The sequence below is a fragment of the Doryrhamphus excisus genome, chromosome 12 (genome assembly GCF_030265055.1).
Source record: "Doryrhamphus excisus isolate RoL2022-K1 chromosome 12, RoL_Dexc_1.0, whole genome shotgun sequence".
Taxonomy (NCBI): Eukaryota; Metazoa; Chordata; class Actinopteri; order Syngnathiformes; family Syngnathidae; genus Doryrhamphus; species Doryrhamphus excisus.
In genome coordinates this window covers 17729424-17973895 of record NC_080477.1, presented here as the reverse complement: position 1 = coordinate 17973895, position 244472 = coordinate 17729424, and the positions used below count along the sequence as shown (strand labels likewise).

Below are 244472 nucleotides of genomic sequence, written 5' to 3'. Positions count from 1 at the left end.
AGTAGTACGGTGGTGGGCAAAACCGTTAATTTTTGTGAACCGGATCATTCCGGTTCATTCAGTCAAAAGATCCGTTCATTTCGGTCCTTAGCCTGTGATCTCCCCCTGTGCATAGACCCGGTCAGCCGTGTCGAATCAGCGGCGGTGACGTCGTTCATTCCGTTCATAAAAAAGAACTAGTTCTTTTGACCCGTTCGTTCATGACCGACACACCACTAGCATTGTAGGTTCGTTCACATAAAAGAACTAATTCTTTTGACCCGTTCGTTCATGACCGACACACCAGCATTGTGGGTTATCAAGTGAAGACACCAGAGACGCTAAGTTGCAGTTACAGCTTCCGACCAAATGGTGGCGGTAATGTGTCAGTCAGTTGTTTAACAAGCTGACAGAATATCAGAAGAAGACGTTCAACTACAACTAGCAATGGCGAAGTTTTTAAAACGAAAAAACGAAGACAAAAGTGGTGCCAGTCTCAACCAAAAGACTAAATTTTTACGTAAGTACAATCCTGACTTCATCAAGTACGGCTTTGTGAATGGAGGAAGCGAGACAGAGCCGCGAGTGTGTGGAGTGTGGTCTGGCGCTATCTGACACTTTAAAAGTAAAATCTAAATCTAAATATTGGTCTTTTTTTATTAATTAGCTTGACTTAAGCGTTCACATTTTTGATTTGTTCCATGAATTATTAGCAAAAGTTAAGATAGGTTTAATAATCTTTGTGATGATCACATTTTATCATGTCATGTTTTTTTTTCTTTAAACTTTATTCAGGTTTTAGCTTGTTAGCTTGTTAAACTTTGATTGGATTTGATTTATTAGTAAAAACAAATTAATGGAATCAATTAAATCTATACAGTGTTATTATTTAATGGGCCCCGGGTCAGTCTGCACTGAAAAAAATCGGGCCTCGTCGTCAGGTTAAGAACCCATGCTGTAGCTGTCATGGTTGGAGTAGTGATTGCAGGTGGCAGCCACTAGAGGGCAGTGTGGCGCTTTCTCAGATCCTATGAACGCAACAAAGTTTAAAATAAAAAAATATATGGAGGTGCCACTCCCAGTAAAAGAGACTGCTGGTGGAATGGTTTGGCATCATGTGTTGCTTGACGTTTGCTAATAAATATTTTAGGAGGTGAAAATTGATAAGACAATAAATGGTTTATGCGTTTATGGCTAAGCGTTAGCGCCACTGCCAAATTGTATTGCCAATTGTATTGCTGTTACACGTTTGTCTTTATTCTAAAATATTGCAACGATAGTACTGTATGACTAATTGCACTAATATTTGTTAATATAGCTTTTGTGTCAAATTACATTTCTCATGTAATATTAACACATCATATATGAAATAAAATTGCAACTTTTTTTCAAATAACCCAGCTTAAATGTCCCAAAATGACTTCCTGTTTCAAATATTACACCCCTACTCTTGTAAACTGCTTGAAACCTTGAAGGTAAATTCTGATTCCTGATGGTTGTGGATTTTTCTTTTGTCACACAATTCATAAAAGAACAACTTGGCCTGACTTCAACACTTTCCAATGTTTTGACTCTTAAATCATCAGCCCTACAAATGCCATTTTGTGCTATGTGCAGGTTGAATTGAAACGGCATTTTTATCATTGCATGCATCGACCCATGTCGTTTAAGGAACTGTTTGTTTCCTTATAAATAATCCAAACTTCATTGGCCCCCGAGCTCATGACCTTACCAGCATGCTAATCAATTCTCATTCTAGTAAAACACAGACAATAACTCCCAAACACGGAGGATCGAGTGGATCAGTGCTGATGAAAACCAACCGTGTGGACGTGTTTGGAAAGAAAGCCAAAACTTGACTTCCCAACTAACAGAATGCTTTTTTTAATTGCTATTTAAATACTTATTTTTTACATTTAAATCCTACCCTTTTGGATGGCATGCACAATGACCTACAAGTACGGTTTGTACTTCATGATGGTGTCCCACGAGTGTGTGAGTTTGGCCCGCCCTTTTCTATTTAACATACTCCCACATCTTTTATGTTGATTTAAAGTGAACTTCTATTTTGTTGTAGATGTAAATTGCTTTGTAGAACAACGCATGAAATAAAAGTGTGAAGGTTTCTATTTTCTAAATCACTTGTAATGTTACATAAATAAAAATAAAATATGTTTAAAAAGCCATAGCATTTCAGTATGTGGAATCAAACTATGGAATGGATTGAGTAAGACCCTCAAACAATGCACAACGATGAGCCAATTCAAGAAACAATACAAGCAGTTTATGTTTGCTAAATACAAGGATGAAGAGTCTTATATATGTGCTATATATATATCACTATATTGACACTTACTATGGTACCCATTATGTCATTGGATGGTCATATCACCTTGTACTTCGGTACGAGGTGCATTATTAAAAAAACAAAAAATTAAACTGTATTATGGAAAGCAGGAAGTGAACAAATGTAACAGTTACTGATTATAAAAGTACCAGATGGAGGGGTAGGATTTAATAAGCTTTGCTTCTTCCTACTCCTTTTGGACATGTGGGTCGGTGAACTGATTATGGGATGCACTCAATTGTAATTGTAATTTGTAATTACCATTACCATGTGGGAAAAAAAATAAATTTTAGAAGCATCAAGTCGAAATATTCAAAATTTAATTATGAGAAAATTAAAGTTACATTTAAAAAAAAAAAAAATTGGGTAACATAGACATCCTAGGAAAGTATAGGGGCAGGCTGACCTGCCAACATGTACACATTTACAGTACACAAAGTGCAATTGGACTCGAATATGAATGTATGCTCTCCATTTTGTTGCATTTTTTTTGCAAGTATGCACAGTACAGATAAGTATCAGTTCTTTAAATGAAAAAAACAAACATGAAGAGCCTTGGTCTAATGGTAGAAACCAAAGTTGAATAAAATACTTTTTTTCATCAATATAATTTTTTCTTGGCTGTATTGCTGTATTGTTTGTTGTTGTCTGAACCCATAATGTCAGAGTTGTCCCATTTAAGCTGATCGCCATGTTTAGCACTAATGCTGGAAGTTGCATATTTGTGATGATATATTCAAAGATACGTATGTTGACTTATGTTATTAGCAAAAAATATTCTGGCAAGGTAGGTTCCCCACTAATGAATATATAATTCATATTTCATGTCTCCATGTATTTTCCACTCTCAAGCTTTTGCAACTTTGAACACATTGTCAACTCTCACAAGTTGTTGTCAATGCTTTGAAATGACTTTGAGCACCTCCTACAGATAAGCTACATTTTTGCTTTGTCAGCACGTCCGGGGGGAAGCCTATAACCTGCCAATCAAATATTCCCCAAACCGAACAGCGATCGCCTCGAGGAGGAAGGCGATAAATGAATGAATTCAGGGGGAGAGGGATTTTAAAGTGTGTTTGTGTGTGTGTGTGTGGGGGGGTCATCTTCATTCAGACCTGTGGGCTTTAAATTTGACGTAAATATAAATAATACAAATATAATACAAAATGGGAGTTTGCAGGGGCACAGAAGCAAGAAAGTGGTACTAATGGCAGGGGACGCTTGGTTAGAACTTTTGCTTTTCCCTCCGTTCTTCTTGACTGATTCATCTTTTCATTGTCAGATTTATAAATGTGATATCATAATCTCATTAGGGTTTTTTTGTTGTTGTTACACAAAGCAAACAACCAGTGGAGTTTCAAATGCCATTTTAAGTGGAAGACACTGACCAGTGCTTATGACCTGGAAAGACTATGAATTTGGGCTGCACGGTGGTTAAGCGGTTAGCGCGCAGACCTCACAGCTAGGAGACCCGAGTTCGATTCCACCCTCGGGCATCTCTGTGTGGAGTTTGCATGTTCTCCCTGTGCATGCGTGGGTTTTCTCCGGGTACTTCGGTTTCCTCCCACATTCCAAAAACATGCTAGGTTAATTGGCCACTCCAAATTGTCCATAGGTATGAATGTGAGTGTGAATGGTTGTTTGTCTATATGTGTTGGCTGGCCACCAGCTGGGATAGGCTCCAGCACCCCCACGACCCTCGTGAGGATAAGCGGTAGAAAATGAATGAATGACTATGAATTTGGACTTGACTCAACCTGTCTTGACTCCTTACCACTATGACACTGGTTCGGCTGTGTTGTGCAATATATTTAATAAATGGTGAAGTGGTCAAAGAGAGCCATGATGCTACTTTCTCATGCACCCTAAATCATTAGTGTAAGAAATGAATAGTGCTGTCGCTCCTAGACTCCAAATTACACTTTTTTTTAAAGACCACCACCACCGACTCCGATAAATTAAAGGGTCACGGGGGGTACTGGAACCTATCCCAGCTGTCTTTGCTGGGACTGGTCGCCAGCCAATCACAGGGCACATATAGACAAACAACCATTCACACTCACATTCATACCTATGGACAATTTGGAGTCGCTAATTAACCTAGCATGTTTTTGGAATGTGGGAGGAAACCGGAGTACCCGGAGAAAACCCACGCATGCACGGGGAGAACATGCAAATTCCACACAGAGATGGCCGAGGGTGGAATTGAACCTTGGTCTCCTGGCTACTATTACACATGTTTATTTTCTAAAGAGTCTAAAAAAATTGTCCCACGGTTTAAATGTCTGCTTCCCAACTGAACAAGCTAAATATCTTTAGTACAATGCGAATATGTTGACAAATGGGAAAGCAAGGACTCACCAAGATGCATTGCCTCGGACAAAGCAGCCGATGTTTGGACGCGCAGCATTGCTCGCTGGTCCCCATGCAGGATGGAGAACTTAGTTCCACATCAGCGAACAGCACAGACTGAATCTCAGAGGGCCCGCCTGACCCACTTTTCAGCTCTCCAAGTAAGCGTTGCGCATCGGCAACTCTGCCTTGCGCGTTATCTGGACTCGCGTAGCAAAAAAAAAAAAAAAAGGCAAAGACGACAACAACAATAGCAGCCATTAACGTCACGTCTTGACAAGAAGCGAGGAGTTCATTAGAAGCGTTTTGTCTTAGGAGTTCTACAGAGGCTGTCGCTTTTCTTTACGTCTTAACATCACAGGCATGGCTTCTTTTCTTTTTATTTTCTAATGACCGTAATTTGCGTCAAAATTACCCGATGTAGCTTTTGCTGAAGTTAATGTCATCAGTTACCGTTCTATTAGAATTAGCTACACTAAGCTTCTGGTGCAAAGGTTAGTTTTCGGTACAATTTTTACTCTGAAAGAAACTTGATCCCTTTTTTTGTCTTCTCTGTTGCTTCCTCTGAGGACATTGTGTTGGTACTACCCATTACTGCAATTTAACTCAGTCCAAACGCAGTACTTTAGACTCGAGTAATTGCTCTATCCAGAACTAGGTTAAACAAAATGTTTTGTACTTTCTTAATTAGTTTGCTTCCTCGACTTTTATCTCTGTGTTTGAGTTCACTTAAAGGTCACATACATGATGATATCTGACTTGGTTACCATAGTAACCATATAATACTTGGCAGCAAACTAGGTCCCATGTCGGGTTGATCAAATACTGATGAAGTAATATGGAGCATCAAGTCAACTGCGGGATGGATTTATTAATATCACAGAGTCTATGAATTGTTTTCTGAGCCAAATCAGGTGTGCTTATTGGAGGACCATGAATATTAGATTGCCTCTAGATGCTATTTTATTTTATTAACTCCTATAGTGATAGATTGCATCCACCATACAATATACTGTATGTAAAATCCTATTATAACACAGCGTGAATAGAGATATGCTTAATTTTGATTTATATGGAAAACGTATCTGGTGCCATCATATTCTACATGGATATCTACTGTTTATGAATGTGTGTCCTTTTTGCATTAAATCAGGTTAACTTTAATCCACAATAACATTCAAGGTTAGAGATTTTTGCCAATAGATTTTTATAATAACATATTTAAAATGTACTATTACACATTCATTCATTCATTTTCTACCACTTATCCTATCCCAGCTGTCTTCAGGCAAGAGGCGGGGTACACCCTGGACTGGTCGCCAGCCAATCACAGGGGCACATATAGACAAACAACCATTCACACTCATATTCATACCTATGGACAATTTGGAGTCGCCAATTAACCTAGCATGTTTTTTTGGAATGTGGGAGGAAACCGGAGTACCCGGAGAAAACCCACGCATGCACGGGGAGAACATGCAAACTCCCCACAGAGATGTCCGAGGGTGGAATTGAACCCTAGTCTCCTAGCTACTATTACACAAGTTTATTTTATTTTATTGTGTAAAAAAGCTATAACAACAATAGATGGATTATTATCCATTTTCTATGCCACTTATCCTCACTAGGGTTGCAGGGGTATGCTGGAGTCTATCCCAGCTGACTTTGGGGTGAGAGGTGGGGTACACCCTGGACTGGTCGCCAGCCAATTGCAGGCCATTCTTCCCCATCCTATTGGTATTCCTACCTGTATCTTGGTATGACAGCCAATTCCCAGCCAATTGTCTGCTTCCTCTCCCAAGTGTTTTACCCGTTTCTATCCTGTAAAAAACATGGAATAGCATCATGTAAATAATGCAGAGGCGCTTTCTCAGTTTGGAATAAAAATGTAGACAAACAGCAGGGCTCATAGCCGACGAGGCCTGGATCAGGTTTACCCAACAGGAAATGTGACTGTGAATCACGAATGGGGGTTTAACTTTGTTTGCTTGAGCTGCTAAAGCACGGGCGCATTACAATGTCATTAGATATTATTGGTTCAGGAGAGGCGTTGGGGGGGTGTCACTGCGGGGTGTTCGTCAAATGGTTTTGGAACGAGGAAAAAGTTTACAAAACCGTTGTTAGAAGTTGTCTTACAAGATGCGTTCAGCTTGTTCGTGTTATGTGCTGTGTAAATCTGGACTGCGGATATAAAGGTGTGAGGTGAAAACAGTTACAGTAGAGTCTCATTTAATGAGTCCCACAAAGTATAACAAAGGAGGACGCGGCCGGCACCAATCTGGCAAAATGCATCATGAAATCAGCGCTTATAAAACGTTCATTCATTCATTCTCTACCGCTTTTCCTCACGAGGGTCGCGGGGGTGCTGGAGCCTATCCCAGCTGTCTTCGGGCGAGAGGCGGGGTACACCCTGGACTGGTGGCCAGCCAATCACAGGGCACATATAGACAAACAACCATTCACACTCACATTCATACCTATGGACAATTTGGAGTCGCTAATTAACCTAGCATGTTTTTGGAATGTGGGAGGAAACCGGAGTACCCGGAGAAAACCCACGCATGGGGAGAACATGCAAACTCCACACAGAGATGGCCGAGGGTGGAATTGAACCCAAGTCTCCTAGCTGTGAGGTCTGCGCGCTAACCACTCGACCGCCATGCCACCCACTTATAAAATAAAGAAAAGCAAAGACAACATACGGACTGTGTAGTTTCTTTTACACTGGACACTGTTCTGTACAAAAGGCACTGAAACACAATAGCAGGACAAAATCAACCTGGCAATTTTCCATCGTAGAGTCCATAAAAAAAGGTAGGGCACTATGTGCAATACCCCATATTGCTGGGTTCTGTATACAGTGGGATGAAAAAGTATCTGAATCTTTTGGAATTTCTCACATTTCTGCATGAAATCACATTCAAATGTGATCTGATCTTTGTCAAAATCACACAGATGAAAAAAACAGTGTCTGCTTTAACTACAACCACCCAAACATTTGTAGGTTTTCATATTTTAATGAGGCGGTCGAGTGCTTGTCACATTTTAGTCTTGCTAGATTTTTTGACACCCTAATAGTAATAAAGAAAAAATTTCGTCGAGTGGTTAGCGCGCAGACCTCACAGCTAGGAGACCATGGTTCAATTCCACCCTCGGTCATCTCTGTGGAGTTTGCATGTTCTCCCCGTGCATGCGTGGGTTTTCTCCGGGTACTCCGGTTTCCTCCCACATTCCAAAAACATGCTAGGTTAATTAGCGACTCCAAATTGTCCATAGGTATGAATGTGAGTGTGAATGGTTGTTTGTCTATATGTGCCCTGTGATTGGCTGGCGACCAGTCTAGGGTGTACCCCGCCTCTCGCTCGAAGACAGCTGGGATAGGCTCCAGCATCCCCTGCGAACCTCGTGAGGGAAAAGCGGTAGAAAATGAATGAATAAATATTTTAATGAGGCGGTCGAGTGGTTAGCGCGCAGACCTCACAGCTAGGAGACCGTTGTTCAATTCCACCCTCGGCCATCTCTGTGTGGAGTTTGCATGTTCTCCCCGTGCATGCGTGGGTTTTCTCCGGGTACTCCGGTTTCCTCCCACATTCCAAAAACATGCTAGGTTAATTGGCGACTCCAAATTGTCCATAGGTATGAATGTGAGTGTGAATGGTTGTTTGTCTATATGTGCCCTGTGATTGACTGGCGACCAGCTTTGATTTGGTTATTGTGCCAGATGTATGTGTTTACTGTAGTCATAATCTGTGATTACATATTATGGATTCATTCCAAGAGGTCATCAAATTCATGACTTTTATATAGCTGGGGGTCGTTCAGCCTCTTCAATTCATTTCTTTTAATGAGCGGATATCTTTAGTTGAGAAGCCATGAGATGCCGCCTCCTGGTGTCTAGACCAGAATAGTCTCCAATAAACACACAGCTGACACAGAAGATGACTTTAAATGACACAGCTTGCTAGGAGGGAGACTCAATCCCGTATCGATTCCCCCCCCCCACCTCACCACACCGACCCCGTTCCCTCGAGAGCACTGTCCTTTTGGCACGAGCTAGTCAGCTTCTTTGAAGGAACCGCCTAGATGGGTTGATCGGGGCTGTGAGATTAGAAAGTTGTATCGGAGAGAGTGGAAGTGTTTCTGCTGACCGCACAAATTCACTTTTGAGGGATTGGATCCACAAAGTTAAGAAGTGTGACCATGTGTGGAGTGGGAGAGTCAACATAATAAGGGTGATATCATAAATCAGCTGAGGGCACGCAAGCCTGGGAAGTCATGTGGGGCCACTCGTTTGTTTGCCTTCACCGGATGCTCTCTAAGGGCCTTCAAGTCGAAGCAGAAAAGGAACGGGTTTTGTCCTTTTGTTAGAACAGGGGTGTCCAAACTTTTTCCACTGAGGTGGCCAGGAGAAATTTGGTATTTTTATTTGATAAAAAGACCAACAATATTTTTTTACATTTATTTAAGGAAATACATTTTGTGTTATTAATTATTAGTTTCAGCATGTCAGCTTTTTTTTTCAATTTTCATGTTTTTTTGCTGCATTTTGTTATTCATTCATTCATTCATTTTCTACCGCTTTTCCTCACGAGGGTCGCGGGGGGTGCTGGAGCCTATCCCAGCTGTCTTCGGGCGCGAGGCGGGGTACACCCTGGGTACACACTGGTCGCCAGCCAATCACAGGGCACATATAGACAAACAACCATTCACACTCACATTCATACCTATGGACAATTTGGAGTCGCCAATTAACCTAGCATGTTTTTGGAATGTGGGAGGAAACCGGAGTACCCGGAGAAAACCCACGCATGCACGGGGGAGAACATGCAAACTCCACACAGAGATGGCCGAGGGTGGAATTGAACCCTGGTCTGCGCGCTAACCACTTAACCACCGTGCAGCCCGTTAGTGGTTATTTATATATCAGTAATATACTAGAGGCCGTTATTATTCATGTTTGAAAACCCATTTTAGGTACGTATATAAGAATTTTCAGTTTATTTATAATGATTTAGAATGCATGAGAAAGTAGAAAAGAAACCTGACCACATGGTTGTTTATTAACGAGCATATTATTATACAACACAGCAGCAACAGAACCAATGTTGTAATAGTGCCAAGGAGGAAACTGCTCAGCCAGTATTAATACCTCTGATGTGTTCATGAGTTTCCAACCTTTATTTTAAAGCGCATGCAGAGGTACATATGTCCTATGCACCACTTCAGGAGGTTATACAGGTATACCGCGTGAAAGTTGGACCATTACATTTAATAGAGAATGTTCCAGTGTCAGTCAATGCCACATGGTTATTTTGTACTCTGTAACAGGTTCCGCTTCAGTGCCGTTTTTTTTTTTTTTTTTTGCCCCCCATCTCCCAGTGGTGCACTGTGATAGGCTACAGTATGCAGGCATGTTGACATTGAGAGAACACTCAAAGCAGTGAGTGATCTATGTACGTACTCTGTACAACACCCATAAAAGTACATCCACACATTTTCAATCATCTTTCAACAATTTATTTTGACCTTGACTTTCATTTTTCTTTGTTACAGTCTATGGTTTTAAATAATGTGTGTCTATTTCTGCCAAATACGCTTCTCTGTTGCCGGGCGGTTATCTTTGACACTGTGCAGGAAGCTAATTTTGGCTTTAAAGTGGACCAGATATGACGGTCAACATCAGTGACCATCAAACATTCTATTGTTTACAGTGGAATCTCACATTGAAAATAAAGGAAATGTTTTCCATTGTCAAACTATGGCCATCATTAAATGTTTATTATTGTCGTAATGCTGTAATTATGAAGTGAAGTGCAATTTTAATAATGATTTGGAGTGCATGAGAAAGCGGAATGTAAAAACAACTCTGGTAATGGTTTAATTTCATTTGAACATGCATCAGATTACAATTGAATGCATCCCATAATCAGTTCACAGTTCCACATGTCCAAAAGGAGTAGGAAGAAGCAAAGCTTATTAAATCCTACCCCTCCATCTGGTACTTTTACAATCAGCAACTGTTTGTTCATTTGTTCACTTCCTGCTTTCCATAATACAGTTTACTCTCTTTGTTGATAATACTAATAGTCATGAAAGACACATACACAATATTATATGAAGATAATACTTGTTATATTAGCACTTTATGTGTAAAATAATCTTAGTGAGGGGTGACACTTAATTAATTAATTAATTAAGTTAATTTATTCCTGACAGCCAAAGTTGATAAGAATCAAAGGTTCCTATTGGATTCCATAGAAAATGCATGCGGGTCATTTTTGACCTACTTATGGAAAGTTGGGGTAGTAACACAAAAACAAAAAAATCTTAAAATGTATAAAAGGTAAGCTAAAAATATGAGTGACATGATATAAAAAACATGTTTTTTGAGGAATACCTGGAATATGAAATTATTTTTCATTATGAAGATATTTCAAGAAAACAACCTGACCGGGTCATTTTTGACCCACTTATGCATTTAAAGGGTTAAGCGTGAGTTCCACACGAACACCTAAGGAGCACAACCAACATTTTAAAGCGCATGCAGAGGATATTATGGTAATGGTAATGGTTTTATTTAATTTGAACATGCATCAGATTACAATTGAATGCATCACATAATCAGTTCACAGTTCCACATGTCCAAAAAGGAGTAGGAAGAAGCAAAGCTTATTAAATCCTACCCCTCCATCTGGTACTTTTACAATCAGTAACTGTTACATTTGTTCACTTCCTGCTTTCCTAATGTAGTTTAAGGTTAATTTTTTGTTGTTTTTTTAATTAATTTATTTATTACTGCTTTAAATATGTGCTTGCTTTGTGTAACGTTGTTGTGTCGTAAAAAATGCATTATTGCAGTTTGATCTCATGCATATGTTGGTCATATTCTAGAGGTTCCACTGCATTACATGTACAAAACATATTTCTGTATCTTTAAAAAAACACATCAGATAGGCTCCTATACAAGAGCCCTTATTGATTGATATCTGTTACGTTAACAAGACATATGATCCTCCGTCCTGTCAGGCATGTGCATTAGCAGTGTAATCCACATCACAAATGCTGCGTATAACTCACGCTAAAGGGTCATTTTTTCACAGCAGCACTCTACATGCCATACATCACAACAGACAGGACATGCATGCCTGTTTTTTTTTTTTTTTGCCTCCAGATCGGACATGGCCATTACTGTGAATGACACATGCAATGACATACAGATGTTCCCATGTAACAACACTGCATCAGTTTGACCCTTCAATAGCCACGTTTAGGAGTTTTTCTCTTTCCGAAAGCAATGGACCTTTAACATTTGGACTTGTTAAAGGTATATTTTTATTATTCTTTTTTTTTTATAATTATTTTTATTATTATGCATGTTCTCCCCGTGCATGCGTGGGTTTTCTCCGGGTACTCCGGTTTCCTCCCACATTCCAAAAACTAGGTTGGCGACTCCAAATTGTCCATAGGTATAAATGTGAGTGTGAATGGTTGTTTGTCTATATGTGCCCTGTGATTGGCTGGCGACCAGTCCAGGGTGTACCCCGCCTCTCGGACAAAGACAGCTGGGATAGGCTCCAGCACCCCCGCAACCCTTATGAGGAAAAAAAGCGGTAGAAAATGAATGAATGAATCATGCACACTCCCAAAGATGCATCCAAGTACATATAATGTAAATATGCACTTAACCCTGGAAATAAATATGCATGTGCTAAAAAAAAAAAAAAAAAAAAATCCATCAAAATACATGTATATTATTTATTAGTATGGAAATGAGGCACTCAGCCCGGTGTAAGAATGACGAGTGAAAGGTGGCGCTACTCCACGGTGACTATGATTAATAGCACGACTGTCGGCACACTACAGCCGCCATATGATATGATCTTCCACTGCCGTTGCAAGCGTATGGACCAGACAGCTTGCACATACAAACATCTGCATGTGTCACATACATTAACCCATGCGTGTTGACTTTTTATCACGCTTTCTAAATATTATGCTGTGAATTATTACGTAAATATGGCAAAAGATGGAACAAATGCACAATTTGTCAGAAAGATCGCCGGTCATCTTACTCAGAAAAACACGACTTTAGCAAATTCTCTTCAAAAATGTTACCTTTTTATGTGAGTATCGTTGCCTTCAGTCATACGGAGAACATTTCTATTTATTGAGATGCTCTTGTTGTGTAGTAGAAATCAATGGGGAGGCAGTTAATTAAAATGGTAGCCGAGTTGTTGCTATTCAATCACTTGAATGGGCATATGCACCGAGGTGTGGAGACAATAATAAAATGGAGCAAAATTAAATAAATAAAGAAAAGCACTTATAGAAAATGAAAGACACATTGGAGCAAAACAAGATAGACGGAGGGGGAAGAGAGAGGAATCTAAATTGAGGTATGATTTTAATTGTTAGTGAAATAAGCATCAGTGCCGAGGGGTTTTTGTTTTATGAAAGAACTGCATATCCTGTTTTATGACACCATTTTATTCATCTTTTCCAACATTGTATTTCAGCTGTCACAAAAGCAAACAATATTTGTGTCAAAGTGAATGTTCTGCTTAATATAAAATAAATAAAATAAAACTAAAAAACCCAAAACTTAAGTTATGTTACATATGTTATGTTATGGGCCTATAAAATAAAACTAAAAAAAAACAAAAATGATGCTGTTATGTTGTGGGGAGAGGTAAAAATAAAACAAAATAAATAAAATAAAACTAAAAAAAACCCCAAATTATGTTATGTTATGTTATGGGGAGAGGGAAAGGAGGTGGTGTTGGGCCTATTGGAATCCACTGGAATGTAATGGCGCGAGCCAAGTTGCGCCAATGATGCTAGGAGTCCTCTGGGCCGGTGCCAGTTGGGGCCAATGCAATTTGCTGTGGCGCCTAGTGTCGCCAATAAGGTGCCTAGTGGCGTGCAGTGGCACAAACTGCCTCCCAACTGGCTCGGGTGGCCCAAAAATTGAGTTTCAAAATTTCAAAATGTTTAAAATCTTAATTGTCGCAAACAATCCACCTATTGTAATCCGCTGGATTGTAATGGCGCGAGCCAAGTTGTGCCAATGATGCTAGGAGTCCACTGGGCCGGAGTCAGTTGGTGCCAAAGATTATATGATTGGCGCGTAGTGGCTCGCTGTGGCGCCCAATAACGGCAACATGGCAACATGCTGAGCAAACATTAATTTGGCACCACAGCGAGCCACTGCACGCCAATCACATAATCTTCGGCACAAACTGGCACCAACTGTGCACCAGTGGACTCCTAGCATTATAAATGTGTTCTTCCACACCAAACTCACCCAAGCATGCATTCACACCCGTGACTACAATAACTTGTAAAAAGATTCAAGTGGTGTAGCCCAACTTTTTGATGGATTAATTAATCATTTATGTGTGGGTGGGGCCATCATTTGGTCTGTAAGAGTGGTGTCAGAGTGGAGAAAGTGGAGAGTGATCATACCCACGAGGCTGTAATTAACACAGGAGCAGATGGTCCTCACAGTGAGCGCTCGCTACCCTCCAAAGTGAGCGTTACTGCACCCGGACTGTCGCCCACATTTAAATGGAAGCCTGGCACATCGCACTTTGGCGAGAGCGAGAGCGCCGTCTTTGCAGAAATGCTCCATCTCTGTTACGACAGTCCGACGGCAATACATCAAAATCATGTGCAGGAAATACGGAGATGCTGACTCACTGTGTTGCTTCGGCTCCTCTTTTCCACACTGCTAAACATCTCATCAGAAAAAAAGTTCTTGTCAGCTTGAAGAGTTTCAACATCGCATCACATACAAGAAAGTTGCCTGAAGGCGGGGTACACCCTGGACTGGTCGCCAGCCAATCACAGGGCACATATAGACAAACAACCATTCACACTCACATTCATACCTATGGACAATTTGGAGTCGCCAATTAACCTAGCATGTTTTTGGAATGTGGGAGGAAACCGGAGTACCCGGAGAAAACCCACACATGCACAGGGAGAACATGTAAACTCCACACAGAGATGGCCAAGGGAGGAACTGAACCCTGGTCTCCAAGCTGTGAGGTCTGCGCGCTAACCACTCGATCACCGTGCCGCCCAGATCATTTAGAAATATATATTTTTATAAACCTGCGGTTTATGTTTTCAGCGATTAATCAGGGACTTTCATGGATTAATCGATGCATCGAAAAACTATTTTCTGTAATTGATTAATCTAGAAAATAGTTTTTCTATTTTTTTATATATTTCTAAATATAACACAGCACAAGTTGGTGAGCTGTTGAGTCGGAACGAACGTGAACATGAGTGAACACACTGACCAATTGACCGAAATGAACGGTTCTTTTTACCGAATGAAGCGGAATGATCTTGTTCATTGAAATGAACGGTTCTGAGTGAAGGCGCATCGACATGCAGTTTTTGTGTCGACATATTTTTTGTGTCGATGTCATCGATGACGCCCTAATCCCAACATTACTAAGGTGTGCCTTTTCCCTAAATGGCTTTCTTCAGGCCCCTAAATTGTCACCTACAGTACTCCAGTATAGGTGTACTTCACTATGTGTTTTATTTATAGTATATTCACCATTACCGTCTTTTTTGTTGTTGTTGTTGTTGAACTGGTTGGGTTGTGTCTCTGGTCCATAAAAACAAGCCAACCGGCCCGCGGGCCACACTTTGGATACACCTGCTGTACATACTTGCAAAAACACTTCCTCTCTTTCACTTTTAACGTGTACCCCTATTTGTTAAACATAGCATTTTTAGCATTTAGCATATAGCATCATTAATTAGAACCTTCTTATTCTCTGTTAGACCAGGTGTGTTAAGAAGGGGAGTTGCAGAGCAGACCACCACAGTCCCATTACGTTCAGAGTGAGGGCAAACATGTAGCGCAATATTTGTTCTGTGGCGGTCCAAATTGATTTGTGGCGGTCCCACTAGAAATAATGTATAGTAAGACCGGCAAGGATATAAGTGTTAATAAAGCTTCACACAGAGTAATTAGGGATGCCACAGCAAAGACAGAGTGCTCAGTGCTCAGGGACCCAATAGGGTGCAGACATTTATCTTCTCACCCCCCCCCCCCTCCCCAAAGGTAAAAGTGGCTTTATATATTAAATATATTTGCTGTAAGCTCTGTTGATATAGTAGTGGACACTTGATTTTAATCTCAATCTAAGTTGCGCATGAGATTGTATGTGCAGTCAGTTGAGAAGTACACCCCCCCACACCGATGATGACTGCGGGTGAAAATAAACAACGCTTTTCCACCCCCACCCCACCCCCCGCCCTTGTCGTCAAGTGTGTTTGCTATAAAAGTGTCAAGCGGCTGAATCAATTACAGCATTGTTTGCGCCTGCGACATGACACCATCGCTTGGCGAGCCCCCCCATCAGGGCGAGGTCAATGACACTCATCCAAGCTAAGTCGCCATTGGGTTTTAGCTCACAATGGTTATTATTACTTAGTGTCTTACCGAGAAAAGCACTACATGAATGTGATGCATTATTATTCCGTGTCTTTCAGTTTGAGGCAAAATAAGCATTTAAATGTAATGAATTGGTATTATTCATGCCTTTCAGTGTTTGGAAAAACTATACATTAATGCAATGTGCTGTTCTGAGACAACAAATCCTTTTTAAACATTATGTATTCACTATTATATTAAGACAGTTGACCCTCACCATTTGCAATACCCGGTGCATGTCTCTACAATCGATTAATCTGAGGATTTATGACCGACTCTTATTGATCCAGGAGGCTGCACGCTATCGATGCTGTCGTATCTTTCCCTTGTCAAATGCATAGGTTTATCGTTTACAACCCACACACGAGCACAAGTCTCATTTATGTATTAAATGGCTCATTTTCTTTTATATTTTCTACATTAAATGGAATACAAATGGAAAGGTGTGTAGTCAGGTCAGAGTGTATTGAGGGCTATTATTATTATTATGGTAATGGTTTTATTTCATTTGAACATGCATCAGATTACAATTGAATGCATCACATAATCAGTTCACAGTTCCACATGTCCAAAAGGAGTAGGAAGAACCAAAGTTTATTAAATCCTACCCCTCCATCTGGTACTTTTACAACCAGTAACTGTTACATTTGTTCACTTCCTGCTTTCCTAAAAGTTTTTTTTTTTTGCCACATACCAACTTTTAAATAATGTACCTCATACGGAAGTATGATATGACCATCCAATGACATAATGGGTACCATAGTAAGTGTCAATATAGTGATATATATAGCACATCATGACTGGTTCAAGACTCTTCATCCTTGTATTTAGCAAACATCAACTGCTTGTATTGTTATTATTATTATTATTCTTTATTGTTAACCAGGATAAACAAGGGATTACTGTATATGTGATATTGATGTTTATCAATAATTTCTTGTGGCTAGGGCTGCAACTAATAATTATTTTTTTTTTGTTTTTATTAAATTATGCCTGAGGTGGACCAAATCAATACCAAACACAGTTTGTTTCACATCATATCAAAATGAGTTATGTATATATAATAATGTGTGTTATGTAATGTCAGCATTCCTTTGTACTGCAATTTTAACCAAAGCATGTTATGCATGCTTATTAAAATCCATGTTTTGTATGCATATTTGGACCTAACTTCCACATAAGGCTGGGCGATATGGACCAAAACTCATATACCGATATATATATATAGATATTTAGGTTGAATATCAATATAAAATACAGTATAAACATCCCGGTATTTTTTCCACAAAGTGAGTTACTTGTTTTATTCAAATAAATATTTAACATGAGGAGGGTTTTTTTGTATTTTTTTATTTTAACGCTTCATGCAAATGCACATGATAAAAATATGATCTAAAAATAATCGCTAAAATAAAGTAGGGCATTCTCTTGTTGATATATAATATAGAAGTATCCTAAATACAATCTTGATAAAATAAAATAAAAGTACATCCAAATTACTGAGCAACGGCACTGTATTATGACTACATTCGATGACTAATGATGTCATGTCGATGATGTCATTTTTGTCGAAAACTGAACTGAGCTGCGGAGTGATGAGTATACTACTTTCTGTAGTGTAACATAGCACCCATTAATTAGCTAAATGAGGTGAGCAATCAAAACCTCATTTTTGATAACGCACCTGCAAAAATGTCATAGTACATTTTATAAACTACTCGAAATCCACTACTTTCGATACTGGGTCGAGAAAAAATAATCCGCCTCTGCATGAGAAATCCATCCCTGGAGGTAAGCCCTATCAATCTTCCCGGAAAAAAATACATAGCATTCCTCTTTGAAGGGCACAGCAAAGCCCAAGTTGGATGCCGGATGTGTGTTAGGGTGTTACTCATACATAACAGCTTGCTGCATCCCATTATCCCACAGATGGACATGATCCCTGTGGCCTCTAGCCCAATGTTACGGGTAATGGATCCTTTCTATGGCCGGGAGTCACTTCTGCTTTGTTATCCTGTCCTACGCTCAATTAGTTGCCGCTGGAATCGGTCTTTGTTTTATTTTTCTCATTTAATAGCAATCTGTAAAAGAAATGAGCTGACTCAATTGGCCATCAGTCAGTAGCCACACAGTATAAATAGATAAGAGGTTAACAACACGGCTGCACCATAAAACATATTGCATGGCGCATCCTTAGAGATTCTGCCTTCGACCTTTGACCCCACTTTGAGGAAGATTTTCAGGAGCTCGGCTGGTTTCTCCAGATGTTTGTTCACGCTTCATGTCAGCCGCTGGGTTTCTGGTAGCAGGTGTTTCTTAGTCTGGTGCTTTATCTTTTTGTCTTCTTGTGGATTCTTATAGAGTCAGCAGGATGAGGCCATCGGTCTAACTCGAGCCTTAATTATTCCTATGATATGGCGTTTTATAATCATTATATTATCATTTGTATTTCTATTCACAGATTGGCCCTGAAATAATAACTACAAAGCACTGGCGTTATACAGTAGAACCTTGGACAACATCATCAATCTGTTCCAGAAAGTACGACACTAACCAAAACATACTCAGACCACATACATTTTTCCCATAAGAAATAAGGTCAACCAATTTATCCATTCCGTAAAATGCACATAAATCCATCCATCAGAGGACGCTGTCTCAAATTCATTCACTCAACGTTTTCCAGCAGGAAGATGCTTTGTCAAGTGTAACTGTATATTAGTGAGTGTGAATGGTTGTTTGTCTATATGTGCCCTGTGATTGGCTGGCGACCAGTCCAGGGTGTACCCCGCCTCTCGCCTGAAGACAGCTGGGATAGGCTCCAGCACCCCCGCGACCCTTGTGAGGAAAAGCGGTAGAAAATGAATGAATGAATGAATGAAGTTGACCCTCATTGAAGATGGGATTTTTGCAAAAAAACACGATTTGGCAACGAGAACAACATGGACACCACTTTGTGTTATTTCTTGAAGTCAGTCTTGCTTTTCTTTTGATCACGGCTGCAAAATAACCAAAATAGAACCAAAGTGCCAGTACAGTGGTGCCTTGGTTAAAGTTATTATTTTGTTCCACAAGGTACTACTTAAACCAAAATGGTCTCTAACCAAAGCAAATTTTCTAATAGAAAAACGTTAACATAAAAAACATTTTAGAGACAGTAATTCTAGTTTCATAAGCTGCACGGCGGTCTAGTGGTTAGCGCACAGACCTCACAGCTAGGAGACCTGAGTTCAATTCCACCCTCGGCTGTTTTCTCCGGGTACTCCGGTTTCCTCCCACATTCCAAAAACATGCTAGGTTAATTGGCGACTCCAAATTGTCCATAGGTATGAATGTGAGTGTGAATGGTTGTTTGTCTATATGTGCCCTGTGATTGGCTGGCGACCAGTCCAGGGTGTACCCCGCCTCTCGCCAGACAGCTGGGATAGGCTCCAGCAACCAGCAATTTGGGTCCATGTATACGTGGCTATTGATAGTAATCCATAGTAGTATGTGTAATGATTGACATATGGGTTGACCAATGTCTGCATATTGATGTTGGCTTACTTACTGAATATGTTTTGTACAGTGCAATGTAGCCTCAGTACATTTGAATCTTACAAACATCTTTATACCGTCTTGGCTCCCATCCTCCTCATTGTCACTTTGCACAAATCTCCATATTTGCCAGGAAATCTCCTTCCTGGGTGGGAAAACATATTTTTCTATGTCGAGACTGAGCAGCTTTATCTGCTTGACCTCGTCTTGGCCGTCAAGATAAGTGTGGGCGGGCTACAATGTACAACGTGCTGATAACAGAGTATGGACAAAAGAGCTAATAAGCGAGCATCCAAAATGTCAAGGGGTGTGATATTTTTTTTTTTTAATATAAGGAGAATATGAGTTTGAATATGAGTTATCAGCCCTGGAACATGTGTGACTGTAGGCTCTATCTGTGCAAGATGGGAAATTACAACAGATGAAGGGCTTATTTAATATACTCATTTGCTAAATATGAGGGCTGTCAAAGTTAATGACTTAATGATGCGATAACGTAAGTTTCCTTTAATGACGGTATTTTTTTAAATGTGCGATTCACCTCCTGTTTGACCAGGTTCTATACCACAATATTCATTCGCATGAGCACTCAATATTAAAATAAAAAAAAAAAGTGAAATGTGAAAATTTTTATGGATTTTGGACACATAAAGCACACCAGATTATGAGGCATTCTCGTTAATTTTTTGAGAAAATTAAATATTTCCAGAATTTATATCTCAATGACATAAAATTTTATGTATAATCGTTGTAGTTGCATATTTCCTCTACTTATAGATAAAAAAATCTGGAAATAAATGTTATTAATTTAAAGCTAGTAACCACGTTTACCAGAGGAGTTTTTCTCTTTCCGAATGGAATCTTTCCGAATGACCTTTCATGATTAATCATGATTAACAATTTTAATCAATTGACAGCCCTACTAAATAAAGTCTTGCATTAAATGCTCATTCATTCATTTTCTACTGCTTATCCTCACGAGCGTCATGGGTGTGCTGGAGCCTATCCCAGCTGTCTTCGGGCAAGAGGCGGGCTACACCCTGGACTGGTCGCCAGCCAATCACAGGGCACATATAGACAAACAACCATTCACACTCACATTCATACCTATGGACAATTTGGAGTCGCCAATTAACCTAGCATGTTTTTGGAATGTGGGAGGAAACCGGAGTACCCGGAGAAAACCCACGCATGCACAGGGAGAACATGCAAACTCCACACAAGAGATGGCTGAGGGTGGAATTGAACTCGGGTCTCCTAGCTGTGAGGCATGCGCGCCAATCACTATTTCACCATACAGCCATAATAAATATTATATAATTCTATTCTCCTTAATGACTTTGTCCGAAGCATCGTGAGCACCGTCCCACCTCTTGACGCTGTTCCTCTTCATTCCATCCATTCCCCAATGAGACAAGGAAGTTTGGCACTGACGAATGGAGACCCTTTGTCCGGCCGTTCTCTTGTCCTGCTTCCAGCTGATTAGGCAAACCTTTTGAGGTCAAAGACATTTTTTTTCCAGACCAAATTCGTCGTCTTTGCCTGCCATTAAGCATTTCTTCCCACAAAAGTGAATCACTATGGATTTGATGGGTATTTTTAATATGTATGAGTATATTTCTTCTACATATTTGATACAGTTAGCTTTTTTGTAAAGCAGCATGTCACACACTGCAAACATATGTGAAAATATTAACAGAATATGTGCTTTTAATTGTGTTTTTTTTTTACATGTGTTCCAGATTACTGGTTATATTTTTGTATTATTGTCCTTATATAAATATTTTATACATATTTGATTATAAATTTAAATATAATTTTCATTACCTAAATTACATGTAAAAAAAATCAAATATTCCATAAATTTATCAAGGTTGCTTTTAGAATTATAGTTTGATTTTTCAAATTATTGATTTATAGCGCTAAAACCAAACCTAGTTTATATGTAATAATGTATTTTGACAACGATCATGTGTCACAAAACCAGGCGTTGTTTAAAAACGAAAATGTTAAAAATACCTAAAAGTTTCCCTAAAATTACTACAATGACATGTACTACAATTCCTACTATTTCTTAAATGACTGGTCAATTTACAAAAAAATAAATATATATATATATTATACTCAAGAAACGTATTGTTTGAGTTGTACACTACTAAAAAATAAACAAACAAATTAAAAAAAACAAAAACATTGCACCATAACTGGTGATTTTATCAAAATAACCAAGCTACGTTAGCACATTTTGCACATACTTTATGCACATTGAAGAAAAAGTAGACTTTTTGTACAATATCTCACTAAATATATTTACATGACATACAATTTGCCATCAGTGCAATACATAGGAATGTTGCATATTTACCAAAATGTTAAACTCTTTCCTTTTTATGAATACCAACATATAATTGAAAAAAAAAAAAAAAATGACAGAAGCTGAGAATGTTTTGTTTAGTTTTTTTTTTCCTCAAAGAAACATGTGCAACTCTCATTTTGCTATCGGACAGCTTCACAGGAAATAAAAAATAAAATAAAAATAAAATCTTGGGTTACCAACCTATCCACAATCGGACCACATGTACGTATATACTGTATATCTCCATACATGGAATGGATTGTTTTTGTACAAATATTCTAAACGACTTTGGCAGTTTATAATGAAAAGATAAATGAGTGAATAAAAAAAAAACGATGTGGTGTAAAGCTTGCCTTTACATGTTCACAGTGGTCATTCAGAAAAGGCTGGAAGCTGATGGTTAAAAAGAACCAAGAACAGTGTTAAGAAAAAAAATTGTCCATCTTTTGTGGAGGCTGCTGTCATTTACTGTTATGATTAGAAAATGACAAGTTTTATAGCAGTCATCGCCATTAAAAAACAAAACAAAACAAAAAAAAAAACAAGTGGACTTACGATACAAAAAAAGGCAAGAGGGGGTCAGGACCCTGCTTGGTGGTGACTGTGGAAATAACTGTGGGATAAGACAATATTAACACAATATTCTGGACGTGCACAACCATACCAGCACAAAGTGGTAAGGGAAAAAAAAAAAAACCAAAACAATATAAAAAAATTCTTATATAATTATTTATTATATGTATTTATTATTTAATACAAAAATTTATCATATAAAACATGGGACCCCACAATGGTACTGGATGGAAAAAACAAATACATGTGACAAAAAAAAAACAAAACATGAAACAAAAGGACATAAACATTGCTGGATGGATGAAACTATAAAATAAATTTTTTAAAATATCTCAATATAAAACCAAAATGAAACCCAGAAGAGTTGTGGGTGAAAAAAAAAAAATACTAGGAAATAAAATAAAATACATAAAATAAATACATAAAAAAAAAGTGGTGAGTGGACAACGAATGGAATTAAATAAATGAATAAAATAAATCATATTTAAAATAAATGACTACATCCAAAATAAATCAAACATCCAGGCTCTACAACGGTACAAAAATAAAAAAAACAAAAAAACAAAACAAACAAGACTGCAACAATCAGAACGCCACACGGTCAGAAAGTTGACTTACACAAAAATAATCGAGCAAATTTCCCACATACTAAGTTCATCGGCCATAATTCATATACGTTTTTCTTCTTCTTCTTCTTTTTTTTTGTGTTTGTTTGTAATTTTTTTTTTTTTTTTTTACTTCACTGGTTTGGCACTTTATTGGAACAAATCGCAGTTCAAAAAGACTAAATGTTGTACAAAAAAAGGTATCTCATGTCTGGTTTGTAACGTAAGTGGTAGAATATAGTACTTAATAGTAAGCATACGTTAAGTAAACACTTGTACGTACTTGTAGTATTCAAATGAACATTCCAACAGATGTTTTTACGCACATGCACAAAAAACAAACAAACACACAACTTGCATCGCTCGCTTCCTTGCTTTGGATCATCTCAATGAGGAACCCGCCCACAAACATCCGGAACATCACTCGGAATACTGCATGTTTTGTCGTTGTTGTTCGTTCGCATTACGATACTTCCTCCGCCGAGCGCGTGTCCGTCTTGAGACGTACAAACTCTTTGGCCACTTCGTCGTTGGTCCTTTGAGAGAGTATCCTCATAATGGTGAGGCCCGTCTCGTCCATGGAGATGCTCTTTACCAGAGGGTAGTTGGCCGAGCAGCTGCCCGAATCGGCCAGCTCTCGTAGCTGGATGACGGTCATGCCGATGATGCGGTCCTCGCGGGCGAAGCAGTAGTCCTTCACCGACACGTGCAGCTCATAAGCTTCCGGGCCATGCTCGTTGCTCAGGATGCTAACGGGAAAGCAGCATTATTATATTGGATTTGCAATAACATTAGCGTAAGAATATGCTAAGAAATGCACTAGTGAAATGCACTAGTGATTAGCTCCTAACTGTAGCTTCATTAAATGTGTAGCCTGTGATAACCACACAATGGAGACAGTGGCGAGTGAATGCCGGGAATTGGCGAATTCCAATTTCAATGAGCCTTTACTCTTTCACTGGAGGCCATTGTTGTAATTATCGCCTACAACTTAACAAGTGTTACATCTCCAATGACAATAGCGGGGAATCTATCGATCCGCCTGGAACAACTTGGATGGGAGTATATATAGATCATTTAGATCAGGGGTTGGGAACCGTTTTCCATAGGTTGTACAATAGCGTAAGACATAACACGCAGCTCGAGACGTTCTTGGATTTAATAAAATGGAGGCGAGCAATCGGCACTGGACTTCTGCGGAAAGTTTGTTTTTGATTCAAACTAAATTTCAAGACTGGAAGAACGGAAAACTGGCAATACGGAGTTAAGAAAAACTCGAGGAAGTCGGTATCACGTGATGTTGGTGTTTACGTTTTACTGGGCATGCCCCATTGACTATTCTGGTTGATTATAGCGGCGCATGTAGACAAGAGATTGGAATATTTCTTTCCATGTATACCATTGTTTTCGGAAAAGTCATTCAGAAAGAGGAAAACTCCTCATGTAAACGTCACTAATGACTTTTTGTTCGATGACACTTCCTCTGAGGCTTCTTATTGGAATTGCATGATGGGCTAAAAATGAATAGCTAGTATTACAACATTGGTTCTGTTACTGCTGTGTTGTGCAATACATGTGTTAATTAATGACCATGTGATCAAAAAGAGCTACATACTCCTTTGTACTTTCTCATGCACTCCAAATGATAATAAAAGTAAACTCCCTAAATTTGGTTGCATGGGCGTCCACTTTCCGTGGGTCCGTTACTCACTATTGGAATGTTTCGTTGTACTTTGGGGACCAGTTGTTGTTCTTGGTCTTGGTGCTGAATTTGCGCTTCTTGTCAGCCAGGTGCGGCCCGATGGCGTTGACCTCGACAAACGGCCGGAACATGGCGTTGGTCTGCCAAAGGAGGTTGTTGATGCCGACCACTGGATATAAAAAAAAGGTACGCAATAACAGTCATTATGTGCACGTACTGAAAGAATAATGTACGGTTCTACACGGCATACAAGAACCGCACACGAATGGGATTTCTCTTGTGTAATGGCTGTGATAATGAACACAGTGGAGACACGTTCGCTACCAAATTTATTTTTGTTGCGGTGGCTGAAAATATTCACTGAAATGGTGCGATTACGGTGAAAGGCTGCACTCATGCCTCTTTGTTGTGCTGTAACAAGCTAACGGCACAGCACCCCCCTGGCTCATCTTATGTATTTCTAATAAAGATAAATGTAAGGCCATGAACGTGTCATCATAAGGGGTTATGTTGCTGACAAAGTGGCTGATGAGCAATAAAAAAAAGGGTCTATTTAACCAAATCAGTGCTGCAAGACTGAATGGAACAGTGGGAGGTAAACGATGACAAGTATTCCGCCCCCTGTTGGTGTGAACGATCGTAAATCATAATTGATAGGATGAGCTGTTCAAGAAAAGCGGTCCCGCCCACATCTTGCATGTGTTTTTTTATATATATAATGACTTGCACATACTGTAATGTAAACAATGTTAGACATTATTGTTTCCTCCAGTAGGGACAATTAATCTCAATTAATCGCCTGGTGTATTGTACACGACAACTAAAAAAAATACCAAATAAAAATTACCCCCCCCCCCCACACACACACAAAGTAAATAAATACATACATAAATAAAATACATTTAAATAAACGCCTAGTAATTTTAATAAAATAAATTAATAATTATACATAAAATAAATAATAATATTAAATAATAATAAATTAATAACATAAAATAATTTTAATATCTAATGATAATATCTCTATCTTTATTTAAATATTATTTTAAAATATATTAATTACATAAGTTGATTAAATAATTACATCATTTAAATTTTAGTTATTAACTCATTCGCTACAAAGACGTATTTAAACGTTTTTTTCAAACCAACGGCTCGCCCCGATAGACATATTAATACGTGTATGTGTTGTTTATATACATATTATTATTATTATATACATACACATACTGTAATGTAAACAATGTTAGACATTACTGTGTTTCCTCCAGTAGGGACAATTAATCTCAATTAATCGCCTAGTGTATTGCACACGACAACTAAAAAAATACCAAATAAAAATTTACCCCCCCACCCCCACCCCACACACACACAAAATAAATAAATACATAAATAAAATAAAATAAAAATAAATGCCTGGTAATGTTAATAAATTAAATTAATAATAATAAATAAAATAAAATAAATAATAATATTAAATAATAATAAATAATTAAAATAAAATAGCTTTAATATCTAATGATAATATCTCTATCTTTATTTAAATATTATTTTAAAATATATTAATTACATGAGTTGATTAAATAATTACATCATTTCAATTGTAGTTATTAAGTCATTCGCTACAAAGACGTATTTAAACGTTTTTTTTCAAACCAACGGCTCGCCCCGATAGACGTATTAATACGTGTCTTATGTGTGAGAAACACAAAGACGTGATGATGCTACTCCACAATAAATTATCATTCATCAATTATTTGATGCAGTTTTTAGCCAAAAAAAAACAACCACAAGGTGGCAGAAATCCATTTTATATGTGATACATACATAGATAGTTATTTTAATTGTTTAAAAAAAAAGAATATAATAACCCTGAATCAATGTCTGGTACTGTAAGAGTGGGTAAAATAAATAAATAAGGAAAATAATGTACATTAGTTCCTAAACGGATCCAGAAACCTTGCTTGTTTTTAGCCCCCGGCTTCACCATCTCAAGAGCTGCATTCGCCGAGCCTTTGCTGCAAGCGTGAATACATTTAAATAGAAATGACAACTTTACAGAGTCTGAAAACAAAAAAAATGGCGCTCACCCTTCACGCTGACTTTGTGCTCTCCAGTGCCAGGATGGGAGATGAGGTTCACTTGTATCGACACCTCGCCCACCGAGCCGTTACTTGACTGACCTGAAAGCATACAGTAGCAGCAACAGTATGTTTAGACAGTAGACAAAAACTAAATATTGCTTTAAAGCCATAAAAACCTACAGGGAGAGCGCGTTTGTTTCTACAGCGGCGGTTGCAAAATGTTGTCTTTCGCTTCGGGCTTCGCAAGAAGTTTGAATGTCATGAAGAGACAGATGACGCAAAGGAATATAAACAAATAATGTTCTTCGACAATGAAGCTGTAAACAGAAATGCCAAGCAAACTGACGCATCAATACAACACGAACCTAAGTAACTTATTTTAGTTGCAGTCACACAAATTACACACAGTTAGACCTGGATTGCTGAGCACATGTTTTGCAGAGAATTAGCGGCCTCGTGAGCCGCCTGGCCTGCTGAGCGCTCGTGCGGTTGATCAAGGAGCACGCTAGTCGGATAGCTGATCGATATGTGCCAAACATGCTGCATGTGTTATTGCCACTAATGAAGAAAACAAGCCAGGTGATTTATTGTAACGATACTCTTAAGAGGGAGGGAGTCACTGCTGCGTCGTTAAACTTAGAACTTCTGTGAAATAAACACAGAATTAAATAAAACTAATTAATGGAAAATACATTACATGGACCCAAATATTCCAATTCCATTTGGGTTATTTGCTCAAACGGAAAGAATGTAACCTTTGTATACACATCATTCCGAAAAGTGCCAATCTGAATGAATATATAATCGGATTCCCAGGGTTGGAATATTCCTTTCCCCAATCCGATTGAGGTATCTTTTACCCGCTCAATCGGAAAGTTGTCAGACTGCGTTCTTCTTCGTGGTGTTTTTTTCTTCTGTTGTTTATTGGCGGTTGGCAAGCAGCTTTCGTGTGCATTAGCGCCATCTGTGGAACAGAATCTAAACCCTTCTATACGCCATTCACAAGTCCAGTTTTATTAAAAAAGAAAATATATATCTATATAAAACATGTGCCGAGCTTAATTATAAAATATTAGCAAGATTGAACTTTATCTTTTCCTGTTCCCGGGTGCGTTCTTTCAGCGAATGCTGAGATATGACGTAACACGCAGCTCGAGACGTTCTTCGATTTAAAAAAAAAAATGGAGGAGAGCAATCGGCACTGGACTGCTGCGGAAAGTTTGTTTTTGATTCAAACTAAATTTCAAGACTGGGACGAAGGAAAAACTGGGAATACGGAGTTATTCCAACAAGTGAAAGAAAAACTCGAGGAAGTCGGTATCACGTGATGTTGGTGTTTACGTTTTACTGGGCATGCCCCATTGACTATTCTGGTTGATTATAGCGGCGCATGTAGACACGTGATTGGAATATTCCTTTCCATGTATACCATTGCTTTCGGAAAGGTCATTTGGAAAGATTCCATTCGGAAAGAGAAAAACTCCTCATGTAAACGTGGCTACTCTCTTTAGGTACTGTGTTCTTGCTCAGATGACGGCCATTAGTTCCCTGTTGACTCATTCATTGGAAAGTCAGTCATCTCCAAACTGTACCCCTAATTTGCTTTATTTGAATAATCAGTTACTGGTGGTTTATATGTCATTATAGGCAGTATGATGATTGGTGATATGGTGACAAGTCCATCGCAGGTTTTGTATACATAAACCGCTCATTGTATTGCATACAACAAAATTTGAGTGCAACTCCACGGTGCATTTTGTAGAAAGTAAAAATAAAAAAATAAGGAAAAAAAATAAAATAAAGAATAAGAATATAAATATAAAAAGTTGTTCAGAATAAATGTAAACATATGTACATCAAAAACAATAACCAAAATGTGGAATTGCAGTAAACAAAGCTAGTATTGCACATAGTGTACCTGAATTTCACTTGAATGAATTTCGTCCCGTATTGCACATTTTGAAGCTTATTGTACATAACATGGTGGCACGGCGGTCTAGTGGTTAGCGCGCAGTCCTCACAGCTAGGAGGACCAGGGTTCAATTCCACCCTCGGCCATCTCTGTGTGGAGTTTGCATGTTCTCCCCGTGCATGTGTGGGTTTTCTCCGGGTACTCCGGTTTCCTCCCACATTCCAAAAACATGCTAGGTTAATTGGCGACTCCAAATTGTCCATAGGTATGAATGTGAGTGTGAATGGTTGTTTGTCTATATGTGCCCTGTGATTGGCTGGCGACCAGTCTTGGGTGTACCTCGCCTCTCGCCCATAGACAGCTGGGATAGGCTCCAGCACCCCCGCGACCCTCGTGAGGAAAAAGCGGTAGAAAATGAATGAATGAATGAATTGTACATAACAGTGAAATGTGTGTTCTAGTAGTGCAGTATTGTTCATCTATGATTGTTCATTGCAGAATGCGATGAGAATTGGATTTCCTTTTACATTCCACCGCTGTATATGGAGCTTGGTGCAAAAAAAAAAAACCCAAAAAACCCAACAAATGCTAATAATAACAGACAGAAAGTGGAGCTTTAGCCATGAATTGTTGTGTTAGCTACGACCTAATGAGGAACGAGATGCATGTAGGCTTCCATGGGATAAACTGGTGCACACTCTAAATGTGTCGCTGTCACAAGCGACGGGGGGCGGGGGTGGGGGTGGAGTTGGATGGGGGCGGCATGGTGATTAATGAATGCTGCTCCTCGCCACACTGTTTGCTGACCTAATGCGCATCAGCTTGCTCGCCACTTCTCATACAACAGAGACAGGTTTCATACGGATGACAAGCACGTCAGTTAGCCTATATGCATTCTATATGTGTGTGTGTGTGTGTGTGTGTGTGTGTTGGACACCTGGAGGGATTCCAGCGAAAGGGGGGGTAGGGTGGTAAAGGTTGGTATAGAGACAGATGAACAAGGCACATAAAAAGTAGGGCAGTGATGATAAGGGAGAATTTATAGTTTCATATTTTTCCCATAATGCATTCGCTCAGACCGAGGTTTCACGCATTTGTGATACCAGAGAGAGAAAGAAGAGGGGGGGCGCATCGGAGCGTGGGAGCCTGCAGGGCACAAAGGGGGTGAAGAGGCCAACCTTTTTATTTGTTTTTATTGCTTTCTATTCATTTAGAAAGAGAAAAAAACAACAAGATGCATGAAATTACTGCCGTGTCAGGTCCTGGACCCTGATCCCTTCAGCTTCATGGATAAGCAGCCGGGACTGCTTGGAAAACATGGAATACTATCGGGCTTTGATTTGCAAAAATTAATGAAAATTAGGCTAGTAGTTTTTTCCAGGCTTTTACCCAACTACTGGTGGCTGGATCGATGCCAGAAATATCAATATTTTGATACCTGGATTTGCAAACTAATAATGAAATTAATTATGTGATATATTATAATGTTCAAACCCTAGTTAACACAGGGGTGCAAGACCTAGGGCTAAGCCCCCCCCCCCCAGTTATGTTAAGACCTCTAAAGTCAGGAGTGAAGAAGATGTTTTACTCTCTTTTCTAAGACTGCTATTTTTAAACTTTATATGTCACATGACTCTCCGCCTCCTGCCATTAATAACATGTTGTTTACTTCCCAAAGGAATCTATAGTGGAACCTCAGTTAGCATCCGCCCCGGTTTGAGTGTTTTTCAGTTAACGTAAAAAAAAAAAATGTAAACCAAAATTTTGCTTTGGTTTGCATTTAGTTTTCAGTTGCCGTACAATTTCATGAGGATGCTGCATGAGTCCTCCACAAAAGAGGAAGGTGGTGTTGTTTTTTGGGAACAATCACTTGAAGAATCACGTTTTCATGCTATAAATGGATTTTGAAGTGTTTTCTGCATGTTAAACTCAGTCTAAAACTATAAAAACACATTTTGTGCTAATATTTTTGGTTTTGTGGAAGGGATTGAAATTGATTAATTCTTAGACTCTGTTAGAGTACTAATTAATGACACTAACCAAGGTTCTACTGTATAATTGTGGTATACCCCATTTCAAGATGGCTTTCCGTCTCCTGCCATTAATAACATGTTGTTTACTTCCCAAAGGAATCTATAGTGAAACCTCGGTTAGCATCCACCCCAGTTTGCATGTTTTTCAGTTAACGTAAAAAAATGTATTTCAAAATTTTGCTTTGGTTTGCATTTAGTTTTCAGTTACTGTACAGTTTCATGCCTTAACGTGTTAGTAGTCCTCCACAAAAGGGGAAAGTGGTGTTGTTTTTTGGGAACAATCCCTTGAAGAATGACGTTTTCACGTCATATGTATTTTGAAGTGTTTTCTGCATGTTAAACTCACTTTAAAACTATAAAAACACATTTTTGTGTTCATATTTTTGGCTTTGTCAAAGGGATTGAAATTGATTTATTCTTGGACTCTGTTAGAGTACTAATTAATGACACTAACCAAGGTTCTACTGCATAATTTTGGTACACCCCATTTCAAGATGGTCATTGTTCAAACACGTAAACAAGTTTGTCTAATAATAATAATAATCATGGCTTTGATGTTATATAGTGCTTTTCAAGGTACCCAAAGCGTTTCACAGTGAATTAAATCCATTATTCATTCACTCCTCAGTCACACACTGTGATAATCTACATCTGTAGCCACAGCAGGGGTAGTGTTGCGGAAAGGGTAGTGTTACGGAAAGGTGGCAGCCAATTCATGCCTACAGCCTCTCTGACTAAATGCAGATGGAAACACTTTTGTGCGTGTTTTCTTTAGTTGTTTAGCTATGAGTACGGAAATCGACATAAAGTAGACATGCGGTGTTATCATCGGAATTACACTTTTGGGGGGAGCCAGAGAGCAAAAAAGCCATCTTACCTTGAGAGGTTTGGGTGCATATATATTTCTTAATCAAGGCATCTGTAGGTTGAGTGTAAAGGCTAAGAGCATATTTGAGGGACTTCATATCAGGACTCTTTTCCAGGAAAGTTTTCTTCAGACCGTTTCCTCCGGCATGGAAATATTGCTGAAAAAAAAAAAACACACAAAGTGTTAACATTACACAGTGTGTTGTGAATTGCCGATATGGGGAGCGTGAAGTCACATTTGCAGCTAATTACCATGTATGTAAATTACCATGTATGTAAATGTGTAAGGCATGCCTGCATTATTTGTGATAGGCCTGACAGTACAGGGCAAAGCTCATATTTATTACGTCCCAGTTTGTTAGAAAGTGAGAAAGGAGGCCGAGTCCAGTGACTGTACCGCTTTGTGGATCTGGCTTGTTTAGATTGCTGTATTTCTCCATCGTAGAACATGATTATTACAAAAACAGATTTCTCAAGACACCAATCCACTGTTTGTAGTGTTGGGGAATAGTGTGTTAATTGCAACTATTGTTTTTTTACTATTTACCATTTTCACCTCCAGTCCTCCATTTAATGTAGATTTTGCAGTTGGTGCTCCAAGTGCCTTGAAGTTGCGTACTTTCCTGGTAATGTCAACATTGCACTTTGAATTGACACTTGGCCTATGAACTCATTCATTCATTTTCTACCACTTTTCCTCACAAGGGTACTACAATGCTGCCTGAGGAGCACAAGAGCCCAGAGGGAGGCTGACGTCATTGCAGCTCCCTCAGGCAGATGCAAAGCATTATGGGAAAACTATCCTCACGAGGGTCACGGGGGTCCAACTGTTTTCGGGCGAGAGGCGGGGTACACCCTGGACTGGTCGCCAGCCAATCACAGGGCACATAGAGACAAACAACCATTCATACTCACATTCATACCTATGGACAATTTGGAGTAGCCAATTAACCTAGCATGTTTTTGGAATGTGGGAGGAAACCGGAGTACCCGGAGAAAACCCACGCATGCACGGCCGAGGGTGAAACGAACCCTGGTCTCCTAGCTGTGAGGTCTGCGCGCTAACCACTCGTCCGCCGTGCAGCCCCTATGAACTCATTCGCTATCAAAGATTTATGTTCTTTTCAACCTGACCGCTTGCTGCCAAAAATGTATTTAACATTTTTAAAGTTTTTGTTTGCACGACAGGGACAAATAGATGATGATGATGCAACTCCACAATACAAGAGATCATGTTTGGTGCAGTTTTAAACCGAAAGAATGACTGCTAGGTGGCAGAAGTGCAAGGCGTCTCGTTGTGTAGCATGAAGGATATTAAAAAACATTGTATTTTAATTTAAAACAACATTTTTTTATGTTTTATGTTGTGGCTGAATATATATGGCAAAATTTGCATAAATATGCAAGTTATGCTTGGAATGTATCTTTTCATAAAATACTTTTTTTTTGTGAAAACTGATATATTCCTGAAATGTACCTATGTTCTATGGCTGATTACTAAAGAACGGAACAAACCCTTTCCTTCTGATGAAAGATGGGGTCTAATCTTTCTTTTGGTATAAATCATATCTACGTATATTGCCCAATAACACAATATTCTGTGTGCCTTGAAAAGTCAGTCCAAAAAAGGCTGGTACTGAGAGGTACGGCTTTTGAATGAGTTAATAGGGGTTAATAGACGGTTGCTATGGTTGGATTTCGGTTTCTACAGTGAATTATGTTAAAAAAAGTAATATATTTTTCCTCATCACGAGCTGGTAGAGAAGCCCCTACCACTATCTAGCATTACTTTTTATTTTTATTCAGCTGTCTCTGCAGCAGTTCCTAGAGGTTATGGTTCAACCAGTTGCAAATGTGCATTATTAAAAATCTGTCCATAAAGCTGTATCCCTTTCATGAACCCTTCTGTGGGCCAGCACATCTATCCATTATCCTACCCATTAGTATGCACCAGTTCAAAGTTCAGTCTGGATAAAATGTTTTCAGAGGGAAAATCCAGCACCTTCTTAGGGGATTTAGTACGACCTGCTGATGTTTCATTTCAATGCATGCCATCATTTTACGCATCACGTTTATTGATCTTGTCTGTTCTGACTCTCCCTGAAAGCATTACTTATCGCTGTTAATTGACTGCTCTCATCGGAATACTGATGAAAACAATCCCGGTGACGTGATTTATTGAAACCTTCAGGTAAGTCGTCTTGGAGACGGTGTGATCAATTGGATTTCTCAGTTTCACAGCACACCTTCCCGTGGGCTGAGGCGCTGTTATTCCAAAGTTGTTGTTGTACAACATCAGCGAGGTGCTGTCAAGACATGCCCTTGGTCCCAACAGTCGTATAATACAGAATAAAAATGGCTGCACATTTCATTTGCTGAACATTTATGAGCCATCAGGAAATATAAAGGAGAGTCAGAAAAAGTGATCTGTTCTCAAAGTGATTCCTACTTTTGGACCATTCTTACTTGTTGTGGTACAAAGTACGGACGTACTTAGATAAAACACTCAGCATCCTTATAGTGTCTTTCTCATCCATGTTCTAGACGCAGGCGGTAGATGGAAAAACAATTCAGCCTTTTTAAAATCATGTTTTCAACTGGTAGATGAGATTAAAAAGTGATCATATGTCTTGGTTCCTCGACAGTTATTTGAGGACTGCATTGACTATCATCTCCGAAATATCAGAATGTTTGCTAAATTGCTAACAGTCCATCTAAGAGGCATATTTTTCCTCCAAATGTTCCCAATTTCTGATTTCATTTAGCAAAATACAATGTATGTAATCAACCACATAATGTACAGGGTCAGGCAAAATGATCTAACACATTTGTAGCTTAAATAAAAGGCAAATAAAGTAAAAAAAAAAAAAACAGAAAAGTTAAATGTTTTTATTTTCGAAAACTACATATAATGCCATTTTGCTTAGTTTCTTTACAATGCCATTATTTTTAATTTCTTTTTCAGTTGCTGCCATGAATTGGACTGGTTAGCATCGCGCTTTCATTATGGAAACGTTTATCAAAACAAACGAATCTGTAAATGCAACACAACGAACGTCTGTTTGCACTTCAATCTCGGTAGACATGATCCCATACCAGCTCGTTATGGGTTACCAACTTCAGAGCTACTGGATCTGCATTGAAACGGAAATCAACCGGCCGACCTCACACTGCCGGAACTGATTTAATTTTTAAAACATAATTAAACAGAATAAAAACACTTTTTTGTTTCTTTGCTTTACAGTAAACCTCGGATATATCGGACTCGGATATATCGGAAATTCGCTCACAACGGACAGATAAAAAAGAACCGATTTTTCTGTAATGCATTTCCAATAAAAATTCATTGCATTAATCGGATATTTTATAACGGATTTTGCCCATTTCGGACAAAATCTCCAGTCCCGTTCCAATGCATTTCCATTAAATTTCCCTCACATATATCGGATGGCCGCATCGTGGCGCTCCGATTCGCCGAATCGTGACAGGCCGCTATACGACGTCATTTGCAGCGTTTGGAAGGAAGTGCCTTTTTATAACAGATAAAATCCGATTTACGCATATACCGGATATAAATCCGATATATGCGTAAAACGGACATTTTCCGGTATACGCATATAACGGATTTCGCTTATATCGGACAAAACCAGTGGGAACAATTGAATCCGATATATCCGAGGTTTACTGTATTTGCCTTTTATTTAACCTACAAATGTGTCAGATCATTTTGCTTACCCTGTACATTTGTATCAAACAGGTATGGTAAAAAAAAATAAAATAAAAATCTTGAATGGCGCCAACCATTCATATCTTTTGGGGCCTTCAATGTCTCGGACATACCTTGATAGTGGGAAGCACGAGGTCCATGGCGGCACACTGACGTGGAGTCAGACTTCTGGCTTCCTCTCGGATGACGTGCTCCTGCAGGAAGGGGACACAACATCAAGATAATGGCCAGAGCAAAGTCATGAAGCTATGAATATTGCGGAGTAATCGCTTGATGCTGCAGGCGTCGCAAATGTGGGCTTGAAATCGCTGAAGGGAATGGGAATGCTGCCATATCACGCAAAGATGGGGAAAAAAATCTATTTTAATCACAAGCAGTACAGCCAAAAAAAAAACGTATGAAGATTTTGTAAGCCAACCGCGTCAGGTCTCCAGTGTCTATGAAAGTAACAAAGGTGTAGATTTATATTTTGCAAAAGGTTTATTAGCACACCTATGCAGACATTTATGGCGCAGTGCTGTGAAAAAATTAGACTTTGCGAATGGAACGTAAGTTCCTGCCCCGGTTTCTTTGGATTTAATCAATCACCACTCCGCTTTGAATTGATTTTCAAGAGGCAAGGCGAGACAACAAGCACTTTAATCAACATCCGTGCTAAAATGCGAGCAGTGTCAGGTGCCAAATTGCACCAGGCAACATTACATTTTCATTTACTTCGTTACAGTTAGACCCCAGTTAGACCAGTCTTGAACCAGTCATGATGTGCTATACATATCACTATATTGACAGTTACTATGGTACCCATTATGTCATTGTATGGTATGGATACGTGATTAAAAAAAAAATTTTTTTTAGCTATATTAGGAAAGCAGGAAGTGAACAAATGTAACAGTTACTGATTGTCTTTGTCTTACTGAACATATATACAAAACATATCTTGCTTTATGCGGGAACATTAACCATGTTTTAGTTTGAGACAGAAAATTACCTCAGCATATCGTACTTCAGTACAAGGTGCATTATTAAAAACTAACAAAAAAAAAACCTTAAACTGTATTATGGAAAGCAGGAAGTGAACAAATGTAACAGTTACTGATTGTAAAAGTACCAGATGGAGGGGTAGGATTTAATAAGCTTTGCTTCTTCCTACTCCTTTTGGACATGTGGAACTGTGAACTGATTATGTGATGCATTCAATTGTAATCTGATGCATGTTCAAATGAAATAAAACCATTACCATTACCCCTCCTCTAAAAAACACAATGTCACAATAAAACCGAATGAAGAGCTAGTATGCCATGATTGTAACCTTTGTAATAATACAAAATTTACACAAATGTCCCTAAAATAAGACGATTATTACTCACAATCCAAAAACAAGATGATGATAAACTACTTTAACGCTTGAGGGAGGATATGGACACACGCCCATCCAGGTGCTCTAATATCCAGATGTTGCTTCCTCTGAAGCAACATCCTGTAAAACACAGGAAAACCAGCAAAAATATACATCAAGTGTACATCTTCTGCACAAATCCAATGTTAAATACCTCAGGTACTTGTTAGTAAAAGCACAATGTGAGCGCTGATCCATGCATGGAGACGCGCTGCAAAAAAAAAACCCGAGGCAACAAACAAACATCCTGGGGTCACATCAGCAATTAAATAGGAGCCTACGCTGGATAAAGCTGAGGCAATCTTACTGCACTTTTTGGGGGGGTTTTAACCACTACCATTCCACGGTTAACATTGCATAATATGATGAATATGAATATATGCGTGCAATGTAGTGTACATGTACTGCTCAGATACTGCAACATTACAAAATCCTTGAGGACATACAGGAAAATTTGACATAATGCATTTATTGGACCGCATAATTTAGTGTTGTTTTCATTCCTTCTCTTTGCCTAAGTCTATTTGCACGTGGGTATGCTCAAAAATAGTAAATGTCCTCTCGGTTTATTTAAAATAAGCACATTATTGCATGGAATTACATCCGCATAACAGAAGGCATTATGTAAAAAATAAACATATATATATTTATATATATATATACTGGTATAAGACACATTGTATATTTATATCATATACTGTATTATGAATCATAATTTATTTGAAAACATGATAGTGGCCTGATTTTAAGTGGGGAATTGCCCCACTTAAGTTGCTACATGAAGATGTAGCAACTGTATTTGTTAGGGGTGTCACAAAAGCTCGTGTCACAAGACCTCACAAAATTGAAACGTGGCAAAATTCCCATGGGCACCAAGCCTGGGTTGGTATTGAATTAATTATCACACAATAAAGGAAAATGAACTTGATCATTTTGCTGGCTTCAAAATATTGCCATCTGCATGCATGTCTGTTTTCCTTGTCCCTCGTCTCTAAACTGGCAGAATTTACTCAGTTTTAGCACATTTGTTCCATAAAACAACAACATGAAAAGAGTGGGTCGGTTTTTGTCTCGGTGGGTGGAGGTGGGGGCTGATAGCATAACACAGAATGAGACCATGGGACTGCACATGGAGTGACCTCTCCAGAGTGCAGAGTCTGTTTGAGAAGATGTGGGAGACAAGTTGGTACCCATGAAACAAGTCACCCTTCTCCAAGTTGGTACCCATGAAACAAGTCACCCTTCTCCAAGTTGGTACCCATGAAACAAGTCGCCCTTCTCCAAGTTGGTACCAATGAAACAAGTCGCCCTTCTCCAAGTTGGTACCCATGAAACAAGTCTCCCTTCTCCAAATTGGTACCAATGAAACAAGTCGCCCTTCTCCAAGTTGGTACCCATGAAATAAGTCGCCCTTCTCCAAGTTGGTACCCATGAAACAAGTCGCCCATCTCCAAGTTGGTACCAATGAAACAAGTCGCCCATCTCCAAGTTGGTACCCATGAAACAAGTCACCCTTCTCCAAGTTGGTACCCATGAAACAAGTCACCCTTCTCCAAGTTGGTACCCATGAAACAAGTCGCCCTTCTCCAAGTTGGTACCCATGAAACAAGTCTCCCTTCTCCAAATTGGTACCAATGAAACAAGTCGCCCTTCTCCAAGTTGGTACCCATGAAATAAGTCGCCCTTCTCCAAGTTGGTACCCATGAAACAAGTCGCCCATCTCCAAGTTGGTACCAATGAAACAAGTCGCCCATCTCCAAGTTGGTACCCATGAAACAAGTCGCCCTTCTCCGAGTTATTACCAATGAAACAAGTCGCCCATCTCCAAGTTGGTACCCATGAAACAAGTCGCCCATCTCCAAGTTGGTACCCATGAAACAAGTCGCCCTTCTCCAAGTTGGTACCAATGAAACAAGTCTCCCTTCTCCAAATTGGTACCAATGAAATAAGTCGCCCTTCTCCAAGTTGGTACCCATGAAATAAGTCGCCCATCTCCAAGTTGGTACCAATGAAACAAGTCGCCCATCTCCAAGTTGGTACCCATGAAACAAGTCGCCCTTCTCCGAGTTATTACCAATGAAACAAGTCGCCCATCTCCAAGTTGTTACCCATGAAACAAGTCGCCCATCTCCAAGTTGGTACCCATGAAACAAGTCGCCCATCTCCAAGTTGGTACCCATGAAACAAGTCGCCCATCTCCAAGTTGGTACCCATGAAACAAGTCTATTTTCTCCAAGTTGGTACCAATGAAACAAGTCGCCCTTCTCTAAGTTGGTACCCATGAAACAAGTCGCCCATCTCCAAGTTGGTACCCATGAAACAAGTCGCCCATCTCCAAGTTGGTACCCATGAAACAAGTCTCCCTGGAAAGGCAGAAGCCAGTACATATGGTTCCAGTGACTCCACAAGAGTTGCCAGAATAATGTTACATGCAGCAAAGTACTGCCTTTGGGACTTCGGCACCATGTGCTCTGGGCCAGGGTGAACGTGGGGGTAGTGAGGACTAATGGGTAACTCCATGTACCATGTTATACTTTCATAATTTTTCATTGTACTTGTCATAAAAGTAATGATAAATCTTGTCTCGTGAAGAGAATGACAATCAAAAAATTTCTGCAAAACTTACCTTCAGTTTGGACAATTGCCCCAAGTCCTTTGCAGCATTGAAGATCATCTGAGCTCCTTGCTGCTGGAAGAAGACATAATTGTTGTTTTTATGGTATACTGCATGATCAGGCAAACTAAATATAAAAATGCATACGTAAAAACCTATAATACAGAATATGATGCAATCAAAACCTCAGTCTCATCAGTCTATTCCAGGGTGCGACTGGTAGTCAAACCTCAGGTACAGTACGTGCAATGTGATTTCTGTCCCGGTTGCGGAACGCTGGACCAGCTCTACACCCTTGGAAGAGTACTAGGGGTTCACACAGCCGGTCTACATTTGCCTTGTAGACTTGGAAAAGGCGTTCGACTGTGTCCCTCAAGTTGTCCCCTGGGGGGGTGCTCCGGGTAGTACGGAATTGGTGATTACTTTGTACCATTTGGCCCTTGTACCACCGAAGCAGGAGCCCGGTTCGCCTGACCAGCCTGTTTCCGATGAATGTTGGCTTCTGCCAAGACCGCCATTTGTCACTAATTCCGTTCTTAATTTTCATGGACAGAATTTGGAGGCACAGCTAAGGCATTGAGGGGCGTCCAGTTTGGGGACCTTTGGATCTCTTCTCTGCTATTCACAGACGTGGTCCCCGGGGCCTCATTAGGCTGTGACCTTCAGCGTTTTGCTGGGACAGTTTGCAACTGAATGTGAAGCTTTAGCACCTCCAAATCCGAGCTCATGGTTGTGAGTCGGAGTGGATTGCACCCTCGGGGTCTTGCCCCAGGTGGATGGGTTCAAGTATCTTTGGGTCTTGTTTGCGAGTGAGGAAATTTTGAAGTGCAAGGTTGACAGGCGGTTTGGCGCAGTGTCTGCAGTAAAGTGGTTGCTAGAATGGACCGTCATGCACGGGAAGAACATGCATGAACATCCTTACATTATAGCTTTTCCAAGGTCTTGGTCTATTCTTATTTTCCTTTTAAAGGGATGCTGGGAATGTAATGCAATCTACTGTACAGAGTTGCACTAATTGTGGAATCCACTCAAGAGAAAAAAAGCAGTAAACTCACGCTCTGGTCGCTTAGCGGAGGCAACACAATCGTCCTCTCGATGGTGTTCAGCACTATCTTCCAGAGCTCTTTGAGGACACGTTTCAGCACAGTCTTCTCGCATATCTTGGCAAACAACATTAAACTGCAAAATGGTAAAAACAACAAACAAAATAGCACATTTGTCAGGTCAATACTAGAAGCATGTGTTTTCAAACTGAGTCAACATGGCCAGAGGCTCCAAGAAATGACGTCGTCTAGATAATGGGATTAGGCAAAATGCTTTAATAAGCCCGATTGGAATCCAACAAGTCCACTCGTTATGTCATTTTCTTCAGACTGACATTAACTAATTCCTACGGGGTGGGGCGGGTTTCTACAATTGATTCACAGTGTATCTTATTATCTTATTATCTTATTTCCCCAAAACATCATTTTACAACTCACCACCATTATGAAAAGACCAGGGACCGCAGTCACAACATGGAGTTCAATGCACTTGCAGTACATCGCTGGCTGCTTGCCATTCTCCGGCACACACACACACACACACATACACACACGCATAATGCTTGATGGATCCATTTTTTTTTTTCAAGCCAATAAAATCACAATGACAGACAGCTCAGTCAAAGCGGGTGCGGTGGAAGGTTTCCAACATTGGGAACGAGGCGTGCATTGGCATTTGACTTGGGTGGTGCCCTAAAATGTACTACTTCTGTACCTAACTGGGGAAGAAAATGGATTACATTTGTAGTACTCTCTCCTTGGAAGCAGTACAGCAGTACATGTAATACAGATATCCTCAAAGTTTTATCACCAATATATAAATGGGTGATGACTTACAGACTTACGTACCACCTGTGCCCCTGCAAAGATGTTTTCATTGGTGGTGATCATGTTTTTGAATCAATCTTGCTCATTTTGGATGCGCATGCGATGTGCTTGACAAGGTTTGTACCAAATTTCACAATGATTGGACTAAACAATCTGCGTTTTGTAGACTGTTGAACTGTGTGCCGAATCTCAAGTCTGTCTGACTTACTGGGTTTGATAACAGTGCTAGTGGTGTGTCAGTCATGAACGAACGGGTCAAAAGAACTAGTTCTTTTTTGTGAACGGAATGAACGACGTCACCGCCCCCAAAATACCCGTCCAGTCCATTCAGTTGCAAATGATTATTTTTTTTGATTGGCTGGATGGACTAAACAATCTGCGTTTTGTAGACTGTTGAACTGTGTGTCAAATTAGTGGTGTGTCGGTCATGAACGAATAGGTCAAAAGAACTAGTTCTTTTTTGTGAACGGAATGAACGAGGTCACCGCTCCCCAAAATACCCGTCCAGTCCATTCAGTTGCAAATGATTATTTTTTTGATTGGCTGGAGAGTCAGTTCATCGTTCCTTTTGTAGGGTGGGACTATCTGCATGCTTGCTTGTCACGCCTCGCTCTGTGGGTGGGTGGGGTTTAGCTGACTGAAAGACCGAGACCAAGAGAGTCGGCCGTTCATTCATGACCGATAGTCAGTCATGAATTGAACTACTTCTTTTGACTTGTTCGTTCATGACTGACACACCACTAGGGGTTAGCGAGTTAGCTGACTGAAAGACCGAGACAGAGAGAGTCGGCCGTTCATTCATTACCGATAGTCAGTCATGAATTTAACTACTTCTTTTGACTTGTTCGTTCATGACTGACACACCACTAGGAGAGATCACAGGCTAACAACCAATTGACGCAAATGAACGGATCTTTTTACTGAATGAACGTTTTTGCCCACCACTAAGCAGTGCCACCATGTTATATGTATTCATCAGAAAAATAATAGCACAGACAAAAAAGTAGAGGTGCATATTTTGTCGAATTTTTACTCTTGTGCGCAGAGATTTTGTGTTCAAACAAAATGAGGGAACAGAAACTCCGACTACACCCATATTTCTGTCATAGTGTTCTACCAGGAAGAAGGATTTGCTGCTTCTATACATAAAGAGGATTCCCTGTAATATTCCACTGACCCCGATGTTCCTTCGAGATTTCTAAACCTCATCTGAACCGTTATAATCTCCCCGGCTTTTTTTCAGGAGTGTCTTTCATATATTAATCTGTATTTTTTTTTCATTCTGATTTGAATAGGTTTAATAATAGCCTTAGTTATCATGTCTATTCAGGCCTCAGAAAGTACTACGCATTGTACAATCAGCGGATACCCACTTTTTATCCAGAAGGTCCATAAGAGGCCGGAGGACGGTCTCCGCATCCATAGCAGCGTTGCTCCCCTTGGCTGAACCTTTCATTTGGACCAACTCCTGGTTCATTTGCTTGACACAGTCCTCAATGACTGGTTTGAAACTGTGTGGGACAGAAAGAACACCAGTGAAGGTTCCTGTCTCCTGTTTCCACTATGAACTATCTAGAAATGGTACTTTACTCGAGTCAGTTATAAATTAGCGCATGCGGCTGTTAGAGTGATTAGCATGATGGAGTGGGTAGTAAAAAAAGGAGTCATGCTAATGCTCACCTGGAGCCTAAAACTCCGCTGAGCTCATCCAACACTGTGTTGAGTTTGTTTTGCAGCTCCTTCAGCAGATCACTGGCCTCTGCATCCAGCTGTCATTGTGGGAGGGGGTGCATGGAGGGGGTGGGGGGGGAGGAGAAGGACAGTTACTGCATGGTTGCACTCCATAGAGCTGCCATAGTTAGCTAGAAGAACTCTGCAGGATGCCTCGGCTGGGATGAGGAGTTGTGTATGTGTGTGTGTGTGTGTGTGGGGACGGAGGGGAAGGAAAGGGGGGGTGACACGTAGGGGGGGAGGGAGGTAACCTGTTTGCCTCCCGCGCATCCTGCGTGCCATCTGTGCCGAGCATCGCTCTGAATACAAATGCATGGCTACGAGCAGAGCGTGGTGTTAGCAGAGGTAGCAGCCAGCTAGCAGCCCCCCCCCCCCCCCCCCCCACATGGGTACGGGAAATACAGTCGTCACGGCTGAGAGGGTACACACTATCAGGGGAAAATGGATGTCTTATGTTGACTGAAATTGTGACATATTTCATGTTTTCTGGAATATCGCTGTTGTTTTTGGAGGAGCAGGATGTTCCGCTACCAAGACTCAAAACCCCAAACAAGATGATGAGTTGGGTAAATAAAAACTGGTTTTAGTTATGAGAGCCTCCTGTTTTTGATGTGGCACTGCCAGGAAGGGGGGGTCAAAGGTCATTGGAGCAGCTGCTGTTTTCATTCATTCATTCATTCATTTTCTACCGCTTTTCCTCACGAGGGTCGCGGGGCGTGCTGGAGCCTATCCCAGCTGTCTTCGGGCGAGAGGCGGGGTACACCCTGGACTGGTCGCCAGCCAATCACAGGGCACATATAGACAAACAACCATTCACACTCACATTCATACCTATGGACAATTTGGAGTCGCCAATTAACCTAGAATGTTTTTGGAATGTGGGAGGAAACCGGAGAAAACCCACGCATGCACGGGGGGAAGCCTGGTCTCCTCGCTGTGAGGTCTGCGCGCTAACCACTCGACCGCCGTGCCGCCCTACTGTAGTATGTGATAAGTAATAATATCGACATATGGGAATTGCCTACAGCCACAGCTGACGATGCTAATGTTTTTTTTTTTTTTGACTTGGTGCTAATTAAAGACCCCGGCAGTTTACTTTTGTAGACCATGCGGCGATTATTGGTACATCTGCAGTGTTAATTGATGCATTAATTAGTTGATCACATTCTGTGTAATTTATTTGTATATTTTAATGGCGTTATTTTTTAAATACCGTATGCGGCAAAGCAGCATTATGCAAAAAATCTGCCTGATTTTCTGTGATGTAGGCCTACTGTGTGTATATTTGTGTCGATTGTGCTCATCTGTGCTTCTGGAGAAAAAAAAAAAAGTATTTTTGTCTCTGCCCTATGACAGCATGTCATGTCTAAATGATTTGCTTGGCTTACTCCACCACACATGCCTCCATCCGCACACGAGCACCATAGATTTATGTGCTCGTGCTCTCGCTTATGGACGCGTTCATACCGCTGTCGCTTCCCTACATAACATTGCAGTGTGAACGATTTGTTCTGTTACAGAGAAAGGTACTCGCAAAGGGTTTATATTTAACACTAGAGTGAAGGGAAGCCTTTTTAAATGCTTGCAGAAGAAATGCAGCAGGCGCCGTCATCAGTCTTACTGGCCTTAATGTTTCACTCTGACCTCTAATCTGTTGTCTGGCAGTCTCTGAAATTGAGAATCTTTTTTTTTTTTGGGTAGAACTCTCACTTTAATGGCAATACCAGTGAGGAAAATACACCCCACCGCCCCCATGTTCGATATTCAAGGCCACTGTCACCTCCTGGGAGCTGAAAATTCAATTCTGACTACAAATGCTTCAGTCAGAAAATGACAATCTTGTCCCAAATGGCGTCCTTAGGAGGTATAGTCAAAGACTTTTGTGTATCATGGCCAGCCCATTTCTGGAGATTGTTCTTTCTGAACATGGTGTAGAGCAGGGGTTTGAAACACGTGGCCCGTGGGCCAAATGTGGCCCGCAGGACACTAGTTTGAGGCCCCCGCCTTGATATGAAAGTTTAATGTTAGTGCGGCCCGCGCAAGTTTGATATGGATGCTGTATGGTATCATGTACCCAGAAAAAATGATTACATTTGATTAATGTTCATGTTAAAGGTTAAATAACTGTTAATAGTTATCCTCCCTATCCGTGTGGAAGTGGTAATTTTTTGGCTATTTAAGTTTAAAGGAAATAACTTGAAGGCTACCGTTTAGGTCGCTAGCTCTCTAGTTTGCGAGTTAGCATGTGTCTCAAGACCCTGCAGTTGCGCAATATGTTGTAAATAAAAAGAGCATAAATGTGACTATAGTCGTGTTTTGTCATGTCTACAGGGCTCTAATAATGCTTTGTTAATTTTAATCTGAAAAAAATAATTTGTCTACCCACCAACTATAAGTTTTTATTATTTGCCGTTTTATTATTATTATTATATTTATTTATTTATTACTGATTTTCTTTATTCTTGATTTGTTTATTTATTTTTCATCTTATTTTGTGTAGAAAAATAAAAAGCAAGATATTTGAGAACAATGGAATGTTTTATCAGAGCTTTTCTTGTAGAAAATTGGAACCAAAGCGAAGTTTTTTAAATTTTTTTGGTTTTAATAAATGCGTTTTTTTTTTTTTTTTTTTTTTTTGTAAAACCTGATGCGGCCCAGTCTCACCCAGACCCGAGCTCCAGTGGCCCCCAAGTAAATTGAGTTTGAGACCCCTGGTGTAGAGACTCAAGTGAGATGTCAGCTTTTTTTTTTAAGATACAAATTACAAGAATGACTTTAAAAAATGACAAATTCCCTGGAACAGATTTTGCGTTGTTGCATGGGACAGTTCTAAGAAACAATTCAATTTTAATAGTTAATTTGTTATAAACACAAAAAAAAATCATTGAATCCTTGAAATGTAACTTTAAATCCAAAATAAGTTTCTGAGCTATTGATTTATGGCGGTCACCTCCTGAGCGAACCAACTCTCCTCTGGCTGGGAGCCTATCAACAGCAGCCCAGCTTTGCTGTCCTTTGCCTGTGTCAACAATGGCTACTCACTGCTGGGGAGTGATGCTGAAACATAAGTAAATAAGGGTTTGATGAACCGCTCTGCGAAGGAGAACAAAACGACCAAATTGGGCATCGAACCTAATAATAATAATCAGATGAGTCTATCACCTGTAAACACAGACATTGTAATGTTTATTGCTAATGCGGTGATTAATCTTTGGGAGTTTATTCCAAACCCGCGAACAATTCTGCAATGAATTGGCTTCTTTGCAGAGAAAGAGAGAGCACCTAATGAAGAACTGTCACCGTTACGCCAAAGCTGCTTAGCAGCATTCCAAGAGATACACCTGGGTGTCGGGGAACATTGGACCACTGCAACAAAGACTTCAGCAGTCATTAATCTACAGACAATAATTGCCCTGGAGGGATCCAGGTTGCGGTTCGGCTCGCTGCAGCATTGTGCGGTTATGTTTGTCAGGTTCTGAACGTATGTTAATAAAAGTGAACAATTGTGTATAAATTAGCCATGTTTTGGGGCAAGGGGAAGCAAGCTGAAAAAAAGATGGTAAGGCATGGATCGCATCCACCATCCCTATGATGCCAGGGTGATGGTAAGCTCCAGCAGACCTGAGTCCTAAGGGTTAATGGGTAATTGAGATTCCGTATGCTCCCTTGCACATGCTGCTGAAAGGGTTTTTTTTTTTTGGGAGTGGAGGGGTCGGGTGGAGTGGAGTGAAAAAGCGCATGAGAGGTGGCGTGGGGGGGTTGTAGTGTGGGCGGGGTCATGATTTTTGACGTCATTGGGTAAATGGCAGGGTCCTATTGCACACACCTTACAGAAGGACACAACCCCCTCCTCCTGGAGAGAGAGCACATAGAGGAAATTGGGAAGAAGGGGTGGGTGTTGGGGTAGGGGCAAGGGTGGGGGCATAACCACAGGAGACAAAACGCAAGGCGAGACAAGGTGTTAGATATTAGAGAGAAACATGCATTTAAGTCAGAAGAAACCACCAGGGCTGCATGTCCGGGGGTCGACAGTGTTTTAAGGGTTAAACATGCACATACCAGTGGTGTCACGGAACCCTGAATCGAGATTAGAACCGACATGTATCATATTGGACAACCTCAAAACTAATCCATAATGGGGGGCAGAGTCGGGGGTCCAAACACTGGAGCTAACCACTTATACCCTCAACCTGCATTGGTAATCTTTGGGTTTAAAACCTGTACACAAAGTCTGTCCATGTCCCAAACACATGCCTGAGTCCATTCATCCTAGGACCTTGTCCATTTCTGGTGTCCATCGCAAAGGGGTCTCCCGTCCCAAGAAAATATAAAAGTATCCATGCATCAATTTTCTATGGCGGTTATCCTCACTAGGTTATGCTGGAGCCTATCCCAGCTGACTTTGGGCAAGTGGTGGGATACACCCTGGACTGGTCGAATATCACTAGCCAACCCTTCTGGAAGCAAGACCATAGCCACGTATACATGGACCCAAATATTCCAATTCCATTCGGTTTATTTGCTAAAACGGAAAGAATGTAACCTTTGTATACACCTCATTCTGTTGTTTATTGGCGGTTGGCAAGCAGCTTTCGTGCGGAACAGAATCTAAACCCTTCTATACGCCATTCACGAGTCCAGTTTTATTAAAAAAGAAAATATATATCTATATGAAACATGTCCCGAGTTTAATTATAAAATATTAGCAAGATTGAATTTGATCTTTTCCTGTTCCCGGGTGCGTTCTTTCAGCGAATGCTGAGATATGACGTAACACGCAGCTCGAGATGTTCTTCGATTTAAAAAAAATTGAGGTGAGCAATCGGCACTGGACTGCTAAGGAAAGTTTGTTTTTGATCCAAACTAAATTTCAAGACTGGACGAACGAAAAACTGGCAATATGTTATAATAGTTATTCCAACAAGTGAAAGAAAAACTCGAGGAAGTCGGTATCACGTGATGTTGGTGTTTACGTTTTACTGGGCATGCCCCATTGGCTATTCTGGTTGATTATAGCGGCGCATGTAGACAAGAGATTGGAATATTCCTTTCCATGTACACCATCACTTTCGGAAAGATTCCATTCGGAAAGAGAAAAACTCCTCATGTAAACGTGGCTCATGTCTCACACAGGTGCCCCATCCTGATCACCCTAATCCCATCTCTAAGGTCTGTCACAAATGGCCTCATGGTTCATGATCCCGCTTCTGACATCTGTCATGGAAGTACCCTCAAACTAGACTTGTACGATTGGAAAGACCTGAAGACTGACTCATTTACCCATACCCATCTCAGTATCAATCATAGGGTCTTTAGCCATGCTCATACAAAGGATGGCTTCCCTCTTGACCATCCCACTTCTGACACCATTTGTCATGGACCTCCTTCAACCCAGGATTGAAGGATTTGTTTATAGGGTTGATAAGACACAAAGCTTCATCACACTAGCTGCCTTTTCTAAAGACCTACAGGTGCCCACCTCAACCGGGACCATTGCACAGGTGTCACTTCTTCTAAGTGTTTTTCCACTTCTGACACTACGTCAATACTCTTGTGAGTATTTTTCTAACACCAGGTTCTCTTTAGTACCCAGGTAGCATTTACAACCGGGAATCACAGGCAGGTTGAAGGTTTTGAGGTTGTCAGGCGAGTCGGATATGCGATATCAGCAAACTGACACGGCAGATTAGTTGACTAGATGAGTACATGGAGAAACCGAGGGATGGATTTCAGTACAACACTGTCAGGGTCAATGCCTTTTCACTTTCAATAAATGTCATCCGAAATGATGATTTCCATAATCATGACCTAGCGTTTATTACTCGGCCGAGGAACCGGTGTGAGAGGATGTGGGGTTTAAGCCTCTGTTGCCAACTGAGAGCCTGTTGGAGTGTCCTTGAGAAAAGACAAAATCACTACAAAAGCACTGGGAATATCATGGCTAACCGCTGAGCCTTGACCTTCCAAGATATTTTATTGTAATGCGGGGGTTGGAAGAGACAAAAAGACAGACCTGTTTGCCTCCCATGGATTCAAACATCTTCTCCAGCTGTACTCGAAGCTGCTGAATGTTGTTGAGAAGAATGCAGGGCTGGCAACAGGGTCGGAAACAAACAGGTGTCAGGTCATAATTTCACACATTTCATGTCCACGTAAAAAAATAAATAACACAAATAGTGTGTCAGGTTGAGTCAGAAAAACCACAACACATCGCAAACATCTATCAGTGTGCATTTCCTGACACATCATCCATTTAAGAAATGCCAGGAATACATAATGTTGTCAGTCAGCAGACAATCACAAACTAAGGGGAGAAAAATGCCCGTGCTGGATACGTCGGACATTATCGATTTTTTTTTTCCTGTCTTCCCTGCAAATTCAACAGATGACAAACATTAATCATGTTACTTTTTATGCTGTGCAGCTAATAATTCATTCATTCATTCATTTTCTGTCTTCGGGCAAGAGGCGGGGTACACCCTGGACTGGTCGCCAGCCAATCACAGGGCACATATAGACAAACAACCATTCACACTCACATTCATACCTATGGACAATTTGGAGTCGCCAATTAACCTAGCATGTTTTTGGAATGTGGGAGGAAACCGGAGTACCCGGAGAAAACCCACGCATGCATGGGGAGAACATGCAAACTCCACACAGGAGATGGCAAAGAGTGGAATCGAACCCTGGTCCTCCTAGCTGTGTGGTTTGTGCGCGAACCACTCGACCTCCGTGCCGCCCCAGCTAATAATTCTTTTCTTTTTTTTGTCAAACAAACATAATGTGCATTATCTGCTCCCCAAAATATAACAATAACCACACCCTTAATATGATTATTACCGTGGTAATGGATAGTTCTGAGACTGTGAACCCCTCAGCAGAATGATTGGTGCCTTTCAATTCCCCAAAGCAGCATAAATCATGGCTCCTTCTTCCTCTGGATTTATGTGCACATTTGCATAGGGTGATTAGAGAGTCCCAATGGGAATAAAAGTAATTTCTCATATATACTGTAGATATTTCTAACATGAGGGAGGTGACAGTTGACTTCATTAAAGAGTAAAAAGAAAACTGTACAATGTTAACTTCGTGAAAAATAGTGGCAAATTAAACCTTGTGCTGACTGAAATATTTGTCAGTATTTGTCAGCGGTAACAACTGTGATCATTAAGACACTGCAGGATATTTTTTAAGTATCAATTACAGATGCACAATAGATATATTTATTTTCAATATATTATTTTATTTTATTTTATTTTATTTTTATTTTTATTTAGATTTAATCCAAACCTGGAGGTAAGAAAGACTCAAACAAATTTGAATTCGACTACCTGTTGATTTGACATTACCGCTACCACATCACTACTTTTAGGAGAACCAGGGTCAAGAGCCCGGGAAGCCAACTGCTGTGGCCCAGCAAAGTGCACTGTATTCGGACACACGCTCCGAGCAGTCGTTGTGACACCATGGAGGTCTCTGGCAAACTGTTAGCACTTTTCAAACACTGCGGCGCAACATGCGACATCAGGGGTGGGCAAACTTTTTGACTTGCGTTGAGTTGAGTTGTACGGGGGCCAGAATATATATTTAACACACACGCTTATAATGCTGTGTCCGCATTTAATTATTTGTCTAATTTTATCTGTAAAAGTGTTATACTATTAATTTAATTTAATTTAATTTAATTTAATTTAATTTAATTTAATTTAATTTAATTTAATTTAATTTAATTTAATTTAATTTTATTTTATTTTATTTTATTTTATTTTATTTTATTTTATTTTATTTTATTTTATTTTATTTTATTTTATTTTATTTTATTTTATTTTATTTTATTTTTTACTGAACAGGACATCTGACTTGCAAGTCATGTTGCCAGCTTGTATGTTAAAACTTGAATTACTTAGAAAGCAACTGTCAGGCCGGATTCAAACACTTGGTGGGCCGCATGTGGCCCCCCACCCCATTGTTTGCCCTCCCCTGTGCTACAGCCATGGTAGTGCTGTTATTCATCCGGTTGTATATGTGCATTTGTCAGCTTTACATCATAATACACAGAAAACAATCCTCATTATAAGTTTTGTGATTTAAATAGATTTATTATGGCCATTGCAAGGAATCGTCTCATGTTTTTAAAATTTTTTTTATCAACAATTTGTCGCCTCATTTGTGTCTGCAGTGGGGATAAAGAATGCACAGGAACACTCTGACCCTTTTGTTTCATCATTCACAGCCGCTGCAAAAAACCAGTGTGGGTAATTGGTCCGCTCTTAGGGTCCCCGAGTGCGGACTTTGGTCATCTGTCATTTTAAGAATCTGATATGGGGACCAGAAGTACTATGACTTGAGTATGAGTAATTCCACTGGGAAAGGATTACAGCAAACAATGCCTGAGCCTCTGCTATGAAAAGCATCTCTTGATTGGACTTAAAAATATCTGACTTTATCCTCGTCACTGATTAGCATACTGTAGAATTGCACTTACCACGTTCTCCTTGTTCAAATACAAAGGATAGTCCTTGGAAATGATTGCAGCATACTGCAGAAGAACCTTATTGATAGTCTGCATTGGAGGAGAGAGAGTTGTGCATTATAATAGTTGTTTTTCCTGCTCTGTTTATGAATCACAAAGAATGCACTACAAAAAATACAAGCAGTGCTGCCTAGTATGATGGAAAAAAAATCAATGGCAAAGTCTTACATAATCAGTTAATACTACACACTGCAAAAATATGCTGCTTTCTTTTCAACTTATTACAATGGATACTGGAAACTGTACTGTGCATATGATGCAAAAACTAGAATCTAAGATTAAATTTCAAGTAGCTCACTTCATAGAACTCTTCCTTAGAGTCTAGTTTTCCAGTGTAATATCAGTACATTGCATATTTACGCCTGTTTTAATAAGTAAATATTATATTTTTAGGTTCTAATATTAATGATGTACGATATAGATTTCTATCCCATTCAGAATTGGAAATTTCACAATCTGTGGACCGATAACTCTCAAATGCTGCTCCATTTTGACGTCTCCTCCCCGCTACTCACCTAGCCCTCCCAAATGCAACAGGAACAGTTTATGCTAAGCAAGCCCACACACAATGGCAGTCCATCTTCAACAATTTAAGCAAAAAAGAGCTAATTTAGAGATTAAAAAATAAAGTAATTAATTAATGACGGATTAAAAAAATAATTAATCACAATTAATGCTTTAATTTGACACTTAAAATGCCCATACAGTTAATTTAATGAGGAGCTAGCTCCCCTCATTGTTTCCAAATACTACCAAATCAGATGGGATTATGGAGGTTGCGTTCACGTGCTACCTGACCTTTGCAAAACGGCACATGAAGTGAGCCAGAGCCTGAGGGTTGGGACACTCCAGCTTCTTGATGATCTCAAAACTCTGGTTCAGTTGCGTGAACACGTCCACCACCGAACAGGAAAATAGAGCGTGCTCGGACGTCTGCTGGAACTGTGCAGCCCCCAAAAACGAAAAGATAACATCATAAAAGTCATATTTAGAATGCCAGCCTCTTTTACATCCTTTCATAATTAACACACATGGTTTAACAATGTATAAACGGTGGTGTAATAGCTGTGTTTGTTCATAATAGGGAAGAGCTGTGTAAAATAAGACTATTAGGTAACCTGCAGGATGGTTAGGTGGGGGTGGTTGCAGTGCTTACAGTAATAAGGGAATGCTGGAAAATACATAGCAATTGAAGGGAACAGTGCTGAATATTTGAGATGACTGTTTAACAATGGATAACATAATGGTCGTATACTGTACAGTAATTTGGGGGGTTTAAAGGGTAAAAAAAATGTTTTAGCAAGTTTTCTATGCTCTGAAAATGTATGAATAGTAAAGGATAAAATGGAATAAAATTGCGCCAGCGGGAAAATTAATTTATTCATACTTTCATTATTCTGCAATATACATCTACGCACTTTTCCTTGAAATTGTAGCTTTTTTATGTTTTGTTTTTGTGTGAAGTTCCATTGATATTCGTGTCTCGCATTGTCTGGAGGCAAAGAGTGCCTCTTGACTGCATGAAATTCCTTTTATCTGACACAATCACTCCTTTTCCAGAGACCGAATTTGTCTTCTTTGCAAGCTGTCCTTGGCCGATTTACATACAAAAGACTGAGAAGTAATTCAAGTTTTTTTTTTTTTTTTTTGTTAATACTCACGCCGTCCTTCTTGTCCCTCTCCAGAGCTCCATTGAGAAAATCCATGGCCACATCTTCATTCTCATCCAGCCACTGAATGACAAACGGCTCGAACCACCTTCAAATAACAAATAACACTTGACTTAATATTTGTTTGCGCGTCGTGGGAAGAAGTGGCTTTGCTTTTTCATGTCTGGAATTTGCATCATGTTTGAAGGCGACTCGAAGTCTCGCTACCGTATTGACTCTAATAGGAGCCTCCACTTCAATTGATTGCTGCAAACAAGCGTCACACTTATACCATATAGGTTTGACATAAATCATAGTCATTTCCACCCTTTTAAAACACATTATATATATATATATTTTTTTTTACTTTATAATGATTTGGAGTGCCTGAAAAAGTGGAATTGACAATGTGGATGTCTGAGCACATGGTACCTACGTATATATATGTATACGTATCTGCTCAGTCAGATGTAAACAACAGTATGGCGGATGTATACACCAACAGCTGAGTAGCAATCCCAACATTTTAAAGCGCATACAGCGGTAAATAACGCTACTGGATGATGACCACTCATGATTCTCCAAATGCCATCTTGGAGAGTTTATAAAAACTACCTCAAGAGGTTGCCTACAGCCGCAGTTGTTAATAGCAGTGTTTTCTGAGTGATACCGCCACAGCCAGTGTAGACGTGTTACAATAACACGCGGCACCTGAAGAGCAGATGTGGCATTTGTAAAGCTGTTTGTTGATGATGGAATTTAAAATGTTCCGCTACATTGTGGCAGTCATGTCTTCAATGAAGGTAAAAATAACCTTAAATGTTCTTTGATTTGAAAGTTTAAAGTTGTAAATTCATGAAGAAAACGAAAATAAAATAACTTTTGTACTTCTAAATTCATGACTATTCTCGTAAAATTCTGAGAAAAAAAATTGCATAATATTATTTTTGCCCAAGGACAATAGTCACATAAGTCCCCCTTATCATAGGTGTCTCAGGTAATGCCTGTTACAAATGTGTTAGAATAATAATTAAAAAAAAAAACTAGTAAATTTATGTTACGGGCTGCACAGTGGTCGAGTGGTTAGCGCACAGACCTCACAGCTAGGAGACCCAAGTTCAATCTCACCCTCGGCCATCTCTGTGTGGAGTTTGCATACGTGGGTTTTATCCGGGTACTCCGGTTTCCTCCCACATTCCAAAAACATGCTAGGTTAATTGGCGACTCCAAATTGTCCATAGGTATGAATGTGAGTGTGAATGGTTGTTTGTCTATATGTGCCCTTTGATTGGCTGGCGACCAGTACAGCATGTACCCCGCCTCTCGTCCGAAGACAGCTGGGATAGGCTCCAGCACCCCCCGCAACCCTCGTGAGGATAAGCGGTAGAAAATGAATGAATGAATTTATGTTACAGGCATTGCTTGTGACAGCTATGAAAATGACTTATGTGACCTTTGTCCTGTTTTGCTGCCACAATATAAATAAAAGGGCTGCACGGTGAAGCAGTGGCCACACAGTCAGGTAGACTTGGGTTCACTTCTCCGTTTGGGCGTCAAATTGTCCATAGGTATGGAAATAGACGAATATAAATAAAAGCTTGCCTATTGTCCCTTTAGTTGAATTCCTAGTTTTATACAGTATTTTATATTTTGCTACTACAGTAAAGAACTCCAGAATGGGTTACTTTAAAGTCTTCGCATGTCTCTCCCTTTTTCTGTCCCCTTGAACGGTGACACACAATTTAATTTATACCATACTTTCTCCACAATATTTACTTGCAGACAATGTTGCGTCGGCCACAGTTGTGCAGCCTTGGCGATAAATCAGGTGCAGTGAAATATTTGTTTGACTCGCTGTCAACGCACAAACACATAACGCATTGAATGGATGTGGCAATTTTCCGCGCCGCCTTGAAGTGGTCTCTTAATTAACTGGAGCAAAATCTTCTCGTTGATTAACAACAACAGAGTCGTGTGAAAAATGACAATGCTTTAGAAGACTTGCAGTCCAAATAATGTAAACAGAAGCCCTAAAAATTGTATACTTATTAGACCGTCTGTGTCCCTGCAAAACATGTTTTTCAACCAATCTTGCTCAAATTATACATTCATGTTTGTCAGTCCCTTAAAGGGGTATACCAAATGTCATAGCTAAACACCCTAAAGTTAGAGTGGGTGTTGTGCATTGAAAATGCATCAGAATTGACATCATTCCATTCATGTGATGATATGTCAGATAGGTGTGTGTTTGGATGAGGACGTTGCAGATTACTTACAGAGAATATTCCGGCGGAACCCCCTTGAAGGCCGGCAATTCACGCACGTACTCATTATGGAACCATTTGACTTTGAAGTGGAGATTCATGTATTCGGTGCTTTTGCATAAGCGGTGCTTATCGTGTTCTGGAATGCAGATTAAAAAAACACAAGAAAGGAAGCAGTTAGCACAAACAGTTGTTGCCTAAGTTGTAAGGATAATAATAATTTCATGGTAGCGCCGCGGTATCACACTTTCAACACTTAGAGTGATTAAAAAGCATTCTGCCTTTTTTATTTGAATGACTCAAAAAGACAGAAATACGCAGGAATATCAATAAGGTAGCTCTGTTTTGCTTTGACACCAAATCTTCACAAGCGCAATTATGCCAACAGCCTCCAGCTATTGAAGGCATTAGAAAAATTAAAAAAAAGAGCAAGCCTGCAAACGCATCCAGCTTCCGTTCTCAAAGCCCTTGCATGACTCCAAAAGAAGAAACTCGAGATAAAGTGGATTGGATTTCGTTTAGTTTGGCTGACAACGCTTGTGAGTCATTAAAACCAGCTCACTTTTTAGACGTTTTGGAACAATTAAACGTTCTCCATAGCATCCCCAATTCATGAGAAAGTGGCAATTTTTTGATAAGCGAATGTATTCCTTCTTTATGAGTCATATATTTCCATAGTTAGATCGTAGTAATTACGGTTAGATCATTCTAAATACAGTTTTAACATTATTAGAGCCCTCTTGACATAAAACAACACCCCTATAGTAACCCTTAGACTTGTATTACTCAATACAATAGACCAAATAACAAAACATTTGATATTGAAGACATAAATAAGACTTGTTTGTTGCTGTAAAATTACTGCTAAGTTTTGGTGCTAGGGAAGCGAAGTAAGGGGCGGACAGGAAGTGACACTGAGTATTCTTAATGTCCGCAACAGTAGAATGTGTTAGAGATTACTATGCCTATTATGAGATAATTCTACCCTGCAATAAAACCTTGTTGTTCTGGCGATCAAGTCAAAAATTACCGCCACCTAATGACCAGTGTAGAATACTACATCATCGTGTCTTTGAATGCATCTTCTTTTTGACTAATATGTTGTATTCAACTACAATGCATCATGATGCATTAATGAATATATTTTTAAAAAGCCGTGATGATACATATTTGGCTTTGAGTTTTATAAAATAAATTCCAACCCAAAATGTGATTTTTAGTCCAATGCAACTTATATATATGGTAATGATAATGGTTTTATTTCATTTGAACATGCATCAGATTACAATTGAATGCATCCCATAATCAGTTCACAGTTCCACATGTCCAAAAGGAGTAGGAAGAAGCAAAGCTTATTAAATCCTACCCCTCCATCTGGTACTTTTACAATCAGTAACTGTTACATTTGTTCACTTCCTGCTTTCCATAATACAGTTTAAGGTTTTTTTTTTGTTTTTTTTTTTAATAATGCACCTCGTACCGAAGTACGATATGCTGAGGTAATTTTCTGTCTGAAACTAAAACATAGTTAATGTTCCCGCGTACATCAAGATATGTTTTATTTAACAGTATATGAAACCATCAGTAAGACAAAAACAAAATACCGGAAAAAAAAAAAAAACACCCAGCAAATGAAACAATGCTGCTGTAGGCTGGTGTTTGAGAAGAAGTAAATTCTCTGTCAAGACTCCCAAGATTAAAAATGCAATAAAAGCAGTGCTGGCACACGAGTGCATGAAGCGTAAATGAAAAGTCAAAGATAAGCTCCCTGTGTAGACAGAGGTATCATTTCAAAGAGAAACACATGTATTAGCTTGGGTGTACAAAAAACAGGCAAACTGAAGACACACTAAAGGTATGACAGAAAACACTAATCTACTAAACACATAAAACATGTTCAAATGGACCTGGAAAAACTGCTGTAATATGCACAATGTCCAATTCCGCTACAGTTCTACACTGGACTAGAATGAAACTGGAAGGATTTGGGGGATTTAATATTGTGTAAGATGAGACAGAAACATACAAATACTCCTACAGCGCCATTTGGAATACAGTTTCTATGTACAGTGGAACCTCAGTTAGCATATGTCCCAGTTAGTGTATTGTTTTGGTTTACATTGAAAACGTACGCCAAAATTTTGCCTCTGAAAATTTCCCAGCTAGCGTACAAAATGGCATGATGATCCCCCAGCTCCGTCGCTCGTCACACACAGCATACACACAAATGCTCCCAAGCGCTGTTTGGAATACAGTTTCAATGCACCGTGGAACCTCAGTTAGCATATGTCCCAGTTAGTGTATTGTTTTGGTTTACATTGAAAATGTACACCAAAATTTTTTCCTCTGAACATTTCCCGGCTAGCGTACAAAATGACGCGTGCATCAGAGGTTCCACTGTGGACACACGGTGGCGTGTCAACATGGAGCCTAAGACGCTCCACTGAGGTACAGTGGAACCTCAGTTAGCATACGCCCCAGTTAGTGTATTTTTTTTGGTTTACATCGAAAATGCACACCAAAATTTTTTCCTCTGAACATTTCCCGGCTAGTGTACAAAATGACGCGTGCATCAGAGGTTCCACTGTGGACACACGGTGGCGTGTGAACATGGAGCCTCAGACGCTCCACTGAGGTACAGTGAAACCTCAGTTAGCATACGCCTCAGTTAGTGTATTTTTTTGGTTTACATCGAAAATGCATGCCAACATTTTTGCTTCTTAACATTTCCCGGCGAGCGTACAAAATGGCACGAGCATCAGAGGTTCCACTGTGGACACACGGTGGCGTGTCAACATGGAGCCTAAGACGCTCCACTAGGTACAGTGGAACCTCAGTTAGCATACGCCTCAGTTAGTGTATTTTTTTGGTTTACATCGAAAATGCACGCCAACATTTTTGCTTCTGAACATTTCCCGGCTAGCGTACAAAATGGCGCGTGCATCAGAGGTTCCACTGTGGACACACGGTGGCGTGTCAAAAATGGAGCCTAAGACGCTAACAATATGATGGAATTAATCTGTTTTTTATGCTTATATTTGCTCACACTGCCTTGACGCTAACTCCAAAGACAGGTTGGAATCCAGCTCGTTGTACCCTGGCTGTCACGTCTTAATCCTGATAAGAACCTGAGTGCTTAGCCTGATGAATAGTGCTAAGCTTTTCTCCTCCACTTGCCTTTAAAGCCGTGAGAAAATATTCACATACCGTTATGTTGCAATGGAAATTTGGAACCTATGGTGATTGCATTCTATTAATATCCAGGGTTGCTTGTTAGATTGAAGTGAAGACGATGGTAGAAATGCGGTGGACACATTGCATCCATGATGGAAATGTCATCTCCGTTTTGGCTGAAATCCCTGAGATGTTGTAATAAATAATAAAAAAGTGTATTGTGGCTTTTCTGTTTAAAGGTGGAGTTTATACCACCGGCTTTGAATTTTGACATTTTTGTCAGAAAACCCATGGTGATACACTGGACGACCTTTCTGAAAGCTTTGCAATCCCCTGCCTGAATGAGACGAGACAACTCCTTATAGTTACTTTTCTTTGGGGATCACACCCGACTGTCATGGTTGAATTACTTTTGACTAAGCATAAATGTAAGGAGGTTTTTACAAAGGCTGTGTGGCTATTCAACTGGCAGGCACTCTGTTGCAGAGACTCAAAAGTGGGTTTGAGTGGACAATATTGATTTATATCAAGTTAGTAGGAGATGATAGAAACAGTTCGGAAAAGATAAAGATCAATTATGACATAAGCAGATGGAAAAAGTAGGAGATCTGGAAGACCTGGGTTCGAAACTTCTGTGGATTTTGCATGTTCTCCCACGTCGTGTGTGTGTTTTCTCCTGGTACTCCGGTTTCCTCCCACATTCCAAAAACATGCATGTTAGGTTCTCTAAATTATCCATAGGTATGAATGTGAGTGTGAATGGTTGTTTGTCTATATGTGCCCTGTGATTGGCTGCTGACCAGTCCAGGGTGTATCCTTGTGAGAAAATTGATAAACTCCTATAGTCTCAAATCTCAAATGGAAAGCTCTGGAAATTGTATGTAAAATTCAGAATTCGAACAAAAACACGAGAAAATAAGTTAATATAATCTAGCTAACAATGCACGTTGTTGGAACACAGCTAATTTGACTATGAAGCCCTAGCCCTAATGAACGTAGCATCGTTTCATATACATGATGTGATCATTCATTGCTGTTTTTGACGGCTCTAGCATAAGTATGTGTATCAATGCGCTGAGAAAAGAAGTTTTGGTAGTTTTTTTAAATCATCAAAATATGGCAAGATACTGCAACTATTATACGTATGTTATCCATGTACGTGTTCATGTGTGATCATAGCTAGTACGTATATCAAACGATGCAACTTTGAGGTTTTTTTTCAAGAGGGCTTCATAGTCAAAATAGGTGTGTGCCAATGATGTGTATTGTAAGCTACCTCATATTAACTTGATTTTTTGTGTTATAATGCACAGAAAAGGGAACGAAATGTGTTCATGATTTAAGGATTGTGAATGAAAAATTTTAAAAAGGGCAGTTCCCCTTTAAGAAGAGGATTATTCTTTGGCCTTTTTTTGCAGTATTATTTATTTCATTTTTTTTTGCGGTACTTATTCTCAAGAGTAGGACCTAAGTAAGTGCTTCAGTGCATATCAAATGACATTAATTCATGACTTTTCATTACTTTGTGTGATTAAGACTCCACTTTTTATTAAGTTTTTTTATATTTTCACATAGTTAACTGACTGTATTTTTACGCTTATGTGACAACTAAGAAAGTTAAAGAAAAAAAATCAATAAAAATAAATTATATGAAGACAAAAGAGGTTAAGGCGGTTCTTGAAAAGCCCTTGTCTTTCAGAGAGCAGCTTAAGAGACAAAAAAAAAAAACACAAAAAAAACTGTATCCTCTTATAAAAATGGAATCACCCAGACTTGGAACACCAGGACCTCTCTTCCCATTCAGTGGTACCAACAAGGAGGTTTGAAAAGATGGGAGAATCCAAGTGAAACGAGGCCAAGTGAAGCAACGTAAAAAAAACCCCAAAACAAAACAGAGGCTTCGTGACTTCCGAGTGAGTCATCATCTTCGTTTTTAGAAAAGCGCTTTAAATGTTTGATGTCCATGAATTTCAGCCACAAATGTAAGCGACAAGGTTTTTTGTGTGTGTTTAAAAATACACCCAATGCCGCATTCATATTTTAACACCAACATCCTTGCCTAAAATTCACTTCATTGACTTACTGGAACTTGCATTGTTTCTCATTAAGTACTTGATAGATGGTTTTCTGAGACCAGTCGTTGCATATGTGCCCCTCCTGAAGGACAACCGGTGCATATTCATACATACTGCTTATGTAAATCCATTCTCATGAGGTCTCTTCTCTTGAGTGGATTGGCATTTAATATATTAATATACCAGCTTGCTGTATATGTGCAGGTTTTAATGTTTAACAAAGACTACACAAGGGCAGGTTTTTTTTGTAGTCTCTATGCAGTATTCCCCATGTAAAGGTTTATGTGTAAGGAATCGCTGAGAACACTGATATAGGTAGGATTGCAAGGTTTATAGTATAAGGTATATAGTGTGTCTTTCTGTCAATATACACCCACTGCTTATAGACAAGTTCTGCAATGTAAGTTTGTTCGGTAAAACAACACAAAGTCAAAATGAAAATCATCAAATGTGTCATAATATCATGAGGTGTCACGGTGTCCCACCTTGATAACGTGTTTGAAGCCCCTGTTTTTGACTATGATAATTATGTTACCAGTAAAAATGTGAAAATGTATTGTGTTTTTTTTGTAGTTTCTATGCAGTATTCCCCATGTAGAGGTTTATGTGTGAGGAATCGCTGAGAACACTGATATAGGTGGGATTGCAAAGTTTATAGTATAAGGTATAGAGTGTGTCTTTCTGTTAATATTCCCATGTTACACCCGCTGCTTATAGACAAGTTCTGCAATGTAAGTTTGTTCGGTAAAACAACACAAAGTCAAAATAAAAATCAAAATAAAATAATCAAATATGTCATAATATCATGGGGTTATATATTTATATGGTGTCATTGTTAGATGTAACTGCACGGTGTCCCACCTTGATAACATGTTTGAAGCCCCTGTTTTTGACTATGATAATTATGATAACAGCAAAAAAAAATTTTGTAGTCTCTATGTAGTATTCCCCATGTAGAGGCTTATATGTGAGGAATCGCTGACAACACTGATATAGGTAGGATTGCAAGGTTTATAGTATAAAGTACATTACATTTATATGGTTTCATTGTTAGATGTAACTGCACGGTGTCCCACTGTGATAATGTGTTTGAAGCCCCTGTTTTTTACTTAGATAACTAATGCAAATGATACCAGCTAAAACGTAAAAATGTATAGTGTCACTCGATTTTTGCCTGGAATTGTTCTGCACATGTGTAAACAAAAACACAGCTTGTCACTAAGTCTGAGATTTCAAACGTTCTTCTGTGCCCCCGCTGGTAGTAAACAGTGTTGACTGTCCTGAGGGAGGAGTAAGCTCAGAATCCCCGGTGAGGATGTCATCTTTTCTTGACAGCGCCCACTGGGACGTAGCGACTCTAACGGAACTTAGCACTTAATTTCTGCGTATACAATGATGAAGTGCAGCAGAACACAATAGAATATACCATACATTTTGGTGCAAATAGAAATAAAAATGTGGATTCAGGAATTTATTTTTTTCATCGCATTGTTCATAAAGTAGCCTTTAGCTATTACCCACACAGGCAGAAGCTGCAAATATGTCATATCGCTAATGACTTTTACGACTGCGCATCCATCCATGTATGCTATCTGGCGGTGTAATGACCAGGTAAACCCAATACGCCTGACTCACTGTGTAAGGATTCCCATAATTCTACACAGCAAACTACCAACTTACCAACTTTATTACATTCAGTGCATACTTCCGGAAGAAAATACATGCATCATCTACAAAGGATGAAGTGTACTCGATTAGACTGAAAGCTGCAATGAAGTATTAGTGACAGCGGGCTGGTAAATTCAAGCAACAGTAACTCCGGAAATACGTAATTAATTTATGTTTAATGAAGCTGTTTCCAAAGACGGAATATGAGTTAATGTTCTGCTGGAGTTTTGGGCTCTTATTGGGTACGCTTCAGTGTCGGCTATTTAAACATCTATACAATAGCTTTGTCATGTTTATAGTCCAAAGTCCAGTTGAGGTCTCCTTCTGATAAACAAACCAGATTCTTTTCTGTATGGTAGACATCCATATGCTAGACAACTACACAACATTTCCAAAAAAACAAACCAATACAATGAGTTGGAGGACCAAACATCAACAGTAAATTGATGGAATCAATGGACAATAGGAATAGTTTTCTCCAACAAACTAGTCAAGCTCTAGCACTGAAGAAAGAACACAAAATGCTGCATAATCAGTTCAGGTTACAAACTGTGCTGCCAACTAAAATATGGTGACGTTCCAAAACCACTTGGCGACAAATCTATTGAAGTTTTCTGGAATTTTTGGACAAAACACGTAATGTTCTGTAGTTTCTGTTCTCACTGAGCAGCAGCAAGTGCTCCTTGCTGAGAGGTCCGCCTCGCCCCAAAGCAGTCACCAGCCGTCAGTTCACAGTCAGCTATGAGAGCATCCATGAATCACGCATGCATTGCCACCGGGGTCGATCTCGCCTTGTTTTACTGACCGGGATCTAAAATCGAAATGTTTCTTAATGTTATTTAAAGTAGTACTCATTCGGACGCAGTCATTCACAGTAGCTATCGGTGTGAGATGGGAGAACGTTGTGTGATGAATGAAGCAAGTCGCCTTAACTGCAAGATAAGGGTGGAGGTTGAAGCTGAGTCCAGATCGAATTATTATGTTGTCTAGACTTTGAGAGGCGCTGGCTGAGATAAAATATCGAAATTAGGGCTGTCAAAAGTATTGAGTCACACATAGTTGCAAATGGTGATTAATCATGATTAATTAATTAGTTAACTGTGATTAGTTTGATAACAATTTTCAAACATTTGACAGCCCGAATCAAACTTGTTAAAAATTGTAAAAAAAAAAAATAAATAAAAAAACAATCAAGTTGTCGAGTGGTTAGCATGCAGACCTCACAGCTAGGAGACCCGAGTTCAATTCCACCCTCGGCCATCACCCTCATCGCGGCAATCACCCCCACACTCAAAAAGTCTGGTCTCGATCCCAATAACCTCTCCAATTTCCGTCCCATATCCAACCTCCCCTTTCTGTCCAAAATCCTTGAACGTGTCATAGCTGCTCAACTTCAATCTCACCTCAACTCCAACAGCCTGTTTGAATCCTTCCAGTCCGGTTTCCGTCCCAAACACAGCACTGAAACAGCTCTTCTTAAAATCACCAATGATCTTCTTCTCTCCTCCGATTCCGGCCATCTTACCATCCTCATCCTCCTAGACCTCACCGCAGCCTTTGACACCATTAGCCACTCTATCCTCCTGTCCCGCCTCAAAACCAGCCTCAATATCACCGATTCTGCTCTGTCTTGGCTCCAATCATACCTCACCAACCGTCAACAGTTTGTGCACATAAATAGCTGCTCCTCCTCCATAGCCCCTTTACCTCAAGGTGTTCCCCAAGGTTCGGTGCTTGGTCCTCTTCTCTTCATCCTCTACATCCTTCCACTTGGCAATATCATCCGTCGACATGGCCTCAATTTCCACAGCTACGCTGATGATATTCAACTATACATTTCTACCACCTCCATCAACTCCAACATCTACTCCACCCTCACCAACTGCTTAGCTGATATCAAAACTTGGATGGAACAAAATTTTCTCAAACTTAATAGTGACAAAACAGATATTATCATCATCGGTCCCAAAAACACCACGGCGCCCACCCATAATTTCCATCTTCAATTTGACAGTGCCACCCTCACTCCATCCCCGCTCATCCGCAACCTTGGTATCCTCCTAGACCCCACCCTTTCATTTGAACCCCACATCAAACAGTTAACCCGGACTGCATTCTTTCATCTTAAGAACATAGCCCGACTCCGTCCATCACTTACATTCTCTGCCGCTGAATCCCTAATCCATGCATTCATCACCTCCAGAATCGACTACTGCAACAGCATTCTCTACGGTACACCATCCAAAACCCTCAACAAACTACAATATATTCAGAACTCCGCTGCCCGCCTCCTCACCTCCACCCGCTCCCGTGAACACATTACCCCTGTCCTCCAAAACCTCCACTGGCTTCCCGTCCCCCAACGCATTCACTTCAAAATTCTTCTCATCACCTACAAAGCCCTCCACGATCTGACCCCCCCATATCTCACAGACCTCCTCCATCCACATAATCCCCCGCGTCCCCTTCGCTCCTCAGACTCCAACCTCCTGGCACTCCCCTGTAAGACCAAGCTCCGAACCTGGGGAGACAGAGCCTTCTCCATCACTGCCCCCACTCTCTGGAACTCTTTGCCCCATTCACTCCGTGCTTGCCCTGACCTTCCCACCTTCAAAAAACAACTCAAAACCCACCTCTTTAAATCTGTTTTTAATGTCTAACCTTCTATATCTGACTGCTGTGCCCCGCCCCGCTTTTTTAACTGTGTACTAACCAATGAATGTTGTATTTTGGTGTGTCTTTTATTCTGTTTACTTGCTCTATTCAACTTCATTCTTTTGTAAAGTGTCTTTGAGTATCTTGAAAAGCGCTATACAAATAAAATGTATTATTATTATTACATTGTGACAGTCACGTCTTCGATGAAGGTAAAAATAACCTTAAATTTTCTTTAATTTGAAAGTTTAAAGTCATAAATTCATGAGGAAAATGTCCTCAATTTACGAGAATAAAATTACTTTTGTACTTACAATTAAAAAAATATATATATATTATTAATTTTTTAATTTATTAATTAATTTAAAAAATTGCATAATATTATCTTTGCCCAAGGACAATGGTCACATAAGTCCCCCCTTGTCACGGCTGTCTCAGGTAATGCCTGTTACAAATTTGTTAGAATAATAAAAAAAAACTACTGAATTTATGTTACGGGTTGCATGGCGGACGAGTGGTTAGCGCGCAGACCTCAAAGCGAGAAGACCCAAGTTCAATTCCACCCTCGGCCGGTACTCCGGTTTCCTCCCACATTCCAAAAACATGCTAGGTTAATTAGCGACTCCAAATTGTCCATAGGTATGAATGTGAGTGTGAATGGTTGTTTGTCTATATGTGCCCTGTGATTGGCTGGCGACTAGTCCACGGTGTACCCCTCTTGCCTGAAGACAGCTGGGATAGGCTCCAGCACCCCCGTGACCTTCATGAGGATAAGCGGTAGAAAATGAATGAATGAACAATCAAGTTTATTTGTAGTTCTAAACGCAATTAAGGTGATTTTGTCTCTCTTATGAGGTTATGTTTTTTTTCTACAGCATCTGTTAGGTCATATGCAAATTGTATGCAATGACTTCTTGCGTCATCACGTTTTTTATGTATAAAATGTATAACTACGTCTTTGGCAGTGAATGTGTTAATGTGACGTAGTTACATTGTCATGTTGTATTACGTATTATTATGTTTTTAAGTTAAAAATTGATAAAATAAACAAGAGCGCTTCTTGGAGCCACATGTGCTCTGAGAAACAGTCATGGACAAAACACATTTTAAAGTGGGGTAGGCTCCAGCTCACAGCTAGAGAGGTTTTCTGCAGCTATTGAGGCATATTACTCCCTGTAGTTAAACTTTAGAGTAAAAAAAATGAAAATGTCCAAAAATGACAGTATGTGCCAGAAGTAGTGGAGAATAAACATTTGAAGAAGCGCAGGGAGGTGCGCTCATTCATTATTTCACACCCTCCCTCATCTATCTTTGTCTTCCTCCATCTCCGCTCTCTTCCACTCTCACCCACATTCAGAGATTCAAACATGCTAATATTAGCGGCAACCATTTTTTTTCCCCCCTCATCCGCGTCCACTACCAAAGGCCTCTAGCAAAAAGATGCATGGAAGACTTGATGAAGTCACGTGCGCATGTACAGTCATGCACATGCATACATTCCTCCTTTATTCCCATTCATCTTTTCCCACTGCATACGGAAGCTGTGAGCATACAGACAAACATGGCGGTTTCTAAGAAAAGCCTCCTCCAGGGTGTCTCACTTAGCGCCTAGATGCTTTTTCCTGCGTGACTACTTACGTAACCCCCTGCTCTCCCTATGAATGACTTCCATTAGCGTAAAAGACCAACATGGATGAATCGATGCTATGCCTTCAAAACTATTGACAGTGTGAAGATGAAAACGGCAAGCATTGCTTATGCATTTTGACAGCGTGCTCGTTTTGATGTATGCACGTCTATAATGCGTGTGTGTGTGTGGTATTGTGCAGCGCGGTCATTTGGTATTTGGTTACCATAGCAACCTGGGGATTGTGCGTAATCGAGGAAGCAGCAGGTTTATTGGTGCCCGTGAGGACCAATGAGCCCTTCTGTGCATTCCCAACATTACATACTGCCAATTATTGATTTCTAATTTGATCATTTTTTTCATCTGCTCTGTCATCATGTCAGGAAAAATATTAGTCTTCCTTGCCTTCATTTGTGCAAAAAAGAGGAACACATCCGGAACATCATTTTATTTAACCCTTAATTGGAAACTATTTTAATTTGATTATTATCATTGTTATTGTTATTATTTTAATGTTACATGTATGTGCTCCTTATTAAGTTGTTTAATAATTGATCCCACTGTGTATCCGCTTAGGTTATGTGTCACTTTTTATCCTGCTACTTTCATTGTCATTCCATGAATCAGCACATTATCCATGACAGTGGAACATATTTTAATCTGTCTGGTCCTGGTTCTGGTTCTGTGCGTGGTTTGGCTTGTCCTTTTCTTCCACCCATGACCTCTTGAAAATGGCTCCCTACATATTAGGAAACATTTTGTCCACAAAAAAATCCAGACTTTGACATGAGGGGATCAGACAGGCAAGAGAAATGGAGGTGTGAGTCCGTGCGTATGACATGTGCTGTAGTGTGACGCCATACTGAATGCTTTAAAACTACCAAAAAAAACACATCCATGTGACTTTTAGGAACATGGGAAATAGGAATGGATGTTAAATCGAATCAATCCCCACACATTGCGCAAAACTGCCGGACGTTCATTCACAAACCCACCTACGAATATCCTGGTGGGGGTTTGATCCAGAGGACTCCAACATAACAGGAACAGCTTGCTCACTAACCCGTAGGAGGTATTTGCCTGCTGTATTTTGGGGAATAAGATGGAGCAGGAGGAGCTTGCATTTGGGATTGAAGTGAAAATCCACATTTATACAGAGAACATCTCTTCCAGCAGGAAAGCAGCCATGAGATTTGTTACTTAGGTGGCTTTGTTGTCTTTGATAAAAAAAAAACTTAAGACAAGAATCAACTAAATATGACAATATGTACTTCCTTGCTCATTTATAGATTTATTTATTTTATTTTATTGGAAAATATTCATGTAGTTTTATATGTATTTATTATTTTATTTTTTATAATTTTATATTATATTAATTTTATAATATTTATATAATTTATTTTATTTTTTATTTTATAGATTTTATTTATTTTATAGGGGGTGTCCCGATGTCCTGTTCAATGCCAGTATCATGTTTCGGAGATTAATATTGCAGATGTAACTCAATTCAATTTAGTTTTCATACTTCATTTTCAAAATAATTTTATAATAATAAATAGTAAACAGAGAATTTTCTGGGAAAAACGTAACAAAATCATATCCCAAATACTAATCTACGGACCGTACTGTGGGGTACCAGAACAGTTGCACATTTAGTACCGACTATTTAAGTTGTTCTTCTTTAGCCTGTAAAACTAGTTTAGACTGACTCAATAGCACCTCTGCTGGTCGTGACCAAGTAATGTATACATAATCAATACATTCCACACAATTTACAGAATTTGTAAAGATTAATTAAGATTAATTGGTCACCATTTTCAACACAAAGGTCTGCTACAAAATTGCTCTGGATTTATGTTGTTTGAGAATAGAGCAATCCCTCGTTTATCGTGGAGAATTGATTTTCCAGACTTGCTTGTGGTAAGTGAATTTCCGCGGAGTAGGAATATTTTCGTAGCGATAAGAAAACCTGTTTACGAATTCGAAAACCTGTTTACGACGAGGGTTGGGCATCAAGTCTTGCGCCTCGATGGGAATCTCGACTAACATTCTCGTTCATATGTTTTGATTCCTACTTCAAATATACGAAATAGCTGCAAACACCAACGAAGAAGACAAAGTCTCAACCCCATTAATACAGCTGATGAGTAAACAACATTTTAAAGTGCATGCAGAGGTAGATGTAGCCACACATGTTGTGTTTAAAAAAACAGCCATAGTTGTATAGTATAAACGACACTGCAATTTATTGAATTGAGACCTTAATTGAAGCATTTATCCTTTTGATGCAGCCTGCACATTCAAGACAGATTACCTGATATATTACTTAAATATAGTATGTGATCACCACTTTAATCTTTGATAAGGAAATTATATGTTTCTGGTAACAGAATGTGTCAGGATTTTTTACGAGCATTTCTAATGTGGCCTTTGTCAGTTTGGGATCTCAAGTTAAAGTGTGTGAATCAATATTGTGTAATCAGTGGGTAGTGTGGATGAGAAAAGCTGATCCGCTCCTTTGTGACGCCGGCCAATGCACGAGTGAAAAATGGAGGCGTTTTGCACGGTGTCACTCTCCACCTAATGAGCATGTCAAGTAATAAATGCTTAACCTCCAGGTGACGAGCCCACCTCGTATTTACACTTTACTCATCACAAAGACCGTGTCAAATGTTATAGTACTCATCTTCTCATCGTCATTTACTGTCACTCACTAAAAGCGGCATTGACTCACCTTCCATTGCGTACTTCATGTCCAGGGCAAAGAGATTCCATGTGGTCTCGGCACTGATCTTGCCAACGCTCAGCTCCTGTGGAAACCTGGTGGAAATGGAAGATGCATTGCGTTGAAATTCATTTCCCTGTAACGACATGCACCGCTGGGCGGCCTGATGGCTAAGGCCCGAATCCCGGAGAAACGAGTTAAATGGTCGTGAGACAAGACACGGTTGGTAAGTCTCATAATGTGGACCTCCGCCATGGCTTAAACCTTGGTCAATATTGGACCTTAATGGCTATAACTTCTAGCCAGATGCCAACTTTTTTTCCACAATAAAAGCCCAGAACTTATAACCTGATCCGACAAGCGGTAGAAAATGAATGAATGTTTGACAGAAATGCCAATTCACTTAACTGTTGAGTCTCCTTGAATCATAGTCTAGTCTAGACTTCTCACTCTAAGTCGTCTACAAAAGTAGGGTGACCATAATTTCATTACTGAAAACCAGGACACTTTGCCCGGCAATGAGATACTCAAATTATTCTGGAAGTTTACTCTAAGATGCCTTACAAAAATTTGTTATTTGAATTTCTATCATGGTTTTCAAAATTAGGTCATTATCACGACTTGTGGTTGACTAAAGTCTATTAATTCATGTTTATACCACTTATCCCCATGAGGGGTATGCTGGAGCCTATCCCAGCTGTCTTTGGGCGAGAGGCGGCGTACATCCTGGACTGGTCGCCAGCCAATCACAGGGCACATATAGACAAACAACCATTCACACTCACATTCATACCTATGGACAATTTGGAGTCGCTAATTAACCTAGCATGTTTTTGGAATGTGGGAGGAAACCGGAGTACCCGGAGAAAACCCACGCATGCACCGGGAGAACATGCAAACTCCACACAGAGATGGTGCAAAAAACGATAAAATCGATGGTAAAAATAATGTCTTTTCTGTATTACAATAATTGGCCTGTAAGAAAATAATAGCTTTATTTTCAAATCTTACTGGACAAATAAATAACTATGAAATGTTTGCACATGGCCTCACAGCCAGGAGACCCGAGTTCGATTCCACCCTCGGCCATCTCTGTGTGGAGTTTGCATGTTCTCCCCGTGCAACCGTGGGTTTTCTCCGGGTACTCCGGTTTCCTCCCACATTCCAAAAACATGCTAGGTTAATTGGCGACTCCAAATTGTCCATAGGTATGAATGTGAGTGTGAATGGTTGTTTGTCTATATGTGCCCTGTGATTGGCTGGCGACCAATCCGGGGTGTACCCTGCGTCTCCCCTAAAGACAGCTGGGATTGGCAAAAATGTTACTTTATTTTAGTTTTATTGTACAGTACGGTTGAATTCTCTTTTGCTCGTGTATGATTGAAAAGGGCTGCACGGCGGCTGGGTGGTTAGCGCACAGGCCTCACAGCTGGGAGACCCTAGTTCGATTCTACTCTCGGCATGTGTGGGTTTTCTCCGGGTACTCCGGTTTCCTCCCACATTCCAAAAACATGCTAGGTTAATTGGCGACTCCAAATTGTCCATAGGTATGAATGTGAGTGTGAATGCTTGTTTGTCTATATGTGCCCTGTGATTGGCTGGCGACCAGTCCAGGGTGTACCCCTGTACTACCACTTATCTTCACAAAGGCAGCGGGGGATGCTGGAGCCTATCCCAGCTGTCTTCGGGCGAGAGGGGGGGTACACCCTGGACTGGTCGCCAGCCAATCACAGGGCACATAAGTTTAGTTATTAAAGTTTTCATAACAACTCGTTACAGTATGTATAATGAGTTTGAAAACATTTGAAATAACCTTATCTTTTTACGATTTCGATAAATAAAGAAAGTAAAAAAAAAAAGAGATGAACAACCGATTCACCGGTCTACTCGTAGGGATGCTGTAGCTTTTCAGTCAAAGGTTAAACGTCAGTGGTTTAATTATCCGTAGCATCAGACAGTGATGGGAGGACATTTTCAGATGACGAGGCATTAGCCGGAGAAAGGTCAGTTCATCTGGAAAATGTTATGTTCTTTTCCGATGCTGAATTATTTCTCCTGTAACCATAATTGCTACGATGTGCAGAATATACTCAAAGAAGGCGGATTTGCTCACTGAAGGAAATAAAAAAAAAACAGATCCCAAAACAATTGGCTTCCCCGCTTTCATGTCTATCCCACTCGCTTATACGTAAAGCATACAATTACATGTAAATCTGGAGTGCCTCTGCATGCAGTGAGGTAAACAAATGATGTGCATGATGCTTATTTTTTTTTTCAGGAATAGGCCCTGAAGCTTCTAATCTTTTGGCTTTGCATCCTTCCAATGGTATAATTTCTTATTGCAAAATAAATTCACAAGATCAGTCTATTCACAGTTTGGCCCTGAAAATATTTCTTTCTATTATTTGAGCGGCACCAATACTGCAGTACCGGTTTTAGGTTTACCACAAAAAGAGCAGCAGGGGGTGGTTATCATTCTGGAACTTGACCAGAGGAAAACAGACAAGAATAAAGCAGTTCTATCATTAGACAGTAGAGCAGAGGAAGCTCTGGGCATAAACAGCAATAATGAGCGTCGTAAATCAGCAAGAGGCAAAAAGAAATGAGCTAAAAATATGAACAAATATAAAAAGGCTGAGAGGATATCTAATACGAATAAGTGGGGCCAGCAATGTTGGTAAAAAAATATACGCCTCATCTGGTTTTCTGCTGGGGCAACCCCCCTAGTCTGTTTTTTATCAAGAAATGGGCTTGATTACAGCAAACGATGCACACAAACACGTTGGGAACATATCTATTTTTCACAATTCATATGACTAATTTAGTATGTCATCCATCCCTTGTTATGGAGTCATTGCACTGCTCACCATTCATATCAAAACTATTTCAATTCAGCCTTCATTCATTCATTTTCTACTGCTTTTTCCTCACGAGGGTCGCAGGGGGTGCTGGAGCCTATCCCAGCTGGCGAGAGGCGGGGTACACCCTGGACTGGTTGCCAGCCAATCACAGGGCACATATAGACAAACGACCATTCACACTCACATTCATACCTATGGACAATTTGGAGTCGCCAATTAACCTAGCATGTTTTTGGAATGTGGGAGGAAACCGGAGTACCCGGAGAAAACCCACGCATGCACGGGGAGAACATGCAAACTCCACACAGAGATGGCCGAGGGTGGAATTGAACCCTGGTCTCTTAGCTGTGAGGTCTGCGAGCTAACCACTCGACCACCGTGCCGCCCCGATTCATCATGTTGTACTTCTTTAGCTAGCACGCTACCAAATTGACCCAAATATGGAACAAATTCTGAAAAGTCATCGTAATCATCATATACTCAGGATGCAGAAATTCCATCCATGGGGTACACCCTGGACTGGTCGCCAGCCAATCACAGGGCACATATAGACAAACAACCATTCACACTCACATTCATACCTATGGACAATTTGGAGTCAATTAACCTAGCATGTTTTTGGAATGTTCCAAAAAAAAATAAAATTCCAGACACAAATAATCAACAAATATTCCTGTGTAAGTGACCAAATTCGTTAACTCGGAATTAATCGATTGTTATGCTAAATGAATGGTAAAGTAACATACTGGTTGATGACTGGTGTGTAGGCCGTTCTGTCTTCATCTATGACCGACACCATGAGGGTAATGAGTTTGGGCCAAAAGTCCAGGTTCTTGATGGATGGTCCTTGCTCCTCACGTGGGATGTCTTGCTTCCGACTCTGCGGAGAAGGAATTAACAATACGTTGAAGAAAATTGAAAGTGATGCCTTAAATAAAAATTGTATTTTGTCATGAATACCCAAACTTCTATTGTATATGACATTTGAATGGCAGGTTGCATGTCATTCTTTTCTATGTATTTGCTTAACACATATTATTCATGACATAATGTGTACACTTTTTACCTATAACCAAATAGAAGCCTATTGTAGATGAATGGAAAACTGTGAAACCGGTTCGATTCCTTTCCTGAATAATTTAGCGGGAATGATCTGACAACCTTCAGCGTATTGACTTTGGTGCGGCACAAAGAGCAGACGTTGTAAGGAAGAGATCTTGGGAATTGGAATTACATTGCAAATCCATTTACTTCTCAGCCTCCAATCGACGACTGCAAGTTTTTCTGTTGTCTGTTGTCTTTTTTTTTTTTTTGCTGTGATTTTTCCACCATGGCAACATTTAATCTCATGGCGACAAGAAAATGCAAAAAAAAAAAAAAAACGATGGTGTGACGGATGATTGTGTGTCCCCTCCCTTTTAATCATTCCGGTTTGGGAGCGCCACAGTAATAAAAAGGGATTACTTCTCATTCTGTTGGAGCTGCGTCTTAAACTTGACTATTTCTAATTTGTTATATGTTAAATACTATTGGGAATAAAAAAAAAGAGCAGCGTGAGCTTTAAATTCTTACATGGGAATTACCAATTTAGATTTTCTTTGCCGGCGTTAACAAGGAGGAGACACAAATCTATAGTGTGTTTCAGTGGAGGTCCTAAAGGAATGGAAATTTCCATAACTTCTGAATAAATGGGATAATAACAGAATTTTGCTCCTATCTTGAAAAATTTACCTGACTATTCCATAAGATGCTTTTCAGTGCTTTTTTCCAAACAGGCAGTTGGAGCTTTAGATTCCGAACTGTGAGGCTTGGCCGTTGCCAGGTTTGATTTTCTTTGTGCGTTGCAGTGTAGGTGTTGAAGTCACCATAAATTAGTGAAAATTCATCAACAATAAAAGCCCCGTAAATGGTAAACTGACAAGACATTTCTCCTCCTTCTATCTTGGAATGCCAGCGGGTTTATTTAGGCTGATGCCTAACGGGAATTCATATTCAATTTGAAACATGAATAATGAAAAAAAAAAAAAAAAAACTCTGCAGGGGGGGTGTGTGAGTGCACCATACAAACCGTGCAAAGGTGCAAAAGTGAAGGACGCATATGAAGGTTGACGAGCATACTTCCCGGTTTAAAACTCCCTATGCTCATTTATATTCATCTCAGGTCGCCATAACCGCATTGTTCGATGTGATTAAGTCAATGCTGCTTTTTTTTTTTTATTTTTTTTTTTTTTACAGTCAGCAACACACCCATGGCTTTCAATCTTTACTGTAAGATTGCACCTTAGCACCGCCACTGCTCACGAAAGGCGACTACTTTCACCACGGCGAGAGCAATAGCAGTAAGATTGATAGCGGCGCATAGCTCTTCCCAGAGGCTAGCAAGGTGCTTTATGTTTATTGTTTAGTGCTCCCAGGTTTTTCCATTTGCATGCGACTGGCTCATCATCAATTCTCACAATTCAAGCCAAATTAGAGTCTGGGACTCAGGAGGCACTCCGGAATGCACTCAATTCCTGAAGGAAAACATTCAGGTGGTGCAGGAAGGGGGTTAGCTGATTATTGGATGGATTCTAGGGTCCATATGTACATTTTGGAGGAAGGAAAAATGAATTCAAGTGCAATAAAAACAAGACAGTTGACCCTAACAACAAAATAACAAAGTTTTAAAAACTTCTGCAAAATATATATTCACATCTTTACACTTTAATGCTAAACTCATCACACAACAACTTAACACTCAAAAGGTATACTTAAAACAAGTGTTTTAACTTTTTTCATATCATGCATTTCATCTGTGCAAAGAATTTTATTGGAGGACAAGTGGCATAGAAACTTTATGGATGGTGCTGCAATACTGCCTCCGTCCACCATTGGGCGCCAGAGGAGCCAAGCTGACATCATTGCAGCACCCCAGCAGGCACCAATAAATGCTTTGCTTGGATGCAATACATTATGGGAAAAATGTTTAAAATAGTTTTTGATTTCGAACTCATATTGGTATTTGTTTGTATATTTTATAATACTACTAATAATAATCTCATAACCACGTGGTAGATGTAAAAAAATCAAAATAGAAGCCGTTGACATCATAACATATTTTTGCATGTTCTCCCTGTGCATGCGTGGGTTTTGACAGCAAATGAACATCTGCAGGCCTCACAGCTCGGAGGCCCGAGTTCGATTCCACCCTCGGCCATCTCTGTGTGGAGTTTGCATGTTCTCCCCGTGTATGCGTGGGTTTTCTCCGGGTACTCCGGTTTCCTCCCACATTCCAAAAACATGCTAGGTTAATTGGCGACTCCAAATTGTCCATAGGTATGAATGTGAGTGTGAATGGTTGTTTGTCTATATGTGCCCTGTGATTGGCTGGCGACCAGTCCAGGGTGTACCCCGCCTCTCGCCCGAAGACAGCTGGGATCCTTGTGAGGCTAAGCGGCAGAAATTGATTTAACTGTGGTTAACTTCTTTTTACACTTGTACAGACTTTATAATGGTGACAGTTTGACCCTGGAATGAATTGTGACTATGACATGATTTGCAATGTGAACAGATTGTAGGTCAGAATTGCTTGTGTTCCCCATTGAAGGTTCCACTGTATGCAAAGAGTCCAATTTAAGCTCCCACTAGTTGTTCCTCTTACTTCACGGTGAATAAGCCACACAAAAACGCTTTCCACACTGCGCCATTTTGCATGACGGAGTCGCTCTCCTTTTTTTTTTTTTAAAGCCCTTATTTCCACTTGGATTCTTAAGCTGGGGTCTCCTGCCCATCTCTTCCCCCCTTCTAGTTATTTCATGCCCGGGAAATAGCAACGGGCTCGAGGTTGTCATGTTACGCAAGATGCCTTGTCATGGCAGGGCTACGTCTCGCTCGGCTCACAAATGAGTTGCAACCACGGAGACAGCAAGGGTAACTCGTGTCTATGACCACAATAATTTATAGTCACAGCGACATTAGCTGTAGGGCCATGTCGTCTTTTTTTTTTTCCCCCTACGTTGATGGAGAGGATGTCAAAGTGGGGAAAAAAAAAAAGGTATAATTAGCAAATGTGTCTATCTCTCTGGTGTGGTAATTGCTTACAACACCTCTAGCTGTTTAAACAAAGGAGGCTTATTGTTCTACTTTTGGGGGTGGATGGTGTCCCATTATAGCTGGAAAAAAAAGACATTATCTGGTGTGGTGTGGCCGTCAGTAAAATGGTGCAAAGTTGCCTGTTGCCTGGATAGTTATTCAGACAAGACCAATGAAGGAGTAAACATGGGGCCAAAATGAGAAGCACAGAGTAATAATGTGGTTCCAGAGTCTCTGCTGTCTCATTAAGAGCCTCCAGGTGCTCCCGGAAAGGCGGTAATAGTCATAAAGAATTTAAAAGGCAGCCTGGGAAGATGTTCCATCCGTGGATTCTGGTCAACTGTCAAGTTGTTCTTACTTTAAAATGAATTTTCCCTAAAGAAAATAAGGTAAAGTTGGTGGTGGCCAAAGTCTGTGAACACAAACGTGAATCACTATATTAAAGTGGCATTAAAACAGTACCCCCCCCCCCCCCCCCGTTAAATGAAATCATATATGTGTCTTGCATGATAATGCTGGAACTCTTAAATTTTTTGTTTGTATTTTTTATTTTTATTTTTATTTTTATTTTTATTTTTATTTTTATTTTTATTTTTATTTTTATTTTTATTTTTATTTTTATTTTTATTTTTATTTTTATTTTATTTTATTTTATTTTTTTTTTTGGTCGCCAGCCAATCACAGGGCACATATAGACAAACAACCATTCACACTCACATTCATACCTATGGACAATTTGGAGTCGCCAATTAACCTAGCATGTTTTTGGAATGTGGGAGGAAACCGGAGTACCCGGAGAAAACCCACGCATGCACGGGGAGAACATGCAAACTCCACACAGAGATGGCCATGGGTGGAATTGAACTCGGGTCTCCTAGCTGTGAGGTCTGCGTGCTAACCACTCGAATGCCGTGCAGCCCCTCTTAAATTTAGTTTTACGCATTTGTTTTTACAGAAATGTCTGACTTTAAAGAATGACTGAATAATGACTCTAAGGCTGTGTTCGAAACCGCATACTTACCTACTACTTGTACTAACTCTTTGAGTATGCAGTGTGTCTACACTGGCAGTATGTGATTTTTGAGTATGCGAGAAGTTCCGGTATGCATACGCCAGAAATGTTGAGTATGTATCATCAGCTTAGTACTCACACTCAAATTACCCAAGACGCAACGCGACATGATGTCACCGTAGTCTGAACACTGAGCAGCAGGATGGACCAAACGGCGGTGTCAAGCAGTTTTATTTTGTGAAAATAACCGAAAGTGTGTTGCTCACTTTGGCTAGCTTAAATTTTTCCGAATTCGTCTGAACAAAATTGTAAACGGTTGGTATTTGGACAAATAAATGGCACACTCGGGATCTAAACGGACACTTTCTCGCCTGATTTTTAACAAAAATCTGAAAAAAATCTGAAAAAAATCTGAAAAAAAAATCTGAAAAAATCTGTAAAAAAATCTGAAAAATCTGTAAAAAATCTGGAAAAAATCTCAAAAAATATGAAAAAAATCTGAAATCAGCTTTTGAAATCAAAAAGTGAAATCAGCTTCAGCCTGTCAATTTCGGCTTGGTTAGGAGTGCAATGCATTGTGCGTTATCATGTAGTACACTGTAGTGTAAACACTTTGCATACTGTCTGATTGGGTATGCAGTATGGAGTGTGGATAGTATGGACATGGAAGTATGTAGTAGTTAGTATGCGGTTTCGAACACAGCCTAAGTGTCTTTCATACTCTATCATTCTGGCTTCCGGAGACAAATCTTGAGCTGCTGCTTCAATTGTGATTGCATGAATAGCGTGATTAAATACAGCGAGATTGTGTTTTTCTGATGAACCACGGTGCCATTACAATACAAGGTCGCCCATGCATGTAATAGCCATACAAATCCAGTTAGATTGCTACAAATCGTGTTTATTTTCCTACAAGGGTTGGGTCGTGCTTCAGCCACGTCACTACGGTATTTCGATTGAACAGCCCTTTCGGCGAGGGCTGACGAGTGACTTGCAGTCCTCCACGAAGACAGGTCTCTTTGAAGAGCGATTTAGTTTCCGGTGTCGTAGTAAACAATGGTGACATCCAGATCGTTGTTGGAGCTGGAACTAATCGATATGCAACATCTGTCACTTTTATTGCTACGTTGATGTGCAACCACTCATAATTCCATATGTCTTTGCTTAGATGCTTCCCAATTTGCAACATTGTTTCTTTGGGTTTTCCAGGCTTTTTCATGCTTTGGCCGAAGGGATTAAAACGGAATTTATGTCATATTAAAAAGCCGACCAATCACATCTCTGCGGTTTGCGTCGCCGTTGATGTGAAGATAGAATGTTTTTGGGACACGTCAAGCTTTGCCGGAGGGTTTGGAGAGGAGGGGGGAGCCTGTCTGTGAAGCTTACATGGGGGCTGTGGATATAATAATGTATAATTCAGGCTTAAGTCTAGCTTTTCAAAAGCAGGGGAGAACAATGCTAACTACAAAATTTCGATTCTGATCAATAATTAAGGTCTACAGTGTACAAGAGTATCTTGCCGCAGTCATAAATACCATAATTAGTTTGAGATTAAAAAGAAAAGGACAATAAAAACAAAGTTCATATTGAGGTTCTGTGTAATAGCCTGGGGTGTTTATTTACGTATCTGCAGAGAGGATCAGCTGTATATTAGAGAAGATACATTTTTGTACAGTTATCCCTCGTTTATCGTGGTGAATTGCTTGTATACCCGACCACGATAAGTGAGTTTCCGCAAAATAGTATTCCTCCCTTACTCATATATCATTTCATTTACTGCAGTCGGGTGTACAAGCGATTAAACTGCCATAATCAAGGCACAGCATTTCAGTATGTGGAATCAAATTATGGAATGGATTGAGTAAGGACGCCCCGCCCCGCTTTTAGCCTTGTTTTAGCACTGAATGAATGTATGGATATTGATATTTAATGCATCTTTTACTCTGTTTTTATTCAACTCTATTTTTATTTATTTTTATCTACTGTAAAGTGTCTTTGATTACTCTGAAAAGCACTATACAAATAAAATGTAATATTATTATTATTTAACAATGCACAACGATGAGTGATTTCAAGAAACAATATAACCAGTTGGTGTTTGCTAAATAAAAATACATATTAAAATAAATTAAAAATTAAAAAATTAAAAAATTAAAAAATTAAAAAATTAAAAAATTAAAATTAAAATTAAAATTAAAATTAAAATTAAAATTAAAATTAAAATTAAAATTAAAATTAAAATTAAAATTAAAAAAAGGATGAAGAGTCTTGAACCAGTCATGATGTGCTATATATAATCACTATATTGACACTTACTATGGTACCCATTATGTCATTATATGGTCATATCACCTCGTACTTCGCTATGTGACAAAAAAAATAAAATAACAATAATAAATTTAAAAAAAATAAATTATATTAGAAAGGCAGGAAGTGAACAAATGCAACAGTTACTGATTGTAAAAGTACCAAATGGAGGGGTAGGATTTAATAAGCTTTGCTTCTTCCTACTCCTTTTGGACATGTGGAACTGTGAACTGATTATGTGATGCATTCAATTGTAATCTGATGCATGTTCAAAGTAAATTAAACCATTACCATTACCATTACCAACTGTTCACAAAATTACTTGGTGCAATTATGTACCATTGTGATGTTTGTAGGGAGATGACTATCTGAGGAAATACATATTCTGTATGTCACAATCGACCACGCCTTTTCTTTGAAATGTAACCTACTGCTTACCTGGTCCAGCAGCTGGTTGTACAGCTCGTGACAGTTATCAAAGATGTATTTATACGTGGAGTCCAGACAGGCTTTCACACAGTCCTTCACCACCATGCTGGCTCTAGGCGGACTCTGGAGCTCTTGTACCTAACACAAACACACAAAAAACACACACACCATTAATATAAGTGAAGGCTCTCAGTTTTAGCGTAGATTGTGGAAGGACCATGACTCGGCAAGGTAATCACATCACAGAGACCTCTTCACGCTTACGTCAATCTAATCACCGAAGCAGCTCTTTTACTATGTTATGCTCAACACATGCGAACAAATACTTGGCAAAGCCCCTTTTTTCAGCCATTTTAATGTTTGCCATTTACCATTTGCTATATTGCACCAAGTAGAGATGTACTTAAGAAATGATGTATTTCCATGGAAACATATATGCTATTCTTAGCCACTTAGACCCGGTGATAAAGCTTCGGTAGCTCTTAAAAACTAGCTCAGATTTGTAGTTTTGTTAACAAGCTGGTCTTTAAATGTCTTGCTTGCTGTCCGTGCATAGTTGCTACAATTTTTTATTTATTTTTTATTTTTTTAGTTGCTACAAATAATTGATGTTTCCTGACTGAGGCTTTTAGTTGGGACAACATACATTTGGGCACATGTATTGGAACACCACTGTGCCATAATAAATGTTTATTATTATGTGTTGTATAATGTCATAAGAAATTTCTCTTATTTTACAGAAAATGTCCATTATTTTTGAATGCAAATCTATGCTTCTGCACGTGTCGGCAATTGCTGATCATTTTTTCACTTCCAATGTTTACCATATTTTTGACAGCCCTACTTGTTATATAATAACGATAGCTGACTGAACTTTTGAAGAAAAAAACAGGCCGAGTCAGGGTTGTGCCAAAAGCAATGCAGTGCGATGTTGCATTGTGGTACTAAAGCTTATAATATCAGGTTCCATGTCGACTGTGTGGTTATATATCACTTCCTGGTGGAGAAAGCCAAGCCACTTACATCCATTATGTATACTGTAATTGACATGTGGTGTTCAAGTGTCTCTGCAGAACATCGTATAGTATATAGCGACGGCTCGTGCACAAGCAGTAAAGCTCAGCGTGGTTGTGACACCGGAGCGAAAGCTTTGGTAACCCAAAGTGACAGTTTTCATTCCTCTGCTTACAGCTGCCATCTTAGCTATGCCGGCATGCTTCAGCGTTCCAGAAGCTGAATGGACCTTTTTATATAGACGCCGAGAAGCGGGCGCAAGGAAACAAAGCAAAGCATTTTTCAATGCAGAGGCTTACTGCATAGGATGCATGGCATAGGCTTACAGTTAAGTGCCAGGTAGCAACAAAGACATTTGCTTTGAATGGCCAACACTGGAATAATAATAATTGGAATAATTGGAATAATGAAAATAATTAAAATGGAAGTTCAATCCCTGTGTGTAGTTTGGAGATATGTGCTCACCATTACGTTTTTTTATTGCTTAGTTTCAGAAGACTAATGTCATATAACGACTGGTAGCTTGCGATGGACGTAATGGGCACCCCTGATAAAGGATCTTAGTGGACCAAGACTTGGGAAATGTTAGACTTATCTACTGTAAAGCGTCTTTGGGTACTCTGAAAAGCACTATACAAATAAAATGTATTATTATTATTATTATTATTATTATTATTATTATTATTATTATTATTATTATTATTATTATTATTATTATTATTATTATTATTATTATTATTATTATTATTATTATTATTATTATTCAACAATGCACAACAATGAGTGAATTCAAGACACAATATAAGCAGTTGGTGTTTGCTAAATAAAAATAAAAAATATAAAAAAATAAAAAATAAAAAATTTAAAAAAGAATGAAGAGTCTTGAACCAGTCATGATGTGCTATATATGAGTGCTCCTGACTAACGTTTTTGTCGTAAGTCCTTAAAAACAGCAACATCCTCCTGTTGTACAGATAATCGTGTTCGGAAATCGTGTTCAGCAAAAGTGAGATTGAATTGATTTTTAGTGAAATGAGATGAACCCAGAATCAATGGGGTTTTATGTTTACAATGAAATGTTGTGTGTGTGTGTGTGTGGGGGGGGGGGGGGGGGGGGATTATGGTGCTATGGGCGTTTCTGTAGCTTCTCGTCAAGGTTGTTTGCTAAAAGCTCGTAGGGAAGGTTACTTACAACTGAGCACCATCATCGTTTATCACCGTCTTTATGCTTCTCCCAATTTCTCTTAAACAAATTACCATAACCCTCCCACAACCGCCCTCAATAATCAATACTCTTGTTGGAAGCTCCTTATTCTGTATACTGACTGTAAAAGTGTGCATTTTTCTTTTTTTTTTTTCCGTCATCGATTTGGTAATTTTCCACCTTAAGTATAGGAACAGAGGCAAGATGACACCTGTGACTTTTTCATATCCAAGGTGAAGAACGTGTGTCCCCATAATTTTGGTCTTGAGAATAGTCCCTTCAGCCAGAGACGAAACCAAAGACTATAGACTTCAGTATACCTTCATCCTGAAGAAGGTGATGCTAGTCAGGAGATCCACGGTGGATTTCAGGTCTTGAAGACGTTCTTGGTTTCCAGCAGGGAAATTATCCTGGAGAAGGGTTAAAAAAAAAAAAAAAAACATTTAGTTCACATTAAAATGGCTTACAGATGAATGGCCGGCAATCATAATAAAATAAATAATATAACCGTTTAGTGGACCAGAGAGGTCTCCTATGATGGAAGCTTCCATTCCAGCGCCATGAAGCCATCAGGCGGTGCAAAGGTGCGTGACGGGGAGCATTTAAAGACCCAACAGCATTCTTAGGACTATTGCATTATTCTCCCCTCCCTCTTTCTCTCTCTTTCTCTCTGCACTAATACAAGTTTTCCTGTTTTCTTTTTTGTCAATATAGAATATTCCGGCAGTGGCCCACGGGCTTGACTACACAAATAAACAAGGATCAAAGCTTATTGGCATTTTATGGACTTCTGATCATGCTGATGAATGACCCAAAAATGAGTTTATTAAATAACATAGACTGGTCTTTTGGAAGAATGAGAAAAGCATATTTAGAGATCCATGAATGTACACTGGTTCTTTTCATTCCTTTTCTACCACGTATCCTCACGTGGGGGGTGCTGGAGCCTATCCCAGCTGTCTTTGGGGGAGAGGCGGGGTACGCCCTGGACTGGTCGCCAGCCAATCACAGGGCACATATAGACAAACAACCATTCACACTCACATTCATAGACATTAATTCAGTCGCCAATTAACCTGATGGCCGAGGGTGGAATTGAGCCCGGGTCTCCTAACTATGTGGCCTGTGTGCTAACCACTATTGTTATATTTTAAGTAAAACAAGATATTCACACACATGAACTTTGACTATGGAAAAGAGTGACATTTTACATTGTGGACCAAAACATTGATTGTGGTTGATTAATCGAAACAACAATCTTCAGATTAATCTACAAAAAAAATAATCTGTCATTGCAGCCCTAGTTCTAACTGACAATTTGGAGTCGCCAATTAACCTAGCATGTTTTTTGAATGTGGGAGGAAGCCGGAGTAACCGGGGAAAACCCACGCATGCACGGGGAGAACATGGAAGCTCCACACAGAGAGGGCAGAGGTTGGAATTGAACTTGAGTCTCCTAGCTGTGAGCCCTGCGCGCTAACCACTCGGTCCACCGTGCAGCCCCTATTATATTTTAGGCAAAAAAAGATATTCACACACATAAACTTTGACTATGGAAAAGAGTGACATTTTACGTTGTGGACCAAAACATTGATTGTGGTTGATTAATCGAAACAACAATCTTCAGATTAATCTACAAAAAAATAATCTGTCGTTGCAGCCCGAGTTTTGACTGGAGGATTTGGAGTCGCCAATTAACCTAGCATGTTTTTGGAATGTGGGAGGAAACCGGAATGCTTGCAGAACATGCAAACGCCACACAGAGATGGCTGGGAGTGGAATTGAACTCGGGTCTCCTAGCTGTGTGGCCTGCGTGCTAACCACTCGGCCGCCATGCAGCCAATACTGGTTCTTATTTAGCTAAAATATTAGCAGCCCGAGTGACATGCAATAATACTTGTAATAAGTATTATCAGGTTAAACTATTGCTGTGCTCTTACAGCAGCAGTGCTTTCATTCAAGGCTTTACAGCATGAAGCATGAGTGCTATCCATCACTGTGCTTCCTCTACCTGCTGACACTAATATTCCCCTGACAATAACTGCACATCCACGCAGCCTTCAGACCACAATACAAGTCATCAGTCCTTTGGAAGAATGGGCATGAGATTCAACAGTGCAGCCTTGAATGTTGGCATCTGGTGTACATATATATATATATATATATATATATATATATATATATATATATATATATATATATATATATATATATATACTGCATAATACTGCACAGGAAGGCATGGAAGAGACGGACTGACAATGGTCTACATTCCCTTAGCCAATCAAGACGAAAAACAAAATATGTTCATATGCTGTAAAAAGAAGAACAAATCCATGTAGCAGCGACCTGCGATGTAGTTAGCTATTATTATATATCATAATTGCTATCTACAGTATGTACATGTGATATGTTGCAGGTGGTGAATGTATACATTATTAGCACCTGTCAAGCACCTGACTGCTTGTGTATTATAACCCCTGTGCTTTTAATAGAAGGGTGCACGGGTGCACGCAAAAACCCCACAAATATGCTGCTTCTAAAACTACACCCACTTTTAAGGGATAACTCCCACGGGTGTTTGTTGAACAAGCATGGCTTTATATCAAGTGTCCAAAGCGGGGCAACGACAAGCAGGATCCCTCGCAGGCTATGCTGAGAACATTTGAGACATTGGACCCCAGCAAAAGTCCCAAAGGGGGACCGACAACGAGGCAGATACATAAGGTGTCACCGTGTATCAAGATGAAAAAAGGGAGGAAAAAGGCGAGCAATGTTGATTTCAAGGCCTCTTGTTTTTGTAAAAGCCAAAGTCAGTCTCTCTCGGAATGTCATTAGAGGGGGAAATCCACAGGGTGAAAGCTAGATCGGACTCTTATTGCTTTCCAATCGTGGCCCAGCCGTCTGTGTTGGGCTGACAGAATGAAAGAGCCAATGAATAGTGCATGTGTGCATGTGTGTGATAGCAACGCTGCAGGGTGGTGCTGGCAGGTGATATTCTGTGATTTCTCTACGTGTGAGCATCACTGTCAAGGAGCCATGGAAAAATAAAAGAACCAATGGTTCTCGTTTCCAATCTGTTCCTCTGGCCAATCCTTTCTACGCTCATATTTTAAATCCTTGTTCTCTCATTTGTGGCATCCCTATTCCTGTTTGTTGACTCTCCTGTCAAACAGGGGATTTTTCTAGTATTTTTGTAGTATGTCCCTAAAAACAGCAGAGCTCTCATGCCATGTTAGGTAGAAGTAGGTGAAAACAGAAGAGTATTACCGTCATATAGAGGATCTTTGGCACCATTACATTCCAGTGGATTCCAATAGGCGGATTGTTTGCGACATTCAGTTGCACTCGGTGGACACTTTGCGCTGATTGCTTGATTGACACTGAATTTTTGTTACGGGCCACCACGAGCCAGTTGGGAGGCAGTTTGAGCCACTGCACGCCACTAGGCACCTTATTGGTGACACTAGGCGCCACAGCAAATTGCATTGGCGTGAACTGGCACCAACTGGTGCCGGCCCAGTGGACTCTTAATATGATGCTAGGAGTCATCTGGGCCGGCGCCAGTTGGTGCCAAAGATTATGTGATTCACATAATCTTGGCACCAACTGGCACCAACTGGCACCGGCCCAGAAGATTCTTTGACTGACATTTTTGCTGTAGGTCGTAAAAAACTGCAGAGCCCTTTTGTCATATCAAGGAGAACTAAGTACAGCAGAATAGTCCTGTCATATAAAGGATCTTTGACTAGCATTGTTGCAGGAGGTGCTAAAAACAGCAGAGCATTCTTTTTCATTGAGGATTTTTGACTACTATTTTAAAGTAGCAGTGAGCTCTTATCATATAGAAGATCTATGACTCCTGAACAGGTTTGCATTAAATCCTGAACAACAGCAGACTGACCATCAGATCTTTAGCAATGTGTTCTAATTCATCATGTCCGACCATGATGCGGCGGTACACTCAAAAGCAGCATCAGCTGTTATCAAGCACTCCCTCACTAACAAACTGACACGTTGCCTTTCTTCAAACGTGTGAGGGTCAGCCTCGGTTCACTGCGTGGCGCCACCAGCTGGCTGGAGTCTGTATCTGACGGAATGGTGCTCAGGTGAGCACACAGAGAGAAAAAAAAAAAAGAGCGAGGGGGGTTAAAGTGCATGATGTACCTGCATGTGGGCGCATGTGTATGGATGTAAATGTGTGTGTGTGTGTGTCTAACAGGATTAGCGCTCATAGGATTGTTCTGGAAGCTTATGTACTAAAAGTCAGGAATTCAATCTGCCTGAGTAGAATAGCGCTGCACCTTTCATGGCCCGGCTTTCGGAGAGGCAAGACTGTGTTTTTATTCTGGCATGTTTCACTTTTAAATTGTTGTTTTTTTTTTAATGACATAAGAACATTAAAATACAGACCAGGCCACAAGAAAAATGCATGATTTGGGGAATATTACCACTCTTAAGATTCATTCATTCATTCATTTTCTACCGCTTTTTCCTCACGAGGGTCACGGGGGGTGCTGGAGCCTATCCCAGCTGTCTTTGGGCGGGAGGCGGGGTACACTCTGGACTGGTCGCCAGCCAATCACAGGGCACATATAGACAAACAACCATTCACACTCACATTCATACCTATGGACAGTTTGGAGTCGCCAATTAACCTAGCATGTTTTTGGAATGTGGAAGGAAACCGGAGTACCCGCATGCACGGGGAGAACATGCAAACTCCACACAGAGATGCCCGAGGGTGGAATTGAACCCTGGCCTCCTAGCTGTGAGGTCTGCGTGCCGCCTCTTAAGTAGGCTTACCAGTAGGCTGGTAATAAGAAACATGGCGGTGCCCAGTTGTCTAGATAGCATTTCTGTTTTGACACAGAAGAAGGTTTTGGAGAAGATTTGTTGAACATTATGACCAGCAAAAAGGTGATCCAGACCATGACATCAATTTGACCTTTGTCCTCAGCTACACTAACCATCTAGGTTGAGATATGACTCCAAAAATTGATTGTGTTCTTGCTCTGACACAGACAAATAATCCTTGAAAGTTTGAAGGAGATTTGTTGGAGAGTGTTGCTGCCAAGAAACCTCTACAGAAAGCTGGGCCAAGTCCTAATTGCGGTGCCATCACTATATTGTACATTACTGTAGTTTACTGCACAAATAGATCACATCATCACGTAGGAACAACGCCACGGGTGTAAATAACGCACCTCCGCATAAAAAAAAAAAGAAAACGACACTGTGCTTCCCTCCCTGCCTGCCTGCCTTGCCTGCCTGCGCTTGTCATCAAACACACCATGGTGTGTGTCTAACAGGTCAACTGGAAAATCCTCCATGTACAGTAGAACATCTGTGCCACAGGAGCAAATGTTGGAAAGTTACCAAACTACTGACCATGAAGAGTCAACATCCATCGCTTAAACAAACAGACACATGATGCTGGAGAAGCGACACGTCCACTTGTCATTTTTAGAGTAGATTTTTTTTAAATACATTGGTACTTAGATGGGCTGCACGGTGCTCGAGTGGTTAGCGCACAGGCCTCGCAGCTAGGAGACTCAAGTTCAATTCCACCCTCGGCAATCTCTGTGTGGAGTTTGCATGGGACTCCGGTTTCCTCCCACATTCCAAAAACATGCTAGGTTAATTGGTGACTCCAAATTGTCAGTTAGAACTAGGGCTGCAACGACAGATTATTTTTTAGTAGATTAATCTGAAGATTGTTGTTACGATTAATCAACCACAATCAATGTTTTGGTCCACAATGTAAAATGTCACTCTTTTCCATAGTCAAAGCTTATGTGTGTCAATATCTTGTTTTGCCTAAAATATAACAATAGTGGTTAGCACACAGGCCACACAGCTAGGAGACACAAGTTCAATTCCACCCTCGCCCATCAGGTTAATTGGCGACTGAATTAATATGTATGAATGTGAGTGTGAATGGTTGTTTGTCTATATGTGCCCTGTGATTGGCTGGCGACCAGTCCAGGGTGTACCCTGCCTCTCGCCTGAAGACAGCTGGGATAGGCTCCAGCATCCTCTGAGATCTTCGTGAGGATAAGCGGTAGAAAATGAATGAATGAATGGTACTTAGATACCTAGGTCCATATTTTAGAGTAGTCAGTGTATAGTGTATAGCCGTGTCAGTTTCCCAAGGGAGGGAATGGAACCACAGCTCTCCACAGTGGTAACAGCACTCATGCAGGTCCAGACTATGATGCTTACCACCATGCTTGACTGTAAGTAAGACAATCCTCCTCTTATTCACTTGTGTTGCCAGCTATTTCGACAAAAATGTGTGTTGACTCATTCTCAGTGGATATTAAAACTATAATGCATAATCAGGCACTGACTACTCTGAAGTATATCAAAGTTTCATTCCTATAGTGCTGTCCCTAAAGAAGCTGTCATAAAATGATGACTGAAATGTGTGGGGGGGGGTTCATTGTAAGGTGACCTTAGTTCCATGTCATTAGACACACAGCATGGTTGACATTTATAGAACCTTCCTGATGGTTCACCTTTCACAGCTGATATGAGCAGTCAACGTTCCAAATATACTTTGTGGAAAATATTAACACTTACGCGATACTTGGAGAGGTCGATCCTCAGCGAGTTGTGCAGCTGGTCTAGTAATTTGACAAATTTTTCTCTCTATTGGGACAAGAAATATAAATAATACACATTTTAGTCACTGTAATGATAACATTATATAACATGGTAACATTATTTCATATGAGCCAGACTGAATTATACGATACTGATATGGAAACAGGAGTTCAGAACATTCAGATTCTTGATTGCAGAATTAATTCCTATGAAATAACACAATACTGAATACACTGACCCCAAAGTTCGAAGCAGCAAATCGGTCTGAAGCGGAGGCGGTGGTTGTGGTGGTGGTTGTGGTGTGGGCGAAATAGGCGTTGATGTTGGCCAGCAGGTTACTCATCACTGCCGGCACACCGGGACACATGTATTTTCCGGACAAACAGGAGAAATGCCTGCAGTGGGAAATAAGCTGTAATTATCAACTAGTGCTTCTGCGTCTTATTCCTGTGGAAAACAATTAAGAACATTACATGGCGTACACATTCAAGTGTGGAAAGATGGCTGGCGTATGCATACATGAATCAATACGTCCTTAAGTAATCGCCACATCACTGATGGTCCAAGCAATCTCCTTTGATGGATGAGTTCATATTGGAAGACAAGGAGATAGTGGATGAATTATACATGGATATATATATTGTATATTGTGAGCCATTTCATTAAAGATACAAGATGGATCAAGTTGTATGCATCAAGTTGTAAATCAAAGGTTGCCTACAGCCACAGCTGTTAATGCTCATGGTTTGTTACCCGTTTCTGACTTGAGAAAATTCAACTCATTCTTATGAAAAGATGCAGATATCAAAGTTTAATAAAAATATATGTAGGATGGTTACTTATCTATTCATCGGTGCTCATGTGAGACTTTACCAAATGTGCAATAAAATTTTGGGAACCGCTGATTCATGTGGGGGGTGCTAAAACAAACGTTCAGTGGATGCATTCAGCCGCTAGGAATGAAAATATCCAAAGTGTGCAGTCAGGGCCAGGAAAGCCTTCTCTGCTGGCCTAAACACAATCAAGAGCGCTGACCTACAATGCATCGAGTGGTTAGCGCGCAGGCCTCACAGCTAGGAGACCAGAGTTCAATTCTACTCTGGGTACTCCGGTTTCCTCCCCAAAACATGCTAGGTTAATTGGCGACTCCAAATTGTCCATAGGTATGAATGTGAGTGTGAATGGTTGTTTGTCTATATGTGCCCTGTGATTGGCTGGCCACCAGTCCAGGGTGTACCCCGCCTCTCGCCTGAAGACAGCTGGGATAGGCTCCAGCACCCCCGTGACCCTGATGAGGATAAGCGGTAGAAAATTAAGTATGAGTATACAGTATGTACAGTTTTATTTTGTCCAATCAGATGTCAGCATGTGTTGCCATGTCAACATAATGTACCAAGGGCCTTCAGAATCAGTAATTCTGGCCTATGCTACTTACCATTTATTTGTAATGGGGCTGTTTTTTAAGCAATCAGGTTTCAGATTCGCCTCACAGGGCCAGCTAGCAGGCGTTGATATTGATATTGATATTGTATATACGTATCAAAAGAAATATTAGACTCTTCTTTCATCACAGAAAAAAAGTTTGTTTCTACCTTTTAGTAATCAGCAGTAGAACATAGCAAAATATCAGTTCTCAACAAAAAAAAAGGCATTTTCCCGAAAAAGCATGACTTTCACTTTGGCACATATTTAGCCGTATACAGTATAAACATTCATGCCACAACATAACACAAAAAGTATAAGCACCACTGACTATTTACAATTTTCACATTTTCAACTGAACTACGTATGTATGTGCATGCGATAAAACTTCCATTCAATGTGCAACTTCCTTTGCACAACACGGCGAGATGCCTTTTCACTTCCTGGTTGCTACGTAGCGTCTATTTCAATGGGAGAGATGCAGGCCTGGTTCTTATAAAATTCACTTCTGCCACCTGTGGTTGTTTTTTCGGCTTAAAACTGCATCGAACATGCTCTCTTCAATTGTAGAGTTACATCATCACCTCGTCATCAAACGTAAAGGACGTATAAATATTTTCGGGTTGAAAATGCTGTTTAAGAATACTTAGAATGCCGTAAGAGTAGTCTGAAAAGTCTGCAGTCTGAATGTGAAGAAACTTCCTCCCAGGCACGTGCAGTAATCCTCCCGGTACAGGTTCCGCAGTCATCCGGAGGCATGCTTAATTACGCTGCTTTTAGCCTCCAGAATTATGAAGGAGCACTTGCAGCACGGCCGAGCAAGGAGATTGATGCAAACTGAGTGATGAGGACATCTGGTAAAGTCCTATGCTTCTTTGAGAGCTTAATCCCATGAGCCAATTGCTCCTCTTAGTGCTGTACCACCTTGCTTGGAGGCAGCGGAGGCTGAAGAGGAATAGAGTTATTTGGACAGGTGGTTTCTATTAGGACGCTTGCACACTTGTCATGTTTGGTTCGGGTGAATGGAATTGCTCTGCTTCTACGGTATGTGATCATCAAAAACCCTGGTGTGCACCAAGAAAGTGTACAAAGACCATGTGAGAGCGATGGGTCTCGGTTTGATTTGAAGTGAAATTTGGTGCTGTTGCGTTTACATCATCTCAAATGTGAACCAGATTTTCATTCATTCATTTTCTACCGCTTTTCCTCACGAGGGTCGCGAGGGTGCTGGAGCCTATCCCAGCTGTCTTTGAGCGAGAGGCGGCGTACTCCCTGGACTGGTCGCCAGCCAATCACAGGGCACATATAGACAAACAACCATTCACACTCACATTCATACCTATGGACAATTTGGAGTGGCCAATTAACCTAGCATGTTTTTGGAATGTGGGAGGAAACCGGAGTACCCGGAGAAAACCCACGCATGCACGGGGAGAACATGCAAACTCCACACAGAGATGGCCGAGGGTGGAATTGAACCCTGGTCTCCTAGCTGTGAGGTCTGCGCGCTAACCACTAGACCGCCGTGCCGCCCCGTGAACCAGATTTTAAATAACAAAAATAATATTAACTATTAATAGTAATACTATAACTATTAATCTGGTCCAGTGTTTGTGATTAACTACAAGTAGTAAAAGGAAATAGCACATCTCTGTATAGAACACAGACACACACAATCTTCATTTGGATCACCACCTAATTGCACAACTTCTTGTTGCCATTGAGTGTTTCCATTAAGGTTCATACATTATTCATGGGAAATTTAGGGAAATGGGCCTATCTAGCAGTTTTAATGAATTCCTGGAGTTAGATCTTCATGTAGGTCTGTGCTAACATTTAATGGGCACAAGTTGTAGCTACGATCTACTAGCTGTTAACTAGCTGGGGTACTGTAAATATGAAAGTGCAAAAACAGCAGTTAGAGTCATTCATTCATTCATTCATTCATGCATTCATTTTATACCGCTTTTTCTTCACGAGGGTCGCGGGGGTGCTAGAGCCTATCCCAGCTGTCTTCGGGCAAGAGGCGGGGTACACCCAGGGTACATATAGACAAACAACCATTCACACTCACATTCATACCTATGGACAATTAATCGCCAATTAACCTAGCATGTTTTTGGAATGTGGGAGGAAACCGGAGTACCCGGAGAAAACCCACGCATGCACGGAGAGAACATGCAAACTCCACACAGAGATGGCCGAGGGTGGAATTCAACCCGGGTCTTGTAGCTGTGAGGTCTGCGCTAACCACTCGACGCCGTGCCGCCCAGTTAAAGTCATTGCAGATGTTTATTTTCACCACTTGGGCACCAGTATAAAAACCTGTTGAAAACTGGTTGAAATTGTCACCATTTTCCAATGAAAACTAAAAAATTATCGAAAATTTTGAAACTTTTCAATAATTTTTCAAAAATTTTGAAACTTTTCGATAATTTTTCAAAAATTTTGAAACTTTTCGATAATTTTTCAAAAATTTTGAAAATTATAGATTTTGAATGCTGTCAGCATTAAATTATGATTACTTATCCTTCATATCGAGAGGAGCCAGTTGAGGTGGCTCCGGCATCTCATCCCGGATGCCTTCCCGGTGAAGTGTTCCAGGGCATGCCCAGCAGAGAGAAGGCCCCAGGGCAGACACAGGATATTACGGAAGTATAATGTCTCAGAGATAGCCTAGGAATGCCTCGGTGTCCTTCTGCTGCAACTAGGAGCGGGACCGGGAAGTTTGGACGTCTCTATTGAGACTGCTGCCCCCGTGACCCGGACCCGGTTAAGTAGAAAAACATGGATGGACGGTCAAATGGATTACAGGTTCCCTTTTTAGTTCAGTTGACATTGTCAGAAAGACTTCAGAACTACGTTGTGTCCAGTGTTTGATCTCAACTCTCCTATTTTTCAGTAAAGTTCTGAATCCCTAGACCTTTGGACCAGAATTTTGCTTTGACTTGTTTCAATGAATGGGGTCGTTCTGGATCAGGAAGACAGCGAGAAGAAGTGAAAGATGCTGAAAGTTTATGTGTGTCTGGAATCAATGTGACCAACACAGCATTCAGTTTTTCCAGGAGGCCGAGCAATTAATCAATCAAACTTGGAAACTCAATAATCCTTTGAGCTCTGAGTTTTGCTGATGAAACATTACTTTAACTTCTCTTCTTCTCCTCTATCCTGAATCCCCTCCACTCTCTGGGATGAGACAGTGACAGATGGTTGAGGTGCGGGACCATAGATCAGGGTGGTACTCACGTCATAGCCTGATAGATGGACTCCACTCCGTATCTCATGGCGAACTCGTCCACTATCTCTTGGGACACGTCGTCAAAGTAGACCTTCCATGCTTCTTCACCCTTCACCTGCGGGATCTTCACAACGCCGTTGTTCCTGCCCTCGGTCAAGTAGTGGAACAGGTTCTAAAAAAGATAAGGTGGGACAGCGCTTTGAGGTGATGGAGGACTGTGTCGTGAAGGGTTAGAAAAGAGATGCAATGTATAGCACGCTTTAGGCACTAGAGCAGGGGTCTCAAACTCAATTTACTTGGGGGCCACTGGAGCTCGGGTCCGGGTGAGACTGGCCCGCATCAGGTTTTCAAAAAACAAAAAACAAAAAAAAAACGCATTTATTAAAAATAAAAAATTAAAAAAAAAACGTTGCTTTGGTTCCAATTTTCTACAAGAAAAGCTCTGATAAAACATTCCACTGTTCTCAAATATCTTACTTTTTATTTTTCTACACAAAATCAGATAAAAAATAAATAAACAAATCAAGAATAAAGAAAATCAATCAATCAGTAATAAATAAATATATATAATAATAATAAAACGGCAAATAATACAAACTTAAGAAACCACATATAGTTGGTGGGTAGACAAATTATTTTTTCAGATTAAAATGAACAAAGCATTATTAGAGCCCTGTAGACATGACAAAACACGACTATAGTCACATTTATACTCTTTTTATTTACAACATATTGCGGAACTGCAGGGTCTTGAGACACATGCTAACTCGCAAACTCGAGAGCTAGCGACCTAAACGGTAGCCTTCAAGTTATTTCCTTTAAACTTAAAAAGCCAAAAACGTACCACTTCCACACGGATAGGGAGGATAACTATTAACAGTTATTTAACCTTTAACATGAACATTAATCAAACGTAATAATTTTTTCTGGGTACATGATACCATACAGCATCCATATCAAACTTGCGCGGGCCGCACTAACATTAAACTTTCATATCAAGGTGGGGGCCTCAAACTAGTGTCCTGTGGGCCACATTGGGCCCGCGGGCCACGTGTTTGAGACCCCTGCACTGGAGGAAACATTTTATTAACTTTCAATGACTCTCAAAATGGAGTGAACTACTTGGATCTGTGGTCTGAATCTCAACGGGGTTATTGTCTAAAGAAGTCCGCATGTCGTCAGCTAGAGATTAGCTACATTGCTCACATTGGCATGGAAACAGGAGTTCAGAACATACAGTGAAAGAGTCTCACTTCCCAATCATCATATTATTTAAAGAAACATCTGAATATGCTTAATCATCTCACCTGAATATCATAGCTATTTTGGATGTGTAGTTATCAGTTTATCGATCTATAAATGCCTGGCATCACTGCATTTCAGTAATAATTTGCATGGACAATAATTTCCTGTTTATCGCAGTTAATTGGTTCCAGACCCGACGTACAATCCCTTATTTATTAATTGAAATTTTTGTAGTTAGGACAAAGAAAAACAGTTTTTTTTCGATTATTAGAGCCCTCTCAGCATGAACTAACACCCCTACAGTCACCTTTACACTCGTATTACCCAATTTAGTAGACATATTAAGACTAAATGAGCCCTTAAAGACTTGATGTGCTCATGTGTGTTTCTACAAATGTGTTCCCGAGTGGCCGGCGTACAGGAAGTGATGCTCAGTGTTCAGAGTTGAGTTTCACCTTGCCGTTTATCACCTTGCCTGTGTTTTTATCAGGTTTTTTTTTTTTTTTTGCCCGGCAATCAAGTTAGTGTGTCTCACTAAAACATGACTGACACCTAAGAGACCAATGTAGAATACTACATATCATTTACAGCGTCTTTGAACGCATCTTCTAAATTTCTTAAATTTCTATTGTGTGCTATTTAGCAACTGTTACGCTTTGAAATGCTTACTGCTTATGCAAAATAAAAATACATAAAACCTGCTTCAATATGATTCTATATGATTTATGATATGCCGTATTCAACAGTGAAACAGCGCAATTCATTAATTTATATATTTCTGGAAAACCATGACCACAAATACAGTATATAGTGTCGGCTTAAATATCCTTAAAGGTTTGTTTTTCTATTGTTATTTTTCTGTCACCCATAAATGACTTATCATGGATATTTTACAATCAGAAGGTTTACTTAAAAAGGAAATGACCAATAATTGTTTACACATAGTAAAAGTTAATTTCGACTGTTTGGTAGAGCTGTATGGAATATTGTTTGTTGTATGAAGGAACCAAAATTATTGGGCTCTGTTTCTGTAACGGATGAGTTTACGTCACCTGCCATCAATGGCCAATTAGTATTTATATTTGTCTTTGGTAGAATTGGTAAATACAGTACCCTTATATCCAGCTTTTAGGTGTATAATACCAAAATATTAGTGATTAGTTGTTTAGTAATCAGCCACAATCCATACAGGTTAATCCATTAATGATCATTCTTACCTCATGTAAACAGGTGTATTGGCCGTGTGGCGGGACCACGTTTTCCTCCCCTTTCATCTCCACACTGATCTTGAGTCTAATGGCGCCGGATACAGCGGATTTGTCGGTTCTCTTATCTGTAAAAAAAAACATAACCGTGCCTTACAATTTATTCCATACAAATCCAAGGGACTGATCCTCTGATATGAAAAGTAACAAAAGAAAAAAATGCATCATCACCCCCCCCCCCCACCAAAGTTTCCAAAATATTGCTCGCTTCACTGAGCGATATATAATGTACCATTAAAAAACATATACAATTTACCAATGTAACAATGTTTGTCCTTGGCCGCATCATAACAAGCACATGAAACCGCCATAAAGCACGTTAATCATATTATCAAAACACATAACATACACTGTAAATTCCAAGCATCACTGATAGCATGACGTGATGTTAAATGGCGCCATATAATATAAAAGCCATATCATAATCTCCATGAATACACTTGCATTCATAATTGTAGTGGCTATAACAGGTGGAATAAATCAGGTTTATTGTAAATGCAAACACACAAATGGAGTTTGTTATTATGTTGGTGGATTTCCAACAGCGCCCCCTGTGGTTTCATGTACAAAATAAATAAGTGATATTCCCCTCAAGTGAGAATTAATTACATGACAAAGAGATCGATATTGTAGACAAGCTGAAGAGGGGAGTACATTTGGATGGGACTGACACCCACTTGGGCTTTTATATATTCATCGTGGGTATTTAAAGGGACTCTGAATGGTGGCACCTGGCGAGGCGGGTCACTATTTGCACAAATTGCTTCCTTTTAATCTAAGAGGCAAAAACAATACTGTGCTATTAGAGCCGCCATTCAAATCTGATGGGCGAGCGGAAATAGCGGAAGAAGACTGCATACGGAACCGCAGGGCGCCATGCATTCCTTCCTACTTGAGCGCTACTGATGGCCTCAACTGGAGCACACACTTGATCTGACCATGAATTTATCCTCCTATCTTTGAGTGGAATGGTTATTGGATGGGAAAGGATATAATGGTTACACTGTGGCTGGGGTGTAATGGGATTTTTTTGTAGGGGACGCCCGGGTGTGGATTTCTAATGCATTTAAGTGGGATAACCACCACTGATAACTGGAATTGGAATTTAAAGTGACAATAACATACAAGTTATCAAGTTAATCATTTTATGTAAATTGGTTTACTTTTTTAATGTATAAGCTTTTGTTATTGCACACCACATCCAGTTATCAATCATTCATTCATTTTCTACCGCTTATCCTCATGAGGGTGCTGGAGCCTATCCCAGCAGTCTTCGGGGCGGGAGGCGGGGTACACCCTGGACTGGTCGCCAGCCAATCACAGGGCACATATAGACAAACAACCATTCACACTCACATTCATACCTATGGATAATTTGGAGTCGCCAATTAACCTGATGGCCGAGGGTGGAATTGAACTCGGGTCTCCGAGCTGTGTGGCCTGCATGCTAACCACTCATCGCCGTGCAGTACCTATTAACTTTATGTTTTAGGCAAAACAAGATATTCACACACATTCATTCATTCATTAATTTTCTACCGCTTTTTCCTCACGAGGGTCGCGGGGGTGCTGGAGCCTATCCCAGCTGTCTTCGGGCAAGAGGCGGGGTACACCCTGGACTGGTTGCCAGCCAGTCACAGAGCACATATAGACAAACAACCATTCACACTCACATTCATACCTATGGACAATTTGGAGTCGCCAATTAACCTGATGGCCCAGAGTGGAATTGAACTCGGGTCTCCGAGCTGTGTGGCCTGCATGCTAACCACTCAGTCGCCGTGCAGTACCTATTAATTTTATGTTTTAGGCAAAACAAGATATTCACACACATAAGCTTTGTAAAAGAGTGACGTTGCGGACCAAAATTGATTGTGTTTGATTAATCGAAACAACAATCTTCAGATTAATCTACTAAGATAATAATCTGTCGCTGCAGCCCTAGTTCTAACTGAAGTATGTATGGACAATTTGGAGTCGCCAATTAACCTAGCATGTTTTTGGAATGTTTTTGGAGTACCCGGAGAAAACCCACGCATGCACGGGGAGAACATGCAAACTCCACACAGAGATGGCCGAGAGTGGGATTGAACCCTGGTCTCCTAGCTGTGAGGTCTGCGCGCTAACCACTCAACCGCCGTGCAGCCCCAGTTATCAATCAATCAGCTTCAAACTTTAATAGTCCCATGTTATACAATTTAAATAAGTAAGTGGGTTAGCCCGCTATTTATTTCAAGATATGTAGCAAAGCCTCTTTACAAAACTGTCTTCTGTGAAGTGGTGGGCGTACACACGGGGCGTGCTCGTCTAGCCAGGGGCGGTACACACAGCTACTGAATGAACACTTGCTAAAACCCAGAACTCCAAAGGCAAGTTTCCTTTCAAAAGTAGAGCAAACAAGTGAAGCAGATGATGAATTGTTCTCACATTGGGTACTCATAAACAGCATCTAGGGGAACATACTTCAGTTAGAAGTAGGGCTGCAACGACAGTAGATTAATCTGAAGATTGTTGTTTCGATTAATCAAACACAATCAATTTTGGTCCGCAATGTCACTCTTTGACAAAGCTTATGTGTGTGAATATCTTGTTTTGCCTAAAACATAAAGATAATAGGTACTGCACGGCGACCGAGTGGTTAGCACGCAGGCCACACTGCTCGGAGACCTGAGTTCAATTCCACCCTCGGCCATCCGGTTAATTGGCGACTGAATTAATGTGTATGAATGTGAGTGTGAATGGTTGTTTGTCTATATGTGCCCTGTGATTGGCTGGCGACCAGTACAGGGTGTACCCCGCCTCTTGCCCGAAGACAGCTGGGATAGGCTCCAGCACCCCCTGCGACCCTCGTGAGGAAATCGCGGTAGAAAATGAATGATAAGGGGTAGAAAATGAAATTTTAATAAGCGGAAATCAGAGAATATTTACACCGATCATTGATTGATTAATTAATTAATTAGATTAATTATTGATTGGTTGTTACGGCTGGAGTTCGAACGTCATTAAAAAGCAGATTTTGCAAAATGGGGGACCTGTCAGAATTCTGACAATTGTGTTGAAATAATTGTTGATTTTGTCGAAGTTATCAAAGGTTTCATAATTGAGTGCAATACTTGACTGTGACCAGCAGAGGCGCTGTTGCATCAGCACGTCGACTGGGGGTTTATTTGTCATTGACCGGTGAAAAGCTATGGTGAAATCTCCACAGTATCATAGTAGTTTTGGCATGAAATGATTTCACTTTAAGGAGCCGGGTGACTGCGTATTGTCAGTCAGTACTAACAGGAGATACATACCTAAGTTGTACCAAACATCCATTTCTCCACTGAGGGTGCGGACTTCAATGATGGTCTGGCCCAGGAAGTCGTCCGACTCACGCTTAAAATGCTGCTTCACCCGCGACTTGATGTCATCGTCCTCGTCCCACACACGCACCTTGATGCGATCGGTGGCGTTGTGACATTCACTGCGAACGGCAAAACAGAAATCCGTCGGTCAGAGCAATCAGCAGGCACCGCCGCGTTCAACAGTGGGCGACGCCGCGTTCAGTGACAGCTCATCAGGTCGGGGCGTTCAGCAAAGCAGAATGACTTAATGTCAAACACACAATTGGAGATAAACACAGACATGCACGCACATTTCTTTTTATAGACGAGCATAATAACAATTCTCTCCCGTCATCGCTTGAAAGTGTTTTTGTGTGTGCATATGGGCATGCCTGGCGTTTGAGTTTGTGCATAAAAGTGCTGTTTTGCCTGGCAGGAAGAATCACCCCAAGACGCCGTGTGACCTTTTCCACTGCATGACTGTTGTCTCTGTGCATGCAAACATCATCAGAGCAGAGCTGCATGTTACACAAGAATGACTGTGTCTCGTTCACCAGGATTATCTATTTGTGAAAACATCATTATGTAAAATAAGCTTCTGTCCTATCGGGAGTCAGCTCAGCAGAGAGGATGGGGGGTGCGCTTCACCATAATGACACGGATGGGGGTCAGAGGGTCTTTGCCCACGATTAAAACCAACAGATTACGACTTGTTCTAATGACATCTTGGGTGCAAAATCCACAGTAACGGTTCCCATAGTGTTCCCGCGCTAATCCCTTTCTTCGGGAAGCCCGATGCTGCAGCTGCACAAGTCTGGGATTTTGCTCTCTGCTAAGCACATAGTAATGTATCACTCGATTAATCTACATCCCTGTAGTAATGGGGGAGTTTTATTACAGCCACCACTGGAGCCTCGTTACAGGTGTGGAGCTGGTCTATGAGTGGTCTCGGCTGTATAGAGTTTTTTTATGAACATTTATTTTTTGGTTTCATTAAACATTAAACAACATTAAAACACAGATTACAAAGCTAACTGAATAAATGCTACCTATAAGAAAAACTGCCAATCCAATTCATCCACTCTATACAGCCAAAAATGTTAACAAAAAAATTTTTTTTAGCTTTACAATTATAGTTTTATACACAAAAAACAGTTTGAAATGCATATAGATGAAAAACTGCTGCCCCATGACCCGGACCACTATAAGCAGAAGAAAATGGAATGGTTCTGTGCTCCTGGTTAGCAATGTATTTTTCCATTCATTCATTCATTTTCTACCACTTATCCTAACGAGGGTTAGGAGATGGCCGAGCATGGAATTGAACTTGGGTCTCCTAGCTGTGAGGCCTGCGCGCTAACTGGGATAGGCTCCAGCACCCCCGCATCCCTCATGAGGATAAGCGGTATCCTGTCTTCGGGCGAGAGGTGGGGTACACCCTGGACTGGTCGCCAGCCAATCACAGGGCACATATAGACAAACAACCATTCACACTCACATTCATACCTATGGACAATTTGGAGTCACCAATTAACCTAGCATGTTTTTGGAATGTGGGAGGAAACCTGAGTACCCGGAGAAGAACATGCAAACTCTACACAGAGATGGCCGAGGGTGGGATTGAACTCAAGTGTCCTAGCTGTGAGGTCTGTGTGCTCACCACTTGACCGCCGTACTTTTTCCAACTAACAAAAAATACACATGGGCTCTATCCTGGCTCGAATAAGTGTGTTTCGGAGTGCCAATATCAGTAATTTTTTATATCAGTAATCAATAGCCGATAGCAACATCGGATGGAGACACCCGCAATTAAAATAAGGAAGAAAAGCTCAGTTGATTTGCATAAATCGCAAGACACTATATCGAACACTTTCCAGACATTTTTTTTCAGGAAAAAAAAATGTCTTATATTCAGGTTAGTTGTGTAATACTTAACATCTATAAAATGATACAGAATTCATGTCAAATTAGTGTTTTTTTCTTTGCGTTGACGAATCAATCCCAGATATTTCATCAATAGAATAATATATGAATAAGAGCTAGAGACAGAAACCTCCCAGAGGAAATATTTAAACCGCGAGCCCTTCACACAAGAGTAGCAGCATCACGGCGAGTAAAAATGTCGGGCGAAGGTGACGATGGATGAGAGCGTGTGGTGATTCATAAACACTTGTCAGCCACTCACATTACTAGCCTCATAGCTCAGATCACCTGCAACTCCTGAAAGTGAAGCATGGCCACAATAGCGAGTCAAGCGCTATTGTCGTCGAAGCGCAGACAGGCATCAAACACACCGAGATACGGTACCATAAATCTGATATCAGGAGGCAAGACGCATTTATGTTGATTGTTATGTGTTGATTAATGTCGTTGAGGCGTTATGGTTATGGTGTCACATCTCACCTCCATGTAGTAAACATTATCAGAATGAATCTTCGCTATCATCCGCGGAATGGCACTTTTTTTTTTGCTAAAGAAGACCTCGACTTGAGGAAATTATGCTTGAGATGATGTAATTGATGACTTATAACCTGATGCTGAGTCGAGAGTATTTTAACATCAAATGAGATTGAGGACTGTGGTCAAGCTTAATGGGCGCGCCCCTGACGTCTGCACATCAGTTCCTGCTGGTCTTTCATGAAGCTTTCCTGAGGATAACGTCGGTCATGACCATGCTGCATATTTACATATTCATATTAAACATTAGTTCATGTGGATTAAAACACATTGACAATTCACCCAATCAGCATATACCTTTGATTACAAAGCATATTGTAACTCATTCATTCATTCATTTTCTACCGCTTTTCCTCACGGGGGGTGCTGGAGCCTATCCCAGCTGTCTTCGGGCAAGAGGTGGGGTACACCCTGGACTGGTCGCCAGCCAATCACAGGGCACATATAGACAAACAACCATTCACACCTATGGACAATTTGGAGTCACCAATTAACCTAGCATGTTTTTGGAATGTGGGAGGAAACCGGAATACCCGGAGAAAACCCATGCATGCACGGGGAGAACATGCAAAAATATGTTATGATGTAAACGGCTTCTATTTTGATTTTTTTTTACATCTACCGCGTGGTGTTATTTTATTACATTATTATTAGTAGTAGTATGAAATATACAAACAAATACCAATATAAGTTCGAAATCAAAAACCATTTTAAAAATGTTTCCCGTAATGCATTGCATCCAAGCAAAGCATTTATTGGTGCTTGCTGGGGTGCTGCAATTTGGAGTTACTAATTAACCTAGCATGTTTTTGGAATGTGGGAGGAAACCGGAGAAAAAACCCATGCATGCACGGGGAGAACATGCAAAAATATGTTATGATGTCATCGGCTTCTATTTTGATTTTTTTACATCTACCGCGTGGTGTTATTTTATGACATTAGTAGTAGTAGTAGTATGAAATATACAAACAAATACCAATATGAGTTCGAAATCATAAACTATTTTAAACATTTTTCCCGTAATGCATTGCATCCAAGCAAAGCATTTATTGGTGCTTGCTGGGGTGCTGCAATTTGGAGTCGCTAATTAACCTAGCATGTTTTTGGAATGTGGGAGGAAACCGGAGTACCCGGAGAAAACCCACGCATGCACGGGGAGAACATGCAAACTCCACACAGAGATGGCCGAGGGTGGAATTTAACCCTGGTCTCCTAGCTGTGAGGTCTGTGCGCTAACCACTCGACTGCATATTGTAACTCATTAAGGCATAATCAATTGAATGATCAAGAATTGCAGCAATTGTGTGAAATGGACAGATGGTTAATTGTCTTCAGTGAGACCAAATGGAGTGCACTACTTAGTGGTAACTCTGGAGAGGCACTGTCTAGCGCTAGTTCTGGTCTAAAGAACACCAACATGATGAGAGAATTTGAGCTACATTCATGCCAGACGTCCGCAAATGCATTAACTGAAGCAAGCGCTCAGAACCTCAAGAGATTCTACGGTCCCCTGAACTATATTTACAATAGCAACTACCCATTGAGTGTTAATTTCAACCCATAATTGTCAATTTAGTCAATTGTCCATTGTAGTATAATGTAATATAATCATAGCTGTAGGGAGCACCAAAATACCCCCTTGTCATGTGACTTGTTTGAAATGTTATGCACAAGCACAGTTCGATGCACTCTGGACCATAGATGAATGCGCCAAAGCAGGAATTGAGGCAAAAGCATAAGCAATTTCAGAATTTCCTTATTTTGTCATTTAAAATATACATATATCATTTCGGGCTGCAGGGCGGTCGAGTGGTTAATGCGCAGATCTCACAGTTCGGGGACCCGAGTTAAATCACACCCTCGGCTATCTATGTGTGGAGTTTGCATGTTCTCCCCGTGCATGCGGGGGTTTTTTCTCCGGTTTCCTCCCACATTCCAAAAACATGCTAGGTTAATTAGCGAGCACCCCAGCAAGCACCAATAAATGCTTTGCTTGGATGCAATGCATTACAGGAAAAATGTTTAAAATAGTTTTTGATTTCAAACTCATATTGGTATTTGTTTGTATATTTCATAATACTACTACTAATAATGCATTAAAATAACACCACGCGGTAAATGTAAAAAAAATCAAAATAGAAGCCGTTGACATCATAACATATTTTTGCATGTTCTCCCCGTGCATGCGTGGGTGTTTTTCTCCAGTTTCCTCCCACATTCCAAAAACATGCTAGGTTAATTAGCGACTCCAAATTGCAGCACCCCACCAAGCACCAATAAATGCTTTGCTTGGATGCAATGCATTACAGGAAAAATGTTTAAAATAGTTTTTGATTTCAAACTCATATTGGTATTTGTTTGTATATTTCATAATACTACTACTAATAATGCATTAAAATAACACCACGCGGTAAATGTAAAAAAAATCAAAATAGAAGCCGTTGACATCATAACATATTTTTGCATGTTCTCCCCGTGCATGCGTGGGTGTTTTTCTCCAGTTTCCTCCCACATTCCAAAAACATGCTAGGTTAATTAGCGACTCCAAATTGCAGCACCCCACCAAGCACCAATAAATGCTTTGCTTGGATGCAATGCATTACGGGAAAAATGTTTAAAATAGTTTTTGATTTCGAACTCATATTGGTATTTGTTTGTATATTTCATAATACTACGACTAATAATGTCATAAAATAACACCATGCGGTAGATGTAAAAAAATCAAAAGAGAAGCCGTTGACATCAAAAAATATTTTCGCATGTTCTCCCCATGCATGCGTGGGTTTTCTCCGGGTACTCCGGTTTCCTCCCACATTCCAAAAACACGCTAGGTTAATTAGTGACCCCAAATTGCAGCACCCCAGCAAGCACCAATAAATGCTTTGCTTGGATGCAATGCATTACGGGAAAAATGTTTAAAATAGTTTTTAATTTTGAACTCATATTGGTATTTGTTTGTATATTTCATAATACTACTACTAATATTGTCATAAAATAGCACCACGCGGTAGATGTAAAAAAAATCAAAATAGAAGCCGTTGACATCATAACATACATATTTTTGCATGTTCTCCCTGTACATGCGTGGGTTTTCTCCGGATACTCTGGTTTCCTCCCACATTCCAAAAACATGCTAGGTTAATTAGCGACTCCAAATTGTCCATAGGTATGAATGTGAGTGTGAATGGTTGTTTGTCTATATGTGCCCTATGATTGGCTGGCGACCAGTCCAGGGTGTACCCCGCCTCTTGCCCGAAGACAGCTGGGATAGGCTCCAGCATCCCCTGCGACCCTTGTGAGGATAAGTGGTAGAAAATGAAGGAATGAATGTTCACAATTGGTTATTACAGAGGAAAGTTCGAAGCAGGTGAAGTTGTCGTAATCCTAGGACTGTTACACATCAGTGGAAAGGCAGGCAGATGGGCAGAAGGGAGGAAATGATATGCCGCATACAATTAAAGCAACTTATTTGGCTGTTAAAACAACAGGGATAAGAACTCTGCTGCTCGCCCTGATGGATGTTACCGTAAAACTGCGACAAGGCTGTCGTTAGCACCGCCACTGAAGTCTCTTACAGTGCTGCAGCTGCTGTGTTGCATGTTTTATCAGATCTTATGACCTTCTTAACTATTGATTATACAGGTTTACATGCTAAATAATGGATTAAGAGCCCTTCCCAAATGATTGGAATGGACTATTAGAGAGCACTTACAAGTAGAACCTCTCGTCCCACACCGGGTTGAGGTTGCCGAAGATTGTTTTTGTCCTGCGCTTGGTCTTCCCCACTTGGACGGTGACGTATGGGTCGCTGGAGCCCGTTTTGTCCTTGGCCTGCAGCCCTTGAGCACTCATGACTGTCGGAGGAAAAAGAAGGGCAAATTCAAGGCAGGATAGACAACTTGCCAGTTGGGTATCCATGAATCAATACAATGTGTGCAATTGTGTCCTAAATTACCGGTTTACAATCATTTGGATGGCTTGTAATAATGGGGAATAAGGCCTCTGTTGTTGGTATTTTGATGCTACATCCCATACTTTAGCAGTCTATAATTTAGAGGAACCATCCCAGACACCCTTGCGTTGCTTTAGTGCCAGAATCAGAGTCATTTGTCTTTACTCCTAATTTGAACCAACCACTGGCACTTCATTTAAACATATCAAAAGTCATTGCAGAATATTTTTACACAGGACTTTAGTGTATTAGTAAGGCAGATTACTTTTTTTTTGTTTCAATGCCTAATTTGTTTGGCTATGGTTGTAAAAATCAGCATTGACTCCATCCATTGATGGGATTCATCTCCTTTTCATTTGGCATGCAGTGTTAAGTCTATCCATAATTAATGTCCTCTGCAGGCTGTAGATCTCCTTGTGTGTGTGTGTGTGTGTGTGTGTGTGCCTGCTGCTAGCAATATTCCCAGACTTGGATCAGACGAATGACCTATGAATCAGGATCCTATAGTTCCACACATACAGGTGGAAGAAAAAAGTGTGAGTAGTATTTCTCCGTGCCATAAAGGGGAGGGAAAGGACAGTGTGCCATTAAATATGCAAGGGACTGGTTAAATAATTCAGACTACATATATATATATGTCCAGCTCAATGTAGGTAAGAATCGGGGGCAAGGCTGTAGAGGGTCCTTCTGGCTGTTTACGTCCGCAGTACACAAAACCAAATAAGAAGTTGACATACGTATGTATGCTTGTGTTTCCAAGAAAACCTTTGCTCTCTCTTAAACAAGGACAGATTTTGCCTTCAGTCAGAGTTAGCCAACCAAATAAAAGTACACCCAAGAATGAAGGTTTTGCAAAACTTCTGTGTATTCACAACCTGTTTACATTATCTCATTTTGTGATCTATGGTGGTTGGCAGTGGCTTTAGTTCAAACATAACTTTGATCAACATTCATCTATGACTATCTTGGGCAGTGGTCTCAAACACGCGGCCCGCGGGCCCAATGTGGCCCGCAGGACACTAGTTTGAGGCCCCCGCCTTGATATGAAAGTTTAATGTTAGTGCGGCCTGCGCAAGTTTGATATGGATGCTGTATGGTATCATGTACCCAGAAAAAATTATTACGTTTGATTAATGTTCATGTTAAAGGTTAAATAACTGTTAATAGTTATCCTCCCTATCCGTGTGGAAGTGGTAAGTTTTTGGCTTTTTAAGTTTAAAGGAAATAACTTGGAGGCTACCGTTTAGGTCGCTAGCTCTCTAGTTTGCGAGTTAGCATGTGTCTCAAGACCCTGCAGTTGCGCAATATGGTGTAAATAAAAAGAGTATAAGAGTATCGCCCAGACCCTAGCTCTAGTGGCCCCAAGGTAAATTGAAATTGAGACCCCTGATCTTGGGTCTTGGCTCTGACCAGTCCAGGGTGTACCTCGCCCTGTCGTTCGAAGACAGCTGGGGTAGGCTCCAGCAAAATCCGCGTCCCCAGTAAGAGAAAATGGATGGTTGGAGGGTCTTGGCTCCTTTTCCAAGTTTAGCGAATTTGGTAGGCGTGGTCTGAAGTGGAATTACATGTTTAAAGGTCTGTTCTGTTTGAGTTTATCCCCTTGCCTCGTCATCAGAATGTAGTCTTCGGTTCTTTAATGGTTCCAGACTTGCTACAAGTATAATTTGTCTTGAGATATCATCTGTTGTGAATTAATGCTGTCTAAATAAAAGCCAATGGATGCTTTTTATGAATATATTTATTAAGGTAGTTGTATTGTTTGTTCAGTTTCACATTAACATTAGATGCATTCTTCCAGTAGAAGAAGTGGAATATCTCCTGGCGTCTGTCTGAGAGCTGTTTCGTTGCTTATTTAAGGAATGATAAATAACCGCTCGATATTTGTTTTCTAAAATGGGACATTCAATAGACCTTTGGTATAACTACAGAGGAAACCCTTGGTTATCACAAAGCCCGATCTTCCAATACCGTCCCTCCAAACCTCTCTATTTGTGCCTCCCTGTGTCTCTGCTGATGTATTGACCAAGCCAGAAGTGCAAGATGTGCAGTGACCGAGCTGAGCCTGACTCACAGGAGTTAACCGCAGAGATGGATTGGAGGCCTGAGATTGAGTCAACCTTATTGACCTTTCCTTCTATAACAGGCTAAGTCCAACACTATGTAATGCAAGTAGGCCAGTAAATGGCTTTTAATGGTTTCCTGTTACATGATATTTTTATGAATGGTCTCATTTTTGTCAATGGTATGGCTACTGTACAAGAGGCAGTGACAGGAACTGAATTTCCATTTTTCCACGGCTCCATTTTTACTATAAAGGCTGGCGAAGACAATAAAGTTCCTGACGAGGGAAGGATCATCAATTTTCCCCTTTACTACCACCCAAAAATGTTAGGTTGTATTAAGCATGAAATAACCTGTGAAATTGCCAGCTTCCCAAAATGTACGTTGTAACAAGAAACCTTCTGAAGGTGCTCTGAAGAGCGCTCTTGTCAAATTCCACTCAAGCGCTTGACATTATGATTGGCATCTTAAAGGGATCTTCGGCGGACTCATTTCCGGAGCTCACCGTGCAAACTTGTGTTAGCATACACAGTTCTGGGATTACCCTGTGAGTGAACTACCCCCCCCCCCCCCCCCAAAAAAAAAAAATAATTCAATGCCTCTCAAAGGCTTTTTATTCGCCATTCTGACGCTTGTTTAACATTTGCCAGAAGTGGTGCCACAGCTTCTCTCTGTTGGTGTCTTATTTTTTACTGGAGCCAAGCATCTTTTTCACTGCCTGTGGAAACTATTTTTCCTGTTGCTGTTTCAATGGCAGAGACACAACAAGTTGGGGGGGGCACAGTTGACTTAGCAATTTTCCGCCTTCTCAGGTGGTGTCAGAAACGCTGCACAATGCTCAGACCGGAGCTGCAACAGAAGGCCCGGTATTTGTTTCCCTTGGCCTCACTGGGTTCTGTGTAAAAGGCAAACCCCCATATTGTATTGTCATAGCAGAAACTGAGCCAGCGTGACGCTCGGCTTTCTCAGAGCCCTGTTGTGTTGAAAGCAGTTGTAGCTTTTCCAAGGTGTCACTGACATCATCACACGTCATCGTCTGACTGCAAAAAGCTGTGTGTAGTCTCACCCCGAGGCTACACAAAACACTCTCCGTCTGGTATAACAAATACAATACTTCGAACTGCTTTCAAGAGAACTGAGTTCTGAGTTTCTGTTAAATCTTTGATAGTACCGCAGATGATGGAACATTGCTTTGTCAACTTTGGTCTCCACAGACTGATAGACAGGTTTACACAGACCGGTGGCAAACAATGCCCCAAATCTCCAGCTTTGATAGGCAGTATGAAATGGGCTAGTTGATCCGATGACCCTCTTTGTTGTCAGCACATAGCCTGATCCATTGTTTGTCTTTATCTGTGGTCTCCACACCGTTTTCAGAAACCTCCCCAATGTAAATGATCAATTCCTATTTGTTTTTTTCCCCAGTGTTAATTTATGGTAATGGTAATGGTTTTATTTCATTTGAACATGCATCAGATTACAATTGAATGCATCACATGATCAGTTCACAGTTCCACATGTCCAAAAGGAGTAGGAAGAAGCAAAGCTTATTAAATTCTACCCCTCCATCTGGTACTTTTACAATCAGTAACTGTTACATTTGTTCACTTCCTGCTTTCCATAATATAGTTTAAGGTTGTTTTTTTTCATTTATTTTTTATTTTTTTAAATAATGTACCTCGTACCTAAGTACGAGGTGATATGACCATACAATGACATAATGGGTACCGTAGTAAGTGTCAATATAGTGATATTTATCACATACTACAGTATTAATTGGCCCTGTACCCTAGAAACCGCCCATGAATGATACGGGAAAAGGCCGAAATGATACTGTGTCAAAGCCCAGGGCAGTGATACTGATAAAATATAGAGTTCAACCATGTCCAGTATCAGCCCCCGTAGCTGTCCACTCTGGTATCGTGCCCGTGAAACAACCAATCAGAGAACAGCACACGAGTGCTTAGTGCCTAGTGCTTCTCCAGTCACCAAAAAACCCAAACTTGATTAATGGAACTTTAATTGTCAGACATTGATAAGATAAGACTCTTGATAAAATATTAGTGTTTAAATATTTTTGCAATTATTATGTTTACACTGTTTTGATATAATACATGTAATAAACATGTAAACATTTTCTGGAAACAAAATTGTCTTTTGATTGTCTTTTGATTAAATAGTGCCAGGTCTCGGGCTGATTCTGACACTTGGGGGCATGATACCTGGGCTGATACCAGACAAACCATGTGATAACCTATAAGTATAGCACATCATGACTGGTTCAAGACTCTTCATCCTTGTATTTAGCAAACATCAACTGCTTGTATTGTTTCTTGAATTGGCTCATCGTTGTGCATTGTTTGAGGGTCTTACTCAATCCATTCCATAGTTTGATTCCACATACTGAAATGCTATGGCTTTTTAATGTAGTCCTATAAGCATATAAGTGTTTCAAATTTAGTTCTTCCCTGAGATCATATTTCCCCTGTCTTAATTTTGTTCAACTACCCTAAAGTCTCAGGTTAATGACAAGTAATTTTTTAAATAATTATCTTGTTGCTGTTATATTATAAGTGGTTTTGAATCCGGAAGACAGAGAGTGGAGTTAAAGATGTCTGCTTAGACACTCAAGGGGTTTTCTGTCATTTCTGAGTTTACTGCTGATTTTTTTGTTGCAGTTAAGACAACTCTATAATATACGGCGATTAATCCATACGCTATGACTTTGAACTGAAGCATGCAGTGAACAAGGCTTACCAGTGATGCTGATTTTCGCAGACCATTTGGAGGTGCCGTCCAGCACAGCCTGCTTGGCTGTTTTTAGATGACTGGCAAATTCCTCTTTAGAGATATGGAACATCTCCTGGATCACCTCGAACACTTCAGGACGATTCTTCTCCCGGATCTTCATTCGCTCTTTCATCGCCATAATGATGTTCTGGGTCTTGTCCTCCGCCCCATGTTTGGAGCTCTTCTCCACTGCCCCTGAAAAGATGACGTAAATAGCACGGTTTGTGTTGAATGGGGTTCTTTATTTCAGTATCATGTCTTATCAGCAAAGGGCTCATAAGGGCCAGATTTAAACGTGATAATAAGATGAAACACAGTTCAAATTGAAAAACATTGTAATGCTAGCGTGACACTGTTACAATACATTGCATTTCCGTGGAGCTAATCCATTTAAGTGTGCATGAAGTGCCGTGAGCATCCCACGGCATTGTTTCCATTAAGCTACAATGTTAGAAAAGGAACACCCTTGATTAAAATACCGATTGGAGATGATAGTGAGTGCAAGTGACGTGCATTGTAAATGAAACACACTTTAGATTTGTGTTCTGTTTTTGGCATTTTTGTTTTTTTTTACTTACTCTGTAAACAGTCTGCATTGAGCAAGTCTTGGCACTTCTCGTGGCATTTAACGCCACACTCAGAGCAGCGCATGCCTTGGCGAGCGATGCCCCATAGAAGCCCCTCGCACTCATGGCAGTAGGTGGGTGCAGTGGCCGTCCACACCTCAAAGTTATGGGGCGTTGTGGAAGAGATGGGGTATATCAAGGCCTGGAGGGTCTTCTTGAAGACATGTAGTTTCTGAAAAGAGTGGTGTGTTAGAGATTGGATGAAAAGATTCTAATATCAATTGAACATCTAAGAAAGTCTAAGGCAGGGGTCTCAAACTCAATTTACTTGGGGGTCAATGGAGCTAGGGTCTGGGTGAGACTGGGCCGCATCAGGTTTTCCAAAAAAACAAACAAAAAAAAAAACGCATTTATTAAAAACAAAAAAAATTAAAAAACTTCGCTTTGGTTCCAATTTTCTACAAGAAAAGCTCTGATAAAACATTCCACTGTTCTCAAATATCTTACTTTTTATTTTTCTACACAAAATAAGATGAAAATAAATAAACAAATCAAGAATAAAGAAAATCAATCAATCAGTAATAAATAAATAAATATAATAATAATAATAAAACAGCAAATAATAAAACCTTAAGAAACCACATATAGTTGGTGGGTAAACAAATTATTTTTTTTCAGATTAAAATGAACAAAGCATTATTAGAGCCCTGTAGACATGACAAAACACGACTATAGTCACATTTATACTCTTTTTATTTACAACATATTGCGCAACTGCAGGGTGTTGTGACACATGCTAACTCGCAAACTAGAGAGCTAGCGACCTAAACGGTAGCCTTCAAGTTATTTCCTTTAAACTTAAAAGGCCAAAAACTTACCACTTCCACACGGATAGGGAGGATAACTATTAACAGTTATTTAACCTTTAACATGAACATTAATCAAACTTAATATTTTTTTCTGGGTACATGATACCATACAGCATCCATATCAAACTTGCGCGGGCCGCACTAACATTAAACTTTCATATCAAGGCGGGGGCCTCAAACTAGTGTCCTGCGGGCCACATTTGGCCCACGGGCCGCGTGTTTGAGACCCCTGGTCTAAGGAATAACTATCTGAATCTGTTAGCCTTGCTCAAGTGTGGCAGAACCTTTTAAGCTTCTGACTGTATGATCTGGGTTTAGAAAGAGATGGGGTTGGCCTCCCGTGAGAGGTGACAAAAACCTCATGGGATGTGCAGAAACAGAAAAAAAAGCACATTCAAACCTGAAAAATTAATTGATTTTTAGTTCCTCCGGTGAGACACAAAATATGCTCCAGAAAAAAATCTGTTTTCAGGGCGTAAGAAAGCTTGTTCTAGTTTGTTCCTCATTGCAAGTCCTTTTCTGCTTATGCTCTAACTCAGGGAAAGGTCTTGACATCTGAAAGTAAAGTGTCATTAAACCCAGATTAACAACATCCTTTGCCCCATTTAGCTTTCTTCCCATCAACTGGTTAGGGGATTGAAGCCTCATCACGCCAAACACTGGAGATGACAAGATCCCGTCCTGACAGAAACCTCCTGAAATTGAATTATTTACTGCGGCGGTGCTGTAACAGAATCAAAACATTGCGTTCCCCTTTTAAACATCACTTTCACATTTCACCACCAACTGTGACGCCGTCCAAACAACGACTTGGTGCCAGCTTCCTTAGACACTCGAGTGCATTAAGTTGGTTCTACTCATGTTGTGGTAATCAAGATCGGTTTAGATATAGACCAGTGGTCTCAAACATGCGGCCCGCGGGCCAAATGTGGCCCGCAGGACACTAGTTTGAGGCCCCCGCCTTGCTATGAAAGTTTAATGTTAGTGCAGCCCGCGCAAGTTTGATATGGATGCTGTATGGTATCATGTACCCAGAAAAAAATTATTACGTTTAATTAATGTTCATGTTAAAGGTTAAATAACTGTTAATAGTTATCCTCCTTATCCGTGTGGAAGTGGTAAGTTTTTGGCTTTTTAAGTTTAAAGGAAATAACTTGAAGGTCGCTAGCGCTCTAGTTTGCGAGTTAGCATGTGTCTCAAAACCCTGCAGTTGCGCAATATGTTGTAAATAAAAAGAGTATAAATGTGACTATAGTCGTGTTTTGTCATGTCTACAGGGCTCTAATAATGCTTTGTTCATTTTAATCTGAAAAAAAATAATTTGTCTACCCACCAACTATATGTGGTTTCTTAAGTTTTTATTATTTGCCGTTTTATCATTATTATTATATTTATTTATTAATTACTGATTGATTGATTTTCTTTATTCTTGATTAGTTTATTTATTTTTCATCTTATTTTGTGAAGAAAAATAAAAAGTAAGATATTTGAGAACAGTGGAATGTTTTATCAGAGCTTTTCTTGGAGAAAATTGGAACCAAAGCGAAGTTTTTTTTAATTTTTTTGTTTTTAATAAATGCGTTTTTTGGGGTTTTTTTGGAAAACCTGATGCGGCCCAGTCTCACCCAGACCCTAGCTCCAGTGTCCCCCAAGTAAATTGAGTTTGAGACCCCTGATCTAGACCATTACTCATTTTATGATTAACCTCTAACTATGGGAAAGGTCCAGACCTATGAAAGTAAATCAGCCAAACATCTCATTAAAACCAGATTAACAACATCCTTAGCCCCCGAGGCTTTGTTCCCATCGATTGGCTGGCAGACTGAAGTCTCACCACGCCAAATACCGGAGTTGACAAGCTCCTGTCTTGACAGAAACCTCCTCAAATTGAATGTTTTACTGCTGCAGTGCTGCCATCAACAAAGACCGGGTTTGCCAATTCCTGAAAGGAGAATCAATGTGTCCCGTAGAGAAGGTTTTAAACACGGAAATTATCCTGATTGAGATGAAAGGGACGGCACTACAAATGGAAGATTCATAGAACCGAGATAAATCTAGTGTCAGGCTCCACTCCTCCTTTTCTCTGTAGCGTTGAAGAACATAAGAGCAGCCGGGGACTGCCCACTCAGACGTTCTCGCAGAAGGGGTCACGAATGATTAAATGACACGACAACAAGACTATTAAACACTGAGACTTTGAGGCGTTCATGCAACAGTTGAAACCTGGAGGACCTTTAATGAAACACAGAGGGAGACGGCGAGGGATTTCATCCCAGGATGACGAGACGAAGCAGATGCCTATGATTTATTTAGCGCCCCTGTTACAGTCTGTTGAGTCCAATGGCAGTAAACATTGCAGTTATTTATGCCTGTATATGCAAAGAAAACAACACTTTTAAAAAAAAAAATTCCCATCATCCTTATGGGAGACATGAACACATATGTCTTCCTCTTTTTTGTGTGTTCTAACGATATAAAAAACGATAAAAAGACACAGCTCATTACCGCACCTAATGGGAAACACTTATAAGGGAACCTATAAAGTCTTCGGAAAAAAGACTCCAGAAGGCGCCAACAAGCTCCATTTACATGGAATGGACGTGCATATTAACCAGCTACAGTGACATTGTAACGCTGATTGAATTATGTTACTGACGCATTGACACTTCCGCCACACCATACCAGCTAGCTACTAGCCGGCCAGCGTCAGCGCCATGCTCACAGAGCCACTGACAACTACCGAAAAGGAAAAGTCCAACAATTGGAGCTGTTGTGTTTTTAATTTTCAGTTTGGAAAAGTTAACGCTGAGTTTTTGGAGGAGTTTTAATAGTTTTTGTAGGTGGCGTAGTATTAATGAACTGTGTCTTTTTTTTTTATCTGTTTTTATATCTTTAGAATGCACAGAGTAGTGGGAGGCAAAACTGTTCATTTCAGTGAACTGGATCATTCTGGTTCATTCAGTAAAAAGATCCGTTCATTTCGTTCATTTAGTTCGTTTCATTCATTTCGTTCATTTCGTTCATTTCGTTCATTTCGTTCATTTCGTTCATTTCGTTCATTTCGTTCATTTCGTTCATTTCGTTCAATGATCCGTTAATTTAGTTAATTTAGTTAATTTAATTAATTTAGTTAATTTAGTTTGTTTCGTTCGTTTCGTTTGTTTTGGTCATTTCGTTCATTTCGTTCATTTCGTTCATTTCGTTCATTTCGTTCATTTCGTTCATTTCGTTCATTTCATTTGTTTAGTTCGTTTAGTTTGTTTAGTTTGTTAAGTTCATTTAGTTCGTTTCGTTCAATGATCCGTTCATTTAGTCCATTTAGTTCATTTAGTTCGTTTCGTTCATTTTGTTCATTTCGTTCGTTTTGGTCATTTCGGTCATTTCGGTGATTTTGGTCATTTCGGTCAATTGGTCCTTAGACTGTGATCTCCCCCTGTGCAAGGACCCGGTCAGCTGTGTCGAGTCAGTCTGTTCACTCATGAGTCATTCATGTTCGTTCCGACTCAACACCGCAACATCACGTGATGACTAGTGGAGTGTTGGTTATGTACGAACGGGTCAATAGAACTATAGTTCTTTTTTGTGAACGCAATGAACGAGGTTACCGACAGTGTCAGTCAGTCTTTCGGTGTCTGTCTTTCATTCAGCTAACCACACCCACCCACAGAGCGAGGCGCGACGATAGGACGCAGACGCAGATAGTCCGGCCCTGCATACAAAAATAACTAGTGCATTTGACCCGTTCGTTCATGACCGACACACAACTTGCAGAGAACAGAGAAAGACATGATTAAGTGCAGTTTTCCTTTAAGGTATGTTTACCACAGCGCCTCCTCCTTTCAATTCCCACTTGTCCCACTCTCCCAGTTCTGCGTTTCACACAATGAAACACAAGTGTGAAGAGACTCTCGAGTGTCACCCTGTGAGGTAACCCTGACTATGTGGTGCAAGACACCACAGAATGGATTGACAAGCGCTTTTTCGTTCCCAGAGAAACACAGCAACAGAGTCAAAACCCTTTGTTCTCTTCTTTTAACCCTGCTTTCACGGTTCATCACATGTTGTTCTTTGTCAGAAAGCCCTCCTCTTGTGTTAGGGTGTTTTATATTTTTTTCGACCTGTTTTATATTTTAATGCATAAAAAGAATCACATAATATTTGTTTATAGCATCAAGGCTTTTTGACTTTGTCAGGAAACTCTATTTCAACAAAATTAAAAACAAAAAAATTATTTTTCCTACATTTTAAAATGGTCTGGTTGAAATTATGACCACTGTATTGTTTAGTATTGGTCGGTTTTATAATAATATGACTATAAAGCAATATTTTGAGCCACAATTGAAATGACTTTTGAGTTTTTCATGCTTACGTAAACATTCCCATAAATGAATAAATTACTTCACGTATGTCCATCACTTGAGAAGTAGTTTCAAAACTCGTAGAGAATTAATACACCTTGTGAGTATGCATGCAGTGACGAATGGACACACAGAATCATGACATCATTATGACTAAAAGTAAAATATGTTTTAGTGGAAAAAAAAATATGATTATGATGAAAATTAACTCCGCACCGCATTCTCTTATCTTGAATTCTACGTTTTGTCACCCTCTCTCACCAACGCCACTTCCCTCTAACACCATATGATTGTTTATAGAGAATCCCCCTCCCATCCAGTCCTCACAGGGAAGCACTCTCCCGGACTTAATGCAGCAGATAAAACTCTACATCTGCTCGGCCTACTTACCACGTCCGCACAATCTGCAAGCTTGCTGGGAACTCGCCCGTGCTTGACTGCTAAATATTCATCCCTCCGTCCCTCATCTGACTTGACTTCTCCACATTTTGCCCCTTTAGGTCCCTTTTTGGGAATCTTCTCAAATTATTGTAAGGAACAGTCTGGTTCCGCCAATAAAGATGTCTGTTCATCCCTGTAGCACTTTTAAAATCACACTATCGTGTATCCTCATATAATGGTCTCCACTCTAACAGGCACCGTACCTCCATTAGTGGGCCGCTCGCGTTAGCTGTAATTACCCTTAGACCTCTTCTGCAAGTGGCTCGGTGCATAAGTTCCACAATGAGTGTGACATAGCAGCACTGTGTCAAGGCTGTACATTTCATTCGTATACGCTTCTAGAAATAGATTGTACAAGTGGAACAAATAAAAAGCTTACAAGTACGTTTTTCAACCCTTTCATTTGCATTTTGTTCCTGTCTGTGGGAACAAAATGTCATTCCAAGAATCAAGTCTCCAGTGAAGCAATTCATGATGTTTGATGATGTAATTGGTCTTTCAAGACACCCAAAGCACTGTAGACAAGGGGTCTCAAACACGTGGCCCACGGGCCAAATGTGGCCCGCAGGACACTAGTTTGAGGCCCCCGCCTTGATATGAAAGTTTAATGTTAGTGCGGCCCGCGCAAGTTTGATATGGATGCTGTATGGTATCATGTACCCAGAAAAAATTATTACGTTTGATTAATGTTCATGTTAAAGGTTAAATAACTGTTAATAGTTATCCTCCCTATGCGTGTGGAAGTGGTAAGTTTTGGCTATTTAATTTTAAAGGAAATAACTTGAAGGCTACCGTTTAGGTCGCTAGCTGTCTAGTTTGGGAGTTAGCATGTGTCTTAAGACCCTGCAGTTGCGCAATATGTTGTAAATAAAAAGAGCATAAATGTGACTATAGTCGTGTTTTGTCATTTCTACAGGACTCTAATAATGCTTTGTTCATTTTAATCTGAAAAAATAATTTGTCTACCCACCAACTATATGTGGTTTCTTAAGTTTTTATATAACACGACCATGATGAAGCTAGCCATATCACATGATACTTGGCATTTATGGACAAGAAAACATTCAGTATTTTATATATACTGTATATTGTATCTTACACTTTGTAGATTAATCATTTGGTTCTACAATATTTTGTAGTACATAATAATTTCCGAGAGCCAAAACAGATCAGCATTCAATGCATCACACATGTAATTGTATCCAAGGCCGGCAGCTTCAAGAAATGAATCCATTCTCGAACCAGTTGACTGAAATGGTTCAAATCCTCGTGGGGCTTCATCTCGCCATCACTACATATAAAGTCTTTCATTGTTTGTGCATGCTTGTGCACCAGATTCAAGAGGTTTATTCATGGGCACATGACAATACATCTCATGAATCTTAAGCAAGCACTTATGCAAATAAAAGTATCCTCTCTGTTGGATATCTCCTTCAAATAAATGACAAGTATTCTGAAGAGTTGACCAAAGGAAAAAAAAAATAGATTTTACGCAATACTGAGTCACAAACAGAGGTTAACGCCCCCTTAATATTTGGCACAATGTAAGGGATTCATCACGCAGCCCCCAGTTATAATCGTCCAGGCTTGCAGAAAAAGTACTCTCTTCTTCCTGCACCCCCCCCCTTTGGGAGAGACGAGTTGCAATCAATTAATATAGAGACAGCTTTGGAGGTCAACACCGAAGTGTCTCTCACTATTGACTTAGACATCCTGCCTGTCCTCTATTAGCTCAGCCTTCCAGGCTTTGCTCGATTGCTTATTAATAATTGCTAGGCATTGTCAAAAAATGACATGACGGGTCTTTTATATATATATATATATCTGGCAGAGAAAAAAAAATGTAGCCTGAGGGACAGGGGATGCATGTTCTTGACTTGCCAGATGGACTCCTTCACAAGTGAGGGAAAAGCTACCTTCGGAAGTGTTTAGAATAAGGCTAATAATAAATAGAAGACTTCACAAACATTACGTGCCAATCAGATCAACAAGTAGGAGAGTTAAGCAACCATTGACGGCTTGATAAACAACCAGTGTTGTCAGTGTTGCGAGGGATGCCATTATTTTTCAGGCATGCAGGAGCTTCTCGTTTTTGTGATGTCAAAACGATGCCCCCTATGTCATGCTTTTATTTATTTTGGGCATGCTTAACAAATAATAATAATAATAATAATACATTTTATTTGTATAGTGCTTTTCAAAATACTCAAAGACACTTGAAGAATGGTAAACAGAGTAAAACAGAGTAAAATATACATGTAAATACAACATTCATTTGTTAATATACAGTTAAAACATGAGTAAAAGCGGGGCGGGGCACAATTCCACACTGTATCATAGTCACTTCATTGCACTACCGTACATATTACTGTTATTATATATTGTCACATCCATACTGTGCATACTGTTTATAATCTGTATAATCTGCAATAGCCATATTATAGTCATTTTTATCCCTGTATATATCCTCACTGTATTATAGTCACAGCCTGTTATAGTTTGTACATACATAGATCTGTCCATTTAGAGCTCTATTCTATTTCTACATTTACTTACTACTAAGGTACTTATAAAATTGCACTTCTGGTTGGATGCTAACTGCATTTTGTTGTCCTGTACAAGTGACATGAGCAATAACAATAATGTTGAATCTAATCTAATCTAGTTATATTTATATAACGTATTTTCTGGACTACAAGTCGCTCCAGAGTATAAGTCGCACAAGGCCAAAAATGCATAATTAGGTAGAAAAAAACATACATAAGTCGCACTGCAGTATAAGTCGCATTTTTTGTGGGTAATTTATTTATTAACTACTTGACCAAAACAGACATTATATCATCTTGGTAGGCAATTTCTAACAATAAAAGAATAGAGAACAGGCTGAATAGGTGTAAGATATGCTAACACAATGGTTATTCAGCTACACAAAAAATAAACATAAACAGAAAAGGTGTCCAGTGTTTATGTAACATAAACATTTTTTTTCAATTATAAGTTGCTCTGGAGTACAAGTTGCAGGAACAGCCAACCTATGAAATAAAAGTGTGACTTATAGACTTACAATGCGACTCCTATTTTATAGGAAAATACCATATATATGTTATTTTGTACACCCTGCAATCCTATCAATACCAAACTGTAATGCTTGCAAGAAACAGGCCATGTGTAAAAGTTTTTCTTCGGCATAATCACCTCAAGTGACTTCCTCGGTTTCCCCAAAGAACCTCATCTGACCCGCAAAAGAGGTCGGCTGCGACTGAACATAAAGGCCAAGTGTGCATGCTTGGTTATACTCACCAAGTCCTCGTTATTCAGGGTGGAGCGGTTCACCAGAGCGAACGAGATGCCTGCCTTTCGAGCAGTGAGGGTCTGAGAGCAGAAGTGGAACAAGGCAGATGATGAGGAGGAGGGAGAGAGAAATCCAATGACCTATTTTAGAGTTTTCTGCAATTTATCACAGCCAGTAAAATAAACCATCATACAGAACCTCTGGTTTGGGATATAGTATCATAAAAGCGGGAACTGTTGATTGGACATCAATAGCATCCGGTCCTCTAGTTGGAATAATGTGTTTAAAATATTCAAAGCATCATGGATGAGAATATTTGCATGTACTCCACAGTGGAACCCCCCAGTTTGAAATTCATTCAATCATTCATTCATTTTCTACCGAGGGTCTCGAGGGGTGCTGGAGCCTATCCCAGCTGTCTTTGGGCAAGAGGCGTGGTACACCCTGGACTGGTGGCCAGCCAATCACAGGGCACATATAGACAAACAACCATTCACACTCACATTCATACCTATGGACAATTTGGAGTCGCAAATTAACCTAGCATGTTTTTGGAATGTAATGGTCATGGTTTAATTTCATTTGAACATGCATCGGATTACAATTGAATGCATCACATAATCAGTTCACAGTTCCACATGTCCAAAAGGAGTAGGAAGAAGCAAAGCTTATTAAATCTTACCCCTCCATCTGGTATTTTTACAATCAGTAACTGTTACATTTGTTCACTTCCTGCTTTCCTAATATAATATTTTGTAACTTTTCATTCATTCATTTTCTACCGCTTTTTCCTCACGAGGGTCGCAGGGGGTGCTGGAGCCTATCCCAGCTGTCTTCGGGCGAGAGGCGGAGTACACCCTGGATTGGTCGCCAGCCAATCACAGGGCACATATAGACAAACAACCATTCACACTCACATTCATACCTATGGACAATTTGGAGTCGCCAATTAACCTAGCATGTTTTTGGAATGTGGGAGGAAACCGGAGTACCCGGAGAAAACCCACGCATGCACGGGGAGAACATGCAAACTCCACACAGAGATGGCCAAGGGTGGAATTGAACCCTGGTCTCCTAGCTGTGAGGTCTGCGCATTAACCACTACACCGCCGTGCCGCCCATTATTATTATTTTTTTAAAATTTTTTGTCACATACCGAAGTACGAGGTGATATATGAGGTGGAATGTGCAATGAACATGCAAAATCCACACCGATATGGCCGAGGGTGGAATTGAACTCAGGTCTCCTAGCTGTGAGGCCAGCATGGTAACCACTATCCACCGTGCAGCCCCAGTTCGAAATTTGAACATAATTTTTGGGAAAAACATCAGATCATCCTTTTATCACACTCATTTCACTTTTTCTTTGGCTTTTTGTGGCCTTTTTTGCAACACGTTTTGCGTACGTTTCAAAGACCAATCATATCAGCATCCTGAAACGACCTTCAAGGGTTCCACTGCATTGATCAACTTCAGCACAGATGAGAAAAGAAGCTTACCAAAGCCTGCGGTTTCCGGGAGGCCACAAAATGAGAATGAAAGAGAGAGACACAAAAATCAGACATTGTTGTTTTAGTTTAAATACAAAAGAAGGCACCAACATCAGAGTATCTCTATTTAGTCTGCATATTGAGGGTCTTTAACTGCCATGCAGGACTGCTGCTCTTAGAGAAAATTATCCAGCCATTAAGTGCATGATGTTGTTGTTGTTGTTTTCTATCCGTCCATGCACTAAATCTGACTCAACTGCAGTCATGCTTGACTTTTTTTTTTTTTTTTGTCTTTCTCTTCAGCTCTCAGTTGGGTAAAGCTTTGCCCATATGTCCTGCTGTATGCTTTGCACATTCATTTGACACAGAAACACAAAGACGTGTACGATATATGAGTGACTGACTCTCACACCTTCACCAGCACAAACACACGGCAATAGACGCACAGAATACACGTAGAAATTATGGTTTTTTTTTTCTTTTTAAAAACGAAAAAAATATCCACTGAATCTTTAAACCCATTCTGGAGGAAGTTAGGCGACACAAACACTGACACTTGACGGCTGACGATAAGTTCATTGGTCTTTACCACCACCCTCTCTTGTTTGTGTGTGTGTGCAGCCCAGTTATGGTAAAGATCCATGTGGAGGGCCATGGAGCATGGCGAAAGGGACCTCTACATGAACTGTGAGCGTTGATGTAAGTTTATCAACATGCACCGGCACTGCTGAGGTTGCTGCAGGCAATACCATGTGACCCAAGACAGGATCTGATCGAATCAATTCCCATCTTTATTTATGATTTTTTTTGGCTTGGTCATGCATCTTCACTACATGGTTATGTGTGTTTCTGTTCATTCTGATCAAAAGCTGCTGCTGCTGCCCTGAAGCAATCATACAGCAAATGGGGGGGGGGGGGGGGGGGCATTGACAAACGAGAGGCATGACGAGGGGGCAGGGGGGGGGGGGGGGGCGACCATCAATTGTTTTGCTGACTTCATCCCACGTGTAAAAGGTTTGTCGAGCGTCACTTTTACATGATTTAAAAGCCTCGCACTATTAAATCAGAATGTCAATGAAGTCTCTCCCATATATTTTTGGGTTGAGTTGTCAACATTTCACGTGAAATCAAAAATTAAAAAATAGCATTGACTATATAGGCTGAAATCTGACAACTCACTGAAAAATATCACCCATAGCTGTTATGGGTTTGTGTAGGCATGGTAAGATATTAGGGGTGTAACGGTACAAGTCATCGTAATCTAATTTTTTTGGTACAGTACAGATGCAAACCGAGTTCCCACTCGGAACACATTGAGTGGAAGGCGACTAGCGTAACTGTTACTAAATACGATTCAGCATGGAAGAAAAGTCTCCTGTTTTGGGAACTGCCCGGTGAAATTCGGTCAAGTATAAAACACAAAACCAGTTTGAGAGAACAGGAACGGGACTACAATAAGGAATTAACTAACTCGGAAACAGAAGTGAAACCTTCCCCTCTGTAAATTCCGGAGCCAAGCCACTACTTTTTTCCCCCACGTTTGACACCCTGTGGCTTAAAACAATGATGTACCAAATTATAAGAGCTACAGTTCCCATGATGCTTAGAGTGCAGATTCACAAAGAAGTGAAATGAAGTCATAAAGTTGACGCTAATATCACATTTTGAAGTCTTATGTGTTGATCATGTTTTGATCTGACAAACCTTAAGTAAGTTTAATCGACCGTTGGATTTCTACAGCTTCTGCTTTGACCACCGTCTCTTCGGAGCTAAAGAGTGACGCTAGGAACTACAAGGTGTGTCTTTCTGTGTGGCGTGCTGGAGCCTATCCCAGCTGTCTTCGGGCGAAAGGCGGGGTACACGCTGGCTTGGTCGCCAGCCAATCACAATAGTCCGGAATTCACGGTATATTATGTGTCACCATACTACAGCCCCCTCTCGAAATGTGTCAAGGAAAAAATTAACCCAACATTAGCCTCACCCAGGAGACAAAACAGTCGCAATAACCGCAACAGTCTGGTTCTGATTCTATTGTAGATCACTACAGTTTTTTTGTCATTTCAACCGAACTCCAGTTTTAAAACCGAGGTATGTACCAACCCGTGATTATGGCGTACCGTTACACCCCTACAAAATATACACGTAAAATCCCAAAAAGACAAATTAAAAAAAATAATAATAAGACGACAACCCATACTTACCAAGACAATGTTGGTTTTTAATTTAATGAGAGATATGGACAAACACAGCATCAACTTATGTTGTTCACTGTGATATAAACATTCATCAACATCTACTGTATATGCGTGACAAAGTATAATTACGCATTCAAATGCACCTTGCGTTACTCGACTCGAGCCTCCAAATGTTAACACGTGAGCATTAACATAACTATTTGTTCATGATGATGAGAAACACACGTGCACAAGACGGGACAAACAGACATGGACGGTATTTGGTAATCGGGACACGCTTATCGTCATTGAGAGGCAGCGAACATGTGCTACTGAAGTGACAACCGGCGTTACTGTCGGATATGTTATGACACATTATATGCCAATAAAGAAACAGGTTGGACAGCATCACTGGGTTGTATTGTCAAACATAGTCTCTTAGATAATTAATCACACAGGCTAAATAGCCCGAGTGCTTCGATCACAATGTAGGAAAACACAGCTTGTTGTACTGTACATTTAGCTTAGCTATTCCATCCATTATTGGGAATATACTGAAGTGGCCTTCTAAGTGGCTGGTAGATTTATTTAATGCAACACATGTGACCTGCAGAACACACATGGCATCTGTAAAGCTGCAATCTATGTTGGAATTTAAAAACCTCCTTCCTACGATTACACACCCCAAATAGATGACTGCTACACTCTGCAGTTGAGTAAATAAATGCTTCTACACTACATTAGGAAATATGGTTGTTCAATTTAAACACATTGCCGTTTATTTAGACTTTGATTTCGTTCCGTGTTCCATGACTTATTTACAATCAGGTACTAAGTTTTGCGTTTTATAAAAGTGTGTATCTAATTTTATGGTGATTGGGCGAAACATACTAAAGTTACAGCAGACGTTTTCGTAGAACACATTGAGCTGTGTGAGAAATTTAAAGCCAGTCTGACTTATGGGGTCAAGATTAGGTCAGTTAACAGCATTACCAGGGGTTGTATTTGTCAGAAAAATAATACGTGCACAGCGGTTTATTTATTTTAATTTTAATTTTAATTTTAATTTTAATTTTAATTTTAATTTTAATTTTAATTTTAATTTTAATTTTAATTTTAATTTTAATTTTAATTTTAATTTTAATTTTAATTTTTGTGTGTATTTAATTTTTTTTAGGTATTATTTAAACTTATTTAAAATTTTTATTGGCAGAACAACATTAAAGTAAGTTATAATCTTATGAGACATAGGTTTCAATGAAATAAATTTTTTCTCAAATTTAATTTTTGACTTTTTACTCTTACTTTACCAGGATAGTATATGTGCTTTTGGGTTGGTGAATACAATGTCCATTAATTAAATGGAAAAAAAAATACCTTACAATTATTGATGCAATACATCATTGGCCATTTTTTTCCAGTAATTCAGAAACAGATGTAGCTTGGCTAATAACTTTTCTTATGAAATGTCAGCCTTTGCACATATTGCGACAAAATCCTCAACAAACTGTAATGCATGTGGTTAAGGAAGACATACAGTAGTCATCAACGCAATTCAAATTGTGTTATTAATGTAAAATATTTTTTTAATTGACATTTTTATTGCACGAAATGCAAGAAAAAATGCCTTTTGTCTTATTTCACTCAGAACTTGGGCATCATAAACTGCAAAACGGTAAAAAAAACACACAGTGTAAAGACTTTTAACTTCTGCCAGTGCTTCAGGTATTTCAGTAATTTATTCACATGAGATTCCGCAGTAAATTCCGTTTCTATTGTCCAATACCGCAAGTCCATTAACGTGGAAATCATAGAGCCGTTGATGTTTTTTTTAATTCACTTTAGGGTCTAGGTTTTTTTTTGTATGACATATTGATTAGGAACCTGTAGAATCAATCAGATGGCCGATAAAGCACACATTTTTATTGCCATCTTCAGCTCATACTCACACAGCGTTGGGTTCCGGCATTGGTGCCACAGCCAAAAGGTCACTCAGATAGATTTGACATAAATCACATGCAACCTTGTTTGAGGCAGATGACTCACCAGGTCCCGGACAAGAGGCACTGTCCTCTTGCGGCGTAAATCTGGCATGCTGTCAATACCATAAAGAATACTGCCAGCCCTAGAGAAGCAGACAGATTTAACATGTATTAATATCCTATAATAATACCACGCGAGGAGAGACGTGACTGTGATTTATGTGGCCAGGAAACATCATGGATCACACCTTCCTGTCTAAGCTGACTCACACTTGAATGTGACTTCATATGGTGGAGTACGTTTATTGCAATCATTGAGATACCTTTCTGCATCTTATGGACAGCAAACTCCCATTTCTCTACTAGTTGATACATTTAAGAAAGGCATGGAGGCTACCTTAGATGCAGTTTTATCAGAACTGCACATTTGGTCAGTCATTTACTGTGGAATGCATTGCATGCAGTGCAACATGCTTTCATGACTGATTGACTGTTTCCTTTGTTTTTACTATAGAGTTTGTGTCTGACAGTTTCAGTTGTTTCTTACTTGTGAGTATTTGTCAACCATAAATTGTGGGACAAAATCATCATAAACGAAGAATTAATGTATAATACAGAGTCAAATAAAGTCAAATAAGCTTCCTTATATGGACATGTGCTGTAGGCCAGATACGCCATGGGTGAAATAAATTTAAAAAAAAAATCCATTTGAAGTTTAAAAGAAGTTTAAGATGGCACTGAACGCTTGGTTTCTGACAGTTTTTCTAACACTGGCTAACTGTGACATCACAAGGAGCCAGGCTTCCTTATATGGACATGTGCTCTAAGCCAGATACACCGTGGGTGGACTAAATTAAAAAAGACCGTTTTGGAAATCTAAGGAAAAACAGCTGGAATAGGTGCAGCTTCTGGAAGATCTACTAAGTTTTCTGTGCGGGTTATCATGTGTAGCTGCTCTACAAAGGGCCCAAAACATAGCATTATACTAGGTGCTATTTAACCGGTCACATTAAATACAGGGTCAGGCAAAATGATCTGACACATTTCTAGGTTAAATAAAAGGCAAATAAAGTAAAGAAACAAAAAGTGTTTTTATTTTCGAAAAGTACATATAATGCCATTCTGTTTCGTTATGTTTTAAAAATTAAATCAGTTCCGGCGGTGCGAGGTCTTGACTTTCGTTTTAATGTTAATGCGGATCCTGTAGCTCTGACGTTGGTAACCCATAACAAGATCCAGCTGGTACGGGATCATGTCTACCGAGATTAAAGGACGGAACGTCGTTGTGTCGCAGTTACAGATTTGTTTGTTTTGATAAACGTTTAAACGTTGATGCTCACCAATACAACTGAAAAAGAAACGGAAAACAATGGCATTATGAAGAAACAAAAAAATGCATTATATGAAAAAAATGGCATTAAATGTACTTTTCGAAAAAAAAAAAAAATGTTGTTTCTTTACTTTATTTGCCTTTTATTTAACCTACAAATGTGTCAGATCATTTTTGCCTGGCCCTGTATTCAATGTGACCGGTTAAATAGCACCTACAATGCTATTTTTTTTTAATTTTATTCTTTGTAGAGCAGCTACACGCACGGAAAATCTTCCAGAATCAGCACCTATTCCAGCTGAATTTCCTTAGATTTCCAAAACTGTCTTTTTTAATTTATTCCACCCATGGTGTATCTGGCCTACAGCACATGTCCATATAAGGAAGCATGGCTCCTTGTGATGTCACAGTTAGCCAGTGTCAGAGACCGAGCATTCAGAGCCATCTTAAGCTTCTTTTTAACTTCAAATGGAAATGCATTGTTCTCACAACACTTATAGGTTAGAAAAGTGGAAAAAAAGCATATTAGATCCTGTTTAATTTTAAATTGTACTATAAAATAGGGGTGCCCCGATATATGCTGATCAGATCTGCTGCCATTACAGCATCCATCCTATAGCAACCATCTCCCGCCCACTTTTTCCCTTCACAAAGCCAGAACAAGCATGTCTGCCATGTGGAACTTACCTGTGGTATTAGTTCTGCACCTTGCAAAACATGCCATGACAAATGTCTCGCTGGGGTAGCACATTGCGTGGCATGTGGGGGGGGGGGGGGCGAGTACTTGGCAGGGTGTGGTGAGTTACTATCAAGGCTCATGATGTGATCAGCAGTCGGATGGCTAATGTAAGGCCCGTATGTGTGCTAAGTGACAAACAACCGCGACTAGCCAAAAAATCAACATGTTGGCTTTGTTTGGCTTGAAATCAGCTCTGAGTAGCCATTTTCATCGTGTAAAAGTTGCTCTCACAATAAATGTTTTTGACCCTGATGTAGCCAATAGTACTCTTAAACATTTGCACTTAACTTGGTATTGGCCGATTTCACTAATGAATGATCGGTATCGGCAGAATAAAACAGAGCATCCCTACTATAAGTATAAAGCTATGAGTGCAAAATATACAATTTATAATGACTAAAGAGTAAAACCAGTTTAAGCATGTATGTATGCTATAGCGAGGATGAGACAATATTAAAATCCAGATATTATCCCGATCACTTCCGTGTGTGTAACATTTAGGTGCTCGGTCCTCGACTTCCGCCATTCTCACACTCCCCGGGGTCGGCTCCGCATCCTTCCCTTGCTGTCCCGTCAGCCGTGCTCCTTTGCCACGAGCCTCTCAGCGGCATCACCTCAACTGTCACTCAAAAGCCGCATTTAATGACCTCAACATCAAGTTCCCAATGCCTCTTGCGCTGTTGGAGCTTCCTCAAGCCTTTGTGTCAGCCCCCTCAGCGACATCGGGGCTATGACCCCTAAAGACGCACAACGTGACAAGCAGACCGGAGCCCTCGCCTCACCCCCCCCCCATGTCCTTCTGACTCGCGATGCCTTAATGTGGCTCCGGTCGGGTCAAGGTCACATACTGTAGTCTATATCGCAGGGGTGGGAATTCTGAGGTAGCTTTTCATATAGCGAGAGTATCGTAATGATGCTGAACTATGAGAAACAAACATATCGTGATACGATATTTGATCCCAAGAAAAATGATCTGTGTCTGTACCTGATAATAATAATAATAAATCATAATGTTGGTGTATTGATTCTGTACAGTGAGAGTCAACATTATGATATATATTGTGATATAAATCCGAAAAAAATGCTTCATGCAGTGTGAATCTAATCTAATCTAATCTAATCTAATGTTTTGTGACATTGCTGATGCCAAGTGACCAGAATACTACATATGACTTGTCTTTCAATATATGGTGACTAATAATGGGATATAGTAAACCACAAAAAAGCGATCATTAATTAATCAATTTTTTTATATCATTATTTTGATATCCCAGGCCTAATTAGTTGGATCAGATAAGTCATAGTACAGGTATATACGTATGTCTATTGTATCATATTCATGTTGTATTGGTGTCTATATTATAGTTACCGTATACCTTCTTTATCCTTGTCTTGCAGTTGAGCATATTTTATGGATCAATAAAGTCTGTCTGAGTCTAGAAAAAATATTGATACCTGAAATTGGTGAATTGGTACTTTACTGTGAGCTATAAGGATATAATTCTATACCTGCCAACCCTGGAGAAATGAGTATGAGTAGTGTTAAGAGTTAATGGCATGATACCTTGGGATATTGATATTTGATGTTGAACAGCAACGGTATGGATAGGTGATGTCGGTGTAAAGGTTCTGTACTGTAAGAGTGAACAATGGATACATTGCACTATTGAAAACATTGCTATATCTGGGTTGCATTGCAATATATTTATGTGACTATATCTCGCTCATATTTCCTTCCTTAACTAATTGGGGGCTGTCTGCCAGAGATTCCTGTCACATTCAGCAACTTCCTTTTGAGGGTAAAATAAATAAATAAATAAATAAGCCAGCCAGAAATCGTAGACCGATTAGACGAGAAAGTGAGCCACCACTCACCCTCCAGACTGCAAGCCGAGCAGTTTGGGGTCCAAAATACTGCGAGGCTGCAAGAGAGAAGAGAAATGCATTGTGTTAAGAAACCACAGGCTATGAGCCACACACAGCTAATTCATAACAAAAAAAAAAAACAACTCCCACATTTGGAAGTCAATTCAGGATAAAATAAATGATAGGCAAAGGAGAAGAGGGGGAGGAGAGCGCGGAAAGAAGGGAGGGAAGCACCAAAGGCAAAAGGACCAAATTATTCCACATCAATGTAATTTGTGGGCTCAAGACTGAAAATGATGTCGCTCTTGGTGCTTCAGGCCCGATATGCCTATTGTGTAATGCTCCCTGTTCACTGACCAAAAAATACGCGACACAAATTCCTCGGAGAAGGGAGTAACAGAATGGATCAGCACAGGGATGGCAAGACACGTTGTAATTTGGCACATGCTGGATTTTTTTTTTTTTTTTTAACAATACCTGCAGGGATACAAACACACAGACTGACACTCAATGCAGAGCGACAGACAAACAAACACATGCATATACATCACATAGTAAAAAATTAAACTTTAAAACCTGAGTATCCAAAGCACTGCAGTCTGAAACGAGAAAATGATAGAATATTTAATCAACAGCATCTAATATATTACATATGCAGTATACATATACCGTATTTTCCAGACTATAAGTCACACTTTTTTTCATAGGTTGGCTGTTCCTGCGACTTATACTCCAGAGCGACTGAAAAAAACTGCTTATGTTACATAAACACTGGAAACCTTTTCTGTTTATGTTTATTTTTTGTGTAGCTGAATAACCATTATGTTAGCATATCTTACACCTATTCAGCCTATTCTCTATTATTTTATTGTTAGAACTTGCCTTCCAAGAGGACGTAATGTCTATTTTGGTCAAGTAGTTCATTCATTAATTCATTTTCTACCGCTTTTTCCGCACGAGGGTCACGAGGGTGCTGGAGCCTATCCCAGCTGTCTTCGGGCGAGAGGCGGGGTACACCCTGGACTGGTCGCCAACCAATCACAGGGCACATATAGACAAACAACCATTCACACTCACATTCATACCGATGGACAATTTGGAGTCGCTAATTAACCTAGCATGTTTTTGGAATGTGGGAGCAAACCGGAGTACCCGGAGAAAACCCACGCATGCACGGGGAGAACATGCAAACTCCACACAGAGATGGCCGAGGGTGGAATTGAACCCTGGTCAAGTGAGGTCTGGTCAAGTAGTTTGTAAAATAAATTTCCCGCAAAAAATGCGACTTATGTATGTTTTTTTTTTTTGACCTAATTATGCATTTTTAGCCTTGTGCGACTTATACTCCGGAGCGACTTATAGTCCAGAAAATACGGAAAGTATACATATATACCTATAAGCTGTGTACATGTGTATGCAGGAAGTCTATAGAGCTTCTTGTTATATAACAGCATAATTTATTTTGACTTGATAATGATTTAGAGTGCATGAAAAAGTAAAAAGTATACTGTATATAGGAGTATATGAGCATTTATGTGATATTAAAAAGTCAGTGTCACCAAAAACAGGTTGGTTTTCATTTGAGAGCAATATGAATAGTGAATGTTGATGTATTGATATTGTACTATAAGAGACAGCAATACATCCTAATACTGTTATTTTGTCCCCCTCCTTGTCGTTATGCCTATAGTTACTGACATTTCAGGAATGATTACATGCAGTGGTGCATAGAATGTGGTGTGATGCCCAAGAAGAGCTGAGCTAAACATTTAAACGACCTGAACATTAAATAGGTTAGATCAATGCAACTTGATATAAAGCCTATCTCCGATTGACCCGATCGTACACAAGATTTAACAGGCATGTAGACACGCGACTTCAGGTGAGCAGCGCCACTCCGTATCATATTGCCATTTTGGAAGTGCAAGCCCTTACAAATAAGCAGTTCTGCAGAGGCGTAATTAGTGCACTATTGATCCGCGGATGATAGATGGCGCCGCGATGGTGATGTAACGTGCTACAAACTGCGGGCAGCTGCTCACAAGAGAGCGATTACTGTACGTTGCTGTTTGGATTAAAATAACATAAGGCACTTTTTGTTTGTTGTTGACATGCTGTCAAGAGCTCTTCATACAATATAGATGGTGTCTTGTGTACTTGAAAGTTAGCACCTATTTGTATTTTAATGGATAAACATTAAAGGAGCACGTGCATCTACTGAGAATAAAAGTTGCCGGCTACAAGTTGCATGCAAATACAATACAATCGTTTGTTATACCTCGGAAAAATACTCTGGGTTGACTTTGTTCTTCCTATTATGAGAGAATACTACTTGTGATATGTAAAAAGACAGCTTTTACAGGCATGCAGGAGGCGGACATTACAACACAAATTTAGAAGCTAAATGCTGTAATTATAACCATGTTGTTTAATTACCTAAACCAGCGGTCAGCAACCCGCAGCTCCAGAGCCGCTTGTGGCTCTTCAGCCTCTTTGTTGTGGCTCCCTTTGCAATGCTCAAGTACATTCCCCGAATGGGGAAATTACACAACTTTGTAATGAGTTTTTTAATGAATTTGTAATGAATTAATTTTCTCTGAAACCCTACACTAGCAAGAATATTCGATCAACTCCGCTTTTTCGTTTTTTTTTTTTTTGACTGGCAGTCAATCAAAATCTTGGGAAACTCGAAATTTACTCTGGATGTGAGCATGTTGCGACACATTGGGCTCCAGGCTCCAGTCTATTTTTCTTTAATGAGCGAAGAGGTAAAATGGCTCTTTTGATAGTAAAGGTTGCCGACCCCTGACCTAAAACGTAAAAGACAGAGCAACTTCTTTTTTTTTTAACTGAAATACTACATTGATCTCTTTAATTGGTTTAGACCCGACTGTGATAAGTGGATTTCCCATTTATGAAGGGAATATTTTTCTAGTTAGAGCATAGCCAACCTGTTTAGAAGCTGAAATTACACCCTTTTAGTCACCTTGTATAACTTATATAACTAGTATAGTAGACATACTAAGTAAATAAGCCATTTAATACTGGTGCTTGTGTGTGTTGCTATAACTGTCTACCCCAGGGGAGTTGAATAAAAGGCAGACAGGAAGTGACATCAGGTTCAGAGGTGAGTTTCTGCTTAGCGTTAGCGAGTTTCGGCCACAACAGTAGCTTGTGTTTTTATTAGGGTTTATTTTGCCTGTTGTGATCATTCAAACCTGCAGTTAAAAAAAGGCCTATTGTTCCAGCAATCAAGTCTGGTGCTTGTGTGTCTATCCATACATTATAGTAATGTTACTGACATCTAGTGACCATTGTAGAATACTGCATATCATCAACATCTTCAAATGCATTGTTTGAATTTTGTATATTTGTATTTTAGTTAATTTAGCCATTTTTATGCTTGAAAATGCTTAGACAAAAATGGTTTGACTCGATAGGCTGTATTCATCACACAACAGCATGATTTATTCATTAATGTTCACTGGTCATTTTTAACACATCAGGAAAATAGAACCAATGTTGCAATAGCGGTAAAGTGCAAATGACCTCATCAGCCAGCCAGCCAGCATTAATACCATTTTTCATTATGGCATACAAGTGTAACAGACATGAGTAGCACATCCAACATTTTAAAGCGCATGTAGAGGTAGAGTAGATAAAGCTGCTGGATGCTGTCCACTCATGATTGTTCAAAGGCAGCTACGGGCAGTTTTCTGAGAAAAACAGTTGTTAATGTCAAGGTTTTTGATCCATTGCTAATTCGAGATCCCAGTGGTTATTTGTATTTGTAGACCGTGCACCCGGTAACTGTAGGATAGGTTAATTGGGGCATTACTTGGCTTCAACCAGCAGAGGTGCAAACTTCTGACAATGCCATAGCATCATTTGATTTAGTGTTTTATGATAATCTTGTAGGATTAAACACAACCAGTATTTTTAATGAATTTATTTCTGTAGTCGATTCCCCGACATAACAAAAAGCTGTGTGCAGACAGCATGGACAGCAATCAGGTAAGCTACTTTGAGCCGCAGCACTGCAAGATTGAGCCATCTCTCGTCCGCAGCTACTCTAGATAAAGCCTCTCAGCCCAGCTCAGATGAACCTCATTTCACAGGTGCCTTAAATCTTGGGAAAAACTGTAACAAAGATAGTGCCCGCAGTATGTTCCCCTGCACGCTGCAGGCAAAGTGTTGTGCCAGTAACAATCGCAGTAAATTTAGCATCTTGTGTGCCGACACGCGTGATCACACCTCGCATAGATCAGCGCTCAGCAGAGCAGAAAAGCCTGCTTTTGGCTGATAGTGGAAATACACAACAACATTCGCTCCAATGTGGGCATAACCAGACACACAGCAAATACAGTATATGCGATGTTTCTATTTACTCGTACGGGCACACATACACAAGGGAGAACAATCCTCAGTGCAAGTGCAACAATTGTTACATAATCAAAAAGCCCCCAATTTGATAAAAGCTGTATGACATAGGGCAGTACGGTGGTGAAGAGCTTTAACCTTGTCTCCAACTGATGGAAGGGATTCTACTTACGCTTATCACATGGGGTCAGATCATACCAGAGGATTTCAAAATGCCGCCTTCCAATATGGAGTAACCGGCTAACAATAACAGTTCCAGCAATTACTGAAAGAAAATGTTATTCATAGCATACCATAGTTAAAACAAGAGCTGTCCTATCTAGTCAGACTACTGTTTGTCCAACCTAGTCACTGAGCATGACTGAAATGACTTCTAACACTACCTGAACAGTCCAGTTGCAAGCCGAAGAAAGTATAGAAAACCTGTTTACAACCTTCTATATATAGTGTTTAACATGATTAGAGCCCTGTGTATAGGAAATAACAGCCCTATAGTCACCTTTATACTCATATTACCCAATATAGACATAACAGAGAATGTTATGTACTGTAAATGTGTTCCGTTGCTAGGGGAGTTGAGTGAGGGACGACCAGGAAGTGACATTACAAGTTCAGAGTTGTGTTTTAGCTTGGTGTAAGGTACAGCTGCTACAGTAACCAATAGTAGGGATTACTGTGTCTGTTGCGAGATTATTAAAACCTGCAATAAAGGCCTGTTTTTCCCGACATTAGATCTGGTGCTTGTGTCTCAAAATTACTGTAACATTACTGACACCTAGTGAGCAGTGTAGAATAGTACATATCGTCACAACATCTTTGGATGTGCTTAATTTAGGCAAAAAAATATGTAACATTTGCTGTTTGTAATAGGCCGTATTCAACCATATAACATACTTTATTAATGAATGTATTTGTTTAAACGTGATAGAAAGAAACCATTTAATTCACTGTGTGAAATGGTGAGGCATTGCTGTACACAGCTATTGTGACTTATCGATTTCTTCTCTATCCACTGTTATTGTATCACTTCACAAAAGTATTGCAGTTGTATGCGTGACATACATTCAAGCTTTCAGGAATGTGAGATGACTGGCACAAGAAGAGAAGTGTATTCACTCTTATGAAGTGGAGTCAATTGTATTTTTTTTCTCAGAAAAAATCTTTTTGCCGCTTTATTGACGTCAGCTCCCATGGCAGTTGTATTTCAGGGCAGTATAGTGTTTGTTGATTACACAAAGCTGCCTTTAACTCGGGAGATGTTGCTGCCCGTTAGCCATGTAGCATTTGTGACACGAACCATCATGTAGTGTAATTAAAAGGAACTCTTTCCTCCGTTCACGGTAAAAATAATATGTTTTCTTTCTTTTTCTTACCATGTTTTTGGGGGTAGAATCCCAATCAGATCCTCATCTTTGCTGCATTCACTATACATATACTTATATTATATACTCATCTAACCCGAGTTACACATGCAACCACACTAACATGCTAAACTAAGCTAACCCCGTTAGCTTACATTCACTCTCCGAGGTGCCGCCAACCTTCGCCGGTGTTTACCACCATTTCAACCTCTTTAGTTTGGCTCGAGGCGATTTAGTGTTTATAGTGAGAACGGTCCGCCGAGTAAATACTTCCCCACACAAACGTTCCTTCTCTTGTACCGGTATGAATCATTTTCTTATCATTGGAATGCTATAGGCTGCACGGTGGACGAGTGGTTTGCACACGGGCCTCACAGCTAGGAGACCCGAGTTCAATTCCACACTCGGCCATCTCTGTGTGGAGTTTGCATGTTCTCCCCGTGCATGCGTGGGTTTTCTCCGGGTACTCCGGTTTCCTCCCACATTCCAAAAACATGCTAGGTTAATTGGCGACTCCAAATTGTCCATAGGTATGAATGTGAGTGTGAATGGTTGTTTGGCTATATGTGCCCTGTGATTGGCTGGCGACCAGTCCAGAGTGTACCCTGCCTCTCGCATAAAGACAGCTGGGATAGGCTCCAGCACCCCCGCGACCCTTGTGAGGTTAAGCAATAGAAAATGAATAAATGAATGGAACTCTATACCGGTCTCTAAAAAAATGGTTAACTTTGAGCAGGTCAAGTCTTGGCTGTGCTGGTCTCTAAAATAGAAGTGACAGCCATTGGATTCAGATAAAATTGCCAGGCATGAAGCCCACTAAAGAATGGTCTTCATGCTCTGTTACTCGCCGTGTGACTGACACAGACGGAGCCGTCAGGAAGAAGGAAACAAAAGGGGCAGAAATGCAGAAAACTCGCACGTATTTAAAAGTGACAGCAGGCAATTGGGAGTTGTCAAGAGAGGGCATTTTCCCATACTGTAATCAGTAAGGCTATTAGCAAATAATACTAGCATACAGTGGGAAAAAGAGTTTGCCCCTTTCATTTTCCTGATTTCCTTATTTTTAGCATGTTTGTCACATTTAAATGTTTCAGATCATCAAACAAATTAAAAATTAATGACAACATAACTGAACATAAAATGCAGTTTTTAAATGAAACTTTTTATTATTAAGGGTGAAAAATCTGTGTCCCTGTGTGAAAAGGTGCCCCCCCCCCCGCCCCTGTTAAAACATAACTGGTGTATCACACCTGAGTTCACGTGGATTTTCACATTTCTAAAATAGTGAAACTCACAGTAGTGGCCAGACACCGGTCCAAGAGGTCACAAAAGACCCCGCAACAACATCCAAAGAACTGCAGGCCTCACTTTCCTCAGTTAAGGTCAGTGTTCATGACTCCTTAAGAAAGACACTGGGCAAAAAAGGCCTGCATGGCAGAGTTCCAAGAGCAAAACCACTGCAAAACCACATCTCAATTTTGCCAGAAATCATCTTGATGACCTTTGAGACAATACTCTGTGGTCTGATGAGACAAAAGTTGAACTTTTTGTTCGGTATTTGTCCCATTACATGTGGAAAATTCCAGAAAAAGAATACCATACCAACAGTAAAATATGGTGGTGGTAGTGTGATGGTCTATGGCTGTTTTGCTGCTTCAGGATCTGGACGACTTGCTGTGATAAATGGAACCATGAATTCTACTGTCCAGCCATCTGTTGGTGACCTCGAGCTGAAACCAATTTGAGTTCTACGGCAGGACAATGATCCAAAACAAACCAGCAAGTCCACTTCTAAATAGCTGAAGAAAAACAAAACTTTGGATTGGCCTGAATCTTATTGAGATGCTTTGACATGACCTTAAAAAGGCGCTTCATGCTGGAAAACTGTACAATGCGGCTGAATGACAACAATTCTGCAAAGATAAGTGGACCAAAATTCCTCCACTGTGCTCTAAGAGACTAAGTGCAAGTGATCACAAATGCTTGATTGTAGTTGTTGCTGCTAAGGGTGCCATTTTGTGTACAGTTGTGTTCATTCATTCATTCATTATCTGTCTATTGCTTATCTTCACGAGGCAAGAGGCGGGGTACACCCTGGACTGGTCGCCAGCCAATCACAGGACACATAGAGACAAACAACCATTCACACTCACATTCATACCTATGGACAATTTGGAGTCGCCAATTAACCTAGCATGTTTTTGGAATGTGGGAGGAAACAGGAATACCCGGAGAAAACCCAGAAAACATGCGAACACCACATGACCATTTATTAAATATATTGCACAACACAGCCGGACCAGTGTCATAGTGGTTAGGAGTCAGGACAGGTTGAGTCAAGTCCAAATTTAGTCATTCATTCATTTTCTACCGCGGGTGCTGGAGCCTATCCCAGCTGGTCGCCAGCCAATCACAGAGCACATATAGACAAACAACCATTCACACTCACATTCATACCTATGGACAATTAACCTAGCATGTTTTTGGAATGTGGGAGTAAACCGGAGTACCCACACATGCACGGGGAGAACATGCAAACTCCACACAGAGATGGCCGAGGGTGGAATTGAACTCGGGTCTCCTAGCTGCGAGGCCTGCATGCTAACCACTCAACCACCGTGCAGCCACAGTTGTGTTACCATTGACTAATATTCAAATTTGATGATTCAAAACATTTAAGTGTGACCAACACAATAAGAAATCCCATTCACACTGCAGATGAGTAGGGTAAAAGTATCATACTGAGGTATTCTGCTACAGTAAGCACATTTCATCTAAAATGAAAAAAAAAAGTGCATAGCTTTGCGCGGCATTCCATGAATCAATGGGCTCAAATGAAAAGAGAATCGATGTTCTCATCCCTTTTGCTTATCCAGACTTCAGACTGTAGCAACTGAGAATGTTATTACCAATTATGGCAAGCAAGATGACAAATTGTTGAAAACATTTTCCAATAGAACCTGTTGGCTTCTTTTTGAGCGCCCTGACTTCATTGTGAGGCGTTGTGCTGATACAAGCTTATTACCTCGCATGGCAGTGCTGTACTATTGGGCTCACGTGTTCAAGGTGCTGTAGGAGCCCAAAACAAGACGTTTGACACAGCAGGGGTGGCGAGCTGCAGAGCTAAAAAAATTGAAGGCGCAGGTGTGCTAATTGGACCGCTGTCACAATTGCATGAGATCTCCAAAGTTTAATAGACTCCACTGCAACTTTGTGGCAGCTCGCCACAATTAAATTTGATTTGGGTTTTTTTGGCTTTCTCACAAATACATGATAATGAAATTGTCAGTGTGGACTGTCATTACAATTCCGTACAGCAGATTGTAACCCTGCTTCTTAATAAACCAGCACTGCATACTCCCCCCAGGCTCAATCCGGTGTTCACACATCCTTACTCGAGTAACTAACCACTGAGCCAAAAGCCTGAGGCTGTTGGAAGGTCTGCACATTCATTCATTCATTTTCTACCGCTTTTTCCTCACGAGGGTCGCGGGGGATGCTGGAGCCTATCCCAGCTGTCTTTAGGCGAGAGGCGGTGTACACCCTGGACTGGTGGCCAGCCAATCACAGGGCACATATAGGCAAACAACCATTCACACTCACATTCATACCTATGGACAATTTGGAGTCGCCAATTAACCTAGCATGTTTTTGGAATGTGGGAGGAAACCGAAGTACCCGGAGAAAACCCACGCATGCACGGGGAGAACATGCAAACTCCACACAGAGATGGCCGAGAGTGGAATTGAACCCTGGTCTCCTAGCTGTGAGGTCCTCCCGGATTGGTGCCCTGGGTTGGTTGATACATTATCTCATGTTTGCCTTCTGAGTGTGAGTGACTGCATGAGTTGTAGCCGACAGCAGCTCTATTGTGATAAGTTCTTGTGTATTAATGAAACGATTCAAATTGCATCAGTGGCTATGTCTCCTCTTGACCACATGTGGTAGTATTACAGTACTACTGCACAGCTACCCAAGCTCACATCTACTACACACAGACTTGGTTGCACATTGTAAGGCATCTGTTCATCAGTATAGTGATATTAAAAGCAATTATGTAAATTAGATGATGATGTCCTCTACACGTGCCCTCCCCGGAACACTAGACTGGATCTGCACTGCAGGTCTGAAGCAACTATATGTTCTGTTTTTTGTCATATTCTGCAGTGTGAGCAGTAGAAATTACATTTTTTGCAAGACGCATAGATGCGAAGTGATTTAAATCGGATTTCTACAGATTACGTCCAGAGTCCGGATACCCTTGTCTCTCAAATTAAATATCAGCAGCAGACCTGCGCCCAAGGTAAAAATATTTTTCCCCATTACTGACAAAATGTTGTCTCGAACAACGCACACTACTTCTATGGTAGATGTGTTATGGACTTCACATCCATTTTTAGTAGTGTCTATAATAATAATAGGGCGGCATGGTGGACGAGTGGTTGGCGCGCAGGCCTCACAGCTAGGAGACCAGGGTTCAATTCCACCCTCGGCCATCTCTGTGTGGAGTTTGCATGTTCTCCCTGTGCATGCGTGGGTTTTCTCCGGATACTCCGGTTTCCTCCCACATTCCAAAAACATGCTAGGTTAATTGGCGACTCCAAATTGTCCATAGGTATGAATGTGAGTGTGAATGGTTGTTTGTCTATATGTGCCCTGTGATTGGCTGGCGACCAGTCCAGGGTGTACCCCGCCTCTTGCCCGAAGACAGCTGGGATAGGCTCCAGCACCCCTCGCGACCCTCGTGAGGAATAAGCGGTAGAAAATGAATGAATGAATAATAATAATAATAATAATAATAATAATAATAATAATAATAATAATAATAATAATAATAATAATAATAATAATAATAATAATAATAATAATAATAATAATAATAATAATAATACATTAAATAATAATACTTTTATATAATACATTTTATTTGTACAGCGCTTCTCAAAGACGCTTTACAGTAAAAAAAAAAAAAAAGAAATAAAAATACAGTTGAGTAAAAACAGAGTAAACGATGCATTCAAATACAATATCCAAACATTCATTCAGAGCTAAAACAAGGCTAAAAGTGGGGCGGGGCGCAGCAGTCAGGTATAAAAAGTTAGACATTTTAAAAAAAGCACGCAAAAAAAATAGACTGCTGTGAATACCTGCGAGTCATTAGTTGTGAGTTGGTAAAAAAAAAAAAAAATATTAAAAACATGCCTCCCTGAGCTGACTCAACTGCAACTAAGCACCAGGGAAAAGGCATGAACTCATCGTGTACTCAGCCTTTTCCCCCCAACTATGACTAAACATTTGCATGTGGCTGCCGTGATAGTTTATTTTTAATTATTTTCCAGCCAAAATAGAAATCCCTACTGGGAATTTCTTTAATTTCTTGTCCTCAAAATCATGCATGCAACAATTACGGTGCGGTGCAAGGAAATGCAGATTGAAGTACATAAGAACTCAACAAGAAAGCCAAAGGTAACTTCCTGAGAACTCTTTGAAAGTTTTGCTCATCCAAAGTTGCCGAGTAATAAAATGCACAGAAGAGGTTCTCCCTGGTGAAAAGGGTTATTTTGAATCAGCCTAATTTGAAATCCGGGGGTATCACCGACACAAAACCGGAGGCTCTTCTCTACCTTTTTAACTGCATTTTTCATAGCCACACTTTCCTTACGAAATGATGCACTAAGCATAAAGAAGGGTGTACCTCCGTCGTTCCTCCCAGGAGCAAAGCGGCAAAACTTCACTAGGCAGCAGACCTCTATAAATATTCCAAGCAAGGCTGACCTGGTTACAGAATGCCCTTGGGAGTGTGAATTAGCATCTGAATACAGACACTGCTATAGCCAGTTGAAGACAGGCCTGGCAGGAGTGGCAGCGCTGCTGAGACTCTCTTCACAGCTCGCACACAGACCAGCCAACACGCATCGGAGCACACGCATGATGAGCAAACACAGCTACGTACATGGGATGAAGGCATACAGCTAATGAGAGGGGGGGGGGGGTGAGTGCACGTGTGCACTTTCCAATTATGGCCTTTTTAGCCATATGTACCAAGATACATACTTCAAAGTGACAAAAACTGCATTCTCTAGACATTTGGGGTATAGGGGAACCTACAATTTGCAACTTGACCAAAATCTCTGAAATGTACTGTATACAGCGGGGGTCTCAAACTTGCAACCCATGGGCCATTTGTAGCCTCTGACTTGACATGATAGAGTAGTGTAATGTTAAAACCTACAATAGTGGCGCTAACACAACATTCATTCATTCATTTTCTACCGCTTTTTCCTCACGAGGGGGATGCTGGAGCCTATCCCGGCTGTCTATGGGCGAGAGGCGGGGTACACCCTGGACTGGTCGCCAGCCAATCACAGGGCACATATAGACAAACAACCATTCACACTCACATTCATACCTATGGACAATTTGGAGTGGCATGTTTTTGGAATGTGGGAGGAAACCGGAGTACCCGGAGCAAACCCACGCATGCACGGGGAGAACATGCAAACTCCACACAGAGATGCCCGAGGGTGGAATTGAACCCTCGTCTCCTAGCTGTGACGTCTGCGCGCTAACCACTAGTCCGCCGTGCAGCCTGCTAACACAACATGTAACCAGTAAATAAACACACATAGGGCAACTACTACTATTGGGAATAATAAAAAAAAACTTTATTAACTCTAAACATATAATTTCAGCTTCACTTTTTTAGATGCATTCTGCGTATAACCATGTGTATAACCGCTCGTACATTTTATTTACGAGTCATATGCCCGGAAACCACTGCATGCCTCACTTCGCACATGCAGCACTGAGGAGTGAGTCAATCTGTCAATGAGTCAGTTCTCAGATTGACTATTCCGTGCTAGCCGGAAAAGGCAACATGAATTAACAAAACGCACTGTCAGAGATTGCACTGGTTCTGTTAAGGTTAATTGCTATATTTTTTTAACTTGTGTATGGAGATATTACATGATACCGTAGATTGCACCAAAAAACTCTCTCGGAATTAAATAAGATTGACCATCACACCACCATTTATTTTTGATACTGTAAAATTAGACCACTGATTGCTCTAATGCGTTTGCGTCCCATGGCACAAAATAATGGACCGTTTAATGTATTAAATAGCATCACATCCCTTCCATTTTACTCCCAAACGCAAAGCAATAGATGAATATGTTAGAACATGGTCCATAATCGGATAGCTGTCGTGAATTACCAGTGTTTTGTCATATTTGTGAGTGCAGTCGATGAGAAATGGTAATGGTTTTATTTCATTTGAACATGCATCAGATTACATTTGAATGCGTCACATAATCAGTTCACAGTTCCACATGTCCAAAAGGAGTAGGAAGAAGCAAAGCTTATTAAATCCTACCCCTCCATCTGGTACTTTTACAATCAGTAACTGTTACATTTGTTCACTTCCTGCTTTCCTAATATAGTTTAAGTTTTTTTTCATTTATTTTATTTTTGTCATGTACCAAAGTACGAGGTGATATGACCATACAATGACATAATAGGTACCATAGTAAGTGTCAATATAGTGATATATATAGCACATCATGACTGGTTCAAGACTCTTCATCCTGGTATTTAGCAAACATCAACTGCTTGTATTGTTTCTTGAATTGGCTCATCGTTGTGCATTGTTTGAGGTCCTTACTCAATCCATTCCATAGTTTGATTCCACATACTGAAAAGCCTTGGCTTTTTAACGTAGTCCTAGCATATAAGTGTTTCAAATGTACTTCTTCCCTGAGATCATATTTCTCATATTTCTCTTCACTAACCCTAACCCTTGGAGAGAAGTATTGGATGACATTTTTAGGTAATTAGTTGTTTTTAGCCTTATGCATTATTTTAGCTGTTTAGATTAACTATAGTTAACTATAGATTAACTATATCAGCAAGTATTTGTGATTTTAGAAATAAGGAGTTAGTGTATTCTCTGGAGGCGGCATTATGAATTATCCTTACTGACCTTTTTTGCAGTACATTTAGTGAGTGAAGATTGCTGTTATAGTTATTACTAATCATACAAATAGATGGTAAATAAAGGCAATAAAGACATTGGGCTATAAGTGGGGTACACCCTGGACTGGTCACAAGTTAGTAACAGGGTGACTGTACCCAAACAACCATTTAAACTCACATCTGCAACTAATGACAATGTACAGTCTCAATGAACCTAACTGTTTCTGGACTCTGGGAGGTAACTTAAGTAGAAACCCAGAGTAAAAAGACATGCACAGGAAGAAATGTGTACTGCACAACAAAAATGATGTGAACCCAGAAGGTTTTAAAGCTGTATTTTGTTAAAATGTTACAAACAAATCAAGTCCTACCTCCTGCCAGGATCTGTTGCTCCAGTTCAGCCATCTGTTTCCGGTAGGCCCTCAGAGCAGCCTCCTTAAATGTCGGTCGTACCCGCTTCTTCGGTGGTGCTTCCGCAGGCTTCTCCTCCGGAATATTTTTGTTTTCATTCATATCCTGCTGCTCCTCCACTTTTTCTGACGCCTCAACAGCCTCCTCAAATATCTCCTCTATCTCTTCGATCTCCTCATCTGCCTCTTCCATTTCCTCGGTGATATCATTGTCCTCGGTCTCATCCGGTTCTTCCACATCCAAATATTCCAACATGGCATCATATTCAACCGTGTCCTCAGTCACATTGGTTTCATACTCCTCGCTGCACTCCTCGTCATACTGCTCGTCCAAACTGCAGTCGTACTCCAAGACATGCGCCTCTTGACTTACGTCATTGTATCTTGTCGAGCTAAAATCTTCAGCGGTGTCAACATCCTGAGGGACATTGTCCTGAGAGGGCTGAACGTCCTTATTTACATCATTGTCCTGAGAAGTCTCACATTCCTGTGCGAGGTCTTCACTTTCGTTGGCATTAGACCGGTTTTCCAAATTTGCCAGTACCTGTTCCATGACCTCAACGTAGTGTGTCTCATTGTCAACTGATTGTTCAGCAGTTTCTTCCTCCGAAGCTACTTTAACCTCTTCTGCTTTGTAGTAAACAGGTTCTTTGTGAGTAGGTGAGTCCACCGTGGAGGCTGAGTTGTTACTCGTCGAGGTGGACAGTGTACGGAAACGCCCCATGAATGATGACGAAGAGTTTGCAGGTTCTTCTGCAGGAGGCGGAGGAGTATTCTGAGGACCGGACTTCCACACAACCTCCAGAGCTGATTTTGCCCTTTGGAGTGTAGAACCAAAGCCAAAACCGAATGACTTCTCACTGAGGTCTATACTGAGCCTACTACTCCATGATTTGGGAACCTCTTCCACTTTCTCCGCTCGGATCTCACTTTGACTGCGGTACATTGTCGTAGATTTACCTTGATTTTGGTGAAAGCTGTGATTTACATCTATTTCAGGAAACGTTTCCTTAGGGACTGCTTTTGATGCTTGCTTTGAGGTATCTTTAGGAACCTCTTTATGGGCATCTTGACAGACTACTTGAGGTGGGGCTGCTTTAGGTGTTTCTTTGACAGGCACCTTAGAGGTCTCTTTTGGAGATGTTACCGGCGTCTCTTTAAGGCTAGAATCCTTTTTCGGGACCACTTTATTATTAGTCTCCTTATGTGGTGTTTTAGTTGTGTCCTTTATGGGTACTTTTGTAGGTTCGTGGTTATTTTCCTTTGCAGGAACTTTTGGAACCTCTTTCGATGCCACTTGTAGGGATTCTTTAGCACTGACGATTGGTGACTGTTTTGGGGATTCTTTTGGGGAGTCTTTAGGGGACTCTTTGGGCGTGGAGGCCGGACTCACTATTGGAGTAATTTTAGGACTCTCTTTTGGTGACTCCCTTGGGCTTTCTTTCGGAGTCATTGCTTGGCCAACTCTTGGAGCTGCTTTACTCAGTTTAACGGTTTCACTGCAGATTACCTTAGAAGGTACTTTAGATGATTCTTCCACCGTGGATTTCGAGGGGTGTTTAGTCGTAGGTTTTGGGCTGTCTTTGGGGAGGGCTTGAAGGGTCTCTTTAGCTGTGGATTTCCTCTCTCTTACGGAATCTTTTGGAGTTGCATTAGTTGGTAATTTAGTTGAAATCTTTGCAGTCACTTTTGTGCTTTCCTTGACTTGTATTTTGTTGGTTTCATCTTTCGATGCAGGTTTGGTTTGTTTGTTTGTCGTTTTAGAGATGTCTTTCGGGGGTACTTTTACACTCTCTTTTGGTGTCACCCTGGAACTGTCTTTAGACTGGCGGACAGGTGCTTTGATAGACTCTCGTTCTAAGATGGGAGGAATTATGTGAGTGGTTATTGGCGGCAGAGAGGGTTCTCTGTCCAGCATCATAAACTCCTCCTCCCCTTCAAATTGTAAGTCAACTTCTTGGCATTTTGTGATATTCTCCGGAAAACCAGGGATGGTTGACGGATCAAACGGACTGCTGACCTCTATGGATGCTTCCAGGCCAGAATCTGCTCCTTGCTCGGTATGATGCCAGTCTTTCCAAGGTGACAGATCTGCTTGCAGAGACAACTGAGAGCCACTGTAGTGGCTTCTGTCCCCAGACATGCACACCATTCCATTGCTGACTCCACTATCAACTGTCTCTGTTGTCTCCATCTCATTGTGTTCATAAGGTTGATTCTCATGAGTGGTGGTAGCATACCAAGAGGAGGCCATATCCTCTTGTTTTCTCTGCCATAGTTCCTGATCTGAGGAGGACAACAGCGAGCAGCCGTTAGCCCGTGTGAAATACTGGCTCTCGGAAAAGTCCTCAGAGTACGACTGGCAAAGTTTGGAGCAGTCTGATTCGGAACGACTGAGTTTAGGTGTGGAATAGTCACTCTGAGAGAGCCAACCGGAAGTCACATCGGAATAGTAAGCCTTCCCGTGCTTGTCGGGGTCATAGTACGACTCATCGGCATAGTGTACCGCACCTGAGTAGCCTGCTTCCTCCCCCGCTGACCGACTATGGTCATGGGATCGCCTTTTCTCTGATTTACTCTTGTGAGCAGGTTTTGAAATCACCATTGCATATTTATTTCTGCTTAATTCATCTAATTCTTTATCGCTGTCCATGGAATCCCAGTCATCACTCTCTACTACCTTATCCTTCCCGGATACCTTTATATCCATACTTTCGTAGGTTTGTGAGGAGGCCATTGTTTTGTCCTTTCTCTCTTTTCCGTCATGAGTTAAGCTATCAGTGGAAACTGTAATACCGGTTCCTTTAAGTTTATAGCATTTTTTCAAGACTAAATCTCTATCTTGAGGTGTGGCGAATATAACTATTATAGGACGGGGTTTTGCATTCGAACATTCTCGTTGTTGTCCTAACCTGTGAGCAAGCTCGATTTTAATGGTTTTATGGGCGTCGATGAGACCCATTTTGTCTTTGAGTAATTTATATATAAGATGTTCTGTTTTCTCTGACCTTTCTTCCGGAACGTTGAGAAAACGCAAGGTTGAATTATTCGCCTGGTGGCTAATTTGTTTGATATAGTCGTGGATATCACGTGTTTCTCTTCTTGACTGGACAAACCCGGAGCGTAATTGCTCAATCTCACTCTGAACTACTTCCACGCTGCTTGAGATCTCATCAATGGAGCTCTTTAGGGCGTTTACGTGACCGCGTAGCTCAGAAAGTTCTGTCTCGATCTGGCTGATCCCCTGCAGTTCCTTGAAAATCATCTCCATGACATCCTGCGTCTGACTGATGCAACCCGTCGAGGAGGAGCCGGGCTCCAGGGTTGAGCTCTTTTGCTGCCGTCCCGCACGGTCCAAGGACTTGCTGCGGATACCCAGGGTTTTTCTCCAGTTGCTCACCTCGGAGTCCGAGGAAACACACTCCTGACTCTTTTTCCATTTTCTCAATTTGCGTAGAGCACCCAGCCGGAGAGTGTGTAGACTGGATCGCTCCACTCGTTCGCCCTCAGAGCTCCCATCAGAGGGCGCCAAGCTGATGAGGCTTTTCCGGTTCCGTCTTACTGGCATAGTGTGCGATTTATGCTCATCCAGTTTCCGGATAGGCTTCGTGTCGCTCAGTGTGTCAGAGTAGTTACTGTCAATCGAAAGAACCTCGGGAAATATGCTCTCATTATTATTATTCAAAAAAGGGGCGGTTTTAGGGAGTCCATTTGCGATAGCCACGCGGTAACTGAAAGTGGGCGACAGAGACGAGCAGTCGTTCTTGCCGTCGTCTTCTTCCAGCGATATGTTACGTGCTGAGGAGCATTTGGAGATCTTTTTGACTGTGGTCTTCACTGTGGTCGTCAAAGTCGGATTGTGCGCTAGCGAGTCTGCGGTCGGTTTTGGCTCTTTATTTTTACTTCTCTCTTTCTTCTTGATTGGGTTTGCCAATTTCTTTGTAAACATTCCTTTGCAAATCTTTTCAATGTAAGCTGATATAATCTTGATTAGGGCAGAAACCATGGATGGCAACCCTGAAGACTCTTTGCTATTCAGAGAAAGAGTACAAGGAGAGTAGAAGCGGCGATGCGATGAGCCCTGTTCATCTTTTGGAATGCAAGTCCTCTGATGGCGAAGCCACGCTGTGAAGCAACCGGTTTGCTTTGTTTAAATCCAGTCAAAGAATGCCTCCCTGAAAATGAGAGAGAAAAATCATTAAAATTGTTGGCAGAGTAATAATACCATTCATTCATTCAGGTGAAGAATTTGCCAATAAAAATGAATGAAAAATGTAATGAAGAAATAAACTAGTGAAATAGCATTCATCTTGTGATGACAGTCCAAACACACAAATACATTTTCTAAGACAAATGATGTCGGCTGCAGTACAGTACTTTCCATATATTGATTCGAATGAGGACCGCGAACTAATTATGAAGTAATTAAAGATTGAAAGTTAATGACCTGTTCCGCCAAGTCATGTTGATGTGAATGAAATGGCTCCCGTGCTGGGCTCAATCACGTGTTTATAATACACGTGTGCAGCAGACTGTATGGTTTTCAAAGGTGTCGTGTGGCGTCATGCCACATAATGTTAAACATTTAAACAGTCTGGCGCTGACTGTGTTTATACCAAAGAGAGAAATTGACCAAGTGAGCCAAAAGTGTGTCATTCAGAGTTTTTTTTTTTTTTTTTTTGACAGCTGCTCCACATTAGTCTCGGGATGTCCAGCTGGATGTGACTTGCGTATGTCACATGCTTTAAAACAGAGACTCACGGTTGGCACACATTAGCGTGTACTGTAGTACCTTATGTACTGTATGATAGACATGGGAATTATTAATACTTGTGTAACACAGTGGATGAACACAAGCTCTGTTTGGATTTAGAAATGTTTGTTTTTATAAGAATGGATTGAAATTTTATTAATTAGTTTCAGAGTCAGTGATGTCACATGACGCTACTTCGGTTTCCGAGATTTGCCTGCAACTTTCGGGAGATATTTCCCAAAAACTGTTGTTGCAATCCGAAATGTTCTTATTGTATTTGCTAACTTTCATTCATTCATTCATTTTCTACCGCTTTTTCCTCACGAGGGTCGCTGTCTTCCCATCCCAGCTGTCTTCGGGCAAGAGGTGGGGTACACCCTGGACTGGTGGCCAGTCAATCACAGGGCACATATAGACAAACAACCATTCACACTCACATTCATACCTATGGACAATTTTAAGTCGCCAATTAACCTAGCATGTTTTTGGAATGTGGGAGGAAACCGGAGTACCCGGAGAAAACCCACGCATGCACAGGGAGAACATGCAAACTCCATACAGAGATGGCCGAGGGTGGAATTGAACCCTGGTCTCCTAGCTGTGAGGTCTGCGCGCTAACCACTAGACCGCCCCGTATTTGCTAACTTGTCTGGAGCAATATTCATTCACTCATTTTCTACAGCTTATCCTTGCAAGGGTACACCCTGGACTGGTCGGCAGCCAATCACAGGGCACATATAGACAAACAACCATTCACACTCACATTCATACCTATGGACAATTTGGAGTTGCTAATTAACCTAACATGTTTTTGGAATGTCGGAGTTCCCAGAGAAAACCCACGCATGGGAGAACATGCAAACTCTAGATATAGATGGCTGAGGGTGGAATTGAACTCGGGTCTTTTAGCTGTGAGGCCTGCGTCCTAACCACTCGACCGCCGTGCAGCCCCTCTACGCTGAATTTTAAGTCTTATTCTATGCATGAAAAGACTGGAAAAAAAAGTGCTGCAATAAAAACGTTGGATTCTGCTGAAGGGTTTTTTCCTGACACCTTTTAGTCGCTCCGTGACGAGTTAACCCATTAACTTTACTCCTCAAGGGCCGCTATTTTCAATTTCAAACATCCTGAAGCCCCTCCAGTCGTAGTCCACCTACACATCTTTTCTCAGTTCACGAGCTGACCTCCTCTGGAGACAGTATGAGCACAGATGGTACTTGACTGATGTCTCCGTGTAATGTTCTTTTTTTTTTTTTGCCCTTATTGCATGTGAGTTTTTACGTCATTAAGATTGTATTCATTCATAGATATATCGCTGTCTTTATTACAATCTGAAACGTCACTGTCGTTTTATTAGACAACCTCATCAGAAACACCTTTGAGGGTTTTGGAGGTCCTTTAACTACATTTGCAAAGTATTTCCTTGGGGCTGTTGATTGGGAGAAGGACCCGTCGCAGTCGAAATGGAATTAGGCTCACGATTTTGATGGAAATCAAGTTCTAATCTAGTGCTGATGCTCTGACTTTTTAGTAGAATAGATCTAATAATGGATACCTTCAAGTCATTGTGGTGATTGGCTGCAACCAGCAGAGGCACTGTTGATTTAGTAGGGAATAAAGCTGCAATAGTTAATCAATGATTAATCCACTATACATTTAATCAACAACTATTTTCGCATATTAATCATTCATTCATTCATTTTCTACCGCTTTTCCTCACAAGGGTTGTGGGGGATAATGGAGCCTATCCTAGCTGTCTTGGGGCGAGAGGCGGGGTACACCCTGGACTGGTCGCCGGCCAATCACAGAGCACATATAGACAAACAACCATTCACACTCACATTCATACCTATGGACAATTTGGAGTCGCCATTTTTTATTTAAAAAATGTAAAATATCTTTTGGGCGGCACGGCAGTCGAGTGGTTAGCGTGCAGACCTCACAGCTAGGAGACGAGGGTTCAATTCCACCCTCTGCCATCTCTGTGTGGAGTTTGCATGTTCTCCCCGTGCATGCGTGGGTTTTCTCCGGGTACTCCGGTTTCCTCCCACATTCCAAAAACATGCTAGGTTAATTGGCGACTCCAAATTGTCCATAGGTATGAATGTGAGTGTGAATGGTTGTTTGTCTATATGTGCCCTGTGATTGGCTGGCCACTAGTCCAGGGTGTACACCGCCTCTCGCCCGAAGACAGCTGGGATAGGCTCCAGCACCCCCGCAAGTGGTAGAAAATGAATGAATGAATGAATGAAAATATCTTTTGAGTTGAGCCTCTGAAATGTGAATATTATGCAATTTTCTTAGGTACTATGTGTGATATATTTAAACTTTGGGTGTTAATAACAGCGCCACAGTGTGGTGCATTTGTTCGAAAACAGGCACAGGCAACACAGCAGGGGTGCATGTTTTGACAAATGTTCAACCTTTTGTGTGCAGCTGTTAAAACGTGGGAGATTTGGCTCACACAAACAAATCCGTACAGCACAGTCAGGAACCCGGGTGGCATCTTTGATCAGGATCTCTCCTTTACTTCACAAATATGACAAGTGTGAATAACTGCATTTTTTTTCACCTACAAAACGAAAGAAAAATCAAAGATCCTGTCACTACTATGAGATGCCGAAAAAGCTTTTTCGTTCTTTTGTGACCTCCGGGATGGATGATTGTAACTCCCTGTTAATAGGTTGTCCGAGTAAATCATTAAAGACCCTTCTGTTGGTTCCAAATACTCACTTAAAGCAGTACACAGTGAGGCACCTGTTTATCTTCAAGAGCTTCTAGTAGCTTCTCAACCCAGTAGAACATTGTGTTCCTGGAATTGACACTTACTTGCAAGTAAAGTTTTTAGAAGTAGAATGACAGTCTTTATCAGGTTCCTCTGAGACGGAACCATCCACCTGAATCAAACGAGGGGGAAGACACCTTCTGTCTTTTTCAAAGTGCTAAAGCATATTGTTATACTGACGCCATTCTCCTGATACGCTTCAGTTCCTTGGACTAAGATAAAGAATCGTTTGCTTTCTCACTTGATCTACCATCAATACCCCCTAATCTATTTTCTATCCTAACCCAACCAATCGAGACAGACTGCCGCCCCACAGAGCCTGGGTTCTGTTCAAGGTTTCTTCCCAAAGGGAGTTTTTCCTTGCCTACTAAGTGTTCTTATGTTGGGTTCACTTGGTTCATTTATGAGGAGCGTGATCACGGACCTACAGTACCTCATGTGTAAAGTGCCTTGAGACCACTTTTTGAATAAAAGTGGCTGCACTATGCTCGAGTGGTTAGAACGCAGGCCTCACAGCTAGGAGACCCGAGTTCAATTCCACCCTCTGCCATCTCTGTGTGGAGTTTTCTTTGGGTACTCCGGTTTCCTCCCACATTCCAAAAACATGCTAGGTTAATTGGCGACTCCAAATTGTCCATAGATATGAATGTGAGTGTGAATGGTTGTTTGTCTATATGTGCCCTGTGATTGGCTGGCGACCAGTCCAGGGTGTATCCTGCCTTTCGCCTGAAGACAGCTGGGATAGGCTCCAGCACCCCCGCGACCATTGCGGTAGAAAATGAATGAATGAATGAATAAAAGTGAATTGGACTTCAGTGTAAACCAAATTTGGCTGCATGGCGGTTAGCATGCAGGCTTCACAGCTAGGAGACTCGAGTTCAATTCCAGCTTCGGCCATCTCTGTGTGCCGTTTGTATGTTCTCCCCGTGCATTTTCTCCGGGGACTTCGGTTTCCTCCCACATTCCAAAAACATGCTAGGTTAATTGGCGACTCCAAATTGTCCATAGGTATGAATGTGAGTGTGAATGGTTGTTTGTCTATATGTGCCCTGTGATTGGCTGGCGACCAGTCCAGGGTGTATCCTGCCTTTCGCCTTTCGCTCCAGCACCCCCCTGTGACCCTTGCGGTAGAAAATGAATGAATGAATGAATAAAAGTGAATTGGACTTCAGTGTAAACCAAATTTATTGACTTGTTTATAATCTGGCTGCATGGCGGTTAGTATGCAGGCTTCACAGCTAGGAGACTCGAGTTCAATTCCAGCTTCGGCCATCTCTGTGTGCCGTTTGTATGTTCTCCCCTTGCATTTTCTCTGAGTACTCCGGTTTCCTCCCACATTCCAAAAACATGCTAGGATAATTGGCGACTCCAAATTGTCCATAGGTATGAATGTGAGTGTGAATGGTTGGTTGTGTCGCTCGAAGAGCGCTGGGATAGGCTCCAGCACCCCCACCTCGACCCTCGTGAGGATAAGCGGTAGAAATTGAATGTTTATAATCTGTAATTGTTAGGCGTGGCTGGTAGGGCATTTTTGTGAAAGCCATGAATAGGCATCGCCAGTTTGTAACACACCTTCATTAACTAATCACCCTACTCGAGCTTTATTGCCAACCAACTGTTTAACTGCCCAGCTGCAACTTTACTGTTTTGCCTCACTAACTCATTCACCGTATTCCTCTAAAACACTAATCACCTGTACCAAATGGGCAAACACAATCTGCAAAGGGCAGAACAGGTTGATTGGCAATTATCCACCAAACAAGCCTCCAATATGGAGTGCTTTTTTACACCTCCCAAAATAGACATTCCTGGTTAGGCACGGATAAATCCTAGCAGTGAAGCAAACAAAACAAAACAAAAAACAAGACCTGCGAGCCAAAACACATTTGCTCACTGAAACGATGATAGCACTTGCGTGTCGTAGCTTCCCCCGAGGTGCCTAAAAAGTAAGTCAATACTGTTAATGGAATATTAAAATCCCTGGTTGACGAGTTGAAGTTAAGGGGAGAGATGCAGGGAATTACTGTACACGGGGCTTCAGTATGGACTCTTTAAGATGCAAGATGTCATCCATGGTGATATCACTGATAATATCTTAAAAGAAACTGTTATTATACATACACCAAATTCCTTTTCCACGCATAATCCGACAATCTGAACTAAACGAGTTCCTTTTCTTCCGTTTCTTGTATTGCAGCATGTGCAGTGAAACGAGAGCAATAATTGAATATGATCTGCACACTTGAATAACACAATGTAATGAGCAAGAAAAGGGACACCCAAAGTAAGATAATGAGTGAAATGAGGTGAATTAAAATGAACAAAATGAAGGGAAAGCGGTAGGATTGTCTCGCTACGTTGTCAATGAATCAACTATTTGGGCAATACACACACACACACACACAAATCAATAGATGGCGTGTTCTGCTTTGATGAGGCCTGATGACTTTGAAATTTGGCTTAGCCAACAAAGTGCTGGAAATGGTCGGTACATGTTGAAGGAAAAGCTTTGATACTCATCGATGAATGGTTTGAAAACACTATGTGTATGTGACCTAATTCCATTATCAAAGTAAAAATAATAATAATAATTACAAAAAAATAAAAAAAAACTCTTGGCTTAAGTTCTTCCTTTGAACGGCAGATCCAAAATATTTTCCTTCACATCCTTCCATTTCCATCATTTTGCTTTCATATTCTAGATTTGGAGTGGGAAGTAAGATTTTTTTTTAGGTTAGCATCAAGTCCAAATCCTATTTTGCAGTCAGACTTGTGATTATTTATAGAAATTACTTTATGGTGCTGCCGTGATTGGCTGGCGAGCAGTCCAGGGTGTACCCCGCCCCTCGCCTGAAGACAGCTGGGATAGGCTCCAGCACCCCTGCCACCCTTGTGAGGCTAAGCGGTAGAAAATGAATGAATGAATGACTTCATGGTGTGACACGCTAACAGGCGAAAAGCCTTTTAATGGGTCAACCATTATATACTGTGTATTGTCAAATAGTGATCATCACTTTAATAGACACCATGCTTCAGTGGTCACAGTAATGTTCCCTGAGGCACACAAGCATCAGACTTGGGAGCCGGAACAACAGGCTTTTATTGCAGGTTTGAGTACAAAAATTAACTAAAAATAAATTAACTTCATTACAATCCAACCTTCAGAATCAGGATCGGCAGCTGATCCGCTGTATTTTTGAAGGTCGGATTAAGAAAAACAGGCAGCACGACCATGCAGACATGTTGTACGATTTCTGGCAATTTTGCGTGAATTTGATTCATTGTGTCTTATGCAGCAATTGACGCAAAATGCAGTGGTTTTGCCAACTTTTAGTAAGAAACTATTGCTAACGTTTTCCACAATCTTCTGGTCGATATATGTTATAGAAACTGAGAACATAGCTATATATTAGAACATTTGCATTTTAGATCTCTCTATGTAAAACAGCGTGAGCGGCATCCCTGTGGCACCGTTGCTCAGAATCTTACTGTCAGCACCCACAGTTGCTCACTGACAACACAAAATGTGTACTTTCACTTTTCACCCAAATAACAAAAAAATTGAATCCCTAACAACTCCAAAAAAAGTGGCTATATTTGTCGCTAGCCATCAAGGAGGGTTGGAAGGTCGCTAGATCCAGCGACAAAGTCCCCAAGTTGGTAACACTGAGTGAACTATATCATTTTGCCGGCCTCAATATATTGCCATGTTTATCATGGGTGTCTGTTTTCTTGATATCCCGCCTCCAAAAAGGCAGGAAGAGGGTTCAGTCTGTGCATTGGTTTCAGCACCTTGGTACGTTTGTTCCATAAAACAACGTCATGAATGGAGTGAGCCCTTTTTTTCAGTTGTACAGTTTCTTTTTCTCTTTGGGTGGAGGCGGGGCCGGTAGCATATACATAGTGTAATTAGTAGATTACAATATCTTGACATACCTATATATATTTTTTGTTTTTCCATTGTACGTTTCTCAAAAGTACTTCGGTACGAGGTGCATTATTTAAAAAAAAAACCCTTAAACTGTATTATGGAAAGCAGGAAGTGAACATATGTAACAGTTACTGATTGTAAAAGTACCAGATGGAGGGGTAGGATTTAATAAGCTTTGCTTCTTCCTACTCCTTTTGGACATGTGGAACTGTGAACTGATTATGGGATGCACTCAATTGTAATCTGATGCATGTTCAAATGAAATAGAACCATTACCATTACCATGTTGTCTCGTTCTCATAGACCCATTCTTGTGTATTGTCTCATCCTGTGAACCAAGTGTAATGCTGTACTGTATACTGTAATGCTTAAATTATTTTTACGCTTCACAACATCAAAGACATCAATTACTTAGTGATTCCCTCTCTACATGTCCAGGTACAATGTGTTGGAAAAAGTGTTTTCTTATTTATTTACCCGTATTAGGCAGTGGTTAACTTCTTTTTCCACTTACATTATTTAAATGTACAGTATAATGGCAACAGTTTGACTCTCTAACTTCCATTGTTTCCCATGCGGGGAAAATGTTTTGAAATACAAAATCAGAAGGAGATAAGCGGATTGTTTTCGACCTCAGAGCCTCCATTGTACTTCATACATGCTGGGGAAAAGATTTTTGGGATCAAACCATTCCAGAAATTAGTTGCTTGCGGAGTAGAGGTCCTAGTGCCCTAGATTTCTATTTTACTCCCAAAAACAAATGAACAAGATGTCTTTTTTTTTTTATTTACCTAATGGCACATCCATATAATAAAATTCCGCACTTAACAACATGTAATCTTATATTAGCTTTGTGGACAATTTAACGTCCTCCTCACTATTTATTACTTATTCATCATCCATGCTGAGGGAGGAAAAAGAGCTATTGACTTATGAGGTCAAAGCAGTCCAAAAATGACTTCCTTGCATTAGTGTGTGAAGGATACCAGTGGTCCTAGTGCCCCTCCAGTTTGACTCTAGGGAAAAGTCCATAGAGGAAAAAGAAACAACGGGGAGCACCTCATCAGCCACACCTACTCCTCTCTGAGCGGTGCCATGCCTAAGGCCCGCTTCCCTAATGTCCAGGGATCCATTCCCTGCATTTCCCTTAGTAGAGCACTTGCAATATGTGCAGCTCTTAAAAAAAACGAAAAAAACAAAAAACGAGGCATGCTAACCTATTTCTTACTATTCTACAATCACACTAAATTGGGGTCATCCCCCCCCCCCCCCCCATACACACACACACACGCATATTCAAAATCCCGGTGCAAATCTTTTACAAACAGTGTTGTTACGTCATGTCTCTGAGAGCACATGATCAGGGATTATGTCGTATGAGTGTAGATTAATGCACATGTGGGCGTGCACAGCTGCATGCACACACATGTGCATGATGGCTTTTTTTTTTTTTTGCACCACCGAGATAGGATAGGATAGGATGAGCTCATGTATGGATGTCTGTATCATGTTGGCATGCCTGCAATGTCTGCAAGCTACATCACATTGTCACTCCTTATAAATCAAAGCAAAATATGACCATTTTGTGTGAAGAGTGTGTCATTGATTGCGCTCACATGCTTGCATGTGTGTGTGTCGTAATGCACGAGGAAGGGGAGGTGTGGAGGAGTATAGCAAGGCATGTGCACAATTTGGATTCAGAATTCCACACACTAAAATGATGATGGCCTCAAAAGCAAGCATGTCATCAATGCGCTGACAGGGCCACAGAGAGGGGTGTGTGTGTGGGGAGGGGACAACAACAAGACATGGGATGAAGGCAGTCATTCACATGCATGAAGAACCCCCCCCCCAACCGAATACCTTATGCCAAGCTGATGCCAGTGGTGGTGGTGGTGGTTGGAGTGGTAAGCGTAGCCCACTGGAGTCGAGTCCCCGCGTTCAGTGATGGGCGATGCTGGCGAGTGGAGGTGAGGGAGCAGAGGGAAGAAGGAAAGGAAGGGAGGGGAGGGAGGACGGGAGGGAGGGGGATATAGAGGGCGGCTCGGTGCGCAGCTGCCTGCTCACGGAGGATCTCACAGCAGCATCGCTCCGCGCCCGTCAGACACCGCATCCCGCAGCTCCCTCCGCACACGCCTCTCCTCCTCCATGCTCACTTTCCACCCTCCTCTTTAAAAAAAATAAAAATTAAAATTAAAAAATCCACCAGGCTTGCTCCTTGCCTGACACCTGTGCTCGTAGCGCTGGGTGTGGGTAGTCCAGAAGCTGGATGCAGGCTGGTAGTGATGATGGTGCTGATGGTGGTAGTGGGGAGGCAGACTGCAGCCAAGATGATGCTGCTGCTGCTGCTGCTCCTCCTGGCTGCCCAGACTGAGGCTCTGCTCCCCCGGCTTGAGAATGTCTGTCCCCTCCCTTCTTGCACAAACCTCACTCCCTCACCATCTCCCCCTTCTCTCCCACTCACTCGCTCTCTCTCACCACCCTTCTTTCAGAAGGATGCAAAAGGCGCGCTCATATTGAGTACAGCCCCCCCCGAAAAGCCTGCACCATGAAAATCTGTGCAAGAATATATATATTACATAATTTTATAATGTGAAGACAATTTATTGATTAAAGTTGTGACAAAATATCAACACTGTCACATATGTCACATATTTTTAACGGTACACTATCAATACACCTGCAACAGATATTGATACCATTGCTATCCAATGAATACAGTGGATAACATGTATTAGACCACCTATCATGAATACAAAGAAAAAAATAATATTTAGAAAATATGGACAATAAGGGCTCTAAATGCAATATACTAAGTTCTATGTGAAGTATTTCCATAATGCCTCATATTAACTCTCATATTAAGATCTCAGTGTATAGACTGGTCATATATCTCATCTCGTTTCATATTATGTACATACTGTATTGTATATAACTCTGGGAAAAACTGTTGATTTTGTTAATACTTGGGTTGTTTATATTGTTTATTTTTCTATACTGTGTATTTTGTACTGCTTAACTGACTCTGTACTCTTGCTGCCGTGCAATACAAATTTCCCCACTGAGGGACGAATAAAGGCATATTTTAATTTTAATCTTAATCTTAATAATTATGATAGTTTTTATATTTGGGAAGTACATAATATGAATTATTTAGTGTTTTTAAAAATTGTTAACATCAAAATTCATGACTAACAATCATTTTAGCATTAAAAGTTTTAACCATTACAGACGCATGCAAAAATAATTCTCGTTCTTGTAATTCATTGTTGCAAATGCATAATGTGAAATAGGACTTTTCTCTTATTCATGATTTATACCATGATGTATCACAATTTCATCACATAAGCTACTTGAAACTGAATAAACAGCGCCTCTGCTGGTTGCAGCCCAGTACTCCACTCTGTTTTGCTGCGAGAAGCGATTAATCAACAATCAAATAAAACTAAATCAATCAAAACTAAATCATTTTTAACAGTTACTTCAGTATTATTAGCCCAGAGTTGAAGAGCCTGTTTCCGTGTTGACACACACTATTCCAATTACATCAGTTGCTCATTCGCCTCGCACATTAGTCATCAATGTACTGGGCTGTATTAAATAAAAACACATCATCATGTTGTAAATATAGCATCCCGTAACAGTAAAACAGTCATTTACTATAAAAATAATATTTACAGAAGATTTGCACCTGCAAAATTCCAAACAAAAATAATGTTAGGGAACCAATTAAGCCATCTGCTTTAATTGAGGCCTTCATTTTGGAGACGTGACACGTGACCGAGCGCATCATTCCGCCGCTGTCGGCTTGCTTTCCTTCAGCAGCCACTAATTGTCTGGCCTCCCAGCCAAGTCACATTTCTGCCTCTTATTCGCTCTTGTGTCACATAGAGAAGGGATAGATAATGAAATGGTGGGGTTGGGGGGGGGGGGGGGGGGGTGATTGTTTTACCTCATGCATGGCCCCCTTTCACCCCCTGCTGGTGGCAGCTGGTGACTACGTCCTACTTGGGTATATAACAAGTAGGATATACGTATATATATATATATATATATATATATATATATATATATATATATATATATATATCCCCGTTTTGTTTTTTTGCTGCAGAGCCAAAGACAGCAGAAGACATCAAGTCTAATATGCTCTTCAGTGGAGTCAATGAACAGATTAGTTGCTTCTGAAAGTGGTCAGTTGTGTAATATTTGTCACGTCAGTCCTTTTTTTTTTAGCCCATATTCCTCTTCTTCTTCCTTACATTATAACTGAAGTTTGTAGCGGGACAGCCCTACACAAGAATACCCATCTTACTCACTTCCATCAGCTTTTGTTTTCATATTGAATTTATCTCATATCACATCTCCAGTTATTAAAGTCTTCAGCACTGTTGTTTTTTTTTCTGTTGACTGGGGAAATAAAGTCAGAGTTTGCTCTTATTACTGTGAATTGACAGCCCGATGTTGGGATGCGGGAAGACGAAAAGAAGCTCTGTGTACATCAGTGACCATTTCAATTTAATTTAATCAGCATTCGATTGCATTAACTTAATTGTGTTATTAACTATTTGAAGTGAATGTTGCTTAGAAATGATGTAATCTGTTCCGGTGTCAAACTGGACTCTACAGTTAGTTGTTCAAATGGCATTTCAATACTACTATCTAAACTATCATAGAAGTTGTTGCAGGTGTTATATCATCTCATTTGATGCATCTATTTTGTAAATCAGGTGATGATCCCATCCTTTTCCTATACATACCTTTAGATATGTTTCATTTGACCCCCCAACTATAGTGGTAGCTCTTTTCAAGATGAAGACAAATCAGTCATTCATTCATTTTCTACCGCTTATCCTCACCAGGGTCACAGGGTGTGCTGGAGCCTATCTCCGCTGTCTTCGGGCGAGAGGCGGGGTACACCCTGGACTGGTGGCCAGCCAATCACAGGGCACATATAGACAAACAACCATTCACACTCACATTCATACCTATGGACAATTTGGAGTCGCCAATTAACCTAGCATGTTTTTGGAATGTGGGAGGAAACCGGAGTACCCGGAGAAAACGCACATACGGAAAACATACAAACTCCACACAGTGATAGCGGAGTATGGAATCGAACTTGGGTCTCCTAGCTGTGTGGCCCTGTATGTTAACCACTGCTCTACCGTGCAGCCCAAAGACGAAGCAAATGTTTGAAATTTTTTCCCATTTCTAACACTCAAGTTTTCGCACCTTCTGATATGTTAGCTGGCATACCAGTTTGGGATGATGATGAATATGAGGGCTACACCAGGGAGCTGTTTTAGGTCCCCTTATTGTCTCTTATTCATCTGATGATACTCTGCTCACTTGTTCAGACAAGAATAGTTGTATTTTTCACTGGATAGTAAACCTGTACTGCTATACAACTTGTACATCGACTTCTCTAAAGTACAGTATATCCACTTTGTCCCTTGAGAAGATATACTATAATTGTTGCTGTGAATCTGACTTTTGTCAGATACCGGATATTCTAAATGTGAAATAATCCATTCTCAAATTGTTCTTCCAGACTTCCAACTTGTAAACATTTTACAGCTCCTTTGACTAAAACCAGTGTTCAGTTCATTATTCGAAATGAATTGGCAATTGTTTTTAAAAGACATCATAAAATGTACTCCGCGACCTCTATTTCCTAATTAGTCATCCTGTGAAGCACTCTATCAGTGATGTTACTGCTTTAGTGTTTTATTAAGACACTTTAATTACTTCTTGATGATGCCAACTTCTGTAAATCAACACTGTTTCCTGTCCTGGAATTATCTTTATTCCTTTACCAAGCCTTCCCTTCTGAAACTTAGGGATAAGAGAGCCAGCAAACGAATCCCCAGGTATTAGTTATCAATATAAACATTTGCATTTGCGTGCTTTGACATAAACTCCCAGGCAGCTTTGCACTGCGACTTCAGAGCTGTGAACCTTTCATCTTAACCCAGAAGAATCCAGAAAAAAAAAAAAATATATATATATATATATCTTAACCATCTTCTATGTCAGACCTTCATCCTCTGGAGGCGCAAATACAGAAGCGTCGGTACTAATGAGACAAGCAGATGGCCTGTTGGTCCTTAAGAGGTTCAAATCCCTCTATTGAAGCAGAAGGGGTTTTACCGTGGGCTCCTGCAGCATTCACTCTACCACGTGGTTATTCAGCCTAAAGGAAAATAGGGTTTTCATGGAGATGTTGAAAGGAGCAAACTGAGAAGTCAAGTGAGATAACCACATAGCTGCTGACACGTCGTCTTCAGCTTCATACGACATTTATAGCATTTTCAGATATAGCTACTGTATACTTTTCACCCGTTTGCATTCACGGCTGTCATACAAGTGTAAAAAGAAGTTAAATTCTGTATATTAAAAACTGCAGAGGGACGATTACTGCCTGGGTGGTGACTCTATTTACATTGAGAAATGTACAGTGGTGTGTTTCCCCCTTAAAGTAAGCAGCAACAACTGCAATCAAGCATTTGTTATAACTTGCAATGAGTCTCTTACAGCGCTGTGGAGGAATAATTGTGTCATATAATAATTGTTGTAATTCAGCCACATTGGAGGGTTTTCCAGCATTTTTAAGGTTATACCACAGCATCAGGGCTACTGGCCACTCCAAAAGCTTCATTTTTTTTTTCAGCCAATCAGAGGTGGACTTGCTGGTGTGTTTCAGCTTAAAGTCACAAATAGATGGCCGGACATTCTTCAAGATTTTTTGGTAGAGAGCAGAATTCATGGTTCCATTTATCACAGCAGGTCTTCCAGGTCCTGAAGCGAAGCAAAAACGGCCTCAGATCATCACACTACCACCACCATGTTTTACTGTTGGTATGATGTTCTTTTTCGGAAATTTTACGACAGATGTAATGGCACACACACTTTCCAAAAAGTGATACTTTTGTCTCATCAGACCATAGATATTTTTTCCTAAATGTAATTTTTCGGTTTTAATTTTAAAAAAATCTTTTTTTTACTTTTTCATTTATTTTATTACCATTGATTATGTGATTTTTTTTGTGTCACTAAATAAAATGACAGTTCAATATCTTAAATAAATGCTAAAATACTTACATTTATTGATACAATACATCATTGACAATTTTGCCCAATATTTCAGCAGTGGTTTTGGTCTCGGAACTTTATCATGCAGGCCGTTTTTTCCCAGTGACTTTCTTATGGTGGACTCAATAACACGGACCTTAAATGAGACAAATGAGGCCTGCAGTTGTTTGGATGATGTTGTGGGGTCTTTTGTGACCTCTTGGATGAGTCATCGCTGCGCTCTTGGGGTTATTTTGGTTGGTGGAATTTTGCAATTGTGCTGTACGTTCCTTTTTTCCCCCTTTGTTCTCAGTTTAATTGTCACTTTAGCTGTACACCCATCCATTCATCCATCTTTTATCGATTTTCACTAAGGTTGCCATAACTAGAGCCTCAATTCTTGCTTTGCAGCTGGTGTGTGCTGGAAGCAAAACAGAAGGCGTTCAGTGATTGTGGACAAGACCGGTAGCGTCTTTTGAATCCGATTGCCGGATTTTGCTGCACCTCCCCTGAAGTTATTGCCTTTCATGTTGCTAAGCCTTTCTTCTTACTAAGATATGTGCCATTCAAAAGAGGGTTTATTATTTTGTCTACAATAAGTAGCAAAATAATTAAAATCCCAAGAGTAAAAAGCTTTAAGGAGAGGTGCTGGACCTAAACCACAGCAGGACCTTTGACACAGGTGAGCGTCAAGGTAGAGATAAAGGAGAATGAAGTGTTTCACATGGTGGAACCAAAATGGATTTCTTTAAGCCCCATGCTGATTCTTCTTACTGGATCACGAAACATGGGAGTGCCGTCTTCTGATTCTCACAGAGAGCGAAAGAAGGTGCTCCTGATCAATCGGAGGGCGCTTAAGTCCCTGGCAGGGTCTGCTGCATGCGTCGTATGACTGCTGCAGTGCAGATAAAAACGCTCCTTTTCCAGACACCTTTTGTACAAAAACCATATACTGTACATGTCTATTAAAAATTGGATCGTAACGATAAAATATTTCACAAGTGTTATACTATTAGAATAGTGAATGGCTTGCTTCAGTAAGGTCATTATTTCCCTGGCAGTTCATCCAATTTGCAACTGGACGGAAAGAGGACTTTCCCTGGAAAACGATAAGTCGCGGTGGCTGACTACAAAACAGTGTAAATTACCACTGCTGTTTAACTGCCTAACTAGCTGAGATTAGCTGCCAGTGTAGTCGGAGGTGATTTGTTGGAAGGGCAGTCCGAGAATAGCAAGCCATTCTGATTTTTGTTTTTGAAACATTGACACAGAACACAAGAATGTCAACTGTTGTACCCGTGTTCAGTGCAACCTTGACATCCTTTAAATATTCCTTCAAAGTTACAACACAATTTAGTAAACCACTGCTTGTCAATTAACAATTTATTACCTAAATTAGGCATTTTAAAGTATGAAAATGCCTAAATGAACTCAATTACAAATCCAAGGCATTTAAAAGACTCATTCAAAGACGTTGACATAGTATTCTAAACTAGTCACTAGTACAGCGGTGGGCAAACTTTCTTGACATTCGGGCCACAATGAGTTAAAATATTTTGCGTAGGGGCCATCTATATATACGATGACATACTTGCTCACGGAGCAACGAAACAAACAACACATCCACAGCAAGTTAACGCATCACATAAATCAACAGGTAAGCACGAAACATAACAACTTAAAAAATGTATTTCCAAATGCCCTCAAGGCATGCTGGGTAGTTCAGCTGCAACAACAATATCAACTATGAACAATAAAACATATGCTAATTCCACCTTGGTCACTTCCCTGATGACTTCCTCAGCATATTATTCAATCAAGCAAAAATGTGACAAACACAGCAAAATGTTGGCTGGATTAATATGCATGGCTGGCCTGATGTAGCCCGCGGGCTGCAGGTTGCCCACCCCTGCACTAGTATCACTAGTTTGGAGAGACACACCACCAACCACCAGACTTGATCATCGGATCAACAGGCTGTTATTGCAGGTTGGAATTATGAAACAGGCACAATTAATCCTTAATTAAAATCCTGTTACTGTAACCCACAGCAAGATGAAACGCAACTCTGAAACCCCGACATCAATTCCTATCCGCCACTCACTTCCACCACTTACATTTACAGTAACACATATAAGCTCGAATCATACTTATGTCTTGAATTGTCTATTTACTATTAATATTTTTACTATATTAGTAACACAAGTGTAAATGTGACTTTAGGGGTGCTAGTTCATGTCTAGAGGGCTCTAATGATGTTAAAAACCTTAATTAAAAGGTTGTAAATGGTGATAATTTTCCATTTATAAATAATTCACAGGTCCAATTAACCGCAATAAATGAGGGATACATTTGAGGATACACTGCTACGAACGACAAAGATAAACACATGCTAACTTTAGCTTGTTGCTGTGCTCTCACTCTGGAGACTGCGCCTCCTCAGGGAAGAATACAGGAGACCCTCGTTCTCCTCCATTGTTGCAGTTTAAGTGATACTGTGGGCTGGTACTGTGCAGTAGAAAAGTAGCATTGGCATTCTGGCATTCCGCTAGTTGTTACAACTAAGAAAAATATAAACTAATTTCGGACAAATTAGCTCGTATTTGGCCGCCTGATTTTTGGCCAGCATGTGTGAAATCTCAGTTATATACCGCGTGTTGTTGCTGCTCCCCATCTTTACATCTCCTACCTATTTTACTCCTCATTTACATAATGCATTCCCTAGCTGCATAGTAATGGCTGCAATTGAAACAATTAAAAAATCATGACAACCTGCTCGTTTTAATTCCTCTCCGCGTATCTCACTTTATGCCTCTCTGGCATCCAAACACATGTAAATATATATGATACGCCATCAAGAGAACAGTTTACCCATGCAGAATCGCTGCATCTTTGTAATGTGAGCATAAAACCGTCCGACATGGTAACTAAGCACATCTTGCAGATCATTTCCACTCGTATATCTGACACAAGCAATCATAAAAAAAAACCTAAATGCCGGCATGCCCTTTAAATCTAACACACATCCGTGCTCAGGTGTGCATGTCTGATGCTTACAAAATGAGAATGAGCGAAAGAAAGCTGATTATCATTAAAAGTGGCTCAGGGGGCTGTAGAGACTCTCGGCGGCACAGCGTCTGGGGCATAGCCGTGTCAGCAAAGCACTTCCTGTTTGTCGTTAGGTTCCGCAGCGGGCTGCAGGAGTGAGATAACGACAACACAAAGCATGCTGGGAGATTAAAATAAAATGAAGTGCCGCAAAATGTGCCGCGGGGAACTCTGAAGCAGCAGAGGTTGCCTGATGTGGCATCAGTCGGTAATACCTCGGGGATGCCACTCCTCAAAGCCTCGCTCCAAACATGTGAAAGAAAGTGCATTGGTAGAGATGTAAGGAGGCAGGATATACTGTATTTGACAGATGAAAGTATGATTGTAATAGATATTATTTGGTCATTCTGACCACTCTTTGCCTGCTTTACTTGCTATTGGATCATTACATATTTAGTACAAGGTCACATTATTCATGGCGTTATTTATGCTTGACAAGTTACATTCAGGAACAATGTAACTTTACCTCTTGCACAGTTCAACTTCTACGAAAAGAAGCTGAGTTTATAATAATGTAAAAACAAAATAAATCAGTTAGGAAAGTGGCTTTTGTAATAATAATAATAATAATACATTTTATTTGTATAGCGCTTTTCAAAATACTCAGACACTTTACAGAAGAATGGAGTTGAATAAAAGCATGAAAACAGAGTAAAAGATACATTAAAATACAACATTCATTAATACACAGTTAAAACATGAGTAAAAGCGGGGCGGGGCACGGCAGTCAGGTATAAAAAGTTAGACATTAAAAACAGATTTAAAGAGGTGGGTTTTTAGTTGTTTTACTTCCATTTAGTTCATTCATTCATTTTCTACCGCTTATCCTCATGAGGATTGCAGGCACGCTGGAGCCTATCCCAGTTGTCTTCCAAGACTATTGACTGGTCGCCAGCCAATCATAGGGCACATATAGACAAACAACCATTCACACTCACATTCATATGTACCTATGGGCAATTTGGAGTCGCCGATTAACCTAGCATGTTTTTGGAATGTGGAAGGAAACCGGAGTACCCAGAGAAAACCCACGCATGCACGGGGAGAACATGCAAACTCCACACAGAGATGACAGAGGGTGGAATTGAACTCGGGTCTCTTAGCTGTGTGGCCTGCACGCTAACCATTTATACCACCGTGCAGCCAGTTCCACTTAGTTAAAAACAAATTTACTTAACTGTCCATTTAAAGCTACACAACCAAACCATTAAAAAATAATTTTCCCATAGGAAATAGTGCGAAGTGAATTCCGGGCTCAATACTGTATATCATTATTATAAAACCATTATAACTGCAACAGGCAAGCTTTTAAGTAGGATATTAACATTATTAAATGGCATATAAGCCAAATAAGTTAATCATTGTATAGTAAACTAAAATTAAAATGAAACCACTCACCATAACGACACCGGACATACTGTATGCAATTAGGAACCCTAAGCAGACAATAGCCGGACAAATATAGAGCCACAACAGTCATTGTTACCTTAAGAAGAATCTGCCTATTGTGTTCTGCGTCCTGATTGGCTGTAGACCGTTGTCAATCAATATCCTTTGTGATGTCGCTAGCCAACTGCAAACTGCTTGAGACGATGACAGGAGGAATATGTATTAACAAGGATACAAAAACGCTACATCCAAGCGGGCCAGGATGAAATAAGTCACTTGCTCATTTATTGTGTCCAATCAAGTACATCAGTCATTAAAATTCAAATGAAATTTTAACTTTGAGAGTATTTAAAATGTGAGGAAATGTTATGTCTGTCTGAAAAAAGTGTATAAAGTATATTGTGAGGGGATTTACGGCCTTAAAGCATATATAATAATTGTAAACAAATAAAATTGGCTACTTTGTAGATTTCACTTTCACTTGTGTGCTAGTTTCAGAACCTGTCTCCTGCGATAAACGAGGGAACGCTGTACGTCAGGGCTCTCAAACTCAATTTACCTGGGGGCCACTGGAGCTAGGGTCTGGGTGAGACTGGGTTTTCCAAAAAAAAATAAAAACGCATTTATTAAAAACAGAAAAATGAATAAACTTTGCTTTGGTTCCGATTTTCTACACAAAATAAGATGAAAAATAAACAAACAAATCAAGAATGAAGAAAATCAATCAATCTGTAATAAATAAATAAATATAATAATAATAATAATAAAACCGCAAATAATAAAAACTTAAGAAACCACATATAGTTGGTGGGTAGACAAATTATTTTTTCTGATTAAAATGAACAAAGCATTATTAGAGCCCTGTAGACATGACAAAACACAACTATACATGCTATACTATACTATACACATTTATACTCTTTTTTGTTTTTACATATTGCGCAACTTCAGGGTCTTGAGACACATGCTAACTCGCAAACTAGAGCGCTAGCGACCTAAACAGTAGCCTTCAAGTTATTTCCTTTAAACTTAAATAGCCAAAAACTTACCACTTCCACACGGATAGGGAGGATAACTATTAAAAGTTATTTAACCTTTAACATGAACATTAATCAAACGTAATATTTTTTTCTGGGTACATGATACCATACAGCATCCATATCAAACTTGCGCGGGCCGCACTAACATTAAACTTTCATATCAAGGCGGGGGCCTCAAACTAGTGTCCTGTGGGCCACATTTGGCCCGCGGGCCGCATGTTTGAGACCCCTGCTGTACATTATACTAACAACAATTATTGTCTATAAAATGTGCTTTGTGTTAGGGTTAACCAAAGCACTACTATAGATAAATCCCTGAAAAACACAGTAAAACTTTGTATTGGCAGTACACATCCAAAAGTGTTAATGGAAAAATCTATTTGTGCAGTTTTGTGTATCCCTCCTTGTATTCATTAGTTAGAATGCTAACAGTGTTTGGTTCATGGAGGATGACAAACAGATGTGCAGTACCGTTGTGATTCCAGGGGGGTGGACCATTATGTTGGTGCCATAGTGATTCTGGTAAAAACACGACTGTATTGGCATCTTTATCCACATCATCACGAAAATGTATTGAGGGGTTATCCACATGGAAATGTTTTCAGGTAAAAATGTTATTGTTTCAGCCTTTCATCCACACGGAAACTACATTCTCAGTGACCTGAAACTTAATTTGTTTTTAAATGGCAAGGTGGGAAAATCTGAAATCTTGTCATTTCCGTGTAGACGGCCAAATGATGACATCACCGACCCATTGCCACCTAGTCGCCGTCCAGAAGAAAGAACGAAACCAACACATTTTGTGTGGAATAATTTGATAAAGATAAACAGTCCGCATGAGATTCAAAGGTGAGACGTCCATTCAGCTTTAAAGGTCAGAAATAAGACTCACAGCTGGGTTGCTTCCCATATGATTCCTTAAGAGTTCAAAAGTAATTTTAAAGTCACAAAAAGGTTGTTGGTACCTTCAATGCGAGAGGATTCCACCGGGAGGATGGCTCCTCCATCCGTGGATGTAGGATGCTTCATTAAGAGTGAGAGCAAAACTGTCTTCCATTCACATCCTTGCACTGTGTCATTATCTGAGATCTTAAACACAAAATTCATACTTACTAATTACTTACTTATTCAAATAAGTAAAAATAGCACACACACATCACTCTTTCTGTACTTTAGGTCTGGATGATGCAGTATTGTACTCCAGTAACAAGATGTACTTCTACTGCTGATTAATAATGAACGAAAAACAATGAGAGTCTAATGCAGGGGTCTCAAACACACGGCCCGCGGGCCAAATGTGGCCCACAGGACACTAGTTTGAGGCCCCCGTCTTGATATGAAAGTTTAATGTTAGTGCGGCCCGCACAAGTTTGATATGGATGCTGTATGGTATTATGTACCCGGAAAAAAATATTACGTTTGATTAATATTCATGTTAAAGGTTAAATAACTGTTAATAGTTATCCTCCCTATCCGTGTGGAAGTGGTAAGTTTTTGGCTATTTAAGTTCAAAGGAAATAACTTGAAGGCTACCGTTTAGGTCGCTAGCTCTCTAGTTTGCGAATTAGCATGTGTCTCAAGACCCTGCAGTTGCGCAATATGTTGTAAATAAAAAAAGTATAAATGTGACTATAGTCGTGTTTTGTCATGTCTACAGGGCTCTAATAATTCTTTATTAATTTTAATCTGAAAAAAAATCTGTCTACCCACCAACTATATGTGGTTTCTTAAGTTTTTATTATTTGCCGTTTTATTATTATTATTATATTTATTTATTTATTACTGATTAATTGATTTTTGCCCAGACTCTAGCTCCAGTGGCCCCTGGGTAAATTGAGTTTGAGACCCATGGTCTAATGTTTCTTTTGGTAGGTTCCATGTTTATACAGCCGTAGAACAGAATAGTCAAGACTGTCTAAAATGGCAGGTACTGAAAGGGGCTGAATTTTGACAAATGGCTGAGATTAATTAATTGAACTAACATTTTAGCCTGAATAGTCAGACATTTTGTCCAGAAGCTGTGTGTTCCGGTTAAATTGACTTGTCTCTTTGCATGCAATATTTATTCAATTGTACCTCTCATGATTCTCAAAGAACTTGTCCCGTCTTTTGTCTGTTTTGAAGCTAGCAGCAGATTTCCCCTTGACACCTTAAAAAATGGACAATTATACAAGAGCAACCAGAAAGTCCTTGGAACTGTGGAGTGATGTAAAATGGCAGGTCTTTCAACAGAACACTCCACAAATATTGTGGATTTACTGACAATTTTTTACACTAGACTGCTAGAAATGACAAAAACAAACACACATGCTAACATTAGCTTCCCTTGCTGCTGTACAGTATTGCAGTATTATTCTCCATGTCTCCACTTACTTTAGCGTTAGCTTAGCTCATTTAGACATGGTTTCCTTACATTGTTTTTTTTTTTCCTGGCTTCAGTCTCCTCTTGAATAAAATTAGTTTCCTTTCTAGAGAAAAGGCCAACAATAGATTCCCAATATCTTATTCAGTAGCATATCTATAGTGTAGCGGTTCTACATTTGTCTATGGTGGTTGAATATGCCCTCCCATGCTAGCACAGACTAATTATGTTTCAACCCGTGTGATGAATGTGACCTGCTTTGATTTACTCTCCATACTGCAGTCGTAGCCTCGCTCGTCAACGACATGCGTTACACAAACACTCGGCCCAATTCCCCCGGAGAGCAATTATCACGGACTTCTACAGTATGAACCCGAGTTATTAATCTCTGCACCGACTTTGCCGTGACAATACAGCACTTTCCGTGGTTATTTACTGGACAAGTCCAGGGACGATGGCTTTTTACTGCAGACTATAATTGCCGGCGCAAATAAGCTGACGTTAAGAAAGCCGCGGCTGGCTCGCTATTGGCGAGGGTTGAGGGAAGTCGATGAGCGTTGGAGTGCCATGGCAGCGATATCATAATCCAGCACCTTCAGGTTGATGTTCAGTTACGGTATTTCATGAAGATTTAGCGGAGTTTCCTTGTTGGGTTTCCTTGTTCACCGTTGAGCACGGTGAATTGCTTCCAGTTTTTCCAGATTTCTTATTTATGAATGGAATATTTGTGAAGTTAGAACATGCAAAACTCGTTTACGACCTTCTAAAAACATGTTTTCAATTATGCTTTTTTTCTCTCCCTTTGTATTGAGTTGTGGATTCCTATAGAGCAGATACACACAATAACCAGCATACACAAAGCTTTCTAGTTCTTCCAGAATCTGCACCTGTTCAGCTGTATTCCTTTGGATTTCGTGGTTCCCGCGAAAACGGTCTGTTTTAATGTATTCCACCCACGGCCCGCCTCCAGGCACGCCCACTCCGCTGTGGTTGGTCACATTCGCTGGTGCTTAAACGGTATAGGAGTTGATACATAGATGGATGGATGGATGGATGGGTCGATAGATAATAATAATATTATTAATAATAATATTGTCTATATAATAATAATTTAAATTTTATATTATATTATATATATATTATATATATTATATATATATATATATATATATATATATATATATATATAAATTTAAAAACCGGATAATAATAAATTAATAATTAATAATAATTAAATAATAAATTAATGGATGGATGGATAGATAATAATAATATTATTAATAATAATATTATCTATATAATAATAATTTAAATTTTATATTATATTATTATTATATTATATATATAAAATATATATAAATTTAAAAAACGGATAATAACAAATTAATAATTAATAATAATTAAATAATAAATGGATGGATGGATGGATAGATAGATAGATAGATAATAACAATATTATTAATAATAATATTATCTATATAATAATAATCTAAATTTTATATTATATTATATATATATATAAATATATACAAATTTTAAAACCGCATAATAATAAATTACAAATAATAAATAATAAAATGAAATGAAATAAATAATAATAAATAAATAATAATAAATTATTTAATAATAAATAATAATTTAAAGTTTTGCGGGTGCGTGTGGACAGGTAGAGGGGCTTATTTTGCATTCAGCAGTCTAAAAATAGGCGGTATTCAATCACAAAAGAGTATAATTTATTACTTAACACCATTTTTCTTTCTGGATTGAGTGGCTGGTCTTTCTTTGAATTTGAAACACACTTTTGTGATATGGCATAACAGAAATAAATTTCAATTCATATTTCATATTGTACAACCTAATATTGTTAACATTTTGGATGAAAAGTGAGAGTTTTTCTATATGTATTGAAAATAGCCAAAATGTGTTGGTGGGCAACAAGATCAGTCGCCCAGGAGATGGAGAAGAAACAAACAGGAAGTGTAATATCCTGGTCGTCTGTGTGCCATCAACAGTAAGCTGTCATAGCTGGTCCTCGAATACCAGCTTTGTGTATGTGCATATGTGGGTGTTTTTAGGCAAGCCAATGGAGGAAGTCCAGAGAAAGGCCATCTGTCACGGTCACACCTCGCCGTCCTTTCTGAACCCCTGTTGTTGACCCTCCCACCGCCTCTTCATCCTCCTCTTGCCTTCCCATTCCTCACAACTAACCTGACTCTCCACTGTTTGGACCATACCAATGATTCCTTTACTGGTTAGTTGTTGTGTTGAATAATTAGTAACTTGCACCTTTAGCATGTGAACATCTTATATTTATTTTATTGGTGAGCAGTCTTACAGAGTAGTAGTAGACACACAGCAGCATGCATTATCTCACTAAGTTGTGAGCGATTTTTAAAAGAGTATGAGTGCAGACTGTCATAGCCGTAAGCAGCATATCATGCAATGTGTAGAATAAAGATGCATATTTCTGCCTATTTTTTTTTTACATGTGAATATATAAACATTCTATCTCTGCAGTGCAGAAGATGCTCATTACATTAACCTTTGCCGGCACATTTAGAAACAACCCCCCTCCACCCCTCCACCATCAAGAAAGAAAAATGCTTTTTCTTATACATTTCCATTGAGTGGGCTTCACGCAGGCCTCACTGCTAGAAGACCCAAGTTCGATTCCACCCTCGGCCCCTCGGTGTGGAGTTTGCATGTTCTCCCCGTACATGCGTGGGTTTTCTGCGGGTTCTCCGGTTTCCTCCCACATTCCTGGGAAGAACAAAATTTGAAACACTTATATGCTAGGACTACGTTAAAAAGCCATAGCATTTCAGTATGTGGAATCAAACTATGGAATGGATTGAGTAAGACCCTCAAGCAATGCACAACGATGAGCCAATTCAAGAAACAATACAAGCAGTTGATGTTTGCTAAATACAAGGATGAAGAGTCTTGAACCAGTCATGATGTGCTATATATATCACTATATTGACACTTACTATGGTACCCATTATGTCATTGTATGGTCATATTACCTCGTACTTTGGTATGTGACAAAAATAAAAGAAATAAAAACTTAAACTATATTAGGAAAGCAGGAAGTGAACAAATGTAACAGTTACTGATTGTAAAAGTACCAGATGGAGGGGTAGGATTTAATAAGCTTTGCTTCTTCCTACTCCTTTTGGACATGTGGAACTGTGAACTGATTATGTGATGCATTCAATTGTAATCTGATGCATGTTCAAATGAAATAAAACCATTACCATTACCATTACATTCCAAAAACATGCTAGGTTAATTGGCAACTCCAAATTGTCCATAGGTATGAATGTGCGACCAGTCCAGGGTGTACCCCGCCTCTCGCCCAAAGACAGCTGGGATAGGCTCCAGCACCCCCTATGACCTTTGTGAGGAAAAGCGGTAGAAAATGAATGAATGAATTTCCATTGAGTTATTATACTTATAGTGTTGCTTTGTGGTTTAAGTATTTCGGCTCATCTTTTTATTTTAATTGGCTTGGGATCGGGAGAGGGCTTGTGAAAGTCAGTCACATTTAGAAACATAAAGCTGACATTTTAATACTTTTTCAACCCCCACACTGTCATTTTTTTTTCACTGCGGTTGAATGATGCCTCTATTTTATTAGGTCTTTAAGGAGTGTCAGTTAAATCCTGCAACAGACCTGCCCAAATGTACACACGGCGTGTATGCTTTGTTGTTCTTCGATACTCATTTTGGTGCAGTTTTGTAACTTCAGTTTCAACGATGCCTTCACTGTCTGTGGCACACAGCATGACATGAAGCCGTTAAGGCTGTGATTGGTAGGCATTACTTTTGAGCATATGCATGAACGCCTTCTCCTTCAATTTCAGATCTACTAAACTGTTGATACGCATCAGTTAGTTCCACCTGCACAAACGCCCCTCTTTTTCTCTTTAACTCAGGGGTCTCAAACTCAGGCCCACAAGCCGGGCCGCATCAGGTTTTCAAAAAAATAAAAAAAACGCACTTATTAAAAACTGGAAAAAATAATCAATAAAAAAACTATCTTCAATGCTTTTGCTTCTGCTGTACCCTACACTTTTTCAGTACTTTGGTTCCGGTTTTCCACACCAAAATATCTGATAAAACATTCCACTGTTCTCAAATATCTTAATTTTTATTTTTCTATACACAAAATAAAATAAAAATAAAATAACAAATTAAGAATAAAGACAATAAATCAATCAATCAGTAATAAATAAGTAAAATAATAATAAAACAGCAAATAAGAAAAACGTAAGAAACCACATACAGTTGGTAGAGAAATTATTTTTTTCAGATTCAAATGTACAGTATTAACAGTTATTTAACCTTTAACATGAAAATTTATGAAACTTAATAATTTTACCCAATTAGCAAGTTAGCATCGTATTCAGTTCCATCTGGGAGCAGCGTCGTAACTTTAACAACATGTTTGATGAGATGCTTTATCTTGATGTGTATTTTCCATTTTATTCCAAATCATTTCCTGCATTTATTTGTACCCAGCGTCATAAGCCTTTAGCTTCATTGCTAATCCAAAGCAAAACAGGGCGGGGTAACAGGGTAGGGTAACAGTATGGGCGGGGCAAAATCATGTTGTGTCCGGTGTGCACATTCATCATACATCATTTCAACATTAAATTTTGGTATCAAGGTGGGTGCCTCAAACTAGCATCTCGTGGGCCGCATTTGGCCCACGGGCCGCACGTTTGAGACCCCTGCTTTAACTCATTGACTGGCAGCCATTTTCATAGAAGAGAGCTTCATACTGCTAGATGTTTGGGGCATTTTTGATGAACTTTCAAGACCCATAGAATAATGAGTTTTGAGAAGTACTAATAGGGTCCGAGTCCAGGACAATAGAACCGGTCCAGTATTAATGCTGTTATCACTCTCGTCACAACAACCGCACAGACAAAATCTCCCTCATTTCCACTTCCACGCATGCGACACGCTTAACTAACCCTAACTGTACACAATGTTTTCACACAGTAAATGCTCAACTCCGTCGTTTCTGATGCTCTCTTTAAGTGTGTGGATTCCGTTGCCGTCTGCATTCTGCATCCCTTCAGGCGCTTCAGAGCCGTCAGATGTCATCTAGAGAAATTATGGATTGGATGAGTGGATTGCGACCAACTACCAAGGTCATGTATCATTACATATTTGCACACACGTCTTGCTCTAGTTTTCATTTTATTAAATTGTCTGCTTCCTCAAACACCTTTTGCCTATCTTAAGCAATGTTGTGTGTTTGCAGTGAGAGAGTCCAAAAAGGCATCACTTTGTTGTGATGTGTTTCTTTGTGCTGAATGAGCACATCTCAGTGCAGTGGCTCATCATGTGACAGAAGTTATTCATGGCAATGGCTTTACGTAACCGCGTTAGCATAGATGCTAGGACAAAATGCACATAGACACGTACTGTTTGTTGGATGTTGCAGTAAATCCAACATAAGCCTATAATGATGAGGAGGACTTCCTTTTTTAACGCCAAAAGACTGTCTCAAAGGAACGCCATCATCACTAGTAGCTGCGATGGCTGATGACATCACAAATTAGAGGTCAAAGTACCGCGGGTTTGAACAAAGTGCTCCTGATTGAAATGAGCAATCGATATCAGTATCTTCACCACCTTAGCTTGAAGCCCTGCAGGACCACATCCTTGTGTTACTTCTACTGATCCCTGCTGCATGCACAGCAGGTATGCATTAGCATATGCATATTGTGTGTGCGTATAATAAGATAGAATTTTAGATGAGCTTGCAAGCTTTGCAAAAGTACTGGCACTATATTACAGGTTAGCTGGAATGGGTTTTGCTTTATAGTATGTGCTTTGCTGAATACCCTAGAAGTTGTGTATTTCTATGTCTTAATAGTATGGTATGCATTCCAGAACACTCCAGACCGACACTTTGCTCTGATTTTAAAACATATTTTTCTTTCTCTTTCGGTTTTTTACCTTCAGGGGTCACCACAGCAAATCTATCTCCTCCATCCAACCCTGTCTTCTGCATCTCTGTACCCTCATGTCTTCCTTCGCGACATCCATGAACCTCCTCTTTGGTCTTCCTCTATGGCTCCTAGTATTCCTCCTATTTACTATCTCTCCTCTGGACATGTTCGAATCATCTCAGTCTGGTCTCTCTGACTTTATCTCCAAGGTCGCTAACATGTAATGTCACTCTGATGTACTCGTTCCTGATCCTATCCATCCTGGTCACTCCCAATGAGAATCTCAGCATCCTTATCTCTGCTACCTCCAGTTCTGCGTCATGTCTTTTCCTCAGTGGCACTGTCTTTAGACCAAACAACACCAGTTTTGTATAAACTGGTGATTTGATTGATCTAATTTCATCAGCGATAATGAAATATAAATCATGAGTTCAAGGGTCAAACCTTTTGGTGTTTTGCGAATTTGCGCTGGGTCAAAAAACTTTTGCCTGAAAACTGTGGCAGTAAGATGGTAATAGCTGCATTTGACTTATGAAATGTGGGCAACGTCACCTTTAGCTAGCTCTGCATGCGCTTTAAAATGTCTGTTGTGCTCCTCAACTGTTAGTGTGAAACTCGTGCATATTATACTTGCCGTTCTGACAACTAGGGGTGTCCCTATAATATGCAATAATTTTATTAGTGAGGTTTGAGGTGCTCAGGTGAAGGTAACAATGTTTGATGGAGGAATTATACATTTTCAATATAAATCCATGCATGGCCTTAGTATGTTGTTTGAGAGTCAATGCATTTTACATATCCATTACATGTGAATGAGACCATTACCAAACTACTAAATTCCATTCCTAACCATCTCCTCTTAATTCAACAGCACCTACTCCTCTTGTCTCAAGTTATTAAGTTCTCCTAAAGAGACCCCGAAGGGGCTCCAGAATCAAGGTGGAAAGATTGAGATCATCAAAATGATAATGATGATGACTCGGCTCTTCCTCTGTTGGCTGCGTGACCGTTTACATCATGTCACAGGCTTCCTGGTGTTTGTGTTTGTGTGTGTGTGCCAGAGGAATGAGACCGGTGGGTCTTAATGCGGCGTGACACTCGCCCCCGTCTTGTTCCACCCCCCCCCAACTCCTCAGCATCTACATTCATGCAGCGTCCCTTGCACACACACACACACAAACACACATCCACTAACAAAGTGAATGTGCAAATGCAAAAGGAACACACACAGAGACAGTTCTAAAAAAGTCAAATCTGGCTTTTGCGAAATGTTTTTTTTAGGTTTAAGAAAATAACCCAGGGGCTGCACGGCGGGTGAGTGGTTAGCACTCAGGCTTCACAGCTAGGAGACCCGAGTTCAACTCCACCCTCGGACATATCTGTGTTGAGTTTGCATGTTCTCCCCATGCATGCGTGTGTTTTCTCCAGGTACTCCGGTTTCCTCCCACATCCCAAAAACATGCTAGGTTAATTGGCGACTCCAAATTGTCCATAGGTATGAATGTGAGTGTGAATGGTTGTTTGTCTATATGTGCCCTTTGATTGGCTGGCGACCAGTCCAGGGTGTACCCTACCAATTAATGCTGAGGGACGCATTTTCAAGTGAATTCTATTGTCCATCATAAAACCAAAGATGGTCTGGTCTAGCGACGCAGACCATCTATATACGAAGGGGCGGCACAGACTATACATCCTGACGAGACTATGGTGTTCTACCTGTCTGTTGTTAGTATAAATGTAGTCTTCTACACTGTGGTCTGCTAAGCAGGCACCATCTCCAAGACGGGCTCCTTCAAGCTGTCAGGCTGGACAAACTAATAAGGAGGTCTTGTTCTCTGATTGGCATGAAGCTAGACTCCCTGGTGACGGTTGCAGTGAGAAGGTTTCCTGAGAAACTGCTGGACATCATAGATGATGTCAGTTACCCTCTGCACGCTGTCATCGACACTGTTCAGCCATAGGTTCCTCCTACTGAGGAGCAAAACCAACAGAGTCTTCCGATTGTGCGGCTTGTCTAGACATACGAGAAAGGGCTCTATCAGTCAAAAGTCATGCAAGTCGAAAATATTCCGTTATTCTGTTCTATGATGTTAGCTTTTCGAGAGCACGAAACAAACGCTCACTTCTGGTCACGTGACTTTGTTGGGGCTGTTATGACATAGTTTTCAGAAAGTCGTGGTATGCTTGTCCGTACAGCAGCGACAATATGCTGTTATCGCATTTTCCGCTTTCAAAATCGCTTTCAAAAAACAGAGCTTGGGCACTGAGCACTGAGAACGATGTGGCTGAAAGACCTGAAGACTTGGTATAACTCCGCCCCAACTACAAAATGGCCAGTGTTTTAATGTTTTCAAGAGTTTCTGTCCATCCATGTCCGGGTCGCGGGGGCAGCAGTCTCAGTAGGGAAGCCCAGACTTCCCGGTCCCCGGCCACCTTCTCCAGCTCCACCGGAGGGACACCAAGGCGTTCCCAGGCCAGCTGTGAGACATAATCCCTCCAGCGTGTCCTAGGTTTGCACCGGAGCCTTTCCTTTTTGCTGGGCATGCCCGGAACACCTCACCAGGGAGGCGTCCGGGACCATGTCCCAAGAACCAGATTTGGCCGCCGAAGACCAGGTCGCCCAGCCACCCGCTCTTGACCGCCACCCAACACACAATGCACCGAACCCTTATGCTTGCGTAGGTGGTGGGTCTATGAGATTTCTGGGAGTTCCGAAAATCTGGTTTGACCACTAGTTCTTTCAAATACTGTATGCGTATGATTCAGATCATCAAGTACACGCATAATGGGTGACATGTACACTGAGTATGTGAGCCATCCAAGGACTGGAATGTGTTCCGTTTCCAGTATGAAAGGCACAACAATAGGCTTCAGGATCTTGTCACGGCATCTCTGGCATGTTATCAATAAAATGTTTCGGATGGAGTGATCCATGGTGACAGTGGGGTTATGGTATTTATGGAACACAGGTGCATTCTATTGATGGCATTCTGAATTTCCCTGAGGGTACACGCCCAAGGGATCAATAAAGTTCCATCTAATCCAATTGAATTGACGTGATTGATCGCATTGTTTATGTTGCACAAAACAACCATGACCTTTTCTATATCATTCATTCATTCATTTTCTACCGTTTTTTCCTCACGAGGGTCGTGGGGGTGCTGGAGCCTATCCCAGCTGTCTTCGGGCGAGAGGCAGGGTACACTCTGGACTGGTCGCCAGCCAATCACAGGGCACATATAGACAAACAACCATTCACACTCACTCACAATCATACCTATGGACAATTTGGAGTCGGCAATTAACCTAGCATGTTTTTGGAATGTGGGAGGAAACCGGAGTACCCGGAGAAAACTCACGCATGCACGGGAAGAACATGCAAACTCCACACAGAGATGGCCGAGGGTGGAATTGAACCATCATTAAAAATAAAACCCAAAAATATAAAGAAAAGCAAAACAAACTTAACACTGGATTTATGATAGTGACAGTCAATCATGGCACTGATCATTTATTTGCTATAATTATGAACCAGCAGTATGGAATATTTAGAAGAACTGGAATTTACTTGTAAATACTGTCCATCATTTTGTTCAATGCCGATTTTCCAAGATCTCCAATGACACTCGTAGGGATAGGACATGAAACACACGCTTTACCCAAGACAATAACATAACAGTGATAACATTTCTCTCAGTCGTCAGAACTTGATAGCCCGTGAACTCTTTCCTGTCCTTGCCCCCACTTCCTCTCTCGCAGCATCCCCCCCCCCATCCTTTCCTCAAATCCCTGAAGGCAGATCGTATAGTGCTTCTGTTTCAGGAAGGAATTTTCCAATCGGATAAGATGAATTAAGACTTTCAAGATCAGTGCTTTGGTTTCCTGTTCCGTTATTGTTCCCACCATTGTTGTAATATTGTTAACACATTAGAAAATGTACAATTTCAGGAAAAATAACATATGAGCTGTATATAATTGGTTATATAATTGGTTGATAATCAATATTGTTGCCATGGGCATGTCTTTCCATGACAGTTTACCCAAATACATAGACATGAAGTGGTCGTGATTGCATCATCGTTACCAGGCCTTGACCCACAATCGCATATGTTGTATTATTTTTAGACGAACGCCTCCTTAAGGCTCCAAGAAAACAGCTGCTTTTGTTCTTTTGCTAAAACCATTTAATGACTGACTCCGTTATCAGATTGATGGTGTTTTTGGTTCATGGCATCAAGGTCGTGTCTCTTTGGGTGATTGTGTTGATGGTCATAATTATTCATGAGGTGCTGCAACAAGTTTTATGTGTTTTCCGGCATATTTTGTAATGTTTGAACCTTCATCAAGGACACATTTTTCCCGCCACACAGCACAAGGTGGGGGAACATTTATCCCCGTTTGGAAGACAATGATAATGAATTCATTTATTTTTATCCCCAGGAATGTTGTCCTCGCCCTTGTTTTATGCAAAAGAGGAGCGTGTGTTTGACATTTCTTTAATATTGTGCAACACCTCCACACCTCTTTCTCTTATTCCTGTATAAATGGTACAGACAATTAGTGTTTGTCAAACCGAGTGGTTAGCACGGAGGCCTCACAGCTAGGAGACCCGAGTTCAATTCCACCCTCGGCCATCTCTGTGTGGAGTTTGCATGTTCTCCCTGTGCATGCATGGGTTTTCTCCAGGCACATTCCAAAAACATGCTAGGTTAATTGGCGACTCCAAATTGTCCATAGGTATGAATGTGAGTGTGAATGGTTGTTTGTCTATATGTGCCCTGTGATTGGCTGGCCACCAGTCCAGGGTGTACCCCGCCTCTCGCCCGAAGACAGCTGGGATAGGCTCCAGCACCCCCTGCGAACCTATAATGTACCAAATTTAAACAATATTTAATCTTTAATTAATTGTGGGTGTGCCACATGGGTAGCGTAAAAAATCATCAAGTACATGCAGGTAAAACTAATTATTTGGCACACAACCTTTTACCAGTGTGACATTTTCAGAGCGCTTTTCACTTTCTTAATCTCCCGTCCGTCACGACGTGGCGGTTGTTTAATCCTCGCCAGTCCAGCTCACTTGCAGCCCAGGATTGATTGGCAGGAAACTGCGATAAGCAGATATGAACACATCTGCAGCTGCTTGATGATCAGCTGCCAACCGCATGTGCACGTACACAATCCCCCCCCCCGCTTGGCAATCTATTTCCTGCCCTCTTTTGAGAGGACACGGATACCATCTCATTCCGAAGGACATCATCAGTAGTGCTTGAAACTGAGCTGCTCCAGAATGTGGAATAAATGAACAGCTTGAGATGAAAGAAAGATCCAGCTGATCAGAATCCAACCCCCCCCTTTTTTCCATTTGAATGGGACTGTCTTATCTTCTGGCGCCCTTTCCGCCGTCTCTGAATATCTGGCCAACATTAAACTGGGAGATTGTGGCGTCCATGGTGCCATTTATACAACGCTATCACCGATCGAAAGGAAATCAGCGGACAAGTTGAAAGCTGCTACTCATGAGAAAAGACATGACTTTGACTCACTACCTCAAGGGGTGACGTTATCCTGTAAAATACTAAATTCTTGTTTTGACATTGACCCGTGATAAAAACCCTGAAACTCTGAAGAACTTTAGATTGTATTTGGGACTGGTAGAGGTGACCGCGAGTGTGCCGTCCTCACAACACGTGTCTGTAAGCTGCTAGCGAACCGATGAAGAAAACTCTGCACAAGAGGCTTGCTTTTCTTTCTTTATGAAGCTTTCTTGTGATAACTGAAACATACAGAAAAAATTAAAATAAAATTCCAATACTGCTCATGTTGCAGGCTAAACACACATCAGCTAACAGTTAGCTAACACAAGTACAAGCTAGCAGTAGAATGAAGTTAGCGAACTTGACAAAAAAGTACAACTTTAGAAACTTTAGAAATAGAAAATGCATCTATGTAAGTGCTCTATCCACTAATACACTTACAAAAACAATAATTTCCCAAGGCCCGCAGGACACTAGTTTGAGGCCCCCGCCTTGATATGAAAGTTTAATGTTAGTGCGGCCCGCGCAAGTTTGATATGGATGCTGTATGGTATCATGTACCCAGAAAAAATTATTACGTTTGATTAATGTTCATGTTAAAGGTTAAATAACTGTTAATAGTTATCCTCCCTATCCGTGTGGAAGTGGTAAGTTTTTGGCTATTTAAGTTTAAAGGAAATAACTTGAAGGTCGCTAGCTCTCTAGTTTGTGAGTTAGCATGTGTCTCAAGACCCTGCAGTTGCGCAATATGTTGTAAATAAAAAGAGTATAAATGTGACTATAGTCGTGTTTTGTCATGTCTACAGGGCTCTAATAATGCTTTGTTCATTTTAATCTGAAAAAAATAATTTGTCTACCCACCAACTATATGTGGTTTCTTAAGTTTTTATTATTTGCCGTTTTATTACTATTATTATATTTATTTATTTATTACTGATTGATTGATTTTCTTTATTCTTGATTTGTTTATTTATTTTTCATCTTATTTTGTGTAGAAAAATAAAAAGTAAGATATTTGAGAACAGTAGAATGTTTTATCAGAGCTTTTCTTGTAGAAAATTGGAACCAAAGCGACGTTTCTTAATTTTTTTTGTTTTTAATAAATGCGGTTTTTTTTGTTTGTTTTTTTTGGAAAACCTGAGCCCAGTCTCACCCAGACCCGAGCTCCAGTGGCCCCCAGGTAAATTGAGTTTGAGAGCCCTGGTTTACAGCAACTTTCAGCGTGTTTATGAGGTTTTTCCATTTCGTTTCTGCTGTGAGGCTAGCCTGCTTTTCACCGAGAGAAAACGACAAAGCTTGTCTATATGTGAGAGCACTCACTCTCGAGTGGCCCAAAATGATACTTTCTAGAGAAGATGTCTCACAAAATGTTTAACATCAGCGTTTTTTAACAATATTTATTAGAATTTTTAGCTATTTATTACTTTCATTTTAACTAACTTATGAAACTTATGAATTATTAATGTCTTCGACTCTAAGACTGTATGATATGCCAGCAGTGGATCCCATCCCAGCATGTCTTGGATGTGTACAGTTATCGCTTTGGCATTCAGAAATAACCTGCGAAGAAGGTCAGTTGACAATTGCGGCTGGTGGATTGATCAAAATGAAGATGGAGACTATTGATTTGACCTTTGACCTCAGCTACCTTAGCCATCTCATGTCAGATGTCAGTATGGTTATATCATTCCCAATGAACACCGCTTTTCCTTCAACACATGAACTTATCCCGCCAGACAGTCAACACTGGTTAGAGCGTAATTGCATATGGAGGTCGCCCCCCACCCCCCCAACACAAACTGGAGGCGTAATATGAATGTGTGTTTAAAGAGCTTGCCCGGGTTCATCAGTGGCAAACAGCTTTGACAGTGTGGGCTCCTAATACTGCCTGCAAGCAAGTGTGGGAGCGCTTAAAAATATTCCTATAGAATTGCCTCATTATTATTATTATTATTATTATTATTATTATTATTATTATTATTATTATTATTATTATTATTATTATTATTATTATTATTATTATTATTATTATTATTATTATTATTATTATTATTATTATTATTATTATTATTATTATTATTATTATTTATTTTAAATTTTATTATTATTATTTTAACTCGATGCCCCTGTGCCTGTCAGTGAGATTTCATTATGGGAAATCCATTTCCTGTTAAAGGGTTAGATTAGTTCAGGCCCAGAATGCAATCAATGTGGATTAGCTGAAGAAAATGGCACCCGTCAAAAAGAGTTGTCACAGATCCCGGAGGCACCATTGCAGATCTCCTCGTTGATGACATGGTATGAAAGAGCAGTTATTTATCTGGGCTGCTTTAACACGTTTATTGGCAATCCGTCATTTATTCATTCAGTTTCTACCGCATAGTCTCACGAGGGTTGTGGAGGGGGTGCTGGAGCCTATCCCAGCTGTCTTCAGGCGAGAGGCGAGGTAAACCCTGGACTGGTCGCCAGCCAATCACAGGGCACATATAGACAAACAACCATTCACACTCACATTGATACCTATGGACAATTTGGAGTCGCCAATTAACCTAGCATGTTTTTGGAATGTGGGAGGAAACCGGAGTACCAGGACAAAACCCATGCATGCACGCTAACCACGTGACCGCCGTGCAGCCCCCATATGAGGTGTATATATATTATAAGAAAAAAACTTCAGCTTTGAGATATAGTGGAAGTGAAAAAGTGTATTATTAGTATGAATATTTCCCCTCATTTTTCTGTTGTTTTGCCTTAATTTTCCTAGGATTTTAACATTCTTCTCAAATTAACGGAAATGTTCTTCTCATTGTAACTTATTGGACTTATATTGTGACTATATCCCCATCATAAAATCACTTTTACTACAACCCAGTTTTATTTCATTTAGTTTCTCATAATATTATGACTTAAACAAATAACTATTATAATATTTTGACTTTATTCTTGTAAAATTACAGCAGTATTTCTATTTCTGTTGTTGTTTTTTGGTTTGTTTTTAATTTTCTTGTAATTTTAGAATGTGCCGCGAGCCAATAAAATAAATGTGGTCCCCAGGCTACACTTTGGCCACCCCTGCTTTAGGGTGTTTCGCCAAATGAGACACACAGACACACAGTAAGACCTTGACTGGGTCAACTATATGCAATGTTGCAACATTATAGGGGCAAACATACTCATGATCAATTACCCCAGTCTTAACTCTTCATTTGAACCTGACATATCTGACAATTTTACTCCGAGTCCCTAATGGACACAAAATGTTGTTGAAAGTCCTCTCAAAAGAATGCAAGCTCATCCATCTCTAAATCTAATGGCCGTGCGTCCCAATACTTTTGTCCATGCAGCGTGTATTGGATAGTCATTATCTGAACCAATTATCAAGCTTGTTGAGTTGTGTCCATGATAGATTCACTGAATAATTTACTATAGGCAGCTTTAAGAAAATCAAATCAAATCCCCCCCAAGGGGGAGATATATCCTAACCCCTGTTATGTATTGCAACAAGTGGATGCCGATGTTCTATACTGCCATAAATAATAGAAGATTGCATGACACCAGATGATTACTGTCATGCATAAGGTGGTTGTAAAGAAAGGGCAGTTGAACGAACTACCTTATACAGCAATGGACATACTGGTTTTGTTGGTTTAATTGCTTCTAAAAAAAACATGTAGCTGAATAATCATTGTGTTAGCATATCTTACACCTATTCAGCCTGTTCTCTATTCTTTTATTGTTAGAACTTGCCTTCCAAGAGGACATAATGTCTGTTTTGGTCATGTAGTTTATAAAATAAATTACCCAAAAAATGCAACTTATACTCCAGTGCGACTTATGTATGTTTTTTTTTTCCATCATGGATTTATAGTCCAGAAAATACATTCATTCATTCATTTTCTACCGCTTCTTCCTCACGAGGGTCGCGTGGGTGCTGAGCCTATCCCAACTGTCTTCGGGCACCCTGGACTGGTCGCCAGCCAATCACAGGGCACATATAGACAAACAACCATTCACACTCACATTCATACCTATGGACAATTTGGAGTCGCCAATTAACCTAGCATGTTTTTGGAATGTGGGAGGAAACCGGAGTACCCGGAGAAAACCCACGCATGCACGGGGAGAACATGCAAACTCCACACAGAGATAGCCAAGGGTGGAATCGAACCCTGGTCCTCCTAGCCTAACCACTCGACCGCCGTGCCGCCCCAGAAAATACAGTAAATGTTAATTGTCAATCACCAGATTGGTACCAAATATCCTTACCTTGCATTTTCTTATGGTGCAGAATCCATACATCAGCATTCAATATCATTTCTGGGGAAGAAGCCACTAAGTATGTAAATAATATAAGAGAATATAATATTTTAATTTATATGTTATTTCCATTGTCTGCAATCGCTAAAATGTGTGGGAGGGGAAATGTAAACTCTTGGGGTCAACCTCCATGGGTAGACATAAACATTGCAATGCATGCTCGTTCCTGGTCCAAAGTGGCATTTGCTGCCTTGGTTATTACAGCCTACGCTTCCTCAACTGGATAGAAGGAGATTTAACAAGATTAGAAGGTATGTCTTGTCTTGCCATCCTCGACAGCATCACCCAGAGGGGGTGACACTTTGCGCAATGTCATAAAGTAGACAGAGCCAGCTTGTGAACAATGATTAATAGCCGTTATTTGCCAAGAATGGCCGCTCATTATCGCACCAGGGCTACACTAATAGATTAACATGGACCAATGACAGAAAGCCGAGGAGCGTTCCTCCTTGGGGAAGTATTGAATTATCCTCGTGGGAATATTTTTGCCTGATTCAGTCATGAATAATAAGACATGCATGCAGCGTATTGGCAAGCAGCGCATGAAGACTGAATTAGCAAGTCCTTGAGCAGAATGTCACATGGTGGTGCGCCAATAGGATCAATGTTGAGATCAACCAAGATAACCTAATACAAACTCACAGTATCCACAATATTTGCAAGATTTTTTTTATTAAAGATTATTAAAAAGGCTGAACGGCGGTCGAGTGGTTAGCACGCAGACCTCACAGCTAGGAGACGTGAGTTCAATGCCACCCTCGGCCATCTCTGTGTGGAGTTTGCATGTGCTTCCTATGTGTGGGTTTTCTCCGGGTACTCCGGTTTCCTCCCACATTCCAAAAACATGCTAGGTTAAACATTTTATATTTTTGAAGTTACCAAATACACGAAAAACAAATACAATTATTAGAGCCCCATGGACATGAACTAACACCCCTATATTCATCTTTACACTATTGTTTGTTTACAATACATTGTAATGCACATGCTATGGGATCACTGCATTGACACAAAATTTTGGTGGTCAAAATTAATTGGTTCCACCCTCGGCCATCTCTGTGTGGAGTTTTCATGTTTCATGTTTTTTCCGGGTACTCCGGTTTCCTCCCACATTCCAAAAACATGCTAGGTTAATTGGCGACTCCAAATTGTCCATAGGTATGAATGTGAGTGTGAATGGTTGTTTGTCTATATGTGCCCTGTGATTGGCTGGCCACCAGTCCAGGGTGTACCCCGCCTCTCGCCCGAAGACAGCTGCGATAGGCTCCAGCACCCCCCACAATCCTCGTGAGGCTAAGCGGTAGAAAATGAATGAATGAATGAGATTATTTTAAAAAAAGAGTGGGTCATTTTTTATTCAAAAATTAGGGACCAGCAGGGGGCACCAAATAACTCATTAGTCACCCAGGTCATGGTATTCCGTAAAGGTTGAACCAAGGCAACGGGACTCACCTTTCATCCAAAAGGTTTCTTCAGTTCAAAAATGTTATATGCGAATACGTTTGTTGTATCTATGCTGGATGTGTCCCCTCCGAGGTGGGGGGGTCACGGTAGGAGTGTTATTTTGTTGTATCGTTGCCCAGCATGGCTGGTGAATGACTTCCCTGCATAATAATACGTTGTTTGCCTGTCTGGTGAGATGTTAGGACATTGTTGTAAGCAGATACCTCTTCCACGCCGCTTTCAAACCAGCTGTCCTCCCGATCCAGAATTTGGATATCACTAGCCACGTTTACATGAGGAGTTTTTCTCTTTCCGAATGACCTTTCCGAAAGCGATGGTATACATAGAAAGGAATATTCCAATCTCTTGTCTACATGTGCCACTATAATCAACCAGAATAGTCAATAGGGCATGCGCAGTAAAACGTAAACACCAACATCACGTGATACCGACTTCCTCGAGTTTTTCTTTCACTTGTTGGAATAACTCCGTATTCCCAGTTTTTACTTCGTCCAGTCTTGAAATTTAGTTTGAATCAAAAACAAACTTTCCGCAGCAGTCCAGTGCCGATTGCTCGCATCCATTTTTTTTAATCGAAAAACGTCTCGAGCTGCGTGTTACGTCATATCTCAGCATTCGCTGAAAGAATGCACCCGGGAACAGAAAAATATAAAGTTCAATCTTGCTAATATTTTATAATTAAGCTCGGCACATGTTTTATATAGATATGTATTTTCTTTTTTAATAAAACTGGACTTGTGAATGGCGTATAGAAGGGTTTAGATTCTGTTCCACAGATGGCGCTAATGCACACGAAAGCTGCTTGCCAACCGCTAATAAACAATAGAAGAAGAAAAACACCACGAAGAAGAACGCAGTCTGACAACTTTCCGATTGAGCGGGTACAAGATACCTCAATCGGATTGGGGAAAGGAATATTCCACTCCTGGGAATCCGATTATATATTCACTCGTATTGACACTTTTCTTTCGGAATGAGGTGTATACAAAGGTTAGATTCTTTCCGTTTGAGCAAATAACCCGAATGGAATTGAAATATTTGGGTCCATGTAAACGTGGTTACTGTCCTAAAAAAGAATAATACACAATGCCCAATTTTTTTGAGATGCAAATGAACTACTGACTGATGTTGTGCCGTGCCTTTGCTTGGCATGCCCAAAGGCATCTCTCACACAAAGATTGTCTTATTACCCTGGCGGCTGTTTTGCGACCAGACAGGTGGGGCTATCGTTATGCAGGACGGTCGTTCACAAAGCCACACCAGGCAAACAACACAACAATAGCCCTATTGTGACCAACCCCAGGGTACACATCCTTCGAAATTTAGGACTGAAAAAGCCTTCTGAAAGAAGCATATCTACTCTTAAGTGTGTGGTAAATATAGCTTAAACGATGTATTTTTAAATGACACAAAACCCCCATGTTGACATCCAGCTTTGGCCCCCGATGGGCCAGTCCAGTGTTGTGTTTCCATTTCAATCAATAATTGACCCTGAGCCCAGTGTGTGACTTTCAGCTCGACTTTGGCATTCTATCTCATAAACAGTCAGTCGGTCTTAATTAAGCGCTCGTCCACGGTTGCTTCAGCTTCATATCTGGAGTAAAAAAAAAACAAAAAACTTTAGAATCTGTAAAAAGTCAGCTGATTCTTAACCTTTGAGCTCGTAAGCTCCAACTCATAGCATCCCTCATATAACTACATTTTCGAGTCATTTTAAAGCCCATCATTTCTATTCAAAACTGTAGGCTTTAAAAAAATGTGTCGCAAGCCTGATAAAAAACATTTACAACAACCTCTTTAACTATTAAGTAGGATGCTTAAGCACTTTTGTGGGCAAGGAGATTTTTCATTTGCCATCATTAAAGACGGAATCCAGCAGTAAACACCCAGCATTAATCCTCTAATGACAAAAAGCCATTTGGATGTGGTCGTTTAGAGGCTACACTTGAGTAATACCCAACTATCCATCCATGCATCCATCATCTCATCTATGCTCCTTATTCTGTGTGCAGGTTGGTGGGGGCCGGGCGGGGGGGATTACTCCAGCTGACACGGAGGGTGGGTCACCCATTCATCCCTTCAGGTAAATCAACCCTTATTTCAATCGAAGTTGTTTGGCACTTCTTATTTTGAAAAGTTTCACAGTAGGGGTTTAAAAAGTGTGAGGCTGGTCTCCCAAAACCAGATGTGCAGCAGCTTGAAAAAATAAAGAAAAAACACTCTTTGCAAACCTGTCAAATGTCAAGGGCATAAAAACTCTCAAACAATCAATTCCACACAACAATAATCAACACAAGTAAGGTTAATTCATAACTGATTTTATTTCTAAAATCACAAATACTTAAACTTGCTGATATAGTTCATCTTCAAACAGCTAAAATAATGCATAAAGCTAAAAATAACCAATTACCTGAAAATGTAATCCAATACTTTTCTACAAGAGAGGAGAAATATGATCTCAGGGAAGAACTACATTTGAAACACTTATATGCTAGGACTACGTTAAAAAGCCATAGCATTTCAGTATGTGGAATCAAACTATGGAATGGATTGAGTAAGACCCTCAAACAATGCACAACGATGAGCCAATTCAAGAAACAATACAAGCAGTTGATGTTTGCTAAATACAAGGATGAAGAGTCTTGAACCAGTCATGATGTGCTATATATATCACTATATTGACACTTACTATGGTACCCATTATGTCATTGGATGGTCATATCACCTTGTACTTCGATACATGACAAAAAAAATAAAAATTAAAAACATAAAGAAATTTAATAAAATAAAGTTAACAAAATATATATATTTAAAAAAAAGTCATACTTTGGTACAGGACAAAAAAAACTTTAAAAAATCATTTAAATTTTTTTTAAACTATTTTAGGAAAGCAGGAAGTGAACAAATGTAACAGTTACTGATTGTAAAAGTACCAGATGGAGGGGTAGGATTTAATAAGCTTTGCTTCTTCCTACTCCTTTTGGACATGTGGAACTGTGAACTGATTATGTGATGCATTCAATTGTAATCTGATGCATGTTCAAATGAAATAAAACCATTACCATTACCATTACATAGTCAATTAGTTTTCCCATCATGGTAGGTTATAATTATTTAAAATGACTAAAGGTCAATTTAGTTCCCTTTGTAATGTTATTCATCTGGCTCGTTCATACCACTAGTGCTGTCTAAGTTTGTGATACTTGGATTTTACTGTTTGAAAATAAATCCATACCAGATAATCCAACTAAAGATGAGGAAACAAAAAGCTATGTATTCATATTCCAATTCATTTTAAAGGGTATGTTCTGCTAATGAAACAGAGCGTCAAGACTTTACTAATGATGCTTACTGGCATTATGGAAGCAAAAGTGTGTAGGAGTGATGAGGAACTGATGACTTGCATGCACCACTTGCTGACTGCACACTATGTGCAGATCAAGAGAGGTAAGACGTTGGCCTATGATATGCTCACTGCAACATTTTTATTGCCAATTCTACAACAATCCTCCAGTATCACTGTCTTTGACAAAAATCCAAATGTGCAATTTTAATACTTTTAGACACTGTAAAAAAATTATAGGAAAAAGATCTTTAAAGATCAAATGATTTACATCCTCGTCCACTTATCCGAGGTCCGGGTTGTAGCTAGTCCTGGCAGATGCCCATCCGTTCCCAGGCCCATTGAGAGACATAGTTTCCGATCTTAGCCGGTCAGTCTTGCCCGAGCTACCTTATCTGACTCCTCTCAGTGATCAGAAGCAGTGGTAACTTCACTTGTAACTGCGATATTGTCCTTTCGGTCACTACCCAAAACCCAGGGCCGTAAGTGAGGGTAGGAACGTAAATCAGCAGGTAAATTGAGAGCGTTGCCTTTTGACTCAACTCCCTCTTTATCGCATTGGAGCATTGCAGAGCCCGCAATACCCCGAGATACTTAAACTCCTCATTCCAGACCCGGTGATAGCATAGAAGGGAAAGACCCCTTTATAGTAAATGGTCCCATCATTCATTCATTCATTCATTCATTAATTCATTCATTAATTCATTCATTAATTCATTCATTAATTCATTCATTAATCCATCCATCCATCCATCCTTCTTTCCTTCGTTCCTTCCTTACTTTTTTCCTTCCTTCCTTCCTTGCTTTTTTCCTTCCTTCCTTCCTTCCTTCCTTCCTTCCTTCCTTCCTTCCTTCCTTCCTTCCTTCCTTCCTTTCTTCCTTTCTTTCTTTCTTTCTTTCTTTCTTTCTTTCTCTACCGCTTATCCTCACTGGGGTGCTGGAGCCTATCCCATCTGTTTTCGGGCGAGAGGCGGGGTACACCCGACTGGTCGCCAGCCAATCACCGGGCACATATAGACAAACAACCATTCACACTCATCCATCCATCCATCCTTCCTTCCTTCCTTCCTTCCTTCCTTCCTTCCTTTCTTTCTTTCTTTCTTTCTTTCTTTCTTTCTTTCTTTCTTTCTTTCTTTCTTTCTTTCTTTCTTTCTTTCTTTCTTTCTTTCTTTCTTTCTTTCTTTCTCTACCGCTTATCCTCACTGGGGTGCTGGAGCCTATCCCATCTGTTTTCGGGCGAGAGGCAGGGTACACCCGACTGGTCGCCAGCCAATCACAGGGCACATATAGACAAACAACCATTCACACTCACATTCATACCTATGGACAATTTGGGGTCGCCAATTAACCTAGCATGTTTTTGGAATGTGGGAGGAAACCGGAGTACCCGGGGAAGAACATGCAAACTGCACACAGAGATAGCCGAGGGTGGGATTGAACTCGGGTCTTCTAGCTGTGAGGCCTGCGCGCTAACCACTCGGTCGCCGTCGTGCAGCCTTTGTCCAAGTTATACCAAGATTGACCTTTGGTGCAAGACATCCAGTTGGTCACTTTACCCAAAACGACTACAAGCAATCAATGAAAATACAGTATATACTTAATTTTGCTTGCTTATTCTGATTTTCACCAAGTTTTCACTTGCAAAACAGAAAAATGTTGAAGATTGTTTTCAACTAATTCATTGTATTTCTTCATTCCTCAAAATTCTACACTGTTCTTCATGTAGCGCCAGCTCCTTTCTAGTTAAGTAATGTTTCCTTGGCCAAAGACAATTGAAAAACAGAGCAAAGCCTTAATATAGGACTCATGTCACGCTAATCGACAGAATTACCATCATTAAACATGTAATGACACGTGCATGAACCACACACACCAACTCAAGGATCTGAAGATATAATCCAGGGGCATTAATCTCAGCCGGTACTGTAAAGTGGGAGAGTAATTCTAGCCTACAAAGTTCAGGATTTACTCAACATGCAACACACACACACATGGTGTACACGCTGTGGGGCGCCCATATGTGCATGACCGAAGGCTTACACTCACACACAGGATTTACTGTAATCTGTTGCCTGAAGCCTCATGATGAAAATACTGCAAGACCTTGCAAACACACACACACACACACACACATGCCCGGTCCTCATCAGTTTGTTATTTCGCCATCATCCATCTCAGCTTCTCTGTTTCTGTGTGTGGGAGTGTATCAATACACTGTATGATGTTTGTGCACATACATTATGTGAGCCTGGAGGAACCTCGAGGCAACACACTGCGACAGCGGCATGTTGTTCGTATTCTCCGTGTCATAAATCAAACAGCAAGCCTCTCTGTAGTAATCCTGCAATGTGTTTGTGTGTGTGTGTGTGTGTGTGTGTAAGTGCTCATGCTTGCGGATGTTTCAAGTTAATAGTGCATCAAGTGTTGTGCATCCTGACTTTGCATAGTTAATTCTTTGTGTGTGTGTGTGTGCAGTTTTGTTGATGAGAATGTGTGCGATCGGGCTTGTTGTTAATATTCCGCACGGTGTGTAGCCAGTCTGTCAGTGACGTGACACCTGGTCATGCCTCAGAGCGCCAAGACTTTTGTGGGCCCACACACACACACACACACACAAACACATACACATAATACAATGCGGATCAATGCATCGGTTTACTGTCATTTCCACAGACAGTGCTGCATCGTTAATCTTGCTGCATCATAGAAATGATTGTAATACGCACACACAAGTGCAAAGACACCCAAAAACTTAAACTATATCAGGAAAGCAGGAAGTGAACAAATGTAACAGTTACTGAGCCAATTCAAGAAACAATACAAGCAGTTGATGTTTGCTAAATACAAGGATGAAGAGTCTTGAACCAGTCATGATGTGCTATACATATCACTATATTGACACTTACTATGGTACCCATTATGTCATTGGATGGTCATATCACCTCGTACTTCGGTATGTGACAAAAGTAAAATAAACAAAAAAAAAATTAAACTATATTAGGAAAGCAGGAAGTGAACAAATGTAACAGTTACTGATTGTAAAAGTACCAGATGGAGGGGTAGGATTTAATAAGCTTTGCTTCTTCCTACTCCTTTTGGACATGTGGAACTGTGAACTGATTATGGGATGCACTCAATTGTAATCTAATGCATGTTCAAATGAAATAAAACCATTACGGTATAAAAAAAAACGGTATTAGTAATTAATTAATCATTTTTGTGTAGTCTTTAAGCAATTATGGAGTGCATTGCTACTTATAGTAGATGAGTTTATAATCACTTTAAGTATTTGCATTGATTCACATGCTGGAATTGACACAGTGTTGTTCATATTTGATGTCATCTCTTTATTCTCCATGTTATTATTATTATTATTTATTATTATACGGGAGCCAGGCAACAATATTTCATCGGCAATTTCACTGCTGTGTTATTGTGCAATGGCAATAAAGGAAGTCTATCTCTCTATGTATCTATAATAGCACACTGTGCCCTCATTTTTTTTCACAATGCCCAATGTGTTGTGTTCAAAATCCTTTAGAAGACATACAAGAATACATGATATGACATTACAGATAGATAATAGATATATTCAGAGATGTATTATCATTCCTCAAAGGGTTGATTCATTAGTTACATAGTCCCACACATGGACCTGAAAAGACATTGTGCTTTTGACGGCGCCATGTTTTCCAATCAGTCTTGTTCAAACTTTGCTTGTCAGTCCCCTAAAAGTGTGTATCAAATTTAAGTATACCTTGTAAGGCAACATTTATTTTCTTTTATGTCAACTACCGTATTTTCAGGACTATAAGTCGCACTTTTTTTCATAGGTTGGCTGTTCCTGCGACTTATACTCCAGAGCGTTACATAAACCCCTGACAACTTTTCCGTTTATGTTTATTTTTTGTGTAGCTGAATAACTATTGTTTTAGCATAGCTTACACCTATTCAGCCTGTTCTCTATTATTTTATTGTTAGAACTTCCCTTCTAAGAGGACGTAATGTCGATTTGGGTCGAGTAGTTTATAAAATAAATTACCCCCAAAAAATGCTACTTATACTCCAGTGTTACTTATGTATTTTTTTTAACCTAATTATGCATTTTTGGCCTTGTGCGACTTATACTGCGGAGCGACTTATAGTCCTGAAAATATGGTAAATATTAATTGTCAATTGACAAATTGGTACCAAATATCATTACCTTGCATTTTCTTATGGTGCAGAATCCATACATCAGCATTCAATATCAATTCTGGGGAAGAAGCCACTAAGTATGTAAATAGTATGAGAGAATATAATATTTTAATGTATATGGTATTTCCACTGTCTGCAATCGCTAAAATTTTCAACCTAATTCTGCATTTTTGGTCTTATGCGACTTATACTCCCTCGTGACTTATAGTCCGGAAAATACGGTAATGTGACTGTGAAGGTGACTATAGGGGTGTTATTTCCTGTCAATAAGGCTCTAATAATGTAAAAACAATTTAAGAGGTTTGTAAACAGGTTTTCTATGCTCTGATTTAAAAAATCATGGAACATCATGGAAATCATGGAAATGTATTTAGCACGGTCGGGTCTGCAACCAATTAACTGCGGTAAACAAGGGATTACTGTATTCCAACATGGGGTGTCCTAACTTTTTCATACGCATAACTGTGTATGACAATTAATGAGCAACGAATTCCAACCTACCGCCCTCACATCCTCCATTGCAGTCTTGACGTTGATCCTCCTCAAGGTACACTCCAGTAGTATCAGTGGCTGTGCTGTGCTTGTGTATTGATAATCCATATTGCTGTCCGTAGTGTTTAAGTCGCAGACAGATGCCTTATCCTTGTTTCAACCTGGAAACAACCACACTGCATCACAAGTCACAATCCTGAAGAATACAGACTTTTCTCTGAAACCATTCTTGGTAATATATGCTATTTATTGGGTGAAAAAGCATTAGGCCATGCTGCTTCATGTAGTTAAATTCCTTAGAGGCTACTATATGGGCAGCTTTAATTAGTGTTGGCAAAAAACAAAGAAAAAGCAAAACATGTGTGTAATGTGTGTAATGGGTGCAGGTTAAATTCCACCCTGGCCATCTCTGTGTGGAGTTTGCATGTTCTTCCCGTGCATGCATGGGTTTTCTCCGGGTACTCCGGTTTCCTCCCACATTCCAAAAACATGCTAGGTTAATTAGCGACTCCAAATTGTCCATAGGTATGAATGTGAGTGTGAATGGTTGTTTGTCTATATGTACCAGTCCAGGGTGTACCCCGCCTCTCGCCCGAAGACGGCTGGGATAGGCTCCAGCACCCCCCATGACCCCCGTGAGGATAAGCGGTAGAAAATGAATGAATGAATGAATTTTCTATCTGTATCTCCGTCTCAGCCGTCTGTTCATCTAATATGGAGCCATAACAGATTGACTATGAATGAACCCGCCCATTGTGTTCTGCATTTGATTGGCTGTAGGCCATTGTCAATCAATTTCCTTATACAGGACTGCCTGTTTCCTGTTGTGTGATCATACAATCCATAAAATCGTACATGCTGAGTGAGGGTAGAAGTTACGCGGCTATAAATGAATCTTTGGTTCATGGAGGGCGGCAAGGAGGAATATATTTTAACGAGGATACAAAAACTCTACAGCCTAGCAGCACCAGGACAGGCCACAATCAGAGGAGTGAAAGGAGTGAAAGTAACTTCATTTCTCTGAATTCAAATGACCAAAAACTAACTGTAACTAAAGAGAGAACTTGCTAAAATGTTGATGGCAGTGAGGGAACACTGATTTTTTAAGTCATCATACTAAAGTCTGAGTCATTGATGTCCGATCCAAGTTGCCTTGCACATTTTTGATAATTCCAATTCAAGTCCAAAGTCATCAAAATTGTGACTTAATTCCAAGTCACTTGACTCGATGCTCCACTTTTGGTACAGGCAATGTTTTCAGTAACATATTAACTGTCTTACAAACGTATAAAGATGATAACCATTGTAGCAATGGAAAACACTTAACATACGAGTTTGCATGTACAGTAGCCAGCAAGCTAGAAACTTCCACTCACATTAACACACTACCCGAGGTCTCACAAAATTTGCTGAAGTCATCAAAGTTCTATGGACTTTGGGGCATATACCACTATGTGCGCTATTAATTATGAAACTTTGTTGGAGACAATAGTAGCTAATGTTTACTTTGACCTCTGAAGGCCGTGGTGTATTTTTTTTATATCTAAATCCAGCATAGAATAAAAAGAGAGTTATGACACTACAGATGTAATCCGCTCTCTTGACATGTACACAGCAGAGGTCGTCTTCAGTCGTTGAGCCAGCAGCAAAGGAAAAAAGGACATCATTGGCATTCCCATCACTGGTAGGAATTTGTCTGAAGTTACTAAGCTTCCAGGAAAAAAGCATTCCAAATCTGTGTTCATGTGGTTGCTAGGATTCAACTGCAATCTAGTATATAATCAGTTGATCAAAAACGTTGCTTTAGCAGGGGTGAAAAGTGCATCAGCATTTTTCATTGCAAACAAAAAAAAAATCTATGCGGAGAAGGGTGTGCATTCCTATGCACTCGTACACCCATGCCTGGGGCTCACACCATGTTTTTTAGACATGGGAATCAACAAAACATATACACTACATCATGGTTCACCTGTTGTGGATTCACTGCTTTGCTAGTTTTACATATTTTTTTCAACAGCTATGAACATGCATTGTGTTCTGCATCCTTCTGATGTATTAGAGCGATGTATCAATGCTGTGTTGTGTGTGTGTGTTCTATTGTACTTACTACTGCTACCAGTCCATGGTGTTGTATACTCAGGTGAGAGTTCAAGACGTGTCCAGACAGTATGTGTAGCCAGCCACAACAGTCCTGATTAGCTGAGGGAGAAACCGGCCATTATGTTCTGCGTTCTGATTGGCTGTAGACCGATGTCAGTCAATCTTGATGCACCACTTCCATGTTTCCTTTTTGCTAGTAATCATAGCTTTATGAACGCAAGGGCACTATAACGGAATTCTATAAAAACACTACAAAAGGAGCAATATGTTTTAACAATAATACAAAAACGCTACAGTCGAACGGTGCCGGGACAAGGCATGTCAGAGGAGTGAAGACGGTGAGTCACATGAGGAAGAGTTATTGTGTCTCTCCTTTTGGGCCCACTTCTTTGACTCTCTTGCTTTGTCCTGCTATTGATGACTTTTTTTTGTCCCCCATTCTTTCATCCTTTACGGAATTCTATAAATGAATCTTCGGTTCATGGAGGACTAGGAGGAGGAGTAAAACACTACAAAAGGAGCAATGTGTTTTAACAAGAATACAAAAACACTACAGCCGAACGGTGCCAGGACAAGGAGTGAATACGGTGAGTCACTTAATAGTTTGTTCTGTCCGAGTTATTGATTAATCAAATTCAACTGAAAATAGAACGTTGAGAGTGTTTAAACAATGTGAGGAAATGTGTACCTGAAACAGTAACAAATACAAAGACATAGACTGATGCATTCACACAGACGGAGATGAAAGAATGGGGGACAAAAAAAAGTCATCAATAGCATGACAAAGCAAGAGAGTCAAAGAAGTGGGCCCAAGAGGAGAGACACAATAACTCTTCCTCATGTGATCAATAGCGCTCCATGAGGATCAATGGTCATGGTTCCCATCAGTCTCAAAATGAAGCAAAGCTAACCACAAGGCCGAACGTCCGCCGTGACCTGTGATGGCTCTTTTTTTTTCCTCCATGAAGGAAGCACTGTAAGAGATGACCCATGCATTGGGGCCTCCAGTAGGCTCCATCAGTGAGCAAAATAGTCCATCGTTTCCCCATCAGGTCAGTACTGCTCGCACTGAAAAAGTCACAACAATTAAATAGCCATAATGAGCTTGAGGAAATGTACTGAAAGCATTTTAATTGAATCACAACACAGAATTGGCAGTGGACGCTCCACGTTGTCGTTACTTCATCACACCAGTGACTCACACACGCCTGGAAACTGCCTGCGTTGATCTCATTCAAAATATTTCATGATCATGTTTACAGCGTATTATATCTGACTCCGCAATGTGATCTGTGTTTTTTCAGTTCATTATTTATGATATAGTAAATAGATGGACCTGGAGCTTGCTGGAGGCTTGCGTCATAAACGTTGATGACTGCGTGAGCTCCATTTGGAGCTCGTTTTGTTCTCAGAGTAAACAAAAATTAACAGTGCATCTAAATAATGCAGTACATTTGCAATGTACATATTATGGTGCAGGGAATGTAAATATTCCTTATTAGAGCTGCACGGCACAAGGCTCAGCTATGCTTTCTATTTATTATGCATTTTAAAATTGGGTTAATATTCCATTTTTTATTATGTCTTTTGCAAAGTCCTTTTTTTGAAGGAGATGAAGTAATATTGCTGAAGTAATATAGCAATATAGGACACCGAATATGTAAGATTCATATCAATGTGAGAGAAAATTTTAGTACAATAAAGCCGCAATAGTCATGAGGGTCGCGGTCCCAGCTGTTTTTGGGCGAGAGGCGGGGTACACCCTGGACTGGTGGCCAGCCAATCACAGGGCACATATAGACAAACAACCATTCACACTCACATTCATACCTATGGACAATTTGGAGTCAGCAATTAACCTAGCATGCAAACTCCACACAGAGATGGCCGAGGGTGGAATTGAACCCTGGTCTCCTCGCTGTGAGGTCTGCGCGCTAACCACTCGACCACCGTGCCACCCCGCAATAGTCATAAAACACTTATTGCAAAAATAAAGAGAATAGTTTGAAAATAAAATTGTAATTTCATCAGAAAAATGGTGGAATAATAATTATAAAAAGTCATAATAAAAAAATGAATGTTGTCACTTTGCATTAAAGAGGACCTATTATGCTCATTTTTCGGCCTTTTGTATTGAGTTGTGGACTCCTATAGAGCAGCTACACACAATAACCAGCACTCAAAGCTTTCTAGTTCTTCCAGAATCTGCACCTATTCAGCTGTATTTTTTTTTTCGATTTTGTGGTTCCCGCTATAACGGTCTGTTTTAATTTATTCCACCCACGGCCCGCCTCCAGGCACACCCACTCCACTGTGTTTGGTCACGCTTGGTAGCTGCGAGTTGATAATAAACGGCGATGTAGACTGTTGTCAGTCAATCACTGCTTGTTTCCTCTTTGCTAGCGATCATAGTTTTATGAACGGTTTATTAAATTGTGCAATTTTAAGAGAATTAACCGCATGCAACAGTCGGGCCTCCCATAATGTTGCAAATGTAAATCTGAGACTCGTTTTCTACATTTCTATATTCGTTCTCTTAACTTGTAGATGGATGTAAACTACCTACTGGGTGCACTTTTGGGGTCATACTGGTGGAATCCACTGTGATTGTTAAAACCAGTAGTACCTTGTGACGTCTTCTCTGGGGAAATCTTGGCCGGAATTTCGTTTATTTTTTTATTTTTTTTATTTTTTTGTCTCCCCCAAGCTCGCCAAGCACATCTCCTCCCATCAATCACTGCCTCTCTCACTCATCGTGGGCTTTCCTCTGCCCTCAAACAGTCATATATAAACAAAACTACATACTCCGTGCGGCTTTCCCAGCGCTCCCTTCTGCGTACACGCGACGTAACATGTCAGCTTCGATTATCAACAGCGCTCACTGCTCGCTTCAGGAGCTTCTATTTTAGATCTGTTTTCCTCCCCTTTGCCAGTGAGCGCACAAACCCGAGCGCCGTTCTCTTGTCATTTCAATATTAGTCCTGATTATTATCATCACATACTTGCAGAAATTACGCCCCTCTTGTACGTATTTTTTTCGAATGTTGGCCAAAGGCACACGGATACTTCTAATCTAATAGTTGTGTTGACATAGCCAGAGGTATAACATCATTACGGCCAAACGCCCCAGGAAATTGGAACTATTGGCACAGCTATAAAAGTCCTTAAATCTGTCACGAAGGCACCACCATACAAGCCCCCACCCCCACCCCACCGCCTCTCATTTCTATCCGTAATGCGCACAATTTCCTTCACCATATTTAAAAATGAATGAACAGTGCTGCACGAAAGTCTGTGTTGAAGTCCATACTACAACAGTCAATTAGACACATACAGTTTGCAGGAACTAATTAGCACAAAACTTTGTTGAAAAGTTGGTACTGGTGTTGATACAGGAGTTATTTCTCTGTTATGGGACTGTGTGTATATATTTCTTCTGTACATATATTTACCAGGATTTAGAAGAATGGTGGAATAATAATCATAGAAAGTCATAATAAAAAAATGCATGTTGTCACTTTGCATTGACCTATTATGCTCATTTTAATGCCTTTTGTATTGAGCTGTGAACTCCTATAGAGCAGCTACACACAATAACCAGCACTCAAACCTTTCTAGTTCTTCCAGAATCTGCACCTATTCAGCTGTATTTCTTTGGATTTCGTGGTTCACGCTATAACGGTCTGTTTTCATTTATTCCACAGCTAGGAGACCCGAGTTCAATTCCATCCTTGGCCATCTCTGTGTGGAGTTTGCATGTTCTCCTCGTGCATGCGTGGGTTTTCTCCGGGTACTCCGGTTTCCTCCCACATTCCAAAAACATGCTAGGTTAATTCATTCATTCATTCATTTTCTACCGCTTTTTCCTCACAAGGGTCGCGGGGGTGCTGGAGCCTATCCCAGCTGTCTTCGGGCGAGAGGCGGGGTACACCCTGGACTGGTCATGCTAGGTTAATTGGTGACTCCAAATTGTCCATAGGTATGAATGTGAGTGTGAATGGTTGTTTGTCTATATGTGCCCAGTGATTGGCTGGCGACCAGTCCAGGGTGTACCCCGCCTCTTGCCCGAAGACAGCTGGGATAGGCTCCAGCATGCCCGAGACCCTTGTGAGGATAAGTGGTAGAAAATGAATGAATGAAAGTTACCTCAATGCACCTTCCATATGTAGCAGGTCTACAACCTACACAAGTGACTCTGTCACTTTGGTGACAGAGGCAAGGAAAAACTAATTTTAAAGGGGACCTATTATGGTTTTTCTACTTTTCTGACCTATAAATATTGTAACAATGTTGTATTCTCGTGTTAAACGATGCCAAAAGCATCAGATAATGATAATGAAGTTTTGCTGGCTCTAGGTTTTAGAGTTTTTTTTGTAACACAAAATTGAATGCAATCCGTACTTCCTTATATGGCCTGCAGATTTCCTGCACCCAGTAAACGCACAACTACGTATCTGTAAGTCCTTGGGAGTGTGGGTGAGTGGGTGGAGCAAATTAAACAGATCGTTTGGGTCGAAAGTAGGAAAGCAACAAGTGCAGAATCTGGAAGATCTAGAAAGGGCTCACTAATTGCATGCCATTGTTCTATGGAACAGACGCACCAAAGTGCTTAAAAACCAATGCACATGAGACGAGGGACAGACACTCATGCATATAGCAATATATATTGAGGGTGGCAAAATCATGTTAATCTATTGTGTGATTAATTCATTGATTTATTAACGTTCCAGGCCGAGTGCCCGATAGGTTAATTAGCGACTCCAAATTGTCCATAGGTATGAATGTGAGTGTGAATGGTTGTTTGTCTATATGTGCCCTGTGATTGGCTGGCGACCAGTCCAGGGTGTACCCCGCCTCTCGTCTGAAGACAGCTGGGATAGGCTCCAGCACCCCCCGACCCTCATGATGCTAAGCAGTAGAAAATGAATGAATGAATGACTAATCAAACTCTTAATGAATAATGAGAGAGATGGCCTACTCCTTGAGATCCAACAGTGCAAAATGACATTTGGTAGAAATGAGTGCCCCACCCTGAGTCTGAGACTAACTATGTTGTAGTATCAGAGACTGTCAGTCAGTAAAGCAGCAGCCGGTCTGCAAAGCGTGAAGCTCGGCACCCCATAGAGAGATAAAAGTACATGTGATGTGACTGCAGTGACAAATGCACCGCATCTCATCGAGATGCTGGTCGACGACTGCATGTGGCCGGAATAAAATACACACTGATGGGGAAGATATACAGAGAGAAGGAAAGCCGGGGTTCCTTAGAGTAGCACAGTGTGATTCATGGGGGGGGGGGGGGGGGGTTACTGCTTCAGAGTGGTGTCACCTTCCATCAGAACTCAGAGTGTGTTGGGTGCACTTGCAGGTAATGTCACTTCCTTCTTACTTTATCAAGCTTCCTTGTAGCTTTTAGTCTCTGGCTTGTCTTCTCCCTTGTTTTTTTTTTTTTTTTTTGCCACATCGCAAAAAGACAAAATTTTATTTAACAGTGCATTCTAGTCAATATCACAAGCAATATTTTTTGTGCACCATCATAACAATATTCTGTAGAATGATGGGTAGACAAGAAAGCAAAATTCAACTGAAACCAGCAGCTACTGTATGTAAAATATGGTTTCTTCATTGCCTTCAGGCATGCTAATGTGTCAAATCACATGAGTATTCATATTCATGGTGTGTGTGTGTGTGTGTGTGTCTGGGGGGGGGGGGGTTGTTGTTCTCATTTTGGATTCAAGTAAAATGGAATATCCAGAACTTTCCACAATGGTGTTAAAGACATAGTTGATTCCCATTATATTACAGTTGTATGAGTACATGCAAATTTTGCCTCGGTTTTTGTACACTGTCTCTGTATTAATACAGTATTGCATGTAACAAACTAGTACTCTATTCTGTACTGTACTATTCCACGAAATTGAAGGCCCAAACAAAGCACGCTGTCCGTGCAATTCGTTAGTGCGATTGCTAAATAACCCACCATGGGGCCAAAGAAAGTAGTGTGTGCCACCACTTTGATACAAAAGGTGAGCAACACTATTGAACCTCGCCAATACATACGGAAAGTCTGCATTAACAATAACATCCATTTCAATCAATCATTCATTTTCTACCACTTATCCTCACAAAGGGTCACGGGACTGGTCGCCAGCCAATCACAGGGCACATATAGACAAACAACCATTCACACTCACATTCATACCTATAGACAATTTGGAGTTGCCAATTAACCTAGCATGTTTTTGGAATGTGGGAGGAAACCGGAGTACCCGGAGAAAACCCACGCATGCACGAGGAGAACATGCAAACTCCACACAGAGTGTGGAATCGAACTCAGTTCTCCTCGCTGCGTGGCCTGCGTGCTAACCACTCGTCCACCGTGTACAGTTTATTGATATTTTTGGGTAATTGGAAAGTTTTTTGTCATTTTGGAATGAATTAATAACCATAATAAAGGTAATGCTGTACTTGTGTAAGACTGCCACTCATGTACTCACGCTACTACCTTACGTCATCTCTCTGGAAAAGTCCTGGTGAGTCAGTCGTCATTTTGTGTGTTTTGTACAATGTTTTCAGTTAATGTTTTGTTTTTCTTTGCTTTTCACATTGGTTTTTATAGAATGGGGAAAGTGGTTGTCAAACCTAGAGTCCCGGTATTGGTCGACGTTTCTTTCTAAGAGGGAGTCTTTTCAGGTTAAAAACCCAATACAGTAATTACAGTATTACAATACGACTGTATACTGCATTTGCAACTGTAGTTGCTGGAAAGCTGGAAAGGAAGTGTGTTTGCAAACCCTGATGACTAAGTGCAGTCTTTAATGTTTTGCCCTCACTGCTCATAAACCTTAGCCATTACTTCTGGTCACTTCACAGTCAAAAAAAGAGACTAACAAAAAACATTTTAAAGCCCAGTGTTGCCTGGAGGCGCTCGAAAGCATCCAACCTAAATCTTACTCACTGTAACCATATTAAAATCAGGATGCCTTGACGTGGCAACTTCTCTCTAAACTACATTTTTGTGTTCAGTAAGTTACCTCAATGTGGTTGCACGGTGGACAAGTGGTTAGCGCACAGGCCACACAGCTAGGAGACCCGAGTTTGATTCCATTTTCTCCCCGTGCATGCATGGGTTTTCTCCGGGTACTCCGGTTTCTTCCCACATTCCAAAAACATGCTAGGTTAATTGGCGACTCCAAATTGTCGCCATAGGTATGAATGTGAGTGTGAATGGTTGTTTGTCTATGTCATCTGATTACAATTGAATGCATCCCATAATCAGTTCACAGTTCCACATGTCCAAAAGGAGTAGGAAGAAGCAAAGCTTATTAAATCCTACCCCTCCATCTGGTACTTTTACAATCAGTAACTGTAACATTTGTTCACTTCCTGCTTTCCTAATATATATATTTTTTTATTACTTTATTTAATTATTTTTTTAAAAATGATTTATTAACATTCCAGGCCGAGTGCCTGCTAGTTTTAAGCTCTTGAGATGGGACATGAGCTCTTATACAAATCTACATTTTTTTACTCTTTAACAATAATAATACATATAATAATACATTGCTCTAAAACATAATAAGATTAAGTGTGACAGTAGCCTGAACTTCCTGTTAAAAGGTAAAGGCGGTATTTTACAATAACAACAATTGATTTACAAAGCGTTAAAAAAAAGCTATGCTGGTGGTCTTTTTTACCCCAAAAATAACTGAATCAATCAAATCGCTTCCATGATGATCTGCTCGACGACTGCTGCCGACTTCCTTGTCTCCAATAAATTTCCAAATGATGTTTACACATCTGAGCTGAGCTCCAGGAATGCTTTATCGAAATATAATTTTTATTTCATTCGCTGTGAAATTAATGACAATGAGTGTGTGTCTGTGTGTGTTTCACTTTATGTTTTAGATTAGATCAGATTAGATTAATCCTTAATTAGCTCCATGACCTTCATATCCATTGGGATGTAACTTTGGAGCCAAAATTAATGCCTGTGTGTGTGTGTGTGTGTGTGTGTGTGTGTGTGTGTGTGTGTGTGTGTGAAGGGAGGTTTCCATGCAAGATGCATACAGTACATCCATGTCAGATTGCATACATCAAATTGATAGTCCATATTGAATTACAGCATATGCAAAATTGACTCTACGGTATGTCAAACTAGAAGGGGGTGTGCACATTCCGCCTGAATGTCACCCCGTAAATGCCCTCTCTGGCAGATGTTGTGGGTCCTTGCAGGTTATCGTAGAACAGCAATGAGGGGGGCCCTCATTCGCAAGTATCCCTAAGGAACATGTCAAAAGTGTTGATATCGCCCGTGAAGCCATGGTTCACATGTGGAAATGACTCCTCCATGCTCTCTCACTTCCACGTTCTTCCTATACATAAAGAGATGCGTCGTTAAAACCCTTTTTGCCTCTTCTATCCATCTGTTTTCTATGCCGCTTATCATCACTAGGGTCTGCTAGGGTATGTTGGAGCCTATCCCTGCTGTCTTTGGGCAAGAGGCGGGGCACCTTCTTGCCTCTTGTGCAAATATGGTAATGGTAATGGTAATGGTAATGGTAATGGTAATGGTAATGGTAATGGTAATGGTTTTATTTCATTTGAACATGCATCAGATTACAATTGAATGCATCCCATAATCAGTTCACAGTTCCACATGTCCAAAAGGAGTAGGAAGAAGCAAAGCTTATTAAATCCTACCCTTCCATCTGGTTCTTTTACAATCAGTAACTGTTACATTTGTTCACTTCCTGCTTTCGGTAATACAGTTTAAGTTTTTTTTTGTTTATTTTTATTTTTAATTTTTTTTAAAATTTTTGTCCCATGCCGAAGTACAATAACGATAAATAACCTGAAAAGACATATGTATAGATATGTTGTTGGTTTATAAAAACAAATAACTACGTCTCTGGTATTGCATGAGTTAATCTTGACCCTTTAATCCAAGATTAATTGGATTTCTTCATCTTGCCAAGACATGTCTCTACTTTTAGAGGGAACATTTTGTGGAAGATATTTTTCTGTTGGACGAGTGGGTAGCGCGTAGGCCTCACAGCAAGGAGACCCGAGTTCAATTCCACCCTCGGCCATCTCTGTGTGGAGTTTGCATGCTAGGTTAATTGGCGACTCCAAATTGTCCATAGGTATGAATGTGAGTGTGAATGGTTGTTTGTCTATATGTGCCCTGTGATTGGCTGGCCACCAGTCCAGGGTGTACCCCGCCTCTCGCCTGAAGACAGCTGGGATAGGCTCCAGCACCTCCGCAACCCTCGTGAGGAAAAGCGGTAGAAAATGAATGAATGAATGAATGTAATCATGTCTTCCAAAGCATTTTAACCACAACCCATAGGGGGCGCCTAACATATCTTACAGTTATTTCCGGGGGCTGTAAGTGTACCAGGCACAACAGGAATATATGATCAATGTTACAATTTCTTGACCCTGCCTAGTCGTCAACCAATCACCATGATTAGTCGAGGTCGTACATGTGCTCTCACAGCCAGTATTTATGACAGGGACGACTGCCGGAGTTGACATAGTGACCAACGTTAGAGGGCAGCAAGTGTGGTGAGTGTGTAGTATTATATTTATGTATATATTGGTCTTTGCAGGGGGGGGGGTGCACATACACACACCCACATACTGTATATAGCGGGAATAAACACCCTGGGGCCCTCATCCATTCCAATTCCAACAACTGACAAGGCTGGCGTTGGCCCTTTTCCTGTTGTTGTACGCCGCCTCTCCCCCAAAGACAGCTGGGATAGGCTAAAATTTGACTTTATTTTGGTTTTATTGGACAGTACGATTGAATTCTCTTTTGCTCGTGTATGATTGAAAGGGCTGCATGGCGGATGGGTGGTTAGCGTGCAGGCCTCACAGCTAAGAGACCTGAGTTCAATTCCACCCTCGGCCATTTCTGTGTGGAGTTTGCATGTTTCCTCCGGTTTCCTCCCACATTCCAAAAACATGCTAGGTTAATTAGCGACTCCAAATTGTCCATAGGTATGAATGTGAGTGTGAATGGTTGTTTGTCTATATGTGCCCTGTGATTGGCTGGCGACCAGTCCACGGTGTACCCCGCCTCTCGCCTGGGAAGAAAACTGGGATAGGCTCCAGCACGCCCCGCGACCTTTGTGAGGATAAACGGTATAAAATGAATGAATATATATATACAGTATTTATCCAGGTGGTACTGTACTGCATATTCAAATGATCAACAGTTATCCCTTATCCATCGTGTGTAACTTTACCAATGTTGTCTTTACCTTTCCTATCTTTGTATCAATCCATTCCACTCTTAGTCAATACCCCCCACCCCACCCCTAAATTGGCCTTGAATTCAATTTGCCCAAGCGCTGCCCGTATGTTTGATGACAACAACAAACAGCTGACAGTGAATATTTCAAAATCCCTGCAATCCCACAGAGAGCAAACGTGCAGACTCGGCAGATACCCGCGCTCGAGCACGTTTATTTGGTGAGACATCATCTCATTTAAAGAGCAAAAAAAAGGAGCGTCTGTGTTATCAGGTGGAGGGGAAGGTCAAGGTTTAACAAAGGGTGTGTTCACATTTGGCGTGTTTGGTTCAGTTAACGGGACCTCTGGTGCCTTTGCTCTGCTGGTACGGTTCATTTGGTCAAGTGTGAATGAGCTCATGGGAAGTGGACCAAGAGACGTGTCGAGTGAACTTTGGTGTGTTCACTGGTCATTGTTAAAATGACATCAAAAGCACTTCGATGTCGCTTATTCTCACTTGGGTGGCGAGGGTATGCTGGAGCCTATCTCAGTTGACTTTGGGGCGAGAGGCGGGGTACACCCTAGACTGGTGGCCAGCCAATCACAGGGCACATATAGACAAACAACCATTCACACTCACATTCATACCTATGGACAATTTACTGTAGAGTCGCTAATTAACCTAGCATGTTTTTTTTGGAATGTGGGAGGAAACCGGAGTACCCGGAGAAAACCCACGCATGCACACAGAGTGTGGAATCAAACTCAGTTCTCCTCGCTGCGTGGCCTGCGTGACAACCACTCGTCTGTCGTGTACAGTTTATTGCTATTTTGCGGTAATTGGAAAGTTTTTTGTCATTTTGTAATGAATTAATAACTATAATAGAGGTAACGCTGAGAGATTCAAACTCACATGTTTTTTAATATGTAAGTTACATCACCTTACACGTCAGAAAAGTACCATTTTGTACTGGTATTTGGCTCAAGTTTAAGTTACAAAACAATATATTGCTATTTAACATGAAGGCAGACATTTTTGAAGGTGTAGGGAAACGCCCCCAATTGACTCCGGTAATGCAGACAGGACAACAGTGGCCTCTGGTGGTCAGAATAAACACCTACACCCTCTTCTGTACTGTTAAGAATTGTTATGATTTTAAAATCATTTGGGGCGTCAGGATATCAAATATATCTCACACAGACGCACAATTACGGAATACTGTAGCACCCATAGTCCAACCCTTATTTAATTATTGCACCCAAGTCCTACAAAAGGCCCTTTTACAAGTTATTGATTGTTTGCCATCCAATTCAATTTGAAATAAATGGAAGGAGCCATAAAGGGACGACGTAGTAATAGAACAGGTCAAGTGCCGTTGAACAGAAACAATCTTCTTTAGCGAGATAATATACTTTGCTCGGTACATTCAGCGGAACGGTTCAGTTTAGTGGGCGACTTGGAGGTCAGTCCTGAAGGTGGAGTGACCGTTTAGTAATCACTTGTGTTGATTGCAGGCTTCTATACATGGTTTCTTGTAATGAGGTGCTGCCATCTTGAAGCATATGATTGTGGTTGGGAATGATGTAAAGCATGAGGCTATATATAGCTCCAATGTACAGTATGCAGTACATGTATGTAGCAACCTCAAAGGCAAGATATGTAATAATATGTAATGTTACAAAAATAAATAGCAAGTTAATATGAGAAAAGGATGTGTTATTACATTTTTAGTGGGGGGAAATTGTAATACTAATTTTAAAAAATCATAAATATTTCAGGAGAAGTCACAATAATGTATTTTAAGTATTGAAGTAAGTTTTTAGTAAAAAAACATAGAAATAATAAGATGAATAATAAGCAATATTATGAGAAAAAACTGTAATATTGTGATAATAAATCATAATTTATGGAAAATAATTACTGGAAGAGATCATTTATTTTTGCTCTTTGTGGAATAAAATGTATACAAAATAAATGAGATGTAATAATATGGGGAAAAACACAATTGTGATTTTTATGATTTTTTTTAGAAAAAAATAATTAATAATTAATATTAAATAAACGTTGCAATTTTAATGATTTTTTTAAATTTAGTTTTTTAAGGCAAATTTTTATTATTATATTATGTTATTATATCACCTCGTGATATAAAAAAAAATCCTCTCTGTGCTGCCCTCGCATACAGTCCCAATGATGATTGGTTGTAATGCTTATTTCCATCCCTAGGTGGCACTATAACACAACTGATTAGCTCTTCCTCCATCCTATCTATTTAACACAGCTTGAGCATCTTCTACTATACTTTTACCACTCACGTTTTCATCTTGAAATCAGTATAAATGATGTCTGCAATTCAAATGATGAAGCTCAGCTTTCATTGCTTGCAGGGAGGGGGGGGGTCTTATCTCTATTCCACCCTTGTGCGCTGACATTTACACAGGTTATTAATGAATGCATGCATGCATGCATGCAGACGGCTGTGCATATTCACAAAACCAATACAAATGCTGCCCCTTCCTCAGGAGCCATCTCTCCTTAAAATAAAATGCGGTTGAGTGACTTTGTATGTTTGTCACTGTCACCTCTGGTCTTTAAATACACATAAAATATTGATACAAATATCCAGCTGTTTAGTAGGTGGGAGCACAATTGTGTTTACATCCAGTAGCATTGTTTCATTCATTCATTTTTTATGCCTTATCCTCACTAGCTGGAGCCTATTACAACAAATATTCATCCTACGTAACACTTAAAAGTTTAGGAATCTGTATTCTTAAATAATAATGTATGGTAAAATATCTAAATATATTGAACAATTAGTTGCAGTTACGCAATGTAACCACTGAGAGGCGCTGTATTTCCATAGAGGTGTCTAATATGAGCTCCAGTATGTACTGTACAGGCGTTGTGGAGATTAAAATCCACGCATCCATCCATTTTCTGCTGCTATTATATCTTTCAATAAAATAATGAGCAGTAGATTAAGTCACAAATGTGACATTTGTTGGCTAATATGTGTTTCCAGAAATCTAACATAAACAATGCATCTAGGTGGCATGCTTTCCACTATTATAATTCATGAAAAAAATTAGCAACTGTTTGTCCACAACATCCAACTTTTTAATACTAGGGATTCCCTAAGGTTTAAAGCTGAATATGCTAGCTACAGTATTCCAACCCTCCCACACAGAACCATGTGACCAACCAACAGCCTGGTCACACACTGCTGTGGGACGGCTTTCCAGCTGTATTTCCTTTCATTTGTACTTCCTGCTAAAATTATCTGATTTAATTTATTCCAGGGCATGCCTACTCTGCTGCAATTGTAATGGTCACACGCCCATAGTGCTTCCTAACTATGGACCATATAAGGAAACCCGCCCCTCTGTGACATCACTAAGGGGCAGTTTTACCACGCCTTTTGAAACCCAGCGTTTTGAGCCATCCCAAACTTCTTTGCGTAAAATGCGTAAACCTCATTATAAATAAGTTATTATCAATTATCAATAAAACTGCTCTTTATAAAATATTGCAGTAGATAAACTCACTGAGATGCATTCATATTTATCTGAAATTTGTCACAAATCTAACATTATGTAGTATATTTAAGTAACAGGGGTTTAAATTTACATACATCCATTTTCTATGCCACTTATCCTCAAGAGGGTCAAGGGTATGCTGGAGCCTATCCCAGCTGTTTTGGGCGAGAGGCGGGGTACACCCTGGACTGGTGGCCAGCCAATCACAGGGCACATATAGACAAACAACCATTCACACTCACATTCATACCTATGGACAATTTGGAGTCGCCAATTAACCTAGCATGTTTTTGGAATGTGGGAGGAAACCGGAGTACCCGGAGAAAACCCACACATGCACGGGGAGAACATGCAAACTCCACACAGAGATGGCCAAGAGGAGAATTGAACTGACTGTATGGTCTGTGCGCTAACCACTCAAACATTGTGCGGTACATTCCACACAACCTACACAACATAGCAGCTTAAAATACGATAGGTGGCCATTGTGAAAGGTGCGTGCATTTTACCACAGAGTTTTTATCTTCAGCATCAGCCAGTGGTTGCTTTCACGCTGGGACTTCATTGTTGCCTCACAGCAGCTATGGCTAATCAGGAAAGGACTGCTATGCTATTGTGGTACGTAGTAGGTGCCACGTTCCAACGGATGGAAGCCACATTTTTTTTACATTGTGTTTTCCTTCTCTTTCATTGCCTTGTCGCTTTCTCGAACCTCTTCAATCCCCCCATGTCTTCAAAGACCCGCTTCCGCGTGGGTTAGTGACGTAAGCGATTCCTCAAAATAATCAAATCAAGTTATTTGGCTGCACGACGGTCAAGTCGCAGGCCTCACAGCTAGGAGACCCGAGTTCGATTCCACCATCTGCCATCTCTGTGTGGAGTTTGCATGTTCTTCAAGTGCATGCGTGGGTTTTCTCCGGGTACTCCGGTTTCCTCCCACATTCCAAAAACATGCTAGGTTAATTAGCGACTCCAAATTGTCCATAGGTATGAATGTGAGTGTGAATGGTTGTTTGTCTATATGTGCCCTGTGATTGGCTGGCCACCAGTCCAGTGTGTACCCCGCCTCTCGACCGAAGACAGCTGGGATAGGCTCCAGCACCCCCGCGGTAGAAAATGAATGAATGAATGAATGAATCAAGGTACTCCAATTATTCACATAACCATTGCACCCTACTCCCAATTTCATAAACACCACCATGTAGGGTGAGCCAATGTGTAGATATGTGATTATTATTATTATTGTACTGAGATTGCTTTCAATGATAGCAACCACAGCTTTTCCAGACACCCGATTGTACTGGAATTTCAAAACAAGACCAAAACAAAAGAAGACAATGTACATGACAATGTAATGTAAGTCAACAAAACAAGACAATGTACAATATACAATGTACTGACAATGTACAAGGACATACAATACAATACAATACAAACATGAGAGGAAATGACTTTATGGCAAAGACACACACATAAAAGATAGCGTGAGGTTTGTCCACGATGTTTCCTCCGCCATATCGGCCAGCAATATAATAATTTAGCAGCCTCTTTAATTGCTGAGTAATGGCGTGTCAGTGGGCCATTCTCTGCTTGCAATCTGTGTTAGCCAGCAAATACTTTAAATGGGGTTTATATCAAACGGTAGCCTGTAAAAACATGACATTTACAACACAGCGCTATAAAGCCGCGTAAGACGATCAATAAGTCCCACATACGCACACACACACACACATCTATACATGCAAACAAGCACAATGCGTGATTTAATGTCTGGGCTGCTTACGCTACGGCTCTTCTCTATCCATACATTTTCTATGCTGCTTATTCTCATGGAGTGTGCTGGAGCCTATCCCGGCTGTCTTTGGGGTACACAAATGAATGTCATGAAGCGTTTACTGTGTGAGCAGAACTGTAGGAGTGTGTTAGGGAATGTGGCGTGGGTGGAGTTGTCCATGATGGAGAGCAGTGTGTCTTGTATCTCTGCGCTACTGCCACCTCCCGGCCCTGAATGGTGATGGGCTCCTTCCTGAAATCGATCACCAGCTCCTCAGTCCACGTTCAGGAGCAGGTGGTTTACCTGGGACCACATATGAAGTCAGCAATCACTGCCCTGTACTCCACCTCCCGTCCATCTATGATACACTCAGAGGCGTCATTAGGCCTATTTGATTTTAAAAAATTATTACTATTTTTTTTTACAAAATAAATATCTGACACATTTTATATAATAGGGCAAAAGCTGAAGCCCCCCTAAATAATTTAATATTTTTTTAATGATTTTTTAAAATTATATATTTTTTTTTACAAAATAAATCTCTGACAAATTTTATATAATAGGGCAAAAGCTGAAGCCCCCTAAATAATTTGACATTTTTTATTGATTCTTAAAAATTATTATTATTATTATATTTTTTTACAAAATAAAACTCTGACAAATTTTATATAATAGGGCAAAAGCTGAAGGCCCCCTAAATAATTTGATATTTTGTATTGATTTCAATTTATTTTTTGCAAAATAAATATCTGACAATTTTTATATAATAGGGCAAAAGCTGAAGCCCCCTTAAATAATTTGATATTTTTTTATTGATTCTCAAAAATTATTTATTTATTTTTACAAAATAAATCTCTGACAAATTTTATATAATAGGGCAAAAGCTGAACCCCCTAAATAATTTGATTTTTTTATTGATTTTTAAAAATTATTTATTGATTTTTTTTTACAAAATAAATTTCTGACAAATTTTATATAATAGGGCAAAAGCTGAAGCCCCCTAAATAATTTGATATTTTTTATTGATTCTTTTTATTGATTATTATTACTATAATATTTTTTTACAAAATAAATCTCTGACAAATTTTATATAATAGGGCAAAAGCAGGCTAATAAGCAAGTCAATAAGCAGGCTAATACTAGCCTACTACTACTATTAGGAGTAGTAATAATGATGATAGTAATAATAATAGGCTAATTAATAATATAGTAATGATTATTATATAATTGATCGCTGTACACTGGACAGAATGGTTGTGGTTTTGCGGTGTAGATTGTGTGTACTTGTGTAAATTTAATGGTGGCCTATAACAATTGAGTATTTCTACTAAATCTGTCCAAAAGTGGGAAAGTTATATTTTGATTCTTGTTCGTTATTTGTTTTTTTGATTTTTTATTTATTTATTTGAATGTCTACTACATTCATTAATATCCTGTGCATCTCCAGGGGGCTAAGCCCCCCCTGTCCTCAGAACCTAGGGTGACACCCCTGGATACACCCAACCCAACTTCGGCAGAGCTGTACTGGAAATAAGACGTGTACACTGTAACTATGCGGCACTATCCTATACTATACTACACCATATCATACATACATGTTTTATAGAAAGCCATATTATACCATAACATACCATACCTTATTATACTATTCAGTATATTATTTGCTGTGATGCTATACAATAGCATACTAATCCAAAGGCACTGTATGGGGGTTTCTCCGAGCTATCGATCAACGGTGCGTTTGGCAAACAGCGGCTCCTCTCATGCCATTAACTTTCCCTGCTGGTGATTGGATGAGCAAACACACTGCAGTGTGTGTGCCTAATGCGCTCAAGCACTGTCGTCAAATCACACACTTAAGTCGTCTATCAGGTAGAACAACATTGTCAAGCGGCGTAAGCTTCATTTGCGCTCCTCGGCCGTGTTGCTATCCTGGAGCTGTTCTTCACGTAACCATCAAATAATAATTTGCCTGCTTATTACTGAAATGTAATGTTGATTTTTGTCATGTTTTACATGACATTGGATGTTTTGGTTTGGTTTCATTTCCTGTTTTGTGCTTTTATTTTGTATTCGTTTCCTGTTTTGTCACCATAGGTTGAGTATTTACTTTTACTTGGAGTGCTTTGTGTTTCTGCACGGTGGAAGGTGGGTAGCGCACAGACCTCACAGCTAGGAGACCCGAGTTCAATTCCACACTCAGCCATCTCCCCGTGCATGAGTGGGTTTTCTCAGGTTATTCCGGTTTCCTCCCACATTCCAAAAACATGCTAGGTTAATTGGCGACTCCAAATTGTCCATAGGTATGAATGTGAGTGTGAATGGTTGTTTGTCTATATGTGCCCTGTGATTGGCTGGAGACCAGTCCAGGGTGTACCCCGCCTCTCACCCAAAGACAGCTGGGATAGGCTAAAATTTTACTTTATTTTAGTTTTATTATACAGTACAGTTGAATTCTCTTTTGTTCGTATATGATTGATGAGTGGTTAGCATGCAGCTAGCAGACCCAAGTTCAATTCCACCCTCGGCCATCTCTGTGTGGAGTTTGCATGTTCTCCCCGTGCATGCGTGGGTTTTCTCCGGGTACTCCGGTTTCCTCCCACATTCCAAAAACAGCTGAGCGTAGAATATTACAATACTATGACAAAGTTTAAAAGTTTCAAAACTTAAAAGAAAAAAAAAAGTTTTTCCGTCTTTGACTTTCTCTTGCCATTTTCCTCTGAAATGTTTGCATCAAGTCTGTGAATAAAGCGGTCAAAATTCCTCAGACGTGCTCGACAGTAGATACAACTCCCATTGTTAAAAATAAAAAAAGGGAGGGGGCTAGGTTGGGGAAAATAAATACATGGATTTAAAAAAAAAAAAAAAAAAAAAAGAAGAAGAAAATGCCTCCCGGTGTAAACGCTGCAATTTGCCTCTCAGCTGGTGGAGGCAGCTTGGACAATGGCTAAACAGCTCTGAGGCACAAAAACAATCAATACAGATTCTCTGCTCCATCCCGAGCCCACCTGCTCTCTGCTCCGAGCCCCACGCGGGGGAGGCCACCCCCACCCCGAGCCCCTTTTTACGAACACCACTACCGTGGCAATCACACACACACACACACACACACTTAAAGCCTTGCCAACGTGACTCTCACACAGATTAAACTCCTCACCTGGTGAACAGTGACATTATGCAACATTCACCTCTAAGTCTGACATCAGGGCTATTCTGTTCAAATGCAATGGTTGTAATTCAGTCTCATAGCATGTATTTTTATACAAAAAATACATTTTTTGTTTGTTTTAATGATACAATTCAACAATAGTTTTGCAATATTGATATTGAGTGGTGATTTTTACCGTGAACTGGTAGAACAAAATGAATAAATAATTAATAAACTCAGTCTTAAATTGCAAAATATAACACTTTGTGTGCAAATATGCACTTTTCATTATTATCATAAATGATTACAAATTTTATAGTATTCCATCAATATATTTTAATAGAAAATAGAATAAAGAATAAAGTACCCCCCAAAAAACTTCCTAAAGTGCCTTACATTGAACAGATTTATAAACATGAAACATAAAAATAAAAAAAAAAACATAATTTTTTTTTTTTACTACCGTAACAACCAGGTTTTCGGGTATTTTTGGGTTTGGCACTTAATTTCATATCGCAACCCGTGTATCGAGATGTGTATTAAATCACTGGTCGCCAGCCAATCACAGGGCACATATAGACAAACAACCATTCACACTCACATTCATACCTATGGACAATTTGGAGTTGCTAATTAACCTAGCATGTTTTTGGAATGTGGGAGGAAACCGGAGTACCCGGAGAAAACCCACGCACGGGAGAACATGCAAACTCTACACAGAGATGGCCGAGAGGAGAATTGAACTCGGGTCTCCTAGCTGTGAGGCCTGCGTGCTAACCACCCGCCCGCCGTGCAGCCCTTTTCAATCATACACGAGCAAAAGACAATTCAACCACTGTACAATAAAACTAAAATAAAGTAAAATTTTAGCCTATCCCAGCTGTCTTCGGTCGAGAGGCGGTGTACACCCTGGACTGGTCGCCAGCCAATCACAGCAAACTCCACACAAAGATGGCCGAGGGTGGAACAATCTCCTAGCTTTGAGGCCTGCGTGCTAACCACTCGTCCGCCGTGCAGCCCCTAAAACATTTAACCCATTAATATTGAAGTAAGTCATAATTGTTGAATCATATATTTCACAAGTTTAGAAGGAAACCCCTGTTGTTGATACTCTGCTATTGTCGTGGATGAGTAATGTTTATTGTTTATATCCAGTAGTGGTGTGTCAGTCATGAACGAACGGGTCAAAAGAACTAGTTCTTTTTTGTGAACGGAATGAACAAGGTCACCGCTTCTAAAATACTTGTTCAGTCGCAAATGCTTGGGTGTAGAGTCAGTTCACCGTTCTTTTTGCAGGGCGGGACTATCTGCGTGCTTGCCTGTCTTATCCTATCGTCACGCCTCGCTCTGTGGGTGGGTGGGGTTAGCTGAATGAAAGACCAAGACCGAGAGACCGACACGACCGACAGTTGAGTCGGAACGGACTGACTCCACACGACTGACCGGGCCTATGCACAGGGGGAGATCACAGCCTGAATTGACTGAAATTATCGAAATGAACGAATGAATGAATCTTTTTACTGAATGAACCGAAATGATCCGGTCCACTGAAATGAACGTTTTTTCCCGGTTTTAGTGATGGTAGTCAAAACCATGACTTGCTGGTGACTATTATTTTGAGCGATTTTGCAAGCCTTTCACCACTATGACACCCCCTTGCTCGGTTAGCGCAGCCTGTCTCTTTCGTTCCCGGCTCTATCCGTTGCTCTTTGACTCGTCTTTTTCATATTTTGTGCGTTTTTGACGCGGCGCTGCTGGTACGAGAGGTCCATTTGGTGCATGTCTGAGGCGGCGAGCGAGGGTCCAGGTTGAAGTGATTACATCAAACTCCAGTGTGGTAAAAGAGCACAAAGGTGTCAGTCTGGGCTCTGTGATGGGAGATCAGTGGAACAGTAATGCAATGGTAGTGAGTTATTAAATGAATAAAGAGGGGGGGGAAGCTGCCGAACAGTATTGATTTTTTTCGCAGCTCCCCGAGGCTGCGGGGGCTTTCAAGGCAGGGGCAGGACACACACACACACACATGCATATATATGGAAGCATGTGTGCACACAGATACAGCAAGTGAGAGAAAGGTTCAGGAGTAAAAAGGATAATGGCCTCACCAGTTGCAGTCTCACTTAAAAACACAGTTTGGCCTCTCAAGGTTCCCACTGGCCACCCGACTCCTCATAAAAGGACTCATTCACGACTGGACAGGTTTTGTTCCCGCCATGGCCGCCGCAGCCGCCGCCGTAGTAATGCACTCAAGAATTCACACAATGGGGGGTCGCAGTCGTGCAACGTGCTTTAGCGCACGCTGAGTGGCGATATCTACACTGCTGTCGGCAGGCTCAGGCACCTGAGACTCACACAGTTTGAAATAAATAATCTTTTTTTTTAAATGATGAACAATAACGGTTTTGAGCCTCATTCTGATTAAGGTGAGCAATTTACCCCCAAGGTCAATGACTATTAGGAGACGGGTGTCCAATATTTTTCCATAAAAGGCTGCATAATAAAAAAAAAAAAAATCAAAGTACAGTGGCCACTTTGATTAGATTTTTATATTTTTTAATAATTTTGCAAGAAGCTGCGCGGTGGTTGAGTGGTTAGCGTGCAGACCTCACAGCTGGGATACCCGTGTTCAAGCCCACCCTCTCTGTATGGAGTTTGCATGTTCTCCCCGTGCATGCGTGGGTTTTCTCCGGGTACTCCGGTTTCCTCCCACATTCCAAAAACATGCTAAAGACAGCTGGGATAGGCTAAAATTTTACTTTATTTTAGTTTTATTGAACAGTACGGTTGAATTCTCTTTTGCTCGTGTATGATTGAAATGGCTGGTTAGCGTGCAGGCCTCACAGCTAAGTGACCCGAGTTCAATTCCACCCTCGGCCATCTCTGTGTGGAGTTTGCCTGTTCTATATGTGCCCTGTGATTGGCTGGTGACCAGTCCAGGGTGTACCCCGCCTCCCGCCCCGAAGACAGCTGGGATAGGCTCCAGCACCCGCTACGACACTCGTGAGGATTAGCGGTAGAAAATGAATAAATCAATGAATGAATTTTGCAAGAGTTTATTTTTCATATTTGTCACATGTAAACCTTTCAGATCACCAAGCTAATTGAATTAGCCAATGCTAAAAAACTGAATGCAAAATGCAGTTTTGAAATGAAAATTTTTATTATTAAAGGAGTAAAACAACAAAAAAAACCCTGCATGCCACTGTGTGAAGAAGTGAATAACTGGTTGGGCCACTCTCATCAGCAACAACTGCAATCAAGCATTGTTGCAATGAGTCTTTTACAGCCTTGTGGATTAATTTTGGTCCACTCATCTTTACCAAATTGTTGTCATTCAGCCACTCTGAGGATTTTCCAACAGCGCCTTTTTAAGGTCTTGTCACAGTAACTCAATGGGATTTAGGTCAGGACTTTAACTAGGCCACTCTAGAGTCTTCATTTTGTTTTTTCATTGTCCTTCTGTAGAACAGATGGCCTTCAAGATGTTTCAATAGACTTCAGAATTCATGGTTCCATTTATCATATAGTATTTTAGGTCCTGAAGCAGCAAAACAGCCCCAGACCATCACACTACCACCACCATATTTTACTGTTGGTATGATATTCTTTTTCCCCAACATGTGCAGTGATACTTTTACACGATTTTCCCAAAAGTCTTGAGTCTTAATGTTCATCTCGGAACTGTTTTTGCCTGGTGTCTCATGGTGGATCTCATGGTGAACACTGACTGCGCAGTTGGGGTCGCTCCTGGGAAGGTTATAAAAGGTTATACCATTCCTGATGTGACACGAGCCTCCACACAGTAAAAACAGATCCCTCCCCGGACCCTTGGATCTATACTTTGACCCTCAAGGGTATGTGAGTGATTGTAAATTATCCGCCAAAATGAAGACACATATGACATATTTGTGGGCTGCATGGTGGACGAGTGGTTAGCTCGCAGGCCTCACAGCTAGGAGACCCGAGTTCAATTCCACACTTGGCCATCTCAGTGTGGAGTTTGCATGTGTGGGTTTTCTCCGGGTACTCCGGTTTCCTCCCACATTCCAAAAACATGCTAGGTTAATTGGCGACTCCAAATTGTCCATAGGTATGAATGTGAGTGTGAATGGTTGTTTGTCTATATGTGCCCTGTGATTGGCTGGCAACCAGTCCAGAGTGTACTCCGCCTCCCGCCCCGAAGACAGCTGGGATAGGCTCCAGCACCCCCGCGAATCTATGAGTACAATAGATCACCATGAGTTGTGGAGGTTGCCTTCCGAGACCACCCATGACTTGCCTGATTTTAAATCTGAATTAAATTCAGAAATTCAATTGGGCTCCAAAATTCTCTTTGTTTCTCTTCAATTGCTTGTGACAAAGAAAGATAACAAGATAAATGCATAGAGATGCAATCCAGGTTCGAGTCTAAAAATGCCTCACATACTTATTGAATGCATTTGGATGTGTTTTCTGCGGATTGTAAAGTCAGCCAGATGCAAATGTCATCCAGCGAGGCTGCAGCCTGCTAAAAGTGATGACAGAGAGACAAATAGACGCCCAGAGAAGACACACAAACAGCCAACCCGTCTGTGCACACTCGCACTGTTCAGACAAGCAGGCAGTGGAGGGGTGTGTGGGGCGGGGCGGTGGGGGGTGTTCAAAAATCAATAGTGTACTTGCCACGTACAGATGAATTTTTTCCATGGTGTTCTGTTGTTTGGCTGAAGGATTTCACATTTGTGCATTTGGAAGAGGAATGACCTCTCAAACCTTGAAAGATGAACAACACTGTTGAGTTTCCAGATGGCTGGTGTGTGTGCACATCTTTTTATGCATCTTTTGGAGGGTTGGAGAGGCTCTCACTAAATGCATGGAACTGAAAAATTGGTGCAGCTCGCTTTAATTCAATGCCTGATATCCCCCCCCCCCCAAGGAGACTGTGATTGATATTTGAAAAGATGTCCATTTTTTTTTATCATCGAATGAGAATGGGACAGGAATATACTAACTTGCTACCCAAAAGTATGCCACAAAGTACTATTTTAAACACAGCATGACTACTTGTATTTACTTACTTTATGTATTTTGCTCCGATCGATCAGCATCAGCCGATATCAGTGAAAAAGGACGATATCGACATCAGTCAATATGAAGACGCACTCGTGTTTAAGCCATTCATTCATTCATTTTCTACCGCTTATCCTCACGAGGGTCACAGGGGTGCTGGAGCCTATCCCAGCTGTCTTCGTAAAGTAAAGTAAAGAACAGATTTATGAACATGAAACATAAAAAAATAAACATAAACATTTCTTGATTAACCTAAACTTTATTTCATATCGCAACCCGTGTATTAAGTCACTGGTTGCCAGCCAATCACAGGGCACATATAGACAAACAACCATTCACACTCACATTCATACCTATGGACAATTTGGGGTCGCTAATTAACCTAGCATGTTTTTGGAATGTGGGAGGAAACCGGAGTACCCGGAGAAAACCCACGCATGCACGGGGAGAACATGCAAACTCCATACAGAGATACCCGAGGGTGGAATCGAACTCGGGTCTCCTAGCTGTGAGGCCTGCGCGCTAACCACCCGACCGCCGTTCAGCCCTTTTCAATCATACACGAGCAAAAGAGAATTCAACCACTGTACAGTAAAACAAAAGTAAAGTAAAATTTTAGCCTATCCCAGCTGTCTTCGGTCAAGAGGCGGGGTACACCCTGGACTGGTCGCCAGCCACAGGGCACATATAGACAAACAACCATTCACACTCACATTCATACCTATGGACAATTTGGAGTCGCCGTGTTTAAGCCAGAACCACTAAATTTAAAGTCCGTAAACATATTGAGGTCCTTTACTCAATACATCAGTCTGACTCAGTGTCATTTTACAAATGCTAAAATCATCAAACAGCAACTTAACACTCAAGATAACAAGGCAAGAGTTTAAAATAAATAACAACAGCTATTTTAGCTTCATCTCAAAATGCAATTCATCCCCGCAAAGCATTTCAATGGTTATTGCTGTCAATTCTGCAATGACGTCAGCCGCCTCTCGGCTCTTTTGGCTCCCTCTGGTGGCCAGTTCAGGCTGCATTAAAGGATCCTGTGTTAAAACAAGAGGGGACCGCGAAACACCAACCATCCAAACATGCAGTGTGAGTTCTAAAATCGTTGGAAAAGTTTCCTTGGCCGCCTCCCTTGTGGAAATTCCGCGTTGACCGAGAGAGAGAGAGAGGATGCTGCTGCTAGCGTCTTGTTTGCTTTGCTGCTCAGCCAGTAATTACCGACAAAAGCCGCGAGTGTGTATCCACAGGTGCCCTCCATCTTAACAACAAAGGGGAGGAATTAATACCGTTAGTGCAGCGCTACCTACCGCTGTGTGGTAGCGTGCAGTGTAACCCAACAGGCCTCGCTAATGCAGCCCCCCCCCCCTCCCCTCTTTGCCTTGTTTTAACACAGGATCCTTTAATGCAGCCTTAACTACGTTTGGCCAGTATTTTTAAACGAAAATGAAATTGCGGAGGCGCCACCTCCCGTCTGCCCCTCTGTGGCATGAGGGATACAGTTGCCAACCCTTTCTACCCAGCAAGTTGGGGAGGGGGAGCGTCTCGTAGAGGCTGCAGGAATTTAAACTGGGACTAATGAAGATGGGGAGAGTGCTATAGAATTACATTGTCATACAGCACTATAATGTAAGAGTGCGTATTTGTGCTTTTGAAGACAGGATGCTAAAAAAGTGCGTCATGACCGTGCATATGACGGTATAGTCCCCCCCCCGTCCATGTTTGATGTGACCACCGCAGTGAAGAGCGGGGGCTCGAGTGTCGAGGTCAAGAGGGTGTGCTTTGACATACTGACGACACAGAGGCCCCAGATGAGGGTGGGCAAGGAGGGGTACTTCTTGATGTTTGTCCCGTCGATAGCTCAGCTCAAGGGAGGGCTCAGTCTCATAGCGTATGGCGCTACCGTTCTAACGGGCTCCTGTTTGTCTGCAGATCAAGTGAGCCTCTCCTCTTGTTTGCAAGGTAGATGCTGTCTTGAATGGTGTAGTAGCTCAAGTTAAGTACCTGTATATTCCACAGAATTGAACAAAAACGATGTTTATTACAAGGAACAATACCATAGATAGTAGTATACATCTTGTATTTTATTATGCACTTAAAATGAGTCAACATGCAGCCATTATTGTCTAAATAGAAGGTAATACAAATGTCTTGCCAACAGTCCAGAATGGTAACAGTACCAGCGCTGTGTTCTATGTCTGCATAAGTGCAGCCAGCACTGGGGAGCTGCGGTTCAGTGAGGGATGAATGCATTCCATTGTGAGATTGAGCAGCAGGATCCACTCCCTTGGGAAAGTGGGCCAATTTTTTTCCAAATCCAGGCTGCACGGTGTTCAAGTGGTTAGCACGCAGGCCTCGCAGCTAGGAGACCCAAATTCAATTCCACCCTCGGCTATCTCTGTGTGGAGTTTGCATGTTCTCCCCCCGTGCATGCGTGGGTTTTCTCCGGGTACTCCGGTTTCCTCCCACATTCCAAAAACATGCTAGGTTAATTGGCGACTCCAAATTGTCCATAGGTATGAATGTGAGTGTGAATGGTTGTTTGTCTATATGTGCCCTGTGATTGGCTGGCAACCAGTCCAGGGTGTACCCCGCCTCTCGCCCGAAGACAGCTGTCTTTATGGACATGTGAGATTAGCCCCGTTAGCTTGCTGTGTCTTTGCCATAATCATAAACACATTAGACAGTGTGTTATTTGTACAGTAGAAGGCAGTATGCATCATAACACTTCTTAACATACCTCGTCTGCCAGGGAATAAGAAGATGTAGCAGGAGGAGCAGAAGATGTAGCACCCCCCACGACCCTTGTGAGGATAAGTGGTAGAAAATGAATGAATAACCATTCATTCATTCATTCATTCATTCATTCATTCATTCATTCATTTTCTACCGCTTTTCCTCACGAGGGCCGCGGGGGGTGCTGGAGCCTATCCCAGCTGTTGAATGAATGAATAACCAAAATAACCAAAACGAAATGGACAACAACCTGTCCATTGTACACAGTGGGTTCTTGAACATACCGGACACACCTTCCTGAGTGGGGTTGTACTCTTACAATATATCAAATCCCTAAAAAGTTGCTTGAGTTGTGTTGAGGTAGGACCCCCCCCCCCCCCCCCCAAAAAAAAAACAAAGGCACCTGGAAAATGGCTGACTTTCTGTGTATTTTGTCTTCCTTGCTAACTTTCATGCATCCTGTCATGATAAAAATGAAGAAGAATAAAGAAGGAACCACATCATTATAAGAGGACCATCAGACCCCTAAAAAAAACATGTAGAAGATTCCTGAAGCTCAGAGCAAAACCGCTTCAACATTCAAATGCACAAGCTGACAGTAACAAACTTGTTTTTGATTGACATATTTAAACAAGTACAGTAAACACTACCAAGTGAGAGGTAGTCCTGGAAAAAAACATGCTAACTTCTGTGGAACCTCACTCCACTCCCTTTCCACAACCCATACTGTGTTGACTGCAGGAAAGACGTGTTAGTTGTAGACACGGTGGAGACTTCGGGAATCTCCAGGTATTGTGTTGTGCGTGTTTTACGAGCCAGAGATGGAGAGGAGAAGAAGCGCTAGTAATCCATTAAACAGGCCTTCCATCTAGGGATTAGGTTAGGCCATCAGGAGATGGCTCCTCACTGTGAGAGCGGGGGCCAAGGTGGCGGGTCAAGCACTTAGTAATAAGCTCACTTGTGCTGTAGTGACTTGTTACCAAGGTTACCTGGACGGGCCTTGTAGCAACACCTCCATGATGGAGCTAGTGACACGTGTGTGTGCGACACATGGATCATCGCGCATTGGCCCCGCATGTGAAACTCAATCTCCCACTTCCTTTTTTCGTCCATGCGTCCCTGAATCATCCGCTTTGCTGTTGACAAGACTCAGCGCCTTCTGTCGTAAGGATGATGGCGGAGAACTCTGCAAAATAAAAAGCCTTCGATTTAAGAGCGCTGCCAGAGTCTTGGGGTTTTTTAAGATGTCTGATGTCCGCAGAGCCATAAAAACGCAGGGTCATGTCTGCCTTCCTTGACTAGAAGCGAGAATGCTGATGCGCCATTTGTCTGGACCGTGCGTGTTCCGGTCCACATGATGGATGACATGCGCTGATGCACAGCCTCTAAGTGATTGGGCGAGATTGAAGACACCTAATTCACTTACACTATATTTGCTTTCCGTTCTCTGACATGCAATCAGGCAAAGACAGTCAAAGCAGCAGCAGGATTTACCAAAGAGTTGCTTACTTGTGTTTATCTTTGGTGTTCTTTTCTTTTCTCATATCGTGCATTCCACCAGGAAGCAATGTGACTACAAAGGACTTCTACTGATGTTGAAGGCAACAAAAAATGGACCCAAATATAAGACAACCCTGAATAAAAGACAACATTTAGCTACCTGCCCACTTTTGTTTTGGTTAATTATTGAACACTTTCTGTAAATGGTGGGCGAGTGGTTAGCGTACAGGCCTCACAGCTAGGAAACCCGAGTTCAATTCCAGCCTCGGTCATCTCTGTGTGGAGTTTGCATGTTCTCCCTGTGCATGCGTGGGTTTTCTCCGGGTACTCCAGTTTCCTCCCACATTCCAAAAACATGCTAGGTTAATTGGCAACTCCAAATTGTCCATAGGTATGAATGTGAGTGTGAATGGTTGTTTGTCTATATGTGCCCTGTGATATATTTAACTGAAATGGCTGATTCCAGCAACCAAAAAATCCAGAGTTCTTAATCCTTAAATGAACCAATGATGCTTTTTCCACTTTTCTGACCTAAAAATGGTAATGAACATGCATCAGATTACAATTGAATGCATCACATAATCTGTTCACAGTTCCACATGTCCAAAAGGAGTAGGAAGAAGCAAAGCTTATTAAATCCTACCCCTCCATCTGGTATTTTTACAATCAGTAACTGTTACATTTGTTCACTTCCTGCTTTCCTAATATAATTTAAGTTATTATTATTATTATTATTTTATTTTTTTGTCACATAATGATGTATTAGGGCGGCACTGCGGCCTAGTGGTTAGCGCACAGACCTCACAGCTTGGAGACCCGAGTTCAATTCCACCCTCCGCCATCTCTGTGTGGAGTTTGCATGTTCTCCCTGTGCATGCGTGGGTTTTCTCCGGGTACTCCGGTTTCCTCCCACATTCCAAAAACATGCTAGGTTAATTGGCCACTCCAAATTGTCCATAGGTATGAATGTGAGTGTGAATGGTTGTTTGTCTATATGAGCCCTGTGATTGGCTGGCGACCAGTCCAGGGTGTACTTCGCCTCACAAAGGGTGGAAAATGAGCATAATAGATCCCCTTTAAGAACACGAGATGTATTTGGACATTATTTATGAAATTGGCCACCGTATGACATAGGAAGACGTCATAGTTTAACAGCAGTATGGTACTCCGCCTTGTTAATTTCCTGACTTGACTCTTTTTAGACTTGTGTCACAATTAAGAATGTTAAAAGTCACTTTTATTAAAAGTTTGTGCCAAGTTGCCGATGGGAAGTTGAGCAGTTCAAAATCTGAATGACTCCTTTTTCATTTCCTCAACATATCGCCATTCTACTGCCGGTCTCCTCCTTTTTAATGAGGACCTTGTGTGCTGAGACAAGCACCTCCCGGATCTTGCGGTGCGACGTGATGTTCTGCATCCTGCATACAGCGAAAGAAAGATGATTTAAACAAGAAAAAGAAGTATTGATCATTATGTAAGAGTGCAGGATAATGACTTACATTTGCTTGTTTTTCTCCCGCGGGCTGCTTGCTTTCAGAATGTTGAATGATCCAACATGAATGCAGCGGATGAGCTTGTCCTTGATTGATTTTTCTTTCACAGTGCCAGTCTGATTTCCTTTTGATGAGCCGCTAAGTAATTCAACAAGACTCTCAGGTCTGTAGAACATCCAAACATAATGTATTTTTCCACAGTGACACACGTACTAAATTATCAATGCTAACTTATTCATTGTAGTGGAACCTCCAACGTTGAACAGTTTGTACAGTGGAGAATTCAACCAAACTTTTTCTTCCTCTAAAGTCAACCCAAACGCTGTAAGGCAATCTTGTGCAACATCAGTTATGTGAGCATCTAAACTTGTATTAACTCCTGTCCTCGAGCTTTTTAATCTAATAACTGATTGTAAAACTTGTCATGCACAACATTCCTGTGGTGACACAGTACAGAGGAAGTTTAACACAACTAACCTCATTGTGCCAAGAAGGATTTTCCCAACACCAATGCTCCTCGAAACATCCATTCCTGTTTGAAACATTTGCAACAAGCTTTTTAATCATCACAAAAGGATGATAACTCGGGGTGAACCAATCAGATATTGATATCGGTCCAACGTAAGCCAAATAAACATGTAAAACCCATGTGATCACACCAATAGCGTGGCCGAAAAGTAATGTCAGCCCTAAGTATTTTTCATGAAACTCCAAAAAAAAAACATCTTGCAACTGATTGCAAAACTTGTCATGCACAACATTCCTGTGGTGACACAGTACAGAGGAAGTTTAACACAACTAACCTCATTGTGCCAAGAAGGATTTTCCCAACACCAATGTTCCTCGAAACATCCATTCCTGTTTGAAACTTCCCGTTTGCAAAACTTGTCATGCACAACATTCCTGTGGTGACACAGTACAGAGGAGGTTTAACACAACTAACCTCATTGTGCCAAGAAGGATTTTCCCAACACCAAGGCTCCTCGAAACATCCATTCCTGTTTGAAACATTTGCAAAAAAAAAAACGTATTTTATCGTTACAGCCTTTCATCCACACGGAAATGGCGTTCCGGGTGTCTTGAAATGGGAAAATTGGAAAACTTGAAAACTTGTAAACGATGACGTCACCAACCCGTCGCCACCAGAAGTGAGCTTTTGACAACAAGCCGACATAATAAGTCAATTTTTCGACTAGCATGACTCACGCCAAAAAAGTCACATTGCCCCCCCCACCCCACCATTTTGTAGGCAGTCAGGTCAAATCTACAGTTAATCAATGTGATCAATATTGATTTTAATCATGGGTGATCGGTGTCGGAATTGGCAGCTTTGACAGTTAGACCCTGGAGCATATGAATTCACATTATTTTCTTTTGGGGGGGGGGGGGGTACACACAGTTTGAGGTGCCAGTGTATATTTGTTTGTCACATAGTCTACACTTCCCCTCCATGTTGTGTGATCCCCTAAGGTCTAAATGGCCTCTGGTGGAATATTTTATCTATTTATTTGTAGTGTCCTTCATAACTTGGCTATTGATTTCTTTCCTTCCAGCGATGTGCCACAGGTAGCCACTTCAAACACAGGGCCAGTAAAAAGAAAAGGTTGAATTGGAATTATGTATTTATATTTTTGGTCAAGAAATTTGTTTTAGAATGTAAAATATTCTTTTTAAGCTACATCATAAGATACACTACAGTAGATCCCCTTTTTCTACTGAAATAAAGGCTTGGTTGACCTTGGATGTTTTGTACTGAGGAATTGTCCTTTTTGGAGTTTTGTTGCAACAACTCTTCACAAAATATGTATTTTTTTTAAATGCACCCATTCTCCAGCATTCACGGCTAAGCTGGAGCCTACCTCAGCTGAGTTTGAGTGAGAGATGGGGGTTCATCAGCCAGGACAATCATTCACAGTCACATCCTCACCTATGGACAATTTAGAGTGTCCAATTAACCTAGCATGCATATTTTGGGAATGTGAGTGTGTTTGGGAATGTTTAAGAATGCTTAACACGCAAACTCCTGACTGTAACTCCAACTCCATGAAGCCAGCCCTATTTTTTAACATAATTTTTAACATTTAAATTACATTTCCAGGGTAAAATCCTCATGACATAGTCAATATTTAACGTAACATTTACATAATAAGTGTAAAATGAATTGCATTCCCGCCATGACTGTACTCTACACTACCGCTCAAAAGTTTGGGATCACTTGGAAATTTTCTTGACAATCCTGCCATGAAGTCCAGCATCCTGAAGTCGCCGCTTCACTGTTGATACTGACCCCGGTGTTTGACGGGTACTATTTAGTGCAGCTGCCGGGTGTTGTCTTCTTGCAGTGTTGTGCAGCATTTTCTGTCCTTGTTAGACCCCGTTTGTGCTGCTCTCTGATGGGAGTAGTTAACAGCATGGTAAGAGATTTTTGATGGGTTTTCTACTAATCTATTAGCCTTATAAAATGATTAACTTCGATTTGCAGCCATACCAGGAGATTGATGCAGAGGACTGACAGTTGTTGATAGTAGGCCTTGATGCAAATATGTCGATCTTTCTTTGAAAATCATCTGATTCATTTTAATGGTTTGTGAAATGAAAAAAAAATTGTGAAATGCATGAAAATGTTTTTCTTTGGAAAGCTTTCTTGATTTGATTTTCTTCCCCGGACCTTTGGAAAAGATGCTCTGTTGACTTTTAAAACAAACGTCACAGCCAAATCCCAATGGCAAATATTTCTCTGATGTTGTTTACAATGTTGTTTACAGCCACTTTGACAAGCTAATTGCTAAAGTTCTATCCATTAGCTTCATGTCACATATGTGTTCATTCCACCACAGGAGATATGTCATGTTGTAAATATCATTATCGTCTGATATCAGTATCGGAAATTGAGAGATGGACAATATCTGTTGAAGTATTCCTGGGACCCTTGCGAGGATAAGCGGTATAGAAAATGGATGGATTGAGGTATTCAAACTGCAAATGAAGAAAGGTGATATTCAACTAAAGCAGGTTTTCTTGCAGCACAGTTAAACTTTTTGTTCGAAAAAAAAAAAAAAAGACAAAACACGAGGAGACATCTGCACATCAATAAGCCAAACTGTAGTTTCTCCATGTATAGCATTGCATAGTACCAGAGGCCTGGTTGCCATGGCGATGCAGTATGTCTCCAGAATTGCCGCTATTGATCCGCAGAGGCGTCAACGGCCAAGCAGGAGTGAGAAGAAAAATGTGTGTGTATGTTTGGGAGGAGGGGTGGGAGGGTGTCAGTGGGGAAATGGGGGGTAGCTTGAAGTGAGATCACAGCACACACACACACACACACACACACACACACACGCACACACACGCACACAACTATTGTGACACATTTTGCCATTTGATCACAGTGATGACATTTCAGATGTCACCATGTGCATTGACAAAAGCTAAAGAAAAAGCAAAGTTAATGGACGCAGACTGAGATGAGGTCTCACATGACATCATGCAGGATGCGTAGAGACGCTTTTAAGGGGGCACTTCCTGTATATGATGTCATTGTTTGTTCTGCATAAAGGGCCGTGACGCACGTACATGTCATTTTAATGGACGCTTTCTTCTTCTTGTCGTTTTTGTTTTGCGTCAATACAGAGCCACAGCAGCACTCACTGAGAGAGTTCATGTCAGTCTGAAGAAGAGTGTGGCAACACTATCCCTCCTGCTACATCTTCTTATTCCCTGGCAGACGAGGTATGTTAAGTACAACCCCACCTAAAAGTCATTTAGGAAGGTGTGTCCGGTATGTAGTATGTATGTTCAAGAACCCACTACTGTGTACAATGGACAGGTCGTTGTTCATTTTGGTTTACACGTGCCATTTTTTTCTGGTTTTGGTTATTTTGGTTATTCATTCATTCAACAGCTGGGATAGGCTCCAGCACCCTCGTGAGGATAAGCGGTCGAAAATGAATGAATTCATTCATTTTCGACCGCTTATCCTCACGAGGTTCGTGGGGGGTGCTACATCTTCTGCTCCTCCTGCTACATCTTCTTATTCCCTGGCAGACGAGGTATGTTAAGAAGTGTTATGATGCATACTGCCTTCTACTGTACAAACAACACGCTGTCTAATGTGTTTATGATTATGGCTTCACTACTGTTAAACAAAATATCAAAGAAAGTTAAATTGAAAACTTCTCATTTGTAGTCCTTATCCAGCCACTGTGCTGTCAGACACAGCAAGCTAACGGGGCTAATCTCACACGTCCATAAAGATAGCAACGCTAATGTCCATATCTCCTATTTTCGTCTATCATTGTGTGTCGGAGTGTGGCGGTCATGTTGTATATAGGTGGCATCGGAAAAAGAGTGGCGGCTCGGGAAGAACCCGTGTATCGAGATGTGTATTAAATCACTGGTTGCCAGCCAATCACAGGGCACATATAGACAAACAACCATTCACACTCACATTCATTCATTCATTCATTCATTTTCTACCGCTTTTTCCTCACGAGGGTCGCGGGGGGTGCTGGAGCCTATCCCAGCTGTCTTCGGGCGAGAAGCGGGGTACACCCTGGACTGGTCGCCAGCCAATCACAGGGCACATATAGACAAGCAACCATTCACACTCGCATTCATACCTATGGACAATTTGGAGTCGCCAATTAACCTAGCATGTTTTTGGAATGTGGGAGGAAACCGGAGTACCCGGAAAACATAACATGCAAACTCCACACGGAGAAGGCCGAGGGTGGAATTGAACTCGGGTCTCCTAGCTGCGTGGCCTACGCGCAAACCACTTTTCCATCATGTAGCCGTTATTAGAATTATTTTAATGTTATTGGATATATGGCTATGACGTCATAATTTCTCCCTATAATAATTGGTCCTATAATGATCATGCACTCCTAGTCAAAATATTATACACTAAAATCTGACATGATCAGAACAACGAAACTGGTCTTTGCAACGCTATCATTTGCATTTATTTAGGATGTTTGGCTGAAAGAGTGTTGAAATGTCATGTAAACCTGAGCCCGACTTTCTCTTGTAGAATCTACAGAAATACACGTGTGTGTGTGTGTGTGTGTGTGTCCTCCACAGTAGGATCAATAGGTCTACACAAGTCTGGTCTGTGATGTAATCAGCCTCACATGTATTGTTCTGTATAATTGTTGGAGTCTGTAAATACGTTCAAGGTTTTCATGTACAGAATGTTGACTTTTTCCATTTATGAGAACTCCGCCATGTGGTATTATATTATATATTATTGTATGTTGTCTTTTGTTCTTAAACAATAAGACTACAACGTCTCAAAGTCGCCAGGGAGACAACAGACAAAAGAAAACAACCAGTTCGGTTTGACTTGTGGTATTTAAAAAAAAAAAAAAAGAAAGCAAAGGCTATTAAAGTTGACGAGAGAGTGTAGAGATGACGGCAATGTTGTTGTGTTTTTTTTTTTCCTGTAGAATTCCTCACACGTCGTTTGAAAACTGTAATCCTGGACTGAAAGGTCAAAAGTCTCAGCAGGTTTTTTTGTGTGTATGTGTGTGTGTCTTTTGTGCTGCTGTTTTAAGCTCCTCGACGCTCTTTGTACTGCGTTCAAAGAGCAACAGGAGCGGGGGGTCTGTGAGGGGATTAAGTCTCAATGATGATGGCGGAGGAAGGTGATGGTGCGTGGGCGTGTGCTGTGGACTGTAGCTGCTGTCAATACCGATCGAGTGTAAAAGTGGGATGGTTATTGGAGGATGCGACTACTGTAAATGCTTCCATTTCTCTCTTGGTGTAGCTTTTGTATTATTTTATATTAATCAATAAATTTGTGTGTTAATCGTGAATGGTCAGCATCCAGCAGCTTTATCTAGCTCTGCATGCGCTTTAAAATGATGCTCATCAACTGTTGTTTACATAAGTGGTATTAAAGCTGCCAGAGCAGTTTGATCCGTACCATTCATTCATTTTCTACCGCTTATCTTCACAGGGGGGGGGGGGGTGGTGCTGGTGCTGGAGCCTATCCCGGGATGCACCCTGGACTGGGTTCGATTCCACACTTGGCTGGGATAGGCTCCAGCAGCCCTGTGACCCTGGACTGGTCGCCAGCCAATCACAGGGCACATATAGACAAACAACCATTCACACTCACATTCATACCTATGGACAATTTGGAGTCGCCAATTAACCTAGCATGTTTTTGGAATGTGGGAGGAAACCGGAGTACCCGGAGAAAACCCACGCATGCACGGGGAGAACATGCAAACTCCACACTGAGTTGGTCGAGGGTGGAATTGAACTCGGGTCTCCTAGCTGTGAGGCCTGCGGGCTAACCACTCGTCTATCGTGCAGCCCACAAATGGGTCATTTGTGTCTTCATTTTGTCGGATAATTTACAATCACTCACATACCATTGAGCGTCGGAGTATAGATCCAAGGATCCGGGGAGGGATCTGTTTTTACTGTGTGGAGGCTCGTGTCACATCCGTAATGGTATAACCTTTTATAACCTTCCCAGGAGTGACCCCAACTGCGCAGTCAGTGTTCATGATCCACCATGAGACACTGGGCAAAAACAGTCTGCACGTCAGAGTTCCGAGATGAACATTAATACTCAAGACTTTTGGGAAAATCGTGTAAAAGTATCGCTGCACATGTTGGGAAAAAGGACATCATACCAACGGTAAAATATGGTGGTGGTAGTGTGATGGTCTGGGGCTGTTTTGCTGCTTCGGGACCTAAAATACTATATGATAAATGGAACCATGAATTCTGAAGTCTATTGAAACATCTTGAAGGCCATCTGTTCTACAGATGGATAATGATCCCAAACACACCAGCAAGTCCAACTGTGAATATCTAAAGAATGACAAAATGAAGACTCTGGAATTCTCTGGTGGAATTGAACTCGGTTCTCCTAGCTGTGAGGCCTGCGCGCTAACCACTCGGTCGCCGTGCAGCCACTTGATCCTTACCACTATTACAAATATAATAATCCTATTTTGAGGTCGGCGGCACGGCGGTCTAGTGGTTAGCGCGCAGACCTCACAGCTAGGAGACTAGGGTTCAATTCCACTCTCGGCCATCTCTGTGTGGAGTTTGCATATTATCCCCGTGCATGCGTGGGTTTTCTCCGGGTACTCCGGTTTCCTCCCACATTCCAAAAACATGCTAGGTTAATTAGCGACTCCAAATTGTCCATAGGTATGAATGTGAGTGTGAATGGTTGTTTGTCTATATGTGCCCTGTGATTGGCTGGCGACCAGTCTAGGGTGTACCCCACCTCTCGCGACCCTAGTGGGGGAAAAGCGGTAGAAAATGAATGAATGAATGTATTTTGTCTCATCTCACGTAAAAGACACACTAACTCAGCATTGTGCATTTTTATTGAAAATATTGGTCCAGTTTCAGCATGTTATTGTTGCATTCCAAGTGTAAAAATAAGTTAACCACTGTAGTATTATACATACTTTGCATGAACACCTAGAAAAAACATTTTTAGTTAACATTTTTGACTTTCTAGAACAGATTTTTTAAGGTTTTGGGTTAGATTTGAGCTTTTTGCAATGATTAATGATATTGTCCAATCACATAAGAGAAATAATCTGCAAACAAAAGAAAAAAAATGCTTTTATCTTTACCGAAAACACTTTTGAAAACGTTTTCTTCTGCTATTGACTACCTATTTTATCTCTCCGGGTTCTCATGTCCTTGTTAATTAGTGGAAACGACGGGTCAGTGTGAAAAAGGTCCTGCTGCTGTCCAAATGAAGAGTCATTAGATGAATTAAACACACGTTAGCACAGCGCTGCGGATGAATGTTTTATAGCCAGATCAGAGTGGATGAAAAACCGTTAAGCTCAGCACAAAGCTCACAAATGTTGCACACAGCTTCAGCCCCGTAAGGTGCGCTGGAGGGGGAATTTAAGAGCCTCAATCACTCACAAAACAACACAACTAATCTTCTGTGCCTCTACAACAAACACAACACCTCTCTCACACTCTTCTGGCCTCTTTCTTTAAACCACATTCACTTGGTGGGGGGGACGGGTTTGGGGGGGGGGGGCACGTACGTGTGCACAGTGTTTGTTTGTCTCCGCGGTGCACCGTGATTGCGCTCTGAGACATTGTCAGGGGCCCATGGACCGAGGCTCGGCGGCCGCGTGTTTGAGCTCAAGGTCTCCATGCTGAGGTCCTGAAAGCTCCACTGTGCCTGAATGAGCTGCTAACCTTGGCATCAAAATCAATAGCAGCCAAACTCTTTGAAGAATCACACACACGGAACCGGTTGTGTGTGTGTGTGTGTGTGTGTGTGTGTGTGTAATTGCTGCTTGGCCCTGCTCCAGAGAGCTGCACAGTGCGATGGGAGAGGACCTGCCCTCCTCCAAGATGGAGGTTCAGTTTCGGATGTAGACAATGAAGCCCTCAGCCTACCTTTCCGTAGGTGCTGGTAGATGATCACATACACTAGCCAGGCCTTACTGGGCTTTGGCCAAAAAATGATTTGTCTGATTAACTTTAAAAAACTGCATTTTCAGCACTTCTTATGCATTTTCTCTGTATAAAATGATTTGCTTTGTGCTTTTGGTAATGGTTTTATTTCATTTGAACATGCATCAGATTACAATTGAATGCATCCCATAATCAGTTCACAGTTCCACATGTCCAAAAGGAGTAGGAAGAAGCAAAGCTTATTAAATCCTACCCCTCCATATGGTACTTTTACAATCAGTAACTGTTACATTTGTTCACTTCCTGCTTTCCTAATATAATTTAATTTTTTTTTTTATTTTTTGTCACGTACCGAAGTATGAGGTGATATGACCATCCAATGACATAATGTGTACCATAGTAAGTGTCAATATAGTGATATATATATAGCACATCATGACTGGTTCAAGACTCTTCATCCTTGTATTTAGCAAACATCAACTGCTTGTATTGTTTCTTGAATTGGCTCATTGTTGTGCATTGTTTGAGGGTCTTACTCAATCCTTTCCATAGTTTGATTCCACATACCAAAATGCTGTAATTTTAACTGTAATTTTGACACCAGTTCATTGACCGGTGTGACAATTGTGACAGCGGCCTTTAAAAGTATAATTTAGAAGCTTTTTGTGAAATCTGTGCACATAAAACTAAAACTGTACATACTGAAGACAGCATTTTATGAAGCTAGCCTTTCAGTTTTGTCAGATAAGGGTGTAACGATACAGTAATCCCTCGTCTATCACAGTGTACTAGAGATGTCCGATAATATCGGCCGCCAATAATTATTGGACAAACATTAGCCTAAAAATGCAATATCGGTGTCAGGATCTTCTCTGCCCTACATGATGTAGGACACGTAGCAAAAACATTGCATTTGCGGGGATTGCTGAAAAATACCAATAATACCATTCACACTCACATTCATACCTATGGACAATTTGGAGTCGCCAATTAACCTAGCATGTTTTTGGAATGTGGGAGGAAAACCGGAGTACCCGGAGAAAACCCACACATGCACGGAGAGAACATGCAAACTCCACACAGAGATGGCCGAGGGTGGAATTGAACCCGGGTCTCCTAGCTGTGAGGTCTGTGCGCTAACCACTTGACCGCCGTGCCGTCTTAATTTACTGTTAGTATAATTTAAAAAATCTGACAACATATAATAAATACCCAATAAAATACATAAATGTATCTATTTTCTTTATTACAAAAATGTCCTAAACGTTATCAGTCCGCCACCAGTTAAAAAAAAAAACATGGATCCTCAATGATATATTTTTGCTTTTTTCCTCTAAACATCCCATCATCCCCATTACACCGTCCATTCTATTTTTTTAACCTAAAAAACAAAACCTCCACGCTGCCGTAAATAGTACTTACATTTGATTGACACGGCCATATAGTATTGATTTAACACAAATTGTATTCGCGGCTCTTGAGTGTAGATAAATTTGAGCCTTACGGTTCCCCGTTTCATCGAAGCAAATTCCAGCCAAACAGACAGAACCTCAACAGCCTACAATAAATCTGTCCATCTGCTGTAAAGACTTTTTCCCCTGAAAGCTTCCTGGATGTTTTCCAAGTCTCGTCCACCTGTGTGCGAGAAAGGAAGGTGACCTTTACAGCTCGGTGAATAGCGCGAGGCTGCCGATAGACCTTGTCACCTATGGCGCTCGCTCTTTGTCGCGGCCCGGCCTTGCTGCGTGGCCAAGTTGGCAAGTATCTGATATTCTAACAAAAGAACAGCACGAGAATGTGGACCACTTCTCTCTCTCTCTCTCTCTCTCTCTCTCTGAGGTGAGGCGAGCGGCGAGAGGGTGCGGAGAAATGGGAGTGAAAAGGATGAAAAGCTATAAATGAAAATCAATAGGAGAAGGCAGGGAGGCATAGGAAGTGAAGGAGGGCTGGTAATGGAATAGACTAAAGATAAATAATGAGGACTGGGGAAAGCAGACAGGAATGAGAAAGAAGAGCAAAAAGAAAGAGACAAAAGAAAAATGATGGCTGAGTACAATTTGAGAAATAAATTTGTCACGATGAGACGCGTCCTTCCCATCAATTGGCTTCAGTCTGAAAAGGGATTGTCTCTTTCGGTTCTTTTGTCTCTCTTTGATACTCAGCTGGAAGTCATCCCCAAACCATTCCTTTCATCTGGAACAAACAATATTACGCAATACAAAGTGTATACTCAAAAGTAGTCAGTGTTCAGCTTGGATTATTCTGCAAATTCACTACGCCTTCACCTCCAATGCTGTCTTGACACACACATAAAAAAGCAGAGTTAAGGATTCCTTGGCTGGGATCTGTCTATAGTGTCCATCTATATATTCATCCATTTTCTACCGCTTATCCTCACGAGGGTCACAGGGAGGGTGCTGGAGCCTATTCCAGCTGTCTTCGGGCGAGAGGCGGGGTACACCCTGGACTGGTCGCCAGCCAATCACAGGGCACATATAGACAAACAACCATTCACACTCACATTCATACCTATGGACAATTTGGAGTCGCCAATTAACCTAGCATGTTTTTGGAATGTGGGAGGAAACCAGAGTACCCGGAGAAAACCCACGCATGCACGGGGAGAACATGCAAACTCCACACAGAGATGGCCGAGGGTGGGATTGAACTTGGGTCTCCTAGCTGTGAGGTCTGCGCGCTAACCACTAGACCGCCGTGCAGCCCTGTACACAGCATATTATATTAAAAGCCTGTTGTAATCTTGTCTGCATGGTGGACAAGTGGTTAGCGCGCAGACCTCACAGCTAGGAGACCCAAGTTCAATTCCACCCTCGGCCATCCTTCCGCATTCCAAAAACAGCGAAAAAACATCATATTATATTAAAAGATTACAACAGGCTTTTAATATAATATGCTGTGTACAGGGTTGCACGGTGGTCGAGTGGTTAGCGTACAGACCTCACAGCTAGGAGACCCGAGTTCAATGGCTCATGCGTGGGTTTTCTCCGGGTACTCCGGTTTCCTCCCACATTCCAAAAACATGCTAGGTTAATTGTCGACTCCAAATTGTCCATAGGTATGAATGTGAGTGTGAATGGTTGTTTGTCTATACTATGTGCCCTGTGGTTGGCTGGCGACCAGTCTAGGGTGTACCTGCGCGAAGACAGCTGGGACAGGCTCCAGCATCCCCACAACTCTCATGAGGATACGCGGTAGAAGGGATCCAATGTCATTACACTATAATGTGAACAATTAGGTGAAGAACACTTGGCCTGTGGAAGCCATTCTAGATGTTTCTAGATGTTTCTGCATCTCATTAGCTGCACCCAATGAAGTATCGCTATTTGTGTGCTGTGACGCACAACAGTAGAAACCCTTTTTATCCACAAGCATTCCCTGTCTTTGTGTGTGCTCCGACTCTCCAAGCCGACGAGGAAGTAAATCAAAATGTCAACTCTGAAGGCCGATAACGATATAGTGAGGGACGTTGCACTCTTACTCTCCTTCGCCTTATTCAAACACGGTAATACCGATGCTGGTTACTAATTGACTAGAGACGGTTATCTGAGGAAGCAGACTGTCGTACACCGATAACGACAGGCGCCATCACAAATAAACACTGCTAAGACGCCACTCAAAGTTTATCTATGATGTATAAAGAAAGTGTCCAGGAATGATGAGTGGAGACTGTTCAGTAGAAGCTTAAAAAGAATGGAGGGGTCCACATCCGCCTTGGTGAACATGTTTTTTGGTTAACGTCCAAAACTTTTTGCATTCCCCCATCATTCGGTTTGTTTCCGCCATCGTCTTGGTGAAACCAAATAATGAAACAAAGTCCTGGTGTCTGGAACAAATTAATTGGATTTACATTATTTTCTATGGGAAAATGTGCTTTGGTTAGAGTTTGTTTTGGTTTGAGTTGGACCTTCTGTAAAGGATTAGTGATGTTAACCAAGGCACCACTGTACTTTTGACTATCCTGGACTTCCATCTGATTTATTTATTTTAATATATTTATTTTATCAATTTTACAGTGGCGGCATGGCGGTCGAGTGGTTCGCGCGCAGACCTCACAGCTAGGAAACCAGTGTTCAATTCCACCCTCGGCCATCTTTGTGTGGAGTTTTCTCCGGGTACTCCGGTTTTCCCCCACATTTCAAAAACATGCTAGGTTAATTAGCTACTCCAAATTGTCCATAGGTATGAATGTGAGTGTGAATGGTTGTTTGTCTATATGTGCCATGTGATTGGCTGGTGACCAGTCCAGGGTGTAGTCCGCCTCTCACCCGAAGACACCTGGGATAGGCTCCAGCACCCCCGAGACCCTCATGAGGATAAGCAGTAGAAAATGAATGAATGAATGAATGTGTACTATAATGTAGTAGGGACTATAGGGGTGCTATTTCATGCCTACAGGGCTTTAATAACATTAAAAAGCGGTAGAAAATGAATGAATGAATGTGTACTATAATGTAATAGGGACTATAGGGGTGCTATTTCATGCCTACAGGGCTTTAATAACATTAAAAAGCGGTAGAAAATGAATGAATGAATGTGTACTATAATGTAATAGTGACTATAGGGGTGCTATTTCATGCCTAGAGGGCTTTAATAACATTAAAAAGCGGTAGAAAAAGAATGAATAAATTTCACAGTGATTAATCCATTTTGAAATTAATTTTGAAATATTTCGGCTAAAAACAATACACTGTGGTTGCGTCAACGGTGGGCCTAAACAACCATTTTATGAGTTTATTAGTCCATTGTGAGGCTGGTAAACTGCATGTGATTTCCGGGGACTCTGTTGGAAAAAATCGGAAGTTTGGGAATCTGAGCATATTTTTCCACCAAAAATTTGCTTGAATTACAAATTGTACGACTTATGACGAAATGTTCTGCTGCGACTGGGATCAAGTTTAGCAGGTCCTTACCTCCCAGCAACCACTTTGCTGTTTTCCTCTTTACTGATTGGACAAATTCCCAGTGTCCAGTAAAACAGGGCTCTTTGCCCCCCGAAGTCTGGCATTACTAACAGTGCCATTATTATCCTCGGTGATCGCTCTGAGACATGACAACACACACACACACAAACATTGATCTCCCTCCCCCCCTCACCTTGTCAGAAACACGCGTCCAATCTTCCCCAGTCTGTAATTTTATGGCACAACAAAATGAAAGGGTAATTTTAGGAGGCACAATCGGGGTGTAGAGGGGGGATAAAGGGACAAAGTTTGGTGTCTGAAAGGGCTGCAGTGATGATGATGATGATGACGGTAGTGGTGGTGGTGGTGGAGGAAAAAAAAAATCCAAAAGAAAGGCGCTTTGACGAGGATGACAGCCTCATGCCTCACTAGCCAGCTCAGAGCACAGATAGCCCAGTCTGGAAAAACGTTGCAATTTAGATAGTTTACCGGCCTTTGTCAAAGCACAATCTGCGGAGAGGTTTTAACAGGTTTAGAGTCACTCACCTTCCACTGCCGTCCACTCATTGTTGATTTGGCTTCATTTTGTCCGCTGACAGGGCCAAAATATTAGTCCCACTCTCTTATTCACTGGAGGTTTGATGGTCATTTTAATAGGCAGAAGGAGACAACTGAAAGTGCGGTGAGTTACTATAGCAAACATTTTCTTCAGTTCCAAGTAAAGAAATGATGAATAGTGAGAGTCTGAGGGTTAGGTCGGGTTTTTACAGGATTTTGCAGAGGCAGCAGATATACGGTATATACGAGATAGAGCTGCAACATTCATTCATTCATTCATTTACATTATTTTCTATGGGAAAATGTGCTTCGGCTAGAGTTTGTTTTGGTTTGAGTTGGACCTTCTGTAAAGGATTAGTGATGTTAACCAAGGCACCACTGTACTTTTGACTATCCTGGACTTCCATATGATTTATTTATTTTAATATATTTATTTTATTAATTTTACAGTCACGGAATGGTTAGTGCGCAGACCTCACAGCTAGGAGACCAGGGTTCAATTCCACCCTCGGCCATCTCTGTGTGGAATATGCATGCGTGGGTTTTCTCCGGGTACTCCGGTTTCCTCCCACATTCCAAAAACATGCTAGGTTAATTGGCGACTCCAAATTGTCCATAGGTATGAATGTGAGTGTGAATGGTTGTTTGTCTATATGTGCCATGTGATTGGCTGGTGACCAGTCCAGGGTGTACCCTGCCTCTCACCCGAAGACAGCTGGGATAGGCTCCAGCACCCCCGAAACCCTTGTGAGGATAAGCGGTAGAAAATGAATGAATGAATGAATGTGTACTATAATGTAATAGTGACTATAGGGGTGCTATTTCATGCCTAGAGGGCTTTAATAACTTTAAAAAGCGGTAGAAAATGAATTAATGAATTTCACAGTGATTAATCCATTTTGAAATTAATTTTTAAATATTTCGGCTAAAAACAATACACTGTGGTTTCTACTGCTTTTTCCTCACGAGGGTCGCGGGGGTGCTGGAGCCTATCCCAGCTGTCTTCGGGCGAGAGGCGGGGTACACCCTGGACTGGTCGCCAGCCAATCACAGGGCACATATAGACAAACAACCATTCACACTCACATTCATACCTATGGACAATTTGGAGTCGCCAATTAACCTAGCATGTTTTTGGAATCCTAGCTGTGAGGTCTGTGCGCTAACCACTCGACCGCCGTGCCGCCGTTTTCTCGTGTTATGTCAGGAAAATAAATATATATTCATGTTATGTAATCGTTTTTAAGGGGCAACCTGTAATTAACTCAATGCCTCACCAGCCATTTACCTCACCACAAAACGCTTATAGGTAAATAGGTACTATAGATAGATGGATGGGTGGATGGATGGTGTGGGATAACGAAGAGATGGAGTTTGAGGGGGGAAGGGGTCGTAACCTTGAGTATTGATCTGGTTTTGTCATTTCCATGGCGACCGGAGGTGCTCTTTCTCTCTCTCTCTCACACACACACATACACTTTACAGTATATCTCTCTCACTCATTCTCTTTCTCTCTCTCTCTTTTTCTGACCTGCTGCAGTACATTAGACCTGAGATCCATATGCCCGTTGGTTTGCCCTTTTTTCTTCCCTTTCTCCATCTTGCAGGCATAGTGTGCTGCACAGAGTTGCAAACACACACACACACACACATATATATATATATATAGATGCTCATCCAAGCACAGGAAGAAAGTGAATTAAACCTTAAAAACAATCTGGGCCAGCCCGGAGCACAATTCATCATGATCTGTGTGTGTCAGAATTGTGTGTGTGTATGCGAGTGTCGGAGGGGGGTTTAGGGGGATGCTGAGGTGACTCCAGCCACTGACCAGTTGCACACACACACACAACATACATAGGTACACACCATCCGTGCTCACACAACACAACATCTTTAAACTCCCGTGCACTATCCAGCCAAGGTCAGCTGGACTGTAAATGAGGCTACGTTTTACGTGGTTGGGTGTAAGACAGAGAGAGAGAGGGAGAGAGAGAAAGAGAGAGAGACAGACGAATGTTGAAAGGGTGTCAGTGATTGGCTAATTCAACTTCATTCACACTTACTTTTTCCTCATTTCCGCTGGCAGGAGTCACTTTCTGTGTGTTACTGATTTCTTACCTCATCACAAAGGGAGCTGCACTAATTATGAAACTCTATGCGTGTGTATGTGTGTGTGTGTGTGTGTACGACTCCCTTATTCATTCTCTGGATTTACATTTTTGTGCCTTGCTCCAATTGAGTATTGAATTGGGTTTACATTTTACAACACCTACATAAATGTGCCCAAAAACCCCAAACCCAAGTGTCAACATTCATTCATTCATTCATTCATTTTCTACCGCTTATCATCACGAGGGTCGCGGGGGTGCTGGAGCCTATCCCAGCTGTCTTCGGGCAAAAGGTGGGGTACACCCTGGACTGGTCGCCAGCCAATCACAGGGCACATATAGACAAACAACCATTCACACTCACATTCATACCTATGGACAATTTGGAGTCGCCAATTAACCTAGCATGTTTTTGGAATGTGGGAGGAAACCGGAGTACCCGGAGAAAACCCACGCATGCACGGGGAGAACATGCAAACTCCACACAGAGATGGCAGAGGGTGGAATTGAACCCTGCTCTCCTATATTTTATCAATAAAACCTGGTTCGGGTTCTTGACCTGTGCCTTTTTTTTGATGATATGTTACCACAAAATACTACAAAATGAGAAATAATAATTGTTGTCAGTCAACACAAGTACACCTGATTTTAATTTCCTCTAAAAGCAACGGAAGCCAGAAACAATATATGTAAGCTTCTACACACCAATTAATCTATTAATCTATTAATTGTTGATACTTTTGTGCTGTTTTTCATTATGGACAACCTTTATAGTAACATAAACTAATGTAATGTTTTATGTTTCAACTTGGCTTTCAATCGTTCACAATCCTTACGTGAAACATGAACACATTTTTTGTTCTCTTTTCTGTGCATTGTGGTGCGAGAAAACGAGTTAATAGGAGCTAGCTAACAACTGACCTAACAACCTATATAGCCCTCACAAAAAAATTAAAAATGAAAAAAACGCCAAAGGTGTTCTATTTACATAACTGACTTGTATATTAACCAAGTTACAGTGATATTATTATTGAAAAACTATTTTAATCTGGCAGATTAAGATGACGCCTGGCTAGGCGCTTCATAGACAGAATAGTGGATA

The 244472-nt window shown here is 40.6% G+C and overlaps 1 protein-coding gene across 4 annotated transcripts; it reads right to left on the bottom strand.

The window, feature by feature from the left end:
• Positions 1-21912: 21912 nt before the first annotated feature.
• Positions 21913-157837, bottom strand: LOC131139829 (protein unc-13 homolog C). Of its 4 annotated transcripts, none has more exons than XM_058089739.1 (33): positions 157345-157837; positions 143974-148187; positions 130464-130486; positions 129897-129943; positions 126017-126095; positions 120315-120368; positions 111359-111578; positions 110748-110975; positions 105690-105831; positions 99491-99660; positions 96147-96262; positions 93693-93856; positions 89263-89419; positions 89001-89069; positions 82736-82825; positions 80207-80335; positions 73125-73258; positions 69527-69612; positions 55606-55732; positions 53342-53438; positions 52479-52622; positions 51633-51710; positions 49158-49235; positions 46971-46997; positions 43094-43182; positions 42787-42924; positions 40598-40721; positions 39555-39617; positions 35646-35726; positions 31816-31963; positions 27000-27092; positions 24919-25078; positions 21913-23956 (listed from the first exon to the last, which is right to left on the bottom strand). In XM_058089739.1, exons 2-33 carry the CDS (start codon positions 148016-148018, stop codon positions 23671-23673), a joined length of 7686 nt encoding a protein of 2561 aa, XP_057945722.1. In that variant the 5' UTR covers positions 148019-148187; positions 157345-157837; the 3' UTR covers positions 21913-23670. The 4 variants fall into 4 exon arrangements, with proteins under 4 accessions (XP_057945722.1, XP_057945723.1, XP_057945724.1 ...); XM_058089740.1 differs by having other exon boundaries at positions 39555-39614; XM_058089741.1 differs by lacking the exon at positions 46971-46997.
• Positions 157838-244472: the final 86635 nt, after the last annotated feature.

Bases quoted from the DNA above. Each gene is read 5' to 3' on its own strand.
- LOC131139829 (XM_058089739.1), bottom strand. From the start codon at position 148,018: ATGGTTTCTGCCCTAATCAAGATTATATCAGCTTACATTGAAAAGATT. The intron at 126,096-129,896 runs GTGAGTGGTGGC...CTGCTTCTCTAG, and splicing joins CTCGGCTTGCAGTCTGGAGG to GGCTGGCAGTATTCTTTATG. The intron at 39,618-40,597 runs GTGAGTTTACTG...GTCTTCTTCCAG, and splicing joins CTCCGCTAAGCGACCAGAGC to CAGCAAGGAGCTCAGATGAT.